This window comes from Tachypleus tridentatus, chromosome 8, assembly GCF_004210375.1.
Source record: "Tachypleus tridentatus isolate NWPU-2018 chromosome 8, ASM421037v1, whole genome shotgun sequence".
Classification (NCBI taxonomy): domain Eukaryota; kingdom Metazoa; phylum Arthropoda; class Merostomata; order Xiphosura; family Limulidae; genus Tachypleus; species Tachypleus tridentatus.
Window position 1 is genome coordinate 125,283,830 of NC_134832.1, and position 288,358 is coordinate 125,572,187.

General features: G+C 32.9%; 3 protein-coding genes across 32 annotated transcripts in view; 1 reads left to right on the forward strand and 2 right to left on the reverse strand.

Annotated features, from left to right (window-relative positions):
* Positions 1-4,574: 4,574 nt before the first annotated feature.
* Positions 4,575-151,114, reverse strand: LOC143223427 (uncharacterized). Of its 23 annotated transcripts, none has more exons than XM_076451406.1 (23): positions 151,009-151,114; positions 70,002-70,109; positions 68,633-68,796; positions 66,119-66,213; positions 60,578-60,667; positions 59,879-59,966; positions 58,729-58,941; positions 58,479-58,608; positions 55,881-55,993; positions 52,821-52,971; positions 48,103-49,102; positions 38,551-38,643; positions 29,376-29,588; positions 27,625-28,257; positions 26,497-26,988; positions 25,925-26,107; positions 21,570-21,899; positions 18,747-18,963; positions 12,988-13,192; positions 10,646-10,751; positions 7,280-7,409; positions 6,069-6,151; positions 4,575-5,615 (listed from the first exon to the last, which is right to left on the reverse strand). In XM_076451406.1, the coding sequence occupies exons 2-23, from the start codon at positions 70,067-70,069 to the stop codon at positions 5,538-5,540; spliced, it is 4,875 nt and encodes a 1,624-aa protein (XP_076307521.1). In that variant the 5' UTR covers positions 70,070-70,109; positions 151,009-151,114; the 3' UTR covers positions 4,575-5,537. The 23 variants fall into 23 exon arrangements, with proteins under 23 accessions (XP_076307521.1, XP_076307508.1, XP_076307509.1 ...); XM_076451393.1 differs by having other exon boundaries at positions 6,069-6,154; positions 25,922-26,107; XM_076451394.1 differs by having other exon boundaries at positions 6,069-6,154; positions 25,922-26,107; positions 70,002-70,112; positions 151,009-151,081.
* Positions 151,115-190,897: 39,783 nt separating this feature from the next.
* Positions 190,898-258,785, forward strand: LOC143223430 (multidrug resistance-associated protein 1-like). Of its 6 annotated transcripts, none has more exons than XR_013012913.1 (31): positions 190,898-191,610; positions 201,050-201,229; positions 203,044-203,169; positions 205,715-205,852; positions 206,439-206,549; positions 212,654-212,715; positions 213,253-213,384; positions 213,825-214,004; positions 214,648-214,822; positions 218,344-218,598; positions 219,210-219,275; positions 226,182-226,319; positions 228,022-228,168; positions 228,655-228,739; positions 229,965-230,158; positions 230,684-230,860; positions 232,183-232,350; positions 233,420-233,622; positions 234,897-235,086; positions 237,993-238,088; positions 242,060-242,180; positions 242,647-242,791; positions 244,555-244,720; positions 245,089-245,288; positions 245,853-245,979; positions 246,922-247,023; positions 250,379-250,525; positions 250,704-250,862; positions 251,230-251,383; positions 254,533-254,727; positions 256,901-258,785. XR_013012913.1 is itself a non-coding variant. In XM_076451407.1 (31 exons), the coding sequence occupies exons 1-31, from the start codon at positions 191,569-191,571 to the stop codon at positions 257,013-257,015; spliced, it is 4,509 nt and encodes a 1,502-aa protein (XP_076307522.1). In that variant the 5' UTR covers positions 190,898-191,568; the 3' UTR covers positions 257,016-258,785. The 6 variants fall into 6 exon arrangements, 5 of the variants coding, with proteins under 5 accessions (XP_076307522.1, XP_076307525.1, XP_076307526.1 ...); XM_076451407.1 differs by having other exon boundaries at positions 251,230-251,396; XM_076451410.1 differs by lacking the exon at positions 256,901-258,785 and adding an exon at positions 253,281-253,328 and having other exon boundaries at positions 251,230-251,396; positions 254,533-254,672.
* A 1,539-nt stretch (positions 258,786-260,324) lies between these two features.
* Positions 260,325-288,358, reverse strand: part of LOC143223431 (adapter molecule Crk-like) — a 63,576-nt gene continuing 35,542 nt past the window's right edge. The window contains exons 6-9 of one of the 3 annotated variants that reach the window (XR_013012914.1): positions 283,597-283,713; positions 278,330-278,407; positions 264,107-265,410; positions 260,325-264,044 (exon numbers count right to left, since the gene is read on the reverse strand). Coding sequence is in view for 1 of the 3 variants with exons in the window: in XM_076451413.1 (XP_076307528.1) it covers positions 265,273-265,410; positions 278,330-278,407; positions 283,597-283,713 (333 nt within the window). In the remaining 2 variants the exon portion in view is untranslated. Of the gene's footprint in view, positions 265,411-278,329; positions 278,408-283,596; positions 283,714-285,692; positions 285,746-288,358 lie in introns of all 3 variants that reach the window. The other 2 variants (XR_013012915.1, XM_076451413.1) reach the window with 2 other exon arrangements.

Genomic DNA, 288,358 nt, shown 5'->3' on the forward strand with positions numbered 1-288,358 from the left:
ACTTCACTTCATGGAAATGCTAGCCAGCTCTATTCTGATTTGGCTAAACGTGGTTTACAAGCTTAAACAGAGAAAGATAGATGTCGAATGTCCTCTTAGAATTCGTACGTCCGAAATTAATTATCTGAAATTGAAAGGCTCGTAATTTTAGAAATCTATAAAGGTTCCTGGTCAAATTATGTTGTTTTCCGATTAAAAAGCATTAATCCCAATTATAGTTCCGAGGCTTATAGTTATACTGACTGTAGCTAACAAATAATAATGTCTCTTAGTGTCTTGTGATGGCTTGCTTTTATGTACCACTCACGCAAGATTCTCGAACGTTCACCCAACGTTCGAAGACACGCTGGTATATTCGTAAAGCACATATTGTTGATACTTGCTCTTGAGAATCTTCTACAAATTTAAAGAACATACGGAACATCCACCAATATACTTTACATGCATAAACAAAAACTATACTGAAACAAGCGTGTGTACTAAAATAAATGTATAACAGTAAATCTGTTACAAATTGTAAAAAACGCAAAATAGCCCATAAAAATGTAACTACAAATTTTCATATACCTCTGATGGACTCAACAAACCTTCATGCCAAATTTATTGAAGATCCATCTGCATGGGACAGGTGGTAAATAAAATCTCATAAAACCGCATATCTGCAAATTTGTATGTATCTGGCAGTTATCACATTGTATTTTATAAATAATGTTGGTGTGGTGTTTGTCAGTGTAGTTTTACATAGTATAAAATTATATATTCAAACATCTAATAATGGACCCAATAAACCTCTGTGGCAAATTTGATGAAGATCCATCTACAGGAAGTGAGATAGTGGTAAAGACGTAAAACTTTTGGTTAAGATCTGTCCACACTCTGCGAAGTAATTACATGGATATACAACAGACAATAGAGTTATATTTATATAGATTCATACTACCTTTAATGATCATAATGAAATAAGTTTCCTTATAAAACTACCTGCTTCCCTTGTTTGTTCCGTGTATAACAATGATGCCACCGAAAAGATGTCGAACTATGTGTGCTTTTGGCATTGACCGTTTCTAGATTTAACATCATATTAAAACATTACATGCAATCGAAGCAGAATTTAGTTAAGTTTATGGACCGAATACATAATATTTGTCCACTTTAAAATTCGATTTTTTTTAATAGGAAATATTGTTAAATGACACAAAAATTAATACAACCATTTTATTTCTGGTAGATTAACGCGTTAAAAGTAATACTTGAAAAATGAAGTCACTGAATATCCCTCTATTTTATATTAAAACATGCTTTTAATAACGACCACACGTTTTAACTTCCAATCCCAGCTACAAAAACTATGTAATTATGTTCCACATGAATTTCGGAAATACACAAATTTATAACATCTTTGATTAAAAACAACACAAAATCTCATTATTACTGCAAATTTAAAACGGAGAAAATTTAAGAAAGAAAAAAATTATTGCATGACTAGTCACTGGTTGAAACAGCAGTCCTAAAAGAATCACACTCACTAAATTTAGTCAAGTTTCTTTTTTGTTATAACAAAGCCACATTGGAGTACCTGCTGTGTCAAGCGTGGAACAGCTAAAATAGCAGTCCTAATTAATTACATTTACTTGATTTAGTCCTAAGTTGTTGAAGTATATTTCTATATATTTACTTACTAGATTTAATAATTGGTGTCCTAAAGCATAACATTTAAAATAGATGCCCAAAAGGATTACGTGACGGATTTAGTCCATAATAGTTGAAATAACAATAATTGGAATGATGTGAACATCTTTCAGAAACACACAAAGCATGATACAATTAAATATTTTTGTTATAAGACATTACCTTAGGCCTATTATAATTTTTAACACTACATACGTAAATTAGCCCCCTATGGAATTTTTTAAAAATTAAAAGAGTATATAATGATATGCTAACATACACTCATATAATTGTTTTTGAAATCCCATAGTGGACAAGATCAAGAAGGTACTGTTAAAAAATATACTATACCTAACAATGTCTTGTGACAAAAATAATTAATTCTTGAAATAGCTGTCCGAAAGAATCATCTTTCCTGGACTCGGTTTAGAATAATTGGTGTGGCGGTTCTAAAGTATTCACATTTAACGAATTTAGTCCAACAAAGTTGGAGTAGATGTTCGAAATGCCCACATTTAATGAATGTAGTTTAGAACCGTTGAAGTAGGCATCTTATTAAATTACAATTTTTAGTAAAAGAAATGTTATGATGTACCTCACATACTATGCTTGTGCAATGTCCTCCATTAAGTCCAACAATAAACCATAAACCATGCAAAAGCTAATAAACAGTTGGAGATATCTTGAATGTAATCATGAAATGGATGTTGCCAGACTAAAACAACTTAACTCCACAGAATTAAAAAAAAAAAAGTTTACAACTCAATATTTTATTCAGAGAAGACAACTGTAAGATGTATACATTAGAAATTAACACAACAAGGAACTCATGTTACTAAATCAAGTTACATATTACAAGAAACACAACCCTCTCTCGATTACCTGTATTAATCCTTCAGTATACAATCTTTATCTCATCAAACTAGCACTGATAAAATGTATGGTGTAGGTTTTTTTAGAATTTACAATAACAACAAGGAAATCATTTGAAATTAACAATTCTTAATGACTAACAGCAACAATGATACCTATAAATCTACGCTGTACTATCTTCAATAGTCTGCAAAAGTAAGTTTTTGGTTCTTGCATGTACACAGCAAGATCAGGCCTCATTCTCTGACAAAAATACCAAAATATCTGCAGCTTTAAGACTGAATGAGCTATTCTACCACCACAATCAACCCTCTGTTTCAAAGGGTTCTGTGAATTTTATATATATGTATATAAAAATATGAATTTTCGATGCCTGTTAGAGTACAAGTCCAAGTATTCCTAAGGACCTTCATATAAGGGATGGAATTTTGTTTATAATATTTCTCTGAGAATTTAGGAGCAGTAAGATTAAGTGTAGGAAACTAGTTTCTTACACTTATTATCAGCACTTAACAAGGCAAACAGAGTTATATATATATCCTTGTTTAACACTAAGTAGTCACGTAATGCACAGAGAAACAAGAATTATGGTGGTATCAAACTATTAATCTTTACATTAACCTCTGTAACTCTGAACAATATTTACAGCTGGAACAGTTATGGAACATAGGGTTAGTTCATACTTAAGTTATGCTCATTAAACTGAAAACTTAAACAATAAGTGCCACCAACAATCACAAAGTCTATTTTTCATGCTACTAAAATTTTTCAGCACTTGTATATCATATATATATATATATATATATATATATTAAACTATGTATAAAGAAGAAGAGAATGTCTAGAATTAATACAAAAAAGAACTCTATACAAGGTTACAATTAATACACAGAACTCTATACAAGGTTACAATTAATTTAAGTGGGAAAATATTACAAACACTGTGGTTCATAAATGACAAAGCTAACTCAACTAGCTACACACCCTTTTGTCATGAAGAATGCGTGTCACTTTTTTGCAGCTCAATTAACATATAAGATGGCACCACCACAATATACACAATTCTGACCACAAACTGAAATTAGTTTTTCACTACAGAAAATGTAAGCTTTTTCCCACTCTTTTAGCTAAAGTATCTTTAAGCACACTTTAAATTTCACACTTTCAACTGATGATTGTTTTGTAATCAGTCTTATAAATGAAAATAATACCAAACATGTTCACACTAATTAAACCTTTTTAAACAATTTGTTAAAAGGAAATAACAGAAATTCATACAGTTTAGAAAATCTGTTCTTAACTCAGTAAACTGTAACAAAAGCATTTTCTTTACTTGTTGAATAATTGTAACAGAATTGGAAACATTTCTGAGAAAACAAGTATAACATTTAGTTTTTTACTACTATAACAAATTATTTTTAAAATACTCTGTGTATTACTTTAGTGTCAGATTAATTTAACAATGCCATTCTTTCCAAATGAGGACAAAACCCTTTCACTTTTAATGCTAATAATAGTTTAGGTGTGAGTTTATATCAAGTTGATTACAACTGCTATGTTAACAATAGCATGGTAAAGCTATCCAGATGAAAAGAATAATCCAATTTAAATTCATCTATAAATAAAACATACATTATACAAGTCATACACTTTTTTACTTTCACCAGGAATCTTTTCAATCCTAGTTTAAATTCCAATCAGAAGGGTCAAAGTAAATTTAAATTTTCATTATTTAATTTCTCTAGTGCATATTAGTGTATAGAAAAAACATTAATACAAGAAATAAAAGACCTTATAAAACCAAAATGTTTTTGTTGTTTGTTTTTTTAATTAATCCCACAATGTCTTACTTTACAGCTTCTTTGAGAGCATTCACTAAAACACAAACTGAAACTAATAGTACAAAGATTCTAAGAAAAACATTAAGTTATTAATTAGATAAAAACAACATTTGGGTTTGATAAGGTCATTTACTTCTAGCATTAAATTCAAGTTTTTAAATAAAAAAACTTCACACTAATACTTAAAACTGAGATGCCATAAGAATTCAATTTTTATTCACCCAGAAAGTCTATTTTTCTGTACAATATGATGTACATGTTTTGTTAAATATCTAAATTAACTAACATCGTGATTTGTTACAAATAAAATAATAACCTTCTGAATACATCAACAAAGTTTATCTAATTCGATATAAAAATATATAATTTGGGAGATATATATATATTGTTTTTTTCTGTATTTTTTCACTTTCACAGATGCTAAAGGCACAGAAAACAAACTTCTTAACTCTAACAATCAAGAACATCTTTAGATTTATAACCATCAAATTTTGAAAACTCAAAGTGGTGAGACTGACTTTAGAAGATAACATGTTTCTGACAGGTAAAAAATCGTTACTGAAACTGCAGTATTACACATTATAACTATTAATATCCTATTCATTGTGTTGAGTTTGTACCATTGGAGAATTATGAACTACATAGAAATCAACAAAAACTTGATCAATTTTATTATTTTATCGTCTAAGTACCTATAAGGTGAAACACAAGTTAATCTTAAGTGACAGTCTCTTCTTGTAGATACTAAAGACAAGTAGATGCTTCCTACTGTGAGAATTCCTTCCTTTCTAACAGGTGAGAAAACGAATATTCCTAGTTTGTGTCAACTTCTACTTTTGTATGGTTATTCTACAGTTGGTCATCCCAGAAATACACACACACAAACATATATGTGTGTGTGTGTGTATATATACATACATATGCATGTATACACAAACATAAACAGATATATAACAAAGATCCTCTATGTTCCACAATTGAGACCTATACGATGAAGTTTCCACCACAGTTCTGAACTGAATTTTAGTGGTTCTAAAAGTTTATTCACATAAATGTTAAGCTCTAGTTCAACCACATTCTCAGATTATTTGTAGCAACTCTCATTATTTTAACAGCTAAAGTCATGTTCTCATTGAAAGAATTTGGTATATATTCTTAACAAGATTCTGGAGTGTGTTGTAAGAGCTGTTGAAGTAAACTCTTTGTGTGATCAGTGGGCTTTGGTTCTTCACCCTTGAAAGAATAGAAATTTAATAAAAAGCTCTCAGTATTAGAACACATTTAAATCAGATCAAACTGAACCAATTTCAATTGACAGCTCACTTTAGTAATGAAACTAGTACTATGTTTTATCCTAAACAGAATAATAAAAGTTAATCAGTGAAGAGTAAAGGCTTACAGAATTTAAAGCTAATTTCAAAACCCAAACACATTTTAGGAACATAAAGTAAACTTCAATAATCTAATCAATGTAACACTAAATTCTGTATAGAAAACAAGTTGGAACAAAGTGAAAACACAGACCTTAGGGTCAATTTCCATAAGTTGAATGTAAGTTTAGTTAACTATATTATAGCTTAAAACCTTTATTTTATATCATGCAACACACACACACACACAAATAAAAACTAAATTCTATGATAACACATGCAGTGAAAATATTCAAGGAAATAAGTTTAGTCTTACCCGAGGACTGTGACTGGTAACTCGAGATACAGAACTTCCTAAGGGAGATGGAAAGAGTCTTGGAGATCCAGGAGAGCTATCTCCTACTTTGAAAAAGAGGAAAAATTAGCTTGAAGTGCTAGATACATCTGCTATTTTACATATCAAGTAACTTAAAACATAGGATGTCTCCAGGTGAATACATTAGCATCATTACATATACCTTCTGCTTTGTAAATCAGACAGCCTATGATACAGGATGCCTTCCACTGTATAAATTCAACAGCTTGGGGTACAGAATATCTCTAGTTTTACAAGGCATTAAATTTGGAAAGTAAAACTCCTTTTTTTCATCAAAAGACAAGTCAAGCAGAAGCATACAAGACAAGGACAATTAGTTCATAGAACAGCTCTTTCTGTAAGAGACAATGTGTTGAAGCATGGGATACTTTATGTCGTAAAAAACAAGTTAAATTGGTACATGAAATATTTAACTCTGTAAATGTTAATAACAAGTTACCACATTTATAAAACATATTTTCTGTGCAGGACAAGTTAGATTTTGGTATAAACTAACAGAAACAGTTAACTTACACCTACAATAATTTTACTGTAATACATAAGTAAGACTGGAGTATAGTCTACATTCTTATAACAAAAAACAAGAGGCACTGTGACAGTTTCCTATTGTAAAAATATGTTATGATGTTTTATCTTTATTACATTATACTTGGTATAATAGTCTTACACATTACAGCATTCATCCTGTTACAAGTGGTTAAGATACTGCCTCAAGCACATGACCCACCTAATTGGTGCACTGTTAAATAATTCTTATTAATATTACTAGTTTTAGAACATACAGTATCAAAATGAATTTACTGTTTCAATAAAGTTATATCAGCAATATTCATTCATTCACATAACCAATAAGGCACAGACAATACACAATAATATTTTAACAGGTATTCATCAGTTACTTCATGATAAAAACATCTTCATACCATATTTAAATATAAAGGAACAAAACAGGTTTTACCATAATTCTACTTAAGATTGTGGTACAAAAAGCAAGGACCAATATAGTATTCTTCATGACTGTCAAAACACGTTCAAGAATTTCACTGCCTTGTACAAAGGAAGCTAATACTTTTACACAATGTTTGTGGTTCTTTAAAAAACTCAAATGGCATTAATATATTTTGTAATACAAGTCTTTTGAATTGTAATACCTGTTCCAATATCAAGAGATAAAACAAGTGCATCCAACTCTCCTTGGTTAAATATCTGCTGATTGGATGTGGGTGCTGACACCACAGAGTTATTTCCTCCACTAAGAGAATACTGGTGAAGTTGTTGACTCTTAAAAAATAATAAATAAAATTCATTAATAATAGCTGATGGTAGCTTAACTCTTTAAAAGATTAGAGGTAGCAAGTGTAATTAGGATCATAACAAAATGTAAGTATTTATTCAAACTTAGTGTTGTTTTTTCCTTGACACAGATGAAAAACCTCTTAAAAAAAAAAGACATTAATAATTTTAATATAAACATTTTTCAAACTTTTACATTATGCCTCATAAAAACCACTTCAATATATGTCTGTGATTGATTTCTTTAATTACCTGTGGCTTAGAGCTAATTGTACGGACCACAGCACAAAAAATAATGCATTTACAACATTAATTTAAATAGAAAATTTTTGCCTATCTTCACTCATTAGTTTTCTTCAAAAGGCTAATTAACAACAGGTACTTTCTGGTAATCGTAACTATGCAGGTATGCTAATGAATAAAAATTTAGTGACTTGCACCTGAAGACAAAATATAATATATTGCTATCCAATTAGTAAAACTACCAATCTTAATGTATGTCGAGCATGGTTTATGTGCTCTGCATCTTAAATAAATTATATGACCTCAGTTCACTAAGTTCAAATATGATGATAACACAAGTATAACACATTTTCAATCTTACTTTTAAAAACGTTTAATCTTAGCACTGCATAACACCTTAAGTAGTAAATGTGTAACAAGACCATGTGCTTAGGTAAATCTATTGTACATAAATCTTAGTTGTTTTGAACATCTGATTAATCTGTCATTTCTATAACTATTATGGCTGAGCACACAATTTGATCATACAAATCATATGCATTCACATTTTCATTTTCAGATATTTTTTTAAACAAATTTTGGCAGATGTTTCTCTCAAAGTTCATAAATAACTTACAAATACAAAACAGATATAGGAAACAAAACCAATCAATCAAACCTACTACTGTGACAGAAAAACAGAAACAATCATACACATGATAAACAAAACAATAAAACATTCTCCTTGTACAAAGAATGCTTGTGGACTAGAAAAAAAGGATCTTGTAATTTAAAAAGTCTTACCTCTCAATGCAGTGTATGTACTTTATATCAGAAAAGGTATTACACATCAAAAATATATTAAACTATTTTTCTACCTTTATTTAGAAAACTGATACAAAATTAAATTATCACATTATTATACGTCTTCATGTTAGCATGCCATTTGTCCTTGTCAAAAAATATAAAATTGCAGCATTTGTTGCTTGCTACTCAAGTTATTCAATGGCTTTTAGCATGATTGTTTGTACGTTTTTCATTATTGTGCTGAACAACCTTAATACCTGTATTTACTACAACATCAAGGATTCTCTTTTTTCTGTTTGCTTAATAATTTACGACACAAGCTTTGAGCTCATTCACTCATGTCGGCAGTACTATGAGAAAACATAGCCAACACCAATTTAAACATTATTTAGATGGCTTTTCATGCATACAGCTTCAATAGTCTTATATTTATATTGGATAAAAAAAATATTATGCAGTTTTATTTTTAAATGTGAAGTATTAATCATTATAGCCTTCATCAACTTGAACACATGACAAACATTTTACAACCTTAGTACAGTAAAACCTGTCTAAAGCTGAATCATACGAGACTGAGTAAAATTTTTGGCTTAAGCAGATTTTCTGGCTTGGATAGTTAACATGCATTTCCTTAATTATATATAATTTTTTAGTGGAATGTTATGCTTGCTTGACTCAAGGGAAGTAAGACATTTGTAAATAAAGTTATTATATTGTTTGTATGCTATATTTATTAGAATAAGAACAAAAATACACACTCAAAATATACATACGTAAACAAAATCTTAATCAAATTTATTTGAAGAAAGTGTCAAATTTCAACTGTTTCATTTTTTTAAGGGGTTTTCTTATGCTGTTAAAAGAGAACGCCAATTCTACGGCCTTTTCATGAAGTTCATTTTTGCATACAATTTGATAGCATTAATATAACTTGACATTTGCGATAAAGTAAGAATTTTATTTCATTTTGTTCATCTTCTGAATCTCTCACACTATTACCATCTTGCAATTCTATTACAGATTTTAAATAAATTTCATCAGTTTGTGTTAAAACATTCTTGTCATTGTTCATAAAATCATCTGCATTTATCTTCTCAATCACAGTTTGGATTTCACTAGATTCATCATGACAAACAACTTCTCCACAATCTCCGCCATTATCAACAATAAATCCAGTTTCGAAAGCACTTTGTTACATATTCATCTTTTACGCATTTGATTGAATGATTTAAAAATACAATTGCATCTAACATCAATTTTCATGTTCATTTCAGATGCTCTCTTACAGTCATCCATGTTTGTCATAATATGCTGAAGCATCAATTTTCTGTATTTGAATTTTATGCACTGTATAATTCCAATACCTAGTGGCTGTAGAACTGATGTTGTACATGGAGGTAGAAAGACTAAACAAACATTTAAAAATAAAACTTTTGGGTGACAAGTTGCATTATCTAAGAAAAGTAGAATATTCTTATTTTCATGTTTCATTCTTTTGTTTAATTTGCTCAAAAATTCCTCGAATATAGCACTTGTCATCCACGCTTTATTATTCGCTTTCTATTCCACAGGAAGTTGATTCTTCCTTAAATTTTTAAAACAGTGCAGATTTTCACTTTTACCTATTACCCATGGTAAATTTTCTCTTAAATTTTAAAATTGGGGAAGACAGGAATTTATTTTTTCATGAGAATTATTTAAAGAGTAGAATTTTGCACTCTAAAGACAAATATATTTCTACAAATTATGATCTAATTTAAATGCAAAAATAATGATGTCAGAAAAAAGAACAGAATATATTTAACCAATACATAATGTAACAAAATGTTCAAGAATTTATTTATATTTAAACAAATTATTAATTAAACAAAATTTATTAATATTTAAAGAAATTATAAATTAAATAAGAAATTAATATTTAATCAAAAACGTTTTTTCTGCTTCACTCAGGTTCTAATCCTACTTGTTAATAGATGAGATAGGTGAAAGATATTTTTCCATCAGTGTTTGGCAGGTTCCACCATACAGAGGGCCTTTTATAAGAGAAATCTTAAGATAATGCTGCAAAAGTTTGATATTTCCAGCTTGTACAGGTTTCTGCCCTAATGCAGTTTTCAGTTTAGATAGGTTTTACTGTACTATTTTTCCTGAGACATAGAAGAAATAATACATATTACAAAGAAACGTATTATTACCTGTGCTTGTTGCTGCTGGGTTTTTGCACCGACCATAGCTCTTAATTCTTGTCTAACATATTCTGATGTCATTCCTCCTGTACTGTTTCCTGTTCCTTTACCTCTACTGGACAATTATAAAACATACCCAAACATATAATAATAAACTTAAAAAAAAATCAGCTTCTGATATGTATAAGCTTAAAAGGTCATAGATACAAAACTTGTAAACAGCATGTAAAAAAAAAAAAATTAAAGCAACACGTGACCATATGATTTGTGTCTAATGGTTAACCTTATAAGTTGAAATTCTGACTTATTATGGAAATGATTATGTTATTCCTATCTGGTGATTTATAAACAAAATACAGTAATTTAAATGATCTGATGAATTGTCTTGAAAGTGTTTAGACATTAACCCCTTCATTATGGGTCACAGGTCAAAGGCCATGTCATTGTGTTTGTTGACTTGCATTCAAAATTTTATTGAACTACTATTTTATGAATTTATGATGATATGTTTGAAATCAAATTGTAGATTATAATTCAAACTTTAATATTATGTATTAAACATAACTAAATATACATTTCAGTGACTCACATGGTATGTTTAATGAGGGCTGTTTGAAATTAGATGTTTGTGATGTTAAAACACTAAGTTCACACTTTCATACAAATGAGAAACTTGAATTATTAATATTATCAAGCTAGAATATAAAAAACCTCATATCTTTTTATTTTGTTGAGATATGACTCATGTACTGAATCAAACACAGTGACCCCATTCACCTCCTTCCATTTTTGAAAATGGTCCCTTACGTACACTTACTTTACTATTGTGAATAACCAATCAACAGCTTAAAATGTCCAAAAAGCTGTTTTCTCAGCTGTTTTTATCTGTGAAAAGGCTACCATGTTCTTTTGATCCACAATTTCAAGGAGGTAGGTTGTATCTTTAGCATGCTCAAAGTTTCATATTTTTAATTTTAAAAGGCTTTGCAACCCATGCCCAGTAACAACCTACAAAATCATAGCAATAAGAGATAACTGTTTGCTTTACTTCTTAACTTACTGTTCAAGAACAATAAGTTTAGTAATTTATTTCTAAATAATAATAAGTTATTTCTAAATAATAATAAGTTATTTCTAAATAATAATAATTTATTTCTAAATAATAATAATTTATAATGTATAATAATTGAAATGTGACTGTATATTACATACTACTAGTCCACTAAAACACAGCCAAGACAGGGAAGACTAAATGTCAGTTTTATATTATTGGATACGTGACACAAGTGCACATTTACCACATCAATACGAGTTATGTAATGTTAGTTAAGCATGACTGGAAGGTCAATAAAATAAAAATAAATATGTAGCATTATGAGACTTAAGCTACTTAGACTAAATATTTTATTTTCATGTTATAATATATAGTCATTCTAGCATGACAGAAATGTATAATTTACATATATTTACTAGTTTTTCATGATGGTTGTGAGGTTAGTCAAATGAAAGACCCTGCAAAGAATATAGAAAATAAAATATAAAGTCTTACTGAAAATAAACATTTGAAATGCATTTAGGAGGTTATAAAAAATATACAAATAATATTTGAGTTTTTGGACAAAGAATAGTTTATTTAATGAAAACATGAAATCACTTTGCACTGATGACAGTAAAGAAAAAGACTATTTTCACAAACAACTCTTTTGTATAAATATTTTATTAAAAAAATGATTTTTTGTATTCAAGATACTTGTAGTCTTTACTTACTAAAAGTCAACTAAATTTTTGTGAAAATATGCATGCTGTGCCAAAAGTTATAGTGTAACTACGTAATGCATGCAAATGTGTACACAAACTTGTGTATGTTATACCAAGCCAGTAGTGAAAAGGTTAAAACAAAAACACTTTAATCACACACCTCCTGATTAATTTACATTCTTAAAAATCATATTTACACAGCACCAATAACTCAAATGACACAACTGTGTCTGTTCCTTACAACAGTAACTTTTCTGATCTAGTTTTCATGTTATGCAACAGGACAAAAAGGATCATACTTAAAATGTATTAGCTCACACATTCATTAAAAACTTTAAAGGTGTGGCAATCTACACATATCTAAAATTCAAAGAAAAATTTAAAATTATTTCATTACAATACACATCCTAACCCTTCCAATAACTAATAAGCATCAAACTCATTTCTAATACTTGTGTTGGTAAATTAAAAATCTGGATATTCAATCTACAAGACCTACAAAAGACTTGCAAAAAATTTAATTCACAACTATAAACAATCTTAATAATTCAATAATTAACCACTATTTATCTAATGTGATATCTAAACATTACCTCTCTACTGAGCTTGAACTATACATCTGTAGACTTTGCTGATCATAAGAAAAGAGAGAAACTTCTGATGTTCCACTTGTTGGTGTATAATTATTTCCAGGAGTTGGTTGATTTGTGTAATCAGGAGATATCTGAGTTTGAGATGATACAACTTGTTCATTCCCCACAAAGCCACTCTGTGGAGTTTTTGGTGAGTTCAAAGCTCCTGTAAAAACTAAACTTGTTGAAATAAGTAATATCAATACAAAATATGTAACAAAATTCCTTTGAAATTGATAAGAACACAACACAAGCAAACAAAAATGAATGTCATTCATAAAGCTTAGCATTTTATATGTAAAATCCATATAGGTGAACAAATGCTTGCTATAAATAGACAAACTGTATATACACAAACCATATAATATTTATTATGATTTACATCTCTGACTCATTCTAACAGACTCAGAACAGCCTAAGTAGCTCTATCACTAACTTTAGTGCCACATTTTGGTTAAAAGTAATATTTATTTGAATAAATGCTTCTTAAATTGGTTTTTCAAAATTTATTTTGATTCAAAGTCTTAGAAAATAACAGTTTAAACAGTAATATCTTACAACCTGTTTAGCAATTATGCTGAGGACCAGTATATATTTTTATCGAGTTGGGAATCCAAGAATGTTTATGAAAGCTCTCTCCGTACATTAGATTAATCTAACATGGACATTAGCAGAAGAATCGTTAAGTGATATGAAATGCTGACTTTTGAACATTAATGCATTTTGATGTTATGGAAAATTAAACCTGGTACTGCAAAAACTTCTGTTTAAGTAGTATTAATTTAATATTCATAATCTCTTGTTTACTAAAGTGTTTCCTCAATCCAACACGATTCTTGCTATGGACCATGTATGTACTGGACTACACTGATTCAGCTTATGTATATTGTTTGTTGCAGAAATGCAGACCCCAATGTTTGATATTCACATTTATAAAATAATAAACATGTTGACTGCCACTTTATGTGACCTATTAGCCTTAAGTTATTTTATTGTTTTACAAAAACTCGTCAAAAAACTTACAAACCAAAAAGCACAAAAATAAGTATATTATTTTATAAGTGAATTTAAATTAACAACCAAATGCTATTGTGATACTTTCTGTATTATATAGAGACAGGAGTATGGAATTTAAAAAGAAACAAAAAACATTGTTCAAAGAAAACAATGCTAGAAAAATCTACTTGTTCCCTTCCTCATCCTATAAGCAGTAGAATACTACTTTTAGGATTTTGCTTTTATTTAACTGTGAACACAACCAATATAATCCAATTAGCAATTCAAATCAATCTTGTCAGAAAGGGTTTACACCATGCCTGGATCTATGTTGTATACAGAAACAGTAGAACCTCGACATTCAAGGCTGTGCTCAAATGCCCTCGATAGCAAGATGTCTTTAATATCAAAAATGAGACATGCAAAGCCAGATTCCATATTAATTGTCAAAAATTTCTGAATTCTAAGGCTCTCCATAATGTTTGGTGTGTGCTGTTCATGAATTGTACATTGCCATGACACAGAGCATTGTCAACAATGTGTCTCAGGAAATAGATCAGCTGAGTCATTTTTCTTTATTACTGGCCTTAATGTTAGAAAGTACTTTTCTTCAGAGTTTGAATTGCCGTTTCATTTTTTCTTTATTTCATCATCAAAGACTTAAGTAGAAATCCATTGAAAATAAATCAACAAATCACTGTTTCTGTCATTAGAATGTTTATGTACCACCATAATATGATACTCTTAAGAGAAAAACCCAGTGCACAGAAATATAGACTTGACTCCTGCTCAAAGAATACGATGTGTAATTTATCAGTTAATATACCTTTTAGTGTTTACAACAAGAATTCCCCAGATTAAAAAGATTGCACTCTGAACCTGGGAAAGCATTTTGTCACAGCTTATCCAATAAACATTGCCCAGTGCTTAAATTCTGGTCATCCTTCTGTGATGTTTGGAAATTAATGGTATACTGTAGAGGAATACAAAGATAACTTTACTGATTGTTTGCTATGTCAATATTTATTTTGGTTACAAACAGTAGAAAGAAAAGTGCCTTAATTCATGATGCTGGTTATTTCGAGGTGCCTATGAACTTTTTCAAAATGGGGTTGGTCTATATGACCAACCACATGACCTCTTTGCACTTGTTTAAAATCTTTTTAGATTTAATACTTCTAACTTTCAATACAGCATGCATGTCTTCACAAAATTTGGTAGTATTTCACACTTAATATTATAAGTCTTTAACATACAAAAAATAATATTTTCAGTGAAGTTTCTAATAAAATAAAATAAAGATTTGTCCATAAATATATCAAGTTTTTGTTTTGAATAGTCTGTGTGCAAAGTAATTTTCATGTTAAAATTAAAAATACTTTCATTTACCTCAAAAATATCAAACTCCCTTTGTGTAATCCCTCAGATCCCCTAAATACATTTCAAACATTTTTTGTTTTGTTTTTCAGTAAACCCTGATAGTTTATATGTTACTTTCTCTAATGTAACTAAAAACAGGAATGACAAATCTGACCAACCTCTTAATCACCAAAAAAAAATTGAAACAAATTACCCTGTATGCTTTCTATAATGACTTGATATTTTAATATAAAACTACACTCGTTTATTCTAATTATCTCTAAGTTCATAACAGGATAAATCTATTTATAATTAAATTTTATTGTTTTATAGCCCTTTAAGTCATGACTAACTACTGTCTGCATGTTGTAATTCACTCAGGGAAGGTATAGCTAACCTTACACTATTGAATTATATTACCCACGAGCTATTACACCTAACACAAGCAGCTCACATACATGCCTCGTGAAACATTTTAATTTATTATCATTTATTTTACTTAATCTATTCTTAACTAATGTAAAACATCATTTTTTTTACACTTTAGTTACTTTTATAATTATATATAAAGAATAAACATGTAAAACAAAATAAAATACTTATCAAATCTTGTTTTTTTTCTCACTCTCAGATGTTGAAGAGAGTTGACCTTAATCCTTTTCACACTACTCATACTAATGAATTAATAATCTTTATTTCATTAAATAATGCTCCAAACAATATAAAACAATAACATGCACAAAGAAGACAAATTCCCTTACCCCTCAAAAGTTTTCTAGCATCCTAACACTCAGACAATGGCCGTTATAAATTCATCCAAGCTAGCCATTAACTTTTTTGTGAGAACACTCTTCTTACTCTGAGCAAAATTGATATTGAACCATTTAGAACATAGCATTATACAATATATCATTTGATAGGTGAAACCTTGAATTTCTATTGATTATATACATCATATATAATTAAACGTAACAGTGAATTATTAACAAACTACGAGAGGATGATACAGGTGGGTGTGGCAGAAGGAGTCTGATTTTCTATTCTGTAGCTTTGTACCCAAAGTTGAAGACTATATTAAATGTGGTTTGTCTGAGTAATGATCATTTTATTGAGAGTAATTTACATTTAATTTCTTATTTTTACATGGGGTGATGAATAAAGTAGGGATAATGACATGCTACAATAAAATATGTCACATGTCACACTAGGGGAAATTCAGGATTTTGTAAAACATTGCCTTGTAAAATTGAGAACTTAAAACTTGTATACTATTTAAATATGGATTATCAGCTGAGATTTTATACTGTTGTAATTACAATAGTATAAATTTAAAGTAGTTCATTGAAATTTTGAATGTAAGACATTAAAACTTTGTGTCATACACAGTGAAAAGTACCTGAATGGATAGGGTTAAGCAAGGTTATACTGTATTAATAAATTTATTTTATGCTTTATATGATTAAGTCACTGGGAATTTACAGTGTATCATGTAGAATATGCCCTATACAAACTGATAAAAGAGTTGAGAATTACATTAATACTGTCAAAGATTTTACAGTGTATCATGTAAAATACGCTCTATACAAACTGATAAAGGGGTTCAAAATTGCATTAATGTTATCAAGGAATTTACAGTGTATCATGTAGAATATGCCCTATACAAACTGATAAAAGAGTTGAGAATTACATTAATACTGTCAAGGATTTTACAGTGTATCATGTAAAATACGCTCTATGCAAACTGATAAAGGGGTTCAAAATTGCATTAATGTTATCAAGGATTTTACAGTGTATAATGTAAAATATGCCCTATACAAACTGATAAAGGGTTGAAAATTACATTAATGTTATCAAGGATTTTACAGCGTATCATGTAGAATATGCTCTATACAAGCTGATAAAAGAGTTGAGAATTGCATTAATGCTATCAAGTTACACTTGTGTTTAATATACATGTATTTTATTAAACATGCAATCAACTTCTCAACTCCTACTGTGGATGAAAACATAATAATATTTTTACATTAATTTAAATGTTTGTATGTGTGTATGAGGGTCCGTAAGTTACTCCCTTCTTTCTTATGATGACTCTTTTCTACACATGATATGTGTGTATGAGGGTCTGTAAGTTACTCCCTTCTTTCTTATGATGACTCTTTTCTACACATGACATGTGTGTATGAGGGTCTGTAAGTTACTCCCTTCTTTCTTATGATGACTCTTTTCTACACATGTTACGTGTGTATGAGGGTCTGTAAGTTACTCCCTTCTTTCTTATGATGACTCTTTTCTACACATGATACGTGTGTATGAGGATCTGTAAGTTACTCCCTTCTTTCTTATGATGACTCTTTTCTACACATGTTACGTGTGTATGAGGGTCTGTAAGTTACTCCCTTCTTTCTTATGATGACTCTTTTCTACACATGATACGTGTGTATGAGGGTCTGTAAGTTACTCCCTTCTTTCTTATGATGACTCTTTTCTACACATGTTACGTGTGTATGAGGGTCTGTAAGTTACTCCCTTCTTTCTTATGATGACTCTTTTCTACACATGTTACGTGTGTATGAGGGTCTGTAAGTTACTCCCTTCTTTCTTATGATGACTCTTTTCTACACATGTTACAAGATTTTATTTTGTTACCTTTAAAATTTCATAAATCTACTTTATGATGTTTGTCAACAAAATCAGCATTAAAATTTACATTACAGTTGAAAGTTTATACTATCTAAGTTGCAATTAGCTTATTTCAAAAGAAATCTTAGAGAAAATTTCTTAGTTCTGTTTTACTCTCTTGTGATCCAGAAGTTCACAAAATGTTAAATTTGTAGTTTAAACAGTTCTTGACTTGCACTAACCTTCCATATATAATCTAGGTTAATGTGTATGCATTCTTCTTTCAAGTTTAACAGGACACATTTGTAGAAATAAATTTCTTTTAACTCTTGACAGATGCCATACTCACTTTTAAACACTGAACTGAATTTTCTGAGCTACTTATTCTTAGTTGGGCTAGATGGGCTAGGGGTTATGAAACAAAATTTGAAAAAAAAAGCATTTTTATACTCATTTTTCAGTTGGTTACAAGAGAAACAACTCGGGTACACTCACATAAACTTTAAAGTTAAAGGGATATAAATCTTTGTGTATATAGTTTTGGTTTAAAGTTTAGCAGTGTACACTTTTAAATGTTTGCATCTGTATGTTAGACTTATATAATTCAGAATTTTCAAGAACCTATGTAGCTCTAAGAAGTGTACCCAGTACTATTCTAGCTATGGTATGAATGATGTTAAAGAAGGAAAAACCAGATACACTCTCATGCATGCAGATCAGCAAAAACAATTTTAAAGACAGCTCACCTGGTACAGATACTGCTCTTTGCATTCTTTGTTGCTTTGAAGGGACCTGTGGTGCCTGCTGGTAAAGGTGACCAGGAGACTGTGGCTGAAACTGACTATCTGAAGGTCCAGGAAAACGCAAGTTTCTCTGGTTGGTGATGGAATTTGGACTGGGCATGGATCGTATTTGTATCTGTCTTGGTTGTGCAACAAACTTGCCCTGACCATTCAATAAATTCTGCAAAACCAAGTGTTTTGATATTTAAAATAATTATGTAAAAGTTATATATCTTTACCTACAGTTATATGTCACATTCAGACTCTCTTTCTTAACCTGAAGACGACCTAGGAAGTTCGAAATGTTGTTCTCTCCTTATCAATAAAAGTGTTAATACAGATACCAACCGTTCTGAGATACATTTTTATTTCAAGTGGGTTTCTCGTCATCAAGAATTATTCAAACATTATAGATTTAGAGTTAAAACATAAAAACATCCATACAAACAGTATGCATAAAATAGAAGAATCCATGCATTATTTTAAATAATATAAATATGGGTGCTTATCTAGAGTTTAACTTTCAACTTTCTGTTATTGCACACAAGAAAAGAATAAATGTATTAGTGCATATGACTTGGATGTTGTTGTTGTTCTTCTGTATTTCATCTAGTACATGTTCTCTTGGGAGGATGAACAAAAAGGTGGAAAAATCAGTAATGAACAGCAAAAAGTTGCACTTCATATGAACTCTTTTTTTCAAAATGCTGATTTTGTTTTAGTTTTGAAAGAATCCTTTCTTGTGTTGTTCCTATGCTGTTGTGCAATTTTCATTTTTTTTTTCACATTATACATTTCTTTGTCTGGGGTTTGAACTTGAGACCTCTCGTGCAGATGACCTCAAGCATTTGGTAACTAGGCATTTCTTTTAACAACTCAAACTACTCAGTCATTGGGAATTTAACAATTTTGTATAACACTGGTCATTAATCTGTTGAGTAGACGGTATGTTAAAAGCAAATGGGTTCTATTATGTTGACTTTTGTCCACAGGTCAGGTGGCAATAGCATTTGATACTCTGCATACATGGTAGTGGGCTTTTTTATGATCACTTTGGTTGGGTAGTTATGTTGTTGGAAAATTCCTGCTACCATCCTTTCATAATGGCACTCTTGGTTTTATAGGAATAGAAAAAGTAATAGTCTAGATAAGCATGGTTATCAATGTCTTTGTAGCATATGGAGGTTTTCACAGAACAGGATGAAATATGGATGATGATGTCCAGAAATAAGTCACAGGTATTGCAGATTTGGTAACTGTATTTAAGGGGTGGCAGCATTGTGGACAAAGTTGATTAGCTTCTTTGCTTGGGTTTTGTTACATGTAACAATATGAAAGATATTGTCAATGTAACAGATAACGAATTGAGAAAGATATAATAAAATGTGGCACAGAGGTGCCCTCAAGGAAACCAACAAACAGATTTGAGATAGAAGAAACCATTTTAGTACACAAGGACATACTGGTAAGTTTTTGATAGAGCTGGCCACTGAATATGAAAATATTAATTGTGAGATCTAATTCTCTTCAGACGTAGCATGTCTGTAAACAAAGTTTGCACCCCTAGTATTACAATCTTTTCAAAATCTATATACAGCTTAGTTAATTAGAAAGACAGGTTGTACTTGCTTATGAACATTCTATTAGTGATTTATGAACTCTTTATATTCTGAAATACATATACAAAGTGTACATAAATGTTTCATTACACAATAAACTTAGAGAAAGAAACTATGCCTAATTCAGAAAGTGTCCAAGTGAACAATTTTACAGTGTTGTACATCAATGTACAACAACTTGCTTATGTATTTCCACAATCATGTTGCTTTTTAGGGATGAATAAACTGTATGTCATACAAGTCACACAATAAAACTTTTAAAATTAAAATAAACTGTGTGTAAAAAGTACAGAATTAAAATTGTAAACATCACAGAAAACCAACAATATCCCACAGTGACATTTTCAAAAGTAATAAGAAGAAATTGGTATTATTCATTTTATTTCACAATCTCATTTTACTGTAAATAGATGATTCAGCTATAGTTAGTGTTAGATAGAGAAAATAACAGATAAACCAGAAACTTCTACTTTTAAAACTTCTGACATTCATTCAGGAAGTTTTAGAGGCTATGTTAATTAAATACAAAAACTGAAAGATGAATAGAAGTATTTTGAGTCTCAGCAATGAAAGTTATCTTGCATTCAAGCCAGTCCTGAGTCTAATTCAGACTGGTTTGGCTTGTTTTGAACTTTGCACAAAGCTAAATGTGAGCTATTTGTGCTAACCATCCCTAATTTAGCAGTGTAAGACTAGAGGGAAGGCAGTTAGTCATCACTACCCACTGCCAACTCTTGGGCTACTCTTTTACCAATGAATAGTTGGATTGACCGTCATATTGTAACACCCCCATGGTTGAAAGGGTGAGCATGTTTGGCGTCATGGGGATTCGAACATGCGACCCTGAGATTATGAATTCAGTGCCTTAAACACATACTAATTCAGACTGACTCTGTAAATCACTAAATGCACAGAAAACCTTTTAGTAAAAATACCTTTTTTTTTAAAAAGGTCATTTTTTTCTGTACAAGAGACTTATAATGTTTACTAAAGGTAAAATTCTTGACAAATTTAGTGAAGACATACTTAATGAATTCATTATTATAGTAAATATTGCTACACATAGCATCACAAACACAGTGATGAGTGTTAAGTACCACAACCATCTAAACAGAATTAGGACCTTTCATATGACTGACAGCATAACAATACAGCTTTGATAACTAACCTGTGACAACTGGGCATTCAACATAGGATTCTGATGTTGAACAGAATTTGGTGCACTTCTTTGGTTCCACTGAGGCTGTGAGGAAAGTGCTTGGAGATGATGAGAGTGTGGTCCTCCTCCTGTCACTGGTACAGTAGATGAGGGATAGGAAGGAAGTCTGTGCTGGGAGAAACTGTTGCTAACTGGTGAATTTGGACTTGGAAAGGGATGCTGAGAAAGTGGAGAATATGGAGATTGTTGACCAGGAGACACTTGTGACTGATTGGTCTGCCCTAATAAATTGGTATTGTACCTTGATGGCAGTTGCTGATCTGGAACACTGTTGAAACGCTGAAAATTTGATACAGGAATTCAAATTTTAAGGGAATTTTACATAAAAATGGAAGCCATGTACGTATGCATTGAAAAAACACTTAGTTTGAACAAGACTTATGAAACACTGTACATCTATGCATAACACACCTTATTCAATACCTCCAAATATCTTACAAATTCCAAGATCTACACTAAACCTTCTACATATTATTTTACTTGGTTTTTATAAAAATAATGCCAAATTGGATGGCTGATCTCTTTAAACTGAAACTGACTGAAAAATGAATGTAATACAAAATTACACATTTCAAACTCTTGATATACCAGTTTGTTTTTTGGCTGTAAATAATATAGCTTCTCCTCTAAGAAAATGATGGAAGTTCAAAACTCCAAAAATCTGCTTTACTTCTACTAAATCTGTTACAACTATATAAATAGACTCTTAACTATTCTTAAATTATTTTATACATAAAATGATGTCTAACCTATTAATCTTCTCTGGGATGCAGAAAACCTTTCAGGTGTTGATTGCATATCAATTTTAATTTTTTTGTAAAAATAATAATAATTCTAATTATAGTTCAACAATTTCAGCTTATATTCATTTTATACTACATAATTTGGCATTTTGAAACCATTTCTTTAGTGTTAATGACAAAGATAAATTTTAAGAAATGTTAAAACTTTTATTTCTGCATATCTATAAGAAGTATTATGTCTAAACAATGCACTTACAAAATCTTTAATATTTTTTTTGCTTATCAAAAACCATAGGATTATGTTTAATAACCAATTTTGTTTCTCAAGAAATTTTATTTCTCTTTCACTGCTTTATTTCCAGCCATGAAAAAAATGAAGCATTAATTCCACTTAATCCCTTTATAATTTGGAACATTCCAATTAGATCCCCACTAACCCTTATTTTCTCATAAAAAATTAATTTTAAGGAGCTTAACCCATCATCATATAACAGTCTTTCTATCCCAGATATAACTGTAGTAGCTCTTCCTTGAAACCTTTCCAACTTAATGTCCTTTAAGTAAGTACACAAGACCAGTCTTCACAAGAGGTTAGTCTCTTTTGTACACATCTCCAAAAATAAAACAATTTAGTAAACAAATATATATTTTTCTAACATATAAACCAATAAACAAAGTTTGCCAAATTCTTAATATAACTAAAGATAAAATTGATCTAATGTAAAAATCTGGTACATATAAAATATCATATATATTTTTCTAACATATAAACCAATAAACAAAGTTTGCCAAATTCTTAATATAACTAAAGATAAAATTGATTTAATGTAAAAATCTGGTACATATAAAATATCATGTGAATGTGAAAAATTTTATGAAGGTCAAACTATAAAAATTTAAAATTCAGATTGAATGTACACAAAAGAAATGTTAAAAACAATAATATTGCTATTTGACCTTTACCCTTAACTAAAACATATTAATAAAACCATTATTTTAACACAACCAGTAAATTTTATAAGTATGAACCTTCTATCTCTTCTATATGCTGAAATACTGCTCATGAACTGAATCAAACACAACTGCCTCGCTCAACTCTTTCTAATACCAATTTTACCATTTTGTCTTTTACTTAGTTATATTTGCTAGTATTTACTGAAATAAATGGTCATAGGTATAAAGAAATATTCTGCAAATAAACTGATTAAGCTTTATGGGAACATCTTTATTTTCCCATGTTTAAATGTTTCTGCAGTAACTGAAGGTGTATTGCTAGTAAAAAAAGAAGGTATATTTTAATTACAATTTTACCTGTATTTTACCTATCTTTATAACAGTTTTAAAGAAAAAATAGTACTAAGTATTATTAGTAGAGGTAGTATTATCATTTTTATTAAGTAAATATATGGATATTCTCATATAGACTTTGTCATCTTCCCAAATCCATGCATAAACATTCATCTGTTTTTTTCCATTCTTGTGATTTAAGATTTCATCAAATAGTAAGACATTCATTTTGGTAATTGATTTTCTTATTGAGAATAGATTTCAGATATGGTGCTATAGCAGAATTAAGCAGGCACTTTTCCTTTCACCACATGAAAATTGCTTTGCAACTGTTAAGCCTGAGAACATTTCAGAAAAAATGGACTGAACATTCAAACATGAAATCAAGGAGTAACATGATTTGACAAATTTCAATGTCTACAGAATTACAGATTTTCAACAATCCAACCTAGATACATTGATTGCTGCATCAAGTAGGGATAGATAAGTGAAGTTAGTTTGAATAGCACTTTTATTTACAGAAAAAACACTATTCCACTTAATGAACATAGTCTGCCACTACTGAATACAAATGCAAGAGTGCCATGCATGCAGCACGACTTCATAAAACCACTTCCACGATGATCAAGATATCAAATACATTCATGCACAAAGTGCATCTTGCATTGTATTTATCCACATCTCGATTCAACAAAATATAGAATTCAGCCTTCTTGAGCCATCCCTTGTTAAATATGCATTTACCCCTCAGTATTATGAGCCAAGATCAGGCAATGTATAGGCCTACTCTTCTGTGTAATAGTATACTAATCTGCGTTGCACGTGTTGAGCGTGCTACGTGTATACATTGATTGACAAAAAGACTAATTAAGATATTTGAAAATGAGATTTGTGGAGTGCATTGCATTCATTATTATGAATGTTCATAGCAGTAGCACATCACTACCTGAGATCTTTGATTTTGACAGGAGCAAATAAAGAAAATCAGGACTCTTCTGGTTCTCCAGGGATAGGGTGAAATTCCAGGATATTCCACAATGTGTGCAAACCCTGATAATACTTCAGTGACTCAAGTCTTTATTTACTGAACATTAATAAGTTTATAGTATTTAAACAATACACAAAAATAAACTACTTATCATTTATTGATATCAGGCAACACTTATTAGTTATATGTTGACACTAACCAAGATTATTACTAAAATGGTAAGAACCTGGCCTTATGTAATTTTGATAGGTCAGTTTCTAAGTCACTGTTACATGTCGGCGAATTTTGAATTTTTTTTTTTTTTATAATTAATAAAACAGGTAGTGATTACTGCAATCAGCAAAATAATGTATAACAAACATGTTTATGAATATTAAGTTGAAACTGGCAGAATAAATAAAAGGGATCGTCGTGACGAACAGTAAAAAATAATAAAAGTCTAAGGTGAAAGGAGATATTGTTAATTATTTTTAAAAATTTGGACATTTCACAACATAAAAAGTCAAATTCTACAATTTGTTTATAAACCAAAAGTAAATACTATTTAGTTAGCTTCATGTAACTTGGTTTATTAGTATTTCCATTACAACAGGGAAAAAAGAACCAAGGGATATCAACAAGGCTCAATATGTCAAGTACAATATAGCAAGAGACACTTTGATATGAACAATCTGCACTTTTTCCCCTGTAATTATTTGATTATAAAAAATAACATGTAGGCATACAAAAGGAAAAAGATATACTTATAAGTTAGCTCTCCTACTCCCCAAAAAAATGATATTAAAGAATTGGGAGTTGTTATACTTTATGAAGTAATCTACAAGATGAAAAATGAACACAAAATTTGAAAGCATTTGGTATGTATGCACTGTAACAGGTTCACTGTTGAAGCATTATATACTCTGTTACACTTTTTACTGCCAAGGACACACTTGTGTCCCTCTAAAGCACTGCCACATAAGACTGGAATTTTGTGTCATCACAAAGGAAGAGTATACACCTTCAAACTTAGTTATATTAGTTTAGACTTTGAGATATAAATAAAAAAATATTAAAATGCATGCTTGTCTTTTTTAATTGTGTATCTAAAAATAAACCTGACACTGGAAGAATTAGCTATATGCCTGACACTAGAAAAGTTAATTGTCTTTCTAAATAATAGCTTACATTGTCAACAGGATATTGCCAATATTTTCATATTCAATCATAACTGTAAGAAAGCTTAAAAATCTCCATGTTTCTATAAATTGTTTATTTTACTACAAAAGTTACATAGCTCCTACCACCTGAAGTGTGACGTTGGGTGCCACAGTGTTATTCAACAAGTCGTTCATGTTTTCAGTTAATGCTGCTGATGATGATGCTGACGTCAAAGCTTCTGTAGCTATCTGTTTTTGTTGTTGTTGTGCTCGTAAGCGTTTCTGGTGCTGAAGCATCTTCTGTCTGCGTTCCAGAAGTTTGTGATATACCTAGTGGGCACAAAAAAAATCAAAACTTTAAAATAAATCCTACTACCACCTTATACAATAAAACTATACTTTGGTCAGCAAAATTTCCTAACTAAAAATATATACTACAATTCCAAAAATATGCATAAAATGTTTGAAATGTGGTTTTACCTTACAGACAGATAGATATAACATATTTCTACAGATGAAATTAGAGGCAGTTAATAATACATAATCTAAACAACATATTGAGTATATTTCTAGAAATGGAAGTCATCAGAGAAGAATGGCCAAAACAAAATTAGCCAATTAACCTTAATTTTAATTTTTTATAAAAAAATACTAAAATGAGAATTTCCTCCTATACTGCCTTAAAGTAATTAACAAAAGCAACATTTCATTTGTTATACTTCAGGTGACAAGCTGGAAGTAAATCCTCCTCCAGAAGTAGGGTGCTGGACATTTCCAAGAGATACACATTGCTGCACACTAATTGGAGTTCCAGGATTTTGACCCCGTAGTCTAAGTCCATTCTGAGCTCCACTGGTATAAGTAGACAAAGAAGGTGCAGATGGGTAGTTTGGAGAAGAAAAGCTGACAACTGTGTTAGGAGTAAGAGCTTCTAAAGCCTCACCAGAAGTTTGGGTGTGCACAGGAGAAGCAACATGGGAGGTGGTTGTAGAGCGACTGGCTGAGATCTCATAACTCATCAACTGTTGCTGAATAGCACTAATGGCAAGTTTCTCATGAGCATCTTGTACAGTTTTGACTGGTTGATTGTTGGAAGACATGCTTCCTGAGGAGGAGGATCCTGCAGGTTGTTCAAACACTTCATCCAGTATCTTACGTATCATGTTATCATCTAATGGTGATGGCTCCATCTCTTGTTGCATACTCCAAACCTAAGCAACATTTCATAAAAACTCTTAAAACTCGCAAGTTAAAATTTCACTGCACAACAATAATCATTTTTATTGTTATCTAATAAAATGTCATATTCAACTAAAAAAATACTCAAATCTTATTATTAAAGATTCACCAAAGTTGTAACTTATACAAAAGTGAATTGGAATGTGAAAAACTGACAAAAAAATTAATAGAAAAATAACCATGGATTTAGTTTTACAGTTATAATTTGGGGCATTTTGTTTTATTTTAAAATACATATAATTATTTGTATATCACTGCAAGGACAAGTTCAGTTTTTTTAATGTTAATTTATTACTAATCATGTTATGGCTAGTGCTAACTTTTGATTGAATATATAACATATTTTAATACTTTCAAATGACAAGAAAAACTATTTTACTAAACATCGTTATGTTCCAATTACGGCAATGCACAAACATTTATTCTTTTAATTTAACGTGAACTTGAATATAATTAAAGATGTGTTGCCTGCAAAAAAATAGTTGTACTAGATTTGGCTATGAGAAATATGTCACCTGTTGTATGTTAAAGTTATATTTGAATTTCTAATAATACAGTTACATTGAGACAATTAGTAACAGACATTACCCTAAAAAAACAACACACACCTCATCTAGTATCTGTGATAACATTGGGTCTGAAGTTTGGCTCTGGGCTGTTAACCCAACCACAGAATCAAAGGAACTGACATCTGCAAGCAAATCTGAAAGAGTTATGGACTTAGTTGTTTGTTGGACAACTTGACTGGGTAACTGGTAGTGGCTATATGTATTCTGTACAGATTGATTTGGACTGGTAGCACTTGCCGAGGCTGCTGCCAACACTCTTGTCAACTGAGAGCCATCAGAACTATTTAGTATGCGACTAAGGAATCCTTGGTGTTGATGTTGGTGAGGTTGAGTCTGAACAGTCTGTCTCTGGTTAAGGTTTAGTGTGTTAACTGGATGGTGACTAGGAGCAACATGTCCTTGAGAGTCCACAGCAACCACATCCTGGGTATGCATGGAATGGTTTGTAGAGATGGTGTGGTTAGTGCCATGCTGTGTTGAGCTATTGGAGGAAGAAGATGTAGTGACTGTACAAGGTGTCTGAATAAGTTTCTTCTCTAGGTTTTTAGGCAGCCGGTCTTGGGGTAACTGAGACATGATTGAATTTGCAATGGTGGTGGGGACAGATGGTTCTGTCTTGGGTGTCTGGGCCAACATAGAAGCTAACATGGGATTCTGTCCAGCCAGATGTGGCTATAAAGATTGCAACAAATCACTTGTAACAAAGATACAACATTTACATAAAAGTTATTTTACTAACTAGCTCTCCATTTGAAATGGTAGCTTAACACTATAATTATTTTATATTTTAACTTTAATAGAAATAAACCAGTAAACATTAACAAAATGTTACTACCAATATTTTCAGAACCTGCCACTTTTAAAAAGACTGTTCATATCTGTAGTAAAAATGATCTACATTCATGTGTATATTTAGTATTTTAAAGTTTGATGCATAAGTTTTAAGTAGATATGGATAGTTAAAAAAACAAACTATAAAATATGCTGCAACTTTATGTAGAATTTCTGTTTTTAACATAAGAATTCAATTAATTGTGTGCTTTATAAACTGGAATATTAAAATCTGTTTAATAATAAAACATACAATCCTCCCTTCACATAACAAGATGATATGTTGGATCTGGTGTTGAACTTCAACCTGGCATAAGCTGATGAGAATGGTTACATGTGGTCCCTAGATGGGATGCCACTTCACTAAAGATTAACAAGCAGCTAACAGATAGTACCCATCAAACAGGTGAGTAGACTGGAACAAGAGAGGTAAAATGTGTTGCTCAAGGACACAACAATATGGCACAAACCCATAACCATTCAAGTACGAGTCTAAAGAGTGTAGCTATTGAGCCACACTGCCCCAAAGCATACAATACATGATCATAAAATCAGGTACCAATTACCAAGATTACAAACCATTGCAAGATAACTATAAAATACAATACAGCTTTAAATGATATTTCTATATTTTAAATCATATCTTCTAAAATGAACCAGCTTTTGAAAAGTGTATTTTCTACTTATAATTTCTGGTATATTACTGAGCAAATTAGCAAGATCATCATTAGCATACAATTCCATCATAAATAATCAAAAAAAGTATTTTAAATATTTCCACATTACTCAAAAACATTGACCCACATCTGAATATCCACATTTTAAGTTAATATTCAGCTTCTGAGACTTTAACATAAATCACTGAAGATGTTTTGTTTTTTTATCAATATAAAAGATATAAAAATCAAGCTTCAATTACATGGCATAATTTCCAGTTCTAACTGTAAGCCTTAACTTACATGTTGAACAGCTGGTCGTTTGGATGGTGGGTTGAAACCAGAATCTGGGTTATCATCGGATTTTCTTTTGGAAAAGGAGCTAAAGACTTCACTAAGTGAACCGGGGAGGGATGATGAGTTAGATGACTGATTGGAATTGATACACAAGTCCTTCAACAGTTGGTCTGTAGAACTGGATTGAGAGTTTGCATCTCCACACACTGAATTTTCAACCTGTGGATACAAAAAAATCATGTATTTATAATTAAGAAAGAAATATTAATAAATTATCACAAATATATTTTAACAAAACAACCCCTTAAAAGTGTATTTTCTTGGTTAAAAGCAGATACCTATTTAACATATTGCTTATAACTGTGCACGAAGCTTGTTTTTTTTTTTTCAATATTGATGTACAGAATAATTTTATACATGTAATTCCATTAAGATTTTTTATCATTTTCAATTAAAGTTTCTTTAACTTGATTGATTAGTGTCACAACTTATAAATTAGTTTCTGATAATTACTGCTTTTGATTATTCCAACTAATCAAGATATTGTCATTACATTTGTTTGTCACTGGGAAAATATAAAATTATATGATCATCTATCTGTGCTCTTCCTACTGCAGGTATCAAAACCTGACTTCAGTATTGTAAGTTTTTGTGTTTTTGTTTTAACTTTAAGTAAATTAAGTTTTATGCTAGTATGACCTGAATATTCAGGTAGGGGTATCTCATGATTTGAGGATCTATGGTTCAATTTCTCACAGCCACTGAGGTCACTCCTTCTGTCGGCCACAGGAAAATTATATTTGTTTCATAGTTATGGTTAAGCTACTAAGTGTATCTGCCACTGCCACCAGCCTTAAAATGCTAACTATAGGGAAGGTTTACAGCATCTACCATCAATGCTTGGGTACCATCAGAGTCAAACTAGAAGGAAGAATAATACTTTGCATGCAAAATATTTTTTTGGTTGTTCTATTATGTATTTGAATACATAAAGTTTACAAGATGTGAAGGCAGTGCTGTGTATCTAAAATTATTACAACAGTTAACTGACCTGTCTCTTACATAAGAGTTCTGAACAAAGCAGATGGCTGTACAGGACATCTCATTGACTGTACGATTAAATCTAAGTGGGTTAACCCTATTCCACAACACATGATACCAACCAAAAAACCTCTTGTACAAAAGAAACTTTGGACCAAATAGTGTGATTACAAATGACAAAACAAATAACTTGATTAATAATAGAGACCACATCCAGCAATATTTTCAAACCTTTGGTATCAGGGGCAAGTATTAAAACTCAACAACATGATGGTACCAGTACTCTAAGTGTGGATAAATAAATGAAAAAATTCACATGCAAGAAGTTAAAACATAAACACTACTGTCTAAGATGGGAGCTATGAATGATGACAGATCCAATTCCCAAACACCTTTCCCCATGTAATGCATACTGCTATCTAAGTCAACCCTTCCCTTACACACGTGGTGATCTCATCCGTACTTCCCTACTCTTTTAAATTTTATTTCTGATTGTTTAATGAAGTTTAAAAAATTTCCAAACATGCACAAACATTATCCCTTTAACTACATAACATAAATTTAAGGTTCTCTGACTGTTGTTTCAAATTTATAACTGTGTTCTTAAATATTTAGTAGCCACCCAGAAGTACAGCAGTATGTCAGCAGACTCACACTACTAGAAATAAGGTTTTAAAACCTGTAGTGGGCAGAGCACAGATAACCCATTATCTAGCTTTGTGTTTAATTCCAAACAAACAAACATTTAACGAAATGAAAAATCTTTTTTCTCTTTCACACTGTTTTAGATTGTAATTTATTATTCATGACACTTTATTAAACAGTGTTAAATAATTTATATGCAAAAACGGCTCGTTTGGGCTGAGAAAACACTTTTACATAGAAGGTCGAAACATTGTTCGCTCTTCTATGTAAAAGTATTTTCTCAGCCCAAACGAGCCGTTTTTGCATATAAATTTCTCAACAAGTGAGTTTCTCGTCATCACTGATTATCACTGAGTGTTAAATAAATTATAAATTTAGTTTTTCTAGATTATGTACATGTTATGATGATAAACCCCATCTTTTCATTTCCTAAATTTGTGCTCTGGGAAAAATCATGACAGACACTGGTACATCTGAAACCTGCTTTCTAATCACTAAAGAAATGCTTATGAAGCAGTATTCTTTAATTATTCAGTAATTCCAGCCTATTAATCATGTAAAAAAATGACAAATGTAAATGTACTAATGAATTTACAATAAACCTTGAAAATAAAGTATACTTTATTGCAAGTATAATATAGTGACAAATGTACAACATGTTAAGATTTTCTCACCACCATCAGATACAATTAGTTGATCAAAACAAATGTCTGATATATACAAAGTATGAAAAGTATTTTTCCAGTAAATATATGAATTGTATTGTTAAAATTATGTTATTTGTCATAGCATGAATATATTTTTGATCAGTTATTTAATCATAAGTTTATTTTTATACAATGACATATTTTCACCTGCTCTTATGTTATGGCAAGTTAAATTATTGCATTCAAGTTAATTGGCTAGACATTTTTAAATTGAATGTACCCTTTTCAGCTTGTCAGAATGTCAGCTCAACCAGCAAAGAAACGAAAATAATCAACTGGAAGGAGCAGCAGCAGAGATTTTCAAGAATTGTGGAATGAAAGATTTGGCATGATCAAAAAGAGTATTATATATCTGATGTTCTGCAACAGTGGTGTGCAGGACTTCCTCTGTGAAGTGGCATTGTGAAACTGTTAATAAATGGTTTTGTTATAAGAGTGAGCAAGAACAAAAAGAGCACATTTCTCAACAACATGCAGTCAAATGTTTTGGTGAAATTTGTTTCAGGTAGTTTCAACTTAGTTGCTGCTAGATTTGAGATTTCAAAGATTATTGTTCAACATGGAAAACCACTTAGTGATGGGGAGTATATTAAAGAACCATGGCTAAAAAGTGTTCCTTTCCTTTTTGACAGTTTTCCAGAAAAAGGAAAAAAATTATCCAGTGCATTAAGAAATTGCCAGTGAGCAGAAACACAGTAAAATATAGAATATTGAAGATGAAAACACACATAACAAAACAGCTAACAAAAGATATTGGTTCACATAAATTCCTTTCTATTTGTCTTGATGAGAGCACTGATGTTGCATGATCAACTAGGCTATCCATTATTGCTCAATTCTGTATGGTGGTTGATTGGTTGGTTTAGTGTTTATTGGCACAAAGCAACTGGGATATCTGCACCAAAAAATATAAAATGTAAAAAGTAAAATCAGTAAAAAGGAATCATGCTAAAACAGAACATAAACCAATTTTCAGATTAAAATCTTAAACAGTTAAAAAGACCAATGACCCTCAAAAATTTAAAAACACAACTGAGGTGGACATTATCACATTCACCAATGACAATGCAATATGCCAGGGTAAACCCACTGTAAAAATGTTTAAAATGGTGCTGCTGCTCTCAGTTGTAACAATGGCATGACAGTAATATGTTTGCTATTGTGACTTGAGTGCCACACAGACTGCACGTTGGTGCATCTGCACCAGATAAAAGAAAGTGGCAAGTTACAAAACTGTAACAAATGAGTAGCCTAGCCAGAACAATTTCATCCTTCTGATCCTTTGGGAAGCAAGACGGCTAAATAGCAACAGAAGGAAAAGCTTATTATCATGTTGCTCACTCCAAGTTGACTGCCAAATAGCGTGGAATCAAGCCTTGAATACAGGACCATAGTCTATATATGAGACAGGCACAGTGGTGACAGTACCAGAGCAGACTGACCTAGCTGCAGTGTCAGTGAACTTGTTCCTGCAAATACCAATGGGGCCTGGTATCCAGAAAAACTGGACAGAAGCAGATGCTAGAGAGAAATGGGTCAGTTGGTTTTGAATATTGACAAGAATAAGGTGAGAACTGATGTGAAGCATTTCCATGGTTGAGATAGCTAAGTGAATTGGTATAAATAGTATAATTCATATACTGCATAGCACCTATGTGGTTCAAGGCAAGAGAAATGGCATACAATTCAGTAGAGGGCACAGAAACTGTAGAGGGGATTTGGTTGTATGCAACAACCAAATCATGGTAAGCCATAACATAGCCCACAATCACCTGATTTCAAACCACATGTATAAATTGGAATGGAAGAATGGTTCAAAAAATGTTTGGCAAACAGAAGGTGATCCTTCCAATCAGGAGTACCTGCCTTCTTCAGATGACTATAAAAGAATGGTCACGGTTGAGAATAGTAATTAGCCATGTTGGGATGGGTTGATCTGTGGATACCACCATGTCATCCAAAGATAAACCTAATTCATCCAAATGCACCTGGAAACAAAGGTTAAAAGGAACAATGGCAGATCATCTATTATGAAAAAGTGTGGCCCATTGAGGTATAAAAATACAATCCCATGTGGAATGCTGTGGTAAAGATTGAAGTTTTGAAGCACACATTAAATACCACTGCAAACAACAAAGGTACAGAAGAGGTTCATGGGACTCCATCAACAAACTCTGGACTGGAAAAGTGCAGAAGACCCCTGCACAGACCCAAAGCCCCTAATGGTGAACAGGGACAACATTTTCAAAGCCAAGATCCTGGCAGAGCCATAGACCAGAGACCCAAAGTCTAGTTTCGATCAAATAAGGGCATGATAAGATTTTTAGCATGGAACATCGATCCGTCCCCCAAGAGGTGGAAAAGAAGACACAGAGGATGTTCAATGTCCTTATACATTTGACATGTACCTGCCTGATGTGTGGAATAAAGGTTAGCTTATGGTCAAAGATAAGCCCAAGAACTTTGCCTCAGGGACCACGGGAAGTACAACTTCATCAATACAGAGTTCAGGATCAGAGTAAATACCCTGTTGACAGCAACAGTGCATGCAAACAGTTTTGGAGAGAGAAAGAGGTTAAACCATTTGCTGTAGTCCAATTCAGTAATTTATTGAAAGTGGTCTGTAGCTGCCATTCAACATATCTCATGTTTGATGATTGACACGAGATGTGGAAGTAGTTGACCGTTTCCAACTGTAGAGGTAGTTGTTCACTAATGACATTAATCTTTATAATGAAAAGTGTGACACTCAAGACAGCCCTGATTGTGGGAAAGACTAGGAAAGTGTTGAACCCACACAGACTTGGAATTACCAGTTCATTAAAAAATATTTAATAAAAAATTGGTAAATTACCAAGTAATCCATACAAGTAGAGGTCTTGAAAGATGCCATACATAAGATCTTACAGAGACAGCTCATCAAAGCAATTGGATGGTAAAGGAATCTTGGGATCCTTCCCAGGTTTAGGAAAAGGGTGTACAATATCATAGCAACAAGCATTGGGAAAAACATTTTCCTGCCAGATCTGATTAAAAACAACCAGAAAAATAGCAAGAGAGAGATGGCACAACATCTCATAATGAACATCATCAAGCCCGACTGATGTACTGAGAGACCGACAAAGAGTAAGTTTAAGTTCCACCAGCGTAAAGGGGCAACTACAGTCACAAAGACAATCAGTTAAAAGGAAAAAAGATATTGTTCTGCCTGTGTTTTGATGGTTAAGAAGATGGGGGATGAAGTGCCAGATGCATGAGAAATGCAATGTGTTTTAAAAATGTGGAATACCTATGAAAGGTATCACAAGCCCAATTTGAGCTTTTTTTGTGGCAAGCAGAATTCCACCAAAGATGAGCCTACTGTGGGAAACATGTCGAGGTTTCAGAAATACACTGAGCAGCTGCCTAGACAATATAGTCAGTTACTGCAGCCATACAGACATCTACTGATGGCTTACACATGATGGCAGGATCAAGTTCTGAGAGAGCAGTGAAAGGCCAGTTGAGCTGGTTCAACTTCCATCGAGGCATGCAAGTCAGATGGCATCAACTACAGCCAGTTTCTCTCAAAATAACAAGATAATGATCACTGACCCATGGATTACTGTTGACCACCCAAGAAAAGTGAAGGTGAGCAGACAGAAAGATTTATAGCAGTAAAAGACTTACTAAGTGCATAAAAATAAGTATAAGAACCAGTATAGAAGACAGTTACATTGCAGTCCAAGTGCATATGCTCTACTACCACCACCCCAGAGGGGATTACATCCATTAAAATCCCCCAACAGTAAAAGGGGGTAGTAACTGCTCAGTGAGGGCATCAAGGTCTGACTGATTATAGATTTCTTCAGGAGTCAGGTAGAGAGAACAAATAATGATGGTACAACCCAAAGAAACACAGATAGCTACAGCCTCTAAGGATGTATCAAGTGACAAAGACAGGGTGGGCACATGCTGATCAACCAGCAATGCCACCCCATCATGCACTCGTCCATCACACAACTTGTTGTTCCTGTTTGTTTGAACTTCGCACAAAGCTACATGAGGGCTATCTGTACTAGCCATTCCTAATTTACCAATGTAAGACTAGAGGGAAGACAGCTAGTCATCAAAACTCGCTGCCAACTCTTGGCCTATTATTTCACCGATGAATAGTGAGATTGTCCATCACATTATAATGCCCCCTGTGGCCTAAAGGGCAGCTATGTTTGTAATGGGGATTTAAATCCAGGACCCTCAGATTACGAGTCAAGTATCCTAACCACCTGGCCATGCTGGGCCTCTCGTTTCTGTATAAGGAAAATTGCTGAAGATTTCAGTAATGTTTCTTTTAAGGAGACACACATGGGATGGTAAGAATCAATCAAATCCTTAATGTCATCTATATTTGATTGAAAATCTTGACAGTTCCACTGGATCAGAGTGGCCATTTTTATGTGTGTGGAGGAGAATGTGACAGGGAGACCTTCTGTTTGCAAAAAAAGTTTGTTTGTTTTTTTCTTTATTGGACATAGATCTATCAACCTACATGGATCTTGCCATGGGTCAAATAAACAGGTCTCCGTCTCTCGACAAAGATTCCAATGATTAAGGACATGAACATGGATCTTGCCATGGGCCAAATAAGCAAGTCTCTAAAAAAAACTATGAAATTAAACAAAAATAACTCTCAATAAAATCATCATTGCTCAGACAAACCACATTTATTATAGTCTTAGTCACAAAACTATCAAACAGAAAAACCAACCTCTTCTGCTGAGGCTACTTGTCACATCCTATCTTTCATAATTCATTAATAGCTCTTGATAATGTTTTATTACATATTACCCATGACTAACAAAAAGTTGAGATTTTTATCTATCAATTGAAGTATTGTATAAATTTAGATTCTGAACAGTTAAATGCCAATTTCACTCAGAGATACCAACATTGTTGCCATGAGAAAGTTAACAATTAGTTTGGATGAATTTGTAACAACTCTTTTCAGATAGTTAGAAAGCCAGAAAAATTTTGAGGTAATGAATGTGTCAACTCTTTTTCACATTATTAGTCTGTAATGTTTACTGAATTATTTAATTAAATAAAAATTATTAAGTGCAATACTTTGATTAGTATAAAAAATATTAAAGTTAATTCTCTTCAACAATCAAGAGTAAGAAAAAAGATTTAAATATTTTATTTCTTGTTTATCATGTTTATTCTTCATATATAATTATAAAACTATCTAAAATGTAAAAGTAAAAATTTTTTAGATTAGTTAAGATTAAGTAAAATAAATAACAATATAATAAAAATGTTTCACCAAGTACATATGCAAGCAGCTTGTAGTATCTCATGCATAAAGTAATTCAATAGTGAAACACAAGCTGCATGTGCCCTGAGCAATTAACAACTTTATTATAATGGTGTGGACAGTAACAAGACACTGTTCAAAGAGCAATAAAACAGTAACATTTAATTGTAAATATATGTATACTGTTACAAACTTAGATCTACTTAGGATAAATAAATGTAGCTTCATGTTACAATTTGAAATCATTCTAGAAAGAAAATAAGGGTAATTTAGATTCATATTGATTTTCTTTTCTTTTGAGATTACAAGATTCGTCAAATTGACCTATTTCGTTTTGAGACAGGATAGAGAAAATAAGATAAATTACAAAGTTTTAATGGGGAAAAAATGTTTGAAATGCATTTAGGATGTTTTAGGGATTACAGAAAGGAAATTTGAGATTTTTGGGATTATGAAAAGTACTTTTAATTTTAACATGAAAATTAATTTGCACACAGACTATTCAAAATAAATACTACAAATGATCAATATATTTGTGGACAAAACTTTATTTACTAAAAAATACTTCACTAAAAATTCAGTTTTTTGTATGCCTGATTTTGTGAAGATATACATACTGTATTGAAAGTTAAAAGCATAAAATCTAAAAAGACTTTAAACAAGTACAAAGAAGTCATATAGTCAGTCAAATCTATTGAGCCTGTATTGAGAAAGAGAAAATATTAACAAAGCCATTGAATACCCAAGCTCTACTTACATACAAACAAACACATTTTAAACATTATACTTTATGGCTTTACTTTCAATAGAATGTATGTATAATCATTTAGGCCAGACAAAAATGAACAAACAGGACTATTTCTCAGATGTAGAAGTAAAAAAAGTGATTTGTGTATGACTGTGTGTGTTCTTTCCTGTCTTGTTTCTATATTTCTCGGCATTGTCATCCCTACATCAACCTCACTTTTTTCTTTAATTATTTTTACTACTTGGTTCTCCTGTTTTTTAAACAATACCTATGAAGGTAGTAGTTTTAGCCTTGCATGATCAGTTTTCTTGAGTTTTGTATTTTCCAAGTTTAAATGTAACATTTTGGTGCATCAATCATCACAACATTATCAAGCACTGGTGAGCTAACCCTTGTGATGTCAGAATCAAAATGACCAGTAGAATATTTGATTGTTACACTACTCACCAATGTTCTAATTTACCAATGTTTTTGGTTAAACTAAACATTTTCAAACCTTTTGAAAACCTCAAAATCCTAAGTTAAGTGTTTGTAAAAGTCTCCCAGAATGTTATGAGAGAGGTTTGAGACTATAATGAGCAATACCTACTATGTTTGAACTATTTCCTTTTACAACACATCCCTAGATACTAAATGCTACCATGCTTAGTGATATTTAACAGTAGTCAGTAAAAGAATAAAAAAAGCTAACATAATGTCTGACATAGAGTGAATGTATGTATACATGCACGTAATTGTAATTTTTACCTTTTCTGTAGATTCTGCTTTCAGCAGTTGTTGAATCAGCATATCTTGAGATCTTCGATTACTCCTAGTACTTTCCACTTCACTATTTAAGAGCTGAAAAAAAAATTTAAGTAGTTCAGTTCCTTAATTGTTTTTTACACAAAGAAGTTACTATTCTGGTTACTGGTTCTAATTATTCAAAATGTTAAAGAAGTTACTATTCTGGTTACTGGTTCTAATTATTCAAAATGTTAAAGGTTCAATTGCAGACAAAAAAAAATCAATTTACTGACACAACTTTTACAAAATTCAAGGAATTTGACTTAAAAATGACTCCTAAGATCTTTCATTATTACAACTGCAAGACTGGTGGCAAAATTATATAATTATAAGCTTTCCAGCTTTTACTTGTGACATGTAAAAAGTTTTTATTCCTATCTATGTTTTATGCAAAAAAAGAGCAGTTGCAATTTTATAGTTTTTAGTTTGTGATTACTGTAGTTATGTCAAAAATTCTACACTTCAGGATAAAATTCCAAAGTTGAAGTTAAAAGAAGATTATCTATAATGAATATAAATGCATGATACAAATACTGAATACCATTAAGACATTTAAAATGTCATTATCACTATTTTATCCAAAAGAACTGAATATAACATTATATATTAATTCTAGAGGAATGAGGTTGATCAGTTTAACAACAAAACTATACATACTATAACTCTGAAATTGCTAAGTTTATCTTTACAAAATTTTGCAACCTTTTAGCAAACATCACACACAAAAAATGACATTTTACTAAATCATTTATACAACAGACTTGTCTGTGAATTTCCAAAGTTGAGCAAAAGTTTATTTTTATGACATGGATAAAATAATTTTTATCTAACAGTTTTCATACTTCACTTTTATCATATCTTAAGTGAATAAAAAAAATCATTTTTCAGTATATCTTTCATGGGCAACAGCAGAGGGTGAAGAGCTTATAGGGGCTAAAGCCATCCAAAAATGTGCCTTGTCCTCCCCTGTAACTTCTGCAATCAATGAAAAGTGATTCATGTAAAGCTGGTTCAACAAACTAAAATAGTTTTACCACCAAAATGTAGAATGCAGACCCTCAATTTTTAATCTGGAAAATCTTTGACCCTCTAACCAGGAAGAAACTGGCAGCACCTCTGAAAACTTTATCTTTTATCTCTATTTTCTTTACACCATCTGTAGAGCAATCATCAATATGCAGTAAAATTACAAGTTGAAAGACATGAAATAAAACAATACCATTTGTGCTCTGCACTGACCAGAGCTGGGTGATTAGTGGGGTTTCTCAATTGATTTACTGATGAGCTCATTAATTGATTAGATTTATGTTACAGGCATTTCTGGAAATCACTATTTGTGCATTTTTCAAAAGTAGATTTTTTTCACAAAAATTTTGTACAAATCTTTTTTTCTGTTAAATAAACTGAGCATTTCCCATTTGGCAAATGAATTACTAATGTTAACTAATGTTTTTTTTAGATATGTAATAATCTCACACTGGTCTTCTGTGCATCAAATAAACTGATAATTTAATAATGAAAATGTATTGTACTATCACTGAGAGAGAATAATGTGTGTATTTAAAACACATCACAATTGTAATTATAGATAAGTAGCTAGTTATTCAATTTATTTAAATGTTTTGTTTTAATAAAATAAACATAAAATAACATTCAATAAAGATTTGAATAGTCAAAATATTTTTCATCTGCCATACTCAATAAACAGTAAATTAACTAAACTGATTTTATTATAATTTAATTTCCTTTGGAGAAGAAATAAGAAAACATTCAATTTACAAATGCTAGAATACAAAAAAAAAACAAAAACAGAGCATATTTATCAAAAAATAAAACCACTAAGTTTAAACAAAGAACCAAACATTACGCCTTAAGCCAGTGGTTTCCCAACCAGGGGTGCGAGATAGCATTCCAGGGAGTGCAAGACAACATTTGTTTTGGCCACCTTCACCTTTATTCTTAAATAAATAGTTACTGTGAGGGGTGCGAGAACATATGAAATTTTTTTAAGGGTGCAGGGCATAAAAAAAGATGAGGAACCACTGCCTTAAGCAATCTTATGTCTTGTGACTTCATTGTATCACACTCAATGCAGGTTTGTGTGTCGAGGTGAACTACTTACACTTAATAATGACAAAACCTTCAACAAATATTGCACATTTGTTATTGTGTTAAACTCATAATAAAGTTTTCTTTGTTATTAATTCAACCTGTCTGTAAACTTTATGAGCTTACCTTATCTCAAGTTACCTAATATCCTCTGAATGAAGAAAATTTCTATTGGTTTCAAACAGAAATAATTTAACACAGAACTACTTCACAATTTACAACTGAAACAAACATTTCCAGAAACCATTAAAAACTTTTAAAGCTGTATATTTACTATGATGTAAGTGGATAAGGTAAAATTAGACTATCATATTTAAACTGTCTTTATAGCTCTTTTCAAAGCTATTTCATTGGTAAATGATCATATAACTTGATATTGCACCATAACAAAGGTGAAAACCAAGGCCTGTACAAGAACTAATGGAAACAACTGAAAATCACAAAATGAAAGTGCTTTATGTGGATAATTGTCCTTAGCAAAAAAGTTATTCTTTGGATGATCAGAACATTTTTTGTGCAAGACTCCATCTCATCTTGACCAAGATAAACTCTTTTGCCTATCCCTCTGTTTCCTTCTGAGCAAAGAATTTATCATGGTCAAGATGAGATGCAGTCTTGCACACAAATGTTTCACATATGGATAGGTGAAAACTGGTTGTTACCAACTGAACACTCAAAAACAAATGGTCAACAAACCAAGAAATATAGTGTGGTTAGAGTGTGACCAGATTGTACAGTGTGTGTTATACTTTAACTTAACTGGACACCCCAGCTGCACAAGGAAAGCACAATAACTGTTTGAAGGGTGACCCTCACTACACAGGCAGTGTCACGACTCTTTACTTCCCACTGATGCAATGCACAATCAGTTAGGAATTGTCCAAGATCAACAACTCTAGCAGTTAGGAACTGGTAAGTGGCAAAAGTCTCCTGTACTCCACAAGAACAAGGAGGAAAACTTGCACTAGATATACCCAGAAAAATGCCCAGATCTCTGGTAGACACCTGTCAAAGAGGTCTTTTACTAAAGTCAGTACAATGGTTAACCATGGAACCCTATTTTTCAAAGTCAGTAACTGCAAGCCAAAGAAGTGGGTAGCTATGTCCCTGGATTAAGCAACTGAGTAACTTTTAATACCACAAGGGTTCCACTACTACTCTTGAGGAATACACATCTAAAAAGTGGGAACTGGTAGAGCCAAGACAGATGAGTTGAGAACTTTCCATTACCCCAAATCTAATACATATTGTGGGAAATAATCACAGAGAGGATCCTATAAAATAGAAAGTGGTACTAAAAATGTACTTACACTTCTCAAAGACAGTGCATACACTGAAAAATAACAACAGAGGGAAGTCAAAAGTCTGCAAGAAATTTAACAGTTAGATGGAGATAATGGGAGACAAATGTATGGGGGAATTTGTTTTGAATTTTGGGCAAAGCTACACAAGGGCAATGTGCACTAGCCATCCCAAATTTAGCAGTGTAAGACTAGATGGAAGGCAGCTAGTCATCACCACTTACTGCCAACTCATAATAATGTCATCATGCATAAGCACAGTTCATGTTAAACACATGATTTTTGATGTGAGATAGCTCAAAACAAATGGCATTCAAGCTAATAGAAACACATATGAAGGATTAAGCTATTCTTTGTAAGAGGTAAATTATCCTCTCAGAAATACGTCTTCAACTGAAATTGTTCAAATATAGCCAGAATTAACTTATGAAGTTGACTTTGTAATATTTTCTCAAAACTAATTTGTAAAGTTCGAAACATATATGAAAACCCATCATCAGCCTTCAAGTATAATAAGTTAAAATTAAGTAACATTTTTAATCCTAAACTTTATATACGAGCATATATCATAAACACAATATACACAACCATACAGTTTATTAACATTCACAAATGAAAGATTCATCAATGTCCTGCTGTAACAATACTTTGTACTTTTCCAACCTTGTTATTCTAAACAATTCAGTATTCTTTGACAACTGTTCATAGAAAAACATGAATTTATTTGTTACCCAAATCATTTATTGTTAGGCAACCTTTTAGGTTATCACACATCTTCAAACCTAAATGCAGACTATTAAAGAATTAAAAGGGTTACTGTGGATTACAAAAAAAACATCACATGGTTTTAACAATACTAAACAGGCCAGTAACATTGCACAACAACAGTTGTAATAAACAAGAGAATAAAACAGCATTGTGACATTTTTAAAAATCTCAAACTACACAACATATAAAATGAAAAATTATGTGATAAATCCCATGATCACATAAAAATATAACTGATAAAATCAGAATTAAAATGTTTGATTTTTAATAACATTACAGTATTATTATATTCACTTCTTTGTTACAAGCATTATTGTACAATGTCACTGACGTGTATAATATTGTAAAAACCATATGATGTTCTTTGTGTACTTTAATAATTTATATTTAGATCTGTGTGTGTGTGTCTTCTTATAGCAAAGCCACCTCAGGCTATCTGCTGAGCCCACTGAGGGGAATCAAACCCCTGATTTTACCATTGTAAATCAGGAGACATACCACTGTACTAGCAGAAGGCATATTTAGATCTGAAGAAAGGAAATATCCCAAAATATCATCTACCAATAAATTATTTTAACAGCATATAATCTCATGTTTTTTTCTGTTTTTTGATTGCTAAAGCAATCATTTTCTACTTTTTTCTCATTATAATTATTCAGAAACGTGACTATAACAACACTGAAATCTTAAGTATTTAAAGCATATCTAAGCAGTTACTCATATGCTTTTTAACCAGTCAAAGAAAAGAATAATTGTAACTCATTTTATTTAAGAAAATGTATACTTAGTCAAAGTAAAATCCTTGTATTTTAGATATTTTTCAAGTAGTTTAAAGTTACTCTAGAAACTTAAAAATTAGAAAAAATCACCAATTTTATTAGATTGAGTTTTGATAAGCATAGCTTTATATATTCAGATAATATAGTATTAATATATTAACATGAAACAACAATATTTGATTTCACCATTCTAGATACAATGATGTTTAATTTTTCACCTGGAGGTGTAATAACAGTTATTTTTTGTATAGGTTAGTTAACATTGTAATCAATATTTCAGTATTTTTTCCACACGAAATAACAAACCTTTACAATAATAGTATTTTGGATTACACACTGTAAACCATGTAGTAACCCAAAAATAACCTAAATAAGTCAAACAAGGCTAAAATAATATTAACATATTCTGAAAATAATTGGCTCAATGAAATTATAGTCCAGAAATTTAAAGTCAAGAAACAGAAAAATTAAATTGTTAGTTGTTAACTTTTGATAATTATAGCTTTATCTATTCAGATAATAAAGTATTATTATGTTAGCATGTAACAACCTTCAATTTCTCCATGTTAGATGTAATAAAGTTTAATCTCATTTAGCCTAATGATGTAACTGATACTGAAATAAAACATTTACAAAAAATAAGTTTCAAATTTTTAAATGAAAGTTAATTAGAAGTATTTATAAGTAAATTTAGAAGAAAAATCAATAGCTGTGATATGTAAGCAGGATTGATATATTTCTTTTTATTTACTTATAGAAATCTTTACTTTCAAAGTCATACAATTTGCATTTTCTTATAATTTGAATATCAGCAGTTCGAAATGCAACTTTCTTATACGAATTCTAGCTTCTAAACAATAAAATAAATTCAACAGAATAGAATTTTCCAAAACTACTATAATTATTTGGCTTTCTATGCACACTGTAAAAGAAACAAAAATCTACTGTGCAGCACAGTAACAAAGCCAGTCAACACAAACAAGTTATTCTGGTCAGCTAAAGGATAATAGTGGAAAAGCAGAACACAAAATTGTAAAATTTATAACTAAACAAATCATGATTTTTTATGGTTATAAGCAAATTCCTTCAACAAATTAAAGCTGACTGACAAACAATCTTGAAAGTCAGTGAGAAAAAGGTTAGGAGTTTATCAGGTGGGTTTAACGAATTTACTGCTATCTCAGTAAATAAAATAAAGTAGAAGATTCAAAGTTTAGATTACAACTTGTTACTAAGCACACAGTCTGTGTTTTTAATTGGTTGGAAACAGCAGCAGCCTATCACAGAAGATGAAAATTTCTAAAGTGAAAAATTGGAGCTCAGGTGTATCATGATACAGAAAAAATAATTTGAGATTTTTTACAATATTCCATTTTGAAATGAATTTGAAAATTTGAGTTATAAACTGTATTCTCATACATAGTTTATTGGTATACAATGGGAACATTTTTTTAAATTAACCTATGAATGTAACATCATAAAGTGTCTTTATATGCAGACTTCAACTTGATTGTACAGGATGGGTCAGAAGATTGAGATTTCCCTCTATACTACAAGAATAACTTTCTAAAAAATCATAGTAGTTCTTGTGCCTTTTAAAAAGACAATCCCAAAATGGCTCTTATTAAGTGTTAGTCATACTGACTTACCTATAACAAATCAAAAGACATCTTTAAAGCAAAAACTGAAACAAATTAACCTTCTTACTATGAGTAACTCAAAGTGTACATGTCACAACCTTTCACAGTAACTATATTCAAAACTTAAACTACTTTATTATAAATGCATACAAATATGGCAACAAACTGTAGAAAGTAGTTTAAAATAGAAGTATTTAAATAAATCTTCAATTTCCTCTTGTACAAGAATTGTGAGACTTGCTTGCACCATCTAACCATTACTTAGATTTTTTCTTCATTCCTCTTTTGTATAGTCTAAAGTTTAATGTAAATTATTTTTTTACCTTACAGATATTATTCTGACAAATTTGTCTGATTTTGTATTGCCTTCAATTTTCTATATTTGCAGATATAAACTAGAAAATAAGGCTCACCTATCACATTCTATCACAAATTGCTGATACCTCTCTTTGAGAATTTCTATTATACCATCTATGACCAACAGAAAGACAAAGTTTTAATTTAGTGAATGTTGTATAATGCTTTATTGTTCACAGTAGAAATTTTTAGTTATTTTGTTTACAAATTAAAAGTTGCTCTCACCAAGTTCAGTTCAAAGGGCAGAAGGAATTATCTTAGGGCACTTGTGCTGTAGTAAGAAAGACAAGTTAAATTATAATAATTATAGTATATTTTTTTGTGTGTATTATTATTGTATGTTTTTTGTGTATCTTTCCAATAAATAAAAATTATTTAATGTACTAGTACCATCACTACAAAAAGTACCTTTAAATTTTATTAGGAAGCTGACAGCAAAACAACAACAGGATAAATGTAAGTGCTACATTTCATGTTTTTATGTATATTTCTTTTATTTATTGTTATACAATTAGAGACTTGTTAAGTTAAAAACAGATTATGTATGGTAATGAATAATAATAATAAAATGATTTCTCCATAAGATATGTTTAAAAGTAACTCATGTTTTACATCATTCAGTAAGCTAACATAAGATATGTACGTGTGCTCACTGAGAGGTTTACAGCTTGTTTCATAGTTCAAAATGTAACACAATAATATAATTAAGTAGAAAGAGATGTAGACTGTTATGAACCTAAAGCTATTTAGGATAAATAAATGTAGATTTGTTATAATCTGTAGTCATTCTAGTAAGAAAAACAAGAATAATTCAGATTTATTTCATATTTTTTATGGTGACTATCAGATCGACCAAGTTAACGAATAAAACATGAATAAATTTCCAACATGAAAATCATCTTACACTTGGCAGTCCTACAGATTTGAGGTGCTCAATTGTACTTTTGCACAATAATGTACATAAATTTTTCTTTAGGTGCTTTGTTAATTGTTTGTATAAATTTGTCATCATCACTCTTGTTAATGTGCTACTTTACTTATTTATCACCCGTAATAAGCGATACTTTTATATCTTGCCTAATACACCAGTTTATTACTGTGGCACTGATGATCTATGGTATGGGTATTATTGTTGAGAGCACATTAACCCAAACTGGGGAGTGCAGGCTCTTTTGTGAATTGCCAAAAGAAGACACCGGTGGTGAACGGAACGAGTGTATGCTCGTCCACTTTTTTAAAGTGTGAACTGCTGAATACAATGGGCTACTAGATGAAAACAAACACAGAACTGAGTTGGTTGTAAAGGTAAATAACCATCAATACCATATCACTGATACCGTAGTACCAGTAAGCTATGTAAAAACACATCAAAATTGTATCTGTATTTGTGGCCAAACTGAATGGATGTAACTAATGAGTTGGCTTCACTCATCATTTAATTTAGTCCAAGGCTTTCCCTGACAAAGTTTTTGCATCATTAATAACTATACTCAATTTTATACCTAATTTTGGCTTTTTTTCCAAAACTCAAAATGATAGTGGATAAACTTTAGTTAATTTCACATGAAGCACTGTTTCATAGGAAAACTTTTTGGGTTTGGGTACTATGCACAAGGAGGTGTAAAAATTTATTAGCTTATTTTAAACAGGTCAAGTGTGTACAGGGTGGCCCTAAGTCCCTACCCATCCATATATCTTATGTATCCAGTGTATCTGTGTGCTGTCCCTCATTCTCGCTGTATAATATTATGTTACGCCATGTTCTGTGAGACATTTTCTCGACATAGCAGGGGTTATTGTTCCAAATGCCACTGTAACAGCTACCTTCAACTCATCATTAGTATTATAATGTTGTTTAGACACAACATATGGATGGGTAGGGACTTAAAGGCCAGCCTGTAGTTTCTCCCTAAATTTCCAGAATGTGCTGCCTTTGTTAGTGAAGTAACCTATCCTATGCATCCTCATTTAATATCATTAATTATCTACCAGTACTTTTATTCACTGATAAAACAAAAATACATTCAATTAAGCCTGTTATTTGTCAAATGGTAATAATCAAGGGTTCATTTTAATGGTGTTTAGGAATTACTAAATAGTACATAACTTTCCTGATGATGACATGTGTATACACAGATTTTTGAAAAAAATGTTAAATAAATGAAGATTTTTCCAAGTTTACTATTTGTTTTATTCATTATGAGACATAGACCTGACAAAAAAACATTTTTCATTGAAAAATTAAAATCATTCATTATACTATTATTCAGTCAAACAATAAAAATAACTCACCACATTATTTTCAAGTAAGTAAAAAAAATGTTATTTTCAAATATGGCTGACTTACACTAGTCAATACTCTGACTCCACATACTCATGGACAAATATTTAGGAAAGATAACTAATATGACTTTTTGTTTACAAAATCTAACAAAATTTTGTGAAAATACAAGTACCATTCTAAAAGTTATAGTATGTATACTTTTATCGTTACTTGGTGGTTACAAAGCCAGTCAAAACAACAAAGCCCATACAGAAAATTAAGCTACATCATCTTACCTTTCTAAGCATGTTGTTATTGTTCACAGGCGTTTTAGAAGTTGTTTTATTTATATCATTTCTGAAACTGTCTGTGCCTGTAGAAGACATTCCACTTTTAATATCACCACTAGAAAAGTGAGGTTTGAATTCGGAAATAGCATCTTCATCCTGATTTAAGAGTTCCCTTAATATTACATTTTTGGATGAAGTATTAGAGCTTTCATCACCTGTAACTACATATGTTCCCTTTATTACCAAACCATTTTCTGGACCTATAGCATTACTTTGTGAACTACTGTTATCACCAAACATTTTTGAAAATGAAGTTGCTTCAGCAGAAGATTTTCTATCCTCAACACTCTGAGCTAATACATTTCTGAGTTTTGGATTAGTTCTAGCTGGAGTGTGATGCTCTGAAAATGGTACCAATGGAACATCTCTGTTAACAGAGTTAATGTCCGAAATAACACATAATTCATCTTCCACCTTCTTCACCTCTGATAACACAGGAGTTGCTCTTCCACTTGAAGGTGGACCCTGAAGAGGACTATATGTGTATGTTGTAAGTGGAGTTAGTCTACCAACCCCAGCATTACTTGGTGAAGTCATCTGAGGGGCTGGAGAATGTGTTACAGGTAAAGTGTCTGTTGAGAAGACACTGGTAGTCAATTGGGCCTGCTGTACAACACTCAAAGTCAACCTAGCATTACTTTCACTACTGGCACAAGTCACTGATGAAGAACTGGGAACAGTACTGCTTGAAGTCAATACTTCTCTGTCATTTCCTGATGCTATTTCCCAGTTTGGTGAAGAGAAAAGTTCAAGGCCAAAATCATCAAAGCTGATTTCATGAGAGGATGAAGGCAATGAGGTAAGGCTGGAATAAAGGGAGCTAGAAGAAGGCTCACTAACTACAGCATTTAAAGTGGCACCAGTGCCCATACTACTGGATGGGGAAGAACTTCCAGTGACAAAAGGAGTACCATTTCGTTGACTCACATTTGGAAAGTCGGGGTCTCTATTGAATAGATAAAACATGTTGAACTAAAATATATATCAAAATAAGTTTAAAAGATGCTGATAAAAGAGGTAAACCATCTACTGATCTTTGTAGGTTTTACTAATTTAAAGATTCTGAATATTTATAAAAAGTAAAAATACTGATGCACTCTTAAAGTTAAAAACCATTTACACAAAACAAATAAGTTTAAGAATGTCTTAATTTATTTCATACCCTATGACTCAACATTTACAAGACCATTTTACATAGTTATATCAAACATTTAATTAAACAATTTTGCCAATGTATGTCAATGAGCTCACCATTGAAATGTAGTTTATAATTCCAACTGTTATATTATTATTCAAGTTTCAAAAGGAAATATTTAAGTAAATATTCAAGTTTTCACTCCTCTGTGGCACATAATACATCTATACTTCGAGTTACCAATTTTAGATTTCCTCTCTTTCCTTCCATGATTTCCTGGGTTTCCAACTTGTTAGAAGTAGATACTTAATTCAGTTTCATTGTTTGCAATCATATTTTTCTGCTCTGAGCACGAAACAAATTGTTTGACTTATTTATAGCTTTCCTGGAAAGTCAATTAAATTAGTTTTGGAAATTTTATTAGTTTATTTTTGTTTTAAAATGTATATTTGAAAGGAAAATTGATGATTTTCTAAAGGAATGATACAGTACAGAAAAAGACTAGTGCTATATAAGTATGCTCTCAATGTACAAATTACCAAAATAGACATCATCCCTAATATAAGTACAAAATTTTTGTATATTCTTTAACAAAAGCAACTAAATTGTGAAAATTATAATCTTAGGAGATTATGTAATAAAAAGTTTAAGAAAAAAAAAGTAAATACAATTTCACAAGACAGTTAACTGTATCCTAACTATAACCTGATCTACTGTTAAACCAAGTTTTTCCACTTTGTTTAATTACCTCTTGTGTACTTCAGGTGTGAAGGGCATTGCACAAGAACAAAATTAAAAGCAAGCAGAGTGAAAATGTCACAAAGTACAGATTGTTAGGATAAATGTTTCTAAATGTTTGTTACAGCCTGCAGTCAGTCTAGACTGACTGTACAAAGTTTTGCCAAAATAACTTTTGATACTAATTTTGGAGGTTCTACAGGCTATATGAATAAAATGTGAAAACTGTAAAATGAAAAGAAATATTTCTACTCATAGCATAAAAAAAACCACTTTTTACTACAGCTAACTCAGTAAATACTTCATAAATTCACAAACAAATCTTTGGAAACTATACTTTATTTAAAAAACAAACAAACCTGATTTTAGTGAACAACAGTGATATAATGTTTACTAAATTTTGTACAGTAACTATAGTTTCATAGTTACATGGTGGTTACAAGGTTGATCAAAAATGACAGAGCCCATATACAAAGAGTTAAAAGATCTTATTATCACAACCATTCATTATGGTGTTATAAATATACTACCACTCATCATATTGGGCTACAGAATTTATCATTCATTATTAAGCACATTTTCATAAATAAATAAATACACAACAAATGGGCTTGACCTTACACAGTGCAGTTCAACAACATACCCGGGTTACAGTTTATATTTTATGCCAAATTAACATGTGAACCTCATAACAGCTTATAAAACTTAACACCGATGCTAGTTAAATTAAACTGGCTTGATACACAAGTTCACAATTATTAGCCTTAAATGAACATTTAAAAGTAGAAACATGTTGCATCCATGGACTAAAACAATTAATTAACTGAGGAACATACCAAAGATAACATGGACAACAAGTATAATCAGGTGAAAAATATGAGTAAACACTGATAAATTCATAAATAAAATTCATGACACTGGTTGTTTCAGCAAACTGTTACACAAGATCTTTCTGCATTATCCATCCCTAATTTTGAATTCATGAAATACAGTCAACAGCACCAATCACAAACTCTTGGAATACACTAAATGAACAGTGGAACTGCCCATCAAACTTATAACACACCTACAGAACACACTGTCAAAGAAAAAACAAGAGTCAAACCATGAATTTTAAGATTCACAATATGACCATACTAACCACTAAATGCCACACTGACCCCAACAAATAAGGTTCCTGCACAAAAAAGTCAATATACTGGTTTACTGTCTTGTGCTGGATTTTATGGAAACAGTCACTGTTTTCTACTACGATAGTCATCACATTTTAAGATCGTGTATTCATTGAGAAAATTTATTACTCTTTATTCATTCTCATGCACAGTGTACACAAGTTTCTATCCTAATTACTCTTATAAGGAGGTTAACTAAAAATAGCTCCACCTTCAAAGTTGTGGTCATGAAGGTCATTACCGTTTCTGTTATCTAAGTGTGAATGTGACTGATGTTCCTGCTTGCTTGAAAATAAAACTTATGTCATTTTTAGATCTGACAGTACTTACCCCTTTCCAAACAAAAAGAGGGAAAATATACTGAGTATTCACTGAAATATCAGTGAACCATCATTTGTAACAATGGAAAGACAAAGAAAGTTTATAAACTTTACTGTTTGTTTCAAAACATTATTCATAGATATAGATAATGATTTTGCTTATTGATATGGCATCTAAATATTTTAGTTTTCTGGTTCTACACTGTACAAAAAACAGTGTAAGTTGTGCTCCTCAAAGAAGGTACTGTGTAAACTATATAAAAGTTTTGTGTTTTCAAATGCTACCACTGATGTGCAATTTTCAATACAAAATTATACTTACCTAAAACCATTGTGTTGGGCAGTCACAATTGCTATATGTGTATACAGACTGTATAAAATTCAACATAAAGATTGTACATCAGCCAACACATCTGTGTTCTGTTTTGTTAGTCCATAATAATTGTTTTTAAACCAAACTTCTATTATAGCCATTCAAATACCAAGCTTGTATTGTTTATCACAGTTTTTTTTTTTTACAATCTAACTTTCAAGTAGCACGCTTTTTGTCTAAATATACAATTGATTTTATTATTATTTCCTGTTTTACAGACATGGTCCGTACATGAATGTAGATCCATAGTCTGACACACTAACCACTAAGCCACATCTGGCCAGAATAGCAACAAAAAATGTAGAAATCAAATAGTTTATTCACAACCTCATTTATCTTGTTAAAATAAACAATAGGCACATGCTCTTCACTTTACTAGTATATAGGAACAGGAAAAGTACATCACAAGTAAATCAAGATGAAAAACTGATGTACAAGGATGAACAAAAAAATGTTTCAGAAAACTGACATTTACATTCATTTAACAATTGTTGTAATTACATTTTCTACTACAACTAATAAGATTTTGTTTTATTTATCTAAATGCAACATTTGTATCTAGATTTGTCAAACTTCTTAATAAGGTTTACTTTCAAATTAACATTTTTGACTAGAATACAAATCAGAGTTTTATATTAAAATAAAATTGTAAATGCACAAAAATACAACTTTTCACATACTAATAACTATAAACTATTGAACTTTATGAATACACAGATAACAGTGTATATTCATTTGCAATTGAATTTATTCAACACAAACCTGAATTTTTATCACATTTCCAGCCTTTCATACAAAATATTTTTCATAGAACAATACTGATATACATATCAAAAAAGATTAAAACCAGTTACATCATAGAAAAGGATATTTTTGTAACAAAAAATTATTTTATATGTACATACATTTAATAACTATTTTTATACCTAATAATTGAATGTGTTGCCATAATGAATTCCTGTTCATTTGTCAAAGGATTGTAGGCAACACGTTTACTTCTAGTTTGGACGTGGATGTACTTTTCGGGAGCAACTCTTAATCGATAAATGCCACTGGTGTTGCTGCCAACCTGAAGGGCTATAAAGACAAATACATACATATACATAAATTTCAAATAGACAATAAATAAAGACATATCTAAGTACCTATATGATAAAGTTGCTTTTAACATTTCAGAATTCTTGGCACATTACATTACATAAAAAGCAATATGCGTGCTTAACCTCAGAAAACTTCAACAATCAATAAAATCAATGGATACTAACATCCATCACAGCAGTCAAGAAGATTCATAAAACTTCATATGAAGGATTTTCTTTAAACATTAAATGTACTATGCATGATAAAACACATAAATTAACCTATAAATGACGGCCATCATCAGTTGATGATGCCACCCGCATCATCACTGCTGTTTAAGGGTTAATAACTTGAAAATATTTTGTGTTCAAAACATATGATAGTGTTCAGTGTTGCTTCTAGGACTTTTCTCAAGAAGGCTAAATCTCCTAATGACTTCCAGAAAGTGTACATGTAATGAAGTAGGTATCAACTTCACAGGCATAACATGATTGAGTAACTTTTAATCAAAGAAAGAGTAAATTCATTCATGCTATTTGTTTCATTTTTGTACTGAAAATATGGTAAAATGTGGTATGTGAGCTGGTTGATTAATCCACTTTCATGTAAACACATGCACAGACAAAACTTACACTGCAATCATATTTCCTGTGACTATTTTTTTATTTCTATTTTTCACTGATTTGAATAGAAAACTGTAGTAATATTTTTTGAAAATTAACAGCTTCTTCAACATCTTTGAAATTTTAATTTTTTCTGCAATTATCAACCATGAATATCTTATAACATCAAGGGAATCTCCTTCACAACCAAATGCCAATGTAATGCAGCCAATTCCATTCACTTTCCACATCCAAATGAGCTAACTACTGGTCTGAATTTTCCTATTATGATTGAATATATACTACTTTTTTGTGTATGTGTGTGTGTGGACTGGTATGCAGGCAAATGATTATTTTACACCAGTGGCAATCAAAACAATGTAAATATGCAAAGTATACATCCTAGAAGCAACACTGGTATTGGTTTAACCCTTCTCAGCCCATTAGGGTATCACTGATATCTGCTTACATTTTTTGAAAATTTCTCAAACAGAAAAATTGCATGTGACTTTGTACAAACTTCCTAAATAAATTATTTTCTGAATTTGTCCAGCTTTTCAAAGCTGTAAAATTTCCTAAATTTTGTTGTGGAACATTGTTTTCCAAAAAATAAGTCCTTTCTTGTTACTTTTGTTTTTCTTTCATCAAAATTTTTCATTTCCATATATCCTGTTTTAACTTGTTTGATAATGAGGAATGTATTTCTTTTCATACTTTATTTGTTGAATGAAGTAATCACATAAACACATTACGACTGAGAACAATTTATTGGTGAACTATGACATCATCTGTGATAATGGCATTACCATTTCCTTCGAAAGGTTTCATAATGGGATATTTGGCCAACAGCATTTGTGGCCAAATCAATTTATATGTAACTGTAATAGTTTGTATTCAATAAAAATATGTTCTCTTTGCTCTTTTAAATTTTGTATTACTTGAATACACCAAACTTAACAACATATTCAATAAAAATATTTGTGTCATCTAAACAGTTTGCTGTTGGAGGACTGAGCTTTAATGTAATTCCTTCTACTAAATATCTTCACATGAAGTGTATTTATTTCAAAGAAACATAATATAATGAATAAAAGTTATTAGGCATGACTGGGATACCATCAGAAACCACAGAGTTATTTGGTAGGTATTTCAAACTTTCTGTTGAGGTTGCTTCTTTACAACTTACTGCACTAAAATTGAGCATTTTTCAAAACCACAACTAATTTTTATATTGGATTATTGTATTCTCACCTACAGAAAGTTAAATCTTAGAATCTCCCCTTTCTAAGGGTTAATTAGCTTTAGGCTGTAGCCCTTGTGAAAGTTGAGAATCACTTTCTGACAGTTATCAGATTTTAAGGCTGTATCCCTTTTCAAAGCTGAGAACCAATCAAAGTTTGCAAGAACTTCCAGGGCAGTACTATAAACAAAGAGTTCAACCAATAAATTCACAACCAAATAAACAGAAGATGTAAATAAAATAAATGTTGAGATAACCAAGAACACTGAAATTTGACTGGGAGAAATAAACATAAGCTTATGAGCCAGCAAAAAAAAAAGCATTTTTATACAAAAATTAAACGTGTTATATAATAATAAAACACCAATTCTACAATAATTTTGAGTAAGAAACTATTAAAAAACAAAAAGAATTATGCAGTTATGTAAAAATTTAAGAACTGCAATATTTCTGGATAAGACATCTAGTGATTTAAAGGAACTTAAAAAAAATTTGAACATTTCTTTTGCATTTTGATTCACAAAATGAAATAAGTATCATATAATGATGAAATATCAATGTTACAATGATTTTAAACAATAAATTGTTGAAATACAAACAGAATTACACAGTTATGTAATAATGTTTACTAGAGGAACTTCTAAGATTGCATGATATTAATTCAGATGAATAGGAAATGGCCTTAATTAAAAGAACAATCAAACTACAAAGATATTCTACAACCACTAGGTTATCAGTTGCATACCCTGACTGCCAACATTGTTTTCAGACCTTGAAACTAATAAACATCATTTCAGAATAATATATTAAAAATTAAACTATGTTCCAAAGAAACAACCTTTGTCCGATCCTGTATATTTCAATTAAATTTTAAAGTTGCATTGTGACTGTGTACTCAATGACCTAAATAAATACCAGACAATAAAAGATAAACTATTCTTATGATGCGTATTTGTACAACTTGTATAAAAAAATATTTCATAGCCTATTAATACTAACGAGTACAAGAATAGATTTCACGATAAATTAGACTAATAATCAACAACGGTCATATTTAAACTTACTTTCTTTAAGATGCTGATTCAGCTTATGAAGATCTTTAGGGTCACACAGTCCTTGGATAATTCTTTCAACAAGATCCTTGTTGAGATACTGACTGTATGTTGAAGACACTCCACTAAATACAGTAATATTACATTACTAACACTAGTTACACAGATACATCCAAAACCTTTGTTATAATGCATACTACTGTAATGAAGATGTTTACTTTCCCAATTTATATTTTGTTTAGAAGACAAAATTACAGTTATAAATCAACTCTGTAGTCTACTGCATTACCTGGTGTATGTATATTTTGTTCCAATTCAAATTTCCATCATCTCTTTTCATTCTCCTTGTAAGAATTATATATACAGTTTCAAAATATAGCACACTTTTACTATAACACAATTATTTCCTTAAATGTTTGCACTGTATTATGTACAGTTGATAAACATAGTATAGATCAATATTTGTAAATAATCACAATCCTAACTGTACCAGAATCAATCTAAAAATAATTCAGTTTAATTTTTGAACACATTATTCTTCGCTTTATTCAGAAAATTTACAAGATTTAAGAATTAGCAAACAGAAACAAATTAAATTATATTTTTTATATCCAAGCCAAGTAAACCTTAAAAAAAGAATCCATAAAAATCAATAGTGTTATGGAGTTGAATGTGAACTTCTTAAATGTTCTCTCAATTCACAGTATGACTATTTTCTCAGAACCAAATAACTTACAAATAATAGGTTTACAGAGATGTGAAAGAAAACATCTCAGACATTAATATTTCCTTACCCTGAATATATATTTCTTATAGGTACTTACATCATCTAACCTAAAGCTACATTTGATCCTGATTTGCCCTCTAAGCATTACTAAAAAACTTTTTTAACAGTGTGTCTTTTACACACCTTCATTTCTTTGCCATTCCCAAACTGCTGATCTTTTACTACCCTCTACCAATCATACTGCACCATCTACTAGTGCAGCTTCCTCCATCTACTATTCTGAACCAACCATCATTTTCAAGAATTCATAGGTACAAACTAGAAACACCAGCACATCAGCAGAAAGGAAGGATGAGAAACGGGTGAGGAAACATATTTCAATGTAAAAAAAAAAAGTACTACCTCCACTTGCCAAAGTTAGAATCACATACTGTAAAAGTGGAGGAAGCTGGTATAGGCACAACAGTATTCAATCAAGTGGAAAGTAACTGCCTTGAAAGAATAGGAGTGCCATAAAACATAAAACAACAAACATCTAAAGTACAAAACCACTAAAGGAAATTATGGGATAAAAGACCATTCAATATCAAACATACAAGTCAACTCAAACAACCTATAAGACAAAGGACACAAATGTTAAAAAAAAAAAGGTAACCAGTTAAAATAGCAAATTTTGCCTCAAATCAAATCCCCAAATAGATATGTCTAGTAGTAAAGGAAAAAGGAACTTGTAAACATAACAACCAACACACGCACAATATTAGCCAAAAGTGCAATTACTCAGACACTAAATGTCATGTACAACCAGTACCTATACCAAAAATGTAAGCTAAAATAATTCGTATGGTAAAACAATTATAAAATTCTAATTTACCAAATACTGGCAATGAAAATATCAAAGAATTAAATCATCAAGTGCAAATATTAGGTCCATCCACAGCAGGAAACAAAAAGAGTTGCTGAAGATGATTAAACATACTGGGAATGAGAAAACTACAGCTATAAAAGTTGTTACAGGTCTTCCAAGAAAAATGAACAATATCTAACTCAGCAGATTACATAGAGACACTGTAACAGGTAGAAAGTGCCATAGAAATAAACTTCCACATAATAGTTATATCCTTCTTACAAAAAATATTGACATGGAAGGATTGACTGGTTGTAATTAAACAAAGAGGTATATAAAAGGCTATCTCTGTGTTCTGTTCACCAAAGGTATTGAAACCTGGTTTCTATCATTTTAGATCCACTGCACCACTGGCATGATGTGAATGGAAGAAAACATCAGTCAAATATAAGACATGAACTCCTTATGAACTAAAGCTTGTGCTTCCTCAGCAGACATTGTTGATCCTGAGATGTGGAGAATTACATCATGACCACTGTCTATTAATGGGACAATTTAATCATCCTTCATATTAAATCTTGAATTCATATGAAAAAATTAGAATTCAGAAAATAGAAATATTTCTAAAATGAACAAGTAAGAACAATGGAACTCCAACACGAGTCAAAACTTAAAATTTGTAACGGATATAAATTTGTGACCAAACACAATCAAAACTTTGTAGTTACATGAATAACAAGTTAAAAACACACATATTACACACTAAAATGCAAATCTACAAAGTGATCTTTGTGGTAGAATAGTAAAGGGAGCTAACTGCCCTAGTACAGATGGTACAGTATGATTAGTAGATGCTAACCACATGATCATCATGTATTCTGAAATGGCACAAAAACTGAAAGGGTATTAATAAAAACTGGTACACTGTTAGCAGAACATTTTTTTAGCAATGCTTTGAGGGCAAACCTCCAAGATTGAGATTACTTTGGGTAAGAGAAAATAGTACTGTTTTGGAACTAAAGCAGATAACACTTACCTGGTATCAATGGCTAAGATCTTGCCTGTTATGTCTAGCCTTGTTGTAAACTGTTCTATACCAGATGAGCCTTGATTCTGTTCATTTGAAGGGATTCGACGAGCCACACAAAACAAAAAGTTTTGTGCATCTATTGAAAAAAAACAACAACACATTTTACATTACAAATGAATTAACATACTGACAGCACCATGAACATAATGACCTTTGTCACAAAGGTGAAAAACAAAGACGAAACTTAAGAACTAACCCGAAGTCTCAGCTTCTGAATTATCTGAATGGTCAGCAGGATGAGGTAGGAGAACAGTGGAGATCTGCATGCTCTCATAGTGAGATACACGTGTCTGTTTTTCTTCCATACTCTCGTCAGGATCTTCAAAAGCTTTAATCAGAAAACGGCAGTTAAACGTCCGACTTTTACTTGTACTTATGCCAGGTTCTGTGTTCCAGCTAAACCCATTACCTGCAGAAGAAAAGTATTAATATAAATATAAAAGAACAAAATGATAATATAGAGAGCTTACAAACATTGAGAATAACAGCACTTGGTGCACCCTTCTCCATTTATAAATATCCAGTAAATTTCTGAACAAAAATATAAAAAATTGTAGGCTCTCATCTCAAAACATATTTATTAAAAATATCATGAGAGACTAGTAGATACACCACAGAGTTTTGTCACATAATACTCTCAATATTTTAGCTAAACAAGAGAGAATTTTCTATAGCCATAGCACTTGAAATTTTTTTAGGTGGGATTAAAATAAATTAATCTATAAGACCTTTTTTTTTTCCCCATTAGATATATTTTTGTGTACCAACAATGCCATGTGTGAGGCATTCATATAGCCAATTTGACTTTATTACTCATTAAGATCTCTACCAGCCTGTCCTGAAAATGAAATTATTTCATGCAGGATTAGAGTAAATTAATCTAAGAAACCTTGGGTATGATCAAACACATCAATGAAAAAGGTTTCACTTCCCAAGTCCAAAACTGTAATTAGTTCTCAAATTTTTAAAGAGATAACACAGCCATGAACTAAAAGTTTGTACTTGAAAAAACACAATAAAACTCAGAGCCATTCTACGAGGCACAATGCCATGACAAAAAAATGAATGCCATGTCACAATTAAATGCTGGAAATTACAATAAAAAGTTCATGAAGAGTTGTGTATCACTTTTGAGTATTTTTTGAAGATATTTTGAAATACTAATGATCTCCAATGTAGTAATTCATAGTATTTTCATGTTTTTTATAAATATCATTATATTTCTAACTGGTTTCACTAATGCAAGGAAAAAGTTTAAGGATAATCTTCAAAAATGTCATGTCCTATTTAAGAATCAAACAAACAAATTAAGCACCATCACAAACTACTATTTGAAGACATCTTACCTATTGACATTGGTAACAAGTTACTACTGAATCTCGCATGATCTCCCACATGGATTATGTTGTAAATACTTTTCCCCACAAGATCATCCTAGTAAAACAATAATGAAAATATTCATTTCAATTTAGCACCAAACTGGCTGCTAGTTTAAAGGAACTTAATTTAAATATATTTTATTCAGTTTGTTAGATAAAAGTCACACACCATTTTCACATTACTTGAAAAAAATTTACTTTTCAGAAGAACAGAAATATTCGATACATAATTTGTTTATTTCTTTCACCAAAATGTATATATATAAAGAAAAAAACATTTTCCTAGAAAGGTGCATATTTTTTATGAAGAGTAAAGTAAGGGTGAGCTGCAGTTCTCTTATAGAATTAACCACTTCTTTCATCTCATTTCAAAATTAATTGACAACTTAGTTTCATAATGGTTACGATAAAAGTTTTCAAAGGGGTTGGTACAACTTGTTATGTTAAGACAAGCTAAATATAAAATTGTGTGTTTTTCTTATAGCAAAGCCACACTGAGCTATCTGCTGAGCCCACTAAGGGGAATTGGACCCCTGATTTTAGCTTTGTAAATTCCTAGACTTACCACTGTAGGGAGCAAATATAAAATTACCAAAGACTAGTAATGTGACTTGAAATGATGTTAACAAAAATCAATTTCAGAATTTTACTTCTAAGGTCTCATACCTTGGTGTACTTTAAGAAGTAACTGATATTTTCTGATACCACTTCAATCTTTCCGTCTGTGTTAACAAGAAGAAGAAAGCTGTCAAGAGCCTAACAAAGTACAACAAATTTACTCATATAAAAAAATATATATTTGGCTACTAGTGTACTAAATAAAAAATTCTTCTAAGACTAAAAAAAAAACTTAAAACACTGAAAGAAAAATTATAAATAACAGACTGTGTATGAAAATGAAATGAATCTTAATGGTTTGTGATGAAAACAGAATAACAAAGTATTATAAATACGTCAAATAAATATGTTTATCAAACAAACTCCAAAAGATAAAGAGAAGGAAAACATTGAACTTTGTACTAAACAACTTATTTTTCACTTCATCATTTTAGTTTTCCTATTCTAGGTTAAGCTCTTGTCCCTTCTTTGTTACATTTTGTCTGTATTTTTGTGAAAAGTCTATTCCAGGTTAAATGTTATGAGCAGCATATCTAGTATACGAGGTCTGTTCAAAAAATACACGGACTGTTTGAATTGCGCGGCTCCAATTGGTTCCAGGGGAACCCACTTGGTGTCGCTAGGTTCGCACAGATCAGATGATTCCAAAGCCATTTCCCAATTGCAGATATCTTCATTTGTGTATTAGCTATGCGGTTTTAAGTGAAGTACGATTTTTTTCGCTTGGCGGATTTCAGAATGAATGACCTGAAGGAGCAACGACTTGCTGTAAAATTTTGTGTTAAACTTGGAAAATCTGCGACTGAAACTTTTGCTATGCTTAACACGGCTTACGGTGATGTTGCTATGAATCGTACGGCATGTCTCAAGTAGCATGAACGCGTTTTAAGGATGGTCGACAGTCCATTGAAGATGATGAGCGCCCTGGACGTCCTTCCACGCCAACTGACGACCCACACGCCGACAAAATCAACACCCTGGTGCGGGCAAATCGACGTCTGACTGTCAGGGAGCTTGCTGAAGAGTGTGGGATATCAGTTGGATCTTGTTACGAGATTTTAATCGAAAAATTGAAGATGCACTGCGTTGCTGCGAAATTTGTGCCTCAGAACTCGTGAGTTTTTGGCCAAACACTCGATCACTGTTCTTCCCCACTGTTTTTTCTTGTTCCCCAAACTCAAAAGACCCTTGAAAGGAAGAAGATTTGAAACGATTCCCGAGATTAAGGCAAATGCGACGAAAGAGCTGGAGTACATTACAAAAGAAGCGTACCAGGACTGTTTCAACAAGTGCAAACACCATTGGAATAAGTGTGTGCGTTGGGGAGGAGAGTACTTTGAAGGGGTCCCAGACCTGTAACTTCTAAATAAAGTACATTTTGTTTTATGACGTCAGTCCCCGTAATTTTGAACAGCCCTCGTAAGTGCTTTTATTTTCACTAAAGAATCATAAAGCTATCAAACAGCTTTTCCTCACTCTCACCACCTACAATAAAATATGTTTAATTTACAAATATGATCACAAAAATGAAAGGTATTCTTAAAAAGTTAGCTAAATTATAACAACCATAGCTTTAACAATGCATGATAAAACTTTGGATACTTTCACCTAAAATCAGACAATGAAATGATAATGAACAGTCAATAAAAATACAGTATGACATTCAGAATAATTTTGACTCCTAAAATAAAACCAATCTTTTCCAGTTAAAAGAACTAACTAATACAGGTGGCTGAGGTGTATGGTTCCAAACAATCTTTTACAATCCAAACATATGTATTACTTTAGGTCCTAATTCAGAGACTGCAACCACCACTAAATATGTCTAAATTACAGCATATTTTATTTAAACTGCTTTGGGGTAATGCCAGTAAGATAAAAGAGTAAACTTATCCAGAAAATGGACCTGAACTTTGGGAAGTCACAGTATTGTATGGTTATTAAAATCTATTAGAAAGTTAGGTACACAGAGAACATTATGAGAATCTCTGGAAAACTCTTCCAACATATTTCTTAAAATAAATGTCCAATAGCAAATCCTATGGGAATAATACATACGGTGATCAAACACATACAAGAATATTTTGTCAAATTAGGTTTTTTCTTCCGTATTAAGTAACATGAAGCATTGATTGACACTGTGCACATGTACTCATGTTATGTGCCCAGTAATATAAAACTGACCTTTATTTTTCCCTGTCATGAGTATGTGTTAGTGTACTAGTATTTAGTAATATACAGTCACATTTCAATTAATATACATTATATATGTATATAAATTATTACTATTTAGAGACAAATTATTAAACTTAATTTTTCTTGAAATACAGAACAATAAATCAAGAAGTAAAGCAAACAATAATTTTTTCTTGCTACAACCTTTGTATTTGGTTGCTGCTAGGTAACAAAAAAAATTTTAGGTTTTAAATAAACGTTTGAAGAACAAAAGTAATAAATAACGACACTGATACCACAGAATTCCACTATAATTTATTAAGTTTAGTAACTTATATTTGGATTTTAAAAAAATACAAAACTTCAAGCAAACTAAACTTGGATCGAAAGAATGTGGTTGCCTTTTCACAGATTAAAATAGCTGAGAAAACCATTCTGGGGTCCTTCTAAGCTGTTGATTGGTTATTCACAATAATGAAGTAAGTGCACATAAGGGGTCATTTTCAAAAATGGAAAGAGGCAAACGGGACCACTGTGTTTGATTCAGTACATAAACTATACCTAAGCAAAATAAAAAGATACGAGGTTTTTATTTTATTTTTTAGCTTCATAATAATTCAAATTAGTAATTTGAGTTTCTAATTTGTATAAAAGTATGGACTTAGTGTTTTGACATCACAAAATATAATTTTAAAAAGTGCTGCAAAAGTGCACTAAAATCTTTATTTAGATATGTTCTTTTTTAGTGCTGACTTTGAAATTAAGAAAATTAATTTATATATAATATTAAAGTTGGAATTATAAGCTGTAATTTCATTATAAACTTACTGAAATAAATTTTGAATGCAAGTCAACAAAGGTGATAACACGGCCTTTGACCCACAATGCATCACAAAAGAGTTAAACAATATACTCTTTTAAATTAGCTTATACTGAATTCAGACATCTTCCTCTGTCCATCACCAAAAATACATTAGAATAAACTGCACAAGCAACCTGCATTTCTCTAACATGATGTCAAGATAGACATTCTAATGATGATGTCTTTCAAGGCACAATAAAAGTAACCATATAACCTCTTTGTACTTATTTAAAGTATTTAAAATTTAATACTTTTAACTTTCAATATACTCTATACATCTTCACAACATTTGTAAGCCTTTCAGTTAACATTACAAGTCCTTCACTTACAAAAAAAATAAAATTTTTTGGTGAAGAATTTTAAAAAACAAAAGATCTGTCCTTTGAGTATTTGTTTTGAATAGTCTGAGCATAAAGTACTTTTTATATTATACTTAAAAATACTTTTCCTCATCTTAGACATTTCAATTTTCTATCGTGTAATTCTTACAACCTTCTAAATATATTTCAAATGTTCTTCCCATAAAACTTTATATTTTCTCTACCCTATCTCTATACAGAACTAGTCAATTTGACTGACTTTGTAACCAGTAACAAGTCTAAATTACCAGTTTTTTTCTTTCTAGATTACTTCAAATCATAACATTAAACTACATTAACTTATCCTAAGTAGCTTTAAACTCATAAAATTATGCATCTATTTATAGATAATTTTTATTATTTTATTGCTCTTTTGTTTGTCATTTGAACTACATATGATACTAAGTTGTAAATCACTCAGGAAATATGCTGCTCAGGTTATGCTACTGAATTACATTACCCTCGAGCTACTAGGAGCTGCTCGCATGCATGCCTCCTGAAACATTTTTATTAGTATTATTTATTTTACCTAATCTAAACTTAACTAGCTTAAAAAGATCCCTACTTTTACATTTCAGTTAGTTTCATAATACTAAAGAATAAACACAAAAAAACAAGGAATAAAGATCTTTTTCTTGCTACTGATTGTTAATGAAACTTAACCCCACTTTTTTTATATACTAATGGTAGTAGTGCACTAAATACTCTTTATTTATTAAAATAATGCACCAAAACACACAAACTAATAGCATGCAAAAAGTAGACAATTTCCCCCTAACTCTAAAAACTTTTTCTTGCTTTCTAACTATGCAACAAGAGCCATTACAAATTCATCCAAACTAGTTGTTAGCTTTCCCATGGTATTCCACTCTCAGCAAAACTCCTTATTTTTTTGTTTTTTGAGAGCAAATGTTATACAATACTTCATTTGACAGATGAAAATCTTGACTTTCAATTGGTTATCAGTAATATATAATTAATTGTAAATGAGAATTACTAACAAATCATGAAAGGGAGGATATGGTTACATTTTCTGAATAATAGCTCTGTTCCCAAACAAAACTAAAGGCTATAAAAATTATTGTTTGCCCAAGCAATAACAATTTTATAGTGAATAATTTACATTTAATATTGTACTTTTGGGAGGAGTGGTAGATAAAATAAAGATGTCTAGTGAAAACGTTTCATGTGTCACACTTGGGAAAATTCAGGACTTTTTTTTAAATATTGCCTTCTGGAATTAAAAACCTAAAACTTAAATATTATTAAAATAGAGATTATTAGCTAAGATTTTATGCTAAGCTAACTGATATAACATAAACAAAAAGCAATTTAATACAATTTTTTAATGTAAGACACTCAAACTTTGTGCCAAGTGCAATAATGGATATCTGAGGTGAATATATTGATACTTAATCTATCTCCCCAGACTGACATCACAATCACAGAATGAAAGGTACTATTAAGAACAATTTCTGAAATTTATGTATAAATACAACTAATCTCCTGGCAATAAGTACAAAACTCTTCAAAGCTTCTATATCAACAATCTTCAACAAACAACAAAAAAAAATGCAGTGTAACAAAGTTCTTTTAATTTATTTACAGAGAAACATAATCATATGAACTTTTTAAATTTTAGATATGTTAAGTGATAGCAACAAGTCGCCAAGAGATTATTTCTTTCTTCCAGCAGTATAAAATCAAAGCCTTCTAACTCTCTCAATCAATAATACAAACAAAGACAATATTTTTCCAGGACAAACACATTTCAATTACAACATCAAACTACTCTAAAAGTTTCAGCATTATTTCAGCAGCTTTTGGTAGTGGTGGCAGAGAAATATTGCCAAAACATGAAAGTTGTTACAAGTTGTAATTAAAGTTGTGCATGTTGTTTTTACAAGTTTCACAAAACTTATGACAACTCTGCCACTATGTTAATTTCCATTACTTTCAATTTTATCTAAAAAAATATACAATAAATCTTTAACGTAGACCTACAAGTCTAGCATTTTAATCAACACGAGAGAAGGAAAAAACTTCCACCCCTTACCAACATAGTAAAATAAATAACAATAACATGACACTACCATGCATTCAAAAAGTGTAGAAAATGTGCCACACTTAATTACAAATATCCCTTATAAAACCCTCCTGTACAATACTCTGACAGGAAATTGCATTGCTCACCTCTAATAATAAAGGACCAAGGATTTCACTGTTCAAAATACTGGAATTACTTGAAGATACTTCACTTTCTTGAAGTTCATCCCTTTCACCTGTAGCTATAAAAACAGGTGAATTATTACAGACATTTACCTCTTCTAGAAACTATAATTAAACTCAAAACAAAAAGTATTAGTACAATATAATGCCCCAAAACTACTATAATTTATGTGAATTTCTAACTGACATATAAATTGGTCATAAATAGTTTATTTTACTTACTGAAGTGCTATCTCTGGTCTACATTCAATATAATCTAATTAAGAAATAGAACTTTTTACCAACATAAATTAACATGAAGACAGTATAATTGCAGTTCACAAAATAGCCTTTATTGCTTATTAGCCATGTACAACTGATAAGTAAGCATTACTGAATGAGTAATTTCAAACACAAAAAGTTGGAAGAAACTTATATCAATAGTGAAGTAAATTTACTAATATCTCAGATAATAATTTATCAGATTATCATTAAACACAACAAGACTTTCAAGCACAAAAAATCATATTTGAAAATTAAGTTCAAGTTCTTTTAATTATAAATCTGATCATCCATTTTCTTCTTTTCAAAATGTTGGCTATCTCACACACAAAGTAAGTTTAATTTTAAGATTAAAAATACCTTTATGCATCAGAAAACTGTCAAATCTCATTAGCAAAATTTCTATAACCTTATAAATCCAGAAAAATAACTTTTTTTGGAAAAACTCTATATTACATCTGTTATTTCTTTAACTTTCCTCTGTATAGGTTTGATCGAGTTGATCAACCTAGTAACTACCATAAAAAAACTACAAAATAAGATTTAACCTATACCTTTTTTTTGTTCTAAAATGACTACAAATTGAAATATGAAACCACAAGTAATTTATTTTGAGTAGCTTAAATGTCATACCACTATACATCTATTTACGTTTAATATTTCTACTTTAATGACCTTCCAATTGTGTTCGACTAACATTACAAACATTGCAGCCATAGCGCATGCGTCTCTCATGTTACAATATCCAATAACACAATACTGGCATTTACAAAATAATCTGTCTTGGCTTTGTTCTAGAGAACCAGCATTTTGTAAAATACAGCCACATTTCTGTTATAATACGCACGTGTGTGTGTGTGTATTTTATTATGTATGTCACAAACCTGACAATGACCGAAGAAGGTCAAAACGTTGTTCACTCCTCTATGTAAAAAAATGTTCTCAACCCAAACGAGCCATTTTTACATATATATTTCTCTACAAGTGGGTTTTCTCGACATCACTGTGTATTTTATTACTAGTTACAATTCTAAAATTTTAGAAATTCGTCTTGAAACATAGAATAGTAAATAAAGAAATATAGATAACAATGACCTTTACTACTGACAACTGTAAAGAAGTTTGTACACACTTGCCATACCTTGCACTAAGCCTTGTAAAATTTTGCATATGGAGGATATAAAACAACTATTTAGGCTTTATATATGCATTTTAAAATAAAATAAATTATAATTTACTTTACCAATATCACAAACTTCCACTATAATTTATCAAGTTCACTAAATAAACTGTACTGAGTCTTTATTTTCAAACACCATTTTCTCTTTCCCTCTGAATATGAAAACAAACTAAACTTGGGGAAGTATACACCCTTAAAAGGCTGAAAAATGCATGGGGGAAATTCTGAGCTTTACAATGGTTACACTCATGATGAAACAGGTGTAAGTAAGAGGGTATTTCCAAGACTGGAAGGACTGGATAAGGCCAGTATATTTGATCTGCTAAATACTGTTGTATCTCAGTAAATATTAAAGACAGGAGATTATCAGTCTATATTCTAGCTTGACAATGTTGTAACTTGATTTTCTAATTAATAAGAAATACTGATTTTGTACTTGGACACCAAAAACATCTAATTTGAGCCAAAGCTGCATTCAAGATACTATGTGACACACAAAAATTAATGTTTAGAAAGTTCATTTTAACACTTAATTTTAAATTAAGAACTTAGCTAATATATACTACTAAACTTTATATTATAATCTACAATTTGATACCAAAATGTACTGACATACATTCATAAAATAGTAGTTAAATAGAATTTTGAATGTAAGTCTACAAATATGATGGCAGGCCCTATGTACAGGAAAATGTATAACAATAAGGTTAAGGAAAAAAATAAAATTTAAAAAAGGAGAATATGGAATAGAGAGGCTTCATGTGGCACAGAGAATTGACAAATAGGAATTTACTCACATATTTTAATAATAAAATACATCCTGATGCCAAGTTTATCAATATACATTGAAAATAAAGTTATTAAATTGGATTTTGAATGTAACTATAAAAGATCTGGCATGCACAGCTTGACTCCAACATGTGAACATGGGGTTAATACTGTAAAAATATTTTCATAACTTCAGAAATATTCAACTGTATAGGATTAAATAAATATTTTACATTTAAAAAAAAATTTTCTTTTCTATATCAAAATACCTTGTTTCTGGATTCTGTGGATCTGGCTGACAGTTTCCTGGATTATGGCACACTTTTCTGGCTTGACAGACAAAGAACTCATGTCAGCTAAACTAGCAGAAATGAGTTCTGCTATCTCTTCAAAGCATATGCTCTCTTGCAGTCTGTCATTAAGGCACTTGTTCCTGGAAAAAAAAAAATCTATGTTTGGCAACGGCACCGCAAAAATCACTTTTCTAGACAAGACAAACATTTTTTGTGTATAAATGAATGAGGATTTTTAATTAATGAAACAGCTAATTATATTTCACACTAAATTGCATAAATGAAAAAAAAATATTATGTTTCACTATATGATCGACTGAAAAGACAGTTTCGAAAAGCTATCTGCTGTGTCCACCAAAAGGAACCAAAACCCTCATTTTAGCAGTGTAAATCTGAGGACTTACTGCTGTCCCAACAGAAGACTTTATTCTGATTTGTGATTTTAATTATTTACATAATAGGGAGCAGAGCTATAAAAATGTTGTACACATGTATCTTAAGATTTATCTCAGAAACAAACATTTTCAAAAAATAAAAAATAGCAGTAACTACAATAAATAGAGATGACCATGTCCAAATTTATGAAATCCCATTACTACTGTTAATATACCATTAGTTCTAAGAAAACTAAAAGGTTTCCTAAACATTATTACTGAACAAAGCAAATTTCATCCTTATTATTAAATGCATCTTGTAATCATACTATATAGAAAGCAGTTGACCATCTGTCTGTTCAGTATCTTGCTGTCTCAAGTTGTTGTGAAGAACTGGCTGAAATAATTTCAATAAAATGTGGTAAAGGAACTTGGGAATGCCATTCATATATCATGTTTAAATACATAAGTAATGAAAGGACAGGTTTATATTTGGCAGTTGATGTCAAATGCTGTGAAAAGCATGGCTGCTTTGAATGAACAGTTTGTGTGTTATAAACATTTCAATTTTCTCCCTTTGCTGCTACTTTAGTGTATACTTAAATATTTATCAACCATATTCAGTTAACCTGAATAGAGAATGATGCACATTGTCCTACCATTTCTACAAAACCAATGAAATAAACACACTACATGGTTAAGGTACCTTTTACACTTAATAAACATTGAAACCGAATCAAATAAGTAAACTATTATACCATTACAAAGGTTAAATACAGACACTGAAACACCACCCTAAAGAAAGTAAATAATACTTTTAAAACAACACAAGGAAACATATCTACATGTTTCAGCATACCTTATAACCAACTACTCTACACATTAAACATAGTTTATATAACTGTTCAAGCAGCAGAAATAAAATATCTAAACCTATACCCAAGCTGAAAGCAGTAAAATATATTACTTACAGAGTTAACTGTTGTAGATTATCTGTTGTGTTACTCTTCTCAACTGTGGCATTAGATGCAAGGTTCATGTTAGGCTACAGAAGGATGAATACATCACAAATGCTGATCCTGCTAACATAAAAAAAAAATTAAATTTTAACCTTTATACATATATATATATATATATATACACACACACACACAAACCAGAAATCTTGTGACAATCATAGTTAATATAGCCATGGTGAAATAGCATTAAGAACTTCATTTGCACATTTTGTAAATAGTCTGATGCCGAATAAAAAATTTAGATACCTCTAGTTAAACAAATTGGAAAACCAAGAAACACGGATCAAGTTCGAGCATCAGGACCATTCAGAAAGAGGCACACAAGTCACAATCTGCCATAATAAATAAAATGCAGTACCTTTAGTAGGCGAGAATCCACAAATACAAAATTCACTGGAAAAAAGTCATTTGTGTGCCCATCCCACATAAACAAGAATTTCTCCATTAAGAAAATGTTACAAAAGTCGCATGTACACAAGTTGTTTCCATGACATACCCATTACACTATCACACACCTCAAGAAATTATAAATGAAATATGCATACACACTACTCCATGTAAACACACACTGATGAAGTCTCAAGACTGTTGAAATGGATGCATGAAAACACTAGATGGTTTATGGAAAGCCAGCAGGAGAGTATAATGAGATTAGTAAATGAAAGCCTTATGACAGAGCATTCTGCAGTAGAAAAACAATACAATATTATTGTCAAGAACACAGTCATAAGATCAAGCATAACAGAATATGGTGACAAGTGGTCAGCTACAAAATCTTTTAAATATTATGTACTCTACTTCTATCTATCTGAAAGTATATATCAATATATTTTTCTAGCTTTTCAATTTCTAGATAATGCTCCTAAAGACACTAACTTAAAGCATTAAAAATAAATAAACAGTTGTTTCCTACTGCAAATAGATGTATTACTCTTTGCTTAATTAGTGTATGCTTAGAAACAAACATATTACACACACACATCTTTCTAAGACCAAATACTTTAATTTTAACCTCTTCTACAAATATAATTTACCACTGAATCGTTGCATTAATAAAAATAGATATATTCCTGATGGTTTCTGAACATTTACCTCAAGCAGAATTCACTAAAAATGTTTGTCAGACATCTTCTATATCCATAGGTTTAATTTTCTATAAATCACTCTACAATTCCTTCCAATGTTTTATAATAAAAAAAAAAGAGAGAGATAATGTCTCTTTCAAAATTAAGAAAAACAAGTATATGGATATGTTGTACCTTCATATGCAAAGGAAACACCATGAAAACTATTTATGTTTATATATAACTTTATTTCTTTCTTACAAAATATCACAATACTGTTTTCTTATAAAAAAAATATTAATTTTTTTAATAACTAGTGGTACAATCTTAAATGTATCTTTTCCACACACACATACAAGACTTAATGGTTCCTTTATCAAAGACTTCTTATAACTTATAAAACATATTTTATATCACTACATTATTAGTTAATTCCTAAAAAATAAAGAATGGTGTAAAATCCAAAAATCCTCATAAATGTTGAAAAACTTAAGACAAGGGTCTTTACTGTTCTTTTTAAGAACACAATAATAACCTAATACAAGCATGATAATACCAAATTATTGGATAGTCATAAGCAATGTTTCAATGGTCTAGAAACAATGAAATAATACTATTAACTGTAAAAGTGATTATATATATATGTGTGTGTATGGTGATATAAAATGTTTCATAAGTTATAAGAAGTCTTCAATAAATGAACCATATACATATATATCAGCACTGAAAAGAGTGGTAATCATCAATACCACTCTATCAATCTAAGTTAACACAGAAAACTGAAGTAAAACAAAAGACAGAAAGTACAAAAAATAACTACCTGAGCAAGCTGCAGTCACCACAGCTAGTTTCTTGAACTGGTTACTAGTTTACATTTCATAACATTTTGTTACCTTCAGATACTCCACAAAACAATAATCAGTTTTCATAATTCAGATAAACATACATGTTGTTCATATACACATAACTGATGCTGCTGATAATACTCAGCACTACAGGAGTACCTTATTGTGGACTACTGTAACAGCTGCAGCTAAGTTAAGTAAAACAAAGCTTTATTTAATAGTCACCATTCCAAGCAGGTTAACATTCAGTCATATTTTTTCTAACATAGCACTGTTGATTAAATGAACACACCTATTAAACATAACAATGAATAAACATCAAAACAGAACAGAGTAACAAGGTCAGTCCATGTAAAATGGCTTACTTCAGGAAGGTTTTTGACCTGACTTCTTTCAACTGTGATGAATGTTGGCAGAGATGATGGTGCCATAGATTAAGCAAAGTTTTACATTTCTCGAGGATTTTATATGAGAGAACACCAAAATATTTTATTATAAATGGCTCTTCAATAATAGCAATGAAACAGATGTAGATATAATAACCAACAAAGCAAAAAAAATTCTCATTTCTTAAATATCTTCATTAAAACCAAGTTAATCAATGTACTTAAACAGTGGTTGTGGTAATCAAATATCAACTGTTATGTTTAACAGAATTTAAAAATCCCAAAGTCTGACAGCACAGCACTATAATGGTTTTATTCTCTTGAAATATTTACATGTTCTACAGTAATTCCTGTAGGCTGAATTTAAAAAATGATATCCATTTTATTCCACCACATAGAAATCTTTTAGCAAACCATCGTAAGTACTTCTATATAAGTGAATCATTTTGTTATGCCTAAAATGCTGACAGCCACTGGTTATAATAGATTTCTCTAAACCAAACAAGAGTCTTATCAATCATTCTAGAACCCACAAAAAACACACCACTAATATATTAAATTAACAGGCTGCATGACATGTCATTTCTAGATGGTGTTTGTTCATGCACACACTATAAGATTTTTTTCTTTTCAGTATTATTAATTTGTCACCATGGCAACAAGATATTTGTGGTAAATTTGTTGTAAAGAAACAAAGGAAAAACATTACAGAATTCAACAAAAAAAAAAGTGTATTACCCATATTTTGGAATAAAACTTGAGGACCAAGCCATATCATGGGCTACTCACAAGGTTTGCACAGTTTGTGTCAAAGAGTTCAGACAATGAACTAAGAAAAAGTCTTTGCCTTTGGAATTCCAATGACATGGAATAAATCTTGAATCTAGAAACCATTTTTGACATTCAAAATAAAACGAACATTTCTTATCCAAACCTTCAATTTGCAATAATACCTGTTGCTCATAGACCTGATATACCTGTACCTTCTTCACTGGAGACTCTTCATACAATTTCTTCTGATTCTGAGTCTGATATCAGCAGAAATAATAACAGAGATTGTTTTCAATCTAAAACATCTGGTGAACCTTAACTTTTCAAACAAGGTGAGCTTAATGACTGAGTGTGAGATTTGTGCCTTCCAAAGGATTTTTCAGAGATTTTGAGGTTCTGACTTCAAGCTAAGAATTTACTTTCTCCAGGGACATCATTTTACTATTACAGAAAATGGGAGAAAGAATGTATACTACACTTTCTGCAAGAAAATTCACTGTTTTATTGCAACAATATTGCTAAATTGAAACTAATGCTAGAAGACAAAGTCTATAAGCCCAGATATGGCAACTGTTCACTGATCCCTCCAAAAGAAGTCTTAAAAGGTTTTCTCCTTCACAAAAGTAACAAATATGCATCTGTTCCTATTGTTCATCTGGTTTACTTGAAAGAAACATGAAAACCTCAAACTTCTTCTCAATAAGATCAAATAAAAAGAACCTGGTTGGCTACTTTGTGCAAACGTAAAAGTTCTTTGTATGTTGTCAGGTCAACACTCCAGTTATAGAAAGTTTCCATGTATATGGGACAACACAGCACAAAGTTAGCACACTGGATAAAGAAGCAATGGACATGCACAGTCAGCCTAATAGTATGATTAAAAAACATCAAATATGAAAGTTTAGTTGACAAAAAGTCCTATTACCTCCTCTTTACACAAAATTAGACTTGATGAAACAGTTTGTAAAAGACTTAAACAAAGATAGCAAATACTATAAGTACTTATGTGGGCAATTCTCAGCTCTTTCAAAAGCGAAACTTAAAAGACAGGATCTTTTGTTTAACCTCAGATGAACAGTTTGAAAGTACAATGAGGAAAGTTAAAAAAAAAGCAAAGAGTCTCTTTAAAGATGCTATTTTTAGGAAATAACAAGGACCAAAATTATGAAAATATTATCTTTAACATGATCAATAGATTCAAAGAGTTGGGATGTAATAGGTGCTTGAAAGTTCATTTCTTACACTCACATACTGACTGTTTCCCTGAACATCTTGATGCTGTCAGTGCAGAATAAGGGGAAAGGTTTCATCAAGTCATCAGAAGGTATCAGAGAAGGTGGAATATCAACATGATGGTTGATTACTGCTGGTCATTGAAACAAGGCAGTCCAGATGCAATGCATAAAAAGAGAAGTTTTGAGACTAAAAGACATATATTTTGCACAAAATGTCAGAATGAATGAAAATGCATATTCATTTGACATCAACATTCTTCCATTTTTCTTCAGTTTGTGTGTAATTTTGTTAACAAAAGTAATAATAAATGTTTATTGTGGTAAAAGATATAATAATTTGATCTCAGTAATAGTTCTTTTTCTTCCTATTTTGTGAAACATTCTTTCATGACAGAAAAAATGAATATTATTTTCAAAATTTGCATAGCAGAAATATGGAAACTCCATTGTCAAAACCAAAATTACTTTCATGAATTTTAATTTGCAGTCCTGTTTTATTAATCAGTTACTATTTGCTTATTTATAATAAAAAATAATTAGACTTGTATAATCATAGGTGCTACTGACTATAATAACGAAGTTAACATGTCTTCACATTTAGACACTTTCATATTTTGACATACAATATTTAAAAGCTTACAGTATTTATCACTTGCTACAATAATTATAATATAAACCTGCAATTAGGAACATGAGATGTGATCAAACCCATTTCTAGGTATCAAATCTTATTATCTTTAAGGAATAAGTTATTACAAAAGTCTTTCATCAAAGTTCTATGTTTATAAACATACAAACAAGTTTACTAAAATGTTTACAGTTAAACACTTAAATAAAAATTGAATTTATATATTTAATTTACTGCTTCCTTCTTCAATGATAGCAATAACAAATGTAATGAACACAATTCTCTATTAGACCTTGAGAAAGAAAATTATTCATGTACTTTTAAATTTTGTTTCCATAAAATATTGTTTTAAATAATAAAACTTTGCAAAAACACTTTAACTGTTAAATATTTAACACATTAGCTTTTAACTGCAGTTTATAAAATGAAGGCTATTGTCTAACTTTAGTGAGTGGACTATTCACCTCTAATATTAATCTAATTTTAAGCTTATATTAAGCCCCACTCATATCTGGCAAATACTGATTAAGCAAATACTACACATTAACCAGGAAACATTTTGCAATCTTATGTTTATGAACTTCTCGCATACTAATAAAAGTTATTTAAAACAAATGTTTAGTTCATAATGTGTGTGTTTGTGTGTGTGCGAGTGAAATTTGTTTTACTTTTCTAAGTTAAAACACAAACAGAAAATGTTATTTCCCCTATGTTTTATCTAATTTAATCTGTGAACAGTCTCACAAGCAAATCTTTCTATATCTTCATGAGAAAACAGCAAAAAAAAACTGAAAACAAATATTAACAAGTACAATTAAAAACATTTTAAGTTTTATAAAGGCAATTAGGGATTGATGGACATGTAACCATGTTAGCTATAGTAATAAAAAAAAAATGTTAATTTTACCAAAAGCATTGAAACAAGAAAGTCAAAATTACCAAAACTGAGTTACTTCAAATTTCAAATTCTTTATTGCTACTTTGGTAAATCACCATAATTATGTCAGTCTAAGTTAAAGTAAAGATTAATTTTTTTTACATTTCTTTATAATTTTGGCTTTCTTCCTTCAATTTTTTCAGCATTAAAAATTTCTAGTTAGATAACATATATATATAGAACCTCACTTGTCTTTAGAGAATTCAGAAATATTTACTGTCCTCATTTGTTTCTTTTTATTAATATTTTTTTGCAAATGCAATAGCAACACCAAGCATGGAGTGCATGGATACTTAATCTGATATTATCACTTATCAGGATCTCTATCAATCTACCTTCAAATCTAATTACAGACATTTTATAATAGACTAGTATCACTTTTGGTACAAGTAAGTAATCATTGAGACTGCAGGTGGAAGAGTTTTGTGAAGGAATTAGAGCAAAAAAGTTCGTTATTTTTTCTGTATGAAGTCTGGAAAAGTCACTTACTTAAATGAAAATTCAGTGAAATAATGAAATTTTGTTTCATTCCATGAACAAGTATAAAATGATTTAGGTGTCTTTGTCAATGCAAGCCTTAGTTTAGATCAGTGAGTACTGTGAAAGAGTCATTTTTAATATTCAGATATTTTAAAGGTGGTTTTGAAAAAGCAATTTTTATGGTTACCATTTTGTCTAATCACAATCCCTACTAATCAATACTACTGTACTTAATGATATACATAGTACACTTTCAACAACCTATTCTTTAAGAACTGATAAATAACTAAGAACTAAACATTATGGTTTTTTCTTAGATATGCATCAAAATAGTTCAAAAACTTTAATATAATAATATATTTTAGCTGATATAGCACTCTGCACTGATTACAAATAAATACTGTTTTCCAAAAAAACATATAATTTCAATACAAGTGATTTCTCAGAGTGGATACAGAACCCTGTACAAAGAGAACTGTGTATATCTTACCAATTCACTGAACACTAATCCTGAAAATAAAACAAAAAATGTATTTCAGCAGTAGATCCAAACAATTATTTTTTATGGACTCTCTTTCTCATAAGCCTCCTATCTCAAAGTTTAGCAGTACACACTTTTCAATAACTTTAATTCAGAACTTAAAAACTTACATTATAATTCCCATCAATAATTAAAAATTATAAAATAATATTAACATTATAATTATTTATGTTTTGTGAGGTTTAAATTTTTACAATTACAGTAATAGGGATGAAATAAAAGCTTATTTTTAAGTGGTGATCTTAAAAACAACAGAATGACAAAATACAAATTTCAGACTGGAGAAGACAGGCTAATTAAGGCAGGTTTATTTATAACAGAGAAGTGGTTAGGCATCTCAAAATTAATTCCTAAAAAATAAAGGTCATGTTTATCTTTATTTTCTTTGGGGTGGTTGTGCAGAAACAGCTTTAAACAGATGAAAGAGTACATTGTTATTTCTTTCTTATGTGATATATTTTTTATGCTTTGAGGAAAGGAAGGGTTTAAGCTGTACTGTTTATTTTTCTTCATAAAGAACATAAAACAAGATTTCAGATAAGCGTATACTGATGTGGTGAAAAAACATGTTTCTGAATTATAGTTATCAAAATTTATTTTATTTAGATGCAAGGTTACAAAAGTTGACAACCTTGTATTACACTAAGGTAAGGCCTAATCTGAAGTACTATCTGTATATAGTATTCATAAAAAAATATATAAAAAAATTAAGCATAGAAAAAAATAAAGGAGTCCAGGCATATAAAGATACCTCAGACACACAAGCCATGTTGGAAAGCTACCTTAAGGTCTACTATTACTGACAACATTATTATTAGCATTATTCTTATTAATGAGATATGCAACTCTTATTGTCATTCTATAGAATCAAACACAAAAGATACATTTTAGAAGAAACAACTGGGGCACCCTTCATCCACACCAGTAAGTAGGCACAACTGTAAAAGCTGTGTGGGCTAAGGTTGCCCTAGCTGTTTCTTCTACCTTTTCTTGTCTGTCTGATTCCAGTAGATAAAAAGTTGCAGTCTGAATGTTGTTGCAAATGTCAAAGTAATACTGGTAATATCAACATTACTACTAATAATAAAATTAACAATATATTACAAGGTTACCTAAGTTCTTTCTTCTAATATAGCTTGTGTATCAAATACCTCCATGATATACACATGGCTGGAATCTTCTTACAGCTTTGCATTGTATCACACTGTTATTGTTAATGTTACACTTCTTTTTTCACACACATAGTATATAATGTGTTACTTGAATTTTGTGTTCAATGTCACTGGTTTTTGCTGTTGTATGTAAACCATACATTGACAAATCACACAATATATTTCACATGAAACTACTACTGTTCACTCTTTTTATTTTTTTTTTTTTTTTTTGACATAGAAGAGCCTAGTTTTAGGCTTTCTTTACAAACAAAGCCATGCCATGTAGATTGTGGGCCCCAATGTTTAAAAATACATTTTGTATGCAACCTATAGTTTAGCTTTATGATTAAGGTTACAGTATAATATACAGACAGTATAAACACAGCATAAAAAGTAGTAGAAATACATTCCAGCTTGTTGTAACAATTTACTTCTCTAACAGTATGACGGGTATTAGTTTCACATTTAACCCAAGATAATTTCAAACTACATATTAAATACTGAACAGTGGTTCTGGGTGATGTAATTTAGGTGTGTTAATGCCCCTAAATACAACAAAACTACCCATGCCACACAGTCAAGTAATTCTCTTATAACTTTTTATATAACATAGCCATTGGAACTATTATTCCTCTGAACTTATTCCATTACTAAAGAGTATGTAGGTAAGCTATTAAAAGTTAGATTTAAGTTTAAGCAAATTAAGAAAAGATGAGTGGATTCATGTTTTCTTTATAAAATAGAATTAGTGGTGAGTTAATTTGTATGTAAAATAGTTTGAACAATATTCTCAGAAATAGTTTCACTGACAGAAATGGAATACCTGAAAATGCATGCTTCAATACAAAGAATGGTAGGTTTGACTAACTTAGAAGCTTAAATACAAACTGGCTTTTCTCCAAACTATAATATAACTTTTGATTAGAATTTTCAACTTATAGAATAGTTTGGTTTAGGATATTGTTGCTGATTCAGTTTATATACATGAAGTGATACATTTAATATCACTTTAATGTTTTGATAAGCAAAGGGTGATATCCATAAACAAAATGGCCTTTTGTTACCTTGTTCCTTCTTATTAGACAGCAAAGCCACATTAACTCATAAACCAAACATTTATAACAAAAATAAACCTGAAACTACTTACCTCAAATAAAAATTTATATTCCAAAATTTCTTAAACTTAAAAATTTATAAGATTACAATATGAACAAACTTTTACACAACAATAGTACTAAGTATTTCAATTTTCCACAACTTCATTTTTAAATGTTAACAGGTTTATTACTTAGTAAGTTGTTATCTTGGTTTGCCAATATTTACCAGAAAAGGGCACATTAAAACTCGTCGGTCTTTATTTAATTTTACGCTTTGGTTCATACTAAAGCTAAATACTTTGCAAATCCTGGTTAAAATGGCATGTTGAAAAGTATTATAAAATCGCATTATAATTTCAGTAAAGCTTAACCACAAAAATATTACTAAAATCACTGTATAAAAAGAATACGATTTCACATTCTTTGCAATAAATCATTTTGCAATCTAACTTAAAAATACCTTACGTAGACTGAAGTAAAAGTACTAACTTCTATTCCAGTTACCTGTACGATGTAAACAAAACTATGTAGCTAAGCGGCAAGTTACGCTCTGACTGTCTTACATGTTTATTATATCTTTTAAACTATTCAGAAATGAATCTGAGTAAATAGTAACAAATTATTTTCCAAACATACCCTGAAAACGCGTGTACACTAAATAGTACCTTGACAACTCAGACATTGCAGTAAAAGGCCTACTAAGCTACTCTACAATTACAAACAAGTTTCAACCTTCAAAATGGAGGTGCTGCAGCTACAAACCGGGAGAGAGTGATTGATCAACAAAGCACATTGAACTCTGCCATTACCGGACAATCATAACCGATCCACTACATCAGGTGGTTTAAAATGAATTCCAGTGATTTTACTATACAACTATAATTCTGTTTAGCCTCCTTTCAATACAAATATAAACAAATTAGTCACCAACAATGCAAAAACAGTTTTAACTAAAACGTCAAAAATAAACAATTTGGTATGAGTTCATGTAACGTAGTTTCAGTGCTATAATAACATACGACAACAAAAAATATATTTAGTTAATCAAACGCACACTTCATTAAGTGTATTTATTATTTCTCACTCAGCAGTAGAAAATCTGACTGTTTTAGTAGGTGGTTGGCGGTGAGGTATTCTATCAAATCCAAAAGCCTAATAGCAAGGCGTAGGCTATGAATGGCTTGATCCAATGATCAATTTACGCTGCTTTTTTCTTTTATACGTATTGTCGTTAAGATGTTTCCATCACACCAAAGTGACTACCCACACGCTATGGTTATGCTATTTCGCAATTACTTTAGCACTCCACTCTTCTCGTGTAATATTCTTCCACATCAATCAGAAAAGGTCTTTATAATCTCTGTCCCTTACCCGACTTAAAAGAGTTCTTGTATTTCTACTCTCGTCCCCATATGATGACAAGTCACGGTATACATCCATAAGTTTACTGCTCCCGTATACAAACATACAGCATCTCTTCTGTCGACACTTCTCTGACCTCTCTTACGGCTGACATTTTGAGTAACTGGTGTGTCATCGTGATCGCATCCACATCTGTAACGCCTGACATTTTGGTACTTTGCATGTGCAGGTTAGCTTTGAATCTGGCCTCGTTTTTATCTCGACAAGAACAAATTCTCAAAGATTCTGGCTCGCTGTTTCTGCAGTTCCTCATAATTTTCACAAAAAAGTTCGAGAACGGAGATTGTTCCATAGATAATGTCTTACACCAATGACTAATGTCTGAATTAAGGCAAAACAAACCACCCAACTCTACTGATAAAAGCGAATCGTAACTTCTTTGAATGTTACCCAATTACAGAGTCAAAAATTACTTGTTAAAAACTCATAGTAGCTTTGAGTTTTCATGGAAACTTAGTTAACGGCACCTTGCAAGTAAAGAAAAAATGCTTTTTCATTTTTAGATCCGCAATCAGTATAGAATATCTGTTGCTTCTTTATTCCACAATAAAGTTTATTAGGAAGCTTTAGTTCCAACAATCCATTTTGATTCCTAATTGAGGTGGCCTGGCATGGCCAACCGCGTAAGGCGTGTGACTCGTAATCCGAGGGTCGCGGGTTCGCGCCCGCGTTGCGCTAAACATGCTCGCCCTCCCAGCCGTGGGGGTGTATAATGTGATGGTCAATCCCACTATTCGTTGGTAAAAGAGTAGCCCAAGAGTTGGCGGTGGGTGGTGATGACTAGCTGCCTTCCCTCTAGTCTTACACTGCTAAATTAGGGACGGCTAGCACAGATAGCCCTCGAGTAGCTTTTGTGCGAAATTCCAAAACAATACCTAATTGAGGTATTGCTTCTGCGGTTTGTTTGTATTTTACTGTGGTCGCAAATACGTATTAATTTATTACATTACAAATCAAAATAAAATAAAATAAAATTTCATAAATACCTGGAATTTAAAACCCATAAAAAAGCCTATAGACATTGTCTTTTCGTCACGTAATAGCAGTTTTATGAAGAGTGTGTTTCCTTATAGCAAAGCCACACCGGGCTATCTACTGAGTCCAGCAAGGGGAATCAATCCCCTGATTTTATCGTTGTAATTCCGTAGAATTTTACTTTATTTTACTTCACTAATTTTATATTTTCGTCATTATGTATTATATCTAATTTATTACAAGAAATGAAAAAAATGAGAAGAGTAATTTAACTCCATGAATGTTTTCAGTAATTAAACATTTGAAGAACAACATTAACTTAGATAAAAAGTATGTAACAAGTAATGGTGTCTGATAAATATTTATCTAACGCATCATAATGGATACTCTTATTAACTTATAACCAAAAGATGGTTAGTATGTGATACTGCTTGAAGATTACAGGTCTAGTTTATGAAATCTTTGTCAGTATTATCATTTACGCAGTTTTAGTGCACAGTTCATGAAGAGTTTGAAATAGAAACAGAATAAAATCACTAAGCCTACGTGAGAACATTATATACGCTTCAGGAAATGGTTTAGATTACAAAAGTAACTTTTTGACATGAATACATACATGTCATAATTGTATTATATTAGTAGTGATTAGGTTAGGGATCACTGAATAACCTGTAGGTTAGTCTTAATGTAAACGCTATATTAAGTTAATGATTTGGCATTCAAATATTATGACAGCGTCGGCAAAACAACGTGCACAAAACCGTTTTCGTTTTTTCTCTGCACAAGCTTCACAGTACATTGCCAAAATTAGTAACCAAGTTGAAAGTAACAAGTTATGGGTTAAATACACTGACCTGTTTTGATTCTATAAAGAATTTTCAGTACGTTTTTATGTTGGATTTGGAAAATTTTACAAGGTAAAATATTGTGATAATTAAAGTATTTACATTTCGCTAACAGTCATGCTTTCTTCAAGAAGCCAGTGAGTCATCGCTAAAAGATCCGTCTTACATACACACTTTGGAAGAAAATGAAAAAACCAGTAAAACATCATACAAAATTAAGCATGATTTATGGCCTCACAAGGAATATCATATTGCGCTACTTTAAAATATAATATATATTTTACCAATATTCAAAGTTATGAACAGAAAATTGGTTAAAATAATTATATGTTGTAATCAAAAGGTTCAAATACTATGTTGTATGTCTTTTACAACAGCAATTTACACATCTTTCAAGCACTGAAAATATCCAAAACTAAAAATATATCTACTTTAATCACTAAAGTATTACAAGTTCTATAAATGTCAAGTATGGGTAAGCTTTCTACATTTAAATGTAAGTCAAATTGATTAACCAATATAACAGTCGACCTTATTAGAAATTCCTCAAACTGTTTAATAACCAAATTCATAATGAGTATTTTGGGTTATTGGGTTGGGTTTTTATTTCAGAATGAGGCCACAGACTTTAGCGTTATAAATCCATAGAAACAGTGCTCTCCCACCGGAAAACAAGCAGTTTAGAACGCTGTGCGTGTGCTTAAAACAATGATTTGCACAAAATTCGATAGCATAAATGTATTTTGAATTTATTACTGACACCATACAAAAATATTTATATATCTTCAAATCAGGCAATCAGTATCACTGCCGACATAGGGATAGAATGTCCAGCGGAATGTTATTTTAAATATCTTCTCAATATGTCAAAGATGATTAGTATTATTACAAGTCTAGTTTATGAAATATCTGCATGGCTTGAAAGTGCTATCATTTAGACTGTTGTAGTGTGTATTTCGTGAAATATCTGAAAAACATGCAATAAAATTGCTAATCCTATATGAGAACATTATATATACTTTAGGAAACAGTTTAAACTACAAAAATAATTCTTTGATGTGAATAAATAAATGTCTGTGAGGATATATTTGGAAAAAAAAATATATGCATAGAGAGTGTCAAGTTATCCGAAATATTTTTTCCATAAAATAATTTATAACAACGTGTACAAAAACGTAATATCAAACCACTGGATTCACAATTTGGGTACGCTGACATTTAGGCCACACCCGCACCAAAAACAAATAAAAGTTAGCTTAGATTACGAGAGGAAAATTTAAACAAAATATAAATTAATTAACACACCTCTAACACGGATTTGACCCGGCATGGCCAGGAGGGTTAAGGCGTTCGACTAGTAATCCGAGGATTGCAGGTTCGAATCCCTGTCGCACCAAACATGCTCGCCCTTTCAGCCATGCGAGCGTTATAATGTGACGGTCAATCCCATTATTTGTTGGTAAAAGAGTAGCCCAAGAGTTGGCGGTGGGTGATGATAACTAGCTGCCTTTCCTTTAGTCTTACACTGCAAAATTAGGGACAGCTAGCGCAGATAGCCCTCGTGTAGCTTTGCGCAAAATTCAAAAACAAACAAACTAACTCACTAACACGGATTTATTTCCTAAATTAAGTTGGGAAATTTGTGGAAGGGGGGATACTTACATGAAGAAAGAAAAAGGTTTAACGATGAAAATAATAAATCATTAAAAACTGATTTCACTTTTCCAAAAACTAACATCATCACAGCAGTAAATCACTTACCTATTTATCACCCTTCCTCACCAGTGGCTTGCTTGTTTGTTTGTTTTTTTTAATTTCGCACAAAGCTACTGGAGGGCTATCTGCGCTACCCGTCCCTAATTTAGCAGTGTAAGACTAGAGGGAAGGCAGCTAGACATCACCATCCTCTGCCTACTATTGAGCTTCTCGTTTTTAACGAATAGTGGGATTGATCGTTACATAATACTCCCCTATAGCTGAAAGAGCAACAAGGTTTGGTGTGATAAGGATTCAACCCTGCGATCCTCAAACTGCGCCTCCAATACCCTAACAACATCACACTTTAGATTAGTTTGTCGACTTGTTTCACTAGCAAAAACAAAAATACTTAAATTTCAAGAAATAAAAAAAGACGTTTTCAACAGCATTTGCAAATACTCTGTATACGAAACACTGACATTCTAAAGTCCTGGAAGTACGTTTAAGGCGTGTAAATAAATACTTTAAAATAAATATTGCTGTTTCTAGATTGTTACGTAGTTCCTTCATTTACCTAGACAACAAGCCGTATATAAATAACATTCTGATGTTTCAAAGTGTACTTTACTTCAGGGTAAATTTATTAAAGTAATAATTTATCTAAGATTCAACCTTAATTAAAGACATGTCAAGGTAAAGTGAACAAGAGCGTGTGCTTGCGTCTTTTCACGATATATTAAATTTATTGTCTTCCCATTAAAACATTAATTAACTTAATGTTATGCACATTTTCACGTTATTTTCACTTCTAGTAGCGTTTTTACTAAGCCAAAAAGATTTAATCTTAATATGTAGCAGCAACTAGAGTTAAATGTTTTCACTCCAAAATATATTAAATCAACCTTTGCAAAGTTTGATTAAGCAATTATGGTGAAATATTTGAATAACTGCTTATTTTAAATTAGAATACATTTTTTGAGTTAATTTCAAACGGCATTAACAGACCAAATTGGGCCCGGCATGGCTAGATGGTTAGGGTGTTCGACCCTTAATCTGAGGGCCGCGGATTCGAAACCCCATTGCGCCAAAAATACTCACCCTTTTAGCCGTGGGATGTTATAATATTACAGCCAATCACATTATTCGTTGGTAAAACAGTAGCTTAAGTATTGGCGGTGGGTGATGATGGGAAGCTACCTTCCCTCTAGTCTCACACTGCTAACTTAGAGGCAGATAGCCTTTGTGTAGCTTTGCGCGAAATTCAAAAATAAACAAAAAGGTAAAAGTAAGGTTTGAGACCTGAAGTCTACAAACTTTAACGGTTAGTCACTCCTGCTTATTTAAAGTATTGATGTGCGTTTCGCAAGTACCTCAAATGAAACAGTGACAAATCGATTGATACTCTGGTCATGATTATAAATATTCAATAAATATTTCAAATAATTTTCTCTAGAATTTTATTTTCTTCGTTTTGCAGATATCCACAGCTATATGTTTTATTACTGAATCGCTAAATAAGGTGTTTTGTTTGTTTCCTCCAACAATAAGCTTCAGGTTCACAAAGCCATTCTCCAACGTTCGAACTCCGAGGCGGAAACAGTACCTACACTCCCATGCAGCTTTCCATTAAAAAAAACGCTGTTTATTAAATAAATTATTAAAGTGTTAGAAGTGACTATAACATGACCAGGTAAGATTGTTGGGCCGAAAATTTTCTATGCAAATATTGTCTGTACAGTTGCCATAACGCACGCGCGTTTATGCTTGTTTGTTTGTTTTTGAATTTCGCATAAAGCTACTCAAGGGCTATCTGTGCTAGTCGTCCCTAATTTAGCAATGTAAGACTAGAGGGAAGGCAGCTAGTCATCACCACCCACCGCCAACTCTTGGGCTACTCTTTCTACCAACGAATAGTGGGATTGGATGTAACTTTATAACGCTCCTACGGCTAAAAGGACGAGCATGTTTGGCGCGAGGGGGATGGGAACCCGCGACCCTCAGATTACGAGTCGCACGCCTTAACATGCTTGGCCATGCCGGACCACGCGTTTATGCATACTGGATGATTTTGAATGTGTAGAGCTGCTGTTTTCTGCTAATTCATTACAGAGGTTTCATGCTTTGGGTGCGATATAATAACGCCTTCCGATAAGCTGGGACAACAACTAAAATAGCTAAATTATGAGAAACGTGTTGTCTGTGGTTCACCATACCATATTTGTAGTTCGAATTTTTGAAAGAAATTAAAAATATATATATATATATGTAAATGTTAACTGTGATCGTGAAAATTCCTCTACTGAGAAAAAAAAATTGACTTTTGTATAAATCAGAGGCACGGGCCAAAAGAGTCATTTATTAAACTTTGAAGATCGCGGCCAAAAAAGAAAGAGAATGACCTAGTCCACGTGTTATTAAACCGGGCACGTATTATGGTACAAGGATGGGTTTCGAATGTTTAGTTGCATTACAGTTTTTTATATTATTTTAGCTTGAAAATAAACTGTACGTGTTGAACTGCATTATCCTAGCAAGAAATGCCCTCACTCTATCCTATTCTTAGATGTCTGAACTTTATGGGGCCACCACGAATCAAGTAATTCAGATCCCTAAAAGGGGAGCCTGGTTCTAAAAATTCTTAGAACACCTTATTTAGACTGGGTTTTTTTGTTTGTTTAATTTTCTATTTGTATTTTTAAAGTGTATTGTTTAAACTTTCTAACAGAAAAGGAATAATCTTTTATATGTACGATCTGTTTTTAGCTTAAAATAATAGGATCAACTAAGCCTATGTTTTGGCCAAGTGTCTAGCTAATTGAAGGATTATTGGGTAGTTTTTAAGATTTGTCAAGTTTTATTACCACGTGACTTTTCCAACGTTCTGGCCAAATGAAAGGATTGTTTTATGTTGTTAAGTGTTAAATATTCGTCTGGTTGTCTTTAACTTAAGACTATTGTTTTGTTTTTAAGACAGTGAAACTACGTAAAATTACACATAATCCAATTTCACGGCCTCAGGATGCATCAAAACACTTTACTTCATTATAAGTAAAGCATAGGCTTAACAAATAAGTTAATTTTATTTAAATACATTTGTAACTTGCAGACTGTGAATGAAAACTAAATTTCTAGGCTACTGTAGGCTTATGAGGCAGATAAAGTAATAACACAAAATTATTTTCAGTAAATTTAAAAACTGCATACAGCTTATGCTAAGCTTCCAAGTTCCGCAAATAAATTGTACGTGAGTGATATGATGAAACATGAAATATGTATCACCAAGGTGTTGCAAGTTGGTCTAGTATATGTTATAGACTCTAGGCCTTGAAAATGTTTCATTACAAGTTAACGTTGCATGTTATATCTAGTACAGTTAACAGTTATGGCTTGAATTTTGCTATTTTTGAACTCTTATCTTGTTTCGGTCTTATAGAGGATTTTATCCAAGAAAACATAAAAAAGACTCACAGTAAGATCAACAATTAGAAACTAGCTTGTGAAAATTTATACGAGAATGCTCTTCTGTTTTTCTCTTTTTTATCATTTCTCATTAAGCAACTGATAGCACAACAAGAGTACACTGACGTGATCAGTCGCCTGCTCTTTCAAGAAGGGCATTCGAAAACTGTAATAACGACGTTAGGCGCACTCTTGCGTGGACAGTACATTTTTGCAACGACTTTTCTGAAGGAAAATTTCTGTTCTGTTGAACGATAGAACTATCAAACCAGATTTATAACTCGGTATTTTAATTTTTATTAAGTTTAGATCTACAAAGTCGATAAGCTGAAAGTGCAAGGTAAGTTTAAAATAAAACAAAATGAAATATAGTCACAGGGTTTTAATATTTGAAAGAACGATATTTAAACTATTACTTGTTGCTTAAATTATATTTTTTTATTAAATTCCAACAGCGAGATACTAGAAAATAAAGAAACGACACTCAAGTCAGAACTTTTATTTTCAATTTCAACCAATAACCACTAATAAAACGCTCCCGAGACATACTAAATAAACACACCAGTGTATATGTCCAATTACAATTGTAGTTAATTATGTATTATCTTTCTTTCCTTAACTGTATCAATCACCGATTTTTTTTTTTCTGAATACTTTAAACTAATCCCAAACTACTAAGGAGTAGCAAGTGTTAAGTGAATACGGAAGTAATTCTTATTCGTACAATAAGTTACGCATTTCAAATTAAAGAGAATAAGTTTGGGTGAGGATGAAAAAAATAATCTCATTCAATACCATATAAATCGGACATCCTCCAAAAAACAAAACAACAGGCTATCTACATAAAACTACAGAATATTCTTGATGACGAGAAACCTACTCGAAATAGAAATGCATCTCAGAACGACTGGTATGGGTATTAAATCTTTTACTGATAATGTGAGAACAACAGAATAGTAACTAAAGGTAAATACCATACATCAGCAGCCCTAACTAAGATATAGTGATGATTTCTAGGCGTGGTGCGTGTGACTATCACTTTGTAAATACCCTAAAGCCTGGGCAGCTCAAATTTTCACCGGCCACTCAGACAATGTAAATTGCTAAATTTAGGAACCTGGGGATAGCCGCCTATGACTAACTTTTTTCCCTGCTTTCCATTTCGTTATAGCCTCTTTGGCGCAGTGTGGTTAAATATTATTTATCAAAGGAACTGTAGTACCATCAAACCGATCAATACGAGTCCTATAGGAAGTTTCACGGCGAGGAAATATTGTAATAAATATAAAATAGGGCAATTACTTTTTTGTAAATAAAACTTTCTCTCTGTGACTGCGGATTGCTCAAATAGGAGGACTTAACAGACACTCCCAAACGCTCGCAGGCATGAACAGAGAGATGGAGCTAGTTCTTCCGATATATGTGGCCATACAGTTAGGTCATGGGTGTTTGTATGTTTATTTTGGAATTTCGCACAAAGCTACTCGAGGGCTATCTGTGCTAGCCGTCCCTAATTTAGCAGTGTAAGACTAGAGGGAAGGCAGCTAGTCATCACCACCCACCGCCAACTCTTGGGCTACTCTTTTACCAACGAATAGTGGGATTGACCGTCACATTATACGCCCCCACGGCTGGGAGGGCGAGCATGTTTAGCGCGACGCGGGCGCGAACCCGCGACCCTCGGATTATGAGTCGCACGCCTTACGCGCTTGCCCATGCCGGGCCCTGGGTGTTTGTAAATTACCTCTGAAGACGCGAAGAGTTCGGTAGACTTTTTTTCACATGGAAAAGGTGGCTTAACAGCAGAAATGGTTTGAAAATTATATATAAAAATAAAATAATAATTCCTGTTTGAGCCAAGGTGTATAACAGGTTGTTACTCAGAAATTTCCACTAACTTTACCCCCCTTGGAAGAATTTATAAATAATCAACACATCAGTGTATATAACTACATATTGAAGTTATAAAACTATAAACGACAATTTATACAAACAAAACGTGAGAACAGATAATATTTTATTTTGTTAAATCTTGTGAACGGAAACATTAGGGTATTTTCAGATAAAACTGCTTTATTTACCAATAAGTGTTACACGAAACCGCAAATAATTACAGATTCATTCAAGAAATTAAGTGACTGATTTTAATCACACAAGTGAATTTTCCTAGTGTATGTAAAATAATAACATTGGGCAAAGTTGATAAAAATGAGAACAATCTTTATTATGCACTAGGCAAAACAAGAAAGAAAATGCAGCTAACGTCCTGTCACATAAGAAAAAAAAACAGTCGCTACTACTAGGCTGTGTCTAATCCTGTAGCATTTTTTGTCAGAAGAGACTTCCATCGAACTAAGCATGATGTTCTTAAAGTAAAAACCTCTCATTAGAACTAGCTTGAGAATTCAACGTGTAAACTCGCTTTCTTTGTCCAGTCGACAGCAACAATTTGTAATCTTTGTTTCCTCAAAGCATAGATTACATCCACTCAACGTCATAATCAACAAGCAGAGGATATACAGTGCCAATAATTTCAAACCGGATTCTGTGTGTTACGCAATATCCTTTTGAACAGACATTACTTACTACAGAAAACAAATAAAGGAACTAGAACAAGGTTGCATTAACAACTTTAAGTTCTGCCAAAATTTCAGTATAAAAAATTAAATAAATGAAAAAGTTTTAAAATATCTGTATTACTACAGCAGGTAGAAAGTACTTAATATGTATGCATATCACAATTTTACTCCTCATTTTATAACCGTAGCAAATTAGTTTTGCAAAATGTCAAGTGTTCTGATCCTGGGTACAATAATCGTATTCATTTTTGCTTTGTATACAGCATACACAAATGACATACAGAGAGTTTAAGTACGTTATATTAGAATAATTATAGTGTTTCACCACGCCATATAGCTCATGTCGCCATGTACGGTCATGCACTATTTGATAACCATGCATCTTGACAGTAGTCCTGCAGAGTAATTTCAACTAAAAAAAGACTCTGTCGTGAGGTTGTCATGTTGAAAGCGCATCTTTCATCCCTACATGGTTTCCATAATCCATCTAGTATAAAAGAACAATGATTTCTACTTCCTATTTTCACAGCCAAATTGTACAGAAGTCCAAAGAAACTGTGTCGATTACTTAGCCTCTTTGACTTCGTGTGATGTCACGATTACCCGTTTAATTATACAGCTAATTGATGTAAGCAACGGTTGAATGGGCATGTTCTGGAAGCAACTTGTGTGCACAGATGACTTATGTTACTTTTCAGACTGAGATGTTTCCTGATTATGTTGCATACTGTCGTCTGAAACATATATTACAACAAGACGCTGCTCTTTCATTTTTACGGCTTGTTGCAGGTTTATTTGATATGACTCTGGTTTCCCAAATGTACCCATATTTATTTATCTTCCAGTACCATTAAGCAAGAAAGACGTCCTAATCTCGGAAATTCCAGATCCTCTGACATGAACACAGTTGCATGATCTTAATGTACGAGCATTTGGGGTCTAAAAAAGCTGTTAAATACCCTTCATAAAAATAATCAATTTTCGGCGCCATCGCGCAACCTTCGAACATTGCGCCAGACACTGTCAAAATGTAGTTCTGATTCACACCGTTCAAGCATCAGTTCATAACGATTTCATTTAATATAACATACTTAACACTCTGTATAACCACAGAAGCAGTAATGGAACGTTAAAGCTAAAAAAGCCATGAACAATGTACAATGATAATACGAACCTCCAGTTTGTGAGAAAATTAAAATGCTTTGTGTTTTTTTTTCTTCCACAAAATAATAGTAGTAGTCCACTGGTGACTCAGCGGTAAGATTGTGAACTTATAAGGCTAAAATCTAGAGTTCGCCTCCTCACGGTAAACACAACGTAAAAAATAAGAACACTGCGTAGTCAAGAAAAAAAACCATACGATAAGCTTGATGATACGTGAAATTACATTTATTTGAAAAAAAAGATATAAACTGTTTTAAAATTAATCACGGTCAGAAAGCAATAAGCATATAGTCATTGATGTACATTTATATTACACGTGAAAAATGTAGGAAAACCTTTTGTTTGTTTTGTAACTTCGCGCAAAACTACTCGAGGTCTATCTGCGTTTGTCGTCCCTAATTTAGCAATGTAAGACTAGATGGAAGGCAGTTAGTCATCGCCACCCACCGCCAACTCTTAGGCTACTCTTTTACCAACGAATACTGGGATTGTCCGTCACATTATAACGTCCTCACGAATGAAAGGGCGAGCATGTTTGGTGTGACTGGGATTCGAGCCTGCGATCCTCAGATTACGTGTCGAACGCCTTGCTCACCTGGTCATGCTGGGTCTGAAAATCTTTTGACTAAAATATTTAGCTACTGTTTCTCTCGCTCAAGTATACAGTGGCAGAGGAGTTGGAAAATGATTAAATATTGATACTTTATAATAGAATTACACACGATTAATATCTTCAAAAATGTTTTGAGAGTGGTTTAATAGACTGTTGTTGTCAGATACATCTAATATTAATTCCTCGAAAATGTTTTGTAATTATTCTGAACACTATTTACTGAAGAGTGAAATTGACTTTTCTTTTTTATCCTGTCATTATGACTCAAATCTTATAATACTTATGAGTAATTATTGTTTCAATATAAGCGTTTATTTGTTATGAAATTCGTGCAAAGCTACACAGGGGCTATCTGTGTTTACCGTCCCTAATTTATTTTTTATTTTATTTTTTTAAAAATGAATAGTGGGATTGATTGTAGCGTTATAACGCCCCCAACGTTGAAAGGGCAAACATGTTTAGTTGAACAGGGGTTCGAACCTCCGACGTTATATGTGAAGCTGATATTAAAACGTATGGAATTAAATACAAAAATTTTCTTTCTATGTAAACTGTGGCCCGACATGGCCGAGCGCGTTAAGGCGTGCGACTCGTAATCTGAGGGTCGCGGGTTCGCATCCGCGTCGCGCCAAACATGCTCGCCCTCCCAGCCGTAGGGGCGTTATAATGTGACGGTCAATCCCATTATTCGTTGGTAAAAGAGTAGCCCAAGAGTTGGCGGTGGGTGATGATGACTAGCTGCCTTCCCTCTAGTCTTACACTGCTAAATTAGGGACGGGTAGCGCAGATAGCCCTCGAGTAGCTTTGTGCGAAATTCAAAAACAAACTCTATGTAAACTACCACAAATACGAAGACTTTGCTTGTTCTTAAACAAAGTTACAAAATTAGGATATCTCTGCCCTACCGCGGGTATCTAAATCTGAATTTCACCGTCATAAGTCTTCAAAACTGTAGGCCCGGCATGGCCAGGTGGTTAAGGCGCTCGACTCGTAATCTTAGCGCCGCAGGTTCTAATCCCCGTCACACCAAACATGCCCACTATTCGTTGGTAAGAGAGTAGCCCAAGAGTTGGCGGTGGGTGGCAATGACTAGCTGCCTTCCCTCTAGTCTTACACTACTAAATTATGGACGGCTAGCGCAGATAGCCCTCTTGTAGCTTTGCGCGAAATTTAAAAAGAAACAAACAATCAAAACTGTATTTAAAATGTCATTTGAGCTCTTGGCAATACACGTCCAACTCTACAGCCAGCTTCTGCTACAAATAACTAAGCAACAGCAATACTGAGGCAAGTATAGTGTATGCATGCTGACAAAACCTGTTACCAATACGCTCTTACGAAATTCATAATACCTGATAATAGCGATGGGCATGATGAAAATTGCATTGTGCTGCGAACCGAAGCCGTCTGCCATGTTGCCTTGAATGCGTATAAGAACGAATCATGGTTTTCTCTATCTTAGCAACTAGCAAAAAAGGCTGGAACCAGTTTTAGAAGTGGCTCATAAGAAGGATATGACCCACTAGACCGTGACTTTAGGCCCTTGTCTGCGTGTTTCATAGCGTCAAGGTTTCTACGGTTGTGCGAGCAGGAGGGCCACTGTCTTGTAATAATCTATAGTGGTATCTACACATTGAATCTAACAACGCACCACTGCCAGTTTCCAGGAGGTGTAGAGAACCCGCAGGCTCAGGCACAGTTTATGTCATATTCCTGTTTCAGATAGAAACGGAATGTTCTTCTTTTGTTGTTGTTTTTTTTTTTTTTACTTGTTTATTCAAACATGCAGCACCTATATTCACCGGATAACTCTGAACACTTGTTTTAAACTCATTGATAAAACATAACATTGAAAGTTAACCCAATCTGCTTTATTCATTACTTCAGTTAAAACATAAATAAATTTAATATCTGTAGTCACTCAACTGATTATATATATATATGGTTTATAACAATTATGCGAAGCGAACTGTAACAACTGTTTTTATTAAACAATATCCTTCTTGCAGAAAACTAATTACCCAGTTAAATGATTCTTCTTCACCCATTCCAAAATAATTAGTCAATTGTTTCTTTGGATATATAATCCAATGTAACAGGAAATACTTCTTTTTAAAATAAGCGCCACTATTCGTGACATAGATTTCATAGTATACTGATGTAACGAAAATATTGAAATCTATTATTTGCACGCTTGGATTATAACAATTGAAGAATTTTTCCCTTGGAATTTAAAGAGAACGAAAATTAATAAATATATCTTTCGGTAATTTAGTTCCATAAAAGAGTTAATTGAGGGTGCTGTTAACTAGCTGACTTCCCTTTGGAATATATCAATTAAAATTCGAGACTGCTAACGTAGATAGTCTTTGTGTAGCTTTGCTCGAATATATGAAACAAATTAATCAAAACGAATATGTCTATTCATTATTCGTATCTAGTCTAGCCAGACCATGACATATTTATTTCCCGACAGATAGGAAAGTGCTAGCTTCGATATAGTGGTTGTATGACACTTGCTTGACAAATATTAGTAGAAGCGTTGAGGTCACAAACTGTATTTGGAACGCTCTGGATAACTGGGTGAGTTCACGCGGAAAGGTAGAATGTCACTGGAGTATTGCTAGTCAGAAAACACCCAATAACAGATCTCGTAATAAAAGGCGACGTAAGTCAGATCCAAGGAAATTTTTATTTTCTTTGATGTTGATTGTCCAGCTGCGCAAAATTTTAAGAAAAAAAATAACTCCGTTTTTAACACATATTTTAAAAAAGATTTTCCTGAACAAAATAATTATTTGAGGTAAAAAATAAATAAACAAAATAAAAGCCCAGGTCACTGTTTTTTTGTCCTGAGAAAAGATGCAGTTCCAATAACTACAAAATAATTTGCTTTTTTTTTTAACTGCACGAGGGCTATCTGCGCTAGCCATCTCTAATTTAGCAGTGTAAGACTAAAGGGAAGGCAGCTAGCCATCACCGCCCACCGCCAATTCTTGGACTACTCTTTTATCAACGAATTGACCGTCACATTATAACGCCCCCACGGCTGAAAGGGCGAGCATGTTTGGTGTGACGGAAATTCGAACCAGTAACCCTCAGATTACGAGTCGAACGCCTTAACCCACCTGGCCACACAAGGTTTATAATCCGGTATCTAATCACAGGAAATTAACGAAAAGAAACGCTTTTATAACGAAACGAAACAATGTTACTTTTTTTTTTATATATATATATAACTAAAGTCTTAGTTCAATCGTGGTATTTTTCCCGAGAGTTCAAATGTAATAATAAAGTCACTTAAAAATAAACTGATAAAGGTAAGAATTAGTTAAGTAAATATGCATAGAAATAAAAAGTCTTATTTTTTGTGAGAAAAATTGAAAAGTTTTTTGTCAAACAAAAAGTACTTTAAATGCATCCAAGACGCACCGCGAAGAGTTACTTTGTTAAATTCTTTCTCATATAACGGTTTCATACAGACCTCTATCAGATATAACTAAAACCTGTAAATATATACAAGTCTGAAACCAAAATGTTACAAGTTTCTTTAAAAAAGGTTTATTTCTCGTTCATTAGGCATGGACGAACTTTTAAAGTCGGCAGCTGAACAGAAGGTGTTGATAAAAGAGAAAAGGGTATTTGCTATGTGTCTGAATAGCTTTGGTGTGCGAGTTGCCGAGATATATCAGCCCATCTACAGATTCTAAATCCAGTGTAATTGACGCATTCAGAAGAAATGAAAGGCAACTGAACGTTCTAATGTGAAATATCGACCTAGCCGCCCCAGATTAGACACTACTCCTTCCACATAAACTTTCAAAAGGTGTTGTGTAGCGAACACATGCGTCTTTGATTAAATACATCACTCATGTCTTGAATAAAAAAAATCAAGTCCAACATATCACTTGTTGGTATTGATTTTCTTCGTATTTACGTATTTACTTCCAAACAAATTTAGTTCAAAAGTATGTTACAGAACATACCTACTGTACTTTTGGTAAACACGCATAGAGTTACTAAATTCCATAATTTACTGTATTAGTATCATATTAAGTAAAATCATGATTAAATTTCCAGCGATTTGTAACAAATATTGTAACTAAAAATATTTCAAATCATTCACAAAGATACTGAGCATACGTTTCAAGAGGGAACAAACAGTATGCTGACCCACTTATTGAATACTCGCGCTCTGCAACTCACAGGATTGTACGATTTTCCTTTAACCTCGTTGTACTTATTTCACGGTTTTTATAAGTTCACATATTTCCAACAACCAACTTATGCATTTAAGAATTAATCTATGTAATAACATTCAGTATCAAGTAACTCCTCTTAAACTGCTGGTCGCACCGGCTTATAAATGGTGCCAAACAAATCGTCTCAGCCCCGAGATTTGCATGAAGATAAATTGTTTTCAACCCACCCCTTGGGGAACAAGGGAATTTCCCGGAAACCCCTTCTAACTAAACTACAGGGCCCATCAACTTCTAATGGTGCCAAACGAATAATTTTAGCCCTAAAGTTTGCACTAAAGTAAAACGTTTCATCCAATCCCTTAGGGAATCTGGGTATTTTCGGACAACACTTTTACGGGGATTTCCCGAGATCAGACCCCAAATTTGGCATTCCTTTACACGAGAGCAAGTAAATAAATAGGCCTACCAAGAAATTAAGTTTACATTATAACGGCAATGAACATTAAACTGGAAATGTGCGAAACAGTAGTTCAAAAATGAAACTTGCATTATAGCGACTCAGTAACTGTGGGCCATATAACCGTGGGAGAGTTATAATATGAAGACCAATCCTACTGTTCGTTGGTAAAATAGTATCCCAAGAGTTGTCGGTGGGTGGTGTTGACTAGCTGCCTGCTCTCTAGTCTATTACTGCTAAATTAGGAACGACTAGCACAGATGTCCCTAGTGTAGAGTTATAAAAATTTTCTTTCTTGTCTAAAAACAAGTGTTGTAACCCAAGTGTATTTTATTAATTTTAATTAAACTTGAAAAATATCTGTAGTTTGCCTTTAAACTAACTGTCATACAAGAAATCTTCTTCAACAAGTTCTTAACTTTGTATACGTGATACTCGCATCATAGTATTTGTAATATAAGTAACTTAAATTTCCCTATAGCTTTAAACACAACTATAGAGAATCGCCTTCACAGCCACGCTTGTGTTAGTATTTAAAATAAACATACCGTCAATAATTTTACAGTTAGTTACTAAGAAATAACATTTCATATCGTGTTTCGCCAAATGTTGTATACTGCAAATAAAGCTTTGAGAATCCTTAAGATTCGACCAAGATTTGAAACTCCAGCAAATTACAATTTACATGATAGTGGAGTATATTTCCTTTGTTTTTGTTTCTTTCTTCATATTTTGTTATCTGAAAAACTACGACTGGTCATATGTTTTAGGGTGGAGCTACCTTTTATGGCTTGGAGTCAGTGTGCAAATGCTCTAAAAATGTTCAGATAAGTATTATCTGTTTCTGGTACATTGATGTTGGCAAGTTATTATGGTGGCAAATGTTAAAATTCATCTTAGAAATGTTTAACCAGAGAGGATTCAGTTTTTGGGATATATAAAGATAACTGAAATACCGCCATGCCTTTTAATCAGTGTTGATTTTGTTGTTTGTAACTGAGGTAAGTTGTTTTCGGACTAATTTGCGGTTTATACATAATGATCACTCTTCACATAATCAGTCAACCAGAATACGGCGTGTGTCGTTCGTTGCGTTTTAAAAGCATTCTCACCCGTTTTGTTTGTTTGTTGTTTTACTCTGTCAGTCACCAGTGGTTAGCAGTGCCAGTTTGTTTAAAATAAAAAAATAGGTTTAAAAGTTGCCAGGTTTTTAAGTTCTTATTCCAAGAAGGTGTTTATTACACTGTCAAACGTACTCTCTTTCGAATCCCAAGGCATATAAGTTCCGATGAAAAATGTCTTTTAAACATTCTTTCAAATAACGATCTCATAATTAAACTCTCTTTGTAAGCCTTGATAGATCTTTGTTTTTAGTAACAGTTTTGCAGACGTAACTAACTGAATTTATAGGATTTCAAGCAGTCAGCTGATGCATTACACAATCATTCTAGCGTCCTGGTGGGATAGCAGCAAGTCGACGTACTTACAACGCTTAAATCCGGGATTCTAAAATCCTAATTTTCTGGCTATGTTTTTTCAGATATAAAACTTGAATCTGCTGTACCAATGCACGTTCTGTCAGTCGAAAATTAATTTTTATTGTAAAAATATATATATATTCTCATTTTCATTTATTCGCACAATTTACTATAAAAATTGTTGTCTAAAAACCCAAACTTATGTGCATCTTTAGAATATTTATGGAGACATTTTACACTTTATTAGGAACCTCTCTGAAATGAGGCTTCAAGATTAAACTAAATTAATGGATATCTAAGAAATATAAAGCAACTATTACTAATTGCTTATAATATATTTCTGCCCTCCAAAACTACAGAAATGGGTACATTATATCAAAACCGTTCTGAATACGTGAACTGATAAGAAAGTCACGCGGCAGTCACAATGGATATAAAGTTTAGGTGGAGCAGAATGTAACATAACTACATTCTGGCATTGTTTGATGTACGTAAGATAATGGGATGGCTTCGAAAACCGATTTGTTTGTAGAAAGTGTGTTTCATAGTCCTTTCCGACCCAAGATAGATATACTCTTAAATTTATAATTTCCTAAAAGAGAATATTCCTTATATCTAATGTTTTGTTTGTTTAAAGTTAAGCACAAAGCTAAACTATGAGTTATCTGTGTTCTGCTACCACGGGTATCGAAATCCATTTTCTAGCATTATAAGTCCACAAACATACCGCTTTGCCACCAAGAGAGGCATACTTAATGGAACTGGAAAAAAAAAAAAAAGACGTATCAGCTTAGGAAACCAGGATCATCCAGAAAGAAACCTTCAATAAGTCGTACCCCAGCCGAATTAAGCAAAATGCAGTTTCTTGTAACATGTGAGAGAGTGAGAACACACATGAACACAAAGATCAGTGACGAAAGCCATCCATATACCCTAGACAACAGTATGAAACAAAATTAAAGATTTCGGTCTGGAAACGAGATTAATACGGTATGCGCCCACCACAATAAGGCTTCCAGTCTTACTTCCAATTCAACTGTCGCCCACCTCAACAAGCTAGAATATGAAATAGGTATTCATGCTATTCCATACGAAGGCATACCATTTAAATCACTAGGCACAGTTTTTTTTTTTTTTATGGATTGTTGTGTGATCGTACTGTTAAAACGGATACTGGGAAACCGCTGTTCTCGTGCGTTAGATATAATTGAGAAAAGCCTTGCATGGAGGAGTGTGCTTTTTACAGGACAACCTCAGGATGGAATCTTTTGTAATGGAAACTACGCTGTAAGACCATCGTGAAAATCATGTTTGTCAGATACAGCATGACGAGACGTGGCAATACGGACTATAACGACATAGTGAGACTCCAAAAGTCATCTTATTATAATGGACTCAACTCCTTGTGATACAACATGAACGACAAACAATTTTTTGTTTGTTTTCTATAAGCTATGGTAATGTTGCTGCTACTGACGTTTTAAAACGTCAAGTTATTAAAGCGTATTGCCACAATACACTTACTGTTTTAGGTTAAGAAAGTGTACAAACTATCAAAGCAAGATTTATCCTTGTTATGGTATTTTTTATCCAATTCCATTGATTATTTTTAACTGTATTTGCAAACAACTTTCAAAAAAATCTAGTTAAGAAGGCAACCGTAAATATAAAAATTAGTTTTAAAAATATTCTATACAGTGAACAGCCTACAAATCATCTGTTTGTTCAGAAATTTTACGCAACGTTACACAAGGGCTAACAGCAAAATGTCATCCCTAATTTTAATATTACAACCTATAGTAGAAGGAAGGAAGCTATTTAACAGCACCCACCGTCAACTCTTGTGTGATTAATTAGAGGGATTTGACCACCAGTATTGTAGCTCACTCGTGATGCAAAGTGTGAAGTGTAACGGAACGCGAACTATGAACCTCTGAATTCACCATCTAGGCACAATAACCACTAGACCACACACAATGGTCCTGACCAATAGTATTCCTGTAAAGATACCATTAAACAGGTTTACAGTCTTGTGCACATTTTTTATCAAGAAGCAGAGAGAGAAGTTCATCATTCTAATTACGTTTTCCCGTCTGTGTCTGCTGTGACAGTCATTACAACTGAGAGAATTGCGTGGTTCAGTACTGCAATTCTCTAAGAATCACGTGAACGGACGCGAAGTTTTACTGTCACTTGTCCAACCTCGCGTATATCTGTACATAAGTTCTATCCTAACTCCTCCAGAAACAGATTAACTCAAGACACTCCACCTTCAGGTCGTCAAAATCATTAGTGTTTGTGGTATCTGGGTATGGAAGCGATAAAAGGTTCCAGCTTGCTCGTAAATTAAACTTGTGTCTGGAGAAGAGAAAATATTTCAAGATATTTACTGAAAATATCACTGAACCAGGGTTTGTAACAACGAATAAGTAAAAAAAAGTCTTGAAGCTACTGCTCTAAATAAACACACATAGATGTACGTAGGCGTGTACTTGTGCACGTGCAGACACATGCACCTAAAACATACAATTAAAATACCAATGTGAATATATATAATTTTAATTTCTAGAAATTATTATACACTCCTCATTCCTCATCACAGTAAACATGCTCATCCTTTCAGGCGTGAGGACGTTATAATTTGCGGTCAATTGCACTATTCGGTGGTAAAAAAGTAGCCCGAGAGTTGGTGGTGGGTGGTGATGACTAGTTGCCTTCCCTCTAGCCTTACACTGCTAAATTAGGGACGGCCACCAATTATAAACTATTATTCAAATGTTAACACCTTAAAGTCGTATAATGTCCTTGAAAAAAAAAAAAAAGCATAGCTCGAGACTGTAAAGAAAGTGCTATAAGTGGCTAGTTCAGAGAGCCCAGCGTTAAGACACAGCAATCCCTGATTTAGAATTACTGATCAGAAAAGATGCAACTAGCTGACAGTGATCGCCTCCCATGCGGCCAATCTTAACCGAATAGGTCAACTATTGTCATAATTATTACGCCTATTGTCTGTTACACTTATTACACTTATCACAGTTGAGAGTGCGGAACGTGATATATGACGGCTACACAAGTACAATTCGAAACACTATTCATTAGGCCAATGCACTCAGCTCAGCCACACGCGGAGAAATTTAACAAGAACCTAAGTATAAATGAACAGTTTCGAAAGATTAAACTAATGTTAGATTCTACTAAAAATAAATTTACTCCGTAACATGTATTTTTTGAACAAAATCCTTTAACAAGTAAATAAACTCTCTCTTTTTTTGCGAAAAATAAAACTACTTTTATTTATATCAGAATAATAAGCAGCTTCTCTATTCAATCTAAAATAAATAAGATACTAACACTTTTTTAAAACTCTTAACAGATCGAACTTTACCAAAAAGAACCCGATGATTCAGTGACAAGTCTGCGGGCTTTAAACTATAGCAATCGGTTTTCGATATCCACATTGGACGGAAAACAGATACGTGCCCACTGCAAAGCTTTGTTCTTCACGAGAAACAAATATTTGACTTCAAGCGCTGTTCACACTTATGCATATTACAAAAATAAGTTATCTAAATATCCATTCATTAATGGAACGGATAAAAGTCCATTAAGTGGGATAGCAGTACAAACTCGAAATATTTAATACGAAGATAGAAGGTACAAAAAGGGGGAAGGGATAATAAATATGTTAAAACTAGCGGATGAAACTACAAAGAAGTAACAGCTGTGAGTGTATTAGTGATGCTTCGCAAAGCTTTATCACAGTAATTTTTTTATGATATAAATTCACAGACGTAAGGGTGTGACCATGAGATTCATTATTCTACTACTATCCCGATGTTTTTGTCTAACCTGGGTTCCATGTAATCACACGTGTTCTATTACTCAACAGACATCTCAGGACCATCTGTAACAGCTGGAACCGACATGTTTACAACATCAAAAGACAGCTTTTAATGCCTCCACCACACGACTTCCAGATTTCATGATATATGAAACTTCATCCTACTCATTATAAACTTCAATTCACCGTTTATCGTACTATTATTTTGAAAGGAATACAAGTATAACGAATACTGAGCAGAAGATAGTGTTTTGAATTATGCACAAAGCTACATAATGGGCTATCTGTGCTTTGCCCACCACGGGTATCGAAACCCGGTTTTTAGCGTTGTAAGTCCGCAGACATGCCGCTGAGCCACTGGGGAGCAAGCATAAGATAAAGATTGTGTTATGTGTACGGTTCTCTTGATTTAGTCTGTTTGTTAAGTACCTTCTAAGTTTATGAAATAAAGTATCAAGTGTCACTTTCTGTGTACCTTAATGCATCATAAGTTAAAATGGACGAAAAGCAGACTACATTAATACATACATTTTATGGATCAATAAAAATCATTTTCTTTTTTCCTTTTCCTTTACAATGGTAACAATAATTAACAGATTAGTAATTACAAAAGTTTGGTCTCAGCAACATCTTACAATCAATATAATCACCACCATTGCTTGCTGGGTGAACGTAAGTGCTGTTTGAATATACTCAAAATTTATTCCGGTTTGTTTGCTTGAAGTTGAGCACAAATCTACAAAATGGGCTACCTGTTCTCTGCCCACCACTAGTACTGAAGCCCAGTTTCTAGCGTTTAAAATGCGCATGGATACCGCTGAGCTTCTGGGGACCATTTATGCAAGTAAAGCCAATATTTAAAATTATACACATAAAAACAGTTTGCATTTTCCAATTAATATTCACTTTTGTCTGAACAGAATCTAATAATGTCAGTCATGTGACATCACCTTGAGATAGGTCTGCTTTTACAGACTACAAATAAAGCACAAAATAAGCTGCATTTGTTTCTCCAGCATGAATTTGTATAAATGTTCATTCACTAAAGTAATTCTGATATAAGAAAAGACTGAATAGGGAACTGAACCAGCGAAAGCATTATTTTAAATAGAATTAATAAAATGAGATAAACGTTCTTTACTTGCACAATAATTTATTTGTAAAGTTTTTTAAAAACTTTACAAACTCTACATGTTTTGATGAAAATAATTCCACAATCAAGAGAATAAACCACAAAGTACACATAAAGCTTCCTTTAAACCTATGTACGTGTATAATTAACACGTTTTTACAGTGGCGACATTAACAACAACGATTTCCAAAAATTTAGTTCCACGGCTCCTGGGCCTAAATCTGTACATTCATTTTGTTTTTAACAACCACTAAGGATCTCTTACGTTTAGTTAATCTAACTTCTTCACCCAATTACGTATTCCGGTCAGTACGTTATGTTTTTTTCAAAATGTAAATTATTGTGCAAGTAAAAACTTTAACATTTCGTTTCATTAATTTGGTGTATTTTTTGTGCACAAGAACTGTCTGTTTTACGTACTGAAAGCACTATTATTTCTCTGTCCATACTTAGGGCTATAAACATTTCGTAGGCACTTTTTTTTTTTTTGCATTATGTACAATATATTATACATTCCTTTTTTACCAGCAAAAATTTCGGTTACCACATCCACAGGCAATGGTTACCAGCAAAAATTTCGGTTACCACATCCACAGGCAATGGTATCGGAGGATATTGCATTAAACAACATTTAATCAAGCCTCTATATCAATGTCATCTTTTAGTTAAAGTTGTTGTTGTTGTTATTTTGAATTACGTACAAAGTCACACAATGGACTATCTGTGCTCTGCCCACCACGGATATCGAAATCCGGTTTCTAGCGTTATAAGTCTGCTGACATAATGCTGTGCCACTAGGGGTTTTGGCTAAAGAATCGTTGTTGGGTGACGAAGATAATCAGCAATAGTACGAATAAGGGGTTCGGAGCTGTTCGACACAGGGGTGGTGGCTTAGACCATGGGTGCTGGATAAGGTACCCATATTGTATATAAGTGAGATTCTGAATGCATCCAAGCTCGTGATGGATTTTCACTGATTCAAAAGACAAAGTTGTTGGTATGCATACGATCATTGAGAGTTGAATACAGCAAGCCAAGTTTCCGTCAACTGTAACACGTGCCATGAAGTTCGCTATGAACAGTTTCCAGGAATCTAAGCAGCGCATTAATGACTTCTGAACACGCCACGTACGGTGTAAGAAAATACTGGAAGAGCAGTGTAAAAGTCTAGCACACTTTCTCTGTGGTAAGCCGTTCTTATGTGATTACACCACATATGGGTCTTGTTGCAGGAAGTTCTGTGGTATGCAAACCATGCATCATCTCCGCAATAGTATCTACTGTATGTTTATGAAAGCTATAATACTGAAGACTGGCTATACTTTCTCTTTTCTAGAACTTCCTAACTAACCTACTGAGAGCAATAGTCGTGCTTTTGTTGTTCAGTGGAATGCTTTATTTGCTGCCTCAGTTCTAATGATTATACAGTTCTACTATCCATATCTGCTGTTCTGAACTGTGAGTGCACACCACCTTAATTTGCTCATAACCATAAACAACATCCTCTGGTGTCATTTCAATAAAAAAATGAAATAAATGTGTTGAAATGGCATATTGACGGTAAAGAGGTCAACAACCACTCACAGCCATGAATCGATCGACTTGCACAATGTCCAGATATGTCAATATTGACAGTATACGAGGCTATGTACAAAATAAGGAGACTACGCTACCTAGCTGAATTGTGATAGAACTACAAAAATGTTTAGAGAACATTCTGTAGTCGTACTTTGTTTAAAGTATATGGCAACATGAAAATAAGAGTGGTGCTCTGGGCAAAAAAAAGGATCCACAAACTTCCAGTGTAACCACCAACTTACCTCCCTTTGAAATGTTCTATTTTAAAGTTTCACACCACAAATAACATCACCCTCCCAGTAGCCATTACTTGTTTTGTATGTGAATCGCTTATATGTGTCTACAATCATTTTCATTACTTTATGTGTGTGTGTGTGTGTGTGTGATACATTTCTCACAATAATGGCCAATAATGATGCTCATCCCCTTCAAATGTTCCCCAGTAGGATATAGCGGTACATTTACAAACTTACAAACCTAAGCTCCAGGGTTCGATTCCCTGTGGTAGAAATTGCAAATAGCCTGATGTGGCTTTGCTCTAAAATAAACAAACAAACAAAATCACCACCTAATTTCGGAATGTATATCACTCACGTTGTTTTACTGGATATAAATGAATAGGCCAAAGTCTTACAATGAACAAAATAATAACATTTGTCCATGTGTTTGCGTCGAAGTGAATAATGCAAGTCTTAGCAGGTACAACACACACAAATCAATAAACATTTCTTCTTTAGTCTGCGCCTGAGTCAGAACTGTTTACTTCAGCACAATCCAATATTACACAATGTATTTAGTTCAATGGTCCGGCATGGCCAGGTGGTTAGGACGTTCGACTCCTTATCTGAGGGTCGCGGGTTCGAATCATCGTTACACCAAACATGCTCGCCCCTTTTATCTATGAGATCGTTATAAATGTTACTGTCAATCCAACCATTCATTGCTAAGAGAGTATCCCAAGAGATGGTGGTGGGTGATGATGACTAGCTGCCTTCCGTCTACTGCAAAATTAGGGACGGCTAGCGCAGATATCCCTCGTATAACTTTGCGTGAAATTCAAAATAAACAAACAAAAAAATTGTTCAACTGTTGTTGTTGTTTTTTCTTGTAGTTGTTGTTTTAATCCGTGAAACCTAATTTTACGTTTTTGATAAAAAAAAAACGTAGTAAAAAAAAAGTACATTAGTACACCAGAACATGTATACCACCCTAGGCAGCTAAACATGCATTAACAATCCATTTTATCTATTGAATATAAATCTGCGATTGATCTCAAACTATCACAGCAGAAATCTTGCGTTGTTCACAAGTAGACAGGGCAAAGAATGTCAAGATTCCTTTAAAACAAAATAAATATTTGCATTACATAAACATCTCACGCTGTGTTGATCACTATCGTAGGAGTAAAAATAAAAAACACCTGTTCACCCTGCAGGCAACACGTGCATTAGTCACGTGCAGTAAATAGAATATCGAATAATAACGCCCATAACTATAACAGCTGCTTTACACAATATGGTTACTATTCAGCTAAATTCATGTGTGTAAATAAAATGTTGTATTTCTCTCATACATTCTTTTTCTGTTGACTTGTCACTATAATAGCCGAAAAGAAACAAAAAAATGTGTGCCACAAAATTAATGCCAATCAAAAGATATTCGTCAGATATTTGACGGAAAACTTTTGGCTACTGCATCAGATGCTCTAAAATAACATATTCTTTCACTGTATTGCATATTCCGGAATCAGGGTTTCCGGAGGTTTGTGGACTCACATTTCCCTAACCAAAATGTTCGTGTAATATCAGACGTATTAGTGGTTAGTTTACAAAAAATGTGTCCACGAAATTACCTATATATATATATATAACAAAATGATTTTACGGTAAAAGCTAGCCTCCACCTAAAAACAGTATTATAATGAATTAAATTTCAGTATAATTGTTTTGGAACAATATAAAGAAAACTGCCCTAACCATGTTTATTATGAAAAAGATCTACACTCTTCCATATTAAAATTTCCCTGACTGTGGTATAAACTTCCTTGGATTTCCTAACAATCAAAGGTACCCTGGCTTTCAGTGAGGGTCCCCGCTAGTACAGTTTGCCCATTAGGCCTAAACAGAGAAAGTTTAAACCTTACCGTTCTTTTTGTTTGTTTGTTTGTTTCCCAACGATTGCATAACGATGAATAAAATCTGATTATATATTAATGCTTATTGACTACGAAGCAAAGTTTCATTTATAACTTATATTCTAAGAATTTGGGGGTCGATAATTCAAAAACGTTCAGAAAACCCTGAATTACAGTGTTTCAACTACTACTATGTTTGTGGTATCCCTACTGCCATGATGAGTTATAGTATTGGAGAAATGGCCTTGTGAGCGTTGGATAAAGGAGATAGAGTGTGGTTGAATTTCATAAACTTCATTTCTTAAACTTTACTATCTGCACCCACTTACGGGTTCTTAGTTTTTCCAAGTGAAACAAAAACCAAAAAACAGGTTACTATAAGTAGACTAATGGTGACGTCAAGTAAACCTGGAGTTGGCATTCCAGCCCCATAATGGTAGCATTCTTCAATGAATAGATGACTAGGTCAATATATTAAATGTTATATACTAATAAAAAATTAAAAAACTTTAACCTTTCTAGTTCTTGTAATGTAGTTTCATACTTAATTATATACCAAAATTAATATGCATTTAAATTAAATGTACAGCATAGCATCTAGTTTCTGAGCAAAAAGCATTCATGTTGTGAATTCAAACTAAGGACACTTTAACAAATTAAGTTAAGCGTGTATAGCGATTACATCATGAAGGGCGGGTGGAGACATTTTCATACTGTACTTGGCACAAAAAAACACCAAAAAACCAGCAACTAGCAGCACTATGATTTTTTTTATATATAACAGTATTTAAAAATACAAATACTTCTTCCGTTTCCCACGCTTTACTCCTCGTGATGATGACGCATGCGTAAGCTGCAAAAACTACCAATGTTTTAACCTACAGTCTTTCTACAAATGATAATAAATAGCAGGAATCCAAGAAGAAGACCAAGTTCCTGCAACAGAAAGTGAAATATAATAACATTATACAATTTCAGATGGTCCTTCTGTACTGCTAAAAGAAAACAAAGTTAAAACTAGTGAACCGTGAACCAAACGTGGCATTAAGTCTTCCATAACAAGAAAATACCTAAGAACTCAAACATTATTAATGTTGTACAGTCCAGTGCAGTAAAAATAATCAACTTAAAAACAGATATAAAAATACGGAACTAAATTATCATTTTATCCATATGCTTTCTTTATATGAGCGAGTAGATAGACTTGTGCAAGAAACACCTAGAATACTTTATGTATATATTTCTGTCTCAGATAATTTTATATTACACACATTTCATTTATCATACACACACAAAAATATTTGAACTATCGACCTATTTTGGCTTTGAAGTGTCATGGTGACAGAACGTATCATTTGCCCTCTCTAAGCTTTTCATCATAACTCTAAAATCTGAATATACGAACATCGTAAGTCTAACGAATTAAACGGGATTTCTAACCGATTCCCCCTCTCCCAGCCTATTGATTGTTACTTAGCTTACAAAAAAACAACAACACAATATTACTTAATTTTCAATTCCTATAAATATAAATAATAATTTCCCATGTTTTGTTTGTTTGTCTGTTTTTGAATTTCGCGCAAAGCTACACGAGAGCTATCTGCGCTAGCCGTTACTAATTTAACAGTGTAAGATTAGAGGGAAGTCATCACCACCCACCGCCGACTCTTGGACTACTCTTTTACCAACGAATATTATAACGCCCCCACGGCTGAAAGGGCGGGCATGTTTGGTACAACGGAGATTCGAACCCGCGACCTTCACGTTACGAATCGAACGCCTTAATCCACCTGGCCATGCCAGGCCCTGCCCATGTTTTGTACTTAAACGAAAAGACATAAAATAACGCATTAATCTTCTCTAAGGTAATCCAATATTTATTATAATATGAAAGCATAGAATGAATATCTAAACTTGATAATCATAAATATACTACAATCTGGAACTCAATTAACGTAATGGATGACCCAGGAAGTAATATTATTAGGAGCTCTTAAGGTGTAGAATTTCAGTAAATTCGGCACTGATTACAATACTTCTAATGTACTGTCTAACGTAACAAAACGCATTCCTTCAAACAAATAACAAACACAAAACAGCTTTAGATGCACCTCATCTTGCAGAAACATAATATAACTGATCTAAGACATCTATTATTGTAAAAATGAAACAGAAATACTTTGGTAGTTGCCCTCACCTCATAAAACAAAACTCCTTTTACAACATTCGAATTAATTACTCTTTGGACATAGCGAGACCCTGTAGATAGCGTGTTGGGCAATTAATCTTCTGGTCAGTTTTTCGCATCTCTTTACTGGGAAAAAAAATCCATACTGTATTTTGTAAAGGTGATTATGATCAAATCTCACAATTCAATTAGAGAAGCCAAAGAGTTTACGGTGTGTAATCTTAAGCAGATGCTTTCCAACCTGTTCAAAATTAAAGCAACTAGCGCAAATAGCTTTTTTAATAACTTTATGAGAGTATCTGAAAACAAACAATTTCTCGTAATGGTCAGTGATATTTAAACACTTATATTTTTCCTTTTAACCTGGCCATCATATATTTACGCCACCATAGATCCTTAAATTTGTTATTAATTCCACACTTCTTTGCATGAAATTTCGCCAGGTAAAAATCATAAACAGTAATTATTAAAATACTATTTTAACTTATATTTGTTTTAAAGTGATAACTAACCAAACAAACACGTTAGTCTTTCTTCCAAGCAACACATATTAACTCATTGATAAACGTTCTGGCTAACACCTGTTGACGCTCAAGATAAAACAGTTTATTCGCCCACTCACTGACAATTTCTTAAAAAACTACTCATCTTTTTCTAAGGTAATTTCAAAATGCATCTATTGCAATAATTGGGACAATTACCATATAGCTTGAATTCTTAAAATGTTCACGATTTTTATGTTCTCGTTTAGCGTTCTGTTATTGTAGCTTGTTTGTTTGATTTTCTGATGAAGTTTCCAGCGTTAGACCTAAAACATCACACGTGTATTTGATAATAAAAGGAAAGAACTTGGTACACACAGTCTATCTACGTGGGAACATGAGAACAAAGGTTCTTTTATGTCGTTCTCTACATAAAGTGAAAGTTTAACATACATTCACACAGACCATTTACACGGTAGTTCAACATTCTATGGCGTCGTCAAATAATGAGATTCCATAGAAAACTAAAATCTGTTCAGTTTTGGCCCCAACACTTCTTAAAAGCAGAAGTTTTACCTTACCAGGAAGCAGCTGTGACTGTAAGTCTGTGTAAGGTACGAGTTTCATGGTGTTAAGAAAAGGTGAAAAAGAAAATAAGGGTTAAACGTCCAGTTGCGGTGCAGCTGTCCCGTAATATAAATCAATAAACCCTTAGCTATTCATTTATAAAAGTGTTTACGCCCAAGCCTTGCTTAAATAAATATAATTATTAATTACACGAATTTCAACTTTTCTTGTTCTCTTTTATTTCTAATTAGAGAAATAAAACAAGACTATTAGAAAATACAATGTTGGTTATTTTTCTGCTGATGTCGGGAATATATATGGCATGCAGCTATATATATAAACAAATGGCCTAAGCATGGGCAATCCAGTATCACCAGCTCTAGCCAATATTTTTATGACACAGGTTGAAACAAGCAATTAACACAGCATTACATCCACCATTATATTGGCACAGATATGTAGACGACACGATTGCGAGATTCACATCTGCAGAACACACTTTTTTCAATCACATTAACTCTATACATCCCAACATTAACTTCACATGTGAACATGAAGCAATCAATCAAATATCATTTCTTAACCTTAAAATTACAAGAACTGATACACAGTTTAAAATATAAATCCACCGAAAAATCACCCATATTGGACTATACATTCCTTGGGACTCAGCACATAAAACAAAACAAAAACTCAACATACTAAGAAACCAAATAAATATAGCCAAGAAACTATGCTCACCAGATAAAATTAACGATGAATTAGACAAAATAAAACAATACTTCATCAACAAGTTTCCTTCACAAACCTTGGAAAACATTATACGTACACACCTAGACAAAAAAAAAAAAAATCAACTAACAAGTGTAAATATACCCCACAATTTAAAAATTCACGAAACCATATACGGCTGCATACCATATATTCCCGACATCAGCAGAAAAAATAACCAACATTTGGCAAAAACTAGCAACAAAATAGAAAATACATTGTTATTTCAGTATTATAACCAAACAATAGCAAACATATAGTCTTATTTATTGTTAATATATACCGGTAAAATGTTAAAACTCACGAATTACCGTAAAATGGATAAGAAAAAAAATCGACTTCATCTAACTTAACTGTTAACCCCCCACACGTGAGTAAGTGATAAGTTTTATAGATAAACAACACTAAAATCAGAGCTTCGATTGCTCGTTAGATAAGAGCTCGTATAGCCTATCGCGTAGCTTTGCACCAAAACAAACAAACAAAACACAATTTATTTCAAGTGAAATATTTGCTGGATAATCGTTGTGCGTCCGTGACATAAGCTTTGGAGGCTAAGTTCTTGGTGAGGCGCACCACTTATTTTACACAATATAGTTCATTTTTTTACCTTATCTGATATGTATATCACATGTTTACACCTGTTTACCTCTTTTTCAAAGCCTGTTATGTCTGCTATGTGCTTCTTATTGACTATTGTTAAATATATGAAATGAATCGTACTCATTTCGCATGTGGCTTTCACTTTGATCTTCACTAAAAACAATGGTGGCCTCATGAACATCTGGTGCCTGTTTTGCTGATGTCGTGTATTCCGAGAAGACAGCTTTGTATCAAAGTATTTTGTTCTTCTGACAATTTGATATTTCCAAGTTGGTGTTTATTTTGGTAACTTTTTTTTTTCAGCATATCTTAGTTGTTGCAGTGTCTAAGGAAAAAATAACTACAGATAATTCTTAATATTCGCACCTAATCACCACCATTACATAATAATTAGGGACACTTAATAACTATTGGACACCACGATGTTCCCATGAGATTTGGTCCATAATATTGAGCTACAATTTGGCCACCGAACCACCAGCTTTATTTGTCTTCAAGCCACAGCCTAAGAACTGGGAACCATAGATAAGTCGCGGTTTGGAAAAAAAAACTGTCCCTATTCAATCTGTTCTATACTAAATGTGCAGTACATAAGTGGTCTCCAACAGGAAACCGAACTAAAACAGTTCTTGTAATAATGGCTTGGTAAGAACGGAACGTGAAATAATGTGGAGAACATTTAGACAGTTTGCCAACAATACATTGAACGCTATGCCTTCTCTAAAAAAACGTAATTGTCACGCATGTAGTTAAACCGCTGGTCAGAAAAAATAATACCACGGTTACTTTATAGCTAGCTAAATTATCCAGTAACAACAACACAAAACGTTAGTTTGCCGTTATTCTCAATTTTGTTAGTTGCAGGCCCAATAAATTACAAACATCCTAACTAACAATCAATTTACAATGAGGTAAACTATAAGTCAAAACCATGAGGTAATATATTTCCATCCACATATCTAATTATTTTCTTTCTCTTTCAAAACCGTTGATAAAACAGATTGGAAGATGATGAATGATCCGAATAGGAACATAATTAACATATTATGAATGAAAACAAAACTTAATAATTAGAAACACTCTTGCTCCTTCCTATAATAAATAAAAGTTATGAAAAGACTACAAGCAATTACAATGTTAGGCTTTCGGCTTAAATACGGCTAATAAAAACAAACTATTTACACGCCAACATCTGTTTTAATCTGTCTATATATGGTTATCAGGCTCTCTTTACTAAAACACTATAAAAAGCAATGTCACTATGGTGGTACGCCTATACGCATGCGCCGCAGACAAACAAAGTTGCGATGATTTTGTCGCATACAGGTGTCATCCTGTCTTACATCTTTTGGTCTGCATTTATCGTTTTGCAAAAGTAGCAAAGCACAAAGAAATTCGTAGCGTAAACAACTTCACGGCGCTAGGCATTTTAAAGTTTGTTTGTTGAGCACAAAGCTGATCCATGAGAGCTATCTGCGGTATGCCCACCTTGGAGAATGAACCTCAAATTTTAGCGTTATAAGTCATCAAGATTTTGCTTGAATTTATCGCAAAGCTACACGACGGCTATCTGCGGTAGCTGTCCCTCACTTCGCAGAGTAAGACTAGAGGGGAGGCAGCTAGTCATCACCACCCACCGCCAACTCTTGGGTTACTCTTTTACCAACGAATAGTAGGATCGATCATAACATTATAACGCCCTCACGGCTGAAAGAGAGAGCATGCTTGGTGTGACTAGGATTCGAACCCGCGACCCTCAGATTACGAGTCGAGCGCCTTAATCCCCTGCACTCAGTGTAAAGCGACGACACAACTTGGTGAAATCGTTAAGTAAACTGACAGCGAACTGTGGATATAATTACTGGGATAAATTTGGATATTGGTGTTGTTTTCACACATCTAATATTGTTACCAACAAAGTCATGCATCCGGCATCTCAGAAAAATGTGTTTAAACTGACCATGAAACTTACAGTGAATAACGTGAAAGTTACGATTTCTCATATCGAAGTTAGAAAAGCAACAGAAAACAATAAAAGGGAACAAAAACACAAATACTCAATGCATTTCAGTTTTCATCCTCTGCCTGCTTTGTAACAGAGCTCAAACGCTTTTTTTTTTTTTTTTACATTGTTTGGTCCATTGAAGTCATTAATAAAAACTAATATTATGTACATCAAATTACCAGTTTTACAATGTTAGTAATTCGCGCTTTTGAAAACTATTGTTTCCTTGAAGTTTTAAATCTCCCAAGTATGTATTTGAACCGAAATAGAAAGAATGCTTATACACTGCTGTAGGAAGAATTTTTAGAGTGACTAGGCCTTTATCACATTACCATTTATAGAGAAATCTGGGGTCATAGTCCCCCGGAACATTTTCAAAAATTTAATGCTACGAGATTGAATTTTGAGCCATTTTAACTACATGTCCTGCATACACACAACATTATGTATTGAATTAAAAGAAGCAAACTCTAATATGTAAGTCGTGGCTACACATACCATGAAAAGACGATCAAGTCATGGCCTGACTGGCCTTACCGCTTCCTACGACTTCTTTAAATGTTTGGTTTTAACAATTCTATATATAGAAAAGTCAGCCCTTCATGTCATTGAGGCTACATTTCGATAGCACAGGGATTGGAATCGTTTTTTTAACTTTTTTAATCATTTTATAATGATATCTAATGTTATTTTACATCTGAATATAATTCTCTACTAATTGTAACCAACGTCAACGTAATTTTTAAATCCCACTATAAGGCTTAATTTATTTTATTAGGCTTCGAGTTAATTTATGTTCCAATCTACTCAACGATACAGCTACAAGTAAACGAAGGCACGGCATGGCCAGGTGGTTAAGGCATTCGACTCGCAATCTGAAGGTCGCGGGTTCGCATCCTCGTCGCACCAAACATGCTCGCCCTTTCAGTCGTGGGGGCGTTATAATGTGACGGTCAATCCCACTGTTCATTGGTAAAAAATAGTCCAAGAGTTGGCGGTGGGTGGTGATGACTAGCTGCCTTCCCTCTAGCCTTACACTGCAAAATTAGGGACGGCTAACGCAGATAGCCCTCGACTAGCTTTGCGCAAAATTTAAAAAAACAAAACAAACAAGTAAACGAACTTCCAGAAACAAATATCACATTACGAATTTTCTCGAAGCAAATTATTATACGACAAAATTAACAATATACTTCAAGTTATCAAATATATATATATGATTCCAAAATATCAAACTCACTTGCATGAAAGTTAATCAAATATTTTTTGTCAGTGTATTTTATCTTTATTTGTTTAGAATTAAGCATAAAGCCACACAATGGGCTATCTGTGTTCTGCCCACCACGGGTAGCAAAACCACCCAGTTTCTAGTTGTCCGCAGACATTCCGCTGTGCCACTGGGGAGCTATTTTATGTTATCATTATTTCCCACAACTTGTATATTATCAAAGGAAGAAAGAGTCATGAATATTCCTACCGATATCAAATAAATTTTTGAACACAAGTATTTTTATTAATGTGTAATTTAATATTGTATGTTGACAGTGGTGTAGCTTGGGGGTCAAGGGGGTACATCTGTCCCCGGGCGTAGCATCGGGGGGGGGCGCCAAATTGATGTTACATAATTAAGAATGACGGACACCCTTATGGCTTACATTTTATCACGAGGGGGCGCGAAAACTAACTTTGTCCCCGGGCGCTGAAAACCCTAGCTACGCCGCTGTATGTTGAATTGGCGATACAGAAACACCAATACATGGCCACTTTGTCTGTTTGTTTACTTTTTGCATTTCGCGCAAAGTAAAACGAGGGGTATCTGCGCTAGCCGTCCCTAATTTAACAGTGCAAGGCTAGAGGGAAGGTATCTAGTCATTACCACCCACCGCCAACTCTTGGGCTACTCTTTTGCTAACGAATATCAGGATTAATCGTCACATTATAACGTCCTCAGGGCTAAAAGAGTAAGCATACTTTATGTGACGGAGATTCGAACCTGCGATCCTAAGATTACCAGATGAGTGATCTAACCACCTGGCCAAGCCGGACCCTGGCTACTTTGTTACTGTAATTTAGCAGTTACAAATTGCACATGGTTTTACGGCTATCCAATTAATAAGCTTTTTACTTATGACGGCCGAGCATGACATGAGTGACATAGTGGTTAGCGTACCGGAGTGCAGATCGAGGCCCAAGATTCGAGACGTAATGCAATACGTTAAAAATAAAATAATTCGGAAACCAGAATGTTTTACATTTTTAATAATTTACGCCACACAGTCCAACGTTACAATATGTCCGAAAGTTCATTCACCAGCCTAACCTCAGCAAATATGCTTAGAGATAGGTTGTTTGTTTGTTTGTACTTAAGAACTAAACAACACAAAGTGCTATGTGTGCTTTGTCCAACACGGATATCGAAACCAGAATTCTGGCGTTGTTAGTCCGCAGACATTCCGCTATCCCATCAGGAGACGTTAAGAGGTGGTGTAACATTAATGCGTAACAATACTTAAGACCTCTGTTAGCAGGTTTTTGCATAAAGGAAAAAAAAAGATGGATTGTGATAAGTCTCTAACAACACAAAATACCTGAAATAAACAGAAGTTATGAGATACTCGAGAAAACGGAAGATGGAAAAATTATGTTGATGGACATTTTTACATAAAAATTGAAATATTATTTTACAAATGTTCAACTAAAAAAACTTGTTTTTACAAGTTTACATACATTTGGTAAAATAATAAAAACACTCATACTTTCCTTTATTTATTACAAACATTTATGCTTGGTTAGTAACTTCCTTTGTCGACTTTTGATTGTCCCTAGTGGCTCAGCGACAGGCCTGAAGGTTTCTAAAGATTGAGTTTCGACACCAGCGGTGGGCAGAGCACAGATGATGTTTGTGTAGCATTGCATTTAATAAACAAATAAAAACGTCAAGGTAAATCACCTTAGCAAGTTACCCTTTGTAACTACAGAACCTCCGAGTAAAGGTCTTTATCCTAAAAATTTTCAATTATGAAAAAATAAATCTTTACTTTTTTTATTCCACTTATCAATAGGGGGTCTCAATACACTTCGGAAAATACAATTTCATAGCTCAAAGTTGAAATACGTGAGCCCAAGATTCTTCTTCGCTTTATGCTTTTACTATAAAGGACAATTTTTATTACAAATTGTGAAACCTGCGAGTACTAACGCAAGCTCTGTTCAAGCCTTCCCTAACTAAACAAATTCGTTATTTTTTGGAAGCTTTGCAGAGAAAGCAATCGTGTTATCATCTTAGATCACTTAAGGTTTGCTTGTTTTGAATTTCGCGCAAAGATACTCGAGGGCTATCTGCGCTAGCCGTCCCTAAATTAGCAGTGTGAAATTACAGGAAGGGCAGCTAGTCATCACCATTCACCGCCAACTCTTGGGCTACTCTTTAAACAACGAATATTAAGACAAGTTACTAAGAAAAGAACGAAATTTCTGACTTTGTGCACCCAGATATACAACTTATCAATTTAGCAAGAATTTCCAAACAATAAAATCTTGCCACTGCTTTAGTACTTGTTAAAAGTATTATAAACATTCTAAGACAGTGTTTTGCATAATAACTCGTAAGTACCTTTTCGAGCAGACTGCTCCACCACGTGATTACATTCATCTGAACGTGTATGCGATAATTTTAAAACAAAGCTGAAGTCAAACAGTGCACATCTACAGTGCAAATATTACATTCGATCTACTTCGTCTTTCTTTGTAGACTTAATTATAAAATGATTTTAAGGAATCATACACAATAACATTCTTACACACCACCCACGATTAAATACTACAAGAAATATAAATATTATAAACATTTATTTATCATTATGTATGATAATATGTATATACAGTAAGTTATGAATTTTACATTTCGTAATTACTAACAGCGCCACCGAGTGAGGATGACTGCAGAAAACAACGCAAACAACGTAACCTTGGCATTCGGTCAGTAACCCATCACAACTACCTAGAACTGTAAGTTGGATCGTTGCCCTGGTAACTTGTTTCTTATCTTGCAAAAAAAGGCGTGTTAATATTTATATTTCAACGAGTGTACACTTCATTCCTCTGTTAGAAGTTTCGTTTTGGTTCAAAATTATTTGAACACTCTTAGAAATCACTATGATTAAAAAACCAGGATGATAATACAAATATTTTCTGATCCGTTACTAAATAAGCGTATTGTCTGTTCCTAATTTAAATTTTTTTTACCTGTGTAAAAGTAAATAATATGGTCTATAATTAGAAAGAGAACAACAAAATCAACCTAAACTATCACAATGACACGTACTAAAACTTTCGTTTCTGAAGCAGTGGGTGAGAGGAATCCTGATCCCCAGAGTTGGGTAGTAATAACCCACCCCCTTAGGGGTGATATGTACCACCTGCCACAGTTAACGCTGTCCCACCCAAAACAGTCCATTCTGATTTGTGAGAGAAGTGACATTCCCAGGGTATCAGAAGAACTGAATGTTGCTTCCTGTGGTTAGATTCGCATGCTAAATGCTTTGCTGCCCGTCTTCTATTGTTGGTGCCCAAAGTACCTTTGTATTCGAACACACACACGGGTGCGGTCGTTACTATAACACTAAGAATTATATTTCTCTGTTTATTGTACTGAAAATGTCAGAGAGAAGGAAGGCATAACCAACCGATGAAGTCCTTCGAATGCAAATTTATTAAACATAAATAGAATACTAATAACAATAACGCTTGAGTAAATTAAGCATGGAACTATAATACGTGCAAAATCATAGGAAATCAATCACTTGACGCGATTTTTAAAATTTCAAAGATTTAACATCATCCATAAAATATCCCCCTGACCTAATATCTTAGATTGATCTCTGTGATCGTCACCACTTTTTGAAATCAAAAGCGAAAGGTGGAAAACTGTTCCTGGTAATAAGTCAACAAAAATGAGATACATTTGTAACTGGCTACAGCCCCCCACTGTGATATATGATCTTTGAAGCTAATCGCTATGCATGACTCATCTGGTTCCATAACAGTGTTAAGAGTGCTAGATCACTATTGTAAACTGTTAAGTTTCTGTATTATTAAAATCAGAGATAGAGTGGAGTCCGAAAAGGGGGATGAATTAAAACATTCTCAGAGATAAGTGCACAAAGTTTTAGCGATCTTTCATTCAGTTAAATTAAATGATTACTCAAAGTGTACAGTCAATGGTCAGACTTACATATTTTACAAATAACAGTCGCTACATTTACTATTAAATTACATGTTATCATAAAACATCGAATTTATAAATGATAATCGCACGCATGCGTGATTACTGGTCGATTATAAAAACCTTCAGCCCGCTGTGTCTTGAACTAAAATTTATCGCTTGAAATAAATATAGTGAATTTTATAAACGTTCCTTGCAATTCAACTTTCAAAGTTAAATTAAGTGCAAGGCCCGGCATGGCCAGGTGGTTAAGGCACTCGATTCGTAATCCGAGGGTCGCGGGTTCGAATCCCCGTCACACCAAACATGCTCGCCTTTTCAGCCGTGGGGGCATTATAATGTGACGGTCGATCCCACTATTCATTGGTAAAAGAGTAGCCCAAGAGTTGGTGGTGGGTGGTGATGATTAGCTGCCTTCCCTCTAGTCTTACACTGCTAAATTAGATACGGCTAACGCAGATAGCCCTCGAGTAGCTTTGCGCGAAATTCAAAAGCAAACAAACAGAGAAATCACCCAAACATTCCTTGGGCTTCGCTGAAAGAGTGAGCATATTCCGTGACAGGATTCAAACTTGCGTCCCATAACTTGCGCTCTAACCACGAGGCCATGCCAGGTCCTGGCCTTTACATAATTCCAAATAACAGAGAGAAGAAAAGGTGATCCCTTCATCTTCAAAGTACTATGTGTATTTTGCTTACGTACTAAATGAATATGTACAAAATTGGAAACTGGACATAAGTCATATTTTCTTGGAGAAAAGCTGGGATGGCTGTCTCCAATGCCCCTCACTGTGTTAAGCTAATATTCTGGCTCATAAGATTTAATCTTACCAAATGTTACATATATTCTGCAATCCCCCGATTTAAAACCCCTTTTGCGACAACGTAAAAATGATAAATGGACAAGATTTAAGTATTTATGAGCGAATCCTGATGCATCTCTAACGTCATTAGCATGGAAGGAATAAAGAGAAATAAGATTAGTTGATAAAATGAAGAAAAATACGTTGCTCTCAACTTATTGTGTTGTGTCGACGACGCAGCAAAATGGTGAAGTAAATAAGTGTTAAATGGCATACTGTAAACTGTCAGACAACACTGAGGTTGTCTTCGGTAAATAAACACCAGCAAGGAATCTTTGGGTTGTGTTTATAAGTGTTCAACTACCAATACAGTTGAGCCACAAAATTGTATACAGTAAACGTTCAAGAAAGGGTTATTAAAAACATTCATCTTTAAAAAAAAACAAAAACTATTTTAACATTTCGATGGGTCTCAGTATTGAATGACGTCACATGAAAGCAGATTATAGAAGTTTTTATGATTTACAAATAAACATAAAATAGCGTCATATTATTATAACAACCTTTATTGTTGTGCTAGTTCTTTGAAAATTTTCAGTAACAAAAAAAAGCAAAGTTCAATCCACTACATGATAAAACGTTTCATTTCTCCAACTGCTAGTTCTACAAGTTAGCTTTACTAATGTTCATTGGCCTAAGTTTACTGTAGACGTCAATACAACAGTTTCACTTAATGATCCTCTCGTACGTTCGGCACTTTGTCGTATCTTTGGTACTTTGTTCAAACATACACTCAATATTCACAAAACCAAACAGTCATACATAGCGACAACTCCATAATCAAATCATCCACTATTATAGGTTCAGATATCAAACAACTTTAACCAAACTCGAGTTTTACATGTCTCCGTTGTTTCTTAAAAGTTTCAAGAAGGTTTTTGTCATTAACTCACATATTCATTACGTGATGTTAGAAACTTCCTCTCGCCAAGAACAATACAAGCGTCTATATTAAGGAAACAAAACTTATAAGAGCAACATTACACTGACGAAGTTATTCAAGTCATAATAGCGGTCTTCCTTGGTTACATTAATGCCAAGAAATAAATGAAATGTTTATTATTTAAACAGTGTGACTCGGGCTAAGCCTATTTAACTTGTGATTGATGAAGACATTTGTATTTTGATATTTAATAGCTTATTAGCAGCAGTTTTGTCCTTTTTTCTTGACAATAAAGAAAAGGTTAAACTTATTTATTTATAGATAACTTTCGGTAATTTAGTATACATATTTCTACATAATTTTATCAACCATAAAACCTATAACTGCTAAGACAGTAAAGAAAATAATAAAATAATCAAAATGCTATAGCAAACAGGTTAAAAATCGTGAACTACAAAACATTCATCTTTACACAAAAGTATTCATGCAAGAAAGATCTGTTTTTATTTTTCTCACTGTCAATATTGAGCAGGGCGTTCACAAAATTCCTGGAAAATATATTAAGGTTAATACGCACACTAATACATACAAATTTACTACGTGACTCTAGTATCATGTACAGTGAACAAAAGTGAATTTCATTGCTTGACGTTTTTTTCTACTAACCCACTTTCCCTGCTATCATCCCCATGTACAAGCTAAGAAAACCAGTGCAGAATTTACAAGTGATTAAAAACCGTTCCACCTCCTTTTTGAAATAGGCCACGCACAAAAACACCTACTTTATAATACCTCATAAATGAATTAAAATCCCTTCAAACAGTCAAATCTTCCTGAGGAACACACCCAACAGTAATTCAGTGTTCAATTTGTATATTTACCAAAATACATGACGAATATTGTAACGTATTGTTAAATGTAGAATTGACGGCACCACGAAGTCGGATCGCGTACAAAAGTATTGTCGTTCCCAAAATGATGACTCACGAAGAGATTTTAGCCATAATACTGTTTTAGAACATGGCTTAAAACCACTTTAAAAAATATAATACTGCATAAAGCTGTCTGCGAAATTAGGGGATCGAAACTATCTGGTCCTCAGTTAGAAAAAGGTTAGAAATAATTGGTCTACAATATATTCGAAACCGAGTTAAAAATAGATAAAACAATTCACAGATTTATGGCTGGTTTTATAACTACCTGATAAAACCAATTTAGAAAGATCTTCGTGTTTTTAAAATGAAATGGCATGAGTGGTCTAGTAGTTAGAAGGTGTGGATCGAAGGGTCCCAGCTTCACTGTGCAAGAGAAGTGTCTTCAGATGTCAGTTCGTTATAAAAGTGATAGTCAAACCCGTTAATTAGTTCAAAAAATCAGTTAAAGTACTTGTGACGACAGGTGCCGCTAGCTGTCTGCCTTCCCTCTGGTCACTAGTGTAACAGATATACAATTGTATATTTATTTTAATATCGATGTTTGTTTTAGGTAATGTATATTAAGAAATGTGCGTAACTTATATTGTTAAACGTGCATTGCGAAAGTCCCGCCTACTCTCTAAATTTGTAGATTCTCGATCATAAGAATCAACAATGTACGACACATGCTGTGTAAAATACCAGTATTGTTGTATTAGCTCAAATTTCTAGGAAACCTCTCAAGTTTATAAAAGGTAATCGATGCAACGCGAAGAGACAGTATATATTGTTGGTTTTCTACGATACTATATTATAATCCTCGGAAGCTATAATGGTGATTAACGCTTATACATCGTAAAAGTGCAAATACTTGACCAGGAACGTCTACAGATTTCGAACGTTACAAACCGCGTAACTTCAGTGAATTAACTTCGGATGTTAATATTTCTACGTATCTTCGCCTGTGAAAAACTCGCATGTGAGCATCGAGAGATAGCTTATCCGTCAATTGAACTGTGCCAGTATTAACATAGAAGTAATCTGTTCTTCGTGAACCATCGATAAAATATTCAGTCACAGGTGGAAGAATGAAAATTGTTTATAAGCTTGTAAAATTTTTGTGAAAAAATCATTATGTGCAATAACGTATTATAAATTGCATTGTTGTTTGTATATCAAAATATATTTGTGTTAACAAAGAAAACTGTGTGTATCAATCTTGTTGGTAAATAACATAAATTTAATAAATCTCGACATTCACTTAACTTCTATATTAAAATTTCAAACTATTTGAAATCTTAATTCGGAACGTACGTAAGATAATAAATCAACGACTCGTTCAAGATATATTATAACACGTAACATAATAAATAGGAGACGCGTTCTGGATAAATTATAATACTTAGCAGTGGTTAAACATTAAGCTAGCCAAACCTGAGCTTTAGGGTATCTGACCTGGCCGTCTAGACTACGTGCGCAAAAGGCGTCGTTCAGGTAGAAAATTCCAATTTAAAAAACAAACAAAGATACTATGCATTGTGTAACGTAATTTAATACATCTGTATTAAATGTACAATGAAAGGGAAACAAACCACTATATTTATATATTTAAAAAAAAAAAATTGGGGGAAGATGATGAAGACAAGAGAGAGCACCCTACATAATATCCTTCTCGGAAACACGTAAAGAAAAATTTTTAGTTTTACATACAATGAATATATTAGATATATATATCTAAATCGTTCCATATGATACCAGTATCATGGTTATGAACAATATCTGAAAGGTAGAAAACGATGATGACCCCTGTAAGTAAAAATGACCAGAGGTAACGTCAGCTTCAAGTTAATTTCAATATACATAACAGGAGAAAGATAACTTACTTTAACATTTTATAATAACTTGCCGATATACACATGTTTTAAAGCCATATTTACCCATTTTACACACTAATATAGGCCATGTAAATCAAAAGGTGGATTTTTTTTCTGGTTCCACAATATTTTTTTTGGTTACTTACGAACTTAAATATAAAAAAGTACGATTGCTTATAATACATTTTGGTGAATTCTTCCAAAACTGAACAGAAAATTACTAATTACCCACCCAACTGTGGACTAAGGTGTGTCGCCAGACTTTCTAATCTTACTCATAAGAAAATATTAAACCAAAATTTAAAAACCTAATCGTCTAGGCTGATTTACAAAGTTATCCAGAAGTATTCCAACCACACGAAAAACTGACATCATTTGAAATTTCAGAAAGGTTAGGAATAATATCGTGTACAATGAATTAAAAAAACAATCGTCTAAAGTACTTTCAACTTAAATGTGACCTTCTGTAGCCTTACTGCTCCTTAAAATTATTTGATTTCGTTGTGGACCAACTCCAATGTGTAAATCGCACGTATCTCCACACGAACAAAGAAAATAGTGAATGCTTTCAACAATATTAAATATAATTATACACGGACTTTTTATCTACGTTAAAATACTTTTTAATTACGAGTTTTCGGCTCTCTCACCAGAGCCTTCATCGGGAAACAATGTATTTACTGAGCTATAAACATTTGTTAAACTGTGGAACACTGCTTTAAAATAGGTATCTAGGCAACAGTTATAATAATAACTGAGATATGGTATTAAACGTTATTAAATATATAAAATTATGATGAATATAGAATACAAATCGTTAAGATTCTACATATTAATTTACCTACGCTATAAGGATTAAAAAACAATACTAAATAGGTTATTTTTGAAATAAAAAAGTACAGTTGATCACTTCGTGAGTTAATATTTCTACGTCAAGATATTTTATTTTAGACATCGATGTAACTTCCAAATATCTGTATTAAACAAAATCCTTAAGTATTTACAACTTTCATAAACACGAAGACTGATAATTATAAATAACTCTGCAGTGTGGCTTGGTGATTTTGGATTCGTAATTTGAGAGCCGTGGGTTCGAATCATACCAAACACGCTTACCCTTTCAGCGACAGGGGCGTTATAACGGTCGGTCAATTCGTTAATAAAAGAGTAGCCCAAGAACTGGCGGTGGGTGGTAATGGCTAGCCGCCTTCCTTCTATTCTTTCACTGCAAAATTAGAGACGGTTGGCCCAGATAGTCCTCGTGTAGCATTGCGCGAAATTCAAAACAAGCCGTAGCCGAATGACTGCGAGTCGAGACGTACTGGCGTCATACTGTTGTATCCTTGAAAACGACGCTTTACCCCATTCGTTTCAGTCAATGCAACGGTAGTTATTAGCTGTGGACAGGCATTTCATCCGCTTATGCCAAGTAAACAGGCGTGCATCAGCAGATCCCATGTTGCATATCAAAACTGAAAGGATTTAACTTACTTAGCTTACCTTTACAATGTGGAAAAAAACAATTGCAGCAGAATCAGGAATAATATACGGTCAATTAAATTAGAACTTCGAACATTTTCTTTATATTTACAAACTGGTAGCTGAAAGAGTTCAGTGATAATAAACGGAAACAAATTGTATCCTGGTGTGTATAATAATTTTGATGTCACTACATTGCCTATGGCAGTGAATGACAACACAGAAACAATGTTTAAGGACGACAAGGAACTTGTTGGTCCATTTCAGCTGTCCCATCCTCTGAGTCAAACTAAAACCATTAAATAAAAAAAAAATTAAAGCCAGCCTTTATCATTCAGATATCTATCAAGCTTTCTTTTAAGCTCACTCAAATTCACAGACTCCACATTATTCGAAGGCAATTTATTCCATAGGCCAACCACCATATTTGAAAAGAAAAATTGTCTTAAGTGAAGAAAACTTATTCCTTACCTAAATCTGTATTTGTGTCCCACTATAATTCTTACGGTTAAGTATAAAACACGTTGCTTCATCAACATTATCAATCCCTTTTACAATGTTAAACACTTCAATCAAACCAGTTCTTCTTTATTTCAAGAGAAAACAATTTTAAGGATCTTAATCTCTCCTCATATGGCAACCCCTTCATCCCTGGTACCACTCTAATAACCCTTTTCTGAACCTTTTTCAACAAGTCAATATTTTGCCCAGGGTAAAGAGCCCAATACTGACTACAATACTACAAATGTGGCCTAAACTGTGACCTATACAATGAAATTATAACTTCTTTAAACTTGTATTCAATATTTCTGAAGATACAACTTAAAATTCCATTTGCCCTAACACTAGCAACTGCACACTGCTTGGATATTTTAAGACTAAACCATTACACCAAGGCCTTTTTTTTCTTTCATGACACTGTTAAGGTTATTCCCATCCAAATTATACTTATAATTCAATTTATGATAACCCACATGCATTTATTATAATTAAAACCCATCTGTCATTTACTTGTCCAACTTACTAAATGATCTAAGTCCTTTTACAAAGCAGCAGCATGCTCTTCACAGCCAGTAACACCCAAGACCTTAATGTCATCAGCAAATTTAAGTATTTTATTGTCATTCCTCAGTGTATGTCATTAATGTAAATTAGAAAGAGCAATGGTTCTAAGACTGAGCCCTGAGGCACATCACTTGCAACATTAATCCAATTTGACTGAACTCCATTTATAACAACCATCTGTTTTCTTTCATTCTATCCAGTTAGTTATTTTATCCCCCATGCATATAAAATATTTCTTCACAAGCCTTTTATGTGGCACTTTGTCAAAGGCTTTCTTAAAATCCAGATACACCAAACCTACACCCTTACCCTCATCTACAGATGCAGTAACATCTTCAAAGCATGTCAAAAGATTTATAAAGCAATATTTTCTCTTAGCAAAATCACTTTGAATATTTGATAAAATTCTAAAAAACTTCATGAAATAACTTTGTAAAATATCTTTTATCAGACTTTCCTATACTTTTTCCACAACTGATGTAAGTATAATAGGCCTATAATTACTGGAACAACTTCTGTAACCTCCCTTGAACTTAGAGTGACATGAGCTTGTTCCCAATCTGTTGATACTTGTCCACTATTCAAGGACTTGCAAAAGATTGTAGCAAATGCTTCACATATCCAATCCTGAACATCCTTTAAAACCCTTGTGAAAATATTATTCTTATCATTCTTTAAACATTCCAATTTTATTTTAAAAAGCTCAGAATTTATACAACTATCTTGTTCAACTTTGTTTTCATCTACCAATTGCTCAAGATGAGGAATGCTGCTTAAGTCTTCATTAGTAAAAAACTGAAGAGGAAGTAGAATTTAATAACCCAGCCATTTCATAACCATCGGACATAAGCCTCCATTTTTCACCCATGAATGGTCCTATCCCAATTCTAACCTTCTGTTTACCCTTAATGTACTTTAAAAAATCCTTCCTGTTAATTTTTATGTTTTCAGCTAAATGTTTTTCTAACCTCCTTTTGGATGATATGTTTGATCAAGTTTCTTTATCTTCTATAATACAGCTTAAATTTGTGATGCTTTTATTTATGTCTTACACCTTTCATAATTTGTTTTCCAAAATTGGAATAAAAAAATATTATTCCCAATTCTCATATGAAACAAAACATCAAGCTTAATACAGCAATGATCACTTCTACCTTAGTGTTCCCCAATTTCTATATTAGAAGTTAACAATAAAAATAAATTGCATTATTTTTAGTAAGTTCCTTGACCAATTGGTGAAGAAAGCCATCTCCAATAATTTCCAGAAACCTTTTTCCCTCATGGTTTGACTCTGTCGCTTCTCAATCAACATATCTGGCTTTAAAATCACCCATAATTATGATTTTGTTAACAGCTAAAACCTTAATATCACTGTAGATTTTCTCACTAATTTCATCAGGTGATCTGTACCAAATTCCTACTGAGAGGTATTTTTTTACCTTAAATATCCACTAACTCGAGTGATTTAATCTCCTTGGTATTATTTCCAATATTCTCAATTTTCAACAGGATGTAACTCGTACTTTACCCCTCTTTACAACTCTGTCTCTTTTAAATAACCTATAACCAGGTACTTCAAAGAAAATTCTTTCACTAAAATCATCTACATTTATCCATGTTTCAGTTACTCACATTATATCAAAATCTTCTATTCCTAACACTGCCCTAAAGTCATCTATTTTATTTGTTATACTTCTAGCATTACAACAGTAATAATTAAGCCTATTCTTAGAACTACTTTTGTATTGATTTCCTGTGCTGCATTTGATCACCAAATTTCAAAAATTAAAAAAATATATATTACTTTTGTTTCCAATTCCTTTCACGCTACACATATAATTTTGGAGTATATATAAGACAAGGTAGTATTACAAAGAATTGTTTTGTGTAACGCTACCTGTATGTACGCGTATTGGGAAGTATACTTACGTGCAATAATTTAACCCAAGACTGTTTGGTAAGTCCACTTCTGTCATCCTTAAATAGGTGTAAATCAGTCAAGTTCTTCCATGTGGCTTTTCTGTTGAATTTTTTATTTTGAAATCAAGTAAAAAAACTGAACAATGGGCTCTATCTGTGTTTTGTCCATCACGGATATCAAAACCCAGTTTCTGGCGTTTTCAGTCCATAGACATTCATTCCCCTGTGCCACTACGGGACAGTTTGCTCTTGAATCAGTGCTAAAACAATTACAAGTACTATAGTGTTACAACGCGTTCTTTTCATAGAAATTATGCAGTCCACGTAATAGCGAATTACGCTGCAACATCCTTAACGTTTGCTACATGTTCACTGTAAGTGTAATTTGTAAATAAGCTTAAGATAATAAACATTTCAACAGAAATTCCGAGACAGCTTAGAAGTACGACTAGTTAACAAATAAACATACACAATTTCCTCATCGCTAGAGTAATTGATCAGACGCAATAAACGTCACCAATTAACTTTTCTAGCACTGCATTCTTAAACTACTTATTACTTATTCACCGATTCTTTCTTATACGTACTCTTCTTTGTAGCGCTACACTACGTATTTCAATTATTTATATTATTAACTCCATACTGCATCATCAGCCCCCTCTAGCAGACAACTAAATTATAGCATTTAAAATGTGACACAAAATAGTTTTCTCTTAAATCGCACTACAAGTTTCTTCTCAAGGTGTTGATGTGAAAAAAATATCGAAAAAAAGAATATTTTAATAATAAAATAAACATTCATTGATTGTGTAACTATGTCATTTATTCTAGAACTGAATCCATTTATCACTTGCGATTACCTACTCAAGACAATGAAGAATACAAACTACCTATTTCAGCATTATATGTTTGTTAAAAATGTTCACATTTTTCCTTAATGTATCGACGTAAATTACGTAATGCATCAACATTTCATTAGGAATTGCCCGGCATGGCCTGGTGTTAAAGAAAGTCGCTGGCTCAAATCCCCATCACACCAAAACAAGTTCGACCTTTCATTTATGGGGAAGTATAATATAACGGTCACTCTCACTATTCGTTGGTAAAAGAGTAGCCCAAGAGTTGGCGGTGGGTGGTGATGACTAGCTGCCTTCTCTCTAGTCTTACACTACTAAATTAAGGACGGCTAGCTTAAATAGCCTTCGTGTAGATTTGCGCAAATTCAAATAAACAATCATAAGGAATAACACAAAACATACTACAGACCATTTAGTCAGATTAACTGAAGCAATCGTTAATAGTTTTAATAAACTAGAATGCACTGTCGCTTACTTTCCCGATATTGAGAAGGCATTCGACGCTGTATGGCACAATGGTCTCCGGTTCCGAATGCAAGAAATGAGACTACCGCGGGGAATTATTCGCTGGCTATCTAACTTTCTGGAAAACAGAATATGTAGAATCAACGTTGAAGGGACCTTCTCCGAGTATTTTACTCCAAAGCTGGTGTCCCTCAAAGAGGGGTGGTTAGCCCTATCCTGTTCATCATGTACGTGAATAATATACCTCTACAAAATCCAAATAATGGATACTCATCAAAGTTCGCAGACGATGTGGCAGTCTGGTAAGGTGCACCACCACCAGCAATAGCAGCCATAAACATACAACCAAAATTAAATAGAAGTGAATATTGTCACAATTATAGAATTAAAATAAACACAACTTGTAGTATTCGCAAAGTTAACTAAACACAAAAAAACATAATCTCAGATCTATATGAATGGAGCACTCATCCAGACTGCTACATCTGCAAAATTTTTAGGACTAACATTTGACCCTAAGTTAACATGGGTAAACCACATAAATAATAGCTAATTTTTTTAATAAGAACAAATTATGCTAGGAGTCTAACTGGTAAAAATAGTGGAGCAACGGCAGACATCATAAAAATATATAAAACATACATTAGACTCGTCATTGACTATGCAACCATAAATGTAATGGTTAACAAACAATACAAAATACACTACTCACAACAGCTTATAAAGTACCCAGAACAACATCATCAAAATTTCTGCATAAATACGCACACATAGAAACAATATCAGATGGACTCCTACATAGTACAATAAATTATTTTGACAAAAATTGGAGAAAAAATAAACTAGTAAACGAACTAGACAGATACTGCATACATGATGAGGATAGACCTAAACACCATTCTCCAGTAAATATATATTTTCAAAATAAAAAAAAAGGCCACCTATAAACTAGACTCTACATTAGTTTAGAGGTTAACTAATAAACATTGAAAGATTTGTTTTTTTTATGTAAATACTTTATAGTTAATACCTAACTAATAAAAGTGCAAATAATTATGGAACTATAAAGAGAAATAATTTATTTTTGCCAAGTGTATGTGCAGATTGTACATGAACATTGCCCTGAAAGGCGCCTGAGTAAGTGCGGGTTACTCTGGCTCTCGTGTACAATATATACATACACTTGACAGTTGTAAAACCAAAATTTCAAGGAAGGAGGAAGAGGTTAGCGAAACCTGACCCTCCTGGGCAGATAAACATCAATACCCAAATACCCATACAAGAGAGAGAGAGCGAACACAAAACAAATTTCACTGAAACATTTGTTTCTATGAGGCCTGGCATGGCCGAGCGCGTTAAGGCGTGCGACTCGTAATCTGAGGGTCGCGGGTTTGCATCCCCGTCGCGCCAAACATGCTCGCCCTCCCAGCCGTGGGGGCGTTATAATGTTACGGTCAATCCCACTATTCGTTGGTAAAAGAGTAGCCCAAGAGTTGGCGGTGGGTGGTGATGACTAGCTGCCTTCCCTCTAGTCTTACACTGCTAAATTAGGGACGGCTAGCACAAATAGCCCTCGAGTAGCTTTGTGCAAAATTCCAAAACAAACAAACAAACAATTGTTTCTATGAAACATGCAGGATAATGTTACCTTTGATTATTGGAGTTTGTAATTCTAAATTGTGTACTTTCATCGGTTTTTTGTTGTTGTTTTTTGTGCTTCTAACTCTCAATTTGTGATATGGAACAAAATTGAAATAGAATATAAAAAACCCGCCATATTACACGGATTAACATAAGGGTTCCCCATATATTTTATCAAACCACACTTTTGTTGGACAAAATGGACCTGAAACCACATTTTTTTAAAAGTGTGTGTGTGTGTTTCTTTAACAAAGTTGCATCGGGCTATCTACTGAGCCTACCAAAGGGAATCCAATCCCTGATTTTAGCGTTGTAAGTCTGTAAACTTACCGCTGCAGTAGCAGTGTTTTTATTAAATAACTATAATACAATACACCACGACCATATATACATACGATAACAAAAAATCACTGCTGACGATATAATTCCCAGAAAATGACACTGAGCACCGTAGTGTAAGTATGCCCCTCAACTGTTAAGGCAAAGGGCCAGACAAACTTAAGAATAGCCGATGGTAGGGAGACACCTTTTGTAGTTACTTAATCACTGAACAGTTAGCCAACAAAAAGAAACTCCAAACTATTATATATTAAAATTTAATCTCCGATAGCCGCGAAGCAAGCAAACAAATGAACCTAATAATAATAAAATCATTGCAAATGTTTCTTTTCACATTCTTCTATTTGGCTGTTAGTTTAGAGTCTACTATGACTTAGTAGTGAGACAATCTACGGGTTCAAATACTGTCACCGAATATGATCGACTTTTTAACCGAAAGGGTCATGATGTGACTGTCAATCCTACATTGGTGGTGGTGACTAAATGTCTCACCTGTAGTCTATCACTTTTAAATTAAGGATGGTTATCGCAGATAATCCTCGAGTAGTTTGGTGCGAAATTAAACAAAACAACCGGCCAGTCTGTAACCGTAAATTAGACATGGTCCAAAACATGACCTAAATCCCGATAAAGAAGATATGGACGTAATTTAGAAGTCTACAAGTATGAGGTTTTGAAATACTTTTTGAGTTTTACAAGCTGGAGCAAAATATTTGAATTAAATTATTTTACGTTAAAGCAAGAAAAAACAAAAGAGAGAAAACTTATTACTAGTGACAGTTTGTTTGTTTGCTTGTTATTAAACACAAAGCTACCCAATCAGTGCTACGCCAGCCACTGGTATCTAAACCAGATTTCTAATGTTGTAAGCCTACAGACATGCTGCTATGCCACTGGGGAAGGGGCTACAAGAGAGAAGCTCCGATGTAATAAAATACCTCAGCTTAAGCCTTAATTTATCTAAATTTAGATTATTAAAACACTGAAAATAATATATCAATAAATTACTGTACGACGACTCCAGTTTTGAGTACCATTCTTTATTATTTTTAATTAAAAGTTGTAATCAGAGAAGAACTGGAAACAATGTGATAAAATTACTAGCTTCTACTCAAAAGTAATTAAGTATACATTTATATTTGTATCTAACTTTACATTAAAAAGCAACTTGTATATACGACCCAAGCCAATCATTATGTATAACAAACTGTGGAAAATACTTTATGAATATATATCATATAGCATAGCAAAAAGCATAAAAACTAATGCCCGTGTTAATATTACACAGACGTTCATAATAATGTAACCGGGTTTCTTCCTTGGCTATTTGCACGTTTAGACACAAAAATATACATGGATAATTCACCGAATTTACCTAGCAGTAACACACACACAAACTATTACAGTTTAAATGCAGTGAAACTGTGACAACAGTCTACTACCCTACCTGATAGTTAGTTCATCCATATTTATACCCTTTTGGGTCATTACAAACACCAGTGGCAACGTTCGATTTACACGAACATCTCAATATTAACTAACTTCTTGACAGTGATATGGTACGAACTAAATGATACCCACACTGCAGTCTAAAGCTAGACCAGACAGTTTATACACAAGTGACTGTCCTGGCAGAAAAGCTAACTGACATAGTGCTGTCAGTATTACATGTACTAATATTAATGTTTTACTATTAGCACAAAGCCTCAGGTCCAAGTTCTACTTCACTGTGTTACCAACATATTTACACAAAGAACGCACACAAATGGTTAAAAACGCCATCACCTACACTTGTGTTGATTAGTTTATCAGTTATGACACTAATCGAATGCTGAGCAGCACTCCGAGAACAAAAATAACAACGTTACAGCTGATAGATAAACACACTCCATTCAATATTCTCGCAACTCTGTACTGTAATGTTTACGATCATGTGCGCACGCACTACAAGTATCGAAAATTCCTACAGAGTCTAGACCCAACCACAACGTGGGCCCAGGGGGGAAGAGAAGTGGCTTGTTTAAAGACTTTCCTATCTCCCACCTGCTTCGTCCACCACAGAAAAGCTCAGGTATGCTGATAGAGATTGTGAAACAGGTGCTACTGTTAGGGGTCCTCGATCGCTTTGTACGGTGAGCGAACACTTAAGAATAAATTAATTTCTATCGTATCTGTCTCAAACGCGAACTCTATAGCACAGTAGCTCGGTTAAAACCAATCGACTGGGTTCTGTCGACTCGTAACGAGAATGGATAGAGTATATTTGGAAAAGAAATATCTGTATATGCATATATAATATACACACGTACAACATAAATTCAAGAATTAGAGATATAGTAATACAAATGGTTTATATAAAAAAAAATCATGAGTGATTTCTGCAAAGATCTCAAGAAATGTGAGATTAATTAGTATGTAATCAAGAACTTTCGTTTTCTTTTTCAATATGTACGTACGATGTAATAACTTACTAGGACCCATAAAGGAAAACAGGAAAAACATCTTCACCATTCCTACTAAGAACGAATAACTGAACTATGAAATCGCTGATATGCAATGAACCAGTTGATATTACGCATGGACTATTTATATTTTGGAGATCTGATAATTCAGTTCTTTAATAAAAAAGTAAAGCTTAGTGCAATGATTTTGTTTCTGTCAGCATGCACCTTTTCAGAGAGCATTTGGAATGCATAAAATATTTTTCGATATAAATATATTTCAAGTGGAAATCGATCCATCATATTCCTACTTGGATGTCAGCTGTTATTTACACACCCTCAGTAAGTAAACTTAACGGAAAATCGAGCAACTCCAATTTACAACAAAATAAATTCACTGGTGGTTGCTACAGGATTAATATATGCATTCTGAATGTACTTACTTTGAATATATATATATATATATATACAAATAGGAACTGATTAAAGGATTTCTCGATATAATTTATGTGCGAGAAACCTCACCAATCAATATAGTATCAATATAGCATATGCACAAACAAACACAGTGTTTCAGATTTAATATACGCTAATTAAATAAAATAAAACAACCAGGATAATACATATCTACAATTGCAGACTTACAAAATATCTTTTTGCATAGATAGCTCAAAAATTTGTTACCATATGCAAATATCTTCAAGGATAACATTTGAGTTGCCTAACACAAATGTTTTTGGAGCAGCCATGACCATGCCACTCATATTTTGCCAGTCTGTTTGTCATGCTTACTTGTATGTACTTTTCACAGATATACTTAAGGCGTGCTACTCGTAATCTGAGGGTCGCGAGTTCGCATCCTCGTCGCGCCAAACATGCTCGCCCTTTCAGCCGTGGGGACGTTATAATGTGACGATCAATCCCACTATTCGTTGGTAAAAGAATAGCCCAAGAGTTGGCGGTGGGTGGTGATGACTAGTTGCCTTCCCTCTAGTCTTACACTGCTCAATTAGGGACGGCTAGTACAGATAACCCTCGAGTAGCTTTGTGCGAAATTCAAAAAACAAACAAACAGATATACTTATATATTAATCTGGAAAGAGATGAAAGTTAAAACAGATTAACTGTACTAGTCTGAGACAACTGAAAACATCATGCTGAAAACAGTTCAACTAAAGACTAATTAAGTTATTCTCAAATGAAATAAAATTGGAGAAATAAACATATGAGAATGATATAACTGTAAAAATTGCATTAATAGGTTTTGGATAATATATTTAAACAAGAAAACATTTTAAAATAAAGTAATGAGAAGAGACAAAGGCACAAATCAAGAGTCGGAACAGAATTATAAATACGAGAATTAGTTTTACTTTAGCTAGTGAATGAATATGAGTTAGCTTTACTTTCATTCATTCTTTTAAGACTTGATGAAGCATATGGAACTTTGTTAGTTATGATATATGATCTGTTGTTCAATAGTCTTGTCATGAAATTGTACAAGTATCTTTTTTTTTTTTTTTTTACATTACCTGGAGTACAACTGGCATGGTATATCCTTAGGCCTACAAGTTGCAACAGTATACAAGTAAAAGCAGCTTATGCAAATACAAAGGACGAAATTTGCTATTGTTACGAGGATTGTTTGTTTGAATTTCGCGCAAAGCTACACGAGGGCTATCTGCACTAGCCGTCACTAATTTAGCAGTGTAAGATTAGAGGGAAGGCAGCTAGTCATCACCACCCACCGCCAACTCTTGGTCTACTCTTTTACCAATACATAGTGGGATTGACCGTCATCTTATAACGCCCCCACGGCTGAAAGGGTGAGCATGCTTGATGTGACGGAGATTCGAACCAGCGATCCTTAAATTGCAAGTCAAATGCCTAAACCACCTGGACATGCAGGGCCTACTACTTAGTATAATCTATATAAATATAGTAGTACTGTATGTTGTCTGTCCATGTAACAACTTCGCAGGGTGTGAATGTATTCTCACACTGATTAGTATGGAGGTTCATTAGGTCCATGCGGATATACATAAACATATTCAGTTTTACATTTTGCCATTTTTACGGATTTGTTTGCGTGTTTTGCCGCTCTTTCGCACTCTGTCGATAGATTTTCACCCATTTTGGTATGAAAGTATGTTGGATTCATGCGAAGATACATACAAATTTGCAGTTTTACAGTCTTTAGGAGTTATTTCTTTTCAGTTGCATATAAGTGTTTGTGTTTTCTTAGAGCAAAGCCACATCAGGCTATCTGCTAAGCCCACTGAGGGGAATCGAACCGCTGATTTTAGCGTTGTAAATCCGGAGACATACCGCTGTACTATGCAACAACTATGAAACAACTTTCATGTCGTAAGACAATTTTTCATTAATCATGAATTTATATAAATTCCGATCCTATGAAGGATGCTTCAGTTAGTAAATAAATAAAAGAAGTTGAAACAGTATTTTGCTATTCTATGAATAAATATGTTCTGGGATCTGTACCTGCTTGATAAGTATTATCAGAATGTGTTTTAAGTAAGCAATATTTCAATGTTTCTAGCAAGCCACATTCTATAAAAGTCCTTATATGGCATAGAATGCATTTAAAACAAAACTACTATTGATTTTACATTTTTCAGGATAATGTACCTTTAGCTGTTAGTGCACAAAGTAACATTAAACAATCTAATAAATTGATATCTTGACATGCCACCCTAAAGCAAAACAAACCAGATGGCAGCACCCCTGCATATGTTCTAATCTGTAATTGTGTATAGCAACTTACGATACGAAACAGTTGTATGCCAAGTTTGTTAATGCTAGACATGAACAGTCTCAGTTTAGTCATTTTTTTAGATGAAGAGTCTCCCTGAATAAGTGACATTGCCAACTGCGCAATAAGCAAAGCCCACCAGGGAGATACAACCAGTTGTAAGAAATCTAACCAAATAAGTATCCTTGACAGCATTTATAGATTACACCATTTTGCTGATCACTCATAACCCAGAACTCGATAAACAAACACTGTTAATTCTTAGAGCTAATAACAGATTATGTATAGACCACATAATGTTTAAAAATACATTTTTCTAAACTGTTTATATATCAAATCGCCTATGCATTCATCACTTTGTTGGTTACTGATTCCCTAATAAACAAGTACGACATGTACAAAAATGCAAACAAAAACACATTCATTGGTGATCAGTACTGAAATTTATCTTGCGAATTACTAATGAGATCATCTATATATTGCACATTAAAAAACAAGTGATTTCATCAAATGGTTTTGGTTATTTTTAGCCGCGGCATAGCGGCTCATTAAATGACTCAGGGTTTGTTTTTCACGTACAAACTTTTAGTACATCCCTCCGTTATTTCTTGACCGATTTAAAATGTAATAAGAATTTTCGACTGATATATCTTAGCACATCCAAGATATCATAGATTAATTTGCTCTAATTCTGTTTAAAAGAATTTCAATTTGGAGGTAGGCTGTTAAAGATCCTTAGAGAAATAAAATCCAATCGGGTATGGTCGCGCCCCAAGTTTGGTATGACTGGCGCACAAAAATATATCTAACAAAAAAAGAAAAAAAGGCCTCATAGTTTAATTAACTATAATCCTGCCTAAAAACATTCAATTTTAGTAAGGCTGGTAAATATTCTAATGAGTAATAACATCGATTTTCTTTTGTATGCGAAATTAGTGTTAATTAATCTATGAGTCATTTCTCTATTTTTATATGGGCCCGGCATGGCCAAGCGTATTAAGGCGTTCGAATCGTAATTCGAGGGGCGCGGGTTCGAATCCTGGTCGCACCTAACATGTTTGCCCTTTCAGCCGTGGGGGCGTTATAATGTGACGGTCAATCCCACTATTCGTTGGTAAAAAGAGTAGCCCAAGAGTAGTGATGACTAGCTGCCTTCCCTCAAGTCTTACACTGCTAAATTAGTGACGACTAGCGCAGATAAACCCTAGAGTAGCTTTGCGCGAAATTCAAAACAAACTCTATTTTTATTAACTATATTTTTGTGCGTCAGCAATACTAAACGTGAAGCGCGCGTACACCTGATTCAAATTTATTACTCATCTGAACCTCTAACAGCTTACCCTCAAATTGAAATTCTTTTAGGCAAGATTACAGTATATTAATGTTCCAGATCTTGGGCGTGGTCAAAACCATCAGTCAAAAAGGTTTGATTTCCTAAGTCCAAAACTGCAATTAGGTCTCAAATAGGTTAAAAGACGACGGAACTATGAACTAAATATTTGCACTTGAAAGAAAACACAAAAACTCCATAAAACAGAGCCATTTTATGTGTCGCTATGTCACAGCTAAAATATTAAAAACACTCAAATCCTTGATGTCATATGAATACCCATTTTAAAGTTGATATTAACAACTGATTTAAGTCAGCATTTTTCAAACTGGGGTCCACGAGTCATGTCTGAGATGTCATAAAAATATTTTAAAATCTATAATTTAAAGAATATCTTTTTTATAAAATTAAATTTATATGAATTACAATATTTAATTTTGGAACGCAGGTTTTCATGTACACTGATTTTTTTCAAAACTTAAAACATCGATACGTTTGAGGATCCGTGAAAAATAAAAATTAAAAGGGGTCCTTTTAAAAGGGTTCATTCTTTGGAGTGTTATTATGAACGTGTTGCAAGGTTGCACGAATTGCACGTGTTGCACGAATGTTATATTAAAGTCTATAATAATTTTATGATGAAATTATTACGTTTATTAATTAGTTCTTCTAATCTATAAGTAAACAGATATAACGACACATAAGTTTGGTTTGAATCTCATGCTAAACTGCACGAGGGCTATCTGAACTCGTCCTCCGTAATTTAGTAGAGTATGTTTGTTTGCTTTTAATTTCGCGTTAAGCTACACGAGGGCTATCTGTGCTAGCTGTCCCTAATATAGCAGTGTAAGAGAAGAAGGAAGGCAGCTAGTCATCACCACCCACCGCCATTTCTTGGGCTATTCTTTTACCAACAAACAGTGGGATTGACCGTGACTTTATAACGCCCCCACGGCTCAAAGGGCGAGTATGGTTGGTGCGGCGGGATTTGAATCCGCAAATTACGAGTCGAGTTACTTAACCACCTGACCACACGGGGCCGATACGCAAGTACAAGTTAATCAGAACAAATTTACCAGTGTAAGTCAATAAGATCTGTAACTACAGCGATGTTTAGTTCACAACATGCTTTTCTTATAGATATATGTATATGCAAACCTATCTCTTTTTTTATTTGTTCGTAGTTAGGCACGAAGCACAGGCGAACTGTGTTCTGCCTACCACGAGTATCGAAACCTGGTTTCTAGTGTTGTAAGTTGAAAACATACCGCTGTGCTACTTGGGGGCGTACCCTGATCGAAAGTTAGGTATTGCAGGCACTACAAGTAAAATTGAATGGTAACATTGTTAACCTCATAAGTTTTAATCCTAACATTTTCACATTTTTCTTACAACTCACAATGAGTACCTTTAAGTTTCAAATTTTTCTGGCACGTGTTTATTCCAATTTACACAATCATACAGATCTGGTTAAAATGCGCTAAACAAAGATATGTAAACTGATAGCTTATTTTCTTATGAACCCTTACGTAGCTTGCTCTTACATTTAACTCAATGTACTGAATGGGAAATAAACTCGCAAGATCATTGAGATGTGCTATTGTTTTACCTTATTAATCGAATCTAAATGTTTGGATACATTTCCCTTATTTATCAAATACATATGTGTCATATGTACGTGCGTAAAATTTTTCGCCAAGGTGAAGGCCAAATTTCAATAGTACTAAGCCTTAAAATGCCTAGATTTCACACGCTACAGCCCGGCATGGCCAGATTGTTAAGGCACTCGACTCGTAATTTGAGGGTCACGGGTTTGAATCCCTGTCACATCAAACATGCTCGCCCTTTTCAGACGTGGAAGTGTTATAGTGTTACGGCTAATTCCACTATTCGTTGGTGAAAGAATAGCCCAAGAGTTCGCGGTGAGTGGTGATGACAAGCAGCCCGCCCACTAATCTTACACTGCTATTTTAGGTATGGCTAGCGCAAATAGCCCTCGTATAGCTGTGCGTGAAATTCAAAAAACAAACAAATGTATAGACGAAATAAAGGTTGGAGATTTTGAGTCAATGCAAAAATAGCTGCGTGGTTGGTTTAATTTGTCATTTAATAATTTGCTCTCCAGTTGCTTTATTGTGTCACTGGTGTTTTTTGATACTTCAGTAAAGCTCTTTCTAAATATCTTTATTTACTCCAGTTTTTACCTCATCTGCACTTTTGTCATTAAAGCCTTTCTATACTCTTTCCAACTTACAGTTGTAATCTTTCTGCATATTTCCAGTTGTTTCATTGATATTGTCTTAAATCACATTTATTTTTTATTTTAATGATCTCTTAAATAGCATGTCCCATTTTGCAGATGGCCCTCGTGTAGCTTTGTGCAAAACTTAAAAAACAAAACAAACAAACAATAATAAACTACAAAATTAAATAAATTTAGAAAAATGAAAAAGAAACAGTAAAAGTTCTGTGACCAAATATCAAAAAGTAGCTTGTTGAAAGTATCAAACTCTGTAACTAACTTTCAAATATACGAAATGTTAAATATTTTATTACCCCTAATGAATGATTTATGTGATCTACAAATGAAGTGCAGTGGAATATACACGTGATACCTTTTATATCTTTTACATTAATAATATTTTATAATTTTATTATTTTTAAGAAAGCATAGTATGTAGAATAGATAAATTATGAACGTGTTAATAAAATGCTTATGTCTAAATTTTATAAACGTCAGTAGGGCCCGGCATAGCCAGGTGGGTTAAGGCGCTCAACTCGTAATCTGAGGGTCTCGGGTTCGAATCCCCGTCGCACCAAACATGTTGCCCTTTCAGGCGTGAGGCGTTATAATGTGACGGTCAATCCCACAATTTGTTGGCAAAAGAATAGCCCAAGAGTTGGTGGTGGGTAGGGATGACTAGCTGCCTTCCCTCTAGCCTTACACTGTTAAATTAGGGACGGCTAACGCAGATAGCCCTCGAGTAGCTTTGCGTGAAATTGAAAAAAAAACAAACAATAAACGTCAGTTCCAAGTAAAGCATAAAGAAATTATGACCAAATAGCCCAGTGGTAAAGCGCTATGTCTTCGTACTTACAACGCTAGAAACCGGGTTTCGATACCAGAGGTGGACAGAGCACAGATAGCCCATTGTGTAGCTTTGTGCTTAACTACAAAACAAACCAAATAACCATCAAACTTTATGATATAAAATTTTCGTATCTACTCTAGCTCATACCTGAATACTTATATCTGTGTTATTTTATTTATAACGCTGGCACTTTGAACTGCCTTTTGAGTTTAGTCCTTCACAAGGTTGTTATGATGAGAATCATCGTAGTGGTAAAAACACGTAGAAATGATGCTTTCGAAGCGTTTCTCGTCTCCAGACATTTTATTCGCTAAATGAAACAGCAAAGCAGACCTAGAAATGTTCTTCTGAATTAATATGTTATGATCTCCTCTCCAGTGAAGTTTTCCAAGTTCAGATAAGCCTTCTAAAGAATACCGACCGAGTTCGCCGCCCTCGTGGAACAGGTTTGATCAGAAGAAACAAAACAAGTTTTTTTTAGTCTTTCCTCGTCTTTTCTACTGAAAACTAACGTCCTGTCAGCTTTGGGAGAAACATGATCAGGAGCCTCAGTGACATCAGACACATAGGAACCAATCAAACAATAGCATGCACTTGCAACGCGAGACAATGACCTGATTTTTGATCTGACCCTCCGAATCAACAAGTATGTGACGACATGATGACCTGTTCTGTCCAGAAAGTTGTTTCATTCGAGCAAGTTTTATCGAGATTATATTAGTAATTTTTCTTCCAATGTTTCATTTACCTAATGAACAAAAGGTGGACTCTTCTTCAAGTATGTAGAAAAGTGAAACAGGAACGTATGATGTACTCACTTGGTCATTTATCCATATGTAGGTCACTGCCAGTGACGTATCTCATGATGACTCAGTTACACTTATATAATTATTTCAAACACAGTCTCTTACATCATCTATAAAGACTGCTTGCCCTGCAATTACGAACAAATACTTTTAACAGATGTAGTTCATAGACGAAATATATAAAACAAAGTGAAATTTCTAGAAACTTTAGGTCACCAGCTAAATATTTTCAACTCCGAGTCCGATATGTATTTGTACAGAATTAATTCTAATACCAGATGTACTTCCGCAGGGTTCCCGAAAGTGTTTTGTTTCAGAGTAAATCAAACGAAAATTAAAAGTAATAAATATTTTTATTTTTTGCTTTAAAAGTTCATATTTCATGCTGTGTTGCAGCCTAAAGAGTGCATAATTTTTTTCCTGATTCATGACATACGCACGTTTTACTGACGTCACAACAGTTCAAATGGCAACGTTAAACGTTCCATATGTGACGGCATTTTAGTGTCTACTGACTGACTGAGAGACAAAACACTATTGTATGATACTGTCAGTAGTTAAAACAGATGGCTGCAGCGGTAACTCTAAGGATTTGCAATGGTAAAATCAGGGGTGCGATTCCTCTCGGTGGACTCAGTAGATAGACAGTTGTGGCTTTACTGTGAGAAAACACACACATACAAAACAGATCTTACCTCTAAATGGCTACTTTTCGGATAAATTAAATTGCATAATTTGCTTTTATTCGGACTAGTAATGAGCTATAGGAATAATACGTTTAGTTGAAAGAAAAATAAAAGTACATCCAAAATGTGAAATACACTGGAGTATGGTCTTGGAAAGCTTTTACTTTTTTCCAACAGGCGGCCCAGCATGGTCAGGAGGTTAAGGCACTCGACTCGCAATCTTAAGGTCGCGGGTTTGAATTTTCATCATACCAAACATACTCGTTCTTTCGACCGTGGGGGCGTTATATAGTGACGGTCAATCCTACTATGCATTGATAAAAGAGTAGCCCAAGAGTTGGTTGTGGGTGGTGATGAACTAGCTGTCTTCCCTCTAGTCTTACACTGCTAAATTAGGGACGGCTAGCGTAGATAGCCTTCGTGTAGCTTTGTGTGAAATTAAAAGAACAAACAATCCAATAGGCAGATTTTTTTTTAAATCTGAAATGTCTTTTTTGTAATGAAGAATTTCAAAGGCTATACGTCGAACTTGATCATACACTAAAAAGAATTTTAACGTTTTGAAATAAAAATTGACGAATACTATGCTTAATGTAATAATTATCCGAAAAAATCAATGAAACGACGGTTCCTGGTTATAAAACATAAAAAAGCGCTGTCCCAGTAGTAGACGCTCTAGCTGCAAGTCAGTACAATTTAAAAAAGTCCACAGTTATAGTACATTTGCGTTAAAACTCTGTATCAAAACATTAAATAACACAGGCCTGCTGGAAAGTTGTTTTGGTGTTAATAACAACTTTTCCATAATACAACTATGCAGATTTCGAAAATAATAATTTTTTTTTTTGTTACGAAAGGGACCTGGCATGGCCAGGTGATTATGGGACTCTACTCGTAATTTGAGGGTCGCGAGTTCGAATCCTCATCACACCAAACATGCCACCGTTTCAGCCGTGTGGAAGTAATAATGCTTCGGTCAATACCACTGTTCGATGGTAAAAGAGTAATCCAAGAGTTGGCGGTGGGTGGTGATGACTAACTGCCTTCTTCCTAGTCTTACACTACTAAATTAAGAACGGCTAACGCAGATAGTCCTCGTGTAACTTTGCGCGAATTTCAAAATCAAATAAAACAGTTCAATTCCAATATATTTATTTTCTAAAGTTTCACTTCTTTTGGGCATTAATCAACATAGATAATCAATTTTAAGACTTCTCCTATTTTAGGCAATTTTACAAATATATAGAAAACACCAATCAAGTTTATAAGCTTGCACGTACAGTTTTCAGCATCTATAATACTGTTCTTTGAGAACTATCTTCATCATGTTCTTACCTCAAAAGCGAAAGTTAAAAAAAATTTCAGTTATCTAGAAACCACGTCAGATAATGACACTAAATCATCACTCCAATTGTCCAGGCTTGTAATAACAGAAAGATACGTAATTTTTCGGGTAATGTTTATTCTACAAACCAAATAATGATAATAATAAATGACAGTCGCAGGAAACAACAATTTACAAAATAACATCATGAAATACTATTGATCTCTAATGTACGAAGATCCTCTACAATGTTTAAAATTGCTGTTATTGTTCAAGCTTCAAATTTACTAGACACAAAACAACACGATGAGCTCTATATGCTGTTATAAGATAGTCTTCAGACTTACATTTGAACCACTAGGGGCAAACTTTATTTATTGTTTTAAAACGTATAGGATCAAGAAGTATTCCGCGATAAACTATCGCCATCTTTGGAAATATCACAGTTTCGGTCTCTTGTTTGCAACATAATCCCTGGAATTTCTTCAACACTGAAATCCTTTTGTTTTTTGTTCTTGTGTTTTATAGTTAATGTTGGTAAAGCATATGTGCGTGCGTGTGTTTTCTTATCACAAAATCACATCGGGCTATCTGCTGTGCCCACAAGGGAAATCGAATCCCTGATTTTAGCGTTATAAATCAGAAAACTTACCGTTGCCCACTCAGGAGACCAATATTGTTAGATAATTTATTTCTGGTTCATGATTAACGCGTCAAGATTCAAATTTGTTCCTTTTCAGTTGCATTATGTACAATATCTCTGTAGAAGTAGCCAAACCAGACGTGAACTGTGATGAAAAAGACAGTGAGAAGACAGTCTAAATAGCAATAAACCACACACACAATCAGTTAGTCTTTTCTCTTTGTTGATAGACAGTATGTTTCGCCATTTATCTTCTTAAAGACTGCATACGAGCCTTTCCAGGATCGACTCAACCTTGGAAATATATCTTTGTTTTCAGACTGTACAAGTTTATATGTATAAACAGTGACATCATTCTGTCTCTTTATTTTTGTCACTAATTATCTTCAGGTTTTCAAGAGAAACTCGTGGCCAGAATTAATATTACTTCCGGAACAAATGACGTAACCGGCGTGGGTTTACTCAGAAAAGGTCCAATAACATTTTTAGTTATAGATATAACACGTGATACACAGAAATGACAGAATTTAGCCCTATATCTACGTTTTCTCATCTCCCTATATATATATATACCTGATTAAATCACTGTTGGAATGTTTTGTTTTACAAATCCATTTGAAATAAAACAAACTGACAATGCCTTGTTATTTTTGTCTGATAATTCGTAAGTTATACAATTCTGAATATAACCAGAAAGACGTAATTTGCTCTTTAGCTTTTCTGTCAGTGCTCCGTTTTTATGATTTGAGACACTGCTGCCCATTACAAGTTAAAGTATTCCTTTCCAGTATGAACTGCTTGTTTCCACCATTCTTCTCTGATAGTAGACTAAAAACATTAACTTGGAATAGTGAGTCAGTCTTGCGACATGTGTTTTGAAAAGAAGAGAACTTGGAAGAAGTCGCGACGTCTACAATTACAACGTAGGAACGATTTAATACAGCTAAATCTTTAACAAAGTCATATATAACAGTGAGGTGTTTCTGTATGAGAATGTTGAACAGCCTCGATAGTGGTAATTTGTAAACACACACATCCCTTTTGTGAAAAGAATATTGTCATGAGGTTTAAATAAATCACATTAATATGAATATAATATTTGCCTCCAACAGCGCCCTTAAATACAGCGCATTAGTTACATCCAAACTAAAGTGCACTTCATGAAATTTAGTGTTTCTTACTTTAAGCCTTTCTTTTTTTGTCCTCGTAATATTGTTTATACGCCAACAATTCCCCCTGGGGTTCTCCTTTTTATTATTTATGTTTCTGACCTTTAAGAATATTGTTGGCCCTTTCTTTGAATATAGTAATATACATTATGTCCTAGTTAACCAAAACCCCAAAATCTTTACTCCAGTAGCGGGTCTGGAGTGGTCCATTAATTAGCAAGACCAGACATTGAGTCCACGTGTAGAGTAGCCCTAGAGCTAGCGACGGGTGCTGTTGATTAGCTGTCTTCTATTCAGCCTATTTACTGTCAAAACTAGGGAAGGCTATACATAGATATCCTTTGTGTAGCTTTGCGCGAAATTCTGAAACAATCGAAATAAAGGGATTTCAGTTTATTGAATTGATAAAATGTTCGAATATTTGAATTTGGGAGCTGACAAATTCTTTCTTGTTTTTTCATATATTCCTATAAGCAATCTTAAATCTCCAAATCATCATTATTAGAAGGTGAATTGTTAAGATGCAAATAAAACAACACAAGTAAAATTTAACTCTTGAGTTGCACCGTTGTTTCATGAAGTCAACTAGGACCTAGATTTCATTAATATCATAATGAATAATGTCCAACAGATTGATTTTAATTTTGGATAATTAGAAAATGTTGGTTAAAAAACCAACAACACTTGATTGTCCTCCAGTCTGGATATTTAAAGTATCTTTGAATGATTTTGAATGTCTACTTACCCCCTGGTAGCTTAACGGTAAGCTTGAGGGTGTATAACTCTAAAAATCAAAGTTCGATACCTGAAGTGGCAAAATGAGTATAGCGCATGTAACCAGTTGTGCAGTTTTGTATTTTCAAGCGAAAAACGAAATAGTTTCGGAAAGAAATATAGTGGACAAGACAAACGTTGAATTTAAATAACACTTCTATCAACTGTTTCATCGAAAACGTTTAAAAATGTGTGTTTGCTTCGAACCGTGTATGTATTTCTTTTTTGTTTCTTTCGCGGAAAGCTACACGAGGGCTATCTGCGCTAGCCGTCCCTAATTTTGCAATGTAAGACTAGACGGAAGGCAGCTAGTCATCATCACCCACTGCTAATTTTTGGGATACTCTCCAAGCAATGAATGGTGGGATTAACCGTAACATTATAAAGACCCCACGGCTGAATGGACGAGCATATTTTGGTGTGACGGGGATTCGAACTCGCGACCCTCAGACCTTACGAGTCGAGCAACTTAACCAGGCCTCCGTGTATGTGTTATAAGCGCTGACTTGTAGTTACTTAAAACCATTGACTTCTTAGCAGCTCCCTTTCATCAGAACAGGATGTGAAGAAAGTTCCTTCAGCTATTTATTGAAAACACTGGTAAATATTTTTTCACTGATACATCCAGGAAATCGTCTAAAATGTCCTATCTTTGAGAAAAGGTAGAAATCGGGTGTTGTAGTAACGGTTGAAACTTTTAAATACAAAGTTACAGTTGGAACACAAATCATAATTGTTAAGTTATATCTCCGTCGTACATAGTAAACTATCAGCATCGACTGGAATATCAGTTATGGTAAAAAGATCACCAACTGAAATAATCTTCTAGAAATATCGATCTAAAAGTACGGTGACATAAACTGTTCACATTTTACATTTTCAAATCACCATTCATTAATGTAATATATAGTTTAATACATTACTTATAATGTTTGAAAGCATTAACAAACCGCTTGTTATTTATTCTCTAAACTAACTTATGTATCATACAGCTTTAAGTTTTATTTTTTCTAATCAGTGGCGCGATGTTTAAACTGTACACAGCTTGAGAAATGGTGGCGCCCACTGGTGGTCATAGTTCTCAAAATATTTCATGCGGTTGCTGTGATGTTTAATTGCATAATAGAATATTCAAATATCATGGGATTTCAGTTAATTACGTGGGAAACGTTTTGTAAAGAGCACTAATATATACAAGTATCTTGTGCTTGTAAGGCTTTAAAATACTGAAGTATTCTAAGTAAACGTCATTCAGAAGACAACATTGATAATGCCAAAAAGGTTCAAAGCTACCCTATGTAAAGAGCTCATCTTGAGCAAATACATTAGTGTGCAAATATCAAGTGCCACATTTTTTGGAAACGATGTCTGCAATACCTTAAAGATCAGCAAAAATTAATTGGTTATAAAACATAGTAAAGGAAAGAAATTCTGGGCCCGGCATGGCCTAGCGCGTAAGGCGTGCGACTCGTCATCCGAGGGTCGCGGGTTCGCGCCCGCGTCGCGCTAAACATGCTCGCCCTCCCAGCCGTGGGGGTGTATAATGTGACGGTCAATCCCACTATTCGTTGGTAAAAAGAGTAGCCCAAGAGTTGGCGGTGGGTGGTGATGACTAACTGCCTTCCCTCTAGTCTTACACTGCTAAATTAGGGACGGCTAGCACAGATAGCCCTCGTGTAGCTTTGTGCGAAATTCCCAAACAAACAAAGCAAAGAAATTCACCTCAACCAGTAAGTTTGAAACGACCTTTATTGACTTGTTAGTGAAGCTATCGAAGACGTGACTTGAGGTTTATCAAGTTTTAAATGGAAATTTTTGCATTAATAAGTATTTATGTTTTATAAAGAAAATATTATTAATATAAACAATTTAAGTGTGAGTGTTTTATGAATTTATATTTTTCTTGGTCTCGACGCGACGTTTCGTGGCTCCCTGCCGAGTTGAACACACTGCCAAAATTTATTTTAAATAAATGTTAGTATTAGTAACTAGTGTAAATATGAGATGGAACACCCACGTACAAACGGGAATCTAGACAAATATAACAGAATTCAGTGCATGATTAATGATGTTTACGGACACTTCAAGGTATTGAACGCGAAAAGTCAAAGTCAAAATTAAAACAGTGACTTTCCGTTAATTAACATGACAAAGCAACCATATTAAACATCATTATATTAATCACGTATTTTAAATGCTTATAAATAACTTAATAAATCAACAACAAGCCTTGAATTTTTCTAGTTTCCCCCAGTATCACAGCGACATGTCTTCGGACTTACAACGCTATAAACCGGGTTTCGATACTCGTGGTGGGCTGAGCATAGAGAGCCCATTGTGTAGCTTTGTGCTTAATTACAAACAATGTCCTTTTCTAAAATGAAAAGTCTAATGTATTTGCCTCGCACTGAATTGAGGGATGTTCAGAAAGAGTGGTTCCTCTTCTCCCACACACAGTATTACATTTTAAATTGTAAGCGAGTGTGAGTTAAACTAGCTCTCGATTTTAGTTAGGTAAGAATTATTCTTTTTTTACGTAATGAGTTTATTAAGCGTTTGCTGTAGTTTTACAGCACATCCAGTAAAAGCCTTAAAGTGGTACTTTATTGCCAGGTTATTGTTATCATTTTTTTTAAGGAGGAAGCCCTCCGCACAACTGGCATCCCAGTCTTTATTCAAGAATATTTTACATATCTTATTTAAATTTGACGAGGGTGGTTCATCACAAAGAAATGAGGGAATGATTGGGAGCCGCATGAGATTTTGTAAAATGGAGTCCAAGTAAATATCACACACTTTAAGAGGAGTCTTGTCATCCTCCACTTTGATATACCGAAGGCTTTTTGACATTTAAATCTGTTCAAGCCCAGTTTCTGACACTTCCCTTTAAATTTTGCTGGTCACTACCACTGGCAAACTAGCAATAAGAAACCAAATGACCAGTGCATTCCATGGTGGACATCTTTTCCTCCATGTAGGGAGCTAACTCTTACAATCAAAATCTTGAAATGAATAAGATTATACGAAACTCTCTTCAATGAAAAGCTATAGGAAGGGATAGAGTGTTTGACAGTAATATCAGTGTGAAGGACTTCTTCAAAACCTTGTGGTGGGTTTTAAATCAATCTTAATGTTTTGGAAGAAAAGGTCCTTTACGGCTATTTTCAACATTTTATACATTACAGACGGTTCAAATCCATCTTTACGTAAAGAAATATAAACACAGCTGACCTCAGTAAAAAAGAAAGGTAATATTTCTATAGTTTGCTTTCCTGTTGGCCCGGCATGGCCAAGCGCGTAAGGCGCGCGACTCGTAATCCGAGGGTCGCAGGTTCGCGCCCGCGTCGCGCTAAACATGCTCGCCCTCCCAGCCGTGGGGGCGTTATAATGTTACGGTCAATCCCTCTTTTCGTTGGTAAAAGAGTAGCCCAAGAGTTGGCGGTGGGTGGTGATGACTAGCTGCCTTCCCTCTAGTCTTACACTGCTAAATTAGGGACGGCTAGCACAGATAGCCCTCGAGTAGCTTTGTGCGAAATTCCAAAACAAACAAAAGCTTTCCTGTTTTTCTCTTTATTTCTTTTTAATGTCTTTCTGTTTCTATCGAAGTTTTGAATTGGAAAAGGGAGAGCCAGGAGGTTTATTTTTTATTTTTCGCTGAAACTTTCCCTTCTAAATCTGTAATTAAGAGATGTATAAACGTCTTAAGTGAAATCTTTGATTCACAGATACCTGTTATTCAACATTTCACTCCCCACAACTTTTTATACTTGTGAGGAAATTAACCTGGACGAGTTAATTCCTTCTCGATAATACCTAACTTCAATGCTAGATGTCAGTACCATACATGAATTTAACCTACTTACAAATTGTTTCACTTTCGATCCAAAATGGCGTCACGAAAAAAGTTACAAAATGAAACTTTAGAGTTGTATTGTAGCAGCTGAAATACTTGGCAGTCAACAGATTAAGCAAAGAAATAATCCAATAAATGCAAATGAATCCAGTTTTATCCTAGAAATATCTTGAGCTAACTATTATAATTGATAAGATAAATGTATCACGAATTTCGTCGGACTCGGTCTGTTTACACTGCAGCATTTCATTCATCTATGTTTCACGTTTTATCGGTACAGAATTTGACAAAAATATGCTAATTAAAGGTGATCTCTGTAACAACTCCATTATGAAACGGTCGATATGTTTAGCGTGCACTAACACTTCGGTTAATATTTTTATTGTTTCGACTTGTTATCATGCAAACAATTAACTGATTTGAAAACCATCGAATTCTCTTCGGTTTGATCACTATAATAACGAATTTTATCTATAAAAATAACGAATATTATTAGTATTTAATACCTATGAATTGTGAGTGCAATGTCAAGCCCTTTTATTTCTAAAATTACTAATATGTTAAGAAGCATTCCTTATTCTAAGCACATATATTATGTTCATAACCACTGAGGAAGAAACTGTTCTAATAGTCACGTTTGTGCTCGAGTACATTTGTACAGTTTTTCAAGTCATTCAAAAATAAATCTACCGCATGCAAGAAATCGAACGACACTAGTTTCTGTTTTACTTATTACATAAATAAGAAGAGATTGTGTACACTTGGAGCATGAATGCACGAATATATAATAATAAATTCCAAACTAATGTTCTCATACAGGCTCTTGGTAGGTAGCAAACAAAATATTAGTGTGCCATAAACAATGAGATATGTACAGATTTATGAGCCAATCATTAATGCTAGGAGAAATATAGAGGTACATTTAACTGTGTTGAAAACCTTCCAGTATTTCAAGCTCTTTTTAAGTAAGAAAACGAAAACAACTTAAAACAGATTTCAAAATACATGATCTTAACCCAGATTTTAATACGTCTCCCTACGGCTTAGTTATAACTGACTGTGCTGTATTTCGGTCGTGTGTCGCATGAGTTGACGTCTCTAAATTAGCCATACAGTGGTAAAATGGTATTCATTATATTGTTAACCTAAATATAAAGCGATAACATATAATATAGCTCAATCATTGATTATTAAACTTAGGACTTACTGTTACCTAACATCGTTGCATGCAACATTTTTTCCAGAGACCTCTGTACGTATAGATTCTACCTTTCTCTTTCTTCGGACTCAAGTGCGTTTTGCAATACATCATGACAGTCATTCACGCATGCGCATTACAATCGTTAACTGTTAAGATCCTTCCAACTTGTCAATACTCGTATTTATGAGGCTTTGACAACGAGTCGCCTAAATATTACACACGAATATAAAACATTTGTTGTTCCAATACATTAGGTAGCTTAAAATTATACAATTTAATGAAAATAAAATCAATAACTGGTGCATTTTTATGAATTACAATTTGCTCCCTCGTGGTGGTTCAGCGGCCTTAGGAATTACAACGCTAAAATTTTGTCTTTGCAATAAACACAGCGCAAACAAACCACATCAACTTTGCGCTTAAGGTAAATAAATAAGAAGTGCATTTTTAAAGAAAAATACAAACGGGCTGTTGTTTGTATATTAATTAATATTGCAAAAAGTAAGAAAGTAAACCCTCCATGTTCTGCAGATAATAATATATTGATAAATACGTTTAGTGGATAGTTTGCGCTTCTTTTAGTATTTTAAGTGCCCGGCATGGCCGAGCGCGTTAGGCGTGCGACTCGTAATCCGAGGGTCGCGGGTTCGCATCCCAGTCGCGCTAAACATGCTCGCCCTTTCAGCCGTGGGGGCGTTATAATGTGACGGTCAATCCCACTATTCGTTGGTAAAAGAGTAGCCCAAGAGTTAGCGGTGGTTGGTGATGACTAGCTGCCTTCCCTCTAGTCTTACACTGCAAAATTAGGGACGGCTCAGGTTTCTCCTCCTGGTTGGGGGTTGTGCAGTAGGCTAACAATTTACTCAATTAAAAAAACCAGCCTGTTAATGAATCCGCAAGCGATTGCAGCCCTATGTTCCTTCATGGAATCGAGAGGTTTAATGTAATGTGTTAGTATTTTAAAATAATACTAATAATATAAGACAAGTATAGTTAATTATTAGACATAAACAAAAATAAAATTATTGATTAATATTACAATTTACATATTTTATCAAATATTTAAGGTGTTTCAAATATAATTCAGTACTTTTTGGTATTACTTTTAATTAATTAACTTTTAACAAAATAAAATTTGTACTTGGTAAACATACACTAGTACGTATAAAAGGCCCCTGCTAGTACAGCGGTATGTCTCCGGATTTACAACGCTAAAATCAGCGGTTCGATTCCCCTCGGTGGGCTCAGCAGATAGACCGGTGTGGCTTTGCTACGCGAAAACACACACATTTACAGAAAGAGATGGTAAATGAAAGTGGAAATAGTACGTTAAGATTTTGTTTATCGACGTAAGACGAGGCAAACTAGGCCTTCCGACCTGTGACAAGATCAGAATATTGAGTTAAGGTAATGTCTGTTGACTTGAGGTTAGTCTTAAATATTATCATTAAGGTAGTGTCCATTGACATGCAATGACGATAAGACGGTAACGGTAGTGAAGAGCCTAATGAATGGATATGACATAAGACAGTGGCGTTAGTGTAGAGCCTAATGAATGGATATGACATAAGACAGTGGCGTTAGTGTAGAGCCTAATGAATGGATATGACATAAGACAGTGGCGTTAGTGTAGAGCCTAACGAATGGATATGACATAAGACAGTGGCGTTAGTGTAGAGCCTAATGAATGGATATGACATAAGACAGTAGCGTTAGCGCAGTAACTACTAGCGTGAAATGAAACCAAAATGATAACATTAGAACAGCGTTTATATACTTGAGACGAAACTAGGTTAAAGAAGCTAGATACTGCCTATTTTTACCTGAGATAAAGCCAGGATACTGACTTGTAATGAAACTATAATAATGGTCTTAAGATAGTAATTACTGGCCTGAGATAAAACTATATGATAATGATATTCAGCTAGTGTTTAATGACGCTAAATAAAGTTATCCATTACATACTGATTATGCTTTATGAAGTTGGGAACATCGGTTCAGTTGAGAATAGTGAGAAGGAAGCCGGCCTTTGGTCAGTCTCTAAGTGATTATTGTACTCTAACCTGATTTTTCTTTATTTGGCCATAATTTTTATCATTTCGCAATTCTTCAAGTTTGTTTTGTTAACCATTTTTAGAAGATTTCTCTTTTACTAGCACAAAGCAAATTATTCTGTAATACTAACCTTTTTAAGTGATAAAGTATCTTTCTTTAATAAAGTTTGGCTCTTGTCACTGGATGAAGTAGAGTCGAAACGGTGTCCTGGTACTTCTTTCAGTTCCATGCGTTTCGCTGTTATTAATTATTATTTTATGTGCTTAAAATATTATTGGTAGTTATAAGTTCAGTTAAAAACTGTATAGTAATAGAAACAGAAGAAATTAAAGCTAATTAGTGTACAATAACAAACGAAAATTCTTAAAAATACATTTCTGTCAAACAACGTGTGTCAGTAGACATGTCTTCTGTGCTCCCATACAAAGAAAGTATTACATTTTACCAGGAATGCCCACTGTTATTAGATATCAAATAGTAAATAAATGGAAGTATTAGTACAATCTGAATTCATCACAAGTTTTATCACTTACAAATGGCCGTATTTTACTATGTTTATACCTTGAAAATCAGGATAATTGTATATTAAGTTATGGTATATTGTTATATGAACATAAACGTATCACATAAGCTCACGGTTGGTAAAATTGGCCAAGCATGGACAGATGGTTAAGGCACTCGACTTGTTATCCGAGGGTCGCGGGTTCGAATCCTCGTTCCACCAAACATGCTCGCCTTTTCAGCCGTGGAAGTGTTGTAATGTTATGGTCAATTCCACTATTCTTTGGTGAAAGATTAGCCCAAGTGGTGAGCAGTGATGACTAACTGCCTTCCCTCTAGTCTTAAACTGCTAACTCAGAGACGGCTAGCGCAGATAGCCCTCGAGTAGCTTTGCGCGAAATTCAAAACAAACCAAACCTGGTAAAATTGTTTTCAAGTGTCCCATGCAGTATTGTCAAGGAGGAGCATATATTAATTTATTAAGTCGATTTTATAACTGATTAATTAGGGTACTTCAGTTAAATTATAAGAAATTGTAACAATAAGGCAACTATTTTAAAACTAAAAGTATGAATTATGAAAATACCTTTGATCATGGAAACAGATCTGGTACTTGTTTATTTATCTACGATATTTTAGTATTCTACCATGAACCTAGGTTAAGACTCTTTAATTTTATCATTGGTCAGATGAGTTACAACAGGTAGGACCGAACCTGGGGACTCTTTAAATTTATCATTTATACCAGGTAAAGTATGTACCGTGCTGTCCATTCCATGGCTGTTGTTTTTTGACTTGATAGCCTTATTGGTATAGTAAATCCTCGCCCAAAGTTTACTAGGCATGCGTGAAAACATTTAACATTGGAACACATGTTGCATCATATAAATATCTTCCTTTCAACATGAAACAGAATCTGTAAGCATAAATTCTATAAATTATTAATCTAATAATTTATGTTGAAATTATTTTTTGGCTTTTCCAGCGTTAGAAGCAAACACATCCACAGAAGTTTTTGCTAGATTCCTTGAAATGTTTTTATTGGTAGATAAATGTAAATTCAGATCCTCAAAATGTAAATGATAAAATGTTTACTTGTTTTCTAAATTTTTCAAGGAGAGTTACATGCACTAGACGTCCCTAATTTAGAAATGATACACGAGAGGAAAAGTAGCTAGTCGATATAATTCATCGCCAACTCATGTTTTTTTTTTTTTTTTTTTTCGCGCAAAGCTACTCGAGGGCTATTTGTGCTAGCTGTCTTTGAGTTAGCAGTGTAAGACTAGAGGGAAGGCAGCTAGTCATCACCACCCACCGCCAACTCTTGGGCTACTCTTTTTACCAACGAATAGTGGGATTGACCGTCACATTATAACGCACCCACGGCTGGGAGAGCGAGCATGTTTGGCGCGACCAGGATGCGAACCCGCGACCCTCAGATTACGAGTCGCATGCCTTAACACGCTTGGCCATGCCGGGCCCCAACTTTTGGACTTCTTTTACCAATGAATAGGGGGACTCACCATAACATTATAATGTCCTCATGGCTGAAGGAGCGCGCACGTTCGGTAATGGAATTCGAATATTTATATGACCCGGCATGGCCAGGGGGTTAAGGCACTCGACACGTAATCTGAGGGTCGCGAGCTCGAATGTCTGTCACATCAAACATGCTCGCCCTTTCAACCTTGGGGACGTTATAAACTTACGGTCAATCCACTATTCGTAGGTAAAAGAGTAGACCAAGAGTTGGCGGTGGGTGATGATGACTAGCTGCCTTCCCTCTAGTCTTACACTGCAAAATTAGGGACGGTTAGCACAGATAGCTCTCGTGTAACTTTGCGCGAAATTCAAAAAACAAACAAATAAAGAATATTTATATAGACGCTATGAATAATAGTTTGAGAAAAGTTTCTATAGTTGAGTGCACGGGATTGCTCTATTTCTTGTTACACTACATTAAAAGTTCACGTCACCAAGTGACGCCTAACGTAGAGAAACCAAAATGTTACACATAAAATCAGGTCACTGTACATATTTCATTGCAAGCTGTTAACCAAAGCGATGTGAAAGATAGTTCATACTGGCACAGAAAAACACAATAGTGAATATACATATATATAGTTCAACAAGAAATATTTTCACATAGTTGAATTAGATCCAGCCTAGCAGCAGAAAATAGATTGTGGCATTATAATTATGACTTATTTGACCTATACTCTTCGTACCAAATATTTTGTACAAATCAATTAGTAATTTAAAATATTAAAACTTACTTAGTTATTATAGCCAGTGTTAATTCCAAAGTATAAAGTCTCTATATACAAGTGTAAAATAATTTTAAATAGAAAAATAGTAGGAAGTAGTAATAGGACTACAAAAAGTAAGGAAACAAGGCAGGAACGGGCGAGATAATATTACAACACTTGGTGATCTTTAATATGGTGAAACTCAAAATGGGCGTGGCCATCGTTCCGTCCATTCCTGCTTCAGGTGTTTTTTGTAACTTAGTAATTGTTCAAACTAAATTAAAAGTGTATATAGTTAATTTTCTCTGTTGTAAACTTACATATATGTAATCAAATTGCATGACCCTAACGAAAGTTATTATATCTAAGAGCCATACTTTGCTTATAGGAGACACTATAGCTATCTGACTGGTAAGTATAGGGCCTAAAGAACAGTATCAGAATCACTGACTTTTGACATTTATTGAGTATTTAGAAAATATAAAAACTCAGTTGAAGTCTGTAATTGGATTAAAATTTAAAGCAAAATACAAAGTAGGAATGGTAAGAATGGCGGTCACTTCTACTTTGAGGTTGCAGGTGTCAAAACCCATCAAGTGTTGTGATGTTAACCCTTCGATTTTTACTTACTTTTTTTTTATTTAAAATGTTCTTACATTTGTTTCGTATGTTTTTTGGTACTAAGCCTCGAGAATGACTGGGCTCTAGGCCCATCTTTTCGTAGATTTTCTTAGAGCTATCTCTCGATATTTCCTGGTATTTGCTAGTTTTCTTATATCTAGTCAGGGTGGGACCATTTTCTTTAGCTGGATCGATGTGTAATGATTGTTTTGCACACTCAGAATTACTGTATCTAATCTTATCTCTATTCTCACAGTAATATTCTATTTGCAAGGACAACGACTTTCAAGGTTATCACATACAATTCTCTAATTTTCTGTCGTTTTGTTTCGGTAAAAAACCCATCTTAAAAATTGTGCTGCTTCAAGTACAGTCTTAGATTTCAGTAGATCAAACTTAGTTTGAAAACAATACAAAGAAAATTACACAAATTATATTATTGTTTTCTGTCTACAGCACTCCAGGAAAGTCGTGTCATTCTTCGGTAGTGGTAGTGTTTGTAGCTCTTTCTCTTGTATGGGTATTTGGGTATTGATGTTTATCTATCCAGGAGGGTCAGATTTTGTTAACCTCTTTCTCCTTCCTTGAAATTTTGGTTTTACAACTGTCAAGTGTATTTATATATGGTGCATGAGGGCCAGAGTAACCCGCACTTACTCAGGCCCCTTTTAGAGCAATGTCCATGCACTGTCTACACATACACTTGGAGTGTTTGTCCTCACGCTGGTTTGGTTTATTTTGAATTTCGCACAAAGCTACACGAGAACTACCTGCGCTAGCCGTCTTTAATTTAGCAGTGTAAGACTAGAGGAAAGGCAATTACTCATCACCACCCACCGCCAACTCTTGGGCTACCCTTTTACCAACGAATAGTGGAATTGACCGTCACATTATAACACCCAACGGTAGAAAGGACGAGCATGTTTGGTGTGACAGGGATGAGAACCCGCAACCCTCAGATTACGAGTCGAGTACTTTAACCACCTGGCCATGCCGGGCCCCTTAACGTCTTAGACATCGACTGTTATAACAGATTTGATTCGTCAAACACAGAACCCTACAGTAACACGTACAGAATTGAAAACTTCATTTTCAAAGGCGAGATGATAATTAGGACCTAGATCTAGAGAATGCATTCAGTCCACGTTTTCTATCTAACTAATGCACCTGCAGGCTGATCACGTAACACGTACGCATAGACAATTGTGCACCCGCATGGGATAGAAGGGCGGGTTGTTACTTGGCAACTCACATTTATGGGAACTTTGGTAAATTGCAAGCTAGATAGATGCCATTTCAAAGTAGGAAAATAAAACACTGTTTCAGTGTTAAACTTCTAAGGCAATGTATACATTGTGAAGAAAACAATATAAAAAACAATACAAATTGTATATCTTATTACAAGAGTAATACAGTAAAATTAAAAGAGCGCCATAGTGTGTATTCCAAGAGCCATAAGAGACTTTTTTTGTTTCAAAATAAGCTACACAATAACTATGTGTGCATAACCGTCCATAAATTTGAACCGACTGGCTATCTAATTATAAGTATTCACCACTAACACTTGGACTACTATTTTCTAAACTAAACGAGATTTAACCGTCAGTCTTGCACACCCGCGAATCCTAAATTTAGAGTACAATTCTGCAGTAACGGATCACGAATCATGAATCTGTGAAATAACAGTCCAGCACACTAACTAGTAGGCCACGTGGATAAGGCGCTTGACTCGTAATCGGAGGGTCGCAAGTTCGAATCTCCGTCGTACCAAACATTCTCTTACTTTCAGCCGTCGGGGCGTTATAATGTGACGGTCAATCCCACTATTCGTTGGTAAAAGGGTACCCCAAGAGTTGGCGGTAGGTGGTGATGACTAGCTGCCTTCCCTCTTGTCTTACACTGCTAAATTAGGGACTGGTAGCGTAGATAGCCGTCGGGTAGCTTTGCGCGAAATTCAGAACAAACATAAACTTCTAGAGTTGCCGCTGAACAATAGGAGAATAATGTTGTTGATTTCTTTGTAAGTATCTACAAAGTTTCTGCATACCATATATTTTAAATCTGCTTTTTTTTCTCTTCCTAATAACACGCACCAAGCAAGTTGTTGGATGAGGGTTAACCTTTTGTGCGTGTTGACAATTTTTTATGACAGTGTGTGTATATTTTCTTTTAGCAAAGCCACATCAGGTAGGGAGTAGTAGGAATGCACAGTCTAGCAGATTAAAATCAATAACTTTTGTGATTATATAAAAAAATACATCGAATAAGCGTCATTAGTTTTACTGTACTTGGTGGTTCAACATGTCTTTGAAATGAATTCTTAAGGTGTTTATAATTGATCAATATGTTCATAATTTATTAATTCCAATAATTTCCCCAACTTTATAATTTTATTCTCATATTTTAAGTTATTTGTTATCATGGTTAGTTACAATTCTTTTCAGATTAATAGATACTAATTATTTACTATTTACTCTTCAGAAGAGTCCTGGAAAGGTGATACTGGTCAGAATTCGATCCAGGTTTGTTTTTTTTATCGAGAGGGTCGTATGATATCCACTCGTCCGAAGGCTTAACAATACTTTATCGTGTAGGCCTCTAACCAGGACAAAGATTGATATTTGATCGCCACAACTTTAACTTTAATATAAATATTTTATTATTTATAAAGCATTTACGAGCTCTTAAAGATTCTACGGATTTACAACGCTAACATCAGGGGTTCACTTCCCCTCGTTGGATTCAGCAAATAGCCTTATGTGGCTTTGTTATAAGAAAACGCACACAAGTTGTCAGAGGAACTAATGAGGCTCCTGCCACCTACCGTTAACAAATAACAAACGGGTATTTTGTTTGTCACTAAACTATATGGACAGATTGTTCCCAGCATTCATTCATTAAAGAATTACCGAGTGACTGTCGATCACGAATGTTTTAATCCAATTCACAGAATTAAAGACAAATAAAAATAACTATCAGATTTCTATAGCTCTGAGATTTTCAATTTAAGTAGTTCACACAAAAATAGTATTTACTGGCGAAAAATATTGTGTGAAATAATATTTGAAATCCTTTTGGCTTTCACTTTGTTGCAGCTTTAGTTTATAGTATAACTAACAGTTCAGAATCATACCGTAAAATTATCTCATAGGACGGCTCGTCATGCCCAGGTAGTCAAAGCACTCGACTCGTAATTCAAGGATGGCGGGTTCGAATCCTCGTCACACGAAACATTCTCGCCCTTTCAGCCGTGGGACGTTATAATGTGACGGTCAATCCCACTATTCGTTGCTAAAAGAGTAGCCCAAGAGTTTGCGGTGAGGGATGATGACTAACTGACTTTCCTCTAGTCTTAAACTGCTGAATTAGAAACGGCTAGCACAGATAACCCTTGTGTAACTTTATGCAAAATTCAAAAACAAACAAACAAAAACTTTATTATTTTATTTTTTTAAGTTTTGCTTTTATTCAAAGCTCATAATAAAGAGGGAAACAACGTTAACACCCAACAGCACGGTTTATTGTGAGAGATTGGTTTGGTTTGAATTTCGCGCAAAGTTACAAAAGGGCTACTTGCGCTAGACGTCCCTAATTTAGCAGTGTAAAACTAAAGGGAAAACAGATAATCATCACCATCCACTGCCAACTCTTGAGCTTCTCTTTTCCCAACGAATAGTGGGATTGACCGTCACATTATAACGCCCCAAAGGCTGAAAGGGCGAGCGTGTTTGGTGTGACAGGAATTCGAACACCAAGATTCTCCCTTTATGAGTCCATGCCGGGCAAATAATAATGTATTTCAACACGAAACATTCATCAAATCTAAAGATAAACCATTCAGAATTATTAAAACCACAAAATCTAGTTATTTTTATTTCACACCTGTACCTTTAAACGTTTTATGTTGCCTAACATACTTTTCCTACTAAAACAAAATACAGGGTGGTCCGAAAGTCAAGTTGCTCCTCACACGTATTCACTCTTCTTCTTGTAGATAACCTTTTATTTAAAACAGTAAAATTCATTGTCGTTGTTTTTTACTCAGTGTGTCATACTTATGTAGTGTTGAATTATATCCATACATTAGTTTAATATAGATTTTCAACTCTTGAGCAACTAGCTTTGAGATACCCATCATATAGATCATGGTTATACATTTTATAAAACAATGAAAAACGGATAAGATTTGTTTATTTGTTTAACAAGCACAAAGATGCACAATAGCCTGATTGTTCTCTGCCCGCTGCAGGTATCAAAACATGAATTTCAGCGTTTTACTATTTTTCTAATCTTTGGCATTGAGTGTGATGTCACCGAAAACTGATCGTTTTTGGGAAGGGTATGTAAAATAACGTCATTTAAGGTGCAAGATATTCATGAATCGGATCATAAACGTGTGCTCAGTTTGAGGATTTAGAATTTCCAATAATTACACTTAATGTAATTAAAAAATATAGAAATATAGATCAACTTGGGGTGCCAGGACTATACCGAAAAGACGTACAATAAGTCTTATACATCCAAGCATGGTAAATAAAATGCAACATCTAGTAAAAAGATGAAAATCCACGAACACAAAGTTTATTGTCAAAAGCTTGTCCATATAACCCAGGCAACAGGAAGCAACATAGTCAAGAAAGAACAACACAATTTACATGTACAATAATTACTTTCATAAGTGAGAGAAGGAAACGATTATTCGTGGTATTTCATACGATGATATACTGCTTTAAATCCTGGATGCAGTGCCTATTGCTTTCTATGTGATCGAGCTGTTGAAATGGATTATGAAAAGTAGTGGAGAGGAATGCTTTGAATGTGACAGCTTTAAAAAGAAGTCATTTTCAATTGAAACTACGCTAGAGGAATATTACCAAGATGCGCGGTTGTCAGGTAGAGTACGACTGGATGTAGCGACGTAAATTATAATGACGTGATGAGGGTTAAATATCGTTTTAATATACCGTACTTAACCTCCGTAGCCTACATTAATAAAACAAATTACAATTTGTTTCAGCAACTAGAAATTTAATAATTTACAAATCATGTAAATAATTTTATGAAATATCAGTGAAGTTAATGATGTTTGAAGAGTTCCAATAGGCCCGTCATGGCTAAGCGTATTAAGGCGTGCGACTCGTAATCTGCGGGTCGCGAGTTTGCATCCTCGTCGTGCCAAACATGCTCGCCCTTTCAGCCGTGGGGGCGTTATAATGTGACGGTCAATCCCACTATTCGTTGGTAAAAGAGTAGCCAATAATTTAGCCGTGGAGGCCTTATAATGTGACGGTCAATCCCACTATTCGTTGGTAAAAGAGTAGCCTAAGAGTTAATGGTGGGTGGTGATGACCAACTGCCTTCCTTCTAGTCTTACACTGCTAAATTAGGGACGGCTAGCACAGATAGCCCTCGAGTAGCTTTGTGCGAAATTCAAAAACAAACAAACAACTCCCAGTAACAAAGTAAATATTAGTGAAGGCATACATTATTATTTTACGTTCGAATTATAAGTTATTAAACTCACAAAATTTCAACATACTCTACAAATCTGATCGAGTGTAATATGACCGTTTTCAAAGATATAATATAGCTCCAGTCTTCCGAACAGAGAAATGTCTAATAAAATGTGTGCTTTTGTAAACTTGAGTTTACAAGTTCTTGTGTGTGTGTGGATACAGCATCTTAATATGTAACATATCACCTTTCATTACATAGTGATATATGAAACTTTAGCGCTGAAATGAAAAACGATAATGGAATTACATTGTGGTATATACAGCTTTGAGCTAGTTGTAAATTAAAGCTGGTGATATGTAGTGTTCACTTAGATTCAAATGTTTAACAACTCGTTGAAAACCACAGACCATTATTAAAACAAATGCGATCACAAACTCTACGTAAACAAAACTTTTAATGTGCCCGACGTTAGACTTATTAGGGTTCAGGTATCTATAGTAAAATGAATTCAAATTTAAATCTGAATGAAACGTAATATCACGTGGAACATATCTCACAGACAAGAACGTTGCTGCTCAAATTCGCAAGGATTTAAAGGAACCGTGACTTAATATACGATTGGTGCAAAAATCTGTAAACTGTTCAAAATGGTTCCTTGTTCATTCCGAGTCGAAGCATAAAAAATTCCATCTAATATACAGAGATCATTATAAAATTTGCGCCACTGAAAACGTGGTATGTGAAATACTGTAAGCATGCTCGAATCCAAAAATTGGTGAAACTTGTCGTCACTCTATACGAAAGATTCAAGAACTCGTCAATGATACAAACAATTTGCACGTGAAAAAGGCTGCAGTTGAACAAGTTGTTTCAACGTAATAACTACACAATGAAATACCTTCTAACGTTTTGGAACAGTGTAACAATTAATAACACAGAAAATATAAAGAGGACCGATAACTAAGAACAGAACCCCTATCTTAAACATACACAATAGTTGACCTGTTTAAATTCAAATTTATATATACAAAAAGCTATACACACTTCCACATTAATATTGTTTCTTCATAAATTTTTGTATCACGCGACACCATGTCACCACATGCGTATATTTGCATTGTTTTAGTATGTTCCATTCAGATTGTATGTTTGAAATGAAAGCTAACTTCAAGGAGCAATGATAACATCGTTTACACAAGATTATTGGTTTATTTTAATTACTACTAATTAATAATACTTGTAATAGCGGATACTATGATTGTAACTGTGCCACCACAATGACAAGATAGTTTCGATTTTTGAGTTTTAATGTAATAAAAAACGAAGCAGAGAAAAGAACAAGAAATGTATTTTTTTGTCTATGATATTTACAAACATTTCCAGATTTTGTGACTCAGTCGTTAGGTAGATATTGTTATATAAGGGAAACACTGTACAATACTGAAAAGTACTTAAGGTCTATTGAGGAGACATTTAAAATATCATTTGATGAACAATCTGAGCTGTCGCTACGTAGACAGTGTTACCGCCTGTCTGATAGTGTTATGTTTAAATGAAGAACGACACTGGCATCAAGTTCTAGTATTAAGAGCGTTCTTAATTACGAAAGAAGGATGTTACTAGTGTTAAGTTCTAGTATTAAGAGCGTTCTTAATTACAAAAGAAGGATGTTACTAGTGTTAAGTTCTAGTATTAAGAGCGTTCTTAATTACAAACGAAGGATGTTACTAGTGTTAAGTTCTAGTATTAAGAATGTTCTTAATTACAAAAGAAGGATGTTACTAGTCTTAAGTTCTAGTATTAAGAATGTTCTTAATTACAAAAGAAGGATGTTACTAGTCTTAAGTTCTAGTATTAAGAGGGTTCTTAATTACAAAAGGAGGATGTTACTAGTCTTAAGTTCTAGTATTAAGAGCGTTCTTAATTACAAAAGAAGGATGTTACTAGTGTTAAGTTCTAGTATTAAGAGGGTTCTTAATTACAAAAGGAGGATGTTACTAGTGTTAAGTTCTAGTATTAAGAGCGTTCTTAATTACAAAAGAAGGATGTTACTAGTGTTAAGTTCTAGTATTAAGAGCGTTCTTAATACAAAAGAAGGATGTTACTAGTGTTAAGTTCTAGTATTAAGAGCGTTCTTAATTACAAAAGAAGGATGTTACTAGTGTTAAGTTCTAGTATTAAGAGCGTTCTTAATTACAAAAAAAGGATGTTACTAGTGTTAAGTTCTAGTATTAAGAGCGTTCTTAATTACAAAAGAAGGATGTTACTAGTGTTAAGTTCTAGTATTAAGAGCGTTCTTAATTACAAAAGAAGGATGTTACTAGTGTTAAGTTCTAGTATTAAGAGCTTTCTTAATTAAAAAAAAGGATGTTACAAGTCTTAAGTTCGAGTCCTAAGAGCGTTCTTAAATTACAAATGAAGAGTGTTACTAGTCTTAAGTTCTAGTCTTAAAAGCGTTCTTAAATTACAAATGAAGAATGTTATTAATGTTAAGTTCTAGTATTAAGAGCGTTTTTAAATTACAAATGAAGGATGTTACTAGTCTTAACTTCTAGCATTAAGAGCGTTCTTAAATTACAAAGAAGGATTTTACTAGTCTTAAGTTCTAGTATTAAGAGCGTTCTTAATTACAAAAGAAGGATGTTACTAGTCTTAAGTTCTAGTATTAAGAGCGTTCTTAATTACAAAAGAAGGAAGTTACTAGTGTTAAGTTCTAGTATTAAGAGCGTTCTTAATGACAAAAGAAGGATGTTACTAATGTTAGGTTCTAGTATTAAGAGCGTTCTTAATTACAAAAGAAGGATGTTACTAGTGTTAAGTTCTAGTATTAAGAGCTTTCTTAATTACAAAAGAAGGATGTTACTAGTCTTAAGTTCTAGTATTAAGAATGTTCTTAATTACAAAAGAAGGATGTTACTAGTCTTAAGTTCTAGTATTAAGAGCGTTCTTAATGACAAAAGAAGGATGTTACTAATGTTAGGTTCTAGTATTAAGAGCGTTCTTAATTACAAAAGAAGGATGTTACTAGTGTTAAGTTCTAGTATTAAGAGGGTTCTTAATTACAAAAGAAGGATGTTACTAGTCTTAAGTTCTAGTATTAAGAATGTTCTTAATTACAAAAAGAAGGATGTTACTAGTCTTAAGTTCTAGTATTAAGAGCGTTCTTAATTACAAAGAAGGATGTTACTAGTCTTAAGTTCTAGTATTAAGAGCGTTCTTAATTACAAAAGAAGGAAGTTACTAGTCTTAAGTTCTAGTATTAAGAGCGTTCTTAATGACAAAAGAAGGATGTTACTAATGTTAGGTTCTAGTATTAAGAGCGTTCTTAATTACAAAGAAGGATGTTACTAGTCTTAAGTTCTAGTATTAAGAATGTTCTTAATTACAAAAGAAGGATGTTACTAGTCTTAAGTTCTAGTATTAAGAATGTTCTTAATTACAAAAGAAGGATGTTACTAGTCTTAAGTTGTAGTATTAAGAGGGTTGTTAATTACAAAAGGAGGATGTTACTAGTCTTAAGTTCTAGTATTAAGAGCGTTCTTAATTACAAAGAAGGATGTTACTAGTCTTAAGTTCTAGTATTAAAGAGTTCTTAATTACAAAGGAGGATGTTACTAGTCTTAAGTTCTAGTATTAAGAGCGTTCTTAATTACAAAGAAGGATGTTACTAGTGTGAAGTTCTAGTATTAAGAGCGTTCTTAATTACAAAAGAAGGATGTTACTAGTGTTAAGTTCTAGTATTAAGAGCGTTCTTAATTACAAAAGAAGGATGTTACTAGTGTTAAGTTCTAGTATTAAGAGCGTTCTTAATTACAAAAAAGGATGTTACTAGTGTTAAGTTCTAGTATTAAGAGCGTTCTTAATTACAAAAGAAGGATGTTACTAGTGTTAAGTTCTAGTATTAAGAGCGTTCTTAATTACAAAAGAAGGATGTTACTAGTGTTAAGTTCTAATATTAAGAGCGTTCTTAATTACAAAAGGAGGATGTTACTAGTCTTAGCTTCTAGCATTAAGAGCGTTCTTAATTACAAAAGAAGGATTTTACTAGTCTTGAGTTCTAGTATTAAGAGCTTTCTTAATTACAAAAGAAGGATGTTACTAGTGTTAAGTTCTAGTCTTAAGAGCGTTCTTAAATTACAAATGAAGAGTGTTACTAGTCTTTATTTCTAGTCTTAAGAGCGTTCTTAGATTACAAATGAAGAATGTTACTAATGTTAGGTTCTAGTATTAAGAGCGTTCTTAATTACAAAAGAAGGATGTTACTAGTGTTAAGTTCTAGTATTAAGAGCTTTCTTAATTAAAAAAAAGGATGTTACAAGTCTTAAGTTCGAGTCCTAAGAGCGTTCTTAAATTACAAATGAAGAGTGTTACTAGTCTTAAGTTCTAGTCTTAAAAGCGTTCTTAAATTACAAATGAAGAATGTTATTAATGTTAAGTTCTAGTATTAAGAGCGTTCTTAAATTACAAATGAAGGATTTTACTAGTCTTAAGTTCTAGTATTAAGAGCGTTCTTAATTACAAAAGAAGGATGTTACTAGTCTTAAGTTCTAGTATTAAGAGCGTTCTTAATTACAAAAGAAGGAAGTTACTAGTCTTAAGTTCTAGTATTAAGAGCGTTCTTAATGACAAAGAAGGATGTTACTAATGTTAGGTTCTAGTATTAAGAGCGTTCTTAATTACAAAGAAGGATGTTACTAGTGCTAAGTTCTAGTATTAAGAGCGTTCTTAATTACAAAAGAAGGAAGTTACTAGTCTTAAGTTCTAGTATTAAGAGCGTTCTTAATGACAAAAGAAGGATGTTACTAATGTTAGGTTCTAGTATTAAGAGCGTTCTTAATTACAAAAGAAGGATGTTACTAGTGTTAAGTTCTAGTATTAAGAGTTTTCTTAATTAAAAAAAAAGGATGTTACTAGTCTTAAGTTCTAGTATTAAGAGCGTTCTTAATTACAAAAGAAGGAAGTTACTAGTCTTAAGTTCTAGTATTAAGAGCTTTCTTAATTAAAAAAAAAGGATGTTACAAGTCTTAAGTTCGAGTCCTAAGAGCGTTCTTAAATTACAAATGAAGAGTGTTACTAGTCTTAAGTTCTAGTCTTAAAAGCGTTCTTAAATTACAAATGAAGAATGTTACTAATGTTAATTTCTAGTATTAAGAGCGTTCTTAAATTACAAATGAAGGATGTTACTAGTCTTAGCTTCTAGCATTAAGAGCGTTCTTAAATTACAAAGAAGGATTTTACTAGTCTTAAGTTCTAGTATTAAGAGCGTTTTTAATTACAAAAAAGGATGTTACTAGTGTTAAGTTCTAGTATTAAGAGCGTTCTTAATTACAAAAGAAGGATGTTACTAGTGTTAAGTTCTAGTATTAAGAGGGTTCTTAATTACAAAAGAAGGATGTTACTAGTGTTAAGTTCTAGTATTAAGAGCGTTCTTAATTACAAAAGGAGGATGTTACTAGTCTTAGCTTCTAGCATTAAGAGCGTTCTTAAATTACAAAGAAGGATTTTACTAGTCTTAAGTTCTAGTATTAAGAGCGTTCTTAATTACAAAAGAAGGATGTTACTAATGTTAGGTTCTAGTATTAAGAGCGTTCTTAATTACAAAAGAAGGATGTTACTAGTGTTAAGTTCTAGTATTAAGAGGGTTCTTAATTACAAAAGAAGGATGTTACTAGTCTTAAGTTCTAGTATTAAGAATGTTCTTAATTACAAAAGAAGGATGTTACTAGTCTTAAGTTCTAGTATTAAGAGCGTTCTTAATTACAAAAGAAGGATGTTACTAGTCTTAAGTTCTAGTATTAAGAGCGTTCTTAATTACAAAAGAAGGAAGTTACTAGTCTTAAGTTCTAGTATTAAGAGCGTTCTTAATGACAAAAGAAGGATGTTACTAATGTTAGGTTCTAGTATTAAGAGCGTTCTTAATTACAAAAGAAGGATGTTACTAGTCTTAAGTTCTAGTATTAAGAATGTTCTTAATTACAAAAGAAGGATGTTACTAGTCTTAAGTTCTAGTATTAAGAATGTTCTTAATTACAAAAGAAGGATGTTACTAGTCTTAAGTTCTAGTATTAAGAGGGTTCTTAATTACAAAAGGAGGATGTTACTAGTCTTAAGTTCTAGTATTAAGAGCGTTCTTAATTACAAAAGAAGGATGTTACTAGTCTTAAGTTCTAGTATTAAGAGGGTTCTTAATTACAAAAGGAGGATGTTACTAGTCTTAAGTTCTAGTATTAAGAGCGTTCTTAATTACAAAAGAAGGATGTTACTAGTGTGAAGTTCTAGTATTAAGAGCGTTCTTAATTACAAAAGAAGGATGTTACTAGTCTTAAGTTCTAGTATTAAGAGCGTTCTTAATTACAAAAGAAGGATGTTACTAGTGTTAAGTTCTAGTATTAAGAGCGTTCTTAATTACAAAAAAGGATGTTACTAGTGTTAAGTTCTAGTATTAAGAGCGTTCTTAATTACAAAAGAAGGATGTTACTAGTGTTAAGTTCTAGTATTAAGAGCGTTCTTAATTACAAAAGAAGGATGTTACTAGTGTTAAGTTCTAATATTAAGAGCGTTCTTAATTACAAAAGGAGGATGTTACTAGTCTTAGCTTCTAGCATTAAGAGCGTTCTTAATTACAAAAGAAGGATTTTACTAGTCTTAAGTTCTAGTATTAAGAGCTTTCTTAATTACAAAAGAAGGATGTTACTAGTGTTAAGTTCTAGTCTTAAGAGCGTTCTTAAATTACAAATGAAGAGTGTTACTAGTCTTTATTTCTAGTCTTAAGAGCGTTCTTAGATTACAAATGAAGAATGTTACTAATGTTAGGTTCTAGTATTAAGAGCGTTCTTAATTACAAAAGAAGGATGTTACTAGTGTTAAGTTCTAGTATTAAGAGCTTTCTTAATTAAAAAAAAGGATGTTACAAGTCTTAAGTTCGAGTCCTAAGAGCGTTCTTAAATTACAAATGAAGAGTGTTACTAGTCTTAAGTTCTAGTCTTAAAAGCGTTCTTAAATTACAAATGAAGAATGTTATTAATGTTAAGTTCTAGTATTAAGAGCGTTCTTAAATTACAAATGAAGGATTTTACTAGTCTTAAGTTCTAGTATTAAGAGCGTTCTTAATTACAAAAGAAGGATGTTACTAGTCTTAAGTTCTAGTATTAAGAGCGTTCTTAATTACAAAAGAAGGAAGTTACTAGTCTTAAGTTCTAGTATTAAGAGCGTTCTTAATGACAAAAGAAGGATGTTACTAATGTTAGGTTCTAGTATTAAGAGCGTTCTTAATTACAAAAGAAGGATGTTACTAGTGCTAAGTTCTAGTATTAAGAGCGTTCTTAATTACAAAAGAAGGAAGTTACTAGTCTTAAGTTCTAGTATTAAGAGCGTTCTTAATGACAAAAGAAGGATGTTACTAATGTTAGGTTCTAGTATTAAGAGCGTTCTTAATTACAAAAGAAGGATGTTACTAGTGTTAAGTTCTAGTATTAAGAGTTTTCTTAATTAAAAAAAAAGGATGTTACTAGTCTTAAGTTCTAGTATTAAGAGCGTTCTTAATTACAAAAGAAGGAAGTTACTAGTCTTAAGTTCTAGTATTAAGAGCTTTCTTAATTAAAAAAAAAGGATGTTACAAGTCTTAAGTTCGAGTCCTAAGAGCGTTCTTAAATTACAAATGAAGAGTGTTACTAGTCTTAAGTTCTAGTCTTAAAAGCGTTCTTAAATTACAAATGAAGAATGTTACTAATGTTAATTTCTAGTATTAAGAGCGTTCTTAAATTACAAATGAAGGATGTTACTAGTCTTAGCTTCTAGCATTAAGAGCGTTCTTAAATTACAAAGAAGGATTTTACTAGTCTTAAGTTCTAGTATTAAGAGCGTTTTTAATTACAAAAGAAGGATGTTACTAGTGTTAAGTTCTAGTATTAAGAGCGTTCTTAATTACAAAAGAAGGATGTTACTAGTGTTAAGTTCTAGTATTAAGAGGGTTCTTAATTACAAAAGAAGGATGTTACTAGTGTTAAGTTCTAGTATTAAGAGCGTTCTTAATTACAAAAGGAGGATGTTACTAGTCTTAGCTTCTAGCATTAAGAGCGTTCTTAAATTACAAAGAAGGATTTTACTAGTCTTAAGTTCTAGTATTAAGAGCGTTCTTAATTACAAAAGAAGGATGTTACTAATGTTAGGTTCTAGTATTAAGAGCGTTCTTAATTACAAAAGAAGGATGTTACTAGTGTTAAGTTCTAGTATTAAGAGCTTTCTTAATTAAAAAAAAGGATGTTACAAGTCTTAAGTTCGAGTCCTAAGAGCGTTCTTAAATTACAAATGAAGAGTGTTACTAGTCTTAAGTTCTAGTCTTAAAAGCGTTCTTAAATTACAAATGAAGAATGTTATTAATGTTAAGTTCTAGTATTAAGAGCGTTCTTAAATTACAAATGAAGGATGTTACTAGTCTTAACTTCTAGCATTAAGAGCGTTCTTAAATTACAAAGAAGGATTTTACTAGTCTTAAGTTCTAGTATTAAGAGCGTTCTTAATTACAAAAGAAGGAAGTTACTAGTCTTAAGTTCTAGTATTAAGAGCGTTCTTAATGACAAAAGAAGGATGTTACTAATGTTAGGTTCTAGTATTAAGAGCGTTCTTAATTACAAAAGAAGGATGTTACTAGTGTTAAGTTCTAGTACTAAGAGCTTTCTTAATTAAAAAAAAGGATGTTACAAGTCTTAAGTTCGAGTCCTAAGAGCGTTCTTAAATTACAAATGAAGAGTGTTACTAGTCTTACGTTCTAGTCTTAAAAGCGTTCTTAAATTACAAATGAAGAATGTTACTAATGTTAAGTTCTAGTATTAAGAGCGTTCTTAAATTACAAATGAAGGATGTTACTAGTCTTAGCTTCTAGCATTAAGAGCGTTCTTAAATTACAAAGAAGGATTTTACTAGTCTTAAGTTCTAGTATTAAGAGCGTTCTTAATTACAAAAGAAGGATGTTACTAGTCTTAAGTTCTAGTATTAAGAGCGTTCTTAATTACAAAAGAAGGATGTTACTAGTCTTAAGTTCTAGTATTAAGAGCGTTCTTAATTACAAAAGAAGGATGTTACTAGTGTTAAGTTCTAGTATTAAGAGCGTTCTTAATTACAAAAGAAGGATGTTACTAGTCTTAAGTTCTAGTATTAAGAGCGCTCTTAATTACAAAAGAAGGATGTTACTAGTGTTAAGTTCTAGTATTAAGAGCGTTCTTAATTACAAAAGAAGGATGTTACTAGTATTAAGTTCTAGTCTTAAGAGCGTTCTTAATTACAAAAGAAGGATGTTACTAGTGTTAAGTTCTAGTATTAAGAGCGTTCTTAATTACAAAAGAAGGATGTTACTAGTGTTAAGTTCTAGTATTAAGAGCGTTCTTAATTACAAAAGAAGGATGTTACTAGTGTTAAGTTCTGGTATTAAGAGCTTTCTTAATTACAAATGAAGAATGTTACTAATGCTAAATTTTAGCATTCAGAGTCTTGTTTGCTGTAAGTGAAGAACGTGGTTGGTAATACGTTGTATTCAGGAAATTGTTTGCGGTAAATGGAAGGATGTTTTCCAGTGGTAATCAGAGTATTATTTGTAATAAATAAAGGATATTATCCAATGATATTCAGAGTGTGGTTAGTGGTAAATGAAAGGTGTTATCCAGTTGTATTCAGGGTATTGTTTACTGTAAAAGAAAGGTGTTATCTAGTGGTATTCAGAGCATGGTTTCCATACCAGTAGTGGGCAGAAGACAGATAACCCTTTGTGTAGCTTTGTGCTAAACTTCAAACAAACAATTCGTAACAGAAATATAGCGACATTTATTGAGCAATACAAATAATTAAACAAAGTTGGCAACAACTTATAGCATACAAATATTTTCCGAAATATATAACACGAAAACACGAGTCAAGATAGGACATTATCAACATGTCATCATACGGCGCTTGTTTTTTCTTTTAATTTAAATGCATTTTAAGACTATGATTCAACTACTATTCGGCCTGGCATGGCCAGGTGGTTAGAACGCTTAACTTGTAATCTGAGGGTTGTAGGTTCAAATTTCCATCATACACAAACATCCTCGCCTTTTGAGCCGTTAGGGTGTTATAATTTTATAGTCAATCCCATTATTCGTTGGTGGTGGGTAGTGGTGACTAGCTGCCTTCCCTTTAGTCTTACACTGCTATATTAGGGAAAGGTAGCGCAGATAGCCCTCGTGCAGCTTTGCGCGAAATTCCAAAACAAACAAACAAGCATTCTAGTATTCAAAAACATAAAGGCCCGGCATGGCCAGGTGGTTAAGGAGTTCGACTCGCAATCCGAGGGTCGCGGGTTTGAATCCCTGTCACACCAAACATGCTCGCCCTTTCAGCCGAGGGAGCGTTAAAATGTGATGGTCAATTCCACTATTCATTGATAAAAGAGTAGCCCAAGAGTCGGCGGTGGGTGGTGATGAGTAGCTGCCTTCCCTTTAGTCTTACACTGCTAAATTAGGGACGGCTAGCGCAGTAGTCCTCGAGTAGCTTTACGCGAAATTCCAAAAAAAACAGAAAAAAAATACGGGTGTTTTGCTGTTATAAATTATATTATTTGAGAACATTTGAAAAGTATCTGGAATATTTCAATAAATAATGAAAAGTGAATTTAGCCTAGCCATGTGTATGTACAATGTTCATACGGTTGAATATCCTTTTGCTGTTGTTTAATAAGTGCATTGAAAGGAACAGTTGGTGGGTAAATCAACAACAGCTGTTGGAAGCACTGTTTTTAAAAAAAGATATGGTTTCTTCTTTTATCATTGTTTGACCTTCAAAATATCAGTTGTGTAATCCATTAAAAACACAACTTAAACTACATGCAGTATTAATAAACTCAAACAACTAATAACATTCAGATCCACTAACTCATTTATCCGAGCTTTTGCGTCCAATTTGATGGCAGTTACTATGGGAACTGTGAATTTAAAACAACACATTTAGTTTACCCATACAAGAAAGAGTACATTGTCGTTCTGTTGCCCCTGACAACGACTGAGTTATTTTTGAAACATGATCATTCTAGTGCTTTCAGTTCTATTATCAGTTCGCTAAACAAATATATTTTCCATTTCAACCAATGACCTTTCTCGAATGTCCCTACTGTATTCGTTCATAAATAAAATATTGTGAAATCTTCGTTCCAGCTACGATATTACAATTCACAAAGTTCACAAAAAACATACGTTTAGTAAGCTGTTTTTAAGGATCATACTGGAGTATTCTTTAATACATTCCTCTGAAGTGAAAATGAACAATATTTTTAAAAAATCACAAAACACCAACGATGACACTGCGCTAAGCTTGAGAACTCACAGCGCTAAAATTCGGGGTTCGACACCTGTTGTAACATAAGTGCTGATAAACTACTGTGCAAACCTGCGCTTATGTAAATAAACATTAACTTAGAGGTGTGTCATATTTTAATAATGAAATTAGGGATTTTTTCCTGGTGCCTTTTAAAGCTAAGAGATGGAGAAAATAATTTACCTATATAACATATTTTGCTAGAAAAGACTTAGAAAGTTAGCGCAGATAGCCCTCGTGCAGTGTTGCGCGAAATTCCAAAACAAACAAACAAACATTCTAGTATTCAAAAACATAAAGGCCCAGCATGGCCATGTGGTTAAGGCGTCGACTCGCAAACCGAGGGTCGCGGTTCAAATTCCTGTCGCACCAAACATGCTTGTCCTTTCAGCTATGGGGGCGTTATAGTATGACGGCCAATTATTAGTTGGGAAAAGAGTAGCCTAAGAGTTGGCAGTGGGTGGTGATGACTAGTTACCTTCCCTCTAGTCTTACGCTGCTAAATTATGGACAGTTAGCGCAGATAGCCCTCTTGCACCTTTGCGCGAAGTTCAAAAAAGAAACAAAAAAAGAATAACTTATGGTCAGTGCCGAAGCTATCAGTTCCTATGCACTACCCTGATTCTAATCAGTAACTTTCTTTTACACTACTGGTTAATAATTACTGTTCAGGTGTTTCATAAATTCCTGAACCTTGTCTGCATTGTCTCTGCAGATTCAAAAATTTCTGAATCACTTGAATAGACGGCATCTTGCGATAAAATCTATAATGGAAATAGATAGAAACTTATTTCTTAACAACGAAGACTGCCAAGAACTTATAATATTTTATCAAGACGGGTTTTTTGTTGTTGTTTTTTAATTTTGCGCAAAGCTAAACGAAGGCTATGAGCTAGCAGTCCAGAATTTAACAGTGATGAGCTAGTGGGAAAGCAACTAGTTAACACTACTCTCGCCAACTCTGGGCGACTCTTTTATCAAAGAATAATCGGATAGACAAGATAAACAAAGTAAAATTGCGTTTGATAAAGCACCAACATACTTAAAGATCCAGAAGGTGACAAAACACCATTTATCTCCTGTCAATGTTGATCTCGATACTTTAATAGATATAGAAAAAAATAAAAACTTATGAATAAACTCAATAATCAAAGATAACATTATCCTGTATGTTTCTTAGAAATAAATATTTCAATGAAATTTGTTTTACGTGATTTCTAATGATTGTTTGTTTCGAATTTCGCGCAAAGCTATACGAGGGCTATCTGCGCTAGCCTTCCCTAAAGAGAAGGCAGCTAGTCATCTCCATCTACCGCCAACTCTTGGGTTACTATTTTGCCAAAGAATAGTTGGATTTATCGTCATATTATAACACCCCCACTGCTGAAAGAGTGAGCGTATTTGGTGTGATGGGGATTAGATCCCGCGACTCTCAGATTGCGAATCGAGCGCTCTAACTGCCTGGCCATGCCGGGCCTCCGTGTTAAATGAATTGTACCAATATCAACTCAGAATTAATTCGCTTGTCGTGAACCCTCGATAAGGTATAAAGGAAGTTCCAGATTGTATAGAAGGCTTAATATTCTCTGTAAGTTTGTACAACTTTTGTATATAGTATTAAGGTCTCATATGAACTGGTTTGAGGTGGGAAAACGATCCAACAATATTTTTTTTTGCGTACTGATCAGATTCGAACTAAAAATGGAAATGCGATATGTTTTCACACCAGAGGACTGGTTAGTGTCTTATATCAAAGATATTGGACCTCTTTTACACAAATATTATTCTACACTTTACAAGTCGGAGGAGGTCGAAGTTTCGGCTCTGGATGAGGTTTTGTCTTTACTTTCAACAACATTAAATGACTTTGATAGTGTCAGCAACACCTTAAAGGAAACACATCTCCGGGGGAAGATGGCTTCACTTTTGAACTTTACAGGTACTTCTTACCTTCATTTGTTTATGATTTTGTGAGGGTTTATCTCACGTAGTTTTTTTTTTTACTTGAAATAATGAAACGTGAAGTTTTTATTTTGATTCCAAAGGGAGGAGAGGAGCTGTTGCCGAAAACCTACCATCTAATAATATTATTGAATTGTGTTTACAATATTCTAACTAAAATATTAGCTAATAGATTGTTTCTGGTCATTTCTGGACTCGTATCACAGGACCATACTAGTTGTGCTCCAGGTAAGGATGTGGTTGCAGTGATCCTCCTTTAGAAGTTGTTAATGAAATACTAAGACCGAACATAAATAGATGAGAATTTGCTCAACGTTGACTAATGAAAGCTATTGATCGTTTTTAATACAGTTATTTATTTCCTTTACTTCATCGTTGTGGTTTTGGTGTCAATTTCCTTCGGTGGATGAAACTTTGTTATTCTGGTATTTCTAGTATTATTAAATATAATAATTATACTACAGATATTATTAACATTACCCGATGGCTTTGCCAGGGGTGTTCTCTATCGGCTATATTATATACTCTTTGTGCAGAACCTTTATATGATGTGACTGTTCGGCATAATAATATCTTGGGTGTCACATTTTATTGTACTAGCGTTACGTTTCAACATGTTGATGATACTACTTCGATACTTAGTGATGTCTCTTCTGTAACTCCTGTTGCACAAATCTGTTAATTCTATAGATGTTCCTCACGGCATAACAATATCTTGGGTGTCACATTTTATTGTACTAGCGTTACGTTTCAACATGTTGATGACACTACTTCGATACTTAGTGATGTCTCTTCTGTAACTCCTGTTGCACAAATCTGTTAATTCTATAGATGTGCCTCACGTACTCTGGTCAATTATAATAAGAGCATGGATCTGAGGCTAGGAAGTTGGGTTTCTCGGGGATCGAGGTATTTGAAGGTGTTACTGTCTCTTCAGAAGTTTTGAGGGCTCTCAGTACACATTTTTTACCCTGACAGTGTTGAGATGTATCCTATGAATTAGCATGACAGCTGTCGACGAGTCACTGTTATTTTAATATCTAGACGACACAGTTTTATTTATCCCTGAAGGGCCGAGTGTTGATTGATAAATGCTTCAGTTACCTCTGTACTATGGTATCCTCTGCAATATAGTCTCCTCTGTACTATGGTATCCTCTGCAGTATAGTCTCTTCTGTATTATGTTATCCTCTGTAGTATAGTCTCTTCTGTATTATGCTATCCTCTGTACTGTAGTCTCCTCTGTACTATGGTTTTATCTGTACTATGGTGTCCTGCGTACTATTATATCTTCTGTACTATAGTCTCCTCTGTACAATAGTTTCCTATGTACTATGGTATCCTCTTCAGGTTCTACATATGAAAGAGTCCACCTTTCCTTTATTACAGAAAAAAGATTTTTACCTTTCCAAAGTTAGTTATGAGGTAATGATTAAACCAGTTCTTTCAGGGAGGTTGAACTTTGTAAATATTCGTCTCCTTAAATACACTGCTGGCCGAAATCTTAAAGCCAATGAACATAAAGAAAAAAATATGCATTTTGCGTTATTAGACTCAACCACTTATTTGAGTAGAGCTTCGGAAGATGAAAATAAGAGAAGGGAAAATAAAAAAAAATATTTTTAGCATTCAATAGGAAAAATGTGAACACTATGAAATTAACCTAAATACTAGCTGGTCAAAAGTTTAAGATCACACTGAAACGAAGCGTTAATCGTTAAACACGTAACGAAATTAAGTCATTTGTGTTCAAGCATTAGCGTTGTGAACATCTTCTACTGACATCTCCTGTGTTACATTGGGTAAAAACATGACAAAGGCTAAAAAGTTGACAGAGTTTGAACGTGGCAGAATTGAGGAGCTGCAAAAGCAAGGTTCCTCTCAGCGTACCATTGCTGGTGAGATTGGGCGTAGTAAAACTGCTGTTGCAATTTTCTTAAAAGACCCTGAGGGATACGGAACGAGAATTTCAAGTGATCGGCCAAAGAAAATTTCGCCGGCGTTGAGCAGGAGGATTCGACGGGTTGTCCGGCAAGACACCAGCCGATCGTCGAACCAGATTAAGGCCCTTACGGAAGCAGAATGCAGTTCAAGAACAATAAGACAGCATCTACGAGAGAAAGGCTTTAAAAACTGTAAACGTCTTTAAAGGCCACGTCTCCTTTCACACCACGAAACAGCTCGGTTAAACTTTGCTGAGAAGCACCAAACATGAGACCTAGAAAAGTGAAAGAAGATTTTGTTCTCTGATGAGAAAAAATTTAACCTGGATGGTTTAGATGGCTTCCAACGTTACTGGCACAGTAAAAATATCCCACAGGAGACACGTTCTACACGACACAGTGGAGGAGGTTCCATCATGATCTGGGATGCTTTCTCCTTTCATGAAATAATGAAGCTACAGGTGATACAGGTACGTCAAACAGCAACTGGCTACATTGGCATGTTGTAGAGAGCATCCTTATTGACTGAAGGCCCTCGCTTGTGTGGAAATGACTGGATCTTTCAGCAGGACAACGCTGCAATTCACAATGTCCGCAGGACAAAGGACTTTTTCATGGCGAATAACGTGATTCTTTTAAACCATCCAGTGTGTTCGCCCGAACTGAACCCCATTGAAAATGGTTGGGGGTGGTTGGCAAGGGAAGTCTGTAGAAATGGACGTCAATTCCAAACAGTGCATGACCTTCGTGAAGCCATCTTCACCACTTGAAATAACATTCGAGCCAGTCTTTTGCAAACGCTTATATCGACCATGCCAAAGCGAATGTTTGCACTTATTCGCAATGATGGCCGTGCAACTCACTAATGAGACCTCTTGTTGGGCATTTCATATCCTGTTTAGGACTTATTTTTGGTATGGTCTTAAACTTTTGACCAACTAGTATTTAGGCTAATTTCATAGTGTTCACATTTTCCCTATTAAATGCTAAACAGTTTTTTATTTTTATTTTCCTCTTTCGAAGCTCTACTCAAATAAGTGGTTGAGTCTAACAACGCAAAATGCATATTTTTTCTTTATGTTCATTGACCTTAAGATTTTGGACAGCAGTGTATACTTATAGATTAAAGATGCTTTATAATTGATTATCTGGACAGTGTCCTAAGGTTTTCATTTTGGTGTTTTTGGTGATTTACAAATCGGTGCTGACGTATTATTCTGTCAAATGCGTGTCCGTTTGTTTGTTTGTTTGTTTTGAATTTCGCGCAAAGCTACTTCAGGGCTATCTGCGCTAGCCGTCCCTGATTTAGCAGTGTAAGACTAGAGGAAAGGCAGCTAGTTATCACCACCCACCGCCAACTCCTGGGCTACTCTTTTAGTAACGAATAGTGGGATTGACCGTCACATTATAAAGCCCCCACGGCTGAAAGGTCAAGCATGTTTGGTGCGAGCGGGATTCGAACCCGCGAATTACGAGTCCAACGCCTTAACCCACTTAGCCATGCCGGGCCTAAGTCTTGAAAGATTATGTTATTTTTGTTTATACCCTTCTGTGAGAGTGAATTAATAAAGAAAAAAATACTGGACTTTTTTTATGAAGATTAGGGATCGAGCAACTAAAAACACAGAAATAGTTCCTTTAAAGACGTTCCTGAAGCTTGTATGAGATAAGAAACGGAAATGCATAGGATAAAACTAGTCAGTTTCTAGAGTACTTATACCTTAAAAAAACGTACTTATCAAAATGCAGAATATCGTATAGTTTATACTATACTAATTTTGATTTTTGTTGCAAAATACAAAAAAATCACCTTTCAACATACTCCTTTCAAATTAAAATTAATATACAAACACATTTGTATTATTTGATAATTGTTTTCTTGTGTTGCTGAGCCGTTACGTTTTCCAATTATTGTGTGAAATATAAACTAGAAACATACGTATGCATATATGTTCATGAATATACACTAGCTTACATACTCATTCAATGCACAGGAAAATTTAGGTACCTCTGATGTGGACCCGGCATGGCCAAGCGTGTTACGGCGTGCGACTCGTAATCTGAGGGTCGCGGGTTCGCATCCCCGTCGCGCCCAACATGCTCGCCCTTTCAGCCGTGGGGGCGTTATAATGTGTGGCCAATCCCACTATTCGTTGGCACAAGTGTTGGCGGTGGGAGGTGATGCGTAGCCGCCTTCACTATAGTCTTACACTTCTAAATTAGGGACAGCTAGCACAGATAGCCCTCGAGTAGCATTGTGCAAAATTCCAAAACAAACAAACAAACCCTTGATGCGATAATGACCCTCTATGTCACTCCTCCTAAAGGTACATGCCAGGTGTTATAATTGTGGGATGGAACGTAACATTATAAAGCACCCACAGCTGAAAGGTAGAGTATGTTCGATGATGATGCTTGCGAGAAACTTACACACATGAGCAAATCAAATCGATCCAGCAGTGTAAGGGACAGGAACCACAAACTGCCCAGCTTTCAGAAAAAAAAAAAAAATTGTGGTACTGAAAAAGTTAAGAAAAAATACTTTAATCTTTCTTAACAATGAATACCTCTAATATTTTGTAAAATAATAATATTAATAATAAAATCGAACACCAAGATGGCTTCGATAATATGGCTGTAAGGGATGATAAATAAATTCCATAACCGTTATTCGCTTTGCAATGCACAAAACTGTCTACCCCTTCCACCTTTATGAATATGGTGACGATGTCCGCTCTTTACAATGGTAAATTTAATTAATAATCTATATATTCGCATTCTAAATTCAAACAGCTATTTCTTTTAACAAGTATGCACAGGTTGTTAAGGCACTCGACTCGTAATCTGAGGGTCGCAGGTTCGAATCCCCGTCACACCAAACATGCTCGCTCTTTCTGCCGTGGAAGCGTTATAATGTGACGATAAATCCCACTGTTTTTTGGTAAAAAAGTAGCCCAAGAATTGGCGGTGGATAGTGATGACTAGCTGCCTTTCCTCTAGTCTTACACTGCTAAATCAGGGACGGGCTAGCGCAGATAGCCCTCTTGTAACTTTGCGCAAATTTCAAAAACAAACAAACTTCATGAGAGTCAGGTAGAAGCCAATCAAAACAGAAAACAACGTGATAATTACTGAACATAAAGAAACCTGAATTCGCAGAGGTACCATTTTAAGTGATTTTTTTTGAGAAAGATCTTCGCAGTAAGAACACAGATATAAACTGTGAGAGATATTGAGAAGTCTTCGTAGTGATTTCTGCCACAGTCAAGTCACAGTGATCAAAAAACGCAGATGTGTAAAAATATCAAATAATTAAAATATGATCTTTATTTATACAAGTTAGTAAAGTATTGATACTGTCTCAAATCGATGGATTAATGGTATGTCGCTTTTATTAGGTAGTACGTGTTATTATTGTTGATGTATAAAATAATATACATCGATAACATGCCCATCATTACTTGAAAAAATACTCAAATAGGTGAAGACCAGTTTATGAAAAAAGGAAGAAAAATCTACATGTAAACATAAAAAAACGGCAAAGTAGTTCAAACAAGTGCCGGTAGTAGTGGGCCCGACATGACCAGGTGGGTTAAGTTGTTCGACTCGTAATCTGAGAGTCACGAGTTCGAATCCCCGTCATACCAAACATGCTCGCCCTTTCAGCCGTGAGGGCGTTATAATGTTACGGTCAATCCCACTATTCGTTAGTGAAAGAGTAGCCCAAGAGTTGGCGGTGGGTGGTGATGACTATCTGCTTTCCCTCTAGCGCAGGTAGCTCTCGTGTAGTTGTGCTCGAAATTAAAAAAAAACAAACAAAACAAAACTAGTTGTAGTCCTTTAAAATGTATTCTCTGCTTAGCGTTCTTCTGAAAGTTATAAAGTTTCATATCCGTGTAATGGATTCTAATATGTGTAATATGTAAGCTATAGAAATTATCTTTGTTATAACAAACTGCAATGTACACTTTATTTTGTGTGGGCTAATTCAGTGTTCCAGCCATCAACAGAGTAAAATCATATATCATATCTAAGGAGACATAAAGTGAAAGTAAATGGGTGTTTTCTTATAGCAAAGTCATATCGAGCTATCTCTTGTGTTCACTGAGGGGAATTGAACCCCTGATTTTAACGTTGTAAATCCGTAAACTTACCGTTTTCCCAGTGGGAGACGTGAAAGGTATAAATTGAAGATCCCAAAAAATTACAAAAATATTGGGTGAACAGTCTTTTGTCAATTAGCTGGTTTTCACCGTTACAAGTGTTGAAATTACTTTTTCCTATCATCCAACTCTGTATTATTTACAACCTCGTAGGGTTAATAATTACAATAAATAAAACCAAGGTTTACATCAATTATCTATATTAAAGGTTATTCACCGTGTGTTAAAACTACTGAAACCTCATACTATATAAATGAAAAGAAATCGAAAATGAAATAATATTTATTAAACATACAAGTTGATGTATAATTTATAAGTTAAGTGCAGTAATCTTAATTTATGCCTATGTTGTGTTTTCAGATAGATGAATTTTTCAGAAGAGTAAACTAGGTTTTGTTTGTTTGTTTTTAATTTCGCCCAAAGCTACACGAGGGCCATCTGCGCTAGCCGCCCGAATTTAGCAGTGTAAGCCTAGAGAGAAGGCAGTTAGTCATCATCGCCAACTTTTGGGTTGCTGTTTTACCAACGAATAGTGGAATTGATCGTAACATTATAATGCCCTCACGGCTGAAAGGGGCGAGCATGATTGGTGCGACGGGGACTTGAATTCGCGAGTAAATTAGGTACAATCACTTGTAATAGAAAGTCAGGCAAGACACATTGCAAAGTGCTAACCGGCTTTCTGCTAATAAATAGATGGACTGAATAGAGAGTGTAATATGCAATTAAAACAATCTTCAAACATAACACAAATAAACAGGTTGTACACTTCATCTTGTTGTTATACTCCTTCAGTACTTAAGATGCTCTATACTAACCAACTCACTTAAGATGTTCCATACTAACCAGCTCACTTGAGATATTCCATACTAACCAACTCACTTAAGATGTTCCATACAAACGTATTTTCAGATTACGAAGTTGAATTTGTAACATTCGACTCGCACACAGCAATTAGTACTATTCATGTGACAGTTTCCATTTTTGAGACATTAGCAGACATAGAGGACATCACCGTCGACTTTGAAGAACAAGGTGCAGTTTAATTCTAGGTACACTTTCGTTGGACAGACGAAATGTTACTTCTGTGGGACGACAAACCCAAACCAATGACTTCCTTGATCAAGTGTTAGGTGAAAACTGTATACGCTTAGAATAACTTATGAAAAGTTCTACATAAAATAACAAGACAATAAATGATAGAATTAATTGTACGTAGAAAGTAAGCCTAATGTGGAAAATATAACTGCATTTATTATTAAGCTAACTACTATTAATCGATTAGGTTTCAACTTTCTAAAAGTTAATATCTCTAATGAATTTCTCATGTAAAGATGCCAATGAAGAAGTTGAAAAAAACAAACAAAAAATAAGCAAGCAGATTTTTATACCATATTTCAGTTGATGTTTTTGAAAGCAAAATTTTGTTGAGTTTGTTGTTGAGCACAAAACTACACAATAGACTACGTCAGCAGATGTGCTGTATTCACCACAGGTTTCAAAAGCCAATTTTCAGTGAAATAAGCGTTCAAGATTACTGCTGAGTCATTTGAGGTGGAGGGCGGAGTGTTGAGTCAATAGGTGTAACAAAATGATATATACATATGTTGCAGAAACTATTATTAGTCAAAAACAGTCAAGATTCTAAATATGAAATAGAACAGATCGAATATATAATAGAAGTTATAAAAGTATGCTTATAACTAATGTTTATAAATATTAACTCTAAACTGTTTCAGAAGAGGAATGGAGAGTATGGACATTTCATTAGTATCTAACGGAGTCAAGTATAACATACAGCTTTAACATAAACTCATAGTGATTGAGGTGGGGTTCAGACCTGCTGCAGAGACCCAGATCAAAGTACTAGAGATTCAGAACAAAGTACTAGAGACATCTGGTTCAAAGTACTAGAAATAGATGATTCAAGGGTCTGTAGACTTAGATCAACAAAGGTTGCAACAGTATTTTTTGGGGCAATGATTAAAACCTAACTTTTGATTATCCAGTCTCTGATAACCTGCCATTTCAAGCTCAGTAGGGAAACTACAAAATACTAACAAACATTATAACAATTCACAATGAATATCAGAGTTTTAAATTATCACTTGCGTAAGTTCTTTCCATACCCCACTAGATTATGTTACGATTCATATGTTGAGCTGTTTTCATAATAAACTTCATCATAAATATAGTATTATCATCAGCAGATAGTAATATAGTAAATGTAGCCATGAGGCAGTAACGTGCTTCATCTTAAAATGAACTTTTCATGAAAGTATTATATTAAATACTGAAATTAAGTTTTAAATGAAAATGAAAAGATTAGCAAAATAAGGTTAAAATGCAGTAATTAACAAGGTTTATTTGCTACATTTGGACCTCGCAACTGTGCAATCAAACGATGTAAAGTTATACGCGTAAGAATGGATTACGAAGTTCTGGAACCAACCAATAGATGGCAGAATGCAAAACTTTGAGTATTTATTATTGTCTCAATATTCTCTTAATTTCTTTGTATTTTATCAATCAAAGATGTATTGAGAGCATTTTTATATTCTGTTGAAGAGCTGTGTTTTTATAGTATTGGCAAAATATTCTGTAAAGAAAGGAACAGAGCATGAACCGCACTTGAGCAAAATTCTGATATGACAAAACAAGTACCTTGAGCATTGAAACGAGGCTTACTGTTCACAAATGTGAGCTAAAATAGGGTTTTAAAGTGGAATTTCTGAACAGCTGCTTATTTTCCAACAACATCATGTTAAATGCAAATAGAGTGGTACATATATATATATATATATTTATTTTTCTATGTTCAATACTACTTTCACAACAAGTTGGAAAGTAAAGGCATATTGTGCATATTGGTACAATTTTTTTTCCTAATAATTATTGGCTAGGTGGTTAGGACGCTCGACTCGTACTCTGGTAATCACTGGTTCGAATCCTCGTCATACCAAACATGCTCGCCCTTTCAGCAGTGAGAGCGTTATAATAGACAACCAATCCCACTATTCATTAGTAAAAGAGTAGCCTAAGAGCTGGCAGCTCTCTAGTCTTACACTGCTAAATTTGGGACGGCTAACGCAGATAGCCCTCATGTAGCTTTGCGCAAAATTCAAAGCAAGCAAACTTAATAATTACTAAGACGTGTCACATCTCACTTTCATTGTCTTATAACAGTGTTGAATTATTGAGTTGTACATTTACAAGGTAAAAAACCAAATACACCTGTTTGAGGTTTGCTAAACATGTTTCTCTTCCTTAGACGTGCTAGAACCATTGCTTTGATATACCTTTTCTCAGACGTATAGGATATATTTAGAATGATTTAGGCACGCTTGGTAAATTGTTATATTTTCTCAAGTGGAACATTTATGATTAATTTTTAGGGTAGGATGTTTTCTTGATTTAAATAAAAATTGTTAAATTTATTACACGAGTTCTCTAAACATACATCTTATTTTTTCCTTTTTTTTTTCCTGCAATTTAATATATATATATATATAACCCTGAATTAAGGCATGGGCTTACCGGGCTGAAGCCCAGGGCCTCACACTAACTTGGAGAGCTATGGCTATAAATATATTGCACGTAGAGGTTCTGTCTCGAGGGGGTTTCTATACGTTGAAAAGCTTAGGGTTAATAAAACCCTTAATTCAACCTTGTGTTTATATATATATAATGTTGTTCAACATTTTTACCTCTCAATCTTTTTTACTTCTGCGACAAAAAACACAAATTCTTCCCCCTCTCCAAAATACTCTCTACAAACTGTATTAACAATCCCAACTCTATAAGTAAACATTTTTTTTATTAAAGATGATCAAAATATTTGTGTGCATACAAAACAATATGTTAGTGAAAATAACATTCAAAATTTAATGATAAGAAAAGCTAAAAATAACCTACTTATTATTAGTTTGTATTATTTGTAGATTATCCCTAAACTCTTTCAACTACTTTGCAAAATTTCACAAGGGAACGCGTTAATACACAATAAGTATCTGGCATCAAAATAGGTTAGTTGGAATTTCGTTGGTATTTCTTATTTACTCGCGTGCTAAATGTGTTCTTTTGTTAACATATACTTATAAGCGTGTGTGATTCTATTGATTATACCCATTATATATTTTTAAATAGGTTAAATAGGCTTATAAGATTTTATAACATTTTGTTCTGTGGCTGTTATCTCAGAATTATACTTCTTATTCAATGTAAAACAAGAAGATTGTGTCACTGGTATGGATCGGTTCTGACTTATCTGTGTATTGTAAATAGATAAGTGTATAAGGCGTATTAATTCGATATTGTGGACAGTTACTGCTGTGCACCTCTGAGATGTCTAAAGATGATAATTATAAGTCAATAGCGCATGTGTATGTTAACATAAGTAAATAAAAAAGGTATTTTAGGATCTATGATATAAGAAGTCACTCACGTGTATAATGGTTGTGCAGTTATGTCCGGTGCATGTCCAGGTGTTCAGGAAATGATCCGCAATACTTATGACAAATTACATTTTGTTCAAATATGGATAAAATGTTGTTGTTGCCAAGACTATTTGGAGTCCTTGAACAGCTGTAGATATTTATGTATGATAAATTACATTTTGTTCACATATGGATAAAATGTTGTTGTTGCCAAGACTATTTGGAGTCCCTGAACAGCTGTAGATACTTATGGAAAATTTCAACAAGAGACATGGCTTCTTTCTTGCAGTCTAGGAAAAAATTAGTGAACGAGAAAGACCCCTCTTCCAAAACTCTTAACTGAATAAGTGTACATAATGGTCAGGAAGAACTGATAATTGCAAAGCTTTGTTTTCACTACATTTGAGTCAATTATACAAACACTACGCCAAATACAGGTTGATACTGCATTAAACAAAGATACGGATGATTTTTTTTTTTTTTCTGATAGCATTCAACAGAATTCTATCTTCAGGCGAGTTAAGTGAGCATCAGTACAGGCAGAAATGAATGAAGACAGCAAATATGAATTTAAAAACCGAAGATGCGATAAAACGTTTCAGAAGTTGCAGACTGAAACTTCTTCAAAAAGAATCAAAATCTAGTAGAATTTTAAGAGGATATAATCACTTTTACTATCATATATTTATTTTACTATCGATGTTTGTTTCAATTAAATGCATATTTAGAAAACTTTAGCTTGTTAAAGAATTTCGAATGTAAGAATCAACAATGTACTCTGTGTGTACGTAAGTACTAGTGATTGCCAGTATTTTTACTTTAACTGAAATTTCTAGGAAATCTCCTCTCAAGCTTATAAAGGTAACCAACGTAACGCGTGGAGAGATTGTATCTAATGTTGACTTGCTACAGTTGGTATACTATAAACCTCGTTAGCTATAACTGTGATGATCGTTTATTAATCTGAAAACTTCAGCTATTTTATCAGAAATGTTTATAGATTTCCAACATCACAAACCGTTTAATTTCAGCAGATTATCATCAGGTGTTAGTATTTTTACGACGACATTATGTAGCTTCAGTGGTGAAAGATTAAATCGTGATCAGCGGAAAGCTAGTTAGTTCCACGTTAAGTGAACTATACGGATATCAACCCCAAATTAATTCGCTCATTGTGAAACCTCGATATGATATCAAGGAAGTTCTTGATCAGATAGAAGACTCTATGTTATTTGTAAAACATTTTTTAAATATAAATCATTATTTGAAATAATTATTTGTAAGAACCATTATTATAAATTGTATTACTGTTTGTATATTAAAATATATTTGTGGTAACAATTTGAACCAGGTACGGTATTTATGACGTTTGCCAACAGGATTGATACACACAGCCCTAGATCTATCTATTGAAATTATCACTAAGAAATCTAACAGTAAAGCATTGCTGTTGCTAAAAAAATGTGTAACTTATTATTTCTTCATTTGAACAAAATCAGAACAGCTGTAGTAGTTTACAATATACTCTATAGAAAAAGAAAACGAGAATTCACAAATGAAGAAATATAAATTTGAGAGTGTCTTAACTTACCTACTAAACTGAAAGATATCTATCGGTTTCTGAGAAATGGTAATTTGCCAGATTCCCACATTCAAATTTCAAAGCTATACCAGCTAGTCGTGACACTTCTAGTGACATATTGCTACAATGATAGAAGGTTCTAACCACCCTGATACAGGATAAATTGAATAAATTAATGATAATTACACTAAGAACAGAAGTAAGTTAATTAATACTTTTGGAATGAGTTGGTAATTCCTTCTGAAATCGAAATGAAAGAGCTAAATGGTGAGGATAACTTACTGAATAATCATTTAGAATGAATTAAACTACATATAGATTTAAAATATCAATACATATACTGTAAATGTATCTAAATACATTGTAGATCCATTATATGCTAAAATTCTTTTGTTTTCTGACTGTGTTTCCCTCCTAGAAAAACAAGAAAAAAATCAGCTGCTTAAAGCGACATCTTTAAATATTTTACAGGCATCTCGATTTATTACATCGATACGTTTATGAATTTAACATTCGTGCATATTTTTATTGTTTACTTTTTTATAATCCCCTTTTCCAATCAGTGTTACAGCGGTATATCTGCGAACTTAGAACTCTAGAAACCGAATTTCGTTACTCCTGGTGGTGGACAGAGTATAGATATTCTATTGTCTAGGTTTATGGTGCATTAGAAACAAACGAGCACATTGTTTACAATAATCACGCACACGACCTACTTACACATTGTCATCACTAATTGTGAGCTGATGGACTAGAGAGAAAGCAATTAGTCAACAGCGTCCGCCTCTAATTCTTATTCTCGACCTACTGCTGTCTGAACAAGTAGTTAGTTTGGGCCGTCACTATTATACCTCACCCATAGCTCTAGAGCTTGTATTTTGTGGCAACAGAACACGAACCATGAACCTTTAGGTTCGCAGTTCGGAAACGTTAACCATTAGGTCATGCCGGGCCTATATACTTATATTTATAAATGCTTATGTAATAAACGTACACAAAAATATTCTAAAGTTTGTCCTGGTGGTTATGACTCTTTTCTAGTAATCTCAGGGTTGCGATTTTGAATCTCCATCACACTGAATACGTTCGTTCTTTCCGCCGTGAGGGCGTTATAAAGGTATGATCAATTCCACTATTAGTTGGTAAAAGTTTGAATTTCGCGTGAAGTTACACGAGAACTATCTACGATAGCCGTCCCTACTTTAACAGTATAAGACTTTTACTAAGGAATAGTGAGATTGATCATTATATTATAATGACCCCACGGCTGAAAGGGTGGGCATGTCGAACCCGCGACCCTTACATTGTGATTCGAGTGTCTTAAGCACCTGACCGACCATGCGGGGTTCGGTGGTAAAAGAGTAGCCTAAGAGTTGGCAGCGAGTGGTGTTAACTAACTGCCTTTTCTTTGGTCTGTAAATTAGGGATGATTAGTAAACGTTGCTATAGTTTTTATTTTGCTACAATTATTTACGTGGAATCCTCAGACTCGTACAAGACAATTATCTTTATCGTCTTAAAAGTACAATTCATCTGATATTTGGGCATTGTTTTATAATTAATTTTCACCACTTAAAGTGCAACATGATTATATAATGTCATCAACATAAAACTGTAAAATAAAAACGTTTTAATGGAGTTCCATTTTTATGCATTAGTTAATACATTTTTTTTTCTGTTCGTTATTACTAGTGGTTGACTATTTGTTGTTGTTATTGAATGCAAAGCAATAAAGTTTGGAAACACATAATTCAAAATCAAGAAAAATTTAGTTGAGTTTATTATTTGAGCAATGCATTTCTGTCACGGCTCTATGCGCACGCGGACTAAACAGTAGGTCAAAGACCATAAGATCTAAAATTTCTCGTTTGCTACTGGCTCGTAAAACGAGTGTCGCAGGTTCGAATCCCCGTCACACCAAACATGCTCGCCCTTTCAGCTGTGGGGGAGTTATAATGTGACGGTTAATCCCACTATTCGTTGATAAAAGAGTAGCTCAAGAGTTGGCGGTGGGTGGTGATGACTATCTGCCTTTCCTCTAGCCTTACACTGCTAAATTATTGACGGCTAGCGCAGATAGCCCTTGAATAGCTATGGGCGAAATTCCAAACAAACCAAACCAAATCGTTTGCTTCTGCCAATAACCAGAGGAAAGGCTGCCAGAAACATCCACCGCGACATGTATTGTATTAACATTTAGAATTAAAGCAAATATTTGATTTTTAAAGTTTTATTTCATGTTAAGATTTGTCCCCCGCTGGTACAGCGGTAAGTCTACGGATTTACAACGCTAAAATCAGGGTGGCTTTGCTATAAGAAAATACAAACACACACACACACACATTAAGATTTACAGTTGTTATTATTATCTTACGTGGCCCAGCATAGCTACGTGGTTAGAGCGTTCCACTCCCAATCTGGGGTTCGTGGGTTCGAATCTCCGTCACATCAAACATGCTCGCCATTTCAGCCGTGGGGGCGTTTATAATGTGACGGTTAATCTCACAGTTCGTTGGCAAATGGGTGGTTTAAGAGTTACACTGCTAAATTAAGAACGGCTAGCGCAAAAAACACTCGTGTAACTTTGCGTGAAATTCAAAATAAACAAATTGGGTTTCTAAAAAAAGAGAATTTTAAAGTCTTACACTTGTACAGTATTTACCCTTGTTGACGATCATTGAGAAAATCATTATGACATACTAACACATTCATGACAACATGGAATATAGAAAGACCCTGGACAGTCTTCTTGACGTAGAATTATCCATGGAACCAAAAGGTAACCTTGATCTGTGTTGATGTTGCCAAACTTACCAGTTGTTTTAAGATAGCAACTAAATCCAGTAATGAACCTAGATTCTGCGAGAAAGGGAGTAAGATTACCGACACGATGAGATAACAAATGAACTGTCGTGATTTTAGTACTTAAAATTTAAAGTAAAACAGTTTTAAACATGTTAAGAGACATTACTTACTTCAAAGCATAAAACATTATCTCGTTGTTTAGTACGCATTTTCCTGAATTTATGCTGGGGTATTATGTTAGATTTCAACGTACATACTGCGTGTAATGTTGAAGTTATCGTTCAACTCAAAAATGAAGAATGTATTATCTGCGTTCTTCTACCACTCGCAGAATTCTAACCCAGAATTTCTTAGTTATAAACTCTATAGCTTATCGTTGAGCCGCCCGGGGAGCAATTGAAATAATATAGTTTATAAATTATTATTTTTATCACAATAAGTCACTGTAAAGAAAACCAAAATGTTTATTTAGAGATAATATTTTTTATCTTTTATCGATGCTGAGCAATTGAATGGTTGTACTTCACTCTGTAATTGTTTACGTTTATATAATAAGTAAGCCTATTTAATTCATTTATTTCGTTACAATCTCAGTTAACTGGTTTGAGGTTATGACAATCTATTTCACAATATCTAAGTAATGAGTAAATCTGTTTATCAGCAGACCTATTGTGTATTAAAGTGGAGCAGTTATCGTTGGAGTCACAAGGAATGACACGTCATAAGATTGCATTGAACATCTAGATAACTCCTAAGTAATAATACAAGTTGTTTTCGATCGATCTGCGAAGTGCACAAGTTGGTCCTGTGTGGTATATATATACACTTCGGCAAGGAAGAACTTTGCGCTGTGTGTGTATGTCTATAGGGTTCGTTTGATTAACACACGCTGAATTTTATAAAGTTACACTTCTTCTTAGAAACAACAAAAACAAAGTTTCCTACTACGTTTCGGCAAGGAAGAACTTTGCGTAGCGTATATTTATATTGACAAGTCTGATAATTTAGATACGTGATTCTCCAACTCTTTGACCCAACGACTTAGGTTCCGTCATAATTACGTTTTATCTTCTTTTCAGTCTAATGTGTTAAATGATCGCGAAGAGTTTTGTTCAGTTCGTAGTGTGTAACCTAATTCCGTCGTTTCGTGAGGTGACGTTTTATGGAATCCAGATCTATGAGTTCTGCAAATGACAAATTGTTAAACATTTTAACTGATATCAGAAAAGTAATCTAATTTGAATCGCTTGCCCGGTCGTTTCGGCAAGGGAGAACTTTGCGTTGCGTCTGTGGCTTTGACCATAATTTGTAAAATACGTCCTCTTTGGATAATTCTACCGACTGGAACCCGTTGTCTACATTTACTAAAAGGAAAACAAACCTGAGGAAGAAATCACGATTTGCTTTTTCTGATCGTCAAGTTAAAGGAATAAGTCTAAAGTAGTTATCATTTCTGTCATGTCTGTCCGTGGGCAATCCTTCTGTAAGTCATCATACTGGGTAAGTTATGTGTCAACCCCTCAGAAAACTAACAAAATTCTGTAAGTCAAAACCATAAATTAGCGTGAGTTATACTTTTACATATTTTGTTTTGTTTGTTTATACTGTTAAGCACAAAACTACACAACAAGCAATGATGTGCAGAAGATATTAAAAGGTCAGGGGTTATCAACAAAAAAAAAAGAGTACTTTTCAAGAATGTAAAACAAGACATTGTTTTGAGGTGGGGGCACAGGAGACTATGAGAACTGAGTTACCGATAGTATACATGGGGTAAAAATTATTATAAAGAGAACTGCGATTTTCTGCGCATTAACTCTTAATAGCTAAAAATAATAATTTCCACTACTTCAGAGTCCAATAGCAGTGTGCTTTACATCACTCCAGCTCACGCTTGGCATTGTGCTTGGTGATCTTAGGCTTGCGTGCGGTTGCTTGGCCATAGAAACCTATTTCATGAAGCTCCCTACGAACAGTTCTTGTACTGACGTTGCTTCCAGAGGCAGTTTGGAACTTGATAGTGAGAGTTGCAACTGTGGACAGACAATCTTTACGCACTAAGCGCTTCAGTACTTGGCGGTCTCGTTCTGTGAGCTTTGTGGCCTACCGCTTCGTGGATGAGCTGTTGTTGCTCCTAGACATTTCTACTTCATAATAACAGAACTTACAGTTGACCGGAGCAGCTCTAGCAGGACAGAAATTTGACGAACTGACTTGTTCGAAAAGTGACATCTGATGACAGTGCCACGTTGAACGTCACTGAGCTCTTCAGTTTGACCCATTCTATTGCAAATGTTTGTCTATGGAGGTTGCATGGCTGCATGCTTGATTTTAAACACCTGTTAGCAATGGATGTGGCTGAAATAACCGAACCCACTAATTATAAGGGGTGTCTACATACTTTTGGCCATGTTGTATATATCAATCAACATAGAAACTCAACAAACAATAACATTTGTAACTGATAACTGCCAGTACCTATGACAACGAGCGAAATATGCATATTATATATGACATAATTTCCAATAGACTTATTTGTTTTACGAGAAAGAAAGAAAAAATAGATGTAACACATTTATCTGCCTTATGTACCTTTGTATTTAGTACTTATAAATGTCACATATCATTATCTCGGTCGAATTCTGATTTATTATGTTATGTATTACGATTTCAAATAGCCTGAAGTTTTGACTCGAACTTATTTAGTTGATTGAAATTAAGCACAAAGTTACATAATGGGATATTTTTGTTTTGTCCACCACGTGTTATTCAATAAGGTATTTATTTGCTGTTTGTTTGTTTGTTTTGAATTTTGCGCAAAGCTACTCGAGGATTATCTGCGCTAGCCGTCCATACTACTAAAACTAGGGGGAAGGCAGCTAGTCATCACCACCCACCACCAACTCCTGGGCTACTCTTTTACCAACGAGTAGTGTAATTTACCGTCACATTATAACGCCCCACGGCTGAAAGGGCGAGTATGTTAGGATTACGAGTCGAGTGCCTTAACCACCTGACCATGCCGGGCCTTGTTGATTTTTACACTCGAGTATATTCTATAAATCTATAGAACAGGCGGGACTTTCGCAATACATGCTTAAAATATAAGTTACATGCATTTCCAAATACATATTAAACCGAAATAAACGCAGATAGTAAAATAAATATATAATAATAAAATCGTCACTCCTTTCTCCTTAAAGAATTAAAAATTGGCGTTGCAAAATTTCTCATTAACATATTATATGTGTGTGTGTATATATATATACATATTTGATGATAATACATTAATGTAATACATTCTCAAAGAATTATACAACTTCAATGATCATGACAGTGCATAACGCAACCAATAGAAATAACCTTATTCTCATAAATAAATGTCCCCCGCTGAGACAGCGGTAAGTTTTTGGAGGTACAGCTCTAAATCAGGGATTCGATTCCCCTCGGTGGACACAGCAGATAGCCCGATGTGGCTTTGCTATAAGAAAACACACAAACACACTTATTCTCATAAAATTACATAACACATGAAAGTGCTTAAACACAAATGCTATCTTTTGGTCAACACAATTAACAATCACATGACTGAGGTGTTCTTTGAAAGCTGGGATAAGTTTCAAAGGAGCAACGTTCTGATTATGTTTCCCAACCAGTTGACATGCATGAAAAGTTTTATGAAACTCGGAAACATTCTGCCTAATTTTTGACCAAATAAAATGTCTTATAATTTTGTCACATGAGTTGTTAACAACTGCATGACCTCCCATGAGGAGTTTATGGGCAATTTTCAATATTTTATAATGATATTTTTGGAAACAGTGATCTCATAAAATACATCCCAGTCCTCAGAAGTTAGCATATATAATGATCTCCATTTTCTCTTGAGCACACTATTTTTGAAAAATAACCATTTAGAACTTTCTCCAGTTCATTTTTGGAAGTGCTTATCTAACTAATTAAGAAATCTGTGTATTCTTTTCTTGCTGGACGATTAGTTGACCTCTAGCAAAGGGAACTCCATCAGTTCAACTAGATTTCTCACGTCCATTATTGTCACTCACCAAGGAAATATCAGTAGGACAATTACTTACATGTTCCCCTCTGATCTAAAAAAAATGTTTAAGACAAATCTACGATATCATCTGAATACACGTTTATCATTTGCGTTTAGCTTAATTTCTTAACGTGAGCACGAATCACAGCAGGAAAACGCGTTTGGATTCTTCTGAACAACAACATCTCTAGATGATACAGTGATTAGCTGGCTAACCATTTTGGACTCGACAACAATTTTTCTCCAGCCAAATCGTTTCACAGCAATAATTATACACCGTTTATTGGAATAGTATGTTTTACTCCAATCAAAACTGGTCCCGAAATTAGGTCTGATGCTAAATAAATATTATAAAGATGAAAATTAACAAAGCCACCCTCAATACCCTGAGAAATAAAAGACTCACCAGTGGCAAAAGTCAAACCTAAAGGTATCTGTATACTTTCTTACACAACGACTGAGTCGTCCCAGTATCACATTGTATACCTATGAGGTATGAGATTAGCAGTCTCATTTGTTAAAGACACAGAACCAACAGACACAAACAGTATAAATTCTTCCCTAACTATGGCAGCCTTTTCATTAGTGGCGAAACTACGTTCATATATGGACACGAACGCAGCGAGTGTTGCTTTTTTCTCTTTTTCAAACACCAACATTCGAACATAACATGACCAGGTTTCTCACAAAAATGACAGGCAGGCCTTGATTATTTTGATGAACTTTAATTCATTTGTATGAAAATTTTGAACAAGAGGAACTAGATATTTAGAAGAATCCTCAGCTTTCATAGGCTGAATGGGTACAGATAGAAATGGCAGGAATTTATTTTCAAGAAAAGTGGCTTTATGTGTAATCATCGAAAAGAGCAAATACTTCTTGTAGTGTTTCAACTTTCTTTTCATTCAAATAAGTTTTGAGGTCGTCACTTGTTCAGCGTTTAAATTCCACAATTAGACATAATCATCTTAGTTTTTACAAACTCATTTTGCCTTTGTCGATCGGAGTTGAGTCTCATTTCCATTTCTTTCAGCCTAATTTTTTTGGCTTCGATACGGGGTTTTTGAGCCTAGAGACGTTTATTTCCATTTTCAGCTTCGATACAAGCTTGCACCTTCACTTTTTCGGCTTTGATAGGGGCTTGTTCAAGCTTGATTTGTGTGAGTTTTAACTGGATTTCTAGTTTATCTTTCTTACTCAATTCTGATTAGCTAGAGAAGACATTAGAATATTCCCTTAATGCTTTTTCAGAAAACAAGTCATTATCGAGTAGTATTTCAATAGTACGCCTTTTTACTGATTTTGCTCATTGATTTTTTAACCTCTAATTCTAAGATTTTGGCAGTTTCGAGCAATTTTTTTTCATATTTTCTAGTTGTTCGAGGAAAAGTGATTTAAGAAAAGCTTGATAATCAGACATGATCAAATCTTGTTGGCACTGAAAAATATAAATTGAATTATAATTTGAATTTAGAATTAATTTCGTCTCTAATTCAGATCTCGGACACGAGCCCCTAGTTCATTCTTACATATTATAATATATTTCGGACGAGTTTCTGATTGATTGTGTTATGTATTACGATTTCAAATAGCATAAAACTTTAATACGAATTTATACGTCAATTGAATGTTAATATGTGTTAAATCTATGATATTTGGCAACAAGATTGATACACATAATTTTCTTTTTAACACACAAACAATAACACAATTGATAATAATGATTATTACAAATAATGATTTATAAACAAAAGTTTTATAAGCTTACAAACAATACTGAGTCTTCTATCTGATCTGGAACTCAATATTTTATCGACGGTTCATGGAGAGCGAGTTATTTCTGTGTTGATACATTAAAACATTTCTGTTGACGGAAGCTGTCTCACTGAACACAGGTAAATTTTTCACCGAAGAGAATGTCTAATGTTTTCACAGAAATACTAACGTTCGAAGTTATTTCTTTGAAATTAAACGTTTTGTAATGTTCAAAATCTGTAAACATTCCTGGTTAAAAGTCTGTAGTTTTCCAGTTAATAAGCGTTTACTGCAGTTATAGTCAGAGGTTTATAGTGTACAATATTATTAAACTGTCTCTTGGCGCGTAAATTTATAAACTATAAACGAAATTTTCTGGAAATTTCAGCTGAGGCAATAATACTAGTATTTTGTATACATACATCGTATAGTGTTGATTCTTACGCTTGAAAATCTCCAAATTTGGAAAACGGGTGGGACTTTCGCAATCCATATTTAACAATATAAGTTACATGCATTTCCAAATATATATTAAACCGAAACAAACATAGATAATATAATAAATATTTTCTATTACATAAGTTATATAAATTAAGCTGTCTTCTCATTCTCAGAACCCAGTCTGTCTTTTAAGATTGAAATTTTTATCCAAAAGTAATAGAAAGTTAAATATTAAAGTATATAACTTGTAAGTAGAGACCTATTTCAAAATAATTACTGAACCGAACTGCATATGTTGCTATAAGTTACTTTAGTATTATGCAACCCAAATTACTACCTTACAAACATGGCTCAAATCTCTTTAAAATGGTAACTTTCACTCATTGTTTTGTATTTTATAAAACACTATTTTAAGGCACAAAGTTACCTTTGTTGTGCTCATCAGGGGTGTCGAAATTCGGTTTTCTGGAAGCCTTCAGACTTCCCATTGAGGTCCATCATGGAACAACGATAAGTATAAGGTCTTAGAACGCTAAAATCAAGGGTTAGATTCCCCGCAGTGAAAACACTGCATTTTAACCCAAGACGTTCCTCAATTTCTATCAGTTTATCAAAATTTGACACGGTTCACAGTGTAATTGTAATCTTTAAACTATTTTCGTCACTATTACTGTTGTCGTTCTTGTTTTCTTCTAACGCTGTTTACTACCTTATAATCCTAGTTGTGGCTCGCCAGTTGTCAATTAAAAGCTTTTACTTATACCTATCTAGTAAGTACAAATGTATATCGTGTTGTTTGTTGGGTAAGGATTCTTCTACAGTAGGTGTCTGTGACTTTTTGGCAATAAATTAAAAAAAAAAGCAACAAATAGTACCTACTCCACTTGTTTTCAAAATAATATATATATTCGGAATAAGATAAACGTATGCACAACAAGTTCTTTACGCTATAGACATCACAGGAATATTATAAACACTGTAGAGTTCATTTCTTCTTGTCAAAAGTTGACTTAGACCTGTTCAATTGTTTTAGCATTTCATTTGACAACCTGAACTATTTTTCTATCTATCTTTAAACTATCCGAGTATACCACTTTTGTATCTTATACTTCTAAAATTGTCTGCTCCTTCGTCTGTCCTTGTCTTTCCAAAAATTGTCTGTCAAAGCCTAATATATATCATCCGTTAGGCTTAGGATGATTAATTTTGTATTTAATTTTTCTTTTGCTGAACTCCTTTTTGTAACTTTACCTATCGTCAGCTCTATTTTTCTGTATTTCTAGGTTTCTCACTCATCTTACACTGTTTACATGTATGCTCGCCGCTTTCCGCTAGTACAGCGGTATGTTTACGGATTCACAACGCTAAAATCAGGGGTGCGATTCCCCTCAGTGGGCTCAGCAGATAGTCCGATGTGGCCTTGCTATAAGAAAAACACACATAGTATGCTCGCTGTATACTCGATATCGATAAATTTATGTGATATTTAATAATCCCTATATCAGTGAGGTAGAAACACAATGCACGACTCTTACCGAGAGTTACGTAACTACACTTGTCAGAATGTTTACTTTATAATAATCATTTCTAACTCTCTTGTTACTAAACGATCATAAAATATTTTCTCACAAAATAATTCATAATATCTAGATTAAACAGTTTTTCAAAGGCTATCTGTGCTTATCAAACCCCGATTTTTAACCTTATAATCTCTTACGCTAACACACTGGGGGGATGTGGACAAAAAGGAAAATTTTAAGTCTCGTTCCACAACTGGAATTTTAATCAAATATTCAAATTATGGGTCTTTGCTGTCGTTCAGTCATTTGTTTAAAAATAATCTTGTATTCATAAAAAAACGCGAGGGGAGAAGATAGTCTACTTATATAACATTCATTCTCTTTTAGGCCCGACTTGGCCAGGTGGTTAAGGCACTCGACTCGTTACCTGAGGGTAACGGGATCGAATCCTCATCACACCAATTATGGTCGTCCTTTCAGCCGGGGGGCGTTATAATGTGACAATAAATCTCACTATTCGTTGAAAAAAGAGTAGTCCCAGAGTTCACGCTGGGTGGTGATGACTAACTGCCTTCCCTCTAGTCTTACACTGCTAAATTAGTGACGGCTAGGGCAGATAGCCCTCGAGTAGCTTTGCACGAAATTCAAAACAAACCAACATTCTCTTTTGAAATAAACTACAACTAATGTAGCAAATCTATATAACCTTGTTTGTGAAGTATGAAACTTTGGAAAATATCAGAAAACAATTTGTATGTTTCTTAAGTTTCGTTAATACAACACGAATATACATATTTAACTGTGGGTATTAAATTATGGGTGTTTATAGTATAATTACAATTGTTTTGTAATAAAGAATTGTGTAAAAATACATAAGTCAACATCACGGGCAGCACGTGGCTCAATGGTTAGGGTGCCAAACTGTGAATCCATGGGCCCATGTTGTCCAGTTTTAACACTTTAGAGCTGTTAGTATGTTAAAAAGGTATGGTCAAGTCTCAATATTCGATTATAATAGCATAAGGATTTACGTTGGAGGCTTTTGACTGGCTGCCTTTCTCTATCAGTTCAAAAATGGGGCTAGCCCAGTGTAGCTTTGGAAAAATTATTCTGAACAAACAACCATCCTAGTGGCACAGCGGTATGTCTGCGGACTTATAACGCTAGAAACCAGTTTTGATATCTTTGGTGGGCAGGGCACAGATAGCTCTTTGTGTAGCTTTGTACTCAATTGCAAAAAAACAAACAAACTAACAACAAGTGATTAGATATATTGTTTTGTTGATACCAGTAGCAGTTACGAAGAGAAATAAATCAATATTAATATTTATTTCATAAAATAATATATTAAACTATCATTTAAATATGAATATAACAACAAAATATCATTCATATAAAGCAGTGGCTTAAAGAATAATAAATTACTAAATGCATTTAGAAATTTTTATTAGGAGCATAAACGAAATTTTCAACTAAAAGTCCGGCGTTGAAACAGCGGGAAGTCTTCGGATTTACAATGCTAAAATCAGGAGTTCGATTCCCTTCGGTGGACACAGGAGATAGCCCTATGCATCTTTGCTATAAGAAAAACACACACTCAACTAAAACGTAGAAACAGTCAGTTGGGTTGAAGTGCACCTATTTTGGAAAAAGAAAAAATCTACTTTGAAACATAAAACTACAGAGCAGTTTAACTAAGTCCTGACACTAGTACCTCCTAAAAAATAATTTCCGGTACTCAGTAATGGTGTGAGTCCGCAGACAAGCCGCTGTACCACTGAAAGCATAAATCAAAATGCAGCACCTATTCTCATAACAATTAAGGTCCGGCATGTTCAGGTTGTTTAGGCAAACGATTCGTAATCTGAGGGTCGCGTGTTTGAATTCCCGTTACACCAAACATGTTTGCCATTTATGTGTGGGGGCGTTATAACGTCACAGTCAATCCCACTATTCACTGGTAAAAGAGTAGCCCAAGAGTTGGCGGTGGGTGGTGATTACTAGCTGCCTTCCATCTAGTTTTACACTGCTAAATTAGGGACGGCTAGCTCAGATAGCCCTTGTGTAGCTTTACGTGAAATTCAAAACCAAACCGATAACAATGAATTCTTGGCCTGTTTAACCTTACATGCAAAGTTTACTTAACGTTAAAACAGATAACACCGCGATTATCAGCTGTAGCGTCACGTTATCAAATACACGCGTATTTTTTTTATTAACTTGAACATTGTCCTTTTTATCAGATAGTAGAATAACAGTCAGTGGTTTGTTTTGTTTGTTTGGAATTAAGCACAAAGCTACACAATGGGCTATCTGTGCCCTACCCACCACGAGAGTCGAAACCCGTTTTCTAATGGTGTGAGTCCGCAGACAAGCCGCTTACCACTGGAGCTCAAAGATTTCAAAAGTTAGGCTTACATAACCGTTTATATAATTATATAATCAGAAAATGGTGGCTTCTGTGAATACTGTGAATTTAACATAATTCTGCAAACAGAGTATATTGGTGCAGAAATATGGAAACACTCTAGGGCTGTATTATGAGAATTCTCACGTTGAGTTTCAGCATCTCTATTGCCTCTCAGAGCTTGTTAGACAATTTTATGTGGAAGCTATTATTCTTGTAGTTGTAACTTTCCTAAGGTCATTTTACAAACCAAGTATTTATAATTCGGCGTGTTTACTATAACAGAAAAAAAACAATAATTATGATATAAGTAAAACTGAAGTATTCTCGTAGAGTAAACATCTCGTAAGATTTGTAAAAAGGAGGCAACAATTGAAAATTATTTCTACTGACGTCAGTAAATACATAAGCGAGTTCGAAGAAGAATATGTTCAATTTCTCAACAAGATTCCCCCGGTGAGACAGCTGTAAGTCTACGGACTTACAATGCTAAAACTCGGGACTCGAATCTCCGCCGTGGACGCAGCAGATAGTACAATGCGGTTTCGTTCTAAGACAAACAATCTGGAATAAGTGTGAAACTATGAACATGTATAACAGATAATATATAATAATAGTAGTAATGACAGATAATAATGTATCGAAATGTTTTTACCGAAATGTACAATATCTCCAAAATACTTTAATTTTAGTCATTAATGAAACAAATCGTAAAATACGTTTGTTTTCTAAGTTCATTATATCTATGTTATGTATTAGGACTTGGATGTTACTTGGTATGCAGAATGGCCAGATTTCACACCTTGTTTCCACACGACTGTCCTTGTTTGGATTCCTTGTGTTCTGTTGTGGCTTTTGGCTCCGTTTGAAGTTTATCTGTCGAAGATCTCCAGAAGACAAAGTCCTGTTTCTTGGACCTTTCTTAGCATCACCAAAGTGGTATTTTATCTTTCTTGTTGTTCTGTAAACTTTATATTATTTTATTTAGTATAGATTGCTGCCTCTTGGCGGGATTTTATTTACCAGGTTAAACTTATGAAAAACTTTGAAGCAAAACAAACAAACATGAATTATAATATTGCTAAGCAGAAACACATCATATCAATTATCCTTCAGATATACTTGTTTTGAAGTAATGAATAATTTGGAAATATAAACATTTCTGACCATTTTGTTGTTAGATGTTAAAGATTTGAAATGGTCCGTGTATAATTATTCGATAAGGTTTATTTCGGTTCATTTATGGAGTCAATTGGGGTAGGTTTAACTTCGTAAAATTCAATAAGAATATTATGAGCAATTGGTGAAAATGACTAGGTCCTTAATTTGATCTAAGATTAGTATTATTGGAGTAACTTCTACTTCATGAATAAATTATCGAGTTGTACTTCTCAACAAGTCTGCAAATCATTTGTTAATAATAAAAGAACAAAACAAAAAGCTCCTTTTTATTTCAGAAAAGAATATGGAAGAAAAATCTAAAGAAGTATAACAAAAATCAGGAATTATGAAGAACATTTCACGTTTCAATTCCGCAGTATCCAATTTGTTTATTTAAAATAACTTTTAATATATAAAAACGTTTTTTTTAATTAAGTAGAAACTTTTATCCAGTAGCCTTTGTACATGTGATGTTTTGTATTGAAACGGATATAACGTTATTTGTTTTTATTAACTTATATACATATATATATATATATCACTCACGAGGGAGTTCACATGTCAATAATTTCTTACATACACACTGTTTCATACTAAGGTTTGTAAAGATTTTTGTAATGAATCTGTTTTCACGAATAGAACTTAGTTTCATTCGTTCAGGTCTCTTAACAAAATAATTGCTTCAGATTGATTCATTCACATAGCTATAATTAGTAATCATATATTTTGAGTTATTCTTGGTTAAAATTAAGATTGTCATAAAGCATTAGTGAATTCTACAAATATATGACAATTTTTTTCAGCAACAAATAAATTATGCAAAACGTTTTTGAATGCTGAATAATCTTAAATTATTTATGAATGTCCTGAAAGACACAGTGAATATATGTGTTTAGTATGCCTATTTTATTATAATAATTAATATAAGTTATTAATAATAAAACGTTCAAAGTTAACGTAATGAACAGTGTATAATAACATGTCAACCACATTATATCCAGTGCTGATGAGGCCTTTCACCCAATATCACGGTTCTTAAGCTAGTTTTAATTTTGACTTAGAGCGGTTTAGCCCATTCCGTTCATTACCTCTTTTGGTCTAAGCAGGATTTATGAAGTAATATCTTATAAATTCCGTTTCTGTTTGTGTGGGACCCTTCATAACTTAATATGTCACTTCATCATAGGTAGGAACCAACCTACTGCTATAATTATGCGGAGATACTTTATTCCGAGTTAAAATGATCCACAAAAAAAAACTAAATAAAAAACATGAATCTTTAATAAGTATAACACAGCTAGAATTAAGTCACGAACCCCTCTATTAAATGAATGGATGTATTGGATCATAAAGGTCATCTTTCTTGGAGACTACTCTCAGTCTTGCCTGTTAAAAAATGTATATATTTATTTATACTATAATAATGACGTCTAATGGTTACTAGTTGGAATATGCAAACTATTCCTCATTAAAATGATTCAAATCTGCCTTTAAATCGAAGTACTTTTGTTTATTTCTAGGTAAAGGAATGATTTTGTTTTCATTTCTTTATAAAGATTTTAATAACCTTTCGTATTCTGAACATTTTCTAGGGACTTTGCCTATTGCTTCTTGGTTTGTCCTTTGCAGAACTAGTGCTATCTTTGCAGCGTTATTTCCAAGACCAATTAGTATACAATGAAGAGTTCTGCTCAGCTAGCACGAAGATTATTACGTTTGTATGTTTGAAATATTTAATTTCTTTTACACTAAAATTCTGCAATCACGTTGAAAATTAAAAATAAACAATTACAACGATGCAGCGAAAAATATATATTTAAACACCTTGTAGTGTATGACAAAATACAGAGATGTGTTAATTCTATAATTTTCGCGCAAAGTTACATAAGGGGATCTGGATGCTTGGTTTGTTTGCTTGTTTTGAATTTCGTGCAAAGCTACTCGAGGGCTATCTGTGCTAGCTGTCCCTAATTTAGCAGTGTAAGACTAGAGGGAAGGCAGCTAGTCATCACCACCCACCGCCAACTCTTGGGCTACTCTTTTACCAACGAATAGTGGGATTGACCGTCACATTATAATGCCACCACGGCTGAAAGGGCGAACATGTTTGGCACGACCGGGATTCGACCCACGCGATCCTCGGATTACGAGTCGAACGCCTTAACACGCTTGGCTTTGCCGGGCCCCTGGATACTTGGATACGAACATTTAGTTACTGGACATTTCCTTACCGGACAACTTGTGACGGGTGCATTATTGTTACATCATTTTTATGACATGGCGGTTTTCGTTACGAATACTGATTTCGATACAGGTAGTTTTATAAAAACAAAACAAAACTGATTGGTGAAAATAATAAAAAACTTATAATAGATCGTAACTTGTTACGTTTTATAATCTATTCAGGATGAGTCTTGGAATAATATGTAACGTTTTACGATTTCAAATAGCCTGAAATTTTACTTTTAATTTAATGATTAACTGAATGTTGATAAGCAATCAATTTACAATATTTGCCAACAATATTAATACACAAAATTTTTTTTTTTAACACATATATTTTAATATGTAAATAACAGTACAATTTTAATAACGGTTATTACAAATAATGATCTATGCAAAACGTTTTGCAAACTTACAAACAATACTGAGTCTTCTATCTGGTCTGGAACTGAATATTTTATCGACGGTTCACGATCAGTGAATTAATCGTGAACCGTTAATAAGGTGATATAGGTACAGTTCATTCAGGGAAACTAGCTAGTTCTGTTCTTGGGTGGTCTCACGCGGTTTCAATCTGACTTTTCATGGAGGAAGATATCTAATGTTCTCGTAAATAAACTAACATCCGAAGTAAATTCACTGAAGTTAAACGTTTTTTAATGTTCGAAATCTATAAATGTTCCTGGTCAAATATCGGTATTTTTCCAATTAATAAGCGTTTATCACAGTTATAGCTTCTGAGGTGTATAGAATACTAACTGTAAAAACAACAACAATAATCTGAAAACTATCTCTTGGTGTGTCGATTTATAAAGTTAGGCGAGGTTCTCGAAAGTTCAGTTGGCAACAATGTGAAACATACATTGATGATTCTTAAATTCGAGAATATTCTACAAATTTAGAGAATAAGCGGGACTCGCAATATACATTTAACAATATAAGCTATATCAATTTCTGAATATATATTTAACTGAAACATCGATATTAAAATAAATATACATCAGTAAATCCGTTACACTGTACAATCATTTTGAACCATTCAAAATTACATAAAGCTATGGGGGTGAGAGAATATCTTAGCCTGTATTAGGGGTACCGTGAACAGTGTTACTTAACAAATAAATCACAGTGAAAACAAAATCGTTCTGCAAAAAACATCAATTGTAATTTAACATATTTTGACTTGAATTTAAAATATATTTAATAACCTGAACATTTGAAAACATAAAATATTACCATTTTTGCATAAGCATTTGTTTAGTCAGATCTTCTATGTGTAGTAAGGTATGTACTACAACAAGTAACAAAATTCACCAATCACAAAAATCATTTGCAATGAAACTTTATCTTACGACGTGATGACGAACCGGATGCCGTAACTAAATTCTCCAAACTCCTACCAAAAAGGTTACTTGTACATAGCCATCCCTCGCTTTCAACTGGTAGACTAGAGTGAAGACCGCTGATCAACTGAAACAATTTTTAACTAACTACAGCCCATTCATGTCTGATCAAATAGTGGGATATAGTCGCCACTTTTACAGTTTAACCTATGGTAAAAAGTATAGAAAGGGGTTTTACATCCACAGGGTACGAATACACGTTAATATTACCCAACAGCCGCCCCACAGTTTTACCCATATATTTATTATCCACCGCTTAGCGGTTCGTGTAATTGTTCAGAGTTTTTAAAGTACAAATTTTTCCATGAATCGTTGTATAAGTATTAATAGAACGAAAGAAAAAAACCAAAACCCTAAAACCATGTTTGAATAAAATCATTAAGTTTTCAACGAAAAATAAAATTAATTAGAAGATTATCCAGACAAACCAAATAACGTGACATAAGCTGCACTTCAGCATATTTACAAGCTCTGAATCAATAGTTAATGGGGTTTTCTATCTATCAAAAAGTGTTCTAATTGAGCATAATTATAAACTTTAAAATATTTAACCTTTATTTTTATATTTTAGTATCTTTCCCGGTTTAATATTACCGTCATGTTTTCTTTTCATAATGTAAATGTTTTCTCTTTACAGTTTCTGGTATTATTTCTGCTAATTTTGGGAAGACGAGGCGGGAAACAATCGTCTGCTGTTTTATTAATTTTCTGGTTTTTCCTAAGTATTTGTGGTATGTTTTCATACAGATCAGTTCTGCATCATGTATTTTGGGAGGTGAGTATAAGGTATTTATAAAAAATATCATTAGAAATAAACAAGCATACAAACTAAATGCTGAATTAAAACTGAAATATATTTCTCTCTTATCCTTATTTACAAACTGTACAAAATTTAATTTAAATATATTATCTAAGCTCTTCTCGAATGTCATGTGAAGAAAGTTTTTTGTTTTGAATTTCGTGCAAAGCTATTCGAGGGCCATTTGCGCTAGCCATCCCTAATTTAGCAGTAAAAAACTGGAGGAAAGGCAGCTAGTCATCCCCGCCAACTCTTGGGCTACTCTTTTACAAACGAATAGTTAAATTAATCGTCTCATTATAACGTCCCCACAAGTGAAGAAGAACACACACACAAATAAATGGTTCAAAAAGTTGTTTCCCGAGTAACAAGTATCTTTTTATAAATGACTGGCTATTTGTATTTGTTTTTGATACAGTATTTATTGCCATTTGTACTGATATATAAAAGATACTCTATTACTAAGAAAGAATACGTATGATAAGAATACTCTGTTTAACTTTTTTTAAGTTTTTAAATTGTACATTATTCATAGTTACATTATAACAATATTTTTTCCCAGGAAAGTTTTTCGACCCATCGACAAGAATTTGTTTTGCAGATGCTTTACTTTCCAATCGTATTATCTGAACTTATACTTTCTGGGTTTAAAGAATCAATTCCAAGAGATGAGGTTAGTGATCATTGAATATCTTTCGTCAACTTGGACGGAAGCCAAAGATTCTTTTTTTTTTACAGTTTTCCTTTTTTTATTTATTAGGTAAATTAAGTAATTTATATCAGTGTATATTTTGTTAGGCATTTTTATTTTAGTATTTATAAAAAAAATTGTTTAGCAAACAGAGGCAATAAAACTGTCCTGATTTCTCCAAGCTCGTTCCCTTGGCTGTTGTTTCTCTAGATAATAGATTTCTGATTCCTGATTTCTCCAAGCCCGTTCCCTTGGCTGTGGTTTCGCTAGATAATAGATAGGGACAGTGGGAATCTCGTTAATCAATCCATGTTTGATGAGGTTACATCAGTATTTGAAGCTCTGAGTAATATTCCGGCACTAGAGTTTTACCAGATATGATGACACAGTTGGAACATTTTGTCGTTCTTGTGTATGACCAAGCAAATGTATGCACGGAAGTAAATGCAGCTCGCAAAGATTTTTTTTTTAAGCGTAAGGAAATATTAGTTGCTGCAAATCCTTCAATTGGATCATCGATACACCAGGATGGACATTGCTGGGAACACTTAGTGACACTTGCATGTTAAAGTGACTCCTTCAGGTGATTAGGGCTCGAAGAAGAAAACCTCAACAAAATAAAAACCGATTTGGATTTCACTATATCAAGTATCAGGCCGCTAGCAACGCTTGTCAAGAATGGATTTAAAGTCGAAGAGGGCTGCAAATAATAATTTGCAAATGTGTCAAAGTAGAAATTTTATGCACATCCTGTGTAAATATGGAAGAGAATATGGATGAGAATAAAGATAGTAAAAAATACAATATAATTTTGGAATGTTTAACACAGGACTTCAGTCATTGCCATATCTTGTAGCAATATCTTTGCAACAGTTGAATATTGGGGACTACATATATTTTATGAGGATTAATGCTTGACTAGCCTTCCGTAAGTATTTCTTTTTCACATAATTATATCCTAACATTAAAATGATGTATACGAATTATTATTGGTAATTTTTATATTTTAATACTCATCTTGAGAATGACAACCACTTTCTTTAACTTGGTATTTACCCAAATTTATTCAATAAGTAGGTTACGGGTATTCATTATGCCTTACCTGATATTTGATTAATAGACCCAATAGTAAATATTTGATAAATACAGGGTGTTCGGAAAGTCCCTGTGCACTTATATATTTATTAACAGACAAAACTGCACAGTGACTTTCCGAACACCCTGTATAACAAAGTTGTGTATTTTCACAAATCCGTGGCTGTCATTTTAAAATGGCAGCCATTCTGATGTGTTTTTTTTTAATAAATTGGGCTCATTGCCAAAATTATTCAGTAAGTTTGATTAATTTTAGCACAAAACTCATAATGCCTTTCAAATGGCACCATTCTGTTGGAATACCAAAGAGCGATGGTAGTGCGTACGAGATTAAATCTACATCCGAGCTTAACACGTATCTGTATTCAGATCAAAACCCAGATTCTTTAACGTGCTTATGCAATCCTTGGACGATGGGATCAAAAATAGAAGGAATGAGTAAGAAATGATTAAATAGCTGTCGATAAATAAAAAGGCACAAATGTGAAAGTTGAAATAAAAAGGATACTATTAGTGATCAGATAGACAAGTTTACGGATAGTGTATTATTTAAACCTAGAGATTTTACCCTTGTCATCTTCGAGCTTTAGTTAAAGGTAGAACCAGTAGATTTAATTGTTAAACTATTTCGAATATCGTGCGAAAATCATAACTAAGGAACAATTAGTTGGTTGGTTGGATGATTTAGTGTTTTATGGCACAAAGCAGCTAGGCTATCTGCGCCAAACTAAGGAACAAGCTAGTTACACCATAGTACTGTACAGGCAAGTAAGTGAATTACTGAAGAAAATAAAATGAATAGAAAATAGTTTATAATGAAGGCACAAAAAGTGCAGCATCATTTAAATATACTTGTATGTCAGAATAAAAAAAAAAGATTGTGTTATATTGATGATAAAGATGAACGGAAAGAACAGCGAACTCCAGAAGTGAATGAAATGAGCTTTGGAGTTTAAAACTTAGCTTTATGAAGCAGCTACTACCTAAAATAATAAAAACGTAATTGCAATGTAAAATATTGTATAAGATTTTAAGATATATGTTGGGCAATAGTTCAATGAAATGGTGTTTAGTGACGCCCCTGTCTTCAGTTATGGAAATATAAAATATTACTGTTATCAATGCATAGATATAAATAACACTAGACTGGCCACTCACTACTCTCTATCATTAAGATGAACGTGCGCATGCGGCCATTATATTTTATGTCGAATTTCTAACTTGCACACAATGTAAAATGGCTGAGACTGACATAAATCCGGTTAAGTCACGACCTCGAAGAATGAGAGTGCTATGCCATTAAAAGTCATGCATACCATTTGTTTTATGCTCAGCTATAGAAAAAGGATTACAATGTTATGATAATAAACATAGCTGGTACCACCTAACATAGTTCATGATGATTTACTGTATCTATTGACTACTTGGTCACATTAGTTCAAAATGTAAAATGTTAAGCTGCAGCTGGAAATTATTATGGAGATTTGTTTGAGAATATCGTGAGCACTTATAGTTTCTGTGTAACTAAATATTTTTTATATATATATACTGATGATATTAGAAAAATATCATAGACTCAAGAAGTATTTATAGAAATGAAATAGAAATACTGAAGAAGAAAAGTACATCTGTCGGAAGCATTCATGTTATAAGGTTTCTATTTCATTTATATATATAATACATAGCAGTGGGCAAATATATGCCTATACTAAGACACAATCTCCACTAAGTGTATATAAAATTGTACCAGTAGAAAAGCAGCCTTTTCAAATAAAAGCTAAAGATTTGGGTGCATTATGTCAAAACACTTATGTTGTAGACTGGTAACAGAATAATAATAATAACAATTACAAATGGGCCGTTTTCAGTAAAATTACTTTTCCTTGTAAGTCCAACAAATGTGCTTTTTTGTGTATTTTTATGCGGTTACAGTCTTAGCAGTCAAAAGAAAAGGTTTTAAAATGTTGCTTGAACTGAATCTTTACTGATCAAGGTGCTTTATGCGCAAATATTTTATCAGAGTTTTGTCCAATTCCTTGCAATCCATATTACGAACCACTATTGTGGTCATGCGTTGGATATACAAGACTGTTCAGTTTAAGATTTCTTTTTTCGGCATTTAATACTCAATGATTATTTAGTTTCAATGTCAAAAGTTAATTATTTTAAAAGCGACTGTCGTGGCATGTTTCGTTGAATAATTCTGTACGAGTCGTACTTCGCGTATACAATTTGATTGCTGTACTAAGCATTTGTAATATTGTTGACGTCATCTTATTCGAAGCTTCTAAGTTTTCTCGTTACGGGAATATTATTGTTACTAAAGGATTAGATAATTATATATTTTTCTGTCACGTATTATTAATACATGTAGATTTAGAGTGCAAATAAAAGTTAAGTTAGAGAAATTCAAAGAAAAAGAACACCATTTAAAGGTATAGATTCAACCTTGGTGACTAATACAGACAATAGTGTAATGAATATGTTTTGTACATAAGCTTGACTTGTTTTGAATATATTATTTTCAAAAAAGTGGATTATGTTCTGTCCGTTTATTGCTAACAAGGCCCAGACACATACTGTAAAGAATTCGGCTTCTATACAAGAATCTGACATCATTCTAGTTTCTTAATTTTTGTAAGCTTTATAGATGTTTACGCCTTCCTATACTAAACGTTTAAATTAATATGTTGTAAATATAGCTTCTAACAATGGGAAATCCTCTTATACATACATACATATAAACCTAGCAGAAAACATTTTTTTCGACCCCCACATTTGTTATATACTTGAATTTTAAGTCGCTTGGCTAAGAATAGTAACTTTCATTAGCTTATCATCCGAGTTAATTTAAAATATAAAAGTTTTTATTTCTGTATGTCTCTTCTCTGCATAAGTGAATGAGCATTAGTTTTAAAATAATGAATGATGACGAGAGTTCCACTTGCAGTAAAAATTTTAACAATGATCTGAAAATGACCTAAGAAGGTCGAAACGTTGTTGTTCAGTACTTTATTTTAATTAAACTTTAATACCCATACCAGTTGTCTTGAAAATACAATCTCAAAATAAGATTCTATTGAATGAAAAGTATGTAACTGAGTTTTAAAGAGCTTAAATCTACTTCCAGGTATTCAGATTAATATTTCCTACATTTGTTTTATTTACAGTCTTAAAAAGTCTACGGATTTACAAGGCTAAAGTTAGCGGTTTGATTTCCCTCGATGGACTTAGCAGAAAATCCATATCGGGTTATCCGATTATTATCGGTTATCGGGTTATTATTTTTTTCAAAATGTTTAACCACCTTAACAATTGTTGAACGAAGTCATTTCTGATTTGCATGTTCTACCGTCAGCAGGTTGAAATTCTACTAACGCATATATATATACATATATAGTGGGTGGCCCGTAAGCCCCTACCCATCCATATGTTTTGTCTAAACAACATTATAATACTAATGATGAGTTGAAGGCAGCTGTTACCGCGGCATTTGGAACAATAACCCCTGCTGTGTTGAGGAAAATGTCTCACAGAACATGGCGTCGCATAATATTATGCAGCGAGAATGAGGGACAGCACACAGGTACACTGGATACATAAGATATATGGATGGGTAGGGACTTACGGGCCCACCCTGTATATGCCTGGATTATCTAAAAAAATGTTTGTGGAATCGACAGTAGGATTTTCATTTTTTTCTTTATTTTAATTTTTTAATCAAAATTGGCAGTGATTAATTTAAACTGGCGAACGCTTTCACTAATTTCCAACTCGATCAGATCTATGTCAGAATAATTTCTATTTATTGACATATAGGTGTCAATCTCCCTTATCTATTTCGACGCTTTGATAATAAGTTTTAATGAAAATTAAAACTAGTTGTGTAATCGTAACGATATTTTTAAAAAAATAATAACAATGCTTGAAGATGCACAGTTTTAACTTTACGTATATGTACGAAGTCTGTTCAAAAAATACGCGGACTGTTTGAATTGCACGGCTCCAGTTGGTTCCAGGGGAATCCGCTTGGTGTCGCTAGGTTTGCACAGATCAGCTGATTACGACGCCATTTCCCGATTGCAGATATCTTTATTTGTGTATTAGCTACGCGGTTATAAGTGAAGTGCGATTTTTTCGTTTGGCGGATTTCAGAATGAATGACTTGAAGGAGCAACGACTTGCTGTGAAATTTTGTGTTAAACTTGGAAAATCTGTGACTGAAACTTTTGCTATGCTTAACACGGCTTACGGTGATGTTGCTATGAAGCGTACGGCATGTTTCAAGTGGCATGAACGTTTTAAGGATGGTCGACAGTCCATTGAAGATGATGAGTGTCCTGGACGTCCTTCCACGTCAACTGACGACCCACACGTTGACAAAATCAACACCCTGGTGCGGACAAATCGACGTCTGACTGTCAGGGGAGCTTGCTGAAGAGTGTGGGATATCAGTTGGATCTTGTTACGAGGTCTTGACGGAAAAATTGAAGATGCACCGCGTTGCTGCGAAATTTGTGCCTCAGAACTCGTGAGTTTTTGACCAAACACTCGATCACTGTTCTTCCCCACCCCCCTACTCACCTGATCTTGCTCCTTGCGATTTTTTTCTTGTTCTTCAAACTCAAAAGACCCTTGAAAGGAAGAAGATTTGAGACGATTCCCGAGATTAAGGCAAATGCGACGAAGGAGCTGGAGAACATTACAAAAGAAGCGTACCAGGACTGTTTCAACAAGTGGAAACACCGTTGGGATAAGTGTGTGCGTTGGGGAGGAGAGTACTTTGAAGGGGTCCCAGACCTGTAACTTCTAAATAAAGTACATTTTGTTTTATGACGTCAGTCCGCGTATTTTTTGAACAGCCCTCGTATATATAATTTGGTAGCATCTAGTGAACGATTGTCATTATTGAAACTAATAGTGCAATTTATGTATATACGTAACCGTGGTTGTTAAGTGATTACACTCTTTTTTATGTGTTACTTTTTCAGGAAATATGGAAATTTGAAGAACTGTCATTTTTGTCACGCTTGACATTCTCTTGGTGTGACAGGTGAGACACACTTTTATTATATTTCAGTAGATATACAAAATAATACGATATTTACACGGCAGAATGTGCTGAGCTTTGAATGTTATTTTATTTATCTTAAATGTTGATTGTGTAATTACAATCTATTTTAACAGTTTTGTTTAATGTGTGTATATTATTACGTAAGATTAACTCTGTTCTTATATATGATAAAAGGTCTGAATATTTAAGAGCAAGTAGGTGTGCTACTTTTTTGATAGAATGTTATTTTATTTTTTATATTAATTTTGCTTGCTGAATATATTTTATAGTTCGAATTCTGTTAATTTAATATTGTTGCATATATATGTGAATATAAGAAATTTAAACGGACTTTTGTTTAATTTTGAAGTTGTTTTGTCGTCTTGGGACTACGTTTGGCTTTATTACACTAGATACTAGTATGTGAATTTTTTTTTGTTTCCAACTGTTAAGATAAGCCAACTATGCTTCGTTTGTAGCAAACTCAAAGTATGAGCAGTTTTTAAATTAAGGATCTTTTTTTCTTTAATATTTCAGTTTAATCCTTAAAGGCTTCAGAGATGTTGTGCATCTCTCAGATCTCTTTCCAATTAGTAATAATTTCAAATCCATTCGGCTATGGACGACTTTTAAAAAACCCTGGAAAAAAGAACTTATAAAGGCAAAGTTGTAAGTCAAATTTCATATGTATACCTCTTGAATATTTACACAGAACTATTTTAGACGAACAGTGCATATTTTAATGAATATAACAAACTTTGAAATATTGTCTTTTAATGCTGATTAAACAGCATGAGCTACTAATCTTACTCTATCTGTCTAAGAAGTTGCAGTCATTTTTTTTATCACAAATTTAAGTTTTTTTTACAAATGTGATGTCACTTGCATGAAAATTGAAAAGTAACAATGTGTACATACTTTTCACTCATTTTGCTGGACACTGATTTTTTTTTTAGTTATAGAAAAGTTATTATTTCACATTTGACTGAGGTTTGCATTGTTTAAAATTTTGTTTGTGCTTTCAGCTACATATATTTACTGGCTTTTAATGCTTCATTTTCTTACATTTAATTTATTATATTTAAAAAATATCTATTTTTTCACAACAGATATAAATTACTCCATGTTACAAAAGTGACAGAGAATGGAAAACAAGAGGGTCATAATAAACAAAAATCTGCCTCCTTGATCATTGCTTTAGGAAAGGGATTCTGGCCATTTCTAATGTTTGGACTGAGTTTGGAGTTAGTATACTCTTTACTTCGCTTCCTGCCACCACTTGTGATGAAGTAAGGAACAAAATAATTTAATGTTAATTATATATTTTCACAAATTTTATTTCAGTATCGTGGTTAGCTTTATACTTGTAACTTCAAAATATCTTGTTAAGTTTTGCGTCTTTTAGTGCCATTTTAGAAAAACGTAGTTTTAATAACAAGAAGAAATAGTTTTGTTTTACAGTAAATGTATTGTTAATATAAAACTTCTTTATTAATAGCTCTCTTATAATATGAGTAGATGCTAGATTTATTTACTGTATTTTTTGCTAAAATAAGGCTTTTTATAAGCAATAAACATTTCTAAATAACTTCATATTTACCAGAGATTATGACAGGTAGTAAATTAATTGCGTTGTTGATCTTAAAAGTGAAATGTATGCTGGGAAGTTTTAGGAGTTATTGGTAATGAATTTTCAATATTTGTTGTAGTGGTATGAAAATTTGTAGTTTTGGCAGTTTTTGATTGTTGGATAAACAATTTTTTGTCAATACGATGTTTACTGATGTTGTTTATTTCAAAAGTTCAGATACATATAATATTAATATTTTATCATAGTAGTCTTTGTTAAAAATACATTTTAAATAGACACTAAATAGCAATTGTTTAATGAAGAAAAATATAATAAAATGTGCAAACTTTTCATGTTTTCAGCTTGATGATTGACTTTGTTTCCAGTAATGAACCTGCTTGGCGAGGTTTTTTTTATGCAGCAATAATGTTTTTGTCAGCAGTCATTGCCTCAGTGATTATGAATCATCTGATATACTTTGTTATTTCTGCTGCTCTGAGGATTAAGTCTGCTCTTATTACTGCTGTATATCGAAAGGTGAGCGTTCTAATTTGAGAGTAAATGAACTGGATTATAGTGCACTGCTGATGTTGAGAAGTAAGTTTATTAATTTACATTAAAAACTAAAATAAAGCCAAGTGTTATTTCTAATAATATTGAAACATAAGTTTATCATTTATCAAGTTAATAACTAAAAGTCTACATTTATTGCTGATGATACTGAATTGCAAGTTTACCATTCATAAAGAGAAAAAATAAAGTATATTTTATTGCATGCAGACACTGAAATGTAGATTTACCAGTTTTATATTTCAAATTAAAATATAGTCGTATCTTATTGCTGCTGATATTTAAAGGTAAAGGTAAATTTCAATTTGGATGTTAATATACAAACTGAATCAAAATGTTCTTGTGGTGCTTGTGTATGGAAATTTAATAAGTTTAAATAAATAAGCTGAAATATGTTTGTGAGATTGTTGTATATAAACCATTTTAGCAACTTTTGCCTTTCCAGAAATCATCAAGGAGACATCAAATTGTATTCAAAATTTAAAAAAACAAGTGCAAAATTATCCAATATTAATTGGGGCAAAATGTGGCTGTATATTTCTGCCTATGTCTGCTGAGTTATTTCACTAATTGACAAGCCATGTACAATGTTTAAAATATCACCACATTCAGAGGCTTCAAAATACCTCCATCCTCCCAGAAACAACAAAAACAAACAAATAAACAACAATAAAATATCAGAAGAATCTACCCTGATAAGGTCACTTATGAATGTGGGTGAACTCTTTTTAAAACTGATCTGTTTAGACTATTATATGATTACCACATCTTTACTCTTTAGACTATATGATTACCACAGTATTTACAGTATAGGCTACTATATGATTACCACAATATTTACTGTGTGGGTTACTATATAATTATCATATCTTTACTATTTGGACTGCTATAAGATTACCACATCTTTACTATATATGCTACTATATGATTACCACATCTTTACTGTTTAGACTACTATATGATTATCACATCTTTACTGTTTAGACTACTATATGATTATCACATCTTTACTGTTTAGATTACTATATGATTACCACATCTTTACTGTTTAGACTACTATATGATTACCACATCTTTACTGTTTAGATTACTATATGATTACCACATCTTTACTGTTTAGACTACTATATGATTACCACATTTTTACTGTTTAGACTACTATATGATTACCACATTTTTACTGTTTAGATTACTATATGATTACCACATCTTTACTGTTTAGATTACTATATGATTACCACATCTTTACTGTTTAGATTACTATATGATTACCACATCTTTACTGTTTAGATTACTATATGATTACCACATCTTTACTGTTTAGATTACTATATGATTACCACATCTTTACTGTTTAGACTACTATATGATTACCACATCTTTACTGTTTAGACTACTATATGATTACCACATCTTTACTGTTTAGACTACTATATGATTACCACATTTTTACTGTTTAGATTACTATATGATTACCACATTTTTACTGTTTAGATTACTATAAGATTACCACATCTTTACTATATATGCTACTATATGATTACCACATCTTTACTGTTTAGATTACTATAAGATTACCACATCTTTACTATATATGCTACTATATGATTACCACATCTTTACTGTTTAGATTACTATATGATTACCACATCTTTACTGTTTAGATTACTATATGATTACCACATTTTTACTGTTTAGATTACTATATGATTACCACATCTTTACTGTTTAGATTACTATATGATTACCACATCTTTACTGTTTAGACTACTATATGATTATCACATCTTTACTGTTTAGATTACTATATGATTACCACATCTTTACTATATATGCTACTATATGATTACCACATCTTTACTGTTTAGATTACTATATGATTACCACATCTTTACTGTTTAGATTACTATATGATTACCACATCTTTACTGTTTAGATTACTATATGATTACCACATCTTTACTGTTTAGACTACTATATGATTACCACATCTTTACTGTTTAGATTACTATATGATTACCACATCTTTACTGTTTAGATTACTATATGATTACCACATCTTTACTATATATGCTACTATATGATTACCACATCTTTACTGTTTAGATTACTATATGATTACCACATCTTTACTGTTTAGATTACTATATGATTACCACATCTTTACTGTTTAGATTACTATATGATTACCACATCTTTACTGTTTAGACTACTATATGATTACCACATTTTTACTGTTTAGATTACTATATGATTACCACATCTTTACTGTTTAGATTACTATATGATTACCACATCTTTACTGTTTAGACTACTATATGATTATCACATCTTTACTGTTTAGATTACTATATGATTACCACATCTTTACTATATATGCTACTATATGATTACCACATCTTTACTGTTTAGATTACTATATGATTACCACATCTTTACTGTTTAGATTACTATATGATTACCACATCTTTACTGTTTAGATTACTATATGATTACCACATCTTTACTGTTTAGACTACTATATGATTATCACATCTTTACTGTTTAGACTACTATATGATTACCACATTTTTACTGTTTAGATTACTATATGATTACCACATCTTTACTGTTTAGATTACTATATGATTACCACATCTTTACTGTTTAGACTACTATATGATTATCACATCTTTACTGTTTAGATTACTATATGATTACCACATCTTTACTATATATGCTACTATATGATTACCACATCTTTACTGTTTAGATTACTATATGATTACCACATCTTTACTGTTTAGATTACTATATGATTACCACATCTTTACTGTTTAGATTACTATATGATTACCACATCTTTACTGTTTAGATTACTATATGATTATCACATTTTTACTGTTTAGACTACTATATGATTACCACATCTTTACTGTATAGACTACTATATGATTATCACATCTTTACTGTATAGGCTGCTGCACATTTTTCTCATAACCACAGGCACAAGTATAAATGAAGTTAGGTACATTAAACATATTGAACTGAAATATATACATCTGAATGGATATATTCCTTCCTCATTTATATCAGCAACATCAAAATGTTTCATTTTTTACTGTCCACATATTACTGTGGTACTGTATATTGTAAAGTTTAAGAATTATTGTTCACATTGGAAGAAAGACTTAGGACAATAGATTTTACAAGTATTTACTTCTTACTAATAGGAATGTGTGTAAGTGAATATGTTGCTGGTTTAGTTTGGTTCAGGTGCAATACAGACCTATAATAAATTTAAAAGAGTATTTGCTACTAGCTTTACTTCCTGTAAGTTTTTTTTTTAATTTGTATTAACAACTCTTTTTATAAATAGAATCATATTAGATTTTGAACATCATATAACATAAACTGAGGTTAAAGACTGCAACTTAAGAGTAAAAAAAGGTTATAAAAAATGTAATATTGTAGTCTCAGGATAATAGTTTTTCTTCTGGTTGTTCTAGTCATTGAAAATGTCAAGCTCTGCACGACGTAACTATACAGTTGGAGAGTTGGTTAATCTGATGGCTGTGGATGCTGAGAAAATCTTTAATCTTTCCATGTACTTAACACTGATCATTGGTGCTCCTCTACGAATATTGTTCACAATCGTTTTACTCTGGCAGTATCTGGGTCCTGCTTGTTTAGCTGGAGTTGTTATCATTCTGGTGGTATTCCCCTTAACTGGTATATTTGCAAGTAAAATGCGAAAAGTTCAGGTATGTTCAGTATTTCTTAAGCCTAATTCTAATTCATTGAATAAAGCAGTTTTTTGTAACATTCCGTTGATAAAGTTAAGGCTATAAAATTTTAATGATAAACTATTTTCAAATAATTTTTATTAGTATGATTTACTTTTTGTCAACATGAGTATGCCCATGTGGAAGTCATCATTTTTAATACATATGCATGTATATAAAGACATAATTTTCTTAGATACATTTTCAGTATAATTATGATACTTTTGTTTAATAAAAACTGTTACTCCTATCATCTATGGAAGACTTGAGTATCACTTTGTTTCATTTCTCTGGTGGTATTGATGTGTTTATTACAGTTCCTTTTAATATGGTATTTTTCAAAATAGATTTACTTATTCTTCTTTAAAAGTTCACTGTACATATTAAAATTTAACCTAATTGTTCATTCTGGTCATCTATAAACATTTAAATATTAGCATAAGGGTCCACATGTATAAATATCAAAACGCTAGTGTTTTGGTACATTTGTTCACCTTAAAAAGTAACCATATTTCGTTTCCAAACACTCATGAACAAATTGTTCCCAAAAGGTTTTTTTTTTATTATTATTATTATTATTATTATTACAGGAACAACAGATGACAAAAAAGGATTCCAGGCTGAAGTTTATGAATGAGATATTGAGTGGAATAAAGGTAATCAACTTGAATTATGATAGACCACATATTACACTTGACTCTGCTGGTGTGCTGTTTGAAACTAAATGTTCTGATACAGTATCTTATCTCCTCTCACATAATAGCTTTTTTGTTCAGCACTGCCCCTTAAATGTGCTACTAGCCTTGATACTGCCACCTACTACACGTGTCTAACGTATTACAGCTTCTCTATAGTATGCAAATAAGTGTAAATAAGCATGTGACAGCACTCCACCATTAGTAGTGTGACACACTCTTTGTGCAGCTGGCTCCCATTTTTGCTTCTTAATTTGATACTGTAGTGTGAAGACATATTAAAAAGTTGCTCATGTTTGATCTTACTTTTTTAAATTTTTTAAAAATATTTTTTCTACATCTTTTTTTTTTCTCTACAGTTAAACTTGAGTTACTGTTTGTTACTTCTGTCATCCACTATCAGCTGTATTATGAATTATGAATTTCAAATTATGGCTACTACTTTAAGAGTTAATACTGCTATTGCACTTGAACCTACAGTTTCTCAAATCTTGGGTTTCACACCCTTGGATGAAGAGGTTTCAGTTTTAGTACATCTTAAATTGGAATCCATTATGCAGCCTGTCTCATGGCCCCAGGCCACATACTTCATTTCCTGGTGAATTTCAATATAATAATTTGTATAGCCTTTTTTTCTCATTTCTTTGCCATGCCATCTCATAATCCCCTTGTTAATGCCCTCAGACAGTCTCCAACCTTTCTAGATGTGTTGTCACTGGTATGTATGATTCTTCTCCTTCCATTTTACATTCAGTTCTTTACCTGGTTTTTCATTCCTTTCCAAATAATGGAGTCTGTGCTGAGCAGTTTGTGGCACAGTTGTGCTCTGCTCTGTGGTCAGCATGCCTTGTACTGCAAATAATTATGGTTTGGCATACCATCATTTAGAAATTCCATTTCCTGACTCTCAAAAACTTTAGTCTTTAATCGAGATATGAAGTTCTGACCTTGATACATCTGTGAGATTTACCAAAGCCCAATTTTCCCGCCTTTGTTTGTCCCTCTCCTCCAACCATCATCTTCTGTCCGAGGCTATCCACCACTTCCCTGACGGTCCGTTGGAGGATACTTGTTTCATTATGTATTCCCTTTGCTTTATCAACCCCCTTCCCTATATCTATATCCCATCCTTTCATTTAACTTTAGATCATTTCCTGTCTTGAATATGAGACAAAGTGATCATGATCTATTCTAATAATTTGACTGTTTTCTTGTATACCTGTCAACAAGGGGGCATCCCTTCACATTCACTTTGTTTCTGGATGTTAGAACTCTTCTTCTTGGCCTATATATATCTCACACAACTAAACATTTCATGTTCTAAGTGTTCTGAGTCTTGAGGATTATCTGTCTCTTCTTGACACAGTACTCCCCACAGAATGGCCTCTTGATTCTCAGGTGTTTTGGTGTTTGTGTGATCAGCAAAGTACTCCTCTTCTGGACATATTTGTCACTCATCTCAGTTCCTAGTTACACCTATTATTGGTTCTCAGTCCCACATTTCTTTGATTTTTTTGGTGGATGCTTTCAGTCAGGATTGGCCTCACTTTTATCCATATATCTATTTGCTTATATATCTACTTCTGTGACTTTCATCCATTATCCAGTCCTCTCCATGTCAGTTACTTTTTGCTGCACTGTTTTTGTTGCTCAACCTTGTTTTTCAGTTTTTACCTTCCCTTCAATCATCACCTTCTTTACCACTTCCACTGTCACACTCTTTCCTTCAACAACCTCAGTCACTAGTGTATCATCCCAATATCCTTACACTCTGGCTTCATGTGTTATGTTTATCCAGTCCATTGCAAGGTGGTATGGACTCTCCATATAGGTTATCTTCCATTTTACCTATTATCTATATCCTTCCTCCTTATTGATGTATCAGAAACAATGGTGTGTTATTTCCAGTTGTTTCGATACCATGGTTAACCTTCCATTTTCTTCTACTGTTTCTCATTTGTCTGAAGCTTTAACTTGGCTGTTAGACAATGTTCTTTTTTTTTTTCATTTCTAACATTACTGGCTATAGAGCATTCTTGTTCAATGCCTTTTGTTTCTCCTATTCCCATAGAGTATTTTTCTTTATAGTCCTTTCTCTTTTCATCTCCTCTGTCATTGTCCTATGTCCCTTTCTTATAGAGACCTGTGGTTCACAGTTCCTTTGCTATACCTCGTTTAAAATATTTGGCCAGCTGTTCCCTGTATCATTTGTCCTTCGAGACCTATTTTTTGTTCCTTTTTGTCTGTGGTCATCAACAGTCAGATTTTTATGCCCTTCATGTAACACACATATTTTATCACCATACCTGTGTTCTGCTTTATTTAGACTGTGTTGTTTTGTCCCCTAAGACATCAACAGCTCATAAAGGTGGTGGCACTTTCACCTCTATTACCAATTTATACTCCTGTTCTGATCTGAATCGTCTCCTCTGTAATATTCTCTGTTATATTGCCCACATAGTTTCTTTTTTGTGGCTTTCATTTATTAGTTTATCCATTGGAACCCTTCCTCTCTCTATGATATTTCTGCTACCACTTTTATGTGATGTATTTGCTAGCTTATCAGATTGGTTTATTCTTCCTTGTTCTTCTATTCACAATGTCTTTTCAAAGTGTTCTCTCATTAGAACTGACACCTTTCCCATTCCCTGGCTTCCCATTTCTGTTGTACATTCAAAGAAATCATTCAGGCTGGCATGTTGAACACACCTAACACATTCATCTTCCATTGCTTTCATTATAAGGCTGTTTTTGCTTCATCTGGATACTGAATATTATCTGTTACCATTCTCCATACCCTATTTCCAATGCAAAGGGGTATGTTTATTTTTATTTATTTCCCTTTCAGGATCACTGTTGTAAATGTTGGATCCTGCTTTGTAGTTAGTGATGTCTATCAAGTCATACTAATCCATAAATATGCACTATATGACTATTTCAGTTTATAACGCTCACTGTAGAGATTTGGTGTTCTACATGAATTCTACTCAGTTCATTCTTGTGATGTTTTGCATTATAACTATGCCCATCCCAAACTTTACTAACTCATGGACTATCATGGCTAAAGCAGTTTTAGGTTACTGTTGCATTCCTCAGGAACTTCCCACCACCATGTACCTTCCCCTCTTTGAGTGTAGTAAGGGAGTTCTTACCACATATCAGCCACTGAGGAGGTGGATCATGGAGACATCCTCCCAAGTGTTTTCAGTTCCATTTAATTGAGAGTAGGATGGTGATGTTATGATGTTACATGATGAGGACAAGAGCTTCCTTCCAATCAAATGTTCCATTGGTGTTGATGGTGTGAGCTTTCTTCTTACCATGGACCAGATGCACAATACCCAGTGCCATCTGGAGACAATTTACCAAAATGCAGCTCATCCCTTTGGCTAGGACTTCTCATTCTACCTGTGGCTGGATATTGGTTCCTGGGTGGCCTAGTGTTGGATTATAGCTTGGCCAGCCAACCAAAGTCCAGATGGCACTGGGTATTGTGCATCTGGTCCATGGTAAGAAGAGAGATCACACCATCAACACCAATGGAACATTTGATTGGAAGGAAGCTCTTGTCCTCCCACAGGCTAGGTTATAAATTCCCAATGTTGCTTGGTTTTGAATTTGAGGGAAACACTGCATTGCACTCCTCCTTCCTACTGCTGCATGAATGTTGCTTCCTGGGTGGCTTGGTTTTGGTTGTGGACTAGGTTGGCACATATGTTCTTTACTTGGGTGGTTGGAAATGAAGTTGTTTTCCTCTTTTGCTTTCTAAGCTTGAGGTGAAAACAGTTGGGATTCTATCATACCATGGACTACAATGCTGCCTAGTATTGGATTATAGTTGACTCATCACTTATCGCCTGATGTGTCCTAGACAGTCTACACCATTTGGTGTGTCAGAATGCGTTTCTCTACCACCTGATTTATTGACATATATTTTCATGATGGGCAACAAGTTTATCTGGTTCATATGTGGTGTTGTCTCCCATAGTCGTGTTCCTCTACAAAGAGATGTCACATTATGTTGGTTCTCTTGATATGCCTTCTGAAGGATGTTTATATAAGTAAATTTTACATCAGTTCCTCTACCAGGTCACTGAGAAGAGGTAAGATATCATACCAGAAACTGTAAGTTTTCTAAGCTGAAAATGTGTTTCTGATAGATACTTACTTCCTCTGACACTTCCCACCTTTTTGTAACTTCTTTTTATGTCTAATCTTGAAGTGAATATTGCGTTGTGCACTGTAGAGGGAGTTAACTGTGCCAGGAGGGTGTGTCTAAAGCCCCTACAAAACTAAGAGATTTTGTTATGTGAATTGTTAAAATGAGCAAGAATGTTACAAGAAAAATGTAATACTTAATGATTGAGAATAAGAGTTGTAAAAGAAATAATACTTTTGAATTTGTAAGAGTTAAAATACTCTTGTATTTGTGTAGTAATTTGGTAGAATTTCTTTACTTCATTTTATATATTATTATGTTGTTATGCATGCTACAGCACTGCTTTACAATGTTAAACACTTGATGTAGATGGGAGTATCAAGGCTAGTGGCAACCAAAGAAATTTGTGCAAATAAAAAGCAGCACTAAATGTGAAAAGCTGTGAGGGAAAATTATAACCAAGATCTGTGGAGTAAAGCTACATAATGCCCTCTTTTTTAAGTATAATTGAAACTTACAGAATTAGATATAATGTTAGTACACAGAGATAAAACATAATATACCATGGAGTATCCATGAAAAAAATTGTGTATTTATGTAGTTATCATATGCTGATATACTGATAACAGTAGATAACATAATATTAAGTGAAACTTAATATTTTTTACACATGGTGGGAATACACTGCTTTTTATGTTGTTTGGCGTTTCACTGTTTTAAGTTCAAAATAAGTTGTTGCTATAATCACATTTTTGTCAAGTGTGATTTGTTATTTATCACTTTTTCACATCCACACTATTGTTGAAATTATATTGATTTTACAGTTTGCTGTCTACTTTTGTTGTATAGGAGAACATTTTAAGTCAAGTGAAAAGCATTAGTCTTGCCTTTTCCAGTACACTATCAAATGTGTGATGGTACACCTACTGTTTTTACTCTTACATGAAAGGCCTTTATATACTAAAGAAACTTGATCTGAGATTTATTTTTGAATGTCTGACTTAACATAATTTATCACTACTTTCTTTTTGAGCATCGTACAGCTGAACACTTGTGCAACTGACTAAGAATGAAATAACACAATTTTTGTAAAATATAAAACACCACATGATAATTGAATAATGGTCATGATGATAGCCTGGCTGTTTTCATGTTTAAAGAATACATACAACACAATTATAGGGGATGTGAGAAAAATATTAGCTCAATTATAGTTTTTGTTGCTGCTTTACTTTACAACCTCCTTGGAAGATTGAAGTCATAATGGCTCAACCAGGGTTTTCATAGATACTGTATGCACACTGTCTTATGAGTGTGAACTTTTGCATTGTGTCATTTTTAGTTTTCATTTTTACCTCTGCTACTGAATGTGGATGGAAGTTATGTTTTCACTCCATGTGTGTGTGTGTTTGTAAGCAATATTTCTGAAAAATGGCTGGATTTGGATGAATGTTGGTATACATTTGAACTATTACCCAATTTAGAAGTGGTTAATTTTTGGAGGGTGAAGGTCAAAGGCCAAAGTCATAGCAAGATCACAAACATTCAAAAACTCCCTGTTTGGTAATATGGTGGCTAAAATTTCACACTATTTTGGCTCTTTATCTCAGTAAAAAATGATCAAACTTTGATGAAACTTAGTAGATATATGTAGAATATTATTCCTCAGTGTTCAGCTGAAAATAGTGTACTTTTTTAACAACTGATATATGGACACATTTTTGTATCGTTTGAGAGCTGAATATGACAAACACTATGGGACAAGGGTATGTGCTCTACTGAGTGTCCCTTTAGTTTTAACTTAAAATAGTTTATAGGCACTTGTTATACAAAATGTGAATAATTGAAACAACTAAATATGAAAAAAGTGAGATTATGGTACCACATCATTTTTTAAATTATGAGTATAAATTATGTAGTATAATTGTAATTTTATTCTTTTGTTGTAGGTTCTTTCAAAGGATCTCTTGAAAATGATTTAAAGTTCAGTTCACATAAAGTATATCACGTTAATTTATTTCTCCCTTGACATTTTTACAAGCTTGGACACAGATGTAAATCACATTTACAAGTATGCTGTGTGCACTAATGTAAAGAAAAAACTTGCTTGTATCATTTTACAGCTGAAATGAAAATATACAATATTAATTTACTCTACCAGCTAGAAATAACTACTATATACATATATATGTATATTCTTAGTAATCATTTGATGCTTTATTTAACCTTGTGTTTATAATCTATCCTCAAATTTCCTAGAAACTTTAATCAAATCTTTTAGAACTTTCTAGATATCCTAGTGTTACATTATTAAACTATGACCTGCAGCTCCTGCTAGCAAACAAACAGTTTGTATAGCATTGAAAATATAGTTTTCAACAATATCTTCAAAAGTCTAATTATTAAAAAGTTTTTTTTATTATTATTACAAGATACTAATAATTAATTAGTTTTTATCCCTAGTTTTGGCTACTAATCTCTTGCTGTCTTAATGGAAGTTCTGTGTAGAACTGTTTCTGTGACCAGGATTTGATTATGGGGCTTTTAAATTAAAATGTTGTTATTTTTACGTATTTGATCGTTTTTAATAATAGTAAAATTGTCTGCAAAACTCGAACATCAACTTACAAAACCTATGAGTGTGTGTAAGAATTTTATGCATTTACACTTGAACACATACTAAATACAATCTTATATTCTTTGAACAGGTGTTGAAACTGTATGCATGGGAAATTCCTTTCATAAACCAAGTCACAAATGTTAGAAATGATGAAATCAACTTATTACGAACATATGCCTTTAACAATGCTGGAGTAGCATTTATATGGGGCTGTGCACCATTTATGGTGAGTTAATTTCTTTTAGAATATATATTTCTGTTTCATATTACTTTTCTTTTAGGCTAACTATATCAAAAGATAAGTAATGGAGAAATATAATTTTGTTTGTATTTGTTAACTATATTGTTAAATATCTAAGCTAGATATCACCTTTAACAGTGAGTATAAAGTTTTGTAAGCTGCAGTATTCTTCACAGTAGGTGTCTGTGAGTCATTGCCATTAAATTTCAACAACAAAACAAGTCAAATGTATGTACAAAATATTCTTTACACAGTTTGTTATTGCAATTGAAGCAAGAGCTTTGAATAATTCTCTTTTTTTGTCAAAAGACCACACAGGCAGGCTCAATTAATTTTCTCTACTTTGTTATTGCAATAGAATCAGTGATAAATTTCTTACATAACTTCTTGGGTTAGCACAGGTGTATCCAGAGCTTTAAATAATTCTTGCTTTCTGTCAAAAGTCCACACATATAAAAACCACTGTTCTTACTATCATAGAGAAAACGTAGCTGATGAAAATTATAATATAAATGTAACATAAATTTAACTTTCCATTCATAAACAAACTCAGTACTTATTACTAACTGCATCTTTATTTTAAGCACAAATCTGCCCAATGAGCAATTGTTTCTATGCCCAATACAGTGATCAAAACCCAGATTTTAGTGATGTAAGAGGGAAGAGAGTAGTACAAATGACAATGAAGAACAGGTTGTATAAATGTACCAGCAAATCTTTTATACAAATAAATTAAGTATGTTTGTTTATGAAGGTTGAAAAAGTAACAACATGCAATGATTCAATGAAGATAAGTAAAGATTTTAAATATAGGAGTTTTGTTATGAAAAGTGACTGATGATTTCTTAATTTATATGATGAGTCACTCTTCAGTTTATTGCATATATGTAGAATGTTTCTTAAGATTGTTTTTGAAGACTACATTAATAACTAAGGTTTTAATGGAATTATTCTTTCATTTTAATTACCAGAAAGCTATGAATTTTTTAGTGTAACATGAGGAAATTATATTCAACTAACATATTTTATGGCTCGGCATGGCCTAGCCCGTTAAGGCGTGCTCTTCATAATCTGAGGGTCACGGGTTTGCGCCTGAGTCACGCCAAAACATGCTTGCCCTCCCAGTCGTGGGGGCGTTATAAGTGATGGTCAATCGCACTATTCGTTGGTACAAGAGTAGCCCAAGAGTTGGCAGTGGGTGGTGATTACTAGCTGCCTTCCCTCTAGTCTTACACTACTAAATTAGGGACGGCTCAGTGCAGTGGGCTAACAACCTACTCACTTAAATACCTGTTCATGAAACCGCAAGTGATTGTGGCCCTATGTTCCTTGATGGAATCAAGTGGTAGATGATGATGATGATGATGAACATACTTTATAAATTGAAATGGGCAGAAATGCTTAGCATTAACAGATGATTTTTGGACTGGCCACATGTATTATAAAAAATTAATTATTCAGATAATCATTAGCTGCTCCAATATTTTCATAAATTAATTGTAATTTGTAAGAATAAAATTAATTTTCTTTATTGATTGTTTGTTTGTTTTATCTTCATCTCAACTCTAGACTTGTTTAATTTTTTTTTCATATTTGGTAACAGTTAATGTATTTCATAACAATTCTAATCTGTTTCTCTACGATAACTTGGTTTGACATTTATTTCGTCAATTTCTTTTCTTTGTAGATTGCAATCACGAGCTTTGTCACATTTCTCCTCATTGATGAAAATAACATTCTAGATGCTACAACTGCTTTTGTGTCCTTGACTTTGTTTAACATGTTACGCTTTTCATTAGTAGTTCTTCCAGATATGATTTCAAATATTGTACAGGTAAGTTGATGAAGGAATTTATCAATTAGTGTTGTTAAAAAACTTAAGTTTAAAATTTTAAATTAATATATAATATTTAAATATATAAAATTTTAGGTTTATATCAGGCTAGCTGATGAGCACACATTTTGTGATCTTTAAAAAAATTTAATCCAGAATGTATCCCCCCAGAAAGAGATTGATCAAAACCTTTATTTCCATCTGAAGATACATGTATTTGTTAAAAAAAAAAGAAAGAACAATCTAAACAAATTTCAAAATTCGTTTGCAGTATATGTATTGGAATAGTTTAGTTAAATATTTGTAAGTATTAATGTTCACAGTAACTTAGATACAAAAGTATTAAATGCTGTAAAGGTATACAAAATTCAAACATTTATTTTCTTTTAGAATAATTGTATTCTTATGTGTAAAATGAATAGTAAACCAGATTCCAATAGAAATGTATGGTGGCTAAGTGTAAAATTTTACGCTGATTGTTTACAGACTCGAGTGTCTATTCATCGACTGAATGAATTTTTAGTCAGTGAAGAATTAGACCCAAATTGTGTTGGCACTGAAACTGATAAAGGTTTGTTATTTTATTATTTAACAGGTATATTTTATTGTTCCAAAATGTTTAAAAGAAGAATATACATTTGATGATTATGTGTGACTGATAAGTGAATATTTTATTTTGAAAGTAAGTATCTGTTTTTAATAGTTTTAACATTAACTCTTTTTTTTCTTCTTTACAATATATTGTACCTACAAATAGTTATAGTTAACCTCTGAAGTTCTTCTATATAATGTTTTGTAGTACAGTTTAATGTAACTAATATCATGTTCTCAAACTGGATGTATGCCAATACCTTTGTACTAGTAATTACTTTCAAAATATTTATATCATTGCCAATTGTCTATTTTTGTCAGTTTTAAAACATTAATTATGTAACCTGTTTATTATTTTCAGTCAAAACATTGTATTATACAACTGTTTCTTGGTGAAACGTTTCGACCATACTATCTTTATTTACTGTTATGATTTTAAATAACACTTAGAATATGAGATTTTAATCCATTAAAATATGCTGAGCATGTTCATAAAATTGTACATCAGTGACCATAGGTTTAATAGATTTTAAATGAATACTAATTTAGTAGTACCCTTTATGTACACTGGTAAATTATGACTTTATGAATTCATTGGAGGCTGTAGCTGTAAGTATTATTTGTGTAGAAGCTCTATAAATGTTAAGTGGAGACACATGTCATTTTGGCCATTGAACAAAGTCACAAGAACATGTAGCATTTGTTTTAAGCTTTGTGTTGTCATAACACTTTTTCATCTTAAAAGCTTCATTGTATCTTTCACTTATTGTTGAAATAATTGTCTATTTGACCTTCTAAATGTTTTATTTCAAGGATGTTAATGGAACATGTATTTTTCACCTTGGTGAAAAATAGTAGGTTAACATCTGTTATAATATTCTGTACATATGAATGTGGAAATCTAAAAATTCTTAATCAGTTTTTATTCTTTTTGGTTATTATGTGCACTTTATAGTGATTATTTGCAATACAACAAAAGCTAATGCTAAATAGATTCTCATTCAATTTATTAAAATATTTGTTAGTATCTGTTTGATTTACAGCATAAAAAACATGTTTTATTCAGATTTCTTTATCATACTTTGCTTCAAGTGTTTTTATATACAATTTTCCTCACCTAAATTGTTAAAAAATATTGCACCAAAGAAAAAATGTGAAGTATTAGCATTTTCAGAAATTCATTTCCATGGTTTTTCATCTTGAAGGAGAAATGATTAGCATTAATAATGGAACATGCAGCTGGGAAACACATGGTGAAGCAGTACTCAAAAATATTAATTTACATATTAAGACTGGTCAGCTAGTAGCCATTGTGGGTCAAGTAGGCTCAGGAAAGTCATCCATTCTGTCCTCTTTATTGGGAGAAATGTATAAACTATCAGGAACAATAAATATCAAGGTATGTGACATCTTTATACTGTTCTGTTTGAAGAGTTTTTTTGTGCTAGAAAACTGCATATTTACAGTGAAGAAGAAAGATAAATTTTCTAAGTATCACAAAATAATTAATTAGAATATGTCATATTTATTCTACGCACACACAGAGCCATTCTACTACTTTAATGTGTCTTTCTTTTAGTTGGCTCATAATTATACAACTAACATATCCATACTGCAGACAGATATATGCTCTTTACAATTGTTAATCTTTATGATAGATATTACACATTTTAGGGTCTTAGATTTTATGTGTGATTTATTTTTATTAATATTTTGGAGTACAGGAACTTATATGATGCTTTTTTGACATCTTTAAAGAGTCAGTGTTATTAGATTTTAAAAGAAAATACTGTTTTGGTTTTGTTTGTTGTCAGTATTTTATTATTAAATGATATTAGGTTTGTTTGTTTAGTGTTTAGGAGATGACAAGTTGTACTTTTTTTCATGTTGTTGTTCAAGAAATGACAGATTGTGTTTGTTTTAGGGAACTACAGCTTATGTATCCCAACAAGCCTGGATACAGAATATGACTCTCAAACAGAACGTTTTGTTCTGTCAACCATTGAATGAAAAGAAATACAAGAAAGTGATAGATAAATGCTGCTTGAGGCCAGACTTGATGATTTTGCCAGGTGGTGATGAGGTTGAGATTGGGGAGAAGGTGCACATTTATGTTTACGTTTTCGGAAACATTTCCTTTGCTAGAGTAATAGTCGTGTTGAGAGGCTGGTGTACTAATCATTAGAAAAAAATCTATTTGATTATTGGAAACAATTGTATATTATGTGTAATAAACAAAAAAATATTTCAGAAAGAAGAATCTTTAATCTGTAGGTATTAGTAAAATAAATATTGAAATCCTCCTGAATGGATTCTAAAGAAAAGGAAAACTACCTATAGCAACATAAAATTATTTATTTAGTCAAATACTTTCATACTAAAATCAGCATAAGCGACTTTAGCCAGTGTTGTTATTGTTTTAAAATAAGAAAATGATATTTAATGCACTCATAAATTATCACTACTTCCTTTCTTGGCTGTTCAGCTTCATTTAATAACTTTTTATACCCCAAAACTAACTGAAAATTAATTTTATTTGTATGCCAAATTGCAAATCCTTATGGAGGAGTTATTTAGCCAATCAGGGCGAAATGTTATGTATAAGTAAAATACAAGTTCAGAGTTAATTCCATAATATTGAAATGTTGGAAGTAAAAGTACTTAAACATTTGCTAAGAATTTTGCATTATAACTTATTAATCGAAGAAAAATAAATAACTGCAATCTTCGCAGCTTTGTGAGTCAACATCTGAAAGTAGTTTGAAATTTAAAAAATCTTATCGTTAAAACCTTGCATGTTATTTAAATAAAATATGACCAAAATTTAAAATCGGAGATATTAAGTCAGTTTTGTCTTTCAGAAATGATTAAAAACTCAGAAATATTTTCATGTAGAAATAAAACATTTAAATCATCATTTAAGTGTTAAGAACCCCTTGGACTTACAAGCTAAGATTTATTTACAGTGTAATTGAAAAAGAGCAAATTTGGGTGCGCAGAAGCAAGTTAAATTTAGTATTACAGTTTTTGTTAGTGGTTAATTAAAAAAAATTACACGTTTTTATTTTGTAAGCTGTTATTTTTCTGCACAAATCATTGTATTACACAGTGTAAAGTGGTGTTAAAGTTCATTACACTAGGTATAATAAGTAAAAAGAAAGAACCAGTAAGTGCGTGTATAGTTTTGTGTTGTAGATATTCATAGTGAAATTTATGTTTCTTACAAATATTTGTAAATAATGTTGTATTACTTGAAGTTTTTCTCATGACAATCAAAGTTTTAAAATAAATATTTATGTAATGCATGGAAATTTGTAAAAAATGGCATATTTCTGAAACATATGGTGGAAATAAGTATTTATGCTTTATATCTAAATATTCAATGTATAGCATTAACAACTAAGGTGAATGTCTGATTTAAAGGGGGTCAACTTAAGCGGAGGACAAAAACAGAGAATTAATTTAGCACGAGCTGTATACCAGGATGCAGATGTATATCTGCTGGATGATCCTTTAAGTGCTGTAGACTCCCATGTTGCTAAGAGTTTGTTTCAACATGTTATTGGATCCAACGGACTTCTGCAAAAAAAAGTACATCAGTTTTCTTCATTTATTGTGTTGTTTGTGACTAACTTTGCCAGAAACTATTGTATTCCTTTATGTAATTTATAAGAAACATTTTATAATATACTTATTGGTTATTTCAATGAAACAAAGTTTTATTTAAAACATTAATTCAAGATGATATTTTTTTTACATTCTTGGTTTGCATTAGGAAGTAGTTTTTATTGTGCACACTTATTTGATTAAACCAAGAAATTTATTCTAATTGTTGTAAAAATTTCATTATGGAAGCTTGGTAAATTAAGCATTGTTTTGTGATTAACTGTTAAACTTCATGTAAAATATTTGCACTGGTGAAACAAGCAAACTTTTTATTATCTATTGCATGTAAATGAATTACCAAATTCAAATGCGCATAATTTTTATCACATTTTCTTAGTCTGTTATGACTTTTAAGCCATATTCATATAGGAGTATAATTTCTCTCTGACAATCTATTGCTCTACACAAAAGTAATAGTTTAATTTGAGCTTTTGTTGTTGTAATTGGTTATAATTAAAAAAATATATTTTAATTGACAGGATAATATACACATACACACTTACTGCAAATAAATGGTAATACTGTCTGTATCGAAATGAAAGTGTAATAGTGATTTATGTATGTTATTTAAATAAAGTACATAAACAATAATACTATAGTGTATTTGTTTGAAAGATGAAACATGATTAGATATCAAAAATGTACATGAAAAACTTAAATAACTGTTAGCTGAAACAGTTGACTTAAATATCTTGAGATTTTAAAAAAAATCTTTTAACTCAGTACTTGAGAATGTAAACTTATTTAGATATATGAATAATTTTGTAGCATTGTGCTAAACTGATTATTCAATATCATACAGTTGACTAACTGTTTGTTGTTAGATTCTTTTTCATGAAAAGTGAAAGAACACACTTTTGTAGTATCATCATAAAACAATACATTTAGGTATTTTGTGATGTATCATTTTCATTAAATTTTGAGTAAAACTAAAGTGTTCACTGTATATTTGGATGTTTACATTCTGAAATATAATTTCTCTTCTTACACCTAGACACGAATTTTGGTAACTCACAACCTCTCAGTTCTACCTGATGTTGATGCTATTATAGTGATGAAAAATGGCCAGGTTGAAGAGAGTGGAACATACAAAGAACTTCTTGCAAAGAAAGGATCATTTTTTGATTTAGTTAGAGAACATATGAGAAAAGACAGCAGAGAATCTAGTAAAGAAGAAAGCAGTATCACTAATAGCAGGTTTGTGTTTTGTTACATAGATTGAAGATAAGAAATTTTCTTATTGATACTTGCATCAGGCTGGGGATAACTTTGATCATATAAGCTTTCATGCTTCATTTGAATTTCTAATTAGGTCTGACTTTTCATGGCTAATATTACATACATACATGGGTAAATAACCAGATATAGTTACTTGGGTTAAAGTTCCAGTTGCGTTAATAATATATTAGGGGACTGTTAAAAAACACTTTGAGTAAATAAAACTGCATATATTTCCAGTGTTTAAATTCTCCTCACTTTACACCATTATATGCTACTCTGCTAACTAAGTGTAAAAAATATTTTGTACACTTCCTTGGAAATTTATGATGGAAGGAAATAGAATTGGAAATAATTATGGAAACAATGTAGAAAGAAAAAGAGAAAGGAGAAACGTATGTTGATTTGGTCAGTTGTCTGGATCTGTTTTTATTCTTCAACTTATTTATAAAATTTCCAAGTTATTTTTTTTTTATTCACAGATATCTAAAATGTTACAGGTTTTGCTGTTTTCAATGTTTAGTTTCCAGAATGTTAAACTTTACTGTATTTTCACCATTTTTCATCTTCATGAACATATATCTCCACTTGTTAGTTAGTAAACACCACTTTTGCTGCACATGATATCTTTCCATTTTGTTTTTGCTTCTATACAATGTTTTGACCAGATTGTTGTACAATAGGATGCTGGTCTGAAGATTTCTTTGTTCAGTTTGGTGAATATTTTGTGAGAAGGTTTCTTAATTTATCTTGTCTTATTCCATTTCTTTTTGGTTTTCTTTTTGTTTGGTACAGTATGTCTATTTATTTTATGTTAATTGTCTTTATTTTTTTAAAAACAATGTGTTAGTTAACTTAGTTCTATAATCATTATTGACAACAATTTATTCTGCTGTTTGTATATTTATATATTTTTTACTTTTTTGTAAAACACTGAAAAATAACTCAGAATTATGAAACATCACTAGAAAAAGCCCCCATTCTGTTTTTGAGGGAGGTAAAGTTCCACTTTAGATATGCAAAGTTAATTATAAATTTGTCTTATAAATAACATCTTACAGTATGTTGGTTTTGGAAGTGGCAATCAGATTTTTGTGAGTAAAGTACTAAATCTTTGAGTCACATTTTAAGCTCTATGCATTCACCTCATATTCGTTATTTGTGTGTTGGAACAACTACGATAAATATTGATGCAAAATAAGTTGTTACTGTGCCACTTATCAAACTTTTCAATAGTGTTTTGTAACTTGCAGTGAACTAGATACTACGTTACTGCAAGAAGTCACTGGAAAAGAAGTAGATATGAGAGTACGGCATAGGAAAAGACGCAAGACAGAACCTATTCTCACAAAAACAATCTCTCGTGAAGTGACTAGAGATGATAAGATAGGGGTAGAGAATGAGGGCTTGCTAGTGGAAGAAGAGAAAATGGAGCTTGGAAAGGTTAGAGAAACCAACGTTGTGGATTATTAAACTCTTCAGAACAAAGTTAGAAAGTAATTTTTTTTTTTTTTTTATAAGTAGCATTGCAACAATATATTTTTGCTCACATATTTTCAGCTGAAAAATAAAGAGTGAAAAAATAGCAAAAAACGTTGGAGTGTTTCATTTTAGAAGTCTGATTAGTATTACTAAAATATCATAATCAGAAAAAAAGAATGAATGTTTGAAATATTTTGTATTTAGGATTGTGTGGGCATGTTTTCTTATAGCAAAGCTACATCAGGCTATTTACCAAAGGAATCAAACTTCTGGTTTTAGCATTATAAATTTGTACACTTACTGCTGTACCAGCAAGGGACTTAGGATTGTGATATAATATTGTTAAACAAAAATGTTACAAAGAATAAGAGCATATTGTAAACTGGGAACAATTCATAGAATTGCCTTATCACACATTTTTGCCACAATTTTTTAAGAAGAGAAAGATTGAAGGGTTGGTGCACCTAATGTTTAGAAAATATTTCTCTTTTTATATTTTCAGTTGTGAAAGAAATATATTTTTGAAAAATGAAAATAAAATAAATATTTTTGATGGACTTTTAAACTTCTTGCTATTTTTTGCTGTCTTTTAACTTTAATCAGTAAAAGACTATTCAAGATAGCATTTGTTATCTTAAAACACTTATACAGGAACAACTAATTTTACGTAAACATACTTGTTAGGTGTTTTAATAACTTCAACATAATTACAGTGAACTATGCACTAACCTACTGTAAGTTGTTGTTACTGATTAACTAAAACGTTAATTATATTATTTTAATATATGTTTTGGCTACTATTGTTTTTTGTGTACCACTCATCATGTTATAGCATTAGTGGTGTTAATGTGACATGTTATAGTAGATAAAAAGGAATAAAAATCACCCGTGTATTTGTTACTTTAATGTGTTTCTTATTTTTACAGATCTGCATGAATGGTGTTTTTAATTTTAAGTAATTGCAGAATGCTACCTATTTGTGACTGTAGGCATGTTTGTGATATTTGTAATTTCTAATTACCAGTTGTCAGGAAGTAAGTTACTATGAATTAATAATTACAGTTATTTTATTTACAAGTTTAAACATCTTGTGACAAGTTGGTATTTCATCTGTTCGCAGCTTTCTGATTGAAAAATTTCTACTAGAGTTCTACCCCCAGTATCATTTCAGGAAAATTTTTATCTTTATTAACTGATGGTGCTCATTAAGGAAACAAAAAATGAGTAAAGAACAATGTTAGTTAATGTTCCTTTTCTTTTTAAATCTTTAGTGATTGTATTACATGCTAATTGCATACTCTGTTTTGTAGATGATAGTAATTGATCCATTTAACTGATTAGGTACTTGTATCGTTTTATTCAAGGCCTAAAGTCTATAAAATGTGGAAATAAGCCCTATTTTAGTGTTTTTTTTGTTCATTTTCTGAGGAAAAATCATAAAAAATAGCTTACATACACTGTTGGACAGTTTCCACTTGTCATATAGAAAAATACAATAATCAATCATTTTTATAACAGGAAGTTCCATTTTGGATGTAAAATTTGATGCAGACATTAAGGTGTTATTGCATTGAACATTTCATGTACTCATTTGAGTAACTTTATGTTGATCTTTTTTTATTTTTATTTAGAGTGTGATAACACAGAATGTAATACATTATTACATGGAATATGTATTATTATATAATACATTATTATCCAGATCAGAATTTATATCACTTATTTAATTTATTTTGAATAACTTTCTTACTGTTTTATCATCACAGAGACAATTCACTGAATACTTTATCATAGTTATGAGTTATATATATCTTGACTTGGGTACTGAGATTTTGATACAAAGTACATTTTGGGTTAGTATGTGAACACTTGTTAAATTCTTTGTCCAGTGACGTCTATCCTTCTGATAATGACTCGGTCAATAGTAATAAATTCTGTAAATTATAAATGTCATACCTATTGTATGTATTGATGGTGGTTCACTCGGTGACAATAAATTATATATTTAGTGATATTTGTCACATTTATTATTCTACATAATATCTGCATGTTTGACTTTGCTCATTTTTTCAATTGATTTCATGTAAATTTTGTCACTTATAAATGATTTTAATTTTATAATTATTATCTTTCATGTTTTATATCTTATGTACTCTAAGCATGTACAACAAGTGTGTGTGAGGGGCATAGTAGGAAGTTAACCAAGCTTGTCAAAAATATTTCTGCTAAAAGCAAGTTGAACTAGAAGAAGATATATCTCCATAAACATTTTACAGTTACAGTGGAAGTTTCAGGTTGTCTTTATGTAATGAAAGCCGAAATATGAGGAAAATAAGGGTAACAAAAGTTATATGACGTTATTTTTCTCAAGTCTCTAATTTGTAACTGACTCTTTACAAGGGTGTAGCCAGATTTGTAAAAAATATATCCACTAGATCAGTCAGTTATATCAACAAAAACAATGATTTATTTAAAATATATTTGCTTACATGGTTATATAAGTATAATTATTAAGGGTATAATTATGTAATATTTCTTATTACAAGATACTTTAGAGGAGAGTCACTGGCATTACAATGAGCTACATGCATGTGCATATAATGCGTATGTTTAATTATGCCACTGCTTTATCATAAACTAACAGATTTATTTTACAATATGTGTATAGGGAGTCATTGTTTTAAACTTCAATCTAAAATGAAGAAATCACAAACCTCTTATTATCTGGGAAACAGCGGGTACTGTCTGCTGTTCTGATGCTTAAGTAAACACTTAATCATGTTATTTTTTCTCATAGGTTTAGTGTTATTTTTATTAATTTAACAGATGTACTTGAATTGTTTTTTTTCTTTTTAATATTATAACAGGTAAAAGCTGGTGTATATTTTCACTATCTGCAGAATGCTACCTATCCTTTAGTGTTTTTCACTGTCCTGGGCTATGCAGGGTTCCAGGCATGTGAGGTAAGGTTCATTGTTGTTTTGAAATGAAGACTTCATGTAAGTTCTTAAAATAGCATGTATAATAGATCCATATCAGTGATCTCAGATTGTTCCACCATTAAAAAATTGAATTTTTTGTAACAAATCTGGCTTGTAATTTGTATAGTTAGAGGCTATTTGCACTGTTAATTGTTTTTTGAAGAAATGTTAAAACTACACAGTGGTCAGTATTAAACAGGTCTGAACACTGAGCTTTGCAAAATTACATTGGTAACATAGAAATTTGTGTTCTCTCAGTAAAACGTTCTTTATAAAAAAAATAAATTATGTTAACTTGGTGGTCCATTCCTAACAGATTTTTGTCAAGGTACTCTACTCTTCATTACGTTGAAATTTGTTCCATCACTGAAAATCCCTTATTTTAAATCTTAATACTACTGTCTTGTGGTATTGATTGAAAATATTTTAGACTTTAGGTCGTTCCATTTGTGAAGTTAATAAATAATTGAAGTATTAATATTCTTCCTTTTCTATAATCAAAGGCTAGAAAGCTGAACTTATTTTATTGTAACACATGAAATGAAGATGAAGTTTAAATTTGAGAAGTAGTCAGTTAACATACATTAAATACTTGAAATTTCAAGACAGTCTGTCAATTTGTATCCTTTTATATGACCACATTTATTCCAAACATAACACTGTGTAGCTTCTGTAATTATAAACAATTTTATAACATATCTTAGATAAGTAAAAAATGTAACAATTTTTTCTTTTTTAAGGTTTGTTAGCTTAACTATGATAACACAGTATTTCATTGCCTTTTCAATCACATTACTTGGAACATTAACCCTACTACTCGGTCATCATATATTTGATGTCAGATTTATCAACTATTCATTTTACCTTACATTGGTGATTTAATGACAATTTGTGGTAAAGGAAATTAAATACTAAAGACAGATAAAAGTATTACTGAAAAAACCCCTGTAAATATGCACTTTGAAGGTTCTAGCAGATATACAAGTATAATATGCAAGCTATAAAATGGACAAAAGAAATTTTATTTTTCATAAGAACATCACAGAGTCTGTCTGAGTCATATTCACAAACACATTACAATTATAAATACTATTGTATACATTTTATTTTTATTTACAGAAAATATGTACATTTTGTAAAACGTTTTTCATATTTTGTGTAGATAAATGTAGTAAATTCAAATTTATAGTCATGATTCCTTCACCAGTATAGAGTTGGTTCAATGCACTGATCCAGTTGCACATTTAGTTAAAGTCTGGTAACTTGCAAAGCTGCATTTTTTGCCAAAACTACAATATTAGTTTAGTGTTGTGTAGCTTCTGTATACACTAAACTTGTCTTAAATGTTTACCTGTTTTGTAGTTTAAAGTTTCATGAGTGCTAGATATTTAGTTCACAGAACCATTTTTCTTCATAATTTCCTTCACCTGGGTAAAACTGTTGTTTATGAAACAGATAGACTTCAGCAGATAAGAATCAATCAATGCACGTGAAAGTTACAACAGACTTATGAAATCGAATGTTTCAGCCATACCAATACACATGCATTCTCTAAAGATCATGATATAAACTTGTATATTGGTAATTGTTAGCAGGAAAGACTAAACAAAAAATCAGAAAAAATAAAAAACATTCCTTCAACATCAGATCTACTATCTGAATTTCAATTGGAAACAAAGCATAGTAATCATAAATCTTAAAAGTCAACTAACTGCTCAGTTTTCCTCTTGCACATGCTCAGTGAGTTTTCAATCCATTACCCTATGTGCACAGGTGAGGTTTAAAGAGTGTTATTCAATGTGGTGTTATGAATTTAATGTCAGATTTATCACTTTTCATGTTATCCATTACTGATTTTTGCAAGCAACAGTTTGTGTAAGAACCAGATGCAGTACAAAGGAATACAAAAAGTATTTTATACATGTTTTCAGAAACTTGTGGAAGTTATGCAAATATAATTTGCAAGTTGTGTATTTGTCAGAAGTATTTGTATTATTCTTGTGAACATCATTGTGATTTGTCAATGATGTGATTTTGAGTCAGATTTGATATTTAATAAACATTTGTTACCATAAAAACTTTAGTAGTACATCTGAGTTTTTGTGCACCACTGACTTGTACAGTTGAATTACACACACACACACACACACACACACACACACACACACACACACACACACACACACACACACACACACACACACATGTACACCAGTTATGCCATATATATGCTTATCTACTGTTTAAACTTGGTCAAATTTACCTGCATTACAGTGGTGAAAATTGTGCTAATTACAAATATCTTCAAAAAACCTGATGCAGGTGAATGGAGGCTGATGACACTTTTTTAAATGATTTACAGTCTTTGGTCTAGCCATAGTCAAGTAAAATAAAAATTCACAGCATAATGAGTAACAGTTATTCAAAATTCAGGTCATGATCATATCCTTGCACAAACCGAAATATTGTTTTCTGTTTGTAAATTATTATGATTCGTTGAACTTCAGAGAATACTTGTATCCTAATTTTACAGCCACTGCACTAGCAGCAAACCCATAAGGCTACAGTTAATGAAAGGTTTTGCAGTAAAAATAAGCAAAAGTGTCTAATGGAACATTATATATAAATAAAATAACAGGTTAAAAATGTCATATTAAATTTTTCATAATTTTCCTAAAATGTTAATCGCATTAATATTTAGTCCTTTTGTTGTACCATTCAATTTTGATAAAAATAAACTTCTTAATGCTATAATTTTATAATTCCAAAGTGAAAACTATACTAGAATATCAACAATGTGAGTGAAACAATCGTTTGTAATAATAAAATGGAATTTTGATCTCTAGGTCAATGTGTCAGTGTAATTTATGAGCAAGCAGTTTCAGTTGGATGATTTGCAGTCTGTATGTATCTAAATGTTAGTGGCATAATTAATAAAATAATACAGAGTAATTCTGCATCTCTGGCTATATGGCTGAAATAAATCTTTGATTCAAGGATTTTAAAATATACTTGTATTCTGTTTTAAAGTTTTATGATTGCAAAATAATGAGAGAAATGAACTCCACTTTTTTGTTTTATCACAGTAGTAAATAAAATATATCTTTTAATTGTTTGAGGTAAAAAAAAAAAAACTACAGGTACAAAATGATCTGTAGATTAACACGTTATCTGTATTTTTGACACTGACAAATGTATTTTGTGTTAGTCTGTCGGAGACTCAGCAGTAAGCCTAATGGCTTAAAGTCAATAAAGATTGGGTTTTAATACTTATAGTGGCACAACACAGATAGTGTACTGAGTAGATTTATGTTCAAAAACTGACAAACACGTTTGGTGTGAGTAGGATATTCACATATTATTTGCATCCACTTACAAAGTATTTGTGGATAGTAGAAAATTGAAGTCATGCTAACACTAAATATTTTATTTTAGCATTTTATTAGAAGTAAACAGTTAAATATTTGTAAAATGTAAGAAATAGTAATATTTTATTTATGTAGTTTACCAGATTAGACATATCAAAACTTCATTTTGTCATATAAGAAATAGAAATCACAAAAATTACCAAGTTGGATAAAGTTTCCAGTGTTTTCTCTAATCATTTTTTTGCTTAACTAAGCATCTTTATTATCTTACATCTTTGAAGTATGATGAAACTTACAACATGCTTTTCAGAGTATGTTATAATACTTTTATTTATGAATTTACTGATTAAAATTAACTTATACTGCTTTTTACAACCCTTGTGATATTGGAAAATGTTTGTACACTTAGTTATTATTTTTAGTATCAAGTAAATATGTTTCTACACTATTTTTGAATGTTTTGTATATTTAGTTGTTGCTTCTAACATCATGTAAATATTTTTTTCTACTTGATCGTGTTTTCTGTACCTGTTTGTTGTTTTTAGTAAAGATGATATCTATATCTGGTTGAATTTTCTAATGTAGGTAGGTGCTAACATATGGTTGAGTAAATGGAGTATGGATGATCCCTTACCAGATGGAAGTCAGGATATTCCTTTGCGCAACACTAGGTTGATTGTGTATGCAGTCTTGGGAATCTCAGAAGGTAATTTTGTATTAAATTTTTTGATACTTGTCTGCTTCACTAATATTAACATTTCACATCACTTAAACTTCAACATTTTATATGTGATTTTTATGTGTACTTCTAAGGTACTACTACTCTCCACTCAAGTATTTTTACAAGTTGTTATGTATGTATTGTATGTATATCTGTGTTACAGTTTAATTTCGCTAAGTAATTTTTAATATTGCCCAGTTATAAGTGAGTTTGCTAGCTGAGTTTAATCTTTGTTTAAATAGGAAACTACCTGTCAGATTTTTGGAGATGATTAAACAAAATATAAATAATGTTGTTCTGTTCTTAATATAAAGGATTGATTACCAGTTAGCTCACTGAATGCTAAATATAACTATTTATTCAACATTAAATCTTTCTTTTTTCACATTTTATTAGAAAATGTTTCATAAAATAGCTAAATAAACATTTTTGTGACATTTTCCTTTTACAGCTCTTTGCATTTTATTTGGTACTATCATGTTGGCTATTGGGGCTGTACGAGCATCTCGAGAATTGCATAAACGCATGTTGCAATGTGTCATAAGAACACCAATGGCCTTCTTTGACACGACTCCTCTGGGACGGATTTTAAACAGGTTTTATTTTTTCTGCTAGAGATATTGAACATGTGTGCATTATATTTCAATTTATATATGTAAAAACGGCTGGTTTGGGTTGAGAAATGTTTTTATGTAGAGGAGCGAAGAACATTTTGACCTTCTGATGATGACTGAAGAAGGTCGAAATGTTGTTCGCTCCTCTGCATAAAAAAATTTTCTCAACCCAAACCAGCCATTTTTACATATATATTTTTCTCTACAAATGGTCTTTCTCATCATCACTGATCAATATTTCAATTTAATTGAATTTATAACAAGAATACTAGCAACTGGTTAATATTGTTTTATTAGGAATGACTAGCAGCAGAGTATGTAACATTTTACAGTTTAAATTATATTGTTTTACATGAAGTTGAAGACTCAAAATGTATAGTTAGTATAGCTCATTACATAGGTGGTGGTCTCTGTAACAAAATTGATATATCATGATATGTTTTCTACAGTTTTAACTCTAATGCTGTATGATGATCTGTAAACTAATTTTGTTCTTAATTACAGATAGTTTCAACAGTTTAGTGATATGCCATCTTATGAAAGTATATCATTTGGTATATAAATTTAAAAAACTGTTTAGCATAATTTTAATATGCCCAACATGAAGGTATTTTTATATTTTATCTCAGCTTTTCAACACACAATCACTCAGGCTGTCATTTAATTCTATGTTTTTACATGATAGTTTCACTTATAATAAGTTAGAAAACGTACTTGTGCCAAGAACGCTGAATTATTGCTCTGTCATGGGAAAATATGCATAGAAGATTGCAAATAAATTATGAAGAAAAAATTTAATTTTTGTATTAAAATTAATATTTTTTCTTGAATACAGATGTTGGAATTATACAAGCACTATCCATGTACAAAAGAGACATTCCTTGCCATTATAATAGATTCTTTATTTGTGCTGAAGATGAATATTGTAACACATAATCTCCTGAAATTAAATCGTTTGGATCTAAAAAAAATACTGAAAATCTTTTTCCTCTACTACTAACAACTAAAACGGCTAATCATATTCAAAAGACTCCCTCATTATAACTTTGAAAAACAGTGAAATGAAGGAGGTTGACAGTTTATCAAAATCTGTTCTTTTTGAAGAAGTTTATTTTTCTGAAGATTATGGGAAAACGTTTTTCTAAAAGTAGTTCATACAAGCAAAATCATAATTACTGATTAAGTTAGCAATTCATAATTTTAGACTTCAAAACTGAAAAAAATGTGAATATGAGCTAGATTTGTATAGACTCGTGCTTTATGTGAATCGATAAATTATTTCCAAATAGCAAAATTATGCTTATTGTTTGTTACAAATCCATGGTCACTATATTGCTTAACCTAGTATAAATATAATAATTAGTTTTTGCAAGTTGAGAAACATGGTAAACATCTATATTATGTTATTTTTACATTTGAATAAGAACAAATAACTTCTGCTAAAACAAAATTGGATGTATCATATTTGAGCTTAAAGCTAAAATAATATTTTTAAGGCATGTCAAAGAAAGCCTATATACCTAATCAAATCAATAATATGCTGATTATAAACCCCAACTTTTTAGGATCTCATTAATAAACACAATTGTTAAAAAATACTTGATTGTAAAAGTGTAATGTTTCACAGCTGATAACTGTGATGTTTTTCTTTCAATGGAGAACAAAACTGCTGGTAATGCAAAATTTAATTGCATGCCTGTGATTTTGATATATGTATATATACTCTTGTGTTTATTTCTAACAAGATTTGGGAAGGACATCGATGTTGTGGATTCTCAGCTTCCTATGAATTTTGATGGAGCATTAGACACGAGCTTGGCTGTCATTGGCACTGCTGTTGTGATTTCTATTAGTAATCCCATCTTTATTGTTGCTCTTATACCAGTGTTGTGTATCTATTACTTACTACAGGTATTTGTCAGTTATATGTATGGTGGTAGATTTCTTGTGGAGTTCCAGTAAAACCTTAACATTTGTATTATTTCATTTGTCTGTTTTGCTTTAATAAGTCTTTCAATAGTATATTTCTTAAATTCTATGATAAAGGAAGAGGCCAAAAGATCTTGTAACATTTTGCTTATTTCTAATATTCAGGAATGTTTAAAACTGGGTATGTGTGTGTTATAAGATTTTGCATATGCTAATATGATATGAAAAATATTTCAGAAACTTGTGCATTATGTAACAAAAATTTCATTACAATATTAGGACTAACTTCTATTATGTTTTTACAAAAATATTGTAATTTTAACTTTTTTTTTTTCCCGTTGCTAATATAGAAAATCTTCATAAATACTTCTCGACAAATGAAGCGTCTGGAATCAGTGACTCGTTCGCCAATCTATAATAACTTCTCAGAGACAATCACTGGAGCTAGTAGCATCCGAGCATATGGTGTTCAGAAACGTTTTATTGGACACTGTGATGAACGTATAGATGTTAATCAGAACTGCCACTTCATTGGAATGTGTATAAATAGGTGAGTTAAAAAACAAACTTTTAATTCATATTTTGCAAAATTATATAAAGTTTGATTTTAAAAAGGGGATAAAAATATGCAAGTTCTTTTTTTGATATTAACTTAAAGCTAGATTAGTATGACAGCAAAAATTGCTTGTTATTAAATATGAGATATTTCAGTACAGCCAATAGATTTGATTTGTTAGGTTTGCAAGTACTTTTATTTTATTCCAGAGATTTTACTATTACAATTTGTTTTTTTTTGCTTAGTGTCATGTAATATCATTTATTAACTCTTCAAGCAATATGCTTCAAAAATAACTTTACAATAGATATCTTTATTTTATTGTATGTGATTCCATGTGCAATATATGTAATTTTGACATTTGGAAGTAAATGTATTAATGTAAATATCAACAGAGAAAATTGTATTTCATTATACATCTTACGGTTTTGTTTTAAAACTGTAAAACCCATTTATTTTCATCTTTTGAAATATATGATTTTAGCATACATAAACAGCTTATAATTTTGTTTTCTAAGTAGAAGTGTATCTTACTTTAATCATATGGTTAATTTTTAGGTGGTTAGCAGCACGACTAGACTTTTTAGGGTGTTGCATTGTTCTGATTGCCTCTTTGCTTGCTGCTACAGGAAGAGGAACAATGAGTTCTGGCATTGTGGGATTGTCCTTGTCATATGCATTAAATGTAAATACTTTTGAATTTTTCTTACACAAAATATTGTTTTGAGTATTGACTCTCAACTGTGCATTTGAAGTACTTTTCAGTTTTTCTCTTGTTAATGTTAAAAACAAATTTTTGTCATCTAAAACCTGTGATGTTTGATTTGAAAAAGACAAAACATATATTATAATTTTGTTTTTAATATCAGCTTGAAGCTATAATAGATTAAGAGAAAATATTGATTGAAATTATAATAGTACAATCAGTGTATCTGGGAATGTTTTACCTATAATGAGCTGCTTCTTGCTATTTTTAAATTGGGACAAAGTTTCAGCTTCTATACTGAGCTGTTTTTCAGTATGGAAGCTGGAACACTATGAACAGTCAGTTATAGATAAAATTCTACTGTGTTTACACTGCCTGAAATGCCCTTCAAACAACAGTTGATTTAATTTTTTGGATTGAAATGGTTTTCTATTGTTTCAGATATTTTACTATTAAACATTATTTAATTATGCTCAGTAACTTTATGTTGATTGAGAAAAGGTATTCCATTATGCTTTGGCACAACCTATTTATACTTACTCAATTGTAAGATACCAGGATGTAAAGTAAGTGGTCTGCTATCTTGAATTACAGAAACTAATTGTTATATCCATACAAATAATTTATAACGTGCAATAGGTGTAAGTTTTCTGTTTTTTGAATAGTTTACTCACTTTACTTAAAACACAAGTCTGAGTCATATTTACAGTATTTTCAGCTTTGAGTTTTTAATGTGTATCAATTTCATATAAAATAATAGTTGTTCCCTTTAACAGTGTTATTTAATTTTCTTCTATAAGAATGAAAACAGTTGTTTCAAAGTAATACTTATTAACAAGCACATTGCTCTAAAGTGTAGTATGCTTGAGGAAATGAGTAGACAACAACCTTCTTTCAATTTCATTCTATAAATTTTTGCAGGTTACAGAGGTGTTTTCCTGGTTAGTTAGAATGAGTGCTGAGTTGGAAACAAAAATTGTTTCTGTGGAGAGAATTGATGAATATTCTCAACTTTCATCAGAGGTTTATATGATTTATATTTTTATAGGTTAATTTTAATATATGATTTACTTGTTTTAAAGTTTTACTGCAGTCTAAACCAATAGCATGGTATCTAAAAGCAACAAAACAAAGAAATCATTTGTGAAAACTTCATAGCCAAATGTTCATTCACATCTTTTGATTTTAAAATACTTTTCAGAGCTCCTGTTCACATTGTATCAAAGCATGCTCATATAAAATAAACCCTATATGTTGATTATAGTAATGTTCCAAAACGAAGATTTATCCCGAAAGATAAAAATAGCAAGTGAATATATAACTGTATATCTGTCTGATTTAATAATCATTGAAATAGTTTTCACCTTACTTCTTAATCAATAGCATGAGTTTATAATACAACTATCCAGATATTTTAAACTGTTTTATTTAAAAACTACTGTAGTTAAGATACAGTGCAAAGCATCATAATTTCAAATTCTTGTTGCAATAGTGCTGCACATACAAAACTTGAAACTAAGACTATTGATATTAAATATATTTACAAACTTTTATAGTTGATTTTTGGTGTGAACTAAGAACTACTTTTAATACTTATAGAAGTAATTCTGCTCATACCAAGCTTCAGTCTAAAACTGTTGGTGGTGAATGTACTTGTAAACTTTTATAATTACAATGTGTGAAACACCACTGCTGGTGCTTGTAGCAAATCTGATACTCATACCAAGCGTGAAACTAACTCTGTTGATGGTAAATTGTCTTCTAAAGTTACTATATGTTGCAAAAGAATAAAAATGTTCATCATAAGGTACTATAAGTTAAAGGTTTTTTATATAAAAAATATTTTTGGAGAATGCTACTCACCTAAATATAATAAGTGGAGGAAATATTAAAAAAACAATTAAAACTACAGGAATGGGTGCATGAAAAAGTGTGAAAACAAGGTAAGAATGGGCATGGTTAATAACAGTTTCTCTTTACTACCTCACAAGAGGGAGCAACCAACATTCTGTCCATGCCTACTTCATATGTTTTTTCTTATCACGTATACCATATACTAGGTGAACTAAAATTATCAAACTTAGTTATGCTTATCATATAATGATTAGATGTTTCTGTGAACCAAATTTTTGCAGGCAATACATGTACTATAAAGTCTGTTTGTACAACACAGAAGAATCGGATAGTTGTGTGGACTCATAACTTGTATGCTTTTATTTTTTTAACTTCACAACTTGTCCCTTTTTCTACAACTGCATGTGAAGGCCACAGGATTTGATACATTAGCTATATAGATAGGTTAAAGTATAAAGGTAAAGAATCTTAAGAAGTTTCTATATATTGATATTATGGATTTGTTACTGTCTATACAAAAGTAGAAGAATCTTAGACACTTTTTTATGTACTCATAAGTTGTTTAATATTGTGAACAAAGTAGACATAGACCAGACATTAGACACATCTTTGTGAGGTTGTACTGACGAGGTTTTGTTACATCATGCTCATTCCTACCTTATTTCTTCACATTTTGGTGCACCCATTCCAACACTTTCAATTTTTTAAAACTATTTTTCCACTCATTCGTGTACTTTCTTTATATGAGGTGACATGATGTTATGTATCATTCATTTGTGTCGATATACTGTACACACATCATTAGTGTGGGTGTACACCATAATGTTAAGGTATGTGCAAATAATGGTGTTTATGTGTGCATTCTCTTCATTTATGATGTATGTGTGTGTGCTGTATATGTCATGGCATCTTTTACCAAGTACAGTGTCATTTGCGTAAGTTGTGGTTTTGTGGATATACTAAAAGTTGAGAAATTAGTTAATTCATTTAATTAACTACTTCACCCTAGCAGTGGCACATGGTTCCTGCGCTAATGTTCTGTTTGGTACACTTATTACCATGGTAAGTCTCTTTGTTACACAGAAGCATTCAACAAAATCATTGTCAGGAACTTTTCTGAGTATATATTATAAGTTAAACATATTGTTGTGTTGGGCTAAGGATTCTTCTACAGTATGTGTCTGTGACTCGCTGTAATAAATTCAATAATAAACGAACAGCATACATTCCACTTGTTTTTAAAAATAACATGTATTTGAAACAAGTTAAACATATAGCAAAAATTCTGTATACACTGCAGATTGTAGCTATATTTTAATCATTATACAGTTCTTTTCTTTTTGTCAAGAGTCCACTTAGGCCTATTCAGTTGCTCTAGAATTAAGCTGATAAGCCAAACTATTTTTGTCTTTTTTTTTTTTAATCTTAACACTCTCAGTATACAATTCACTTTTGTTGTCTCATGAGTTACTGCAGTTTATCCTGAACTTACGATACTTGCCTGCTTTTTGTATTTATACTTTTCTCCAACAAACATTTGCTTTTCATATATGACCCTACTTCCAAATAATCGCCTGCTTTTTCTCAAAATTTACACAGGCAGGTTCAGTTGCTTTAGAACATGCTTTGACAAAACAAAGTATTTTTCTAAATATGTCAGAAAACTGTTAATCTCACTTTAACATATCAACTGTTAGGCTATTCACTCCTGTTGGTAGTTAAATTTATTTTTTCTAACTTTTCTCAGACTGAAACTCTTTCACTCAGCTTTACTTTTAGTTCTCTTGTCTCCCATCTGTTCACTGCTATTTATAGCTCTCACTGAGGTGTTCTAGAAATGTTCATAGCCTTGACATAAAAAATTATGAACACAAGTTCCAATAAATATCTGCTTTTAACTAGCTTATTAAGAAAACCTAGAGAGTCATGAAATACTAACAGAAAATAAATTAATTAATACTACATACACTAAACAGCCTTTTATATACTCAGTCAGTTGGTGAGATTGAGAAATTTGTAGTTTTGTGAATTTTTTCTACCTGCTTTGCTGACTTTTACATGTGATACTACAATTTTTAATTTTGTATGTGTTTTGTTTATCACCTAAAGATGTCTCTCATATACATTTGAAGATTTATTATTTGGTTGTTAAATGTGTATGTGAGTAAATAATTTTTATTGTATTGCATGTTTTGTGTATTCACCCTATTACTACTTTAAGTATTAGTGTACTCATGATAATCAGTATATTTTAATTAATATGAAGCACTGATAATTGAAAGTATATCTTAAAAAGCCATTTTCATTAAATAAGTGAAATTTATGTATGGCAGTGATGCATTACTAAATAGAAGTTAAGTAACATGCTTAGCTTTTGTAAGTGCTCAATAAGTTATATTTTCATTTGAGAGAAAATGGTACTATGTGTTCTTCCACCTGTTTGTACTGTATGCTGAATTTGATGGCTTTGCATTTTGCACTTTTTTCATCTTTTATTTATGACAGCTGTTTTGATTTTATGCAGGCACCATGGGAAATAGAAAGCACTAAACCACACAAACTGTGGCCTTCAAAAGGCATGGTGAAATTTTTCAACTATAGTACACGCTACAGGGAAGGCTTGGATATGGTTCTTAAAAATATTGACCTGGAGGTTACCCAGTCAGAAAAGGTATGATCTCGTTCCTGTTTTCATAAAACTATTAAAATGTGAAAGGAAGCATTAATGAAATGTTCTTAAATATTTTGCAATATGTGTGTAAAATGTAGCATATTGACTTAACTTGTTGTAGGTTGGGATAGTAGGACGTACTATGTCAGGTTATGCATATTGACTTAACTTGTTGTAGGTTGGGATAGTAGGACGTACTGGTGCTGGAAAATCATCTCTTACTCTTGCATTGTTTCGAATCATAGAACCAGCAGAGGGTACTATTGTTATTGATGACATAGATATTACAGTAATTGGACTACATGATCTTCGATCTAAGCTTACAATAATCCCTCAGGTTAGTGTCTTAGATTGTTCTAATGTTTTTAGAAGACGAATTAATTTACTAATCACTCAAACATGTATGCTCAATCAAAGTATTTAGAAACTTTTGAAAGAAGTTAGAAACCATTCAGCTCTTTTTTTTTTTGTTGTTTCCTGTTTTAGAATTTACTTTCTAGTAAATAAAATTTGTAGTATACTTGGTATAATAAACGTTCCAGCTTAATTTAAATTACTGCAAAAAAAGTGGGAAAACTGACAGATTTTGTTAAATGTAAAATCAAAATCACTAATAAATAAATCAGGGGTGATTAAACTCAGTGTTTAACAGGATACTCTATTTTCTGTGGAAAATTAAATTTGTAAATTTATTTTTCTATTAGGACCCTGTTCTTTTTACGGGAACTCTACGAATGAATATCGATCCAAACAATGAGTTTTCTGATGAAGATGTTTGGCGAGCCTTCGAGCATTCCCACTTGAAACAGTTTGTATCAACTTTGCAAGAAGGCCTTTCCTACCCTGTGGCAGAAAATGGTGAAAACTTTAGGTTAGATTCAAGAAAAATCAAAGGAACTATTTTTCTCTCTAATACTAGAATACCGTTTGTTAAATATGTCACTTCAATATATTTGGAAGTCTACAAATACAACGTTATATTTTATTATTATGCAGGTTTTGGGAGATTTAATTTTTGAGATGATAATTCACCTCCAAATGCAGAAGTGCCATTTTCTTTGTGTGTTTCATTGCAGAACAAACAATGTTTCATATTAAAACTTTTTGTAAACAGTTCTAGTTGCAGTAATCTTTACAGTTTTATTCACAATGAGTGAAGCAATTAATAGTTTGCAATAAAATACCAAACATATTTACTTAGTTAAGTTACATTGTATTTCTGCAAAGTGCTACTTTGTCACATAACTCTTAATATTGGCTACTTACATTTAAAAGATAAATAAGATGATATGAAATAAATTCCTATTTTATGAAGAAGGAGATGTAGTGAACATAAACATAAAGAATGATCATTTGACTACACAGATGTGAACATATGTAAATGAAATTCCAAACATTAAATTTTAGTTATGTTCAGAAAATTATGATTTATAGTTCATAAGAGAAGCATGCAGCTTTTTACACAGAAAATACACACATTGATTTATATCTCTGTTTCCTTAAAAAAATTAAATAATGTTCACATCTTGGAACTTGTGTTAATGAGATAGTTTTTTGTTGTTGTTAACAGAGGTGTTGAATGTTAAACTGAGTAGGAAAAACAATGAAGTTTATTAAAAATGCAATTAAAAGCTATTTTAATACTTTAAAATACTTTAAAGCAGTTTTATAAATTATTTGCCAGTGTGCAGATAAATATGTAAAAATTAACTTGCTATTTTAATTTCACTTCTTCTGAACTTTACCATCTTTTTTACCATTATCTTAAATTGACACAAATGTACCATATGATGTAACTCTTGTTGTTTTTTTCCATACCACAAAATAACATGATATTCTGAATCAGATAAAAATTAATATTATATTTTGTACACAGGAAGAGATAAAACATATTTGTTTCTCATGCAACCATTTCCAAATTGTAAAGAGACTAGTAGACAAGATACAGTTCTAGCTTGTGAATCTTTATATAAGATGTATTTTAAATGAATGAGGGTAATATTTATGAACAAAGTCAAGCTGGATCTTTAAATTTTGTCTGTTTCTTTTATTACATCTAGTTTATGATAACTAACAAGATCTTACTTATAACAGAGCCTGAACCACTTGTTTCTAGTTCAGTTCCTCCCAATGGCTTGTAAATGCTTGTTTTGTTTTGCACAGTGTTTCTCAACCTTTTACCAACTGATTCTAACTCCTAAATTTCACTGACTGTTTTGTACATTAAATTTTTAATTTATATTTAAACATATTATTAAACTATTAGGTTGAGGAATAATTCGTGAGCATTTTAAATAATTTCATTCAAGCATTACATGCAAGGCTATACAGTACTTCAATGCATGAACACATTACACCCAAAACATTTATTATGATACTTTATTTCATGTAATACGTAGGTATATAGTATGCATTGTTTTAAACGAAATTGCCAGAAATTAAATGCGAAAAGCAGATGGTGTCGAAAATGCTCGATTTTGTCCACTTGACATTCCATTTAATGAGCTGAAAATGAAAGCAAAAATTAAAGACATATGAAAATCAAACGCACCATCTATTAGAGCAAAAAATTATCTACCAAATGACATGAAATATTTTGCGAAAGCGTTTCATTTATGAATATATTTTTTTAACTTGAAAAAACGCTCACGAATTATTCCTCAACCCAATATATTAAACATTTAAATTATATCTGTAAAATAATATAATTCAGTAGCTATATCTAAAAAAACATATTTTTTCAACCATCTTACAGACCAGCTGAAACCTCTTTAGGGACAGATGGTTAGGAACCACTGATTGAGTTAGTACTTTTACATGTCATTGGCGACTTCAGTTTTATTGGATACCTTTACAATTGTTACAATTACAAATATGATAAGAAATAAATATGTATATATATTGAGAGAGATTTAAACAGTGGTTAAAACTTATTAATTAAATATTATTTATTATTTTATGCTAATAAAATGAAAACTACTGGTGTGGATTTATCTTGATTCCTATAGAACTGTAATTGCATTTCATGGCTGAATACAAAAACTAATTTTTATAAAAGAATGTTTCTTTTAAACACATCATTTTACTGTTATATCACATATTTTTCTGCTGTGGACATAGTAGATAACCAAATGTGGCTTCACTCTAATAAAACAAAAGAAAAAACCAATACTTGAACACCACTGTTGCTGCTCTGTTACAAAATGTTATTTTTAGTATCTTAAAGGTATATTTCCATACAGAATACTGTCACATTAAATTGGTACCTATACAGGTAGTGTGTGTCTCGCTCTCTCTTTCATACATATATCTATGAAGTACTGTGTTAAAAACAGTAAGTCCAAATCTCTAACTAATCGTACTTTGTTATAAACAAAAATAAAAAGTGCTGAACTAATCAAAACGGTCCTCAGGGTACAGCATTTTTTATGTTTGTTTGGGGGTGTTTTTATTCATAACAAATTGTAAATACTTTCAAGACATTTAGAATATGTACTTGTAATGGTAGAATTTTCTTATGATTATCACTGTGTTTCTATGTGCTACCTTTTTGTTTTTCAAGCAATCTGATGTCTAAATCTGAAATCTACATCAAAAATTTCCTTTCCCTCGCAAACTTAGGTGTAGATGTCAAGACAACTAAAAACTGTCGGTCAAAATGTATGAAAATTAATACAGCTTGCACTCAACGTTGTACATATTTCCATCAGCTAAGAAGAAAGAAAACAAAAATATTTTCTTTTGTAATAGTGTTTAACTACATATTATGGACTATGTGCCAAGTTTTATACAAGTATACAGTTTAATTTAAAAGTAGTTTTGCTAAAGTTACATAAAACTGGTCTATGTCTATTTAGCCAGTTTTCCGAGGGTTAATTTATAATTTATTCACAGCTTTGACCAGAAGCTAACCATAATTCACTACAAGCATGAACATAATATGGATTTCAATGTTTTTCTTTAGTATAATGTTGTTTATCTACTGAGAGATTACTTTATATTTATAGTGTTGGACAGAAACAGTTGATTTGCTTAGCTCGAGCTCTTCTCAGGAAAACCAAAGTACTAGTGTTGGATGAAGCAACAGCAGCTGTGGATCTTGACACTGATCGCTTAATCCAGAACACAATTAAGAAAGAATTTAACCAGTGTACTGTCATTACCATTGCTCATCGGATAAATACCATAATGGATTATAACAGGTAAAATTAAGAAACCTCTAAGGATTACTACAAAACACCTTTTATTATGTGAATGAATTTGATGTTCCACATGTTTGGATTTTCCATAACCTAAATATTCAGATATTTTGAACATCAAGAAATGATATAAGTTAGTACAAGACTTTTTTACTATTCTCTCTTGGAATTTTAATTTCTCCATACTAAAGATATGCCAAGATACACTTTCTTAAAGATTTGTTAAATCATAAAAGCTGTTAAAACCAATGTTGTTGAACCATCACCTATGTATAAGTAGTCTGTTGTACCACTTCAAACATTGGTCAGTATATACTGAGCAGCATTAAAAATGCAACAACTTAAACAATTAAACAACAATTAAAATGAGTTTTGTACAGGCTGAGCAAAAACAGTGCAAACATACCTGGGTGTTAATCAAGATATTCTCTGAAAACAATTCAGTAGTTCAGGTCATTTTAATCAGCATGATCATGTGTCAGTATTTGAACTGGTCAAAACTTGCCCATTCCTTGCTGTTGTACATAATGTGAGAGTGTAAAATTTTTGTATGCAGTACACACTGTTCCTTCAGCCTATAAAATTCTGGGTTTTAAAAAGTTTAATTTCACCACAAAGAATGATGCAAGAAAGCAGAGATCAGGCAGTCAGGATGCTAATGATGGGGATGACACCATCCAGGGTCACCACACTCTTTGGGGTGCACCTTCATGCACGACAATGCATATCTGCACATGGCAAGGGTGTGTACAAATCATTTGAATGAGAACAATGTGAATGTTCTGGACTGGCTTCCATATCCGTCCGATACGAATCCCATTGAGTATCTCTGGGACATTCTGGATCAGCACATCCATCATCGGAATCCTGGCCCCAGCTCTCTCACTGAACTACGTGCAATACTTCTGGCTGCGTGGGACATCATCCCCCAGAGGCAGATTGACAATCTGGTGACATCCATGCCATGCAGGATCCAGGTTCTTTGGGTGGCGAATGGTGAACATACCTGTTATTAGTGTTCTGGACGTTGAAATCCCGATTAAGCTGTTTGTGTGCAGTTTCTAATCAAATATGAATATTGTGTAGTGTAAAGACATGATGATTTCATAATATGTACATTCAAAACTTAACTTGTGTTTAACCAAGCTTATTAAAATTACCTGTATGCACATTGTTGCATTTTTAATACCTTTCAGTATATTTTAGATAAAGATTTTAGTCTTTTCCAAATTCAGTTGCAGATAGACATCAGGTAATGATTTGAAGTATTAATGGAATCACCATCAATGACTTGTTAAATACAAAAATTATATGACTTATTTTTTGTAAAATCTCTTAAAGAAAACTTTACCACTATTTGAATGATAATTCTAATTTTCCTAATTAACTAAGTTACAATTCTTGAATTATTTTTCATCATTTTGCTGTAATGTCATTTCAGTAATTGTTCTTATAAGCTTAGTTTTTAAGCCTTTTTCTGATCATCATAGTCATACATTTAATGAGAAACCAGAAATGAAAATTATCTCAAATATGAAAGACCCCCCAAAAAAACTACCAGAAGGAGAAGTTACAGAAATCAGTATAAAGTCTTAAATCATGCATCATGAACATTTCAAACCCCCCCTTTTTTTGACAAACATTGAGGAGATCAAAATCAAAATTATTATGCAAAACTATCCATAATGCATCACTAATTGAAGATTATTATACTGTCATTAAATGTTTTTAAGAGAGTAAATAAACACATTGTTTTGCTACTCTAGAAATAAAAAAACTGTATTAACACAACTTTTTAAACATTATATATTTTCATGGACATTCCTTTCACTCTATGGTCATCATTCAGGACTTGGGCTGTTAAAAAAGGCACAAGGTCTGAATAAAATAAAACACATTAAGTTTAAAAAATTCTTAATCATTCACAAAAAGTGCATACAGTTAACAGTGTTAAATACCCAGAACATGGTTAAGTATAATTTCAGCTATGTTACTGTTATTGTGATTAATTAATTGAGTTATAACTTTAAAATTTGTTTTCAATTGATAGGTTCTCATAAAATAACTTATATTAGCACCATCATTAATGGTTGACCACTAATTTTGTAAAATTGAAGTATGTGGTAAGAAGTTAGTTTTCAAATAATTAAAGTTGATGAAGTGTTTCTTCCTCTAGGGTGATAGTAATGGATGAAGGTGTGATCAAGGAAAGTGGAAATCCTACAGAACTACTCTCTAACCCAGAATCAATGTTTTATTCTATGGCCAAATATGCTGATCTAATAGATTAAAACTTCCACCTCAAAAGTCATTCCAGCTAAATTAATTCATTTGAAAAATAACTAGCTTTATGTTAAAAGATTTGTTAATACACAAATAGCCACCTGATTTTTATCATTGAATATATATCATACCAAACCTAAAATTCAGTAATCACAAGTGTCAAGAAGTTACTGTTGAATTATGTAATTCTTTAAATAAAAACAAGTAAGGGTTACAATTAATAATATAGCATTTGATAGTTGTGTTGAGGTTTTGTGCAATTTTAGTAACAAAGAGATAATAAAATGTGATTTTTAAGTTTTCACTAGTTGCTGTTTTGGCATTTTTTGCAGTCTAGCAGTACATATATTAATTTTATTGTGTAATATAGATTATCTTTTGTTCGTTTTTTTTTTTTTGTTGCTGAATTCGCAGTTATAATATAAACATAAAGATTATAGATACTCTTGAATATCAACTGTCATAATTCTGTATATTTTATTATAAGGGTAACTGTAAAGATTTCAAATCACTTTTCTCATGGCTTGAGTGTGGCCCTGTGGTTAGTGTGCTAGACTATGAAACTAAGGTTCTGTGGTTTGTGTCCCATTACTACTAAACAAAAGTTTCCCTGCCTTGGTGTGTGTGTGGTTGTGTGCGTGTGTGCATTACAGAAGTGGAGGTGAAATCCACCTATTCAGTTTGTTAAAAGTACAGTGGAACCCTGCTAAAGCAGCCACCTTCAGGACTAAGACAAACTGGCCTGATTAGAGGGGTTTCACTGTACATAATTAGGGATTATGTAAACAAAAAGGACTGTAATTGAATGACCGCTTTCAAGGGGTGGCTGCTTAGAGGGGTTCCACTGTAACCTAAGTGGGGTTGAATTGACTAGTTGATATCCCTCTAGTCTATCACTTCAAAATTAGAGAAGACTGATGAAAACATCTCTAGTTTAACTTTGTACAAGATACAATAAACACAACTTCTCTTATTGTACAGTCTATTTTCAAACATTACGAAGAACTGATAACACATTTTTGATGAAAGTTCAAGTACAATGCCAATTTTGAGTATCACAGGGGTCAGCTTCATTTATAAATTTGGATGGTCTTTATATTGTTATTACTTGTATTATTATACACTATTACAAAGGTAACTGTTTAAACAAATTGGGAGTTTAACTATTAAGTCAACTTCAATATTCATCAAATAATTATTTTAAATTCACTGTTTCTTTTAAAAATTACGTGAAACAAATAATCATCTGTTAAAACATGAGATTAAGTTTCAATTTTGTCTGATCACAGAACAAAAAAAAAGACCCTAGTGTATATTCTGTGAACTACATTCCTAAATAAATTTCTGTATACTATTTCAAACAACTCTTATGGATATTATGTGCTGACAGAGAACATATAAAGCAAATGACTGCATTAGTTTCCCCTCAAAACTGTTGAAAAAAGCCAATGTTTAGCATACAATAGTAAATTTTGTAATTTTTATAAATTCGTAATTCACTTATTTTTGATGTTGGTATTTTATACAATAATACTGGATGTTTTACTAATAATTTAGTAAAAAACTATGAAGAAAAAGAATTTAAAAACATATTAAACGTTTTGAATAAAGTGTGTGTTACGTAACTCTGTCATCTTCAGGTTTGTTACTGTTTCTTATGTATGGGCAAAAGGAAAATTTTAATATTATATGGCCAAATTTTCTAAATATTTGGATGTATATCACTCAAAGAAAGAATTGGGTGCTTTTTCACAATAAACTTTAGCTTTCAAAATAAACTCTCTTTGTTGCATTTTTTTCTACGTAAGTATACCAGGTTTTATGCATTTAGATGTAGCAGCTCTCAAGCTGTGGACACCTCCAAGTTCTGTTTATGATGTTAAAGGTAGAAAACCTGAGACTGCTGAACATGCTCCATACAAAATGACTTGATCATGGCATTTGATACAAAGAATGATAAGTCTATTTTGGTGGCAAGTGCTTCTGACTGGCCACCCTTCCTTTGATATGTTGTTTAAAGTAAGGATAGCTGATCTGGACTTTATAGGCCCTTCATATGTCCATTTATCCCATTTGCAAATAATATGATGTTTAAGTTAAAAATTACACTTCATTATTTGTTGATGTCATTCTTCATTAAAAAAATATTATAGTTGAAATTTGTTTTGAATGTCATAGTGTTTGTTTTCCAATTTCATGCAAAGTCACTGGGGGGCTATCTTTGCTAATCCCCAATTCTGAAGTGACGACATAAATGGATTGCAGACTTAACACTACTCAATATCAATTCTTAGGCTACATTCTATCAAGAAATGATGAGATTGACCAATTTATAATGATTCCATAGGTGGAAGGATGTGCAATTTCAGCAACAGCTTTTAATCCTACAATCTGCTGATTTGTGAATTGCATGGCCTAACCAGCAAGTCACACCAGGCATTAAAAAGGCAACTTGCCAACACCATCCACTAACAGCTCTCTACTACTAAAAGTGGTTTGACTACATTATGATGTTCCCAGAATTGAAAGGACAAGGAAGTTTGATAACAGGTTTTGATCCCTTGATCAAAAGATTGTGAGTTGAGTATCATGCTTAGCCTTGATGTTATTGTGCTAAGAAATTTGCTTACAGGGTAAAGTAATTTCTGAATTTGATTACCTATAGCAACCTCCAGTGGATGAAACTATTTTTCATGCGAACTTAGTTTCTGTTAATAAGCTAAATGGCACTGCCATGGGGTTATACCTTGGCCCAACTTTAGTTAATGCCTTCTTCTGTCACAAAAAGTAATAATGGCTTGAAAACTGTTTGCCTGAATTTACATCTATCCACTAAAAGTACAGTGGCTTAACTGTACAATTTTTTATAGTATTTTAAGCATGAAACATGGATTCTGTTAGCTCAGTAGGATACTTGTAATTGAAAGTGGTTAGATTCTGTTGTTTTATTTACTAAGATCTCAAACATTTTTAGCATTAAAAACAGGATTAACAAATATATTTCATGTTATTTTACTTAATTTACTTGCTAATACATAATTGTACAATAGGTTGTACAGGAACTTGCCAACAAGTACTTTATACATAGTATTTTAAGCATGAAACATGGATTCTGTTAGCTCAGTAGGATACTTGTAATTGAAAGTGGTTAGATTCTGTTGTTTTATTTACTAAGATCTCAAACATTTTTAGCATTAAAAACAGGATTAACAAATATATTTCATGTTATTTTACTTAATTTACTTGCTAATACATAATTGTACAATAGGTTGTACAGGAACTTGCCAACAAGTACTCAGCTCAAATAACTCAATAAATGTTCTATGCAATGCAATGGTAGCTAGTTTATTTCCAAAATAAGATACGTTTATTTACATGCATTTAAACTGTTAGAAAAAGCCTAAAAGTAACTACAATTAAAAAGTAAGGTGATTCCAGTTCACTGCTGTTCTAAACTTAACACAAAGCAAAAGAGATTCAATAACTAGTGGCTACAACAAATTACCAAACAATTTTTCTCAAGCTTGACAACACAGATATGCTAGAAATCCTGAAACAGAAGATTATCTCTGGAGTTTGTGCAATATATATATACATATACGATAATGATAACAGAATGAAGATAACTACACTTATTGTTTTGTTTCTTTCAGAAATTCTTTAGACATGAAAAGGAAATACATACAAAAACTGAAGAATATTTCCATTAACTTTTTACTTTCCTTTAACCTTGAATTCCAAACAGATTTATGTAATTTTTGTTTTATTCTCTATTATTGGCATTTACATTTTTGTAAGCACAGTAAATTTTTGTGGTTATCCCTCAACACCAATTTAACCTCAATGAACCACATGCAAAAGTCATTATTATTGTACAGATGACCCAGATGCCAAGTTTTTATCAAAGAAAGAAACTTTAGCATGCATGCACATGTACATATATGCAGACTGAAGAATATTATTTACAAAATCAGTAACCTGTTTTCCATTTGCTGAAGAAAATTTGCTACTACATTTATTTAATGGCCATGGCTAACAATGAAAATATTCACAAATAAACAAAATATGTAGAAAACATAGAAGAGAAGAAAAAAAAAGATTCAGGTTAGCTTGGGCCCTAAAAAGGCTCTTGAAAGTAAGTTTTCTACCAATATCTACACCTTCTTAACAAGAACTTTTACAAATGCTAACATGTCAACCTTTAATTTTTCCATACCATTTGAAAAGCTAAAAAGTATGAACATGATAAGAGTGCTGCTGAATGAAGCAAGCATTATTTTGGTATGCCAGTCCATACATATTAATCATAACCTAATCCTTGCTTTCTATAGTTGGTTTATGTATAGTACTTATTACCTATTGCTTAGTTGAAACGGTGAAACATTACTTGATGTCAATGGTTTCCTTATTGCTATTTAGACAAGCAGTGTTTATAAAAAAGGAAAAAAACATTACTTCTGTACATATGTTATTAAGTGGATTCTCTACACATCACTGTTCAACCTCACTGACTACATTTCTCTATAAGATGCCCTTCTATCTATGAAGTCTTTACATTCTGTGACTGCAGGTTCTTCATTAGAAAAACTTTCAATCCAGATATTTTAAATGTTGAAATACGAATGCAAGAACATACAAATGTTTTAACTTCTCTCTTCTAAGCAGGCACTCTTACGTTTTATGTTCCTTCACACTTAATTCAGCTAGAAATCAAAGCATGCTGTTTCATTACTATGCAATGAAAGTTACATCATTAAGGAATTATTTTTAACTATGGCTACAGATACAACAGTGTATAACATCCTAGCTTTGAATGCTAAGAAAATGCTCCACCTTGTATATATATGAAATTAGTAATTAAATATAAACGTAGTTCAATAAAAAGTATAAAATTTCTGAAACCAAAATTAAATATGGGAAAAAAAATCAGAGAAAGTGAAATATCACAATAAACAGTTTTTTTAGAGGTAAGTTTTAAGAACAATCATGACAAACTGCAACTTACCAATGAATGCAGGATTTGTTTTGCATAAAATACAGCAATAAACATGTTTAGCTTAAAACTAAACACAACACTACACTTCAATATAGAACTAAGATATCAAAATATTAAACCAAAAACAATAGCTTTACACATTATAAAAAGTCATAAACATAGATCTGTTGTTTAAGTTCAAAGTTACAATATAGGGATCAAAACTAAGTTCATCTGCTTATTGCTGAGTCATCAAAGCACTTGTATAAAATTATATTTCTCAGTAAGTTTGTTCTTATAGTATGAATATATATCATTCAATAAACAGCATTTTAATTGTAACAAAACATGAAACCACTATGCAGACTACACTTTACAGTGTACCTAAAAAGTAGGAACACAATATTAACTGACAGTTTGTGGCTTCAGTACTTCTTACCTTTCACTGGTTATCCAAAACAAAGTATGCATTGAACACTGACTGACAGTTTACTTTCAGGAATCATACACAGGACTGTAGTTTTATGATAATCTACATGACTATTTATAAATAACAAGCAGCATTAGTTCATACATTTTTTTCCCAGAAGGTTATTTATGTTTATTTCATTTTAATCATCTCTTTATCACTGGAAAAAAAATTACAGTAATTCATGGTTCAACATTTTATTCTTATTTTCTAAATAATTCATCACAAATACAATAAAAGATTGCTAAACTTACCCAATGATTGTTCTAATTCAGATAAAGACAAATAAGGTACACAAGACAAACATCCTTAACAAATAGCAGAACCTCTCTCAGTGGATCAGGAGCACCAAAACAATTGAATATTTATTGATACATATACAAGACTGGTTTGTGTTTTCCACAATTAAAGAAACCTGTAATGGATTATTCATAAAAGGCACATTCTTGTAAACAGAATAATAATGAAAGTACAAGGTTAAGAAAATAAAACAACAACAACAGAAATACAGAATGTTTTGTGAAAATTACAGAACTGAAAAGCAAATAAGTAGAATGCATGATTAATAATAATTCATATCACTACTCCTTAGGTAATATGATTATTTCTAATACTTAATATGAGACATCAAGATAATATTTAGGTCCATCAAAAAAACAAAAGACATCAAAGAAGAAGAAATTTACAAATGAAACGTGTGGTTATACTTACTGCTGTAACTATGATAATCTTAAAACACTACATGCTGTGAAACAAAATTTCAATTCATTAACATTCTGTAGATTAAAGTTGAGGAATCAGCCCTTGTAAATAACTATATTAAAACACATCTGTTCACAACAAGGAATGAAACCCTGAAATTTATAGTAGTAAATCTAAAAAATTAATGCTGACATACCAAAGAAAATGACCTTTTTTCTACAAGTAATTAATATGGAATCTCTCTCATGGGGAAAAAGAAGTCTTTAGAAATTACTGTACCTTAAGTATAAAGCACCCATCTCTTTCTTTGTTTTATATATTTTTACACATACACACACACATAGAAAGATAGATAGGGAGAGAGAGAGAGAGAGAGAAAACTAAATTCAAATAATTTTTTCCAATCACTAATACTGCAACTCCATTTTCTTTTACAAAGACATAAAAAAACAACTTTAAATTGCATAAAATAAAAGACAATCAACCACACATTTTTGTACATTCTACAAGATCAAAACAGTATTGAGAAAAATTAATTTTTATTAAGCACAAAGCTATGCATAGGGTTATCTGCACTATGCTACTTGCAAGTATCTAAACCAAATTTCAGCATTATTGCTCAACCAACATGGGGTACTGGACAAATAACCAGAAAATTTGTTATAAAAGAATATATTATGACCATTAATCTTTTTTTCTTCTCCAATTTTAAAGCAAGTGCTACATACTGCAATTATTAATATTATGGAAACAATGGTGGTGTGTTAATACAATACAATGTTATAGTTAAAGAGAAGAATATTACTGAGAAAGGGAAACAGAAGTACTCACTGAATGTGGTTTCTTAGCAATGTATTACATACAGTATGCTCCCCATTTAAGATATCTAACCTCGGCTGGAACAGTGAGTTTGTTAAAACATTGCAATGCACAACCCATTTAAGATATCTAACCTCGGCTGGAACAGTGAGTTTGTTAAAACATTGCACAAAATATTGTTAGTTTTTCTTCATACATAGTGCATCACTGAAGAAATAAACATTCAATTAATACTTTTCTTTATTTAGAATGTAAACTTGTTGATCATTTATAATCAATTTAATAAGTTACTACTTTCTTATATGAAGGAAGTCAAACAAATTATGAAATGTTTGTATAGTCATTTCTTAAAAAAAAGAAACTTTAATTTTGTTTTATTTTCTAAGACATTAAACAGTCTGAAAAATAACTTTCACTCATTGTACATAAAAATATATAATAATCATAAAAGGTATCATTGATATAATGTTCTGTCCACTCATGCACAAAAATTATTAATTTGAAATCTGAGTATTAATATGACCTTTCAGTAGACAAAAGCTGATTTTAATGAAATAATTTTATACAAAGTAAAAACCAGTAAGCTTGGGTAAGACTTCAGTTCATAACCTGAAAAAACTAAGAAGTTCAAGACAACTAAGCCAAATGTTCCTAAACCATATACCAGCAATGTTTAAAACTGAACTGGAAATAAATGAATCTGCATGTCATAAATGGTCATAGTACTTATCTAATGTCACTCAACGTATCTTAAAACCTAGTTAGGCTATGTTCCACTGCATCAAAAAATCTCAATTTGAGATCTTTATATACTTTCTTTTCAAAAGAAATAAACGGAAAGCAGCTAAGCTTTTTAAACAGCTAAACATATGAAACAGTTCTACTATAACCACGAAAAAAAAACAATAATGCATAAAATCCTAAAAGATACAATTAATGTGTCACTGAGGATGTCAGTGATTTTTACACCAAACTGCACAGTAACATAGAGAAATGAAAACATTATTACTAAAGCTAAGTTTGTTACAAGGTATATGTGGTCTCCAAAGACAGAAGTATAGTTGTACATAAACACATGCATGTTTAACGTTGAATCAATGGTGTGAACAAAGAATGGAGGCAAGAACTGAAAGCCTACAAAAAAAAAAAAAAAAGAAGTGTAAGCTTGCTTGATACTGAGGCATAACACCCAGTCTTGTTTGCATCACTGAAGAAAGTCACAGCCTTTCTTGCTAATTTGCATCACTGAAGAAAGTCACAGTCTTTCTTGCTGTGCTAAAAACATTTATTACAGAAACAATTAGGATTCGTCATCTTCTGAATTTTCAGAGTCGATGAACTCTACATGTGTAAAGGGAAAATGTCCAGTTTTGCCCCTCAACTCTCCTTCCCATTGTCCATTGATGTTCATTTTGGTGACCTTTATAACTTCCCCCACCTAAGTAGCAAGAAAGAAAGAAGCAAAAATTAACATTCTCCTAAACTGAAAATTTATTTCCAATAACACTCACCTCTACTGACAATTACAGCTATCAGTCAATCTCCAGGGTTTCTTCCTTTGCCCACCTCAGCATTAATCTGCCTTTTTAGCACTTGCTAGTTTTTTGTATCCCATTAATTTGTCCTTGGCAATATTTGTCTCATGATATTCTCCTTGCACGTCACTGCACACACTATCCTGGTGCTGTATATTAGCACCTCATTCAGATAATGTTACAACTTTTTCAAGACATACACCACCACCCCAGTCCCTAAAACCAGCTCTTAACTCACAAAATATACTTACCTCTGCTGATAATTTCAGATAGAATCCCACACCACTGAGAAGGTAGATGGACCAGCGAGGGCATTATCCATACAGTAAGTGTCTGCACACATCATGGATTTGCCATGAGAAGATTGGTACCCTAGTGGGGTAATTGCACTACATCCAGAAGAGGTATAGTCTTCACCCTGAACTCAGTATTAAGGGTTTCAATAGTTATGATGAGCAGAGCACAGACAACCCATTGTGTTTAACCTTCATCAGTACACGTTAAACTATCTACCTTTTCGTACACCTGAGGCCCATATGGACCCCGCATATATTTAATGATCATAATGTTGAAGCTATGATTTAGATGTTGAAAAGTTAGCACACTGGCTTCTTGTAGCATTGTGCAGATAAACTGTAGGAAACACTGAGCACCATAAGTATATAACATGTGATTTATCATTACAATAAGAAATATACTTATGTCCATTTTCTCATACTTAGACAAAAAATTGTCATCATTGACATATATTTCAATAAAATAGGGTCACTTCTTCTCTAACTGACATCTCACAATTAAAACTAATAAGATATTGAATGAAGAAACCGATTTCTCGAATATATAACAAAAAACACCAAATTTACAAAAATGTGCTTGTTGTCCGGAATGAACCAAAAGGGGTCAAACTACAACGAACTTTGTTTCAGAGCTAAACTAATGGTAAATTTTGAACATGTAGACAAAACTTATTCTGAGTGAACATAAAGTGTTTCTCATATCCTTTACCAGTCATTTTACAAACACTCATCACACTGCACTGGATGTGATCAGCACAGACATAGTTTTCAGATGTTGTACAGGTTTGATGGACTTTCCTGTCTGCAATTCTTGGGCAAAGATAACAGTATTTTTGTTGCTGGAACACCTTGACCAGCATGCTGTTTTGTGTCAAACAATCCTAGATCTACAAAGGCAGATTTGATGCCTTTCTGCATTGCACAGGGATGCTGGCTAAAGCCATTGGGTAGCAACATTACACATACACACTTATAATGGGATCCCAACTTGCAGTCACAGAGAGATATATTTTGAACCAGTGGAATCATGAAGAGAAAGCAAGCAACACTGAAGCAAACAAACCTTCTTCTACACCTGAAGAAGCCAAAATGGCAACAACTCCAGGCTCAGAATGATGGGATTGTGCATGCCTTACTCATACAAAGAAAACAGAATATTCATTCTCACTTCCTTACTAAGTGGGAAAGAAGTATTCCGCTTGCCTCTAGGAAGGTTGGTAGGTATTTCATGTTTATTGGTACAAAGCTACTAGGCTATCTGTGCCACACAAGATGTAGTATACTATAATGGTATATGGAAATGAAGGTAAAAAATACATAAAATATGTAAAATTAAGACCTGCCAGGAAGACTGAAGCATTAAATTCAAACTTGCATCAGTCACTTGAAGTTGGCCTTTCCAGTCCTGGGTTCAGGTCAAATTAAAATTAAAATGTTTTAAAGAAATCATGCTAAAACAGTGTATAGTCCAATAAAAACCTTAAATTAAGTTAAAAAGATCAATGGCTCTTAAAAATGTAAAAACACGAGTGAGGTGGCCAGCATCACCTATGACAATGTCAAGGGCGAACCTACCTAAAAATATGTTTAAAATGGCATCTTCGTTCTTGGTTGCAATGAAAACATGATAATAAAATATGTATGATTGTGACTCGAGTACCACATAGACCACATGCTGGTGCATCAGTATCAGATAAAAGGAAGTGGTGAGTTAAAAAACTGTGACCAATGTGTAGCCTAACCAAAACAAGTTCCTCCCTTCGATCTTTACAGAAACAAGATGGCCAAAGAGCTGAAGAAGGCTTGATTTGAAAAAACTTATTATTTCTTTAAAATAATAGGTCGACTGTCAACTGGTGTATAGTCAGGTTTTGATAACTGGATCATAGTACATGTATGGAACAGGGATGGTGGTGATAGAGCCAGAGCAGATGGACTTTGCCACTCTGTCAGCTAGCTCATTCCCACGAATACCAACATGACCCGGTGTCCAAAAAAACTAGATAGAGAGAGATGGGCCAGTTTGTTTTGGATATTGATAAGAATAAAATTGTAACTCACATGGAATGATATCAGGGCCAATAGACAGCTGAGTGAATCAGTATAGATCGTACAATTCGTATATTGCATAGTTTCAATACGATTCAGGGCTAGAGAAATGGCATACAATTTGGCAGTGAACACAAAAACTGTAGAGGGGATTCTGTGTGCTACAACCAAACTGTAACTTACCATGGCAAAACCTACAGAGTTACATGATTTTGAACCATCTGTATATATGAGAATGGATTGTTTAAAAAATGTTCAGCAAATTAAGATATTTCCAATCAGAAGCACCAGCCTTCCTCAGATTACTCAAAAAAATGTCACAGTTAAAGATAGTAATTAGCCATGGTGGAAGAGGCCGAACTGTTGTTACTGGTACGCTATTCAAAGATATATCCAATTTTTCCTATTGTGCCTGAATACGAAGACTAAAAGGAACAATGGCAGATTTTCTATCATAGAAAACTGTGGCCCACTGAGGATGGAAAACACAACCCCCAAGCAGGATGCTGTGGTAAAGAGCAAAGTTTGGAAGAATACGTAAGAGACAGTTGGCAAATGGTGAATATACAGAGGGAGTTCATGAGATTCCACATACAAACTTTTGACTGAAGAAGTATGAAAGACCCCAGTGCAAAGCCGAAGACCCTGATGGCAGATAGGATCCAGCATTTTCAGTGCTGAGGTTCTGGCAGAACCATAAACCATAGACCCATAGTCAAGTTTGGATCAAATAAGGGAACGATAAATTTTAAGCACGGAGTATCAACCCCTCCCAAGAGGTGGAAGAGAGGAAATGGAGGATGTTCAGTGCTCTTTTACATTTGACACAAAGTTGTTTGATATGGGAAATAAGGTTTAATTTACAGTCAAATATAAGACCTAAGACTTTGCCTCAGGGACAACAGGAAGTACATCATCATTAATACAAAGTTCTGGATCTGGATGATTACAGAAATGTACACAAACAGTTTTAGAGAGAGAAAGTTGGAAACCATTTGCTGTGGTCCACTTCAGTATCTGATTGATTGCAGTTTGTAGCTGCTGCTCAATAAACCTCATGTTTGATGACTAACATGAGATGTGAAAGTCATCAACGAAAAGTGATAGTGCTAGATAGACTTAGCTGCAGTGTCAGCGAACTCAAGCACCTGAAATCTAATGCGGTTTGTAAGTTTGAGATATTTACTTAAATTTATCCCAAGAATACCAACGTGGCCCAGTATCCAAAAAAAATGGATAGAAGTAAATGTTAAAGAGAAATGGGCCAGTTGATTTTGAATATCTGCGAGAACAGGATGTGAACCAATGTGAAGCAATTTCAGGGCTAGTAGAGAAACAAGAGAGTCAGTATAAATAGTGCAGTTTGGATACTGCTTAGCTTCTATGTGATCCAGGGCAAGAGAAATAGCGTACATTTCAGCGGTGAACACAGAAGCAGTAGAGGGGATTCTGTGCGTAACCACCAAACCACAACAAACCATGGCAGAACCCACACAGTCACCTGATTTCGAACCATCTGTATAAATAAGAATGGAAGGATGGATCGAAAAATGTTCAGCAAATAGCAGACAGTATTTCCAATCAGGAGTGCCTACTTTTCTCAGATGACTTAAAGACAGGTCACAATTGGGGACTATAAAAAGCCATGGTGGGATGGGCTGACCAGTGGATACAGCAATGTTATCCAAGAACAGACCCAATTCATCCAACTGTGTCTTGATACAAAGTCCAAAAGGAGCAATGGCAGACCATCTGTTCTGAAAAAGTATGACCCACCAAAGAAAGAAAATGCAACCCCAGGTGGGATGCTTTGGTAAGGAACAAAGTTTCAAAGCATATAGTAAAGACAGTTGCAAACTTTGGAAGAGAAAAGGTTCATGAGACTATGTATAAGCTCTGAACTGGGGAAATGTAGAAAGCCCCAGTGCAGAGCAAAAGTCCTTGATGATGAATGGGGTCCAGTAATTTTAAGGCCAAGGGTCTGGCAGAGCCATAGACTAGTGATGTATAGTTGAGTTTCAATCAAATAAGAGCATGATACATCTTTAGTATAGAATGCCAATCCACTCCCCAAGTGGTGGAAGAGAGAACATGGAGGATATTCAGTGCTCTTGTACATCTGACCCATAGCTGCTTGATGTGTGGTATAAAGGTCAGCTTATGGTCAAAGGTAGGCCCCAAGAACTTAGTGTCAGGTACCACAGGCAGCACAACTTCACCAATACGGAGTTCAGGATCAGAATGAATAACCCGTTGGCAGCAAAAGTGCATGCAAACGGTTTTAGAGAGAGAAGGTAAAGTCATTTACTGTGGTCCACTTCAGTAACCGATTGAGGGCAGTCTGTAGCTGTTGCTCAATATACCTCATGTTTAACAATTGACATATGTGAGAGTTGTTGACATAGATCCCATTTGCAAAAGTGAAAGAGTTGTTCAGTGATGGCATTAATTTTTATACTGAAAAGTGTGACACTCAAAACACAGCCCTGAGGGACTCCAAGTTCCTGTAGAAAAGAATGGGAAAGTGTCAAACCCACACAAACTTGGAATCTCCTCTCCATTAAAAATTTTTTTTATGAAAATGGGCAAATGGCCACATAACCTACATACATGGAGGTCTTGCAAAATGCCATACCTCCATGTTGTATCATAAACCTTCTCAATGTCAAAGATTACTGATGCAAGATGTCATTTGAGAAAGGCTTCTCTGATTGTAGTTACAAGTCAAATCAGGTGGTCAATGGTAGAGGACTGTCATTGGAACCCACACTGTGTGAGCGAGAAGAGGATGTTTGATTCGAGGAACCCACACTGTGTGAGCGAGAAGAGGATGTTTGATTCGAGGAACCAAACAAGATGAGCATTAACCATCCTCTCTAAGGTCTTACACAGACAGCTCATCAAAGCAACTGGATGGTAGTTTGAAGGAATCTTGGGATCCTTTGCAGACTTAGAGAAAGGTAGGACAATAGCCTGGCACCAGTCATCTTAATTCAAGGTTCCTTCTGGCTTTGAGCATGTGCCCGCTGGAAAGCGATGCAGTTCAAGAGTGTGGGATATCTATGGAAAGTATCCTATGCTTGTTTTTGAGCCTCAAATACCATGTGGCAGGCAGGATTTCACCATGGACAAGGATATAGTGGAAAACATGTTGAAGTTTTAGGAATACATTGAGTAGATGCTTGTATAATACAGTCAGTTACTGCTGCCATACAGTTGTCTATTGATAGCTTACAGATGACGGCAGGATCAAGTTCTGCAGGAGCAGTGAAAGAGGACCAGTTTGCATGATCCAGCTTCCACTGGGGAACACAGATCAGGTGGCATCAACCAAATCGAGTCTCTCTCAAGATTATAGGAAAATGATCACTGCCTCATGGATTATTCTCAACCCTCCAAGAAAAAATGGGAGAATAATGAAGGAGAGCAAACTGAGAGATCAATAACAGTAAAGGACTGACTAGGTGCATGGAAATAAGTAGAAGAACCAGTATCAAAAAGAGAAAGGTTGTGATCATACATCATATGCTCTACAGAGTGAACCCTCCCTATCAATATCAGCACTTCCCCAGAGGGGATGATGTCCATTAAAGTCACCCAAGATAAAAAAAAAAGAAGGCAACTATTTAATGAGAGCATCAAGGTTTGATTGATCATAAGTCTCTCCAGGTGACAGGCAGAGAGAACAAACAGTGATGGTAAGACCCAAGGAAACACGGATGGCTGCTGCCTCCAAGGGTGTGTTGAGTGGTAAAGACAGGGTGTGCACATGCTGATCAATGAACAGTGCAACCCCTCCATGCACTCATCCATCACACAGCCTGTCATTTCTGTACAAAGAAAACCTCCAAATGGTGACTGTATCGGCAGGTTTCAGAAATGTTTCCTGTAAGGAAATACATACAGGATGGTAGGAAGCAATTAGTGTTTAGATGTCATCTATATTAGAACATAAGCCTCGACAGTTCCATTGTATCAGGGTGGCCATTTTTATTTACATGTAAGTGAATTGGATGGAGAACCCTTCTGTTTATGACCATGTCTTTCCTTATTGTCCTTATATGAGGGAGGTCTATTGACCTCCATGGATCCTGCCCTGGGTTGACTGGGCAGGTCTTTGTTGTTTGAAGAGAATTCCAATGACTGAGGACACAAATGAATGATTGTTTTGCATCTTGGGGTGGGAGAAGATGGATCCAAGGAAATGCCTGTATCTGGAACCAAAGGATGTGGATCTTGGGGTTTGTTGGAATGTATATAAGGGACAGAGATAGGTGTTGAAGTTGATTCGTCAACTTTAACCTTGGACCTCAAAAGACTTTTAATTTGTTTGGAGAACAATTGTTTTGGAGGCACAGAGTAAACTGTCTGCACTTCCACTGTAGTTGTGGAATGAAATGCAGCAGCACATGTCCAGGATGAGATGGTGGAAAGCAATTTTCGAGCCTCAGGATAAGTAATGTTATGAATCATTTTCAAATGCTGCACCTCTTTTTTTCCAACCATTTAGGGCAAGAACGAAAGTAGGATGGGTGAGAGCCATTGCAATAGATGCGGTGAGAGTGCATTTCACATTCGCAGGAATCATGCTTGACACCGCAACGAGCACAAAGTAGGATGGGTGAGAGCCATTGCAATAGATGCAATGAGAGTGCATTTCACATTCGCAGGAATCATGCACCTTGACACCGCAACGAGCACATGTCAAGGAACCACGACATGACATATTTGACTGACCGAACTGCTGACACTGGAAACATCAGAGAGATAGTTTAGAATGTATGGCCATACTCCTCAATTAAGATAACCTGCCTTGATGGTGACAGGCAGACATCATGATATAAGTGTGAGAATGAGGACATTGGTCAGCATCATAATTCCATCTTTGCGAGTGGAAATACTCCTCACTGCAGAAACTCCTTAGGTGGAGAAACCAGCGAGAATCTCGGACTCTGGGATGCTCTTCAAATCCCTCTCAACAATAACTCCTCATGATGAATTAAAAGTAGCATGAGGTGTCACCTCAATAAGTATATCCTCAATTGCCTTTCAATGTAAGAGGAGTTCACTGTGTTAGATGTGGATGTTTCCATCAATGTCACCAGGTCAAAGCGTCTTTACTGACTTTGGAGAGCCAGCAATTCCCTCTAGTCCATTCTGAATGAAAGAGGGAATCATTTGCCCTAAAGGTTTGTCTGAAAGTGAATACAATATAAGAAAATGAGTTATAATGGCTGGTACAGATGGTGAGGATTGCTGCTCAGAATCTTCAAGACGTGGTCATTTACCTATACTGTCTTTTCATAATTTTATTAAGATTTTTAATTGGAGTGTCCATAATAAAGAAAGGGAAATTTCATTGCCCACTGACCCCACCCACCATGGAGCCCTAGAAGAGGATGCACTAAAATATCAAACAAGGATATTGCAGCAACGCCAGAATTTTGTGAGCACTAAACCCAAACACCAGCTTCAGATACAATGCCCACAACACCTGTTGAGAACATCCAACACTGGTACTTGGTTGACCCTAGCCCAAGTGGACCAGTCGATTGACCCAAGGGGGCCACCCCAAGGCTGCTTGACTACAGGAATTCAAGGCCAAAGTGGTGTGTTGGGGTTGAACCCCTCAACCACCAGGATCCTCTCCTCCCCTTCACGAGTTGCCACACATGGCAAACACATGGGTGGATGTTTAGATCCCAGAGAAGGTAAACTGAAAGAATAGAACCTTCCCTGGGAGGTCCTCTCACTACATACAGCAATCAACATTGAGGGGCTACTTGCCTCCAGAAACAATTGTACTCAACTAAAGACCCAAGGGATCACTATGAATTTAGAATTATACACAGTGAACAATGTACTGAACTGATATTGGTCAAAAAGAAGGGTCATGCACACACAAACCGGATAGCCAAGAATAGAATCTGAGCTGATATCACAAGTATGATTCTGATCCTGTTGATATCTATTAAGCATTTAGCAACCTGGGTAGGAAGAACCCCAACTTTGCCCTCTTCTGAGAGTGGAAGAATTTACTCTAACACTGTAAAGGAAAAGCCTCTGTCCACCACCCAAGTTGGGGGAGGGTGTGTGTGATGTACATTGGTTATTTCTGAGGAATTTCTTTAAATCTTTAAATATCAACCAGCCCTGATTTGTTCAATTTGATGATAGGCAGCACAGTATGGTAATACCACCTGGTAAGTTCTGAGGAGGTTTAAAGGAACACCTTATTTCTATAAATCTGTTGCAGCTGATAGTAATTACTGTGGCTGCAAGTTTGAAATTAGATTGAAAAAAGCATACCCCACTGAGCAAACACTCATCATGGAGTGGGATCCAGTGAAAAAAGAGAAAACGGATCCTGGAAAGTAAAATGACAACAGGAGTTAAAAAATACCCCTTCTTATAAACTAGCAGATATGGTCAAAATGACCACAGCAAGTGGGCAAAAACCCTCAAAAGAAGAAACTACCAGATCATGTAAATAATGTGAGATGAAAGTACTGGGAGAAGTCGACATACCAGATCACACAACGTCCTCCAGTGGATAATTCGATCTGGTAGTTATAGATATAGAAATGTGACAAATATGATGAGATGCAACTAGTAGAAGTTTCCTTACCTGTAAAGTTACTCCAGAATAAGCAATATGGATCAATTTATGAACCAGCCTTATCAAAATAATCTGGAATAAAATCACAGGAAATGGAAAGATCCCAGTATATAAAAAGCCAATTTGTAACATCTTGTAAGGAGTTGGTGAGAGCCATGTAACACCTCAGGGCCCTGATGGAACATAACAAGTGAAATGGTCTGAGCAGTCATAGAGGTAAGAAATAGCTACCAAATGAATTGTCTAGAAGGGTTTATCCCCTTTCTTAGCTGTCAGAGTCTTAGGAAGAAGGGATGTATTTGGGTATAGTAGGGCACAAGTTGAGCAAGTCCTGTGCACATGCAGTGCAAACAACTCTGGCCTGTAATGCCCACAGGCCAGCAACAACTAAAATACAGTTTAAGGAAAATATGATACACAGTTCATGAAGCTAAAGACTAGAATGGATATAGAGACAAAGCAATACCAAAGTAATATCACTGTAATATCCAGTTAGGTAACAGAAAAGGCCTTTTGGGACAAAAGTGTGAAACTATTTTAGAAGATTTGGGACCCATTTTCCAATGTTTAGAATACTGAAAAGTAGTCAATAAAACTAGCTCATATAAAGCAACAGTAGATTGAACTCAACTTTTGTCAAAAACAAGATGTAATTGGCACATTTGGATGAAGTAGGTTCAATTTCTTCACAAGACACTATTAATGATAAGTGTACCATTTCTGTTGATAAATGGCCATTATGAGTCTACAGAGAGATTAACACAAATCTAAGGCAACCTTAGAAGTTAAACCCTAATGCTGTTTGAGGGGCTGCATAACTTTCATGCATGAGTTCTGAGCTTCAGAATGTTGGGGTGTAGAATGTCAGACTGAAGTTAACTCAACAGAAATGGCAAAAGAGGCAGTGACAGAGATGGATACTCTTGAAGATACTGAAGAAGAGGAAACCATGATTGAGCCAACCAATCCGAGGCTACTGACAGCACTTAACAAGGAATGCGTGTCAAACCATAACCAGAACTCTCAGTAACAGACCACTTTGGGAGAAGGTAAAGAATTGCAATCCTATCCAGTTTCAACTGCAAGCATCTATTGTTAAGTCCAAGAATAAAGTACCTGGAACCAAAATGTCTGTAGCTGAGAGTTCCAATGAGTGGAAAATGCAATGATCATTGGATTCGCAAACTGAGAGCAAATCCATTGAAAAACCTTGTGCTGTAGCATTTATTCAGATCTGGAGAATTTGGTTGGGCCAAAAACAGATAATCCATTATTAAATTCATTATTCCAAGAACATGGCAAGTTAGGATGCTGATATGACTGGAGTAAGCCCAGTAGAGAATATCCAGAGTTCAAAAACAAAAGTCCCAAGGATGTGTGCCTCCTTGGCAGAAAATGTAAGATATTACTACAGAATTGTCTGAATGAATCGTGACAGTTTTTCTTTTAATAGAGCTAAGCCTTGAGCTAATGTCTGTTGACCAGCAAAGAGTTCTAAAATACTGATGTGGAAAGAAAATTCATCATCCATCCATAAACTTTGTCCATAAAATTTGTGGTGAAAGGATTTCAGATATCTAGAAAATGTAACCACACTCCCACCAACCACACTGGCATAGGGTAGTCACTGATGATGATCTGCACGAGTGAAAGAGCCTCTTTGATAAGGACAGAACATATTCTGGGTATCAATAGATCAAAAAGCCAAAACCAAGGGTTAGAACACATGACTAGCAGTAGTGCCATGACTTCCAGTAGGAGCCAAAGGAAGATGAGAGTCTAATGTGAGAAAGAAGAAATGCAAACAGGCAATATTAATTCATGATTCCAATGCATATGGAACTCCTGTAAACATCAAGGGATACAGAAAAGAAGCCTAACATAACTCATGGCTGGTGGCAACAGGTAGACAAATTCTCTCCAACAAGACATCTTTACCCAACAAGTCACAACAACATACAGTCATGAAAACAAAGGAAGAGCAGAAGCTGGCAATCTCACAATGGTAAGAGCCAGTAAAGAACCCAATTTGTCATTAAATTGGTATGGGGATTGCAGAGAGGCTTCCAACAAAATCTGAAGATAAATATTGCAGAACTGTAGTGAGGGTGAGACAAATGCTAGAAAATTGTGATCTGTTGAAAGTTATTAAAAGTTCTATTCTGGATCTCCATACTTCCCAAAGTGGACCAAGCTTTCTAAACTTAAATACACATCCTCCTAGTAGTAGTAAGTCAAAGCATGCTGTTCTAACAAATGTGGGGGACAAAGCATAGCTATATCCTCATATAACTGAGTGGTAAACCTCCCTACATAAACAGCAATATAAGGTGGAGAAGGAGAAACCAAATATTTGCCCTCAGATCTTTGCTACATCAATGAAGGGGTGGGCTCAATTCATGAAAGCAACAAAACCCCACAAACACAATCTACTAACTTAAGAAAGGTAGCAGGAGATAAGTGGTCCAAATTGGCCTTGTGAGAAGCTGACCGACTAAATGGAAGCACTGAAAAAAGTATGTCTAAGTTTTCTCCAGGATATCCTGGATTATTAAGAAAAGCAGCCTCAGAAAATCCCAGGAAGAAACACCCAGACCGAATATATATGTCTCCATCTTACAAAGAATCAGATCACAGACAACCTCCACTGAGAGTGACTCTCCTCCTCCCTTCAAACTGTTGAGAAACATAAGATAACAGAGTTGGAATAGGGGAGGTTTGAATAGTCTATGTGCTGGAAATTCTTTCCTGACAATGGCATGTCATAACAAAAAGATTTTATATGCAAATATCACACAAAAAAACATTAACTATTGCAGCACTACTTTAGAGAAACCTGTGTCCAAATACTTTGAGAAAAAAGTGCTTACATTATCTAAATGAGTTGCTTCTATACAGTACCTGGATAGAATGCCTTGATTTAGATGGAGGGCATCATGAGACAAATATCACCAAGGGCAACTGAATAGAGTATAAAACACTGGGGAAGAAAAAAATCAAAGCAGATTAATGCTAAGGTGGGCAAATGAAGAAATCCTAGAGCTCAAGTAATATCTATAAGTGTCAGTGGAGGTAAGTATGTTTTGTAATTTATGTTACAATACTGCAAGCAACATGGAAGAAAGAGTGGTGTCATACTGAGGTGCTACAACTGACCAAGCAAGAAATAATTTTAAGCACTGAAAGATCACTACAGAGACATTTTGATTTTAAACAGTGCTAGAACTACATAACAATAACTTCCTTTGTGAAATGCTTTATTCAACCTGAATATTTATTGTTTTGACTTTTACACTTCTTTAGATCAGATGCTTTACACAAGATTTTGGAAAAAGCCTTATGATTAAATCATAAAATAGTACCCAAGTAAGAGATTACTCACAGAAATTTCTTCATAAACTAACACTGTAATGAACTCAAACATTTTAATTATACTCAACACATTGAAGTATAAAAATAGAGTTTATATATTATATATAAAATGGAACAAGACTCGATATAAATGTATTAAAAATGTAGTTCTCACCAAAAGTTTCAAAACAATTTGATCTAGACAATACATGTCAGTAATGAACTTATCAAATTTTACAATAAACAATGTTTCTTTGACAGAAACATCAATTTAAACTCTTCTAATATTAGATAAAAATAATTTATGCAATATCATTTATGTCATTTATGTAATTCATTACAAAATACTCTCTCTGTGTGGAAATAAAATTAGAAATTTCAATGCTATGAACAGTGTGGAAACAGTTTGACCTCAAAGTAATTATTCTCAACTCTGAGATATCTTATGTGTAACATTCAAATTAGATAGAAAACTTCATCAGCAAATATAGCAATAAAAATACTTACTTCAAGCTTTAAGGCAGTTTTATCGTAGGCATTTGGAACTCGGGCTTGTTTAACTCTGGCTAATGCTGGTAATTTTCTCTGCAATTAATTTATATCAGTTATTAGTAATTGCTTGTCTTTCTTCTGATTTTTTTTTTAAATAATAATGAATCTGAGTACTTCAAAACCATAAAACAAATTATTACCAGCAGGACTGTGATAATTTTGTTAACTATAAATACAATTAGCTATGTCAGGCAACAGATAAAGTGCCCAAAAACTCATAAAATAAATCATTTTTCATGCATTACTATACATATAATTCTTAGAACTGCAATTGCAAACATACTAATCAGTTACTTTATAAAGAATATATTTTAAGCAACAACAAAACTGCATTATAACTATGATGAAACACCAAAGTCATGAACAAGGACTTCTAGATATACCACAACAGGATATTTTTGATTTACAATTAGTTATAATATTCCATACATCTAAACAAAAACGTTCAAGTTTCAATTAGAGGACAAAAGATGCAAACAATAAACAAACATTTAACAATGATCTTCGTTGTGTGATTGGTGGTTTATTTGGTAAAGCAACAAGGATACCGGCACCAGAAACTTGTGGAAGTACAAAAGTAAAATATAATACAAAATACAAATAAATCAAGTTAAAAAGTAAATAAAATTCCAAAAGCAGGTAAAACTTAAACAGAGTTAAAAGGGCTAATGACTCGTAAATATTTAAAAACACAAGTTGAACAGTGTCACCATTACCAATGACACTTCCCAATCTCAGGGATGAATAAACCCATGGAAAAGACATGCCTAAAATGGTGCTGTTAAGAGTTATGATGGCACAACAGTAAAATGTGAACTACTATGACCCGAGTGTCCCAAAAGCCACATACTGATAGATTAGTCTCAGATGAAAGAAAATGATAGATTAAAAAACTGTGATTAACCCTTCAGAAAACAAGACATCCAAAGAACAACAGAAGTATGACCTGGAAAAGCTTGTTATCACAATACTCACTCCAAATTGACTGGCAAATGGTGCAAAGCTGAGCCTTGAATACAGGACTGTAGTCCATACAAAGGACAAGCATGGCTTGACAGCACCAGAGCAAATAGACTTGCACTTAGATAGTGTCAGCGAGTTTATTCCTGTGAATACTGATGTGGCTTGATATTCAGAAAAACTGGATGGAAACAGAAGACAAAAAAAAAAAAACCAGTCATTTTGAATACAAACAAGAACAAGGTGAGAACCAATGTGAAGTAATTCCAGGGTTAGTAGGGAGCTAAGAGAGTTGGTATAAATAGTATAATCAATGTTCTACATAGCTTAAGCGTGATTCAGGACAATAGAAATGGCATATAACTTGACAGTGAACAAAGACTGTAAAAGGGATTCTGTGAGCAAACACCTAGCCACAACAAACCATGGCAAAACCCAGAGTCATTTAATTTTGAACCATTCGTATATACAAAAATATATATACTGAAAGAAAGGTTATAGGTAGGGATGGTAATAAGATAGTGCCGGCCAGTGGAAACAGCAATATCACCCATGGACAGACCCAATCTGGCCAGCTGCACCTGGATGCAAAAGCCAAAATGAAAAATAATAGACCATAAGTTCTGAAACAGCATAGCCCACTGAGGAATGAAGACATAACCCCAAGTAGGATGTTGTAGTAAGAACTGAAGTGTAAAAGCATACTGCAAAGAAAGTTGCAAATGACAAAGGTCAAGAGGATGTTTGTGGGACTCGGTGCAAAAACTCTGAACTGCAGAAGTGTGGAAAGCCCCTATGGGGAGCAAAGTCACAAATGGAGAATAGGGTCCCAATATCTTCAAGGACAAGACTGGCAGAAACATAAATCTGAAACCCACAAAAATACGAGTGGATGTTCAGATCCCAGATCCAGTATAGAACCTTCACTTGGAAGTCTCATCACTGTTTACAGGAATCCAGCTGGAGGGGAACACTGATCACTGTAAAACAATAAGTTTGTGTATATAGAGGTATTGAAGTAATAAAACTAAAAAATGTCAACTTCACTGCCACCTAGCATGTTTCTAAATGTTTGCAGAAGAATCTTTAGTTTTTTTGTTTCACATGGAAAGAAGATTTTAGTAACAATATTTTGCAATATATGCTTAACTAGCATACAACCCAACAAAAATGATGCAGCAAGTGACTACTACCCCCCCCACAGTATACTTTAACCTAATATTTCATAACAAACTGAAATAAATGATTTTTGTGAAATCAAGATTGAAAAATAAAGAAAAAAAAAGGTGCAGTTCAGGCAGTCAAATGTTGGTAAATTTCTTTGCGAGACAATAAAAACAAATATCATTCATGAAACAAACTTGTAGTGTATTCACAGAATAATTACTGGTAAAAATCTATTAGATTAATAACTTTTAATACATGTAGAAAATCCAGTGTATTTTGGTGTATTGTTCCAGCAATGGCTTTCATGTCATGTAGCTTAGCAAGAATGTATATCATAATATTATTGACAGTCTATGTACTGAAAGTAAAAAAAACAACAAAAAAAACATTAAATGTCCAGACAATAAAAACAAAATATTTGTTGTCTGGACATTTAGAGCATTCCATTTATTAATTCTCCCACTCCAAATATCTTTCACTGCAAATGACAATGTTTTAATATCTCACATTAAACATTTTAGTAAACTACTTTTTATTTATGTTGTATCAATTAGTGTAGCATAAAATATTAGCTAATAATCCATATTTTAATAGTATTCAAGTCTTAAGTTCTTAATTCTACAGGCAATATTAAAAAGAACAAAATCTTAAATTTCCATTAGTGTGAGACATGACATCTAATATTCATTTTATCCCTCAACAAAAAAAGTATGAAATTAAGCATAAATTACTCACTATAAACACAAACCACAATTTTTACAGCCTTCAATTATGTTTCATTTTACAGTGTTATCAAATAGAAAAATCATGCTACACTCACCTTTCAGGATTTGTTTATAGTTCTCTCTTACACTTAAATTATATATTATTTATAATTAATAATTATAAAAGGTTTTCATTTATCAAATAATGTAGTATATAATATTGTGTTATGGACTCAGAATAGTCAATTTTACTTCTAATTCAACTTTGGTTCCTTCAAGAATCACAACAGTTAGCTTGGATGCATTTGTAGCAGCCCTTGTTGCAAAGTTAGAAAGCCAGAAAAACTACGATTGTCAGAGAAAATTGTCTGCTTTTTGCATGCTATTAGTCCACATTGTCTAATGCATTATTTAATTTTTAAAAAATAATGCATTACTATCATTACTTTAAAAAAAGTAGAGTTAAGTTTCATTGATACTCAAGAGCAGAAAACAACAACAAATAGTCAGGTATTTTATTTATTGTTTTGTTCATATATATATTCTTTATTCATTATTATAAAAGTAACTAAAATGTAGAAACAGATCTTTTTCAGTTAGTTAAGGTTAAATTAGACAATTTAAATAACAATAATATAATAAAAATATTTCACTGGGCACACAACAAGCAGCTTGTGGGTAATGTAATTCAATGGTGTAACATGAGCTGCACATTCCCTGAGTGACTTATGACTTACAATGGTGTGAATAGAAATTAGACATAGTTCGAAGGGCAATAACACAAAATGTAATTATAAATAGATGTATATTGCTACAAGTTTAAAGCTACTTGGGATAAATGAGTGTAGTTACATGCTACATTTTAAGTCACTCTAGAAAGAAAAGGAGGGTAATTTAGACTTGCTTCATTTTTTGTTTGTCATTATAAGGTCAGTCAAATTGACCCACCTTATACAGAGTGATGGTAGAGAAAAGACCTGGAAATATAAAATTTAACTGAAAACAAATATCTGAAATGTATTTAAGAGGTTTTAGAGATTACACAAGTGAAATTTGAGATGAGAAAAAGTATTTTTAATCTTAACATTAAAATCATTTTGCACATAACTTAAATACAAATACCTGATATACAGAAGGACAATCCCTTTCTTTAGGTGATTAAAAACATTTCACTAAAAGATATGATTTTTTGTGTGGGAAAGGCTTACAATATTAACTGAAAGACTGCAAAATTTTGTAAAGATATACACACTGTATCAAATTAGTAGTATCAAATCTATAGACTTTATAAAAGTAATAGAGAGCCATGTGGATGGCTAAACTGACTGTGTTGTAGAGGTTTATTTTTTTGTTAAAAATATTTACTTTTATGACTCCTCTTATTTCACGAAATTAAGCACAACATGACATGAAACACATTAGCTTTTATATAGGTTAGACTGGAAATATATTTATGATTATGTTTTTCCTCTATGTTCAGAAACAGTTCCATATACAGTATATATATATATATATATATTTAACACTATTTCAAGGCAACAGTTCTGACTGAAAAGATATTACTAACAAATATTAGAATCATTTCAGATAAAACACTTAAATTCATTTTTTGTAAAGATCTGATACGGTGGAGCTGTAGCGACAATTTGAATAATTAAATTTTAAACATATTTTTCCCTACATAACTTTAGTACCACATGAAGACACTGTTTATTTAAAAAAAAACATTATTACAAATGTCATACAATGCAATTTATTAATCAACAGATTCCAAAAGACAGAACAAAAGTAATATTGTTACATTATTTACTAGATTAATGACTGGGAAAAGGCAAAAAGAACCTATTTTCTTTTTTTGTTCACAGATCAAGCCAAACACATTGTGGAAATTATTGTAATGATTCATAAATAAATGAACCTAAGAAAACACATGGGTCAAGACAAAACACACTGATGAGACTGACTGCAATAATTCATACATCAAAATAAAAAAAATGTTTACTAGTTATTAGTGTTGGTACATTGATCAAAATGAAACATATTGCTAGAATTCACCATAATAATTTATAGTTAAAATGAAATAAAAACTGGAACTGAAACACAATGATTCATAGATCAAAATAAAACAATGCTAGAACTAATTAAAATGATGTGCAACCACAGGAAATGTTAGAATTGACAGTAACAGATCAGAGATAAAAACAAACAATTTTATAACACATTATGATAATTAATAACCAAGATAAAGTTAGGTAATGATTCATGGATCAAGGAAAAACATGATATTATAATTACTTGCAATCTTTAAATTTACCAAACAATGAAGCACAAAAATATTTAGCTCTCCCTCACCCCAAAGTTACAGAAGAGATAATTCTGAGTGAGTTTTACCTGTATGTTTGGTGTATTATATCTGTTACGAGTATTTGAAGACAGCTGAATAGATCCTGACTGAGTTGTTGTTGCTGAGCCTTGCCAGTTTTGTCCATCAACTTGGTTTTCATCATACTATAAAAAGTAAAATTACTTAACATCTTTGGTATCCAAAATTGTAACTAATCTAATTTTAAGTTGTTTAAGACATTCTGTTACCAGAAAGAACTGAATTACTTCACTTTTAAATGAAATATAAAAGAAAAAATATCTAAGCATCAGTTCTGAGTTTTCTTTTAAAGCTAATATACAAGTGTTTCCTTAAAAAAAAAAATCTTTGACATCAAACTTCCAAGAATGTCTCTGTTTATATAAACACTTCCTGATTATTATTAAAATAAGCCAGTATTTATTAAAATGTCTTGAATGCTATCCAAGTTATGAAACATTATGGTGAATAATACATGTATATACAATTGAGGATAAGATCTCCCATGATATCTGAACTATTAAAATACTGGACACAATGCAGAACCAGTCAACCACATTTTTTTTGTAACCAAACCTTTACCTAACAAGTATTTCAGTTAGTCACATTTCTCTATTAATAGTTACAATATCCCTACTTATTTACAGAAGAAGTCAAATGATGGGAAGTAAAGAAGCCTTTCCAAGACCCTTTGTTAGTTCAGGAAAGCACACAGATAAAGAGCCTGTGGAAAAATATTCCCATCAAAAAATGATTTTCAGTAATTCTGAGAGATAAAGAAAGCAATTCCAACCATTTTCTATTTTACTTATAAATATATAATTTTAGTAAAATAAAACTAATAGTAGTACTCCAGTCTATAATATTTTATAATACTTATGAAGTTAAAAACTGAGAAATTATATATTTGTCTGACCACAAGAATTTATAAAAAATGACACTGCTGTACTCAAAATTAACAGACTATTTCCCTTAATGTTTCACAAACATTAATTCTTCACTGTTAAAAATTTTAGAAACCTCTATCTGCCTAAACCCAAGCTATGAATTGAACTCTAAAAATTACTTCTCCAAATAATTAACAGTAGATGGAAAAATGCTTTCAGATGAAAAGTCTAACATATCTGTCATCTGTCTACTGCACAATTTGTTTTTTGCTATTCTTTCATATATTGGTAAAATGGATTGAAAATTTAGAAAGTTAGTGAGAGATTTTGCAAACAGAAGACATAATTACTGGTAATATCAACAAGCCAATCTACAGACATCCTTGTGATGACAATCACAACCTTTCACAGTGCAAAACTTATCTTAATAAATTTGAACATAAGGAATTGCATATATCTAGGAACCCTTCTTTCTTCAGGATTAAATAAAAACATTCCTTCCATTTAATGTTTTCTTCTGACTAATTGTTATTGCTTTTGTTGTTGTTTTCTTCTTACAGTTATTTACAATGTCCTATATTTTATACCCACACTATCTGTTCTTTTTTTGTTAGCCAATAGTTTGGTACACATAGATAAGGAACTTGTATTTGCTTCCCCTTATTTCATCATATCTTGTGCTTTTCTTTTCTCTTACATTTATTTTATTAATATATTGTTTATTATTTATCTGGATTTTATTGTATTGTTTGTTTTGACCATACAACCTTTTACTGTACACGTGAAGTGTAATGTGGTCCATTTCTTCATGCCCTCTGATGGTTCAGTGGATTCCTGTTAATTTCAATTGCTTTACCACTTTCTGAATTGAATTTGAGCAAAAACGTGTAAAACTAGTATATGCAAGAAGGTCCATGGCAAAAATACAGGAAATATTGTAGCAATTGAGAAAATTGCAAGTAAAGATTTTTATACAGCAGGCTTAAAGTGTCTCTGACATTGAGGTAAGTTGACCTATAACATTGGGTTTTAGTCACGGTGTGACCAACACAGTGACTGGCTAAATGGATATTTTAAAATGCTTATACAGGACTGGGCACCCCACAAGCTATCAATCATGACTGTGAATGGTAGGAATCACGTTACTGATAGTACAATGAACTTAATCATTCAACTTTTGTCAAAAATATTTACTGCTGATTGTTAAATAGGCATAATCAAAACAGAGGTTCTTTTACCATAGTAGCCTATCATCAGTGTTTGGCAAAGTGGTAAACTGGGTGGTTGAGTTCTGCAATGATGAACATTAAAGATTAAATATCAAATATAATGTTGAACATTACAAGACCTTCAAATGATAACAGAACTATTAAAACATCAGAAATGCTGGTGGCTATAATAAAGTTTTTAATTCACACCTTAAATAAGAAAAAGAAAGCAACAAATATATCAATATATTCATATCATCATCACACTAGTAATATCTAAACTATCAGGTCTTGAAACTGGAAGTAATAATATTTCCGTACTTACTCAAACAGATAAACAGGTGAGGGTCAAAGGCCATGTCATCATGCTTGATGATTTGCATTCAAAATGTGATAAACTACTATTTTATGAATTTATGTCAATGAGTTTGAAATCAAATTGAAGAAAATTCAATTCTTAATATTTTATGCGAGTTAATTTTTTTAATTTAAAGGTAAATATTAAAAGAACACATTTATATATAGAATTTAGTGCATCACATGGTATGTTAAAGGCAGCAACATTTAAAATTAGACGTTTGTAATGTCAAAATACTAATTCTATAATTTAATACAAATTAGGAACTCAAATTACTAATATTGACAAGGTAGAATATAAAATAAGAACTTCGAATCTTTTATTTCCTGAGATATGGTTTATGTACTGAATCAAATATGGTGGCCCCGTTCAACGGTTTCCATTTTTTTTTAAACTGTCCCTTATATACTCTTACTACAATATATGACTGTATGACGTAAATAACCGATAAACAGCTTAGAATGTCCACAGCGAATTTTTTTTCAGCCATTCTAATCTTTAAAAAATCAACTGCATTCTTTTAATTTTCAAGAAGGTAGGCTGTATCTATAGTCTGCTAGGAATTTTGCATTTTTTGAAAATCTAAATAAATCTTAGTGATTACACTTAATATATTATAGGGCAATTCTATAGTACCAGTGTAGTTATTTATAATTTTTTGGTGATTCAACCATATATATATACAAAATTTTAAAAGGATTAGCAACTTATGTCCTGTAACAACCAGGTACAAAGATTATAGCATGAAGAGAATTGTTTGCTTTACTTTTTTATTTATTGTTTTATATTTTAAGGAAAATATGTTTAATAGTTAATTCCTAAATAGTAATAATCTACATACACACATATATATATATATATATAATAATTGAAATGTGACTATATATTACAAAATACTAGTCCACTAAACACAGCTAAGACAGGAAAGACTAAATATCAGTTTTATGTTACTGGATAAGTGACCTAAGTGCATGTGTACCTTGTCAATGCAAATTATGTAGGCATGACTGGAAGGTCAATACAATAAAAAATAATAAATATGTCTGCTCATATATAGCATTAGGAGAATTAAGCCACTTAGACTAATCATCTGTATTTTTGTGTTATAATAAGTAGTCCTTCTAGCATGAAAAAAAAAGCACAATTTTTATTTATTTCCTAATTTTTTTATGATGATCACGAGGCTGATTAAGCAACAACCTCACAAAGTTAGAGCATAGAAAATATCAAAATATAAAGTATTACTGAAAACAAACATTTGAAATGTATTTCAGAAGTTTCAAAGATTACACAAATAATACTTGAGATTTTTGGGACAAATAATTTTTAATCATCACATGAAATCATTTTGCACTCAGACTAATAAATGAAACAGACTATTTGTAGAAACAAGTCTTTGGTAAAAATATTTCATTAAAAATCTGATTTTTTGTATACAAAATACTTGTAATTTTTACTAAAAGTCTTACAATTTTGTGAAGATACACATGCTGTATTAAAAACTATAGTGCAAATACTAAACACATGCAAATGTGTAAATGTGCTCGTGTATATTATACAGAGTACACTGTGAAAGGATCAAGCAGTCAAAACAATAACTTTAGTACATTTAGGCTATGGACTCTTTATCAGAGTATCATTAAACAAACTGAAAGAGAGAAAAACAATCTTGACAAATAATAAGATAAATTGCTATTACTTAATCATTTTCTATATGATATAATCCTATAAAGGATGAGTGATACAAAGTACAACAAATGTTTGTGGTTTTAAGCCTCACATTTTAAGAACATATTGATTTAAAATATTTATCTTTCATCCTATGATTATATCTACAATGGGCAGTCTAGTGTTTTCTTATGTGATTCCAGAACATACACAAATCAAAGGAAATGATACTTTCACTGTTTTGAAAATATAAGTGCAGACTTATAATTTCCAAATTACTTTCACCTATGATTTTGGTACAAGTGTAAAAAGAAACAACAACCCAAATAACACAAAATAACAAACACTGCATATGTTACGTGAGAGGTAGCAAGCTCATCTTGTTGCTGGTAAGTCATCCACAACTTGATAACAATCACCGATTACACTATGTAACAAAATTTTTACTTTTTCTTGTTCCTATGCAGAAAGTGTTATTTCCCAATTACTTATGCCTAAAGTAAACAGAAAAAAACTATTTTTCCCTTTGCTTATTTTTTTTTTAACTTGCCTTTGTCACCTGGGAGTGTATAACAAAAACATGATGGGAGACTATATTTGGGAGCTGATACGTGAAAGTGATTTACATTAGAGTCGCAAATCTAAAAAAAAAAACTATTCACTTCTAAAC

Bases quoted from the DNA above. Each gene is read 5' to 3' on its own strand.
- LOC143223430 (XM_076451407.1), top strand. From the start codon at position 191,569: ATGTCTGTCCGTGGGCAATCCTTCTGTAAGTCATCATACTGG. The intron at 191,611-201,049 runs GTAAGTTATGTG...GTTATGTATTAG, and splicing joins TCTGTAAGTCATCATACTGG to GACTTGGATGTTACTTGGTA. The intron at 242,181-242,646 runs GTAATTTTGTAT...TTCCTTTTACAG, and splicing joins AGTCTTGGGAATCTCAGAAG to CTCTTTGCATTTTATTTGGT.
- LOC143223427 (XM_076451393.1), bottom strand. From the start codon at position 70,069: ATGAACCTTGCATCTAATGCCACAGTTGAGAAGAGTAACACAACAGAT. The intron at 58,942-59,878 runs GTAAGATGTCTT...TTTCTTCTGCAG, and splicing joins CTTGTTACCAATGTCAATAG to GTAATGGGTTTAGCTGGAAC. The intron at 7,410-10,645 runs GTAATAATACGT...TTATTTTTTAAG, and splicing joins CCCAGCAGCAACAAGCACAG to AGTCAACAACTTCACCAGTA.